Genomic DNA, 288,358 nt, shown 5'->3' on the forward strand with positions numbered 1-288,358 from the left:
CAGGCTCAAAACCTAGATATCAAAGGAAAGGGAAGTATTGGATCTACGGAGTTTGCCATGTACAAAATGATTCCACAAATTATGATTTAACAAAAGAGAGTTCCTCAAGCTTCTCTACGGATATGAGCCTGGATAACCACAAACATGACAGCCTTCTGCCAGTCTATGCTATAAAAAGCTCAGTGGACAGATTTCTGACGCCTGTATAGGAATTAATTACAATTAGTTTAAGAAAGCTGCTTTGAAGGGTCCTCTCTACCTTTATTTGTTTATGTCCATATTGGCATGCTGTGGGATAAACTATGTTAAAGAAACCAGAGGCACAATCTACAGTACAGGTTAACCAAGACCATAAATCAGCTGTGACACTATTTCAAAATCAATACAGAAATGGACCAGCCAAGGCACAGAATATGTTCCACCACACTCACCAAGTGAATAGGCAAAGCTTTATATTGCTCATGTGCTACTTCAGTTGGCCTACTACATGAACATTGATGTGGTGGATAGATAGCTTTACCCTCTTGCCTTACAATTTCTATTTCTGTCATATTCTGTATTGCACAGATGGCTTATGTGGATAAGAAAAACCATGTCATTTCATGTAAATTATTTTGTGTGTTATTTGCAGAAGACACTTTCATTTTAAGCCTTCAATTTTGCAGAAGGCAGAGTAAAGATACCAGTTTATTTCAACAGCATCCCCAGGATAGTTTAGGTTCACTGGTACAATCTGATAGGCTTTTTTATAAGATTTGGTTGTTTTTCCCTGCTACTGTTTCTAACTCATATAAGTACATATCATAAAATGGCAATCTAACAGTTTAAAGACAGAGCAAATCTATTGAGATCAAAAAGAACAACTTAGATCCTGATGAGTCACACTGCTGGGAAAGCCCATAAATAAGATCTAAAGCTCATCAACCCAGTGTTTATGGCTGAGCTGACTTAGGGGCATATCTCCTGCCAAAAAACACGTGACACAGGAGGGGGTTATTCCTATTTTTGTTTTCCAAGGACTGTTAAGGCACTCAGCTTGTTACACTTGCTCAGATATCCAAATTATTTAGACTACTTCAAATCACAATGTTAAGTTTTTAATACTCTCCTAGGACAGAGGTTTTCAGTCAGGTCATTCCTTGCTAGTCTTGACATGAAGTGTGATGCAGCATAAAACTGCACCAAATAGTTTCAGTTAATAGATTAAAATGAAATTGTTGCATACAAGGCCAGAGGCAGCTTTAGGCTACTGTCTAATTGTGTAGAGACTGGAGTGTCTCTGTATCATCCAGAGTCCCAATGTGGTGGTGCAGTTGTGCTAAGAATGGAACCCAAAAATCAGTGGCAAATGATGATAAGCAGTAGCAGAAGAGGCAATGTTACGCATTGAGAGGGTGGGAAGGCAACAGGAATAGTACAAAAACTTGCAGAAGAGCTGAAGAAATGGAGAAGGGATCCACAAAGATTCAAGCCAGATGATGGGAGGAAGGTAAAAAAAAAACATCAGCAGCATATTGGGGGACTTTGAGAAAGCAAACAGAGCAGACTCATAAGTCTTGAAAGCTGCCCCCAGGTATGTCTGTGTGAACAGTCCCTGGAAGAGTTTCCTCCCCAAGCCCAGGAATCTGGATCCATTCTGGTTTGTGCAAGGCACTGTCCACTAACGTTCTCCTAAACAATTTCCAGTTGTGGTTCCTAATGAGAATGGACCACAGCCCACTCACAGCTTGGTTATGTCTACCTACTTTTGGGCAATACAGGGTCTTACTAGCATAGATTTGGACTATTTCATGGATCATTGGATCAGCTGTCAACAGTCTGAATGACTTGCAGTTTCCTAGACTATCTCTAGCCCACAGCTGTGAAGGAGTTGCATCATTTCACTACACTGGGATTTTTTCCCTTTCATAACCATCTCAGATAAAGAAAAAGCTCTCCCTATTTTGATACTGTTCCTATAATAGGAGACAACCAAACAGAAAAATAGCATGACAATCTTATTTTGTAATTAAATGATGTAGACATAACCATACCGTTGACAAATGACTGTTCATAAACAATCTTTAATAATAATAACTGGAGACAACTTTTGGACTAAGAAATCTTCTTTTCCCTCTTCCTCTCTGATGCTCTGTTTAAACTAGAGATGAGAACCAAACTGTAGATCTGTCCTGTGTAGTTACACTTACAATGAGTTGTCAGAAGGCAAATTTTTCTTTCAAAATATGAAACCTAGCTTCTAACCCAAAATAATCCATGCTTTACTCTCTTTTATAGAGTCTGAACAGGATGCCAGGAACGTATTTTGTATGAGTGGACAAAATGCAGATGTGATCATAAAGTAAATGCAAATATTATTTCTTCAATCTAGTTTTCTTTGGTTTCTCTGTAAGCAGGGATGCTTCTATTTCACTTGTGGTTGTTTTCACTGCTCACAGTATATATTGATTCTGGATAGTGAATCTGTCACTCCTGATCATTTTCTGTCATTTAGAGATGCCAAAAGATCTCTGAGTGTCTGAAGAGATGCTAAAATCAAGAACCCTGCCTCTTAAGGACCAGATGTTTTCTCTCCTCTGGGAAAAGTTTTGTCTCAGCAAAAAGAGTTATGACTGAGTGCCTCGTTATGTTCTAGTCATTGCTTCATTTACTTCCATGAATGTATATATTTCCTTTCTTGTTTCCATTATCTGTCTTTCATACAGATAAAAGGATGAAATTTGTGTGGCTCTTCCAAGGAAGAATAAGTAAGCATACACAGAAACACACATACCTCTATTAAATTTCACATAAAATACGTACAATATGTGATTGTGTTCCAGTATTAAATATCTTGTGTCCTAGATATGTTAGTAATTATTTTTGAAAATTTTTTCTTTTTTTCATATTATTTTTACTTTCTTACTTATTTCTTTACATTTAAATTGTTAAGTTTCTTTACATTCTCAGAAAAAGGATATTTAAAGAGAGAAATAATACACAAATTTCAGTAAAATACTTCCTGCAGGATAACCATTCATTTGATAAATCCATTATATTTATCTTCCTTTTAAGCTGGTTATTTTTTGTATTTGTTTAACAATGTAATGTTCTAACATTATCCTTTATTTTAAGCACAAGGCAGCAAAAGCTAATTGCTTGCTATTTATGAGACAGACCTTTATACTCCTGGCCTCATGTGGCTTTGGTTGACAAGATCTGTTGTGTCTGGTGTGAGATGTGAAGGATTCTCCTAAATCTTATATTGTCAGTACCTAAGACAAAAGAAAGTTCGCCATTAAAGCTGTCCAAAAAAAAAGTACTTTAAAAGAGTTTTACATTATAGTTCTTTTATACACCCTTACATTAAAACTTCTCTTTATTCTCTCTGTTGAAACTATTTTTTCTCAGTCATTCAAGTTCCAGAGTTCATTTTATTCTCTTCCATATATTCATCAGTCTGGAGTGTGAGTTCTGGTGTTGACCTACTTTAATACATCGATGTATACTAGTGCTAAAGCAAAGAGACATGTATTTCCATTTTTCTTCAACTGTCACTCTCAAGATGACTAATAGTATGAAATGGTGCTTGGCTACTGTCAAAAAGCTAACAAAAAGAAATATGGTGTTCTCTGCCTTCCCCTTTTACTTTCTTAGAAGATTGTGTGATTCCTGCAGTAGGAGTGGGAGGTCCATTTAGAAAACAGACCTTTACATGCCAGTAACATGTGTGGGTCTCCTTCACAGCGGGCTAACTGGGCACGTGAGGTTAGGATGCAGTTATCTGATCAAATGTACATTCAGCTTTACTGTGCAATGAATGGAGGCCACAGATGCCTTTGAGAAAGTCTCAACTGAATAAATTTAAGGTCTAGATATCTTTGAATAAACCTATACTGGAGACACGTTGGGGTGAAGTGATGCCACTCTGAATGTGACAAAATTTCAATGCCAAAAGATTTCACAACTTTGTGGGTGTGCTACTTCAGTGGGTCAGCAGCTTATATCTTTATTCATTAGTAGCATGTATTTAACTATTCATTCTGACATTTTCTGTATAATATGATGCCATAATATTTAGTGAAATAAATTACTTATAATTTTGTTTTGCACCAGATAAAGATGTATTTGTCAGGCATACAAAGGATTCAAATTACTTATTTGCTATTTTTTCATTATTAAAAAAAATAGAAAAAATTGAAGGTAACAACCTATTTACCCGTGATGGAATGAAATGAATCCTTTTGCATGATACTGTCAGAAAACATATCACATCTTCACTTGTTCAATCAACAGAGTTAATGAGACAAAGAGAAACTGCTTCAATCCATGAGAAGGTGAATTCTTGCCAATTCTTGTTTGCTGGCATTCATTCAATTTTTTTTAATGTTAATAGAACTAATAATTACGTTACTCTTTACAGAATTTCCAGTAAAATGCATAATCCAAAAATGCATAATTCCAATTCTGCATATTAAGAGCAATTTCTTTTCTTCAGGGTGCTGATGAAGTCTATAAAAGTTGACCTGATTTATTCATTCATATATACACAGAGTTAAAATTGAAAAACAGTTAATGATTTTAGGAGAGGGGCTTTTCACAAGGGCATGCAGGGATAGAACAAGAGGGAATGGTCTTAAGCTGAAGGAGAGCAGACTTAGATTAGATATAGGGAAGAAATGCTTTACTTAGGGAGTGAGGCACTGGAGCAAGTGGCCCAGTGAGGTTATGGATACCCCATTCCTGGAGGTGTTCAAGGCCAGGCAAGTTGTGACCTGAGCAACCCAGTCTTAGTGGTTCCCTCCCCACAGCAGCTGAATTGAAACTAAAAGATCTTTAATGTTCCTTCCAGTCCTAATAATTCTATGATTCAATGATTTCACAGAATAAAGAATTCAATCTATGCATTTAGAAGGAATTGCATATGTTCATGAATATGTGCCTATATAATTCTCAAGAGAACCTATGGTAAAGTAAAATGCTTACTCCTTTTCTTTGTATCACTTGAGTACACATTAGGGTGATGACAAATTTTAATTGTTTTTAACTTATGCAATGTCAACAACATAAATAACCACTGTCTAACTACTTTAGCCTGTAGATTAGGCTACACATTACCCCATATTCCTATTCACTCCACAATCTAAAAAAACATAAATGTTACTCATGATTGCAGTTTATGGTCTAGGGGGTGGACACTTATGCTGCAAAGTTTATCATGAAATGAACCAAGATGCTTATGTAATGTACTACATTTGTGCTGTTATAACCTTGACATAAATGCATATTGTTAATTTTATAGCAAAGAATGTCAAATGACAACTCACTCTTTTTATTCATTTTCACATATCCTCCTGCACTGACCTTGCTTTGAAAGAAGAAACTTTTAAGCAACATAATAATTAGCTGTCAGAGGTATTTGTCAAAGACTTGGCTCCCTAACATCAATTCAATCACATCTGACTTTCAAGAACCAGATTTCTGTTATCTTCTGATTAAATTTGTCTAATTTTCAGTTTAATACAAAATGTTATTGTCAGATTATGTTAAAGCAATGGAAATGTGTTGCTTCCTAATTCTAAGAAAGTTTTTAGAGACCTTCTGCATTAAATCTATTTCACTGTTATTATACAAGACCCATGTGTTTCTCATGGAAAGAATGCTGTTGCCACCTCTAGGTGATCCTTTGGTTAGTGCTACACTGTAATCTCAATAAACCAGGATCTAAATCCAATCCACTGAGAGTACCACTCCACAGACAGAAACGTCAGAACACATGGAAATTTACTCTATGGCTCTTTTTGTTTTCCCCAGATTATGAAGTTTTCTTGGAGGAAACAGAAACAGGTCTTACTGACAGAAGGGTCATCAGCCTTCCGTGTGGACACCCACAGAGATTGCAGGTTTTGGGGCTTCTACACCACCACAGAGTGGGACCCTCTCTGCTTTCTGAGCTGCAGGGAGGGTCATCTTCTTGCATTCTCTCTTCCTACACCAGCTTCATACATACAGTGATGTAAAATGTAAGAGCTGAACATCTTACAGATGTGGTACAAAGTAAGTTCACCCCAGTGAAGCAGAGAAAAAACAAAATGGTCTCTAATATGCTTAATTAATTCAATCCCACCTTTCTGCATGCTTTACCATATTTGTGGCATTAAACAATTTCCTACAAATTTCTGTTCATGAGATTTTGATTAAAAGTTTTAATGTCTGTATTTTTGTTTGTAAATATTTGTGTAGATTGCCAGATCTAGGTTTTTAGTTAAGTGATTTTTAAATTTTGTTCTCTGTTCATACCGTGATATAGAAATGATTAAATGTATTCTGCTGTAATAGCATCACTCTTTGAATTTCTAATTGCAACACACTGAAAACAGCTTTGATGTGATAGCTTCTTGATCCTGATGTCTGTTCCTATGTCCTGATCAGAAAAACAAAGAAATACAGGCAGGGATATCAACCTTGGTAAGAAATTTTTTTTTTTTTCTTTTTTAATAAATGCTCTTTCAGTTCATGTTTTAAATTTTGCTAAAAATCAGACTTAACAAATTCAGTTGTGGTGTTTGGGATTTTTTTCTGAGTGCAGGCAGTAAGACAATAACTTTGTCAATCATATGTCATAAAGATCTTTGGTGCCTTTGGTGATGACAATATCCAGTGATGACAAAAGGAAAATTAAAACATATTTTTTACTTGACATATTTCCACAAGCTTTTATTGTCTTTCTTTTTTTTTCTCCTTTTTTTTTTTTTTCTTTTCATTTAGGAAGTCTCAATCCTACTGTGATTGATAGCAAACCTGTGGAGGCACTAGGGTTTCATCTGCAATTTAATTTATCTTTAACTCTCATCAATTTTCTTGGTGTCAGTAAGAAAACCCTCAGTTATTAGTTAAAGTACCATAACTAGGTTGAGACTAGTTAAAGGAGAATGAACCTTGTCAATCTCCTGAAAAGAAAGAATTGCACTTGTCATGGCAGTGATGTAACCAGAGGAGATGCAGGGATTTGCCACAACTACGCCTGTTAGTGGAACTGCACTGGCTTCCAAAGGAGAGATTATCAGGATCGGACTGGAAGATTTCTGAAGATAATTGGCGCAAATAGTCAGGACACATCATCCAGTAAACCAAGCATATATAAAGGGTGTGGAATACCCATGCCAAAGGCCTTTTTCCCATCAAAATGTATAAGAAGGAGAACCTTACTCCTGATAGAACAATACCCAAGTGGTCACATATTGCCTGAAAAACACCAGATCAGAAAGGCACACTGGAATCAGGTGAAAATGTATGTCCACCACACTTATGTATCTCAAAAAAACAGCTTAATCTTGATTAAATTCTCCATTGCTCATTCTCATGACTTGTTCTCATCACTCATTCTCACTGCCAACTCATTATAGGATAACTGCATGTTTGCAGGACAGTTCAGTCGCTGCACTGGGAACAGTATTCAGCACCTATGGTATCTCTCTGTACACTGTTGTAGCATCATTTTTAAATGCCTGTCATTTTTATTTTTTGCATCCCAGAAGTTCAGGGTTTTCAAGTCAGGACTTGAGAGAGCTTGCTCATTATTCATGAGTGCTTTTATTTTAAAAGTTGTGCACGATGGTAATGTAATTCACACATCTCTCCCAGCTTTATTTCTGTAGCAACAAGTATTTGTATAAGGAAACAATTTTCACCTCTCTGAGGCTGGGTTAGCTGTAACGTGGTGGGAGATGCTACTGTTTTTAATAGCCCATACCGACTGCATTATTCTGGTCCTTATTTTTTTAGTCTCTATGCATCTGCAAGGTAAATTCTTGATGCATTTGGTAAGAGTAGGACTTCAGCTGACAGGGTTGGGCAATCACCAACCACACAAAGTATCTTTTTTACCTGAGATGTTGCAGAAAATTACATAAATATTCAGAAGGAAGGATAAATACATTCACCTTCAGATTCTGTGGTTTTGCTTGATAAAAAACATTTCTTTTGATTAAAAGTTAATTTTTGAAATATGTTATTTTTAGTAACTCTTCACCACACTTATCTGCTATAATTTTGAACCCTAGAAGAAGCTAACTTTTTTCTTTTTTCTATTTTCTATTCCCAAAGAACTTCATCAGGCCCAACCTCTAGCACTATTTCCTAAATAGAGAGACGTCATCTCACACTTTTCCCTCAAAGCAGGTTGAAATACCTCCTGGAAAAATTCCCCAGGAAGGGTGGCACGTGTCTGATTTTCCATTTTATTTGTTGTTCTCACAGACAGTCTACCAGCAGTAGCAAACACACATTTGTGGTAGCTTGCGTTCTCCATCCTGCAGAGTGCAGCAGCAGTCACCAGGGAATGGCAGGAGCAGAAGTAATAGATTATATTTAAGGCTGAGCCTGAGACTTGTATCCATGACTGCCATTACTCACAGAGGTGGATTTTATGATGTTGCCATTTCATAATTTTCTGGTTTGAGAACTCGATGCTGTAGATGTTGTTTCCACTTTTAGTAGCCTCTGGAGTGTCCCAGATATTACTTTATGTTATTGATAGCAGATGTGGCCATGGTCTCTGTGGTATATGAACATTTCTGGTGAAACTGCTATCATTTACTGTTAAATCTAATTTGAGAAAAGAAATCAACTGTTACACACTGTGTATGTATTAGAAAAATAAAGAAACCAAACCTAATAACTCAAAATAATGGAAGTAGTGGGTTTCCTTCTGTGGATTCCAAGACAGCTCAATTGCAAGCCCTCTAAATTGTGCCCAAGCTCTCCAGACACCAGGGGTGATCAAAAGGTCCCAGTGTGAATTTTTCTACTGTGAAACACAATGAACAAATGTTCTAAAAAACAATGAAACCAATCTATTTCAAAAATTTTAACACAGTAATAAAAACATATTTTATTTCCTTTATGGTAGAAGCATAGCTGTCACTGCCATATAGAGACTCATTTGGAGAGTCCATAACCAGTCTTATGCTCTGCTGGAGAAGTTTCTGCACTAAATCATATGAATTATCAGCAATAGGTGCATGCAAACTTTCTGACTTTGAATTCTTACCTTCCCTTACTTGTAGTCCTTCAAAGCCTATTAAAAGGCTTAACAAGTATTTGACTCCAATCGATTTACTTCTAGTTTCACTTTCCAATAATCTTGAGAAAAAGTAGCAGAGTTTTAATTACTGTCTTTTCCCAAGAGAACACAGTCTTCTTGATGATGAAAATTAGATATGAACTGGTCCAAATCTAAGTGTCCCCCAACACCACTAGAGTTTCCTCTATGATTAGACCTGATATTAGACCAAGCCTTTAATGAAGGTCTGAAATATTCAAATAATATTTTATTTTTATGTATGCAAATTTGCCTTATGGGTTCCAGATGGAACTGGGAATGACGAAAGGTCAACTGGGTTTGTAGCAGCATTTCAGAACCAAAAACAGAACAGCTCTAAATTTTCCAAGAAAATATTTTCTTGTAAGATCTCCAGATAGATATCTTCTAAAGCTCAAACTATTCAAAGATGTCAACCCAACTCTGTCTAATCACCAAAATTTTCTATATTTAGGTGAATGGAATTAAAAAAGGAACAGATAGAAGTTTACCTATTTTAATGAAAGCCCATGTCAAATTTGCTTTCAGTGGCAACCAGGATGAAAAGAGAAAAGTCTTGGAAAGATCAGCATTGGGGGAGCAGTGAATATGCTAAATATTAGTTTTAATGATAAAGCTCTGGTAGGGTTAGGAAGGAAAAATGTTCTGTGCAATGTGATGGTTTCAGTGCAAATCAAAATTATTAAGATTTTTTGTGACTTTTTTAGGTGCTGGATCATGTTATTAGGGAACAGAAAGAAATAAAAAGAGGTATAGAAAAGTACTGCTATCTACCTTATAATCAATCAACTATTACTGAACAAAAATGTTTAAGATTCAAAACCACAGCAATGCAATCATTTTCCAGAACCAGACTATCAATCTGGCTCTTGAAATTCTCATCCTAAGTGCTGGCAGGAGCTGAAAGAACTTAAGCTTGAAAATCCCATTAATGATGTACCTTATTTCATGATCTGAGAACGGAGAATTTTTAAAGCATGTGAACAATTTTCTACTTTCTTTAGTCAAGGACTCAGAAAAAAACCCCAAAATATTAAATTTAATAGCAAAACTTTGTTGCCTTTGTAGGGTACATCAACCTACTTATCCAAAAGTGAGGAGGTATGTGGGAACATAAATGAACCAGAGTTAATTTGGTGCATGCAACCTTGTTAACCATTTAAAAAAATGTGATAAAGCATTGTACCCTGGGAATGAATCAAGAAATTAATGTAAACATTTTAAAAAATAGGAATGCTACATTCCCAAGAAAATTTTAATAGTGCATGACTGTGTAATTTGCTCTTTATAACTCTTAATTCTCTTCCTGCTTTGTCTGGAAACTGGACTACCTCCCATTTGCTCTTTGAAACTTGGAATAATTAAAAATCCATTATACTTCTCTCTTTCCAATGACAGTACATAAATTAAGCTTCAGCAGTGTTGAAACATACACAAGAATTGATATGACCCTTTCAAAGTGTCACTTATCTGCAATGCAAATTTCTTCTGGGTGATCACAAATTCAGCAAATATTTTTTTTCGTTTAGAACTCAATCTTTTACAGCTAAGTAGTGTTCATTTGTTGATTCACAGTTCAGAAGTTACTGAGGTGTTTATTTTTGTTAATCAAATGCACACTTCTCTAGTTATTTTTATATTCCAGAACTCCCAGTAGTCAGCCTCAAGGATGCCTCAGTGCCTCTCAGCAAAGTGAGCTGCAAAAATATGCAAGCCAGGCTTTTACTTTAAAAAGTCCCTAGTTTTAGTAACTCTAAAAGAAATAATAAACAGCAAGTTCTGCTAAAGTGTATCTAGTATTTACCTTCTGTCCTGTTTGTGTTTACATATTTTTAATTCAGACAAAAATTATCCTAGCCCAGAGCTCCCCAGATATCTTTCACTCAAACCTCGTATCCACAAAAAGGAAAAAGTAGAGTTAGCCTGAGTCAGATGTATGCATGTAATGTTTTGCAAGAATTTGACTATTTATCTTGATTAGGGCTTTTCATTTTAAATTTTATTCTGTGAAAAAATGGGTTCTTCTAATATTTTCTGAAGATGCTTGAATAGGCTTTCCACTTATTCTCAAACCTTGCTACAAGGTGTGTATTGAAAATGGTTACGGAAATGTTGGCTGGAAGCAGCCTCTAGCCTCTTCCTCAGATAGTGGAACCTTTTGTTCAAAGCATAAAGGAAAAACATTGAAAATTTGCTAATTCTTCGCATAATTTGTCTCTTTTGTATTGAATAAGGTAGGCTTCTGGGAAAAAGAGAGATTTGAAAAAACAAGTATAAACTCCATGAATTTTTGCATTAAAAAAAAAAAGCTCTGGATGCTTAACTTCATGACTGACAACTATGACTGTTTTTAAATTTATTTTGTGTTCTTGCAAAAATGTGAGCAAATTTATCTCAGCATGAAAGGGAAACTTACAAGCAAGTATTTTCTTTTTCCTTATTTCTTTCAGTCATTGGCTTGAATGTTGCCCAAGGGGTTTTTTGGTCAAAGTCTTTACATTACTTTCTGATGGCTTGAACTGCTTGTGCCACTGCTGCACAGTAAGATGAGTAGAGACAAAGGGCAAATCCAAGGGTGCAGACAATCACTTTAGAGGCACTCACATCTCTACTGCATCTCTAAAAACATTAATATTTAGAAGTTTACTCCAAAATTATTTTAACAGCTAGAAGTCCATTTATTTAGTTAAATTCAGTTTTTTCTTAAATTCTAGGTTCTTCAAAAGCAGATCATTATTTCATTTATTAGAGGAATCAGGAGAATTTTCATTTACTTTTCCCCATTTTCATGCATTTACACTCCATCCTCATCATAGTTAATGTCCTGAAATATTTTTTTACTAAAAACCTTGGGCATCTTTAATTTCTGTCCATTTATTTTTTACTCTTCTTCATTTTTGGGGTTTTTTAAATACTTGAACTGACTGTGAGATACCAGATTAATCTTGTATGTTTGAGCAGCTATTGTGATGCTATGGGCTGATTCTGGATACCATAGGTAAGATTGGTTTTAATTCAGAAATTAGGAAGTCCTAAGTAGTAACATTGTTCTTTGTGTTTTCTTCTAGGTAGAACTTGCCAGAGTAAATGTAAAGCTCTAGCTCTATGTCTTAATTTACTTGAGGTCCCTCTCTAGCTAAGCAAGTGAAGTAGGAAATTCCAGGTCGTGATTAATCTTACTGATTAGCTAAAATAGGCCAGATGAATATAAGTCTAGAAATGTCTCATTTTCTCCATTGAGTGTAGAAGGAGCCAATGAGAGTCAGCACAACTTTAATTTTTTTTTTTAATTTTTTTTTTATGGACATCTAAATGTAGGTTAGAAGAATCTTGCCAGAGATGAGTAAGGTAAAAATTACTTGGAAGCAATGCAGTCTGTGTGGGTGCTTTGTTTAATTTTAAAATTCTCTTTGGAATTAGAGGGAAATTATTTGAGTTAAGACTATTTAGTGAAGCACCAGAAAAGAGTACTTAGGCAGGTTATAACATCCCAGTTACTGGTGGATTTCATGACAGGATAGAAAATATTTGTTCAGAATAAATTGAAGGACAGAGAAAGAAAAAACCTCTTATAATTCAGATAAGATATATAAGGGAAAGATGAGAAAAAGTATGTGGGCATGTGTGGGCACTCTTGCAGGGATATAAGGGGCAAGATGCACATACTTCTGCTATTCTTGCCTTGTAACATGAGAGTAAAAAGACTGGGAAAATGATGATCATCTCTTTGTACATTGGATACAATTAAATACTTTCTAATACTGGGTATAAGGAACACCACATTATTTTCTACATTCCTTTCTAATACACTTAAAGTTCCTTAGGGAGCCAATATGTTGAACAAATAAAAACACCTTGAAAAAGGCTACAACACAAATCTTACAATCTACTCACCATCCTACACTTCTGGGATGAAGAAAATACTAAATTTTATCCCTCATGAAACTAGGACTTCCTGAAACTTGTTTCTATTATGATCTCAAAGCTGCAGCATGGATGTGGTGAAAGGAGGGAATGAATTGGGATTTAGATCAGTATCAGAAACAGGCAGGGTAGACAGTCCAATGGGTGCCCAATGAAATCCTGGACTATACTGCACTTTCTACCTAATCACTGAGTCAAAATACTTATAAGCACCTATAGCACAGAAAATCTACAGAAAATAATGGAAACAGAGGGAGGAATAGTTTGTAAAGAGGTTATAAATTGGTTTCTGTTTGCCAGTTTAAGGTCTTCACTTTGGGATTACATAGAGCAAATGATTTTTCTCAGCCCTAGCTTAGCAATTTTTGAAGTGGTAACAGGGTGGCAGGAAGGGGATAAGGCAAACTTTGTGAGATAATAAGTGCAACAAGGACTTTGGGAAGAAAGGACATAAAAGAACTTTTGAATGTGAACATTCTAGTGAATACCAGAAAAAGACATAAAAGATACTACCCCCCAGTCTTTCCAGCTGAAGGTTTGAAAAGAGAGCAAAATATTTTCTTAGCACTATTTCTTGGTTGTGTCTGTGAGTTTATAGGAACTTGTCATACTCCCCAGTATATAATGCCATGATTCACAGATATTTCATGTGCTTTATAAAGTAGTTGTCTTCTGTAGAGAATAATCCAATTTTTCAATTTCAGAGCTACTTTGCTAAAATTTGCTGCCAGTTGAAACCAGGTATCTCCTGAGAAATTATTTTAAGCAAACAATGGCAATGGACAAAATATCAACAAAAATAGAATCAGTAAAAGCAGACTCTGCATGTTCCACAAAATATGTGTCCTTTAAGGTAATAAAAGAACCCCAGCCATGAATTCCTCTGGCTCCAATTCCTTTCTAAGTTGCCTTTTGCTTTTGTATGCTTTTTTTCCTTCCCCTGTGATTGTTCCCTACATGTAGCTGTTAAAGATATTTTAAGTACAGACAGAGATTGCCTGTAGCACTTACTAAATGAGACTGTCACATAGGAAGGTTGTAAATGCACACAAATAATAAAGCAAAGTCCAGGACTTTGGCTACCAGCACCTGCTCATAATAAGCTCTCATGGCCTCTGGCAAAGCAAGAAACTGAAGATGAAACAATACTTCCAATTGCATAAGGGAGTTGTTTTTCCTGGGTGGTACTATGCAAAAGGTGTGTCACTGGAATCATTGTGGGGGTGGGTGGAGAAAAGACATCATGGGAATTCTGGTCACTGTGAAATCACCTGGATAAAATTCAAAGAAGGCTGTGAAGAACTCTTCAAAAAAAGTGCAGGCATTTGCTCCATTTAAAATGGAATGGTGAAGTTTCCTGATCCAGTGCTGGAAGGAACAACAGGGCACTTGCAGCAGTATGGACAGAGACAGAATGACTTTGCTCCTTCATCTGTGGGTACAGCTCTGACCTCTTGGTATAAGAATGGGCTGTTTGCTCATGAGCAAAGGAATGGCTGGGGGAGTATCAAAACATTTAACAAAAGGAACAGAACATATGTAATTGCTATTATCACTGATCAGTCCTTACAGTCTGCCTTCTTCTGCCATGTGATGTTGCCCTTCTCCACTGGCCACTATCTCATCTCCGAGACATTTCAGCAGCTCTGCCCTATTTATGTCATACCAGCTGCAGATGTTTTGCATTGGCCACAGCTGTCTGGTTCAGAATTTACATCTAACACTCTCTTCTTATGGAAACACATTAATTTAATGCTTGACCAGCTTGATATTTCTTTTGTAAATCAGATTTCTCAATCTGAGGATGCTTTCTGTGGTAAACAAACCTATACATTAGCATTGTGATCAAACAGCACAAAACTGGACCTCCTTGGTCAGCAGTCCAATGTAAGAATCAAACCCACAATTCCTCTTTACAAAAGATTGCCTTCTTCCAACATGCATTTTCTAACTAGAGAACTAAGCTTTTTGCATGGTGGGTATGTGCATACACAACAGTATGCACATCATTAGTAGCACTCTATTCAGAACACATTATGTGTCTTTTGATGGCACATTTGAACTTTTTCCTCCATAAAGCATCATAGGAGTCTTTTGTAGAGCTTTTCTAGTCCTTAGATGATCTCAATTTAAGAGTCACATTTTTAAAGTATTTTTCAGATATTAGCACTTTGATTAGCACAATCTTTAAATGAGGGCAACAGGACATTATTTCTTCAAAGACTACCCTTATCAGAAATTTCTGGATAAGGACAGCAGCAGTATCTGAAACATGTTTATAAGCCCTATTTTGGCTGTTCAGACTTGACTTGTCCTAAGCTGAAATACCTGACACTGATACCTTCCCACCTGGCAGGGCTTTCCCCAAAAGAGGTGTAGCTATGTCAAAAACTGCAAGGGTGGGCTCCAGCTCCCCAGCCATCTGAGGGCTGCCCCAGCTGAACAGCAAACGGCTCCACATCTGTGTCCTCCCAGGGGCACCACATGTCAGTGACCAAACTCAAGTGGGAAACAACTTGGTTGAGGGTGTCTAAAACCTGGTCTCATAACAACAGAGGCATGTCCTGCCAGATGCCTTGCAGAGTCCTGCTGGGCTCTGGAATTGTGGGGAAAGAAAAAAAAAGGTAAATAAATACACTCCCCAAAGCTATAAATTCGTGGTATAAAAAGGAGCTGTCAGTCACAGCTGATGGAGCACCTCTTCAGAGAACAAACTCTCTCACTTTCCTGACATGCTTTGATGAACAGTGAAATAGTTAACAGTCTTGACATTTATAGATTCTCTAGAAGTACACTCACTAGACCATACTGCTTCATGGTGGACCAGGTCACACCTTCACTGTCAGCTTCTACTTACAAGGCTGTAAAGAGTAGTCATGGGAAGATTTTATGAAATTAAAGAGAAGAATTAATATAATTTTAAGTGCCTCTGGGAGAAACATTTTATACATGTAAATGCATATGCAGTGGTTTTCTGCTATAAAAGGAGAGGTAATGCTTTTTTTTTTGTTTTTATATCTTTGCCAGAGATGAACTCTCCTCAATCAGAACCCTTCTGTAATCACATGAAAATGTGAGAGTAAAAAATGAGACTATGAAAAATAGAATAAAAAAGACCAATTTCCCATGTTTGATAATTTTAAATATCTGCTGGGAAAACAGCAAAACAAACAGCAAGATGAAACAGAAATAATTTTTACCTAAATTGAAAAAGTGTGTATGTGCATGTGACCAAGAGAGACAGAAACCTTCAATGAACACACAGCTCTTCACTCCTAGCCCAACAGTTAATTCTGCCCCTAAGCCTCTCAATCAACATTGCTCTTTTCTGAGTGAACCCAGTAACTCTGTTCCTCCCTTAACTGTTTCTCATGTAGCATCTGGGATTCCTTAACATCCTTCCTAAAGCTGAAATGCTGCTCTGTGTCTCATTTCTCACTCTGGTTTCTTAGAGTCCCTCTATTTGAGCACTTATTAGGGGCCTGGGTTGTTAATGATCTCTCCTATTGCTGTCAGACAGACAGATGATAGAGGAACAAGTCTCATAATCCTAGTTTCTGCTGTATTGTTCCCTTTTGCCTGGCAATGGAAGAAGGGAAGTAAGTTCATTTACTCTTTGTAATGTCTCAGATTGGTTGTTCTTCCCCAGAAATGTATTAAAAAAATGTTTTTCGAACCCGAGAGAAAGTGGCTTCTTTGGATGACACAACTTGCATAATCTCCAAAAAGAAGGATTATAATGTGAGGATTGAATTCCTTTGTCTGTGCTTCTTAAGTACTGAAAATGATCAGCACATTCCTGTGTAGGTACAGGCAGTTCTCCATTAACTTAAACCTCTGTTTTCAGAACTCTAATATCAGAGCTTTTGTAAAACATGCTTATTTTCAGGCATGGCCATTTAGGAAGCTATTGTTGGCTTGCTGTTTTTTTATTTAATAATATGGGATGGTAATTTAATCCTTTTAACTGCATGTTGTGGTGATCCTTACCTTTAGCATCTGGAGAAATGGACATCTGAAAATGCTGTTCTGCATAGCTATTTGTGAAAGACAAGGTGGGTCAATCACTGCAGTGAAAACAGTGCTCACCTGACCAGACACTCTGATTAAACCTGATGACTAAGCAGATGTATATTCTCTAGTGTCCTCCTAAAACCTGCATGAGATCTCAATGTCTTCTTTTTCAAATGGAATTTTAGAGTAAAACCAATATAAGTTAGAAGCAGAAGAAATAATTCATAGTCTTAGTTTATCTTGTGCCCACTACAAGCAAGCTGATGCTCCAGTTATTTAATACAGGTTCAGTACTAAAAGGAAAGTTTTTATTTAAATGACTGTGTAACCACATTGCAATCAATACACGTATAAACCTTTAAACATGGCCCAAAAGCTCTTTTAACTGATTATTTTTGTAAGTGTCCACTGAAATCTGTGGAAGTTTAGTCCCCAGTTAAAAAGCCCCTTTTCCTTGATCATTGAATATACTCAGTGACACAGCATTGCAGACGGATAAACCAGGTCCCAGTAGGTTTGGGTGCTTTTAAACTATATTGCAAAATCTGTCTATAATTGTTATGTCATCACAGAATAATGTAGAGAGCCTCTACTCATAAATGAAACTGTCCAGTGGTTGTTCAGATTTGTTTTGAAAAGTCACAAGGATTTTCAGCTGAGCACTAAAAGTAAAATATGAACTGCATTTTGAAGCTTGTGTTTTGAAAGCCCAATGTGTATTAATATTTAATTTCTAATATAACATTTCTACGATCTGTATTTATATAAAGCAGTAAGAAGTTACAGTATAATAAAGAACTGTGATATGTTTTTAATAAAGACTATTTTTACACATGAAGTTGTGGGCACACTTAAAGGATCACAATGCACATAGATTTTCATTCCTTCAAAAGATGGACAGTGTTTTGTTTAAAAGGATCTATATATGGATCATTGACTGAATTCCTGAAAATGTGTTCATACATTTCTGAGCTTATATTTCACCACAATAATTTGCACCAAAAAGTAAAGAGAAAAAAGACAGATTTTATTATCAGGGAAGAAAAAGTCAATAAACAGAATAAAGTGTAACTCAATGGGCAATTAAAATTGTTTTCTAATATTAATTTAATTATCGTGCCACTGAATGTTTCAATTGCCTCAGGCAGAATTTTTCCCTTGCCTTCAATATTCCTTATATTTACTAATGAAATATGGGGTATACCAATTACAGGAGCTAAATTATTTATCAAATTCCATTTATTACATAAATATTTGTTTGTTATTTTTAATGTTAATTTCCTTAATCAAGTTAACTCTATGATATCAAAGCATTTAAAGGATCAGGAGTGAATTTTTTGTTTGAATATAATTTATTAAGAGTCCCACAGACTGTCTTTTCAAATAACATAATGCATTTTTTGCAGCTAAAATCGTAGTTTGCATAATTTTTGCAAGTTATGTATTGCAACCACTAAAAAAAAATTAAAAATTCATCTAAAATTTACTTTTCAGTTTTATGAAACTCCCAGTCCTTGACATGCCCTTTAGACTCCCTCTCAAAAAGAACAATTTTTCCAAAACTATGTGGGAGAGAACAAAAGGATATACCAATATGTGTTTTATTTTCTGAAAGAGCTGACCTGTTTGTAGGTATTCAGATTACTGACACCTACAATTAGGTCTCTGCATAGGGATATTTCCTTTCTTGTTTTGTTTTGTTTTGTTTGCTTTTTGTTTGGTTTTTGGGGTTTTATTAATCTAAAAGATGTCTATATATTGAAACAAACATGTTTGGTGGGAAAGGATAGGTTTCGATAATTTTTTTCTCTTTAAAAAATTGTCAAAGGAAATCTCTAGATAATTTACAGGTAGCAGAGAGAGCTGATGAGCTTCTGAGCTCTTTTCAGGGCCTGTGTTCATAAACATCTAGAAAAGCTGCAATTTTTTCCCCACAGTGTCAGCCAAAGAAAATGTCATGGTAAATTAAAGTGACTGAACTACAACTGACATGTGAGAAGATTCCAGCTCTACCTAAAATCTGACCTGTCTCTTCCATACATAGCAAAAGTAAGAGGTTGGTTGATTAAATTTTATTCTCTCTTCTTCACCTGCAGTGAAGATGAGATCATCTGTAGTGGATGATTCACCTCCCAGCTTCAAAAACTCTGAATCTTAAGAGCCTTTTTATATAGCTGAGTGATCTGATCAGGAAATCACCTATCTTGAGGCCATCCTGACACCATTCTGTAGTGAACCCCACTCTGGGTGGCCACAAAGAAGAGGACAATGCCTGACCTTCTTTTTTGTCAGCTGAAATTTGGGCACGTTGATCTCGCTGAACTACAGAGAGCACCTTGCCCTTCTGGGTCATTGTCATCATCATGAATCTCAAACATGATGTAGGCTGGGGCTGGAACACATGACAAGGGTCATTTAATACCCTGAAACTGGAAAAAAACCCCAGACTGTAGTTAATATTGCATTTTCTTAACAAATAAGAGTAATTTTACAGGCTATAGTATTCTCTGTTTTTCTAAGCTATCTGTCATTATATATCTACAAAGAATTCTGTGAAAATTAACTCTACAAGAAGAAGAGTGTATGAAATTTCAATGTATCATTTTTTGTTGGTAGGGTAAGGTTTGCTGGATTTGTGTTGGCTTTTCTAGTAGAGATTTTAGAAATTATTCAGAGATTACAAATCAACATAAAGACTAGCTTTGAAAGATAGGATATACTGCTCACTGTGATTTGTATGAACTAATCTCTAATGGCTCTTTGGGAAAAAAAAATCAACTGAAACTTATATTCCATTGCATATATTAGCAATGACTACTTATTAATCTTATAACCTTTTCTAATTAACAGAGTAAATTCTAAAATGAATACAAATTGAATGTATCCAAGGGTAAAATATATTCAGCTATGGAATGTGCCCTTACATTTGCTGAAATATCTATGAAGTAAGTGGTGTGTCACAGAAATAATCCGTTCAATCCCTTTTTCTTTCACTTTTAGGCAAGAAGAAAAGCAGTGCCAGCAGCTGGCACTTTGCAAGTAGCAATCTTATATATCATCATAGGCATGGACAGGAAAATTGCATTGTTGCTGCTGCTGTTGCTATTGCAGCTGCGGCTGTTTACTATCTGCTGCAGTCCTTTCTTCCAACATGCGACCGATGAAAAGCAGAAGAGAAATCTGAAGGGCAATTTTAAATCTAACATCCTAAAGTCTAAGGTGCAATGCACAAATTGATCCAGAGGATGAAGGATGCTAATGACAAACATGCTACATGGAAATTGACACTGTATGGAAATTCTGCTGTGTGTGTTCCAACCAACAATTTGTTCCATCAAATCCAGCATGGACAAAAGTGCATGCAGGAACCATCATCATAAAAAGAGGTACAAATGCCTATAGAGATTAGGACATGGTAAAGGAAGAAAAAATACCTATAGTTATTTCCTAGACAGAATCAAACTGGTATAGCTACATGAACAAGCAAAAACTATCAAGAGATTGAATCTAGTTGTAGCAAAAGTTTAACAGATTTGGTATTCAAGGAAGGGAAACTTTATGTGCAGTCCTTTAGAAGCATCTGACTCTCTCTCATTCCACTGTCTGCAGGAATTAAAAAGCTGCATTAAACATCCAGGTTTACACTTTCTTATCCAGGAACCAAACAGAAGTCCTAGAGTACAAGTGATACCTTACTTCAGCTGGAACCTATTTTGGCACTCTCAGCTCTGGAATAGAAATATATATATTTTTTATTTGTGGGAAAACAGCTCAAATTCGAGGAAACATCTGCAGAACCAAAATTATTATTTTACTGCAGTAATTACTTAGAGAAAAGAGGAAATATGAAACATAAAAGGACAAAAAATTCAGAACTACTTTTTATTTATACTTCCCATAACAAAAACTTCAAAATATCCATGTATGACAATTGCATCAATTCCATGATACACCAAACAAGATAGGCAGCATAAATCTGGGATTAATAATTATGAGAATATATTTGTCTTTTAAATGTACATTTCTGTGTATAAGACTATAAGTGTAAGGCATACAGGCTTCCTTCAGAGATACCCAGTGACAGAAATCATGTCAGCAGGCACAAAGTGAAACACATGAGGTTCCCTCCGAGCATCAGGAAACAGGTTTTTTTTTTTTCCTGTGAGTGTGACTGAGCATTGGCACAGATTGCCCAGGGAGATTGTGCACTCTCCATCCTTGGAGATACTCAAATACCTCAGTACCTGGTTCTTAGCAACTGGCTCTGTGTGGCTTGGCTTGATCAGGGGCTCGGATCAGATGAACTCTGGAGGTTCCTTCCCATCTCAGCTATTCTGTGATAGCATCATTAAATCATACATGATTAAAAAAAATCTATGACTTAATGAAGTTGTCTGTTTAATTAAGAAAAGTAACTTCTAAAGTAATGCCATAAAGCAAAATTATGATTCCTTTGCAGCTGAGTAAGTTTAGCCCAGAGACATTTTATAGGTGTTAATCTGTGTGGCTGAACATAGTTATTAAATATGTTGAGTCTTTTTCACTCACATCCCCAAAGCCATTTAGATGTTAAAGTTCCACAGAATGAAATTTATGAAATTATGATTAAATTGAAATTAACTGACTTCTCAGTGCCTAAAACTCTCCAAGGTATTTGGTCCTCTCTCTTCAACAGAAAACATGTCAAACAGGAGACTTCCACCACTACATAGTTGCCTTGGTACCGCTCTTCTTGAGCTATATGACTGACATTGTGCTCTGTAAAATTACTAAAATGAAAACTGATTTTTAATGGAGTTTTCTCTTCTTATTACCATTTTAAAAGGTATACAAATATTACCAAAATAATAACTCAAAATTGAGGTGCTGCAGTCAATGTATATACAGTTTTACATTCATATTTTCCTTCTCCTTCAAATAAGGTAACTCCATTATAACTTTCTATGAGTGCTGTAAACACAAAGCCAGAGATGCTATGCCAGAAAATGTATTATATTAGCACAAAAACCAAGGAAGATTATTGAGAGGTGAGAGCTAAAAATGTAAAACAGCAAACTATTGATTTTTTACTGCATCTGTCTCCAAAAGGCCACAGGATTCTGGGACTCTTCTGGTGTCTTGTAAATATTATATGGTATGGGCTATTGTGTTACCATGGTTAGATGAGCAGTTCCATGAAGACCAATATTATTAATATTGAAAAATTGATAAAACATATTTAATCAGTGCTTTTAAAGTCATCTACACACATTTGCAGTCGATATCCATTCATCAGAAGCTTTCCTTGATTTTTTATTACAAGTTAGCATACTGCATCTTATCACCTAGTTTGGAATACTGGATATAGAGGACTTTTCTCACATCAAGGTTATTTGAGTTATGCATACCTATTATAGGATTCAGTATTAATTTGCTGTGTGAAGTAAGTAAGGAGATAGAGGTTTGGATGGCATGGAAAAACCAGAGACATCTCATAATCTAAGTCTTGTTATTTGCAATTCAAGCACAAGTCAAAAACCATATTCATTGCAGATGAGTGCTTCCTTGACTGAAAAAAACCCCAGCAGCAATGAAAAAGAAACAATCTCCCCCAATACACATACCCCCAAGAAAACCCACATTTTACACACAGGACAGAATGTCTTCAGGAGGGAAATTGAAATATGTTAATTTCTATTTTGAGCAACACTAACCCCAGATTTTTGTCCCTTGTTTAGTAACATGGTGGTGATTGGCAGACATTAAGCCACCACAGCATGCATACAACCATTCATTATAGCCATCACTAACTTTTGATGTCAGCCCACATCCTCCTCAGCTAAAACTATGTCAACCAACATCACATGGCCCCAGTTTTCTTTTTTGCTCATTCCAACACATCTTCACTATTATAAAAATCCGTTTTCTTATTTGGAGATCCTTAGAAAGGTCTCTTGTAAAAAAAACCCAACTGATTTTGTAGTGAGAAGGAAACATGGCAATGCAGGAAAATCATGTCTCTAGAGTGAATTTTCTGGTCACCTCCAGAAGCCATAGGATCCATTGGAAATCTGTGCTGTAACATCACAGGCAATTCCTACTGTTCAGCAAACAGATGACACAGTTGTTCAAATTGGACTAAAGTATTGGAAGCCCTACCAATATCCAAGCATTCTGTTTCAGCACACTCTCCCATCTGCATTCTGCCATCCATTCCTAGGCTACCATTCAAGAATCTGAGTTTTAAAGTCTTCTCATTTTGCTCTGGTTTTGTATGAAAACTACCTCCTTGAGCATACACATATCCCAGTGGCTGTTGAACACTCAGTTGTCTAGTCGGGGCACTTCTAATGACAAACCATGCAACTAAAAGTTAAAGCTCCATGCCTCCATCTATTTGAAAGTTTCTTAATATTCTGTATATGTTTAATCCTCTTTACTTGCTGCTTCCTCAATTTGTCATACAAATGCATCCTTCCTACTGAGATCAAACTTAAAATAAAATTTGCATTCCATGGGTAATGGCCTCCTCTCAGACACCTGGGAAATTATCCTTCTCTGTCTGGCATCTTTTATCAGAAAATCCAGTTTCCCTCTATGTTAGGGTTAGCACCAGTGCAATTATGGCTGTCACAACACAGTTGTCCCAGAGTAGTAGGCTCAGTGCACCCCACTAAAATAAGAAACAAAAAGTAATTACAGTTCCCATTCACACAGATTCCATTCCATCCTGTCTTTTTGAGGAAAAGGGAGTTAAATACGAGCCTGAACTGCTGTATAGGGGTTATGACCCACCAGTGCCTGGGTTGCCTCCCTTACTGTCTGAATTAATTTTCTTCTTTTGGGATGAAACTAAAGCTGGCATTTTAAACTCTTACCTTTCAGAAGGCATTTTGGGATGTCTTCCTTAGCAAGTAGGTTTTTTTTTTATTCCCTCCTGGTTATATTTAAGCCAATTCCTATTCCTCACATCCTCATTTTTCAGGTTTCTTTCATACTTTGATTAACTTGATTGATATTCCTTCAAACATACTATCAAAGTTTAATAAAGCAATGCAAACATCCCCTGTAATATATGCCAGGTCAGTTTAGTATAACATGGCACTTAAAAGTTGCCACCTCTCGGGGTGTGACTACAAGAAATAACACCATTTGGCTATCTCCTGCTAACCTGCTTGCTCCTTGCGATGGGAAAATGCCAACCTCCTCTACTTTAAAACTCTGCCAGTGAGAAATATTTTGGTCTCTCTCCAGTCTGTAAGCAATACATAGTCAATGAAAGGTCTCTGGCAAAGTATTCCTCCTCCACTGAGGAGGTGGCAGACAGGCATGGACATGGGAGAGGGTCAGAGGTATCAGCTGAACATTTTACAAACAGTTGGTAGGGCAAACCACAAAAATCCCATCACCTGAAAGTTACCTTCTCCTTCCCCTTCCTCCCTTCCATCCCTCTGCTCTGTCACATGGAGTATCTCTTGAAACATGTGAGGAATGGGTGAAACAGAGAACACTGAAACTTCGGGAAGGGGAAGAGACAAGATATTCCTGGAGCTGCCTGCTTCAGTATAATGGTGGCAGGCCCCCAGCCCTTGCCCCTAAATACTGCTTTGCTGGGGGATGTGTCCAAAAGTGGCCTAGTCCTAGGAAGTAAAGAAAAGAAGCACACAGAGGAAGGCTGTGATGGTTTGAAGGACTAGAAATCACAAGACTGAAGACTGACTTTTGGGCTGAAAAAGCAGCCTTGCCTCCATTTACTGATTACCAAAGAGACAGAGCTGGCAAGACCGGTTGTCCCAGGTAGAACAGGGCTGGCAGGTTATTCTATTAAAAAAAAAAAAAAAAAAACAAACCAAGACAAACAAACCAACCAAAAAAAGCCAACAAAAAAAAAAAAAAAAAAAAACACAAACCACCAACAACCAAGCCCTAATCTACAACTTTGTCTTATTTATCTGTTTTGTTAAGGCTTTATGGCTGTGTTGAAAAAGGATCTCTCCTTTTGGGGAAACCCTGTTACTGGGGTTGACAGTTCCAGAGTTCCTGCTGCTGCATTTATAAGGGGATTCTGTGCATCATGTTTGAATTAAAGGAAAAAAATGTGGCATGTCATGATGACTTGATTGATGGCAAACAAGTTTCTAGTGAGGAGGCAGGAGAATCAGAGCTCTTGCAACACAACACAGAAGATTAATGCTAAGTATATTAGTATTGATGTGGGCAGTAGATTACACTTAATAAACTGTTTTAAACAGTATCAACAGCCAAAAAAAATGTGGATGCAAGGAACTCACACAGTCTGATCAACAATGGAATTTCAGATGTTCTTTAAAAGATCACATGTATCATAGTAATGCAGAATAGTTGGATTTTAATTTGGAATTCATCTTCATTGTTTCAGTGTTATTCAGTATTATTTCAGTACTATCTTGTTTTTCAATGCACGGATAAAACCACCAGAAACACAGGGAAACACTTCTACCAGAGTCCCTTCTTTCTCATCATTAGGAATCAGTACTATATCTGATGGACTCCTCCAGCATAAAGAATATGGTTGCTCCCTGTCTTGGACCTTTTATGTGAGAGGCCTTTGCACACCCTATAAATTCAAAGATATGAATGTGGTAAAAGTACTACATATGATAGAGACTAATTTCTCAGCCATATGGTTTTTCTCTGTTTTTGTAATCTGGTTCCAGAATCTGTGTTATCTAACACTGAGCTGAATGGGAGCTATCTGTTCTCTGGCAGTAACAGAGCACCCTACTGAAACATTCACTGGAACAATAACGTGTCTTGAACACTGAAATAATGCGTGCTCCAAAACCTTTTTTTAAAAAACAGACTTCACAGTGGCAGAGGGCAGGGAATACTCACAGAGCATTAATAAATATCACAAAAGAAGGTCACCCTTTAGTTTAGACAAAACTTTGTGTTCCTCAGAAAAGAAAAATCTAAACTGGCTGAAACATGTCTTCTTAAGCAATGTTGAACTACAGCAGAATGCTATATTTTATGGCAAAACATAAGGTACCTAGCTCTCAGAGTTAAGTCACAGATAGCTGGGAGTACTTGGTAATTGAAAAACTATCCCCTTCTAGTTATGAGTTGATATATGGATTCATATCCCTGATTGTAGGCATCAGACTACATTCCTTTTACCCTGCAATAATGTTTTCAGGGCATACACAAGACCATTAACCCACAGCAAACAGATGAATGACAGCACTGACCTAGCAGTAAAATTGTTCTTATATCTTCCACTTACGAAAGATAGTGAGTTTTTTTGTCAAAATTTAAGGTTTTCATTAAAACACATTCATGTTTTTTATTTAAAAAAAGTGAAAAAAGTCCAAATTTTCATAATCTTAAAAGAAAATTCTAAATAAAAAGAGGAAGAACACAAATGAAGAAAGAAAAAGGAATTGATCAAGAAAAATATTTTTTCAAAATAGTTAATATTTGAAATAAAATCCAGTTAAATTTATATCATCTGGTTTTCCTCTCTAATTATGCAACTCAAAGTTTCATAATAAAAAAACCAAAATGCCCCATTTCAGATGAATATTTTGCTTCATTACAGATAGTTCTTTGAAAATATTGTGATTGCTGGGAACTGTTTGCCACCATGACTGCATATCACACAGTTTGAATCTAAACTAATGTGGCAAACATTTGAAAAATAATTTAAAATGTATATTCTGTAGCTAACAATCATGACTTTTCAAGTACTACATCACAAAGCTTTCCATCACCTCCTGCAGCTCCAGCCTTTCATAGAGAAATGTTTTGCTGCTACTCTTTAAATTACCATGCTTTTCTGTGAAGAAAAGCTTCTTACATTAGGAATACATTTATGCACCTAGATTCCTAACACATGACATGTATTGTTATTTGATGTTGTATTTTTTTTATGATATTCTAAAGTGCACTTCATGTGGTGTGAAGACTTATTAGAATCACTTTTGCCCATTGAAGATGTGGCAAAATGAAGACAGTGCCAATGTCAGCTCTTCTGGCATATTTCAGGAAGCATTTTAACACCTACTGTAGAATATATTATCATAAAGGTTAACAGTTTGGCGACCATAACAATTATTTTAATGGAGTTTTAGAAATTCCTTAGTTACATTACAAATTACTTACATCCTTTTCTATTTTTTTTCCAAAGAGTATTCTGAAGGTTTATAAAGGAGACTTAATGATGTGCATGCTTGTGCATTATGAGATTTTGTGGATCAGTATTCCAGACCTGAAAGCACAACCAGGAAGACCTCTTTGCAGATATGTAAGCTGTTGGTGTGCCTTTAGGGCAAGATAGTTAGTTATTTAATCTGGGAGCCATGGAAACATAGAGGTGCAAGATCAAGTACAGATTGAGTTCAAAGGATCAGGTTGTCAAGCAACATCTTAAATGAACTCAGGTCTGGCATGGATCTCCAGATATATCTATGCAAGTTAAATCAAGGCTTTTTAACTGTCAATGTTACTTAATCTTATTAATACAAGAATACTGAGAAAAAGCTGAGGACAGACAATGTAGTTAAACATGTAGAAACACACAGTGGCTTCAGTACCTGCTTTCAAAGGCCTCCTAACAATACATTAGTTTAAATAAATTAGATAATTATTTTTGCATGGAAGGCTCTAGAATCTTTCCTATAAAATCTTTAGTGTTTAATGACTACCATTGGATGCATTAATCATGAGCCATTTATATTTTCATCATTTACCCTTGAGGGATAAGAAGCCTAGGCAGGCAGGGAAACCATGAAGTCCAAGTCTATTCACAAAAACTGACCTTCAGAGGACCAATCAAAATTTTCAGTTTACTTTTTAGGGTTGAGACATTACTCTCTTCTCTACTTTGATGAAAGGAGTACCTTTGTTGATACTACTGCTTTGTTCCTCTGGTGCATTTGTTATTTTTTTATGGTGTTTTGATCATACCTCCAACTCTTCCTTTGCCTCACCAGCAACATTTCTGCTGGTAGGTCTTCTCCTCATGCAGCTTTTGGGCTACCTCTCCAGCCATGCCTATACCATCCCTTCCTCTGCACATGTGTCCTTTCCTGCCTCCACTTCAGCTGTCCCTGCTGCCAATGCCAGGGTAGTGAAAGACTTAAAAATCATCAGTATCACTACACAGCTGTAAGTTTACCAGGACTTCCCCTAATTAAAGAATTGTTGAATAAAGGGGCAAGGTGAGGCAAGTAGAGGAGCCTTAAAGAAATTAAATTATTTAAGGGTGTTTTATTAGAGGCATCCACCAGTTAAGGAAACTTAGCTGCAGATTCACTTATTTGCAATGGTGTATCTTCTGAAGTAGTGATTAAACCTTTTTCCTAAACCTCATTCCCCCGCTTCATTGAATTTTCACCCTGAATATCTTGTGTTAATCACTTCTTAAAGTTAGCAACAGAGTTCATCTCTTCTTTAGAAAATGCTGCTTCTCTTTGATGATGAAAATGAGGAAAATTGCAATGGAATAAAGAGTACATAAATTTGACAGACAGAAATAGAACAAAAATACAGAAAACATTTCTGTGAAACTGAAATTTAACTTTCTGCTGAAATCAGGTTACTGACTCCTTAAGTATTTGATCCACATTTATTCTAATTCATTTCAATTATGCAAAACTAAATGCAAATTAATATTGAAACATGGATAAAGAAACCATGCTCTTCTATCATCACTAGGCTTGATTTTCATCTAAGGTGATTAGTAAAAGTTCTAGATGGTCCACTAAAAATTGCATATTATCTCTTCTAAGTGATCAGTTACATTGGGTAGGCTTCCTAATATGATACTCCTTAAACAGATTCATATCCTTTGAATTTTCTAATTAATGTTGACAAGTACATGCCACTTTTGTTAAGGCAGTTAACAAAGCGTAAGATTGGAGAGTCTTCTGCTTCAACTCTGAACTTTTCTTTTTTTCACTATTTTTTGTTCCAGAAAGATTGACACACTAAAATCTTTAGAAATATCTCTTTCTTTCCTTGTTTTTTTGGAGGGTTCATTACTAACTTCTCTATTGTGTTCTTCTATGAATTATGAATTGCTAGAAACAGAAGCAAGCAATCAGGACCACAGCCCATTTATCTGTCCAGAGGAAATCATCACCTTTGGTTATATTGTTTCTTGGATAGATTGTATCTTGTTGCACCGTCTGAGGAAGCCAGTGCCAATAATTCATTAAGAAGTGCAAGGAAATGTATGCTTATAGTATTAATGCAGAAAGGTAAGAGAAGTGTATGAGTCCGAGCCTGGTATTTTGCTAATGTCAAATTACTTCAGTTTTAAATATGGCTGTACTTAATATTTTGGTGCAGCTAATGTAGATAGAATGAGACTTTTTTAATGAGCTTATCCAGCTGCTGCTTTGCAGTTTAACCTTGTAAGCACAAAACTGAACAAGGATTAATTTATGATTCTAAGTGATGTTATTCCTTTGGAAGCTAAATTTTAATAGGCTTTAGAGTTTTATTTAGTAGTAGCAGCAATTTGGCATTATATTTGACATGTTATTTGACAGTACTTAGGAACATGATGTTACCTTGTAATGGAAGTAGGTAAAGAGCAGAGTTACAATGAGGAAGAGAAATGAGAATGCACAATTATTGTCTTAGTGATTCATACCAAAAACAAACTTACATGTCCCTAAGCACAAATGTGGTTTGAACAGAATTAGAAACATGTATAACATATATTATATGGATCTAGGATCATAGCATCTATTCCAACAAACCTGAATTAGTTTCTATTAATGTATTTCATTAAAAACAAACAAACAAACAAAAAACCAGAAAAAGAACAAAACCCTCCTCCACAAAAAAAAAAAAAAAAGAAAAGAAAAAAAAGGCACAAATAAAACATGGATGCTTGTCCAAACATATTAAAAAGTAGGTTAAGTAAAGAATAATTTCTTCATCACTAGAGGCACTCATCATGTTTCTTAAATTATTATGTCTTATCTGGCCCAACATTTACTTTGTCTAAGTATTTGGTAACATTATATTATTGTAACATTGACCAAAATAGTCTGGTGAAATCACACTTAAGTATTTATTTCATTTTATTCAGGGAATAAGAATAGACTAACCATAAAAGCTGCTGGCAATCCTGTCCTAGATCAACAACTTCAAAACCACTGCTTCTGGATTGCTTCTTCCTCTACAATTAGCTTTGAGAATTTCTCTTTCAACACATTTGCAGAAGGAAACTATGTGTTTAATTTTATTGTTTACGATTAACATAAATATATACCTCTGGCAAACCTCAAAGTAATTTTTGCATTAAATTTATGTACAAAAAAGTAGGCATTTAGAGGGAATCCCTCCGCCAATTACAGGGCTTCATAGTTGTCCAAGTCAAACAGATCTTTTTATAGGATGACAGGAGTTTTTGGCCTGGAGGGGACCTTAGAGACATCTAGTTCCAAGCTTCTTGCCATAGGCAGGGACACCTTCCACTTGACCAGGTTGCTCGAAGCCCCATCCAACCTGGCCTTTCAGGGCTGAGGTATCAACAACTTCTCTGAGCAAACTGTTCCAGTGTCTCAGCATCTTCACAGTAAAGAATTTTAGTATCTCATCTAAACCTGCTCTCTTTTTGTTTAAAGCCATTACCCCTTTCCCATCACTATATGCCCTGGTAAAATGTCTCTCTCCAGCTTTCTTTTAATGCCCTCTAGGGACTGGAAGGCTGCTCAAAGGTCTGCATAGAGCATTCTCCAGGATCAACAGCATCAAATCTCACTCTCTGTCTTCACAGGAGAGCTGCTCCAGCCCTCTTATCATCTTCATGACCCTTCTCTGGACCCACCCCAACATGTCCATATCCTACTTATGCTGGAGGCCCCAGGACTCAGTACTACAGGTGGGGTGTCACCAGAGAAGAGCAGTGGGGAAGATTCCTTCCCTCCTGGCCACACTGCAGTACCTTGCCCTGCTGCCCACACTGCTTTGGATGCAGCCCAGGACACAGTTAGCTCTCTGGGCTGCAAGCACACATTGATCAGTCATGTTGAACTTCTTGTCAACCAACACAACCAAGTCTCTCTTGAGCTGCTTTCAATCCATTTTCCACCTGTATTTGTGCTTGAGATTGCCCCAACCCACAGGCAGGACCTTGCACTTGGCCTTGTTGAACTTCATAAGATTTTCTCCTCTCAAGCCTGTCCAGGTCCCTCTGGATGGCACCTCTTCTCTCCAGCATGTTGACCCCACCTGCTTGCTCTTTTTTGGCAGACTTGCTGAGAGTGTACTCAATCCCAGGCCAGTCCCTTGTCTGCCAAGGGATCCATCTATCAAATCCACATCTCTCCAGTATGGAGACCAGGATGTTGTGTGGGACAGTGCCAAATGTTTTGCACAAGTCCAGGCAGATGAGATCAGTCACTACTCCCTCAACCACCAATGATGTAACCCTGTCCCAGACAACCACCAAACTTGTCAGACAGGATTTGCCCTTAGTGAAGATATCAGCTGTCACCAATCACCTCCTTATTTTCCATGTGCTTTAGCATAGTTTCCAGGAGGATCTGCTCCATAAACTTGCTAGGCACAGAGGTGAGACTGGGTGACCTGTAGCTCTCTGTGTCTTCCTTCTTACCCTTTTTAAAAACGGGGGTTATGTTCCCCCTTTTCCAATCAGTGGAAACTTCACAAGACTGGCACAACTTCTCAAACACACTTCCAAGTATACATCAATATACAATATACATCCAAGTATAGCAGAGCTGGTGTACATTTTTTTTTATATCTTTCTGTGGTTACTTGAAAAATTCATATATTTAATACTTGAATCCATTTTCCCTGGATGTTAGTTTATTTGAAATTCTTTCAACAGCATTTTATCTGTGGAGTCGTAAGCCAATGCAACAGTTGCTAATGCTGGGCTTAGCTCTTTTCTGTCTTCATGTGTAAAATGCTTCTTTCACCTCTCATTTAAATATTTTTGTCTTCTGTTTTAACAATGGAATCTAACAGATTTAGTGTTGCTTCTTGTGACCCATGTAAAAAGGTACATATTATAGCTGGATAGTAGATGATCATCAATTCCTTTGGATTTATTCTCTCAGAAAGCTTTTTATTGTTCTGTTAGTTTTTATTCCTTTTTATCCAGTACATCCTACATCATGATCTTTATGGTAAACAGTATCCTAGTAACAGAAGTAATTGGCTGTAGACCTCAGAAAAAAATATTAACTTGCATTGCATTTTCAAAAAAAAAGCAAGGCTGGAGGCAAGCTTACAAATGTCTGATGGACATTGCCTAAAAGTATGGAATTGGAAAGGTTGGAAACACCTGGCAATTAAAACATGCAAAATGTTTTGGTTTAGAGTAAATTAAATATATTGATAGTATAAGCAAAATATTATGCATTGCTTAATCTTCTCTTCAATGGTCTCAATCAGCAAAATTCCTGGATGCAGTAGAAATTGCAAACCTTGTTTAAATGTCCTGCTGAACTAGGATCTTTCTCCTTGTGTTCTTACAAGTCATGTGATAATATAGAATACTCTGAAATAAAAACCATTAAGGTGCTGCAACTAGTTTTATACTTAATATAAAGAAGCGTAAACATTTTTAACTTAAGAAACAAACTGCAAAAAAATGCCTAGCAGATGGAGCCCTAAAATATTTTTTCATGCATAATTCAGTGCAGTTTATATGTTTGCTTGGCTGCAAAGTATTTCTGAAGATACAAGAAGATAGAAAATGTGTCATATGTATATAACAATGTAAATTTTTTAACACTTTAACATCCACCATAGTAGAGGTTGAAAGCTGTATTTTAAATTTCATGACATTTTTTCTAGACGTTCAGCAGTATTCTTCAATTCAAGTCCTTTCAAAACAATCAAAACTGATGTTAAAAGAAAATGTAAATTGGAAAATATCTTCAGTTACTGTTAGCAAAACTCTATTATAATTGAAATATTTCACCACAGTAAAATAATTAAAGCAGCATAAAAATGACTAGTATGATCTTAAAAACAAATTGTCTGACCTCTGTAATGATGACACTTCTTTTAAGTACTTCCAATAGGATATTTCTTCTCTTACTTGCAGATAATGGTAGAGACAAAAAGAATGGAAGATCCATGCAAATAAACCCCAAGGAAACAAACAAATAAACAAAGACATGTGTCCTTTAGAAAAGGGGCTTTCAGTGAAAAATAGACATTTGGTTGCAAAATTCTGACTATGATGATCCATTTTAAATTTCATAAGTACTTTCCTACTTAAAATTCAGAGATTGCAGGAGAAAGAAGTAGGATTCTACTCCCTAAAAACAGGTGTTGTGGGATTTTATTAAATGTTTAAACTGTTTAATGTTTAAATGTTTAGGCTGTTTAAACTGTATCCCGTGTCTTTTTTTTTGCCTAAGAAAAAAAAAAAGGCTCATTATTAGACATGACTAATAAAATCTTCACACAGCCACACAAAATAGCATTGACCCATCTTGGTTTTGTCTGTCCTTGGTAGAAATGGAGACAAACTCAGGTATCTTCATCATCTAACTTAAATAAATCTCAGACCTAGAACTCTATTTCTACCTAGAGTGGTTTCTAAATTCTTCTGTGGGCAGGGAATACATCCTCCCTATGTCATCTAAGTACTTTGATCCTACTTTCAGAGCACTCCTGGCAGTGTGAGAATGAGGTCCTTTCTGCACAAGCACAGTATTTCTAAGCCTAGGATCAAAGAAGACAGATAATACTTCCAAGCCTCCTCTCCTTGACATTTTTCTAGATGGGATGTGCAGTTAAAACAAAGCATTCCTAAGCATCTGTGTCTAGGTGTGAAAAAAAGGTGGGCAAGCATAAGTACACTGTACTTTCTGCCTTTTTTGTAAGAACTTTGCTGCTCTGAAGCAAAGACTGCTACCCTCACCAGGTCAGGTAGTGAGTAATGGAGACAGAAAGTGACTTCATAGCCATAAGATATATCCTTCTCTGCTCCAGAGGCAATATGTGTACCTCATGTGATTAAAAACACTTAATCAGTCTTGAAGTTTCATAGTAAAGCTGTCATCACAGCCCAGGTGAGTGTCCTTACCGCTAGGGAATTTTGCCCTCTTAGTTTGCTGGATTTAAAATTTTTGGCCATGCAGTGGCACAGTCAGATGATGAAGAGCTATTTTTTTTCATTGGCAGCCTGTACACTTTCCTACATCATGATTTCTACATTCCCCAAAAATGGATCTGGAGAGCAAAAGGAAAAACACAGGAGATAGCTGAAACCAACCATAGGTTTAATATGTGAAGATGGAGACTCTCTACATAGCCTGGAATGGAGTGCATAAAAACTGAGTGTCAGCAGCATTCCTTTAGTACACATTGCTGCAGCTGCTGGAGCTCTAGCATTCATTATTGTCATTAATCCAGAAAGGGCAGAGTGCTTATCTGCTGGGGTTGGTCTTTTGTGGCTGAATTTTCTTATAAATAAATATAATAATATAAATAATAAAAGAGGGTTGTGATTTGGTAGCATAAAGCTTAGTATCAGAGAGGATTTCCATTTATTTTTGGTAAATTTCATAGAGGAGAAGGATAGGGTATGAGGCAGCTCATTTTGCAGAATATTATGCTTTTTGAAAGCTTGGTCTGTGATGACAGATCTCTGAATTACTCTGTTTCTCATGGGTATCAGACAGGGAAATGTTAGGATCTAAAACTCTCATCCTAACAATCTCCCTGAAGTTTAAATAGTCACCAGGAGAGTGGCCATTAATCAGTTACTTCCCAATGCATTGCATATGACAATGCAAGGTTGACACTTACAAACCAATCAGCACATTTTCCTACATCTGAGTATAAATACTGTCAGCTTGGCAGGAGGAGCTATAACATAAAAGATAACAATGAGGAAAAAAAATGAAAAAAATTCTCGCACATAGCACAAATTTCAGGTATTCTTTTTATCACTAACAGCACAGGCAAACTATTCTTAAAGTTTTTTCTTCATTACTTCGTTTTTAATTTGTGAGCAAGAAAGACCATATTAAACCACAGTTATTCTCTTGCAGCCCAACTTGAGTCCATAAGGCTTTTGAGATGCTTTGTATCTAATCCTCTGTAATAAATATTGCTACCCAAAGCAACTTTGTATCAAATTCTCTTAAAATAAGTGTCACAATGAAGAGCTCTGCCTTATAATTTAAACTATTTCACAGTATTTTTCACATAAATCAGGTACAATGAGGTATTATCTGCATAAAAAGGCTTTATTATTGGATAAAGGTAGAATAAAAAGCGTTGGAGGGTTTTTATAACTGAGCTGACCCCCACATGCCGAATTTACTATCTTCTAATATAGCTTTCTTTTCTAAGGAAAGTACCTGCAACACCATTTTCTAATAGATAAGACTAACATTAGTCTACATAGGGAACCTAACCTGATTTATATTAAAGCAATGTTTTTTAGGCATTCAGGAGATGCTGCATAAACATCGCGAAACCTATAATTCACATCTCCCAAGTTCAGAAATGTTTCATAACCTTGACAGTGCAATTAGAGATGCACAGATAATCAAGCCAGTCTTTATCTCACTAACCACTATAGCACAAACTCCAGTGGAAGTCTGAAATTCAGCATCTTCCACATATATAAGAAATCTTCAGTTGCTGTGTCTTGCATTGGCACAATCTCATTGTTCTCAGTACCAAACTCACAGGATAAAATTAAGGAGGGGTGGATCTTAAGAAAAATCTGCACAATCCTTTGTTTTCTGTACATGTGAAGTTCTAAGCAGATTCTTATTAGTTTGATGTAAATAAAAGCTACGAAGAGGAGCATGGAAAAGCCATATCTGTCAGCCTTACCTGCCAGGGTATTTCCAGGACTCTTTGAATTATTTGCAGTTTTAGCAGCCTGTAAACTGGGAGTCCCTAGAGCCTGCCTCAGGTCTTCTGGTCCTCCAGCAAAAAAACATATGAGACTGTTGCTGCCTTAGAGTGTCAGACTAAGATCTGTCACCTCATGTATGATGATTCAGGAGCAGTCTGCTTGGTATAATTATTCAGAGGCAAGAGGTCCTGCATCCTGTGGGTTCCAAACTAATTTCCACCTGACATCCTGACACAGAAGGATCCTGTTGCAGAACACATGACAGTCCCGTTGGACACAGTGGGGACCTCATTCCTCCTGGTCACCTGCAGTCTCTGACAGACCCAGAGGAAGCAGAAATTTCACAGAATCACAGAATATTCTTAGTTTGAAGGGACCCAGAATGATCATCAAGTCCAGCTCTTCAGTGAATGGCCCCCATGGGGATCCAACCCTGAACTCTGGTGTTATTAGTTCTGCTCTCTAACCAGCTTAACCAGTTTAACCAGTTACCTAATCTCAGGGTCAATTTCCAGATCTCTGTCTTTAGATTGGAGATAAGCCCCAGACACTCTTTGCTTCCTGGTGGTTCCCATGCAGAGTTTTGCCCAAGCCTTTCCTCCTGCCCACATGTCTGACCACACTGCTTGTAGTGGGCAGGGTGGCCGCCTCTTGCTCCTTACTGCATATTTTGGATACTGCACAGGCAATGCCAGAGGAAAGGGAAATGAGAGAGAAGATGAAAAGATATGTCTTAAGCACAGAGCTATATGTTCTAATGTAAGTAAAAATTATTGTAGTAATGGATGCCAAAAACATAAATTAAAACACTTTTTAATCAACACACTTCAATAGAACATATGATTTTTGTAGCTATGCTTGCACTCTTCTTCTTTTTCCCTTTTTGCCTATATCAAGTGATATTTTAAGTGAAATTTTTTACATTGTCCACATATCTGAATATCCAGATTTCCCATTACTACAGTGTGAAATAAATGATTGCTGGCAAGTGATGATTCTCACTGACCTGTGAAGTATACAGAACAGATTCTCTTAGTTCTGTGCAAACTTTCAGTTGGATTTAAGCAAGCTGACACCTCTCTCCAAAGCTCCTATTTCCCTTTTTTTTTTAACTTTTGATTTTTCTGACCATAATTGGAGGCAAGTCGGGACATCTCTATTTTTAAGAGCTGAGAACCTGTGACATCCAGTCCCTGAGGGAAAAACATTATTTATTATCCCACATAGTTTCCTGACTGCTAAAAAAGAGAATAAATATAATTATAAAAATGGGACTTAAAACTTTCTCTGAATCCTAAGTGTGTATCTTTTTTAGCCATCTATTCTTTCTCCTCCAGATCACAATCCCATTAAATAACACACAGAACCCACCTGCAAACCTCAAGTTAAGGGTATCACCTACCGTCTCATATAGGGGGATCTTCTACATCCTATTTTTCCAGCTTTTAAATTCTGTGTTCTATAGAGAAGGTACTAGAAAGTTCACCTTTACCAGCTTACCACATTCAGCATTTTCTGTTCTTTCAGTATTCCGAGCAGTTAGAGAAATACTGTTTTCCTCTTCTGAGTGCAGCAGAGGAGCTGAGAAATGAGTTAAATGACTTGCTTTGGGCTGTACAGGGACTCTGTCACAAATTAGGACATGATACTGTTAAACAATACTGTAGAGGAATACACTACCCTCTGAAGCTGAACTCCCTGTTTAAAATGACATATCCTATAAACAGGCACCATGTTACAAGAGCAGTGCTCATTAAATGATAGATTGAAAGTCAGTTTCCAAGTATCAGAGCAGCACACTCTCCTTGAGCCTTCCTTGTTAGTAAATTGTGAAACAGGTATATGCCATCAATAACCTGTTGTTAAAAACAAAACTTTTCCTTGTTAGATCAGGCGGTGCCATTACAAAAATGTTATATTGTCCTTCACATTTTATTTTGCAGATAAACAAGACTACTTTAATTACCCTGATCTGACACACCATCTCCAGAACAGAAGGTATAGTACTGAAAAATATAATACATTTGCAATACAAGGAAGGTTTATTTTAGGTATTAAATGAAATGGTATTAACAAAGAATACGAAAAATACTTCCCTGTTCTTCACAGAATCTTTCTTGAAGGAACAATTTTAAGAATGGATTTCAGATTTTATTGCTTATGTCAAAGTATTAAACATTGTACTAAATTATATTTTGTAAAATATTGTTTGTGCCACAAACAAGAAATATTTTATATTATTTATATTAAACAACATCTCAGGTATGTTTTAATTCCTTATATTTCATAATGCAAAGTTAATTCCTGTTGGACCTTAAATAACCAGGAGGTTAGCAGAATCAAGGAGCCTTATGAGTCAAATTTTTTGACAAAGACAACTTTGCATTTTCTGATTGATTAAGGCAAAATAGCCATTACAATCAATATGACAAGCAAACAGAAGGACTGAGTGGCAAAGAAATAGATGGAAAAATATTTCAGGGGTGTGGATGTTTTAAGAACGGAGATTAGAAAGATGGCATCAAAAGCCAAGGGGGGTATGAGAGAAACATCATATTCAGGCAAGAAGAAATCAGAGCAGTAGAAAAGTCATCATTTTTGATATTTGATCAAGCAGCACAGAACAGCTGTTGTGCCTAGCAGAACAAAGAATTCTTGCACCTGCAAAAAGAAAGAAAAAGAAATAATTGCAACACAGTGTCTTCCTGATTAAAAAAAAGTCAGCGCGGGTGTCCTTGAGAATATACATTTAGTACTCCCTAAAGGTCACAGACCAGAAACTGTGGAAACAAAGTAGAACTAATGACACCAAACCCCTTGTCTGAGTTAGCACTGTACACTGAACACACTTTTTTTTTTCCATTTTCTTCAGGAGTACTTGTTTGAAAAGCTTTCGTGTAAGCTGTGGCAGAGCTGTGGGAGTTGGAAAGAGCATCCCTCCACACCATGGTGTTTCTGCACTCTGGCCACAGCTAGGCCTGAGTGCTGCCCTTTGTCTGCAAGGAGGGACATGCTGGCACCAATGCCATGCCCCAAGGGGTTCTAAGGCCACATGGTGAGGACCAAAAATTTGGGATGTACAGATCCTGCCATGACATTGAAAGGCAGCCACTCTCATGGAAGAATATTTGTATTCAAATGAGAGGCATTTTTCTTCCTAAGGTTATGTAGTACATTCAGTGATAAATATTGGTCACAGGGGCTTTGCCTCCTACAGAGAATTTGCTGAGGGTATAATTAAGATCATGAACACAAGGTGAAACATCAAAAATAGGACTTCAAGGAAAAAGTACATTTCCCAGGAGAGGCTTCTGGGTATTGTGGAGAATGAAATTTTGAATGAAACTGCAATGGAAAAATCAAATAAAGCCTAGGTTTTACAGATAGAGAAATATACCATTTATCACAATATATTTTTAAAGGAAAGGCTTCAATAGCTTACAAGAACTGGGTCACAACCCTAAAGCTGGCTGACTGAAGCTACTGCATTACTATCATCACAGATCACTTTTGCCCCAAACAGCTTTTAATACATTGTAATGTGGGAATTAACTGCTGCTTTCTGATAAGGAGTAAGTCACCTTCTATTATCAGGCATCAAATCATTTTAGTATTTTGCTGATATCTTCTTTTCATCTGCAATATGTCAAAGAAAATAGTTTGTCTGCCTGTAGAGGGGAAAGAAAATGTGCCTGAATAAGACAGAGATAAAAATGGATACAAAAATTAGCCCTTGAGGACAGTAGATTTCCCAAGACCTTGCTGAGAACTCAGAGACAGTTATATTTGGCTTTAAGTACTCAAGCCCAAGCTTATTTTCAGAAAATGATAGATCCTATTCAGAGAGCTTAAAAGATGGCAAAGATATTTAAAGGAAGACCAAATTTTATTTATTTGTGATTACTTTCATCAATGGAAGAATAGGTATGACAAATAAGTGAAAGACAAATTTGTAGTATCATGTAAATTTGGAACTCATATATCAAGTATGGACCAAATATTTTCTTTTATCAGTTGGAATATGATCATAAGGGTGTGCCTGTATCAGGGATTGAAGGATTTATGCACACACACACATATGCATATACATATATACATATATACATATATATATATATATATATATATATATGTATATATGGAGACTTGTGGTACACACAAGTACCTTCAAACATGAAGCTGGTGCAATTGAAGTGGTGTCCTTTTGAAACAAAGGTTGCTGCCATGCAATAGGAAGGACAGCAGGGATGCTGGGGAGCATCATTTTAGTACCGACACAAGGTCTTCTACTACCATAGCTCTGTGCATTTTTATGGCACATTCAAAGTTAGACTGTTGGCAAGCTGTCAGTTTTTTCATATTTATCACGGTTGTTAACAGAGATCTGTTGCAAGTCTGCTCTTAACCTATCTATCAGTTACCAAATGACTGTCACAGGAGGACCTCTCCACTATTATCTCTCTGTTTTCAATTACTCAGTGCTATGTCCTACTAATGGATAACACTTAGTAAAAAGGACAGGAAAGTGTGCATTTAGTAGTTGTGATTGACAGAACTGATAGGTAAATTCTTTGCTGTGTAAGACAAAAGCCCAAGCTGAAGGTCTAGAAAATTATCTCCCATAGAAAATGCCTACAATTCTACCCATGTGTATATGAGGACGGCAATGTGTCCTTCATGCTGTGTGATAAGGACAGAGAAGGCGTGTCTTGCCTTCCCTCTCCTGGCACGTCTTCTTGACTGAAATTCTCTTCCACTGCAATATGTATTTGAAGATTGGTCCTCCACCAACACAACAAAACCTTCTGAAGGCTTGTACCCTAAGTTCAAGTCAGACACTCACACTCAGCTGGTCCAGTTTCTGAAAGGGAATTGCAGCTTATTTATCCCAAATGCACCTGCAGCGGACCCCCTCCTGATTCATAGTCACAGTAACAAGACTGAAAGAGAGATGAGCAGCAGAGCTGGAGCCATGGCTTCCAGAGAAGGTTGTCCCATGACAGCTGGTTAGGAACAGCATGCAGGGATTTGGTGTGGTTGTCTACTGCTTGTTGTATGACCCTGATGATTTCATAGAAACGGCTCTCAGTTTCTGGAGTCAGTGGCACTCTCTCTTCAGGGTCTCTGGACAGATCGAAGAGCAGTGGAGGATCATGTCGTGTAATGAATCCTCCATGGCAGAAGCAAACGTGAGAATCATAGCAACCATTGGAGTCCTCAGGACTGAAGTTGGGAGTGAAGAAGAAGACCTTCCAGATAGATTCACCTGCAATTTACAGCCACAAAACAGTGGTGATAAAGTGATAAAATAACAAAATGGAAGTTCCTTGGTCCTAGGAAATTCCACCAACATGGGAAGTCAGTCTTTTGGTAAAAAGTACAGACACTCTATAACAAAAACTGCAGCATACTGAAAGACTAAAACAAGATTGAGCAAAGCAAAAATAAGCAAAACATCATGATTTTCACACTACACATATTTATGAAGCAACTATGATAATTTCATTCCCTTGGAAGAATTCTGATTAACCAAATTATAGAATACTTTAAATAACATTGAGTTTTATATAAACAGTGCTAAGATTTGCAGAAATACTAAGTCTTCATCAAGGCTTATTAAAATGTATTTTTGCCCCTTGACTATATTTACCCACTGCTGGGCTCTGTCTGCTTCTCATTTTGCTTATCTAAATAATTTCATTGTTACCTTTTCCCTCTTTTCCTCTCTTTGTTGTATTAACCCATTGTCTTCTGCCCTATTTTTTCATTGCAAACACCTGGATATTCATTTTATTAAATGGGATAACAGGATGACATGGAAAGTCATAACAGATGCTAAATTCCTGTCTTATGCTTCTATATGATTTTTCCAAATATAAATTAATATAACAGTTACAGTAGCACAACTCTTAGGTGATGTTCTGCTTTGCAAAATGAGGACCAAAGTTCTTAATTTATAGACTGGTCATTCTTAGTTTAATTTTCTGTATACAGAAAATGGAACTGCCCATCCTCACGTAACTTCAGTTGGTGCTTTCACTGCTTGAAAATCCTAGCTATTTCTTGGAATAAGAATAGGCAAATATCAGTTGGTTCTTTCAAGAAGCACCCTCAAAGAGGAGGATCAGAAAACACTTAACAAGAAAGCTGTGAACAAGAAACTTGTTACTATTTCCCTCAAGTATCAGAGAACAAATAGGAAAGGCAGAAACAGACAGAACAGAACTTCCGGGAAGCACACCATGCTCCTACAGCCAATGAAGTATACAGTTCTTCAGAAATGGAACAAAGAATAATTAATTAGAGTAAGAAAAATCTGTATTTTATTCTTAATAAAAACAGGTTACTAAACAACTGAGATCTATAATGTCAGATTAACTGTCCACTTGAGACTATAAAAACATTGGAAAACTGTAGTCATCAGTAATTTACATTTCTCAGCACACTACTGTGATTTTTTTATCATCTCAAGTTTTTAAATACTGAGTGAAAAATGTCTTTTTGGTATTTTGTTGAATTTTGTTAAGGTCACAGAAAGCCTGTTAACCTAGTAAGAGACTTTCAAAGATTTATGTGTGCTACAGTAGTTAATATTTGTTAATCAATTCATTGGTACAACAGAGTGGAAGGCACTAGAAATGTGAGATGGGAAGAGCAGAGATAAACTGGTATACGCCATGCTGTAACTACATCACACTCAGCTTTTAAAGAATCAAAACAGATTTAAAGAGAAATGTTTCACCAGACTTAAGGGTCACAGACTGCAGTTTGAGACTATAGGATGGATTTAAAGGACAGTAGGTGACATTAAGATTCTTTACAGCTTCTTCCATTCCACAGCATTTTTCACATTAGAAGCGATTTTTCCTTTAGGAACCAATTCAATGACAGAGCCTGGGGACTACCAGTTCACTTGGTCTCCACTTAAATCAGGGTCAGATAGGTGATGGCTATTATACACATTAGACTGGGAGAAGACTCTAAATGCTTCTTGGAAGTCAGCAAAGGGGAAGGACTTTTAAAGGCTGAGTGACTTGCTGGCACAGACAATGGGACGTGGCAGGTTTTAAAAGGCTCCGGCTGTGACAGCCGCAATGGCACAGTCTTACTGGGAAAAAATGAAAGGAAATTTAAAGGAAGGCAAAGCAAGATAAGGTCAGGTAGCATAAGATGGCATTCCTTCATCTGCCTCCAGTAACATTTTGAAAGGTTGGTCTAGCACTTAAGTCTCTTGTTTTCTTAGAATTAAAATAAACAAAATCAAATACTGCCTCTTAAATTTCTTTGAACTTTTGTGCAAAACATTTCCAAGAAATTTATCTCTTGTTTGCTGAGTTGTAGAATTTTTATTCTGAGAAGGCATGTCACTCTGTACTAAGCATTGGTTCAGGCTCCTCAGACATGTTTAATTGGCAAGATGGATGATAAAAAACATAAAAAAGCAAAGGTCTTGATTATTCAGTGCACTGTGTGCCATCATAGACCATGCAACACTTGCCAGCCTGAGAATTTGATTCACAATGCTATAACAACTTGACAGAAGATCAGCAGAAAAAAAATTATATGGCTACCAAAATGTCAGTTAAAAGAAATCCAATTAGGCCACGCACAAGAGAATTTGTGGTTAAGCTGTCTTCCCACACATTGGTCTTTCAGGGTGACATGAATGACATTGAAAAGAAAATTTTCAGCCACTTTTTTTAGTGTTGGGCATTGTAGTACCAGATCTGCTGAAGGGCTTACAGACAGCAATACAAAATTGGGAATTCTGAATTAATGGAAGCCAGTACAAGCAGCCGATATAGGTAAGATATGGGGAAAGAAAGAAATAAGGAAGTTGCACCATGATTTTTTTTTCCCCACACAAAAGAAAGACTTGTTTAGGTTTTGTTAAATGCTGAGCATACAGAATGTTTCAAAATCATGTGTGGGTTTGGGGACAAGGCATCCGTGACATCATCTTGTGTCTAAGTGACACTGCTAGTGTTCTGAAAAGCTTATGGTACTTTATCAGATAAGCAGCTACAGAATGTCACAAAACACTGAGCTCTGGGAGTACAAAGCCTGTTCCTGTGCAATGTTTATCTGTTGCACTGCAGCAGTGTTTCTGGAGCTGCATGTTGTGCTGGAGAAGCAGCAGCAGAATTTAAACACCTCTTTTCTAAGCATGATAAAAACTAAAGCCTATCTGTCAGTGTCTGTGGCTGAGGAGCAGCCAGTATACCAGGAGACATTAAGAACTGTCAGACTTCCAATCAGTAAAGCTGATGAATTGTATAAGGCATGATATTAAAAAGAGAGAGCTCTCTCCCAGTCTCTCAGCTGACATAAAATCTCATTCTGTCAGAAAGCTAACTACAAGGATCAAATTGATCTCCCAGTAATTAACGGTACCTGTGTTCTCCAAAGCATCTGGATAGTAAACCCTTGTTATATAAAGATAACTGTATGTCTCTTCCACAGTGAAGTTAGTTGTAAAATTGTCAGGGCTTCCCCAAAGCCAAGTATATCAAACCCCTTCTGAAACAGCAGGCAGGCTCTAAGCCTGCAGCACCCTTAAAGGTCCCGCCCCAGTGCTTCACAAATAATTTCAGTTCTATTTTCCTGCAATTCTCCAGTTCTCTGAGTTGTCCAGTAAGTTTGCTCTCAGAATACCTCTTTCCTTTACATGTTAAGAAAAACAAAAATTAAAGAAGTTGTACTTCTAAATAATTTCAAATTAAAGGGGTTGTCATTATTCCAAGTAAATCTCCTATGAACATAGTTGTTCAGTGTTCAATCTCCCTAGAAGACTCCTTTTATTATCCTTTACCCAGCTATTTATCCTCTCATACAGACAATAGTTGCTCCAACAGACTGGTAGACACCTTGAGATTAAATTAAAGTCTCTCAGTAAGATATATTAATATATTCAAGATGAAGTGACACACTGGATAGGGATGCCATTTCTGTTATAAAAACACCCTTCTTAATCATTGATGGCAAGTGAGGGTTTTCTGATAAGCAGTTCTTGACGTGCATAGAAGCTATTGTTGTCTTATTGCCTGGAGTTCATTTTCACTGCATTTAATCTATGACAGTAGGTTTAAAGGTTTGCAGCTACTGTCATTTCCTTTGCTTATATTATTGTGTTGCTTCTTTCTGTAGAAGAACAAGTTAAACAGGGCTGTTCTCCACTGTACATTGGGGAGCTAGTCCCTGCTTGAACTCAGATGTCTCTGAGGGGAGCCATTTGGGTGTAGCAGACCAACATAAACTGAGACAGACTTTTCTGTGTCTCAGGTGTGCTCTGTAGCCATTGTCAACTCCCACGCTCTAACTCATGCTTTTCAATGTTTCTAAACAGTAGCAGATGAAAACTGAAACTTACTTGAAAATTACTTTCTTCAGATAACTCTTGCTATTAGATTGAATCCTTTCTTCCTGCTTCCTCTAAGTTCATTCAGAATTTTTAGGTTCTCTGCCTATCTTATTCATAGCAGATAACACATATATTCAGCTCTTCGATCATTTAACTATGCAGAAAAGGCTTCAGTTGTGAAATTCTTGTAGAACTATATATAGCTCTATATAGCAAAGACAACACTATTTGGTTACTGTAATGAAATGACACATTATTTTTATGACTATGTGCATTTCTCTAACAGCTAATAAAAATACTCAATTTGAATTTAAAAATTTGTAACTTTATTGTTCTTACAATGAAAACTACTTTTTTTTTTTCTTTTTTAGATAGTTTTAAGTGTCTGGGTATCTTCTAGTGTTATTTTGTTGCACCAGTCAAAAGACAGCACATGATGTCCCAGTGTAGGTGGAGAACAACTGAGTGATATACAAAGACACAATGTTGGTTTACAACAATCAGTTGTTGCTAGAAGAGACTTGCATAAAGAACTGTGCAGAACTTACAGTATTTGAGTGAATCCCATGAAAAAAAAAACAGCAGTAGCAGTGATTTTAAAATATTTAGAAAAAATCCTACAGTGCTAACTATCCAGTAAACCAGAAAGGATTGCACATTCTTGAATATCTAATAATCTTACTGAACAACTGCTGCAGGAAAAATACAAGACACACTGAAACCATGCTCAGACTGCTGAAGACAGAAATCTCATGACTGAGCTCCTTATCTAGAGTAAGTGCTGTGGTATGAGAAACTTCCACTGAATTCTGCTCAAAAGTCAAGATTATCTTGTTGAATTGTAGTAGATCAAAAAGAATTATTTTCCTGAATTCTTCATCATCACCTTCAAAAAGAATTGATTGATCATTTGCAGTGTTTTCTTGTTGAAGAAAGTCCTAAAAGAGAAGAATCTGTGGGTATAGAAATTATGCTGCTAAAGTAGGAAGTGCTATAATGCAATGTTATGCCTCATATTGAGATGTCTTAGGTGATAGCAACATGGAAGAATACATATTGCTCTGGAAGAAAAATTCCATCTGTAGCAATTTCATGTAAATAATCCAGACACCTGCTAAAGATTTGTTTGAGGAATATTTATCTGCTGAATGGTCCATGTAATTTTCAGTTCATCTGAGGAGCAGCTGATGGCATGCTGAAGAAAGAAGATAATGTTGGCACACACACAAAAAAAAGCAACCTCAACCAAACCAAACCAGAAAAAAACCACCCAAAAAAACCTGCTCATTTTCAATCTATATAAGAAGCCCTTGAAAACAGAAAAGCCTTATTTTTTTGCTTATGAAAAAAATAGTCTTGATTTTCAGGTAGTTGTTTTCCATGGGAGTCAGTAAGAGATTAAGAACACCCTTTCAATAATCAATTTATCAGTTAAGAACACCCTTAGGAACAAAGCAGAAACACTTTGCCAAAGATAGCAAAACCAAAAGAAAAACCTATTCAGAACTGTGTTTTGTATTTGGATTATTTTTCCTGTCCTTCAGAATTGCATTTTACGAACAGAAAATAAATTTGGTACAATCATTTCCTCTTTCATAAGGTGGATGCAATTTTTTCTGAGTGAAAAGAACAGATATGGAAGATTCAGACAGCAATTTTTCTGATACTAGTCAAACATATGGGAGAAAGATGCCATTGAAGTCCTAAGAAATTTCTGCAAAGATTTTTAGATAAGTTGGAGTCAGCCAAAGCCAAACCCATCCCCAGGAATTTTTTAAAATAAATTATTATCTTCAGAAAGTTTTCAAAATTTGGATGTCAAAAAATAAGCTGTTGACACATGAAATGATAATGAAGTATTCAAAATAATTAATATGAAAATTACTATCATGCCTAACATTTAAGTTATCAGATGTACATCTAAAGCCAAAGAAATAATTGTTCAAAGTTACTTTAAAAATGAAAAATAGAAATTTTGTAACTGCAGTTGCCTGAAATTTTGTGCTGTGCCAAAGAACATGGAATAATAATTTTCTTTACTTTAAAAAGTCAAAGAAAATGGTGAATTACTCTTCCTTACAAGTGTCCTAGCTAGTTGATTGATTTAATTTTTCTTTTATTTTTATAAGTTACTAGGTCGCTTAGGCAACCTTTTGAAAAAAAAAATTAAGATTCATTCAGTTAAGCATAGAAGACAACAAGCAAAGGAGTTTCTTTTTTGAGACAAAAAAAATTGAGTTGAAGAAAGCAAACATTTGCAAGTAATTTGATGCAAAAAATATCAGTATCAGGCAGTCCTAAACATTAAAAAAAAAAAAATAGCTGAAATTTGGTTTTATTGTAAAGATGTATGTCCAGTTTAGCATCTGAAATATGAGACAGCAGTTTTTATCCCAGTGTTAGAAAATGCATGTATTTTCCAGAATATGAAACTAGTAAAAGATTACAAGCAATGTTAAACCATAAATTTGAAATTTTCCTGATACTGAGAAAACAATGCAAAAATCCTTCAAAATCCTGAATTAAAAACCTTAGCATGAAAAGGACATAGCACAGGAGGTTCTCTTACAGATGATCAACAAGGACTCTGGTACGAATTACAAATTTGTTCCTAAGAACATTTCTAGAAGTGTATTTTCTCTTTCACATTGACTTGTTTGAGGTAATGGTATTTCAGAGAAATCCAACAGTTCTTTAGTTTGGACCTTTATGCAAAAGCCAAACTTGATTTCACAGTTCCAGGCAGCAAAAATGTCTGACTTTGGAGAGTTTTAGTAAAGTAATGGGAATATTTTCTTGTTTTGGTTGAATACAAAGTGGATGTAGAAATCTCCAGCTATTCTCCAGATGACAGCAAGTAATGGAAAAAGGAAAGAATCCTGACTCTCTCTTATAATTTTGAGGTTAAAAATGCATGTACAATGTGCAGTGAAAAATAGGCTTTACCTTTCAGAAGTGCAATAACCTGCTAAAATCTCCTTCCTCTGAGAATCAAGAACAGAGAAACATGTCCAGTGGATGCAGATGAGAAAAATTGGTTTTAACTGTTCCTTATAGAGGATTTAGATGGAAATACCAGCATCATTTTCATAAACGGTTACTTAGGTCTGTCAATTAATACAAAATAATTTTGGAATTTTCAGGGTTTTGTTGTTGGGTTTTTTGGGGGAGTTTTACAGGGGCTTTTTGGTTTGTTTTTTTTTTGGGGGGGGTTGGGGTTTGGGGGGGCGTTGTTTTTTTGGGTTTTTTTTGGTTTATGTTGCTGTTTTTTTGGGTTTTACAGGAAGTCTGGCTTGTGCCTTCCATACTGCAGCCATATTCCTGCCTCTTAGCTTGCACTCTAAAGCAGGATAAAGGGATGTGAAAATAAGACAAGAAGCAGAAAGGGAATAAAAAAAGGTCTCCATTTCAGCTTAAATAACTATGATAATAAGTTTGTTTCATGCTCTTGCTATGATTAGGAGTAGAGTTAGTATTTTTTAAAGGATGGTATTTAATTTCTTTTCATTCCCTTTATTCATATCTCTCTCTCTCTCTCTCTCTCTCTCTCTCTCTCTCTCTTTCTCCCAGAATAAGTAGGGGAATGATGGTAGGGAATGGAGCACTGCAAATCCCAGGGTATAAATAGCTCTGCCTGAGCCTAACAATAACTCTGCTGCCACCAACACAGAGCAGAGCAAAGGCAAGAAAATACTTTAACAGTATTTGTCATGCTTGTCAGGGGGAACACTTTCCTACCTAAAAAATTGTGAGCAGAAATTTGTATCAGATGATTAGGTCAATTTTCTTGAGCTTGATACAAACTGTTTCCTGGTGTCTCTTCATGCTCTTCATGCTCTTCTCTCTTTTGACAGTCATGTTATTTCACACTTATCAAATAATATGTCCATAACTGTGTCACCCAAATTCAACTGCAGCTGCTCTGATATGAGGCTCAAGATAGCATATTAAAATTCTTAATGAGATAGTTTAGGTAAATGACATTTGATGCTTGTTTTTCTCCCTCCAGTGCTGTGGTTGAAACACAGAACACGAAGAAGGGATCTGGGAGATGATTTGAGATTTTTGGAAGCTTTCCTTGATTGTGGTGCATCCATGACATGGGGAAGATCAGGTAGAGAGAGGGGAAAAAAAACAATGGGGGCAAACATGGAGTGAAGATGATGCTCATAAAGCAAGTTAGGAAGCAGGGAAACAAAATATCTTCAATAATCAAGTATATTAAAAGGTTGCAATGAACTAGAGCAAGAAACAGTAGTAAGTGATTCGATGTTTCATGCAGAGCAAAAAGATATTTATTTTTGATATAATCAAAAATAAAATGAGTAAAGAAAGAAACCATAAAGATCTTTGAGAAATCATCATCAACAACAAAAAAACTAATTCCAAACCCACTTCTAAAATAGGAGGCTTCTCTAGAGAGAACACTGGAAGTCAAGGAACTTGTGAGATTGAAAAACAAAAGGCAAATGACAGAAAAACCCTCTTGATGGTCAGAGTTCATTACAGTTTCTGCAGTCACAGAAGGGAGAGTCACACAAGGGTTGGATCAATTAAGAGGATCAAAAGAGGATTCACTATCAGTGAGAGGAGAAATAAAGGGAGCAAGATGAATAAACAGACAGGAAAAAGATGAAAAACACTGTAAAAGGACACAGTTCAGAGGGGAGAAAGGGGCTGCTCTCTGTCCAACAAAAATGTGCTGTAAGTAACGTGAAGACTCCTGAGTTATTACTGAAGGAAAAGTGAATTTTCTCCCATGACCTACATATTATGAATCAGATACTTGATGCTATTTAAGTCCTCCAGTGGAGAACAAACACTAATCCATGTCACACTGACACTTCAATGTTTTTCATGAATGGCAGTACTCAAATCCAGAAAAGTGGCCTGCAGCATTTGTCTTCTACTCTTGAGGAAACCTCAAGAAACAACTTTGCTGTAAACTCTAGCATGCAAATATCTAATATCAGTGAAACATATTTCTGTGTATATATGGAAGCTTGCTACTTTTTGCTACAAGATTTTGTGCAATTTCTTTGATATGTTACTTTGCACTGTGTGTTGCTAATAAGACAAAATCTGGTGACAAGGAATGAGGTTTAAGTGACACTAATGATGTTTTTTAAAGTGATTTTGTGGAAGGACACCTATGCTTCCACAATAAGAGCTGCCCCATCACCAACACCACCTGTAGGAAAAAGTAAAAAGATTACTAGAGAGCTGATAGCTGACAGGTAAAGTAAATGACAATTTCAGTCTTGTGTTAAAAGGAAAATTGAACAAGCATAGTGAGTGGCGCTTTCTTAATTAGATTTTAAAGATATTTATGACACTGCCACTCAAGTCAGGATTTGCATTTCAATATCTTTCTGACCATTCTTGCCAGTTCTTTCATGACACTAATGAATGAATAAGATGCTGCTTTTTGTTCCAAAACCAGTTAACTCTTTGCATTTTATTGCACATTTTAATGACTATCTTATTTATCTATATTTGTAGACAGGTCCTTTTTTGAATCTCTGGTGATTTAAAAGAAAAAAATACACTAAATAAATTCCCTGAGTCTAAAATTCCCAGTCAACTTCAAAAGTCTCCTAGAGTATTCTTCCTGTCACTTATCACAATAATACTATTTTTCAGAATGTGAAAAAGGTAGCAAGGCATCTCCACTTTTAAATTCATGTTACTAAAATAGGATTTATTGCTCATCACTTTGCTGCTACTTAGCATTCAATCTGACAATCTGGTTCACCTCACTTAATTTTGGATCACTGCAACCAATGTGCTGGTCTTTATGTAAGCTAGTTACCAGCCTATACTTATCTGCTTCTTAACTTTGTTAGAGGTGTTTAGGATGAGAAGAGTTATGCTTGTTTATCTTTTGATGAGAGCGACTCGCTGAGGTTAGCTCAGCTGTAGGCATCTACACAGTATAGTATACATGTACATGTTGTCATCACCATCTTCAGAGTTTGCTAAAAAACCAAGGTGTTATGAGTCTTGAAGGCACCAAAAAGCCTCACTGGCCCTGCCCAGCCCTCAGGGGGACCCTCATCTGTACACCCTGCTCATGGACCAGGATTCCCATTTCAGCTCAGCCCAAGGCCATCAGTCCCTGCCTGAGTGGTGCAGCAGTGCCAGTTCCCAGCCCTGTCTCTGGATGTCTCTAGGCTATAGCCTTCCTTCCAGCTCTGTCTGTGCTCTCATCTCCTCCTGCTCCTTACTGCACTCCCTGGGTAGACCTTGAACTTGACTTACCACCTTGCCAGGACTGGGGCTACTGTGGAGTCTGTTACCAGCACCAAGCTCTGCTCATTCTGCTCAGGTGCTGGAAGCCATTTCTCTGTCAGTAAAGTCCCTGTCAGTGCAGGGGTCACTCAGTTCTGTTGGACTCCCCTTCAGGATGAAGTGTCACCCTGCTTAGAAAGCTGAACTTGTCTCTCCAGTATTCTCTTGTCTACCCTCAATTTTGTTTTTAAGACCAAATACCTATCTACAAGGTGCTGCTGCTTATGAAAATCCCACAGTGTTCATCCATAGGATGTTAAAAATTTCCTCTCAAGCACATGTAAAACCCATAAATATGACTGACATGGCCAGAAAATAGAGAGGTTTGCCTTCCTTGCTCATATATGTTACTTCTGCATACTTTTTTAAAATGAGCCTTACTTATCCTTAATGGTCATTCAATGACCTTTGAAATGCAGTCACTAACTACAGCACATCTACATCAACACTGCTTATGAGATGCTGTGTCTTGCTCATATAAATGTACAGTTTCTTAGCTTCCAGCTGTAGAAAATAAGAACAAAATCTCATTTCAGGTATTTCAAGTGAATTTTCTTTTTGTCATCTAATTCATCCCCCTGCCACTGCACAATTGTTCTCCACAATGTATTTTCTAAGAGCTCTCTTGATGTATGGTGTCTTCTGTTGTAACTTTTGTGCTACTATCATTCATTTCCTTTATTGCAGAAGACAAAGACATTTTATTGGCATACTCCTTTCACTTGGTGTTTTATCTACTAACTTTTTCAAATACAAATCCTTCACAAACTTTTTCTGGAGTTTAAATAAGGATTTTGGTACAGATGACTGTCTCACAGTTCATTTGGTCTGCCCCATCCCTCAATTACCTTTTGCATTGTCTATTCTAAATTCCACTTCCACACTTTTTGTAGAGTTGTGGTGCACTGAAGTGAATGTTAAAATCCCTGTGAATTTACTGATTATTTAATCTTGTTTGCCTTCAGTTCAACGAAGTAGTCCTACATTAGCTTAAAATAATAACTCCATGCTTAAATTTAGCAAAGTACAATGTATTCTATGACTGAAGCTGCTGTGTGCTTAACTAATTGCTTAAGCAAGGATCTGCATATGCTGCTCAACTTCCATCAAATCTCCTACTTCAAACAATTTATGAAAAATAATGAGTAAATTATTTTTTGGCCACCTGTGCTATTGCTTAATAAAACAGTTAATTAAAACTGTTTTATTTCTTTGCAACACTGATATATATTATTGGATATACTGTGAGGAATTAATTTAATGTTGTCTCAAGGCCTATAGGAAGAAGCTACCTGAATCAAGTTTTACCAGCTCTAACTGTCCTGTTCACTGGACAACTAACTCTGCCTTGTAGAAAAATCAGTGTTCAGTTTACCTCCCTGAAGATTAAACCCATGTCTGCTTAGCAACATCCTCTCCCTCCAAACATACATTCCTCAGTTACTCAGCATCTCAGTGGTAACATCTTGTTGGCTTTTCTTCTTATGGCATATACACCTACATGTGGCATACTACTTAATATAGCCAGGTAAATACAGGTGCTTTTGACCTGTGTGATGCATGGACCTGGGTGCAACATTTGAACAAAGCCCTTCCCAGCTCTTGGGCCTTCTGAAGAGATTCATCAGCATAGGATAATCCTACACAATGCCCACAGTGCTGAGCTGAGATGTAATCAGCTATGGAGTGAGTTGATCTCAAACCAGAAGAATGCAGCAATGGACCTCGGGAACTCCAGCCACTGTTCTTCATTCTCTGTGCTATATTTTCTTACAGATTGTTGTGTGAGAAATACAAGAGTGCTAGAACTTCAGTCAGTGTCACAAAGGGCCAGGGGTTTTGATGATACATGAGTGGCAAAAGGAATACTGGTGGAGTTTTTTTCCTCCAGTTTCTGGAGCACAGTAGGTAGACTACTGCTGTGAATGAGGGGGTAGAAAACATGTTTGTTGCCTTTGGCTTGATATTTTATTTTTTAATAGCTATACAATTCAATTTAATAATTCTAACAAGCCTCAAAGTATCTTTGAAGAGGGTACTTACCTCATAAACTCAATCCAACACCTATTATTACTTCTTGCAGCACAATGAGGTTCAAGATATAAGACAATTACAAAGACAAGTTAAACAAAGAAAGCTTTATCCTTGAGCATAAAATACACCTTTTTACTGGTGTAAGAGTATGTTGCCATACATTATGGTTTTCTTTAAGGACTCTAACCTCTTATTTTAAGAAGCGATAAAAATAAATAGAATATAAAACTGTTTGCAGTCTGAAGTCATTCAGTTACACATTGTACCTTCTCAGAACAACTCAAAGTGCTTTTGGCACTACATGACAGATATAAATTTTATATATCCCTCCCTCCTCACTGCAGTTAAGAGTAATGGCATGATATTGTGAAATAGAAACATCTGCATACTGGTAGTTGTTCTGGACTGTTGAATCTTACATCAAATTTTTAATTCATAGTTCTGCAAACTCAGCCTCCATCTCTCAATTTTAGCTGGTTTCTTTGTCAAAATACTCCTTATAAAATCTGTGACAATAATAATGGCAACAGGAAAGACTAGGAAATGTCTTTCTATTTTATTCACTACCCTGGCTCCTTCTAAGCATTTTTATGTTGTTCTTCACAAAGCAAATAATCTTACACATATTCCTCATCCATTGCAATGGAAAAAGAAATGGATTACATTAATTATTTTTAGCTGTAAACCAAGTATAGTTTAGCATTCAGCAGTGGTTTGCAGTAATCCTTCCTTCATACTATAGCGCACTGCACACTGACAGACATTTACCCCTAGTTCATCTTGTGATTAATTAAAACACACTTTCTATAACATTTCCAAAGAAATCTCTAACTAGCTGTCATTTACCCTGCACATGTCCAAGATTAAAGTCTCTCTTAAACTTTTTACTGATACTCAGAGGGAGTTCCTAACTGAGGTCTTGGCACTTGGACTCTGAAGACAAAAAAGAAACCTGAAATTCAGTTATGATTATAGAATAGGAAATCTACCAACCAAAATGCACTCAAGTGATAGTCAGACCAGGCAGATGGACCTGCTAAACAATTTAGCTGTCATCCAGATCTTCACCCTCACTTTGAAAGCTTTGCCTGTCCTGCTGAACCTCATAGATCTGTCTAGTTTTAACTTCAGAACTTTGGATCACTACTCACCTATCAAATATAAAAAGACCAAAACTTTAAGCATAAAAAGATCATCTTTGTTCACAACTAGCTCTGCAAAAGCAGATGAAAATTTACAGGAGGAGTAAGACACCCATATATGGACATATTACACAGCTGTACCGATGTCCAAGAATGCAGACAGTTTAAGCCTTCCTAAAGCTTCTCTCTACATCCCTGAGACACAATGTGTCCTCACACAGCTTTTTCAAGTATGTAGCAACTGAAATGCAAAATCTAACAATGCAGCGTGGCAAAAAAAAATCTGAGGTCAATTTGGTCTGCAAAGAGAACAAATTGCCTGAAATTAGTTAGAAAAGACCAAATATCACTGTTCGTCTGTGTCCAGGCAGAGATTGCATCGCCAGGCTCAGCCAAGCTCTCCAGGTTCACATGTTAATGGAGTAGAAACCTGTTTCTGACTTCTCCATGCCATGGCAATAACACAGATTTATCAAGCTTGACACGTAGACATTGTCCTTGTAATCACTTGCCAACACCTTAGTTTGACGAATACTCACTAATGGAATAACAATACTTTAAACCATTCTAATAATTTATACTTAATTTTCTTGATTTAGAGATAAAAATCTGGAACTTTTTCACATTTAAGCTGTGTTAAAGAGAGTAATGTTGATTTTTTCATATTTTCTATCTTCCAAATACAAACACTTCCCATGGATTAAATGCTTTGAAAGATATGTAATAAGAATTTTTTTCTGAAGTACAAGTGGCACGTTTACTTTTTTTAGTTCCACCTGCTGGTTGCTAAACATTCAAATGTACTTCTCTGACCTTAGTTGAGGGTTATTGTTTTGGTTTGGCTTGGCTAATTTTTTTCAAAAATCAGTGTGTCATCACCATTTAAAACCATTGGTAGATATTAAACACTTTCAATATGGAGACCTCAAATATTTTGGCAATATAAAAGGTGGGGGGCTGTGTGGGGGGGAAATGAGGCCTTTGGTAATTATCAGGAGGCTTAGTATTATCTATTTAGTACCATGTTCCCAAACCCAGTTAAAGCATTTCTCAGCACCTTCTCGTTATTATTACAGTGTCTCTGTAAATATCAGCATGGTTTTCTAAGCCAGCCTCCTGTTGCCACAACACAGCCCTGGTATTTGGTGCTACTCAGCATTCTTGAAATCACCAGAACCTTTAAATGACCCAACAGCACCACTAGAGCAGAGCTGAACGAACTGAAGCATATAAAGGAACAACCTGTATTCTTGTACAATTTTTTGCAATTCCCAGTTGCTCTTCTACCCACAGACTGATTACGTTTCCATTGACCATGAAACTGAACTGAGACATTTGTGTTCAGTACTTACTCTTGTGCTAAGATAAGCTCATTAATGAACTTTGCAATATTTTCAGGAAAAACCTGAAAACTATCAAAGTATAATATCTAATAGAATTTAGATGTAAAAGAACTGGTAATTTTTGCTAATTTTGAAAAATTCAAATGTCATAATCCAAATATTTCAAGTATCATAATTCATTTTTTAAATGGATTTAATTTTATTATAATCCCTATTTAAAGTCACATAATGTATTTTCTGCCACTAAAGAATGCATCAGATTACTAATATTTTCCTTACTCAAAACATAAAATTAGAGAATGAAAAATAAAATGTATGAAGTTCTGAAGTTTTCCTTCAAAGTTTAATACTGACCATTGCAAACAGGATTCAAAAAAAATTTAGATGTCTCTGTATTTGTTTTGAAAAAAAGTCAGCTATATAAAACCTCAGTTTCAGCATGACATAATAGCTACATTTTTCTCTCTCCCTCATTTTCTTGATTCTACCTTTGGTCTTCTTATTCTGATTATCTGTATTAGGATAAAAGCTTCCATATGATATTAAGGTTTTTTAGGAAATTTCCAACTTTAAGGCAAAACTTCCCTCTCACAGCATAATTCATCTTCACTTCTGTGAAACCTGTATTTGTCCTCATACTTTCACATAAGCTCATGCCTTTACAGCATACATACAAATAGTCCTCACTGATGAAACTGATTTTGTCTAGAAAAAATGATAAGTTTTATTTAATCTCTGGATTTCTTGTAAGTTGCTTTTTGAAAAGTGACCTGAATGTTCAAGAGCTCTAGTTTTTCTGAATCATAAAGGTATGTGGTCTTAGAGCCTCTGGCTACAGCTGAAAATTGGTTTTAGTAACAATTACATTGTTTTTCAGAGTCAAAAAACCATTGTCAACTAAAAATACTGCAAGCAATCCACCATTCAGTATTATAGAGCTATCACTGTCATCCTCTGGGAGTGAAAGTCAAAAATCTTAAACTTTTATATAATATTTATGAATCATAATTATGTTTGAGTATTAGGCTTTGAGAAATCAGATACTAAAACTATGATCTCATATAGAGCACCTGATGCATATATATATTAATAAAATAATTGTTTTAGCTTCTAATTTAGATATGTTGCATAAAACAGAGAGGGATATCTTATAGCACAGCAAACTCCATTTTTTTATCAATGCTTTAAAGCCCACAGTCTACCTACAGTAGATAGGAATTGAATTTTTCCATAAAACAACGTCTGAGACAGAAAGGTAACAGCTGATCAAAAGCAAACAGCAATGTAGTTGCAATAAAATCCCATCTGCTTGACTGGGATAATTTGAGAGATGAAGAAGGAGAGAAAGTGCATGAAAGTGCATCCATGACCAGCTGTGGCATAAAGTGGACTTAGACCCTGATGGAACTAAAGGATTTTTGCAGTTCTAAGGCACCATGGTCATGAAGAACTAATGAATCCTAATTTTAATGCTTCCCAGAGCATCCTAGAATGCTCTAAAAGTCCATTCAAAAGAAATTACAGAGTTTTGAGACAACATTTTCAGAGAATAAGTAATTTTTTCATTGAGGTAGATTTATTTACTCACACTTTCTTGTCTAATATTTCAGTCTTATACTTCCATACCTGCTAAAGTCAAAATCGTCATTAAATCATTTATACTTTGTTATTACCTCTCTCTAATTAGCTTTATGTTTATGTATCATGGTACTGTTTTAGCAGCTTCACCAAGTGATTCATTAACAATGTTGGCTTTTGGAAGATAATAAAGTATTTGGAGCTTGGCATTGGATAGGAATGGGAGGGGACCTTTGTTAAAAAACCTACCAACCAACTAACCAACAACAACAACAAAACAAAAAACAAACAAACAAAAAACAAAAATCCATGTGAATCAACTGAAATCTTCCAAAATTTCAATTCTGTAAAGAGCTAGAGTAGAGAATTCAAAGCATAATTATCAACAACACAGTAATCAAGACATTGGTTTTGAGTCCACACTATAAAACTTTGTGGCTAAGTAGTTTTGCTGTCAAGGATATGAACTAATGCTAAGGTAACTATAAGCTTTTAGGACTGAGATTCAGTCTCCATTCGTCACCAAACCGGACCATACAGAAAGATAAGACTTTACAGACTGAATAACTGCGTGTAAATATCCCATGGCATTGAAGAGAGCCCAGATAATATAATTAAGTTAATCTTGAAGACTCTATGGAGTCTTGAAGACTCTACTCACTGAGCAAGTGAGATGATTGAGTATCTTGCTTCTGTGATATAATACCATTTAAAAATTAATGTTCAACAGACAGGTAACAGGTTGTACATGAAAAATTAGCACACACTTGGTAATGACAAGATTATCTTAAGGATGACTAATATTTCTTAATACTAAAAGGGTCACCCTTTCTTTATTGCATTAGTGCTAATTCTAAGTACTAAATTTTCATTATCTTTATTGAGGTTTTATAGTCTTGTTGACTTTTAATGTTGTGAGTGAACCATGATTTCTAACTTCCTCCTTGTACTGTGAATGCTAGAAACCTACTTTGCTTTAAAGTGTCAGTCTTGAAGAGGACTGAGTAATTGAGTCTCAGAAATGTTCACCTTACAGACCTACAACCATGAGACCATAAAATTCTCCTGAATATGAGTGCACTGCATCTGAAGAATTATTTTCAATAAATTTGGGGTTAAAATTTTGAATAAATGTGAAAAATGTCACAGTGTGCAGGAACCTATTTTATACTATTTCACCTAATTTGCTTTTCTACTAGGAGATAGTTGAAAGAACTATGATAAAAAACTACAAGTGAAATGTAGTCTCTTTCAGTTTCAAAAATCTTTCATACAAATCCACTACAAAATTTGTGTACTAAGGATGACACAACAAGTAACAAGTTATAGAAATCTCTTCAATGTTTTACTGTGGGGTTTTTTTTCCTCTTACTTTTAGTTTTAAGAAACTATAAATGCCTTAAGAAAAGATACTTGAAAAATTCAATGTGTTACATACCCTCTGATATTTTGAGACCACATAAAATGGTCTGAAAGCAACAAAAAGACCACTCTTTGTACTGAGATGTGAGCTTTTCTCAGGCTGATAACAGTTTCACTGATTACTGAGTAATTCTGCTTTCTGTTTTCTGTCCAAAGTACTGAGCAGAACTTAAATTTAGAAGCAATTACATGGTACAGAGTGCACATCATCCACAGATTGCACACTGGCCTCCACCATAGTATTGCCCAAGTGCACCTAGCCTGCAAACATTCACTGCTTTCTTCTACGTTTATTCCTTCTGTCTTTCATGGCAGGGTCTTCTCATGCCATACTGAGAAGTCACCTCACTATTGACAGTCAAGTTTCCAGGGAATTTCTCTAATAAACATATGGTTTGTTTTATTTTCTAGGAGTAATAACATGTGGTTAGAGGCTGTGGCACACAGAATACTCCACGTGGGCTGTGCATGCATTAACTACTTCCCTTGAAGAACATTGCCTAAGACAACATATGCCATTTGAATCCGACTTTAAAATTAGGATGAATCAGCGCTATGTTCTGAATGTAACATGCAAAATGCTGCAGGCTCAAATCCAACATTGAGCTAAAGATATTTTTGGAAGTGTAATGCTCCAGATATTGTTAAAGACTCACTTTTAATGTTACTTGGAATGCTGAAATTAGTTTTTGAAAGTTGCAGAGCATTTTTACCTAGTCTTTTATGTGGTTGTTGTTTTCACTACTGCTAAATTTATAAATAAATAAAAATATATCAGACAGTTGCTCTAACTCAGATACCTTTTTGTATTTAAGTGTTAGCTGTGGAGTATACAGAAAAAATCCGTTAAAATTTATCTTTTGTACACATCACAAATGCATGACAAAATATCTGACAGCAAACCATTAAAGCTGAGGTTTAAATAGCACTGAATTATCTACTTTAAATGCCTTTGCCATTATATGATCACTGAAACCTGTCAGCCTCTTTTAGTGTTCACTAAAAACATTACTAATTTAGGTCAAGATATTTTGAACTCAATAGACCAGTATGTTACAGTTTCTATTTTTATATGAAGAAAAAGCATTCTGATACGATCACTGAAAATCTGTGTGTATAATGCCACTGTCAGGGGACATTTGCCATGGTCCTTCACTGGGGGAACGGCCCTCTAAGACAAAAATGTCTTGGAATCAATTTTACTACAATTAAAGAAAAAGTCTGTTCTTTCTAGCTGGAAATCTAGAATTTTTGTGGCAATAGGAAAGTTTTACTCCTTTAAATGTTTATTCTTTCTATTTTATCCTTTCTCATCTGTTATCTTCTGAGAAAAGACACAAGGTTGGTGTGATAAAAGATTGGATTAAAAAAAAAGATGTTTCTTTGTAAGGAAACAAAATGTTTCCTTGACAGCAGTGGAAGTCACATGGTAGTATCTCTCTTTGAAGATGTTTTGCAAAAGAAGAAATTTCTGGATCAAGCTTCTATTAAATTTACCTTCATTTGTACTATTAAGCAATGCAAGCAACTGCAACTGTTGGCATTCTCAGGGTCAATGTGAGTCTTTACTAATCTGCAATAACATCTTCTAAGTCCTTCGTTCCCCACAGAGAAGGCAAATAAACCATGAATGGAAAAAGCTCCTCAGAGAAGCAAGCAAAAAGAATAGGAAGAAGTTAGGCAAGGGTATGGGTTCTGCCAGTGGGTCTTCTGTGTATGACAAGCACATCCCACATCTCACAAATGAAGCTGCTGTAGCATTTGTTCACACTATGGTAAAGAACACACTGAAAATTTTCCTCTGTTATTACTAAGAAAGTAGTAAAAAAGCTTATGAGGCTTTAAAGAATGATTTGAATGATTTGAAATTTCTTGTTTATATTCAGAAAGTGGAAGCAATATTAAGACAGATCTTTTAAACATCAAGTACTTAGGAAAAACTCTAATACTTTCCAATTCAGAGCAAAAAGAGGTGTTAATTTACTTTGTGGATGTCTGCATAATTATTTTTCTTAGCTGCACTAAGAGGACCAAACAAGGAAGGACAGGCATTTTCAAGTGTTTTTGCACCATATAACACTCTAAAATTCCCCTTATATACACATTATGTACACACTGTTTGCTAGAGACAACCACTAGATTCACCTACCCTCACACTGAGAACCTGACTGGAAAAAAAAAAAACATTTCAAGCTGGTTCCAGAGCTTTTTAGAAGTTTTCCAGTTTCTGTTACTAGTCCAAACTCCAACTCGTGTGTTTTTTCTCACAGTATAATATTGTGCTCACAAGCCAGTGTTTTAAGCATATGAATTCATTTTACAGCTTTTAACTATTAACACTGAATGTGATGTTACAAAAAATTAAGCTAAGAATGGCACTATAAATAATGTGAGCCCCCTAAATTTATAAGGTAACTCTTACTACCCTTTAAGGCTTATAACATTGGGCTTTTGAGAGGTAAGGAACAGTGGAAGGTATTCCTCGTGTCTAATTTCTTCAAAACCAGGTCCATTTTAACTCAATTTCACAGGAAAGGTTGTGCTTTTCCAAACCAGAAGTTGTTACAAAATGACCCTTCTGAGAAGATTTTTTATGTTTTGTCCTCTCTTTATTATGACTCCAATGTTTTTAGTCAAACTAAATCTGGAGGAACCTCTTAAAAAACCCAAAACACTATTCTGGCAAATTTATCCTATATATTCAGTCTGAAAATTGCAAGCCAAAATATTTCTCTCTCATTTAATTTTTATTTGTTTTTCACCTTCAATTTTTACAGCTGAAAATGTAGAAAAATTCATGACTAGGAAGCGCCTATAACCCCTAGCCATAAAACAAAATATGTCTCATGAAATACTGTTGGATGCTGGAGAATATTGCAACAGCCAGGAATCAGAATAGGTTTGAATTCTGTGATACTACAGAGAGAATCCCTCACTGGTGAATTTGACTGAAATAATTTCAGAAATTGAGGTAGCTCACAACATTCAAGAAAGTCAATATAAACACTAATTGAAATGTATCTTATTTGTTAATTGAAGCAAAGTGGGAAATTTCTATATAAAGCTTTTCAGTGAATTTCTACTGTCTTTAAAAGTCATTATATTTGCACAATAAGGTAGTTTGGCATTGCAGTGTAGTCTGCTTCAATTGAACTTCCCATAGAAAATCTCCTTGCCTTTTGTTAACTGAATGACATATTCCACTGAAGAGCTAAATCCATTTTGAAAAAGAAAAAGTGAAGTGCTGCTAGTAAAGTCACTCTAGCTTTCATCAGAAACATTATTATATTTTTATCAGTAGTAGGAAAATACTGTGAAGATCATTATTTCTTTATAATGCAGACTGCATTGCATTATATTTCTCAATATTTATTACACAGCATTACAATAAATTTTCTCCTTATCAAATCAAAATTTTGCACACAAGCAGTGCAACCTGAAAGATGAAGTTTCATTCAACTATAGATTGGCTGTGTATCTGATTAATCCTCTCCTTATAATTAAGTTGTCATAGCAATGCATTTTTAGTAGTACTGATTCATATGCCAGTAATATTCTGGAGACAGTGCTCTTGGTAGTTTTTTAGTACTCAGTTATGCTAAATTATAAAGTTAGCAAATACAAAAGTACTGGTCAACTTTCCCAAGCAGAAGAACATGTGATCAGACTTAAAACAGGCTAAAGTATCATCTGGCATACATCACAGAAAGCAACACAAAATTTTGGGTGGCTCAGCTCAAGAAAGTTAAGGCAGATCCTACATCTGTTTTATTTTCAATATAAATGCTTAATGATTAAAAAAATACTCAATGCTTTAAAAAAACAAGGTGATTATGATTACATCTTACTACGAAGAAAGAAAATGTAGTGTTTTTTTCCTAAAGGTGTTGCTTTCATATATTGGTACTTCTGTGGTATACCAGGCAGCTGTGCAGAAAAAGTATTGATAATAGGAAATCACTTTACTTTTTTACATGTCTTTCCCTCTGTATTTTTGACAGATCCATTAAATTACAAATATTTATAAGCTTTCAAGACAACAGAAAATCATCCTTCAAGGTCTAGGACTATATATCTTGGCTGCTTCTGAGGCAATTACAGCAAGTTGGACTCAATGATCCTTCCATTGAGTGGAAGGATGTGGGTCCCTTCCAACTCAGCTTATTCTGTAACTCTGTGATTCTGTGAAGTATCAGCATGCACAAGTCTGTGAGAGCAAAAAAAATTGCTTGGTATTTCATTCATTTTTTAAAATTCAGAATCTGAAGAATTATGTGCATTATTTTCTAGCATGAGGTAAAATGTGAGTCAAAGTGACATGAAGAAAAAATGGTGTTAGCTTATTTCTGTGGCTGAGAAAGGAAAAGAGAAAAAAACCCAAGAGATTATTTTCCTCACGACTCTCTAGAAAGCACAAGGTTTAAATTCTGCAGACTTTTTTGAGAAGATCATTGCATAGTACACATCCTCTAAAAGCTCCTTCAAAGGACTTATCAAGGGGAAAGTACATTGTGAATGCAATAACTGACCTAACTAATATAACTTAATGAAGATGTGTATTGATTTGGTTATGAGGAACTCTTAGCCTCTAAATGTATAAATGCAAAATGGTAATTGTTCACTCTGAAGTTTCTGACCTTCCCTGAATGATGTGAGAAACCTGCCTGCTTAACTCAGACTAGAATCTTGCAAGCAAGGGAAAGATGTGCAACTACCAAAAATTTAAATCACACTACATTTTCCTGTTTCATATATATACATAAGAGTCAAAAATTAAACCAAAAAAAGGGGGTCTGGACTGAAGCATGGTGAAAATCTAACAGTGACAAAGATGGAGTTACTAAGGGAAGTGTGGGGTGATGGAATTAAAAAGGGACCAAATAGTTAAGCAGAATTTAGCTGAGGATTTCCTGAGGATCAAAGCTAATACTACACTTGAGCATCTAGAAAAAACAGTGGAATAAGCAAGCTGTCACTGATATGCAAAGTGAGACTTCCCAGAAAATAAATATAGTAAGAAATCTCATGATAGATGCATTAATAAGTGCATACACACAGTATATGTACCATTACCTTGTACCGTAATCAATAAACACATACATCACATTTTCCTTAACTGTTGTAAGCTTTCTCTTCTAAGCTGTTGTTGCTTTATTCTTCAAAAAGTACATCTTTGAAATTAATATAATTACATGTTTAATGAAGGAATGAGCAGCCTAGTTGGACATTTGGGTTAGGGCCCATTACCAGAGAAGTGCAGAAGGTGCTGAAGGGTGTGAAGCCCTCACAGAGGGCTGGTACATAAGACAATAGAGAAGAATACCTGGCTCTTGTCTACTCTCACTACAATGTAAGCTGACAAGGCAGAATATCAAAAGACCTTTGTCCTTGTTTTGTATGGAATAGAGGCAATTTACCTCACAGTAGCTAATATAGGGCTGTGTTTCACATTTGTGCTGAAAACAGCGTTGGTAACAGGGATGTTTTATTTATTACTGTGCAGACAAGGCTCTTCTGCCTCTCCCCCCACCCCACCAGTGAGTAGGCTGGGGGTGCACAAGGAGCACTTGGTGGGAGCACTGCTGGGACAGCTGACCCCAACTGACCCAAGGCATATCCAAGACCAAATGACATCATGTTCAGCTTTGAAAGCTGCAGAAATAAGAAGGAAGGGAAGATATTCAGGGATGACATTTGTTTTCCCAAGGCACCACTATGTGTGGAGCCCAGCTTTCCTGGAGATGGTTGAACACCTGCCTGGTAATGGGAAATAAGAAATGAATTCCTTGTTTTGCTTAGCTGGCAAGTGTGGCTTTTGCTTTATCTGTTAAAATGTCTTTATCTAAGCTAATGAGTCTTCTCACTTCTACCCTTCCACTTCTCTTCCCCATCACAGAAAGAGACACAGAATGGCTCTGTCAGTCTTAGCTGCTGTCTGGAATTAAACCACAACAACCTTCTGTACAAAAGCCAGCCCATGGTATGAAGATGTTATCACCAGGTTCTGAGTAGGCTTTATAATTTGAATGCCTTGGAGAAAGGATGAATCACTCTCTACATTGCTATTACTCATCAAGTAAATGCAGTAGACTAGTCCCCCACTGTTGCTCATTTCCCATCACATTCCCCTTCAGTGAATAATAAAGATGACCCTTTTCTCAGACAAGGGGTTATATCATCTTGCAAAGGTATATGTTTGAGAAAAAACTGCTTCTCTGCCCCCTTCTCTCATGATGCAGAATAACTTAATCCAACAGTAGATACAAAATGGTTCTAGATCTGATTGTTGGTTCTTCGTTATGATTATTTATCAAATGCAAGACATAGAGGCACAGTAATAGTAAATAAATATTATACTTAATATTTCCTTTTCCCTAGTTTAAAGTCCAAGACAGGTAGAGAGTCAGCCTACAGATGACCAAGAAGACAGAGTTTCCAAATACTTTAAGTTTGCATATTAACTATTAAACAAGTCCCTTCCACCACACTTAAATTAAAAAAAAAATCTAAGCCAAAGCTTGTTTCGGATCATTATTTTGAAGCTGTAACACAAGTCATCACTTTCAATGTCAACTGAGATGGGACAAAATGTGTGTTTAACTTCATTCAGCACAGAGATTTTTACAGAGAGGAATATATGCCTTGGTTAATGTGGAAGGTGCTACTAGAAACAGTGAGCTGTTAGTTTAAAAAGAGCAAATCAGTGAGAAATGCTTTTTTTCTTGGCCTACAAAGTAGAATTATGTCATTCATAAAAAGCATAAAAAGGGACTCTATAATGCTATATTCATTTATTGGATAATTATGACTTTGACTCAGGGATTCCTCTATGTTTTTTTATCTGACTAACAAAAATGGCCAGGCTGACATCATACTTTTGCTGTTATTCAGCAAACCATCCTATTACTTGTGCATTTTAAGGACTGTGTAAGAGTCAAGCTTGACTACTTCATTCTGTTGCACAGACTCTCTCTCATGAAGGTTTTAAAAAAAGGACATTTTCGATACCACAGATCTCAGTATTGCATTCATGTTCAATATTAATACATAACAACAAAATAATGTCAAACAGTAAAAGGGTGAATAGGAATGTCACAGCAAAGACAAAAGTGAAAGAGATGGAAAAAGGCTAGATATTTTAAACAACTTTTTTGTTACTATAGCCTAAGGCTTCCTCCTGGTTCTTTTCAAGCTGCAATAAAAATTATATTAAATATTTAAAATGTGAACAGGCAAGTTTACTTACTGTTTCCTGGATGCCAGCGTACTGCATTTAAATATGCATTGCAGTAATGGAAGAGAAATTCATGCTTAGATTGAGTAACTTCTCCTTGAAGTAAAGGTAGCAGATCATGTCCATCAATAATCCTGAGTAAGAAAGCATTTCAAAATCAGAAAAATAACTCAAACCTCACCTTCCTAGAAGATATGATAATTCTGCTCAGCTGCTGCTTAAAAAAACCCAAATCTGAACGGCCACCTCCAATTGGTCAATTTGGACAAAACCTTCAGGTGCTCTTCCCTTTGATGTTTACATTACCTACGGCAACAATTTTACATTTTGCCATTATGAATAGTTCCCTCAATTCTTTTTTTTCACTTCTGAGAAAGTGAACAGACATAAGTGAATAAATTGCCACAACACAGTCCTTCACATTCAAGTTTTAGGAGTAGTTTGGCTGAAGTAACCCTAAAACTAGAGAAAATATGTTGTTCTGTGCTAGCCTCCCTAGAAGTAGTGGTAATATCTCTGTTCAGTATTTTCTGTATGCCAGAATTTAAGAAAGAAGTTGTAATTTCAAATTTGAATATTAACGGTTTAAATATGCATTTATCAACTACACACACACACACACACACATACACATAAATATATATAAATTCTCTAAATGCTGCTAGACAATTTGATCATGCTTTGAAGGAGTCAGTCAATTTACATAAAAACTGAGTTATAAAATAAGCAAGACTTTTAGCTGTTTCCCTATATTAAACCTTTGAATTGCTGACATCAGCTGGGGAGAAATCATAGTCTGCATTTTTGACCTTGTATGAATTACAAATTTTTCAATAAGTCTTATCGGAAATTACTTTTTGCTGATATAAAAATCAGCATGTAATTCTTTCTCAAGCATTTTGAGCTACATCCCATAAAATTGTTTTGAAACTTATAAAAAGTTTTAAAAGGTCTATGTTGATTTTCATTACCTTTACATAGATGATCATTTCATTACCATTACATAAAAAATATTTTTCACGTTGGTGTAACTACTACAAGACAGGTCCTAAGTGTACTTTTTAAAGTCGCATGTGATAACTGAATTCTTGCCAGCAATTGTATGCAACAAAGCCATTCAGAATAGCGCTTTTCTCAAAGGATGGGCAGGAAAACTTCCTGGAATTTTGAAAGCTATCTTGTCTAATAACTGCCATCTGGGTGAATTCCTGTCTGTGGGGGTCTGTTAAAACAGAATCTTTCCCACTTTCAGTTTTGCATGTTCTCTTGCCTGAGTAACAGGCTTGTCTTGCAAGCTGGCTCATTAACAGATGCACGTCTATTGAACACTTTCTGTTCTAGAGCCTGTTGATGGGGAAAAAGGCATCTCCAGAAAAATGTCTCCAGTACTCTAGCATTGCTTCAGCTGCTGGATTCAGAGGAATATATGAGACTTTTCTTTTCAATTACTAATTTCTCTTCTTTAACTAGGAACATCCATTCCTTTTCAACCTGCTTTCTCACAGTGACAAAGCATTAATCATATTGTTCTCTTATTTCTCAGGAAGAATTCAGTGGAGCTAAAAGAACCCAGCTGCTGGAACAAAAATACTTCAAGCTATTCTATGACCTAAGATGAAACAGTACTTATGGCATCAGTCTAGCACAGAAGAATCACAGTGGAGCAACCTACAAGTGGAAGTTACACAACTATATTTGAATTTCTATAAAGGGGATCAAAGAAAACATCAGTACTTAGTATTCACTCAAGCAATATGAAAACAAAATGCAATAGATCTGCCACATAAAGAACAATCAGAACTTCTGAGGTTTGACAGAATTACTGCTTGTAGAGCATCTCTCAGGACCAACCTGACTAATTTTTAATGTCTTAGACTTGTCCTGCCCTGCCATTTCCTTCAAACACTCAATGAATTATCATTAGCAGAGTGACTCTGCTCACCAGTGGGCTTCCCAATGTGGATTCTTGATGCTTTGTGCTCAAAAGCTGTTTGTGAGTCATCAATGTGTTCAAAGCATATGCATATCAACAGGTTTCTCCACTCACTGGATTTGGAGAGCAACAGCATTTAGGCAGAGGCACCTTGCCACTGAGACTGTGTATCTCACAAACAAGATAAAGCCTGGGGATGTAGCAGTGTCAGGAAGGCATCTTATGAATTGTGGAAGTCCAGTGGCTTTTCTTATCAGGCTGCAAAACCCTGTATGGGATTATTTTGACTACTAGGTACAGAGGAAAAAAAACCAAACAAACAAAACAAAAAACTCCAAACAAACTGTGAGAAAAACGTAGCTGGTGTTTTGGTGTGTTTTGTGATATTAAGCAGGTCACCGCTAAGCTCATGAAGTTTAAAGTAATTTACACTTAAAGTTTCTTTTTCCACCAAATTCACTCATGCAGAACAGAACCTTTTTTGTTACATTCATTTTTGCTTTTAGTAAGTAATTCCAAGTTTGATTTGACAGTACATTGATCTGATGGTATTCTGTTGTCTTTTTGGTGCTTGTACGGTGAGTTAAGCTGTATTTACATACAACATTTCTGTAAAATATTATCAGTCTGTCAATATGAAAAGAGACAACATGATATTGCAAGTAGAAAACCTAGTTTCTTATTTACATTCTCACCTCTACCTTAATAGATATCACCAGAATGAATAAAACACTCATGGCACTTGCTGTAAAACAGAGATGACTACAGAGTATACCTGTCAGAGGGTAGCTGTGCATCGGCCAGTTTAACAATGGTAGGAAATATATCCATGTTACTGGTTGGCTCATCAATATAGGCACCAGCCTGTACCACGCCAGGCCAACGGAGAAGACCTGGCACACGAATGCCTCCTTCCCAGTTTGTTGATTTTCCACCTGAAAAATTTAGTTTTTTTGCTGAGAAATCAATTTCTTCTTTGATAATTCCACCCCATTAGATTCAATTTCCAAATATTAAACATTCTGTCTAACTAGAATCTTTCCATTAGACAAATTTGTCCTAGTCTTAATTTTCTCAATTTTCTACCTTCTGTAGTACTTTCTCTCTGTAAATTTACTAATATGTATTAGACAGAGCTTATAAAGTGCATTTAAATTGCACCAAAAAAAGTAGTTGTGGAGATTAAAGAACATTTCACTGGAATCTTCATATAGGCCTAGATTGTGTAGCCTATAGATATGTGAACCTATAACCAAAAAACAGGAATCAAAAACTAAAAAAGAGCTATACTCTTTTTGAATCCAGAGAAGGTACATGACTTTTTATTAAAAATGGTGCTTAATGACTTTATATAAAGAAAGTACTAATTTAAGTATGTTACTTAATTCTCCAATTCAATGCATTATAAAGAAATTCTCTTCAGTGATGGTACCTTTCAGGATGCTGTAAAGTTCTAAACCAACACAGTTGCATCAAATGCACTATCAACTGATTGCATTCAACAGTGACTTGCAGTCATTTACTGTTTCTACAAGATCCATCACTGCTGAGTCCTCCCAACATCTTTTGTAGAAGGGCAATGGGTTTATTCTCTGAGACCATGTTCACCATTACTGAATAAATAATTGACCTGACCTGGCTCTGTATGAAGAGGAATCACAAATGCTATTACCGATGTCCTACACAGTTGTGACTATGCAGAACACTTCAGGATAACCTTTGAAATTAATATATCACTTGAAAAAGAAACCTCTGTTAAGCAGATGGGTTTTGAATATGGTTAAACACAGTCAGGGCCATTTGGAAATGAACTGAGATTTTATACAATTAATATGTCTGGAAAAACAGAAAGGTATTGGTTGGACTTCTGCCATTAAATGAACCAAATAGCAATTGATGGGTCAGGCCAAACTACTACAGGACTATTTTTTTCCTGTATCTCTCTTTTTCAAGTTAAAAAAAAAAAACAAAACCAAACCAAAACAAACAAAAAACCCAAACAAAACAAACAACAACAACAAAAAAGAAAAATTATTACAACAAAGTATTTCAAAAGTTCTGCTTCCTCAGCATCTTAAACACCCAAAACACCTCACAGATGTCAATACTTTTGGTATTGACCCCAGGCCTTGTTATACATGCTGTCTATTTTATTGACTTCTTGATGATCCTTTCCATTTCAGCAAAGGGGGTTCAGAATCTACCTGGTTTTCTACAGGATTTTCACTCTTTGTAAAGGTAAGTACTAACTTCAAGACAGACAACTCTTTTTTGTATAAATTTACCTTTTTCTTTTCTTGTAACTGAAGGACCATTAGCTCATGATTCCTTAGTATACCACATTTTTGCTTAATTTTTTTTCACAGGCTTTATCAGAACTCATAATATTGAATAGTAAGGGACATATCTAGTCTGACATCAGAAAAGTTACAACTTTTTAATATTCAGCCTTATGTCAAGCAACAATATTTGCTTAAGTTTTTTTTTTATGGTGCCAAGATCAGATCTATACTGGATTGTCTGTCTTCCAGAACACTCTTAAAAGTTTACTGTCATTGCTGAGTTAAAAGTAATTTCATTCTCACAATGAAGTGTGTGGCTACCTACTCAAGAATGAGATGCATGTCCTATTTATGTTTAAATTCTAGTAAAATATTATTTTTAAAACACAACTCTAAAGAAAATGTAGATTTAAATTCAAAAAGTGCTATTTGGTGGGACATAGAACACCTGTCACCCAAAGAAAATGTTCACCCAAAAGTATGCTGATTGCTTGTTCATGTTGTTGGGCCAAGACCAGTGTAGATGTCAATATCTTGTGTCTATCTCCTGTAGAAAAGATGACTCTACCCCTGTACAACAGCCATTATGCTTTTCAAAGTTTGGTGGGAATTAGGTGTTACACAACAGGAAAGATTAATAACCTGACTGAGCTATGATACATTGAAAATCCTGCATAAGGCCTTCAAATTACGGATATCCTCAAATGAACAGACTTTTAGTGAACAGATACACCAGGAGATGATTTAGTTCATGAGCCAGATCCTAATTCTGTGTATACACAAAAGCAGCTTTATGGCTGAAGGGTACCAACAGACAGACAACACTAAGAGTTGATCTATATCTTTGATAGCTTTAGTTATGATGTTCCTTCTATTTCTGTATGCCTGTCTGAACCAAGTAAGAGACTAGATGGATATTTAAATAAAGACTTGTTTTACTGGACTGGATGTTTAAATAAAGTCTTGTTACACTGTTGTCTCCTGTATATTCTGAAGACAGAAATTTCAAAGTGGTAAATCTGATTCTCACACATGTTGCAATTCTTAAAACTTAGATATTGGGTCACTTTCACAGCTCTTAGGTCACAGTACAATTTTCTTGAATCAGCAGAAAAGAACAGAAAAATTGCACATTACCCAAGTACAAAGGAACACTACACAAACTCTGATGCCCTGCTGTAAGGTAGAAAAAGCAAAATGGATTCCACAGCAGGGCTTTCTCCTTACTTACATCTATGAAGAAGTGACTGCTGCTTTCCTTTCAAAAGGCTAATTGGAGCATAATTTTTTTTCACATCTCTGGAGACTGGGAATAACAGGGAATCAGGGCAGGAATTACAGGTCATTGCAGAAGACCGTCTTCTATTATCTCTGCTTACATGGTGTTCATTTTTATTAGAATTGTGCTTAGTGACTGCAGGTGCTTAATGCCATTACATGATTACAAATCCCTGGACATTTATCATCTTTAAAACTCTAGCTGTTAAACTCTGTTCAAGAGATCTGCATTCTTTTTCCCTTAAAAAAAATCAAGGTTTTACTACTGATGCTTGAAACATAGAAACATCTAAATGGCTAATAAAATAAAATTTTTAAAAATCCAGAAAATATAATTATTTTGAAACAAAATCTCTTGATATTTAATGACATGGCTCATTAGTTTTGTGTTTTGCTCAGACTTGACAACATTGAAACAGAGAAAAGACTGAAACCTAGTAGCCTGTATGCCTTGCAAAATCTAGACAACTTACCTTTTTGTTATTTTTGTTCTCTTAAAGTCTTTTAAAAATGTTTTTAAAGCAGCACAAAACACATGAGGCTGTATTTTCCTGCTTCGCCATTTATGCTTTCTGAGTAGTTGCACCTTTCAGTGTTACATTGAACAATAGCCTGCATTCACCTTTCCTGAAAAATCTGCAGGAGCAGGCAAAATACAGACATAACTCTCTGCAGTCATCCACAACATGATGTCAAATTTCCATTTTAACCTCATTTCAAATCTTAGCTAACAGAATATATATTTTTTCCCCCTCTGGTTTAAATTGACTGCTATTACCTAACTCTGGCAATAGAGCTCTACAAAGGATGATGTATAAAGGGGAACGCGGCAGTAAATCACCATTAACATTATGAATGATGAATGATGAAGACTATTTGAAACAACTTTCTTAAATCACCTGGATTATAACCACACTACACTTTCCTTCATATATTCTTCTAAAAACAAAGCTTCCAAGCCCAATTTATTCTCTTGAATTATAAACACAACATTTATTATTCCACCCATCTCTACTGGACTTAATGCCACAAATATGAACAATCAAGACTGGTTACTATTGCTTACTTCATAAATTAGTTGCACAAAAATTTATTTTCAATGACAAGTTTACTCTTACTGATTTTTATCTTGTTTCTTGTACTGTTTTTGTTATTTTTTTATATTAATCTGAGCTATTCTTGTACAGGTGAATGGAATAGACATGTCTCATTTGGACGTTTTCATCTAACATTTCCTTCAATCAAACAAAATGATCTCTGAGGATAATTTTTATTTCAGTCAAAATTAAAAGATGGGTTGATTATTTGAAAATCTGGATCACTTCAGAGAGACTATAAAAATACAGTACATTTGAAAAAAGTCAACTACTGCTTTCTTTCAAGTGAAAAGTAAACTCCAACAAATATCACTAGATATGCCATAGCATGATTCCTGGGGTCAAAGTAATTGTCAGCTTGATTTCTCTGTGGCTTAGAGAAAGGAAGAGATTTACTAACAGCCTCAAGAAACCCTGCTGAACTAACTTATCACTGCAGTATATATTTGTTCTACAGTAATACATTTAAAAAAAAAATAGATATTAATTTCTTGTTTTGATCTCACAGATCTGTAGCAGATTTTAAAATACAAATCAGGGCCTAAGTCCTTATGAGACATTATTGTTTTTTATGGATATTAAAAAATAACTATGATTATACCTATTTCTAAGGCATAAAACACTTAAAATGAATGTTGTTCACACAGTTTGACTTTATCAGTGTTTAGCTTCACTTCCATTATCAACAGACCTACTCTGCACCCACTTCTGACCCACTATGGCAGCATGACAGTAGCCAAGTGTCTGTATTGTCCTAAGTGCTCCATAAGTACAAAGAAAAACTGTTTCTGATGCAGATCTGAGGTACAGGCAAAATGTACATAACCAAAAGACAGTAAGATGTAAGGAGATTAAACAGAAAATCCAGTATGTGACAAAGTGGGAAAGATGTCAACAAGTGACAGCGAGGGAGGACGTGTACTGTCTGTATATGTGCCAGTGAAATACTATGGTGAGAAAAAGTGTAGAGAAAAGTTTTTATTGCCTTCATTGTTTATTGATATAAATTATGTATTTATATATATGATAGCACACTAAGGCTAATTCAAGAAATTACTAAGAAACTAAATAGAAATTACAACAAAATATTTCGATTCAAAATCTCAGAGTACCAAAGAAGAATATATTGGCTTCCTTTAAATCAGTCACCGTGCACATCTTGTTAATATAGAGGAAATTATCTTCATTTATTTATTCTGCTCATCTTATTTGAAAGTACAAATCCAAAGTATTTGGAAAAACTAACCTTATTTCTGCTCCTAAAGGAAAGCTATGGTGACTACATCAAATGGACATGCTCCAGTGAGGCAGAAAGTGAAAAACACCTAAGGAGAAGTCAGTGCAGGTATCCTGGAAATCATATATACAAGCAATACCTTAATGTTCTAGTGTCTGACTTTCAACAGACAAATATTACAGAACTGGAAAAAAAAAAGCTGGAAAAACTACATAGAAAATTTTAATAAGATACTTCAGTTACACCTATTAATTTCCATATTTCAATATAAAATTGTTACTATTAATGTATTAATTAAATTGTTATTATTTTTAATTTAATTAAAATATTAATAGTGTCTTGTACAAATCCCAGGAGTACTTCATGGTTCAGGTATGAAGTCCTTCAGTTGCGAAGAAATTCTTACTAAAATAGCCACTATTTTTTGTTTTAGAATCTGTATCTAGATTTAAACCTTAGAAAGATCTTTGACAAAGACCTTCAGGAAAAGTTACTGGAACATTAATCATGGCTTAGGAGACAAAGAATTTCCATGAATCAAATTCTGACTAGAAAACAAAAAGAGGAAACAAAAAGAGAGAACAAACAGTCTGTGACCCTTTGCAAAAATACCCAAAAAACAATAGTAAGGTACCTTGAAGCTACACTGTGTTAAGCCCCTGACTGTTTTAGTATATTTTCTTCAGTTTTGAAAGTGAAGTAATTCACACAGGAAAATAACAAGAAATTAGGGATGAGTAAAAACTCAACAATTAAAAATCATAAGAGAGATGGAAGAGACAATTATTTTCTGAATTTGGCCACTGCCAAGAGCCATAGTAAAAGTATACAAAACAAATCTAAGTTATGGAAAATTTAAAATTTCCCCTCCTTTATGCTATATTAGTGAGAACATGTTATTAAACTTCAAGATGTTCCATGAAATTTGCAACTGTCCCATTTCATAATAGTAAATGAAAGCACTGTGCTCTCATGGATAAGTGATAGAGGTTATGCTCAGATTTTAGAAAGACTCAAAGTGGGAATTCATCTTTACATGATAAAAATTTATATAATTAATGTTAAGAATCTTTGTAGAATCTAAATTGTCTGGATTCACATCTTAAACCAAGGTCATACTGTCTAGGATTAGGATCTTAGGGATTTTATTTACTACACAGATCCTGATAACCAATCATCAGATCCATCACTCAGTATTACTATATAATGTCTTCTAAAAAGGAATACTGCAGAAATAAACCAGACTGTGTATGACAGCAATTGGTTAGTTCTGGTTTCTAACTGTCCAAATTTATGGTGGACTGTTCTGTAGTTAGGATCCAGAGTAATAAAACCTTCAAACAGCAATTTCCCCTTTTTGCATTGCGTTTTGCAGCACTAGCTTAACTATCCAACCCCCTCTTAAATTTTATTATTGGTGCTTATTTGGCTAGGTATCAAGAGAAATTAGTGAGTTAGAATTGCGGAGATCGCTTAAGAGCTTTTGATTTTAGGGCAGAACCAATTATTGATGAGTATATTGTTCCAGCTCTGACAAGAGGGTTAAGTGCCTTGATTCATGTTTGCATTCATACAGCACCAAGAGACAAAAAGATAAGTAGTGCAGATTGACTAGCTGAGACAGGGAGAGAGAAAGTATGTGCGTCTCTCACAGGTTTTTAAGCTACACACCAAATAAAGGAAATTCCTGGTGTGTGGACACATAAGCACAAGCAGCATCAAGATTGTCCTGCGTTTTTAGGCACATTGCTAGTCTTGGGGCTTCACAGGTCTGTTTCTCATTAACTCTGACAAATATCTACAGATGCTTTTCACCACACATGACTTTTAATATTAATAAATTCCTATGTATGAAAATTGCTAGTTATGCAATTAATTGATAATTTTTACCTCAGTCCTTCTGAAAATGACACATAATATACGTGTTAAATTAAGGACTGATTTTGAGATGGAGGAAGTGGAATGTAAAGCAGAATTGATTGTATTTTAAAATGTTAAAAATATATTCAACTAATGGCATGGGTCTTTTAACTTCTTTTTATTTTATTAAGAATGTTTCTTATCAAATAATAATTTTGTTTCTTACATTATGATTATTTTCTAACCCATTTGTCAGCACAGCAGAGGTGTTAATTGCAAACTACACAATTTTTCCTTCTTTTTAAAAAGAAGCCCCATTACTACCCAACTAAATCTATCCATCAGATTTTTTTCTTAATACAGGTAAGATATATTTCAAGTTTTTCTCCGCACTGTAAGTATGAATAAAAAATTTTGCAAGGCTGAGAGAAAGACTCCATTTAATCAAAGTTCTTCAAGAAGACATATTCTCAAGTGTATTTTTTCCTTCCTTATAATTTATCCTGTACCTTATGTCTGGCACTATAGAAGGCAAATATTTTTTAGAGCTTCTAAAACACCTCAGGCTGAGCCTACGGCTACAGATATGTAACCATATGGTTCCTTAATTACTTAAATCACTATGCAAGGCCTATGTGCTAACATTCAAGATACATTTCACTCTGGTGTTAGCCCACGGGGACCCATCTGATAGACATCATCACTTTGGCATTCCTTGTTTTTCTTGTGTACCATTTTCTTTGAAGCTCTCTTAAAATGTAAGGGTCATTTCTCAGACAGATACCTACTGACTAAAAACTGTGGGGTCCTCCTGCTTGAAAACCTTACTTTATATGTCTGAATTTTTTGCTTTTTGAAGTTTTGCACTTGATATAAATCTGGCAAGAGTGGAAGATTGTGTTACCTTTCAAAGGGACTTTGACAGGCTTGGAGAAATGGACCAAAAGAAACCCCGTTAAGTTCAGCAAAGGAAGTATCAAGTCCTGAATCTTCACAGCAGCAACCTCTAGCAAAGCAAAGGCTGGGGAGTAACTGGCTGGAAAGCAGCTCTGCAGAGAGGGACTGGAGGGTTCTAAGGAGCAACCAGCTGAACATGAGACAGCAATGTGCCCTTCTGGCAATGAAAGACAACATCACTCTGCGCTGCATTAGGAAGAACTCTTCCAGCCAGTCCTGCTCTCTGCTCAGCACTGGTGAGATGTACCTGGAGCACTGGGTCCAAGTGCAGAACTCCCCAGTACAAGGTACATGGGCATACTGGAACGAGTTTGAATGAAGGTGAAGCAACTGGAGCATTCAGTATATGAGGAGAGGCTGAGAGAGATGTTCATCCTGGAGAAGAAAATGCTTACCAGGATCTTATCCATTGGTAGGGATTACATGGATTTATATGAGTAAAGAGGACAGAGATAGACTCTTTTCAGTGGGGAGCCAATGACAGGACAAGAGGCAATGGGCACAAACTAAACCACAGAAAACTCCATTTAAACATAAGAAAAAGGTTTTTTTATGGTGAGTGTGATCAAATACTAGAGATTTGCCCAAGTTGCCCAAGGAGGCTATGAAGTTCCATCAATTTCATAACTTGACTGGATACAATCCTGAACAATGTGCTACAGCTGACCCTGCTCTGCAGGGGCTGGGACTGCAGACCTTGGGAGATACCTTCCAGGCTCAACTACTATGAGATTGCTGGATTTCTTTGATCTTGACCCCTGAAATATGAGTGGAAAACAAATTACACAGCCTCTACCTAGTGAAAGAATGAAAATAAATTAATCTCTCATAAAGAAACAAGAAGACTAATTGAATTTCATTAAAAAGAATAAAAAGCAAACATTCTTACTTTATTTCAAATAGATCAAAGATTTTGACCTGGGCCACATAGTACATTACAGTTTTGGTGCAAACCCAAGGAGATGCTTTTTCTTGCATTTTTCAAGAACAGAGAATATTCACCTTTATATATGCCATTGTATCCTCCATGGACTTCTCCAGCACTGGAGATTTCTTCAACATGAGCCCCTTGGTCAGACGTAAAGTATACAAGAGTTTTGTCATTCAGATTATGCTTCTCCAGCACATCAAGAACTTGCCCTAGGTGAAAAAAAAAAAAAAAAGAAACAAAGGACAGCTTTAAGAACCACAGAATGAACTAGGTTGGAAAAGACCTTTGCGATCATCAAGTCCAACCTATGACCTAACCAAACACTTCCTAATCAACTAAACCATGGCCCTGAGTACCATGTCCAGTCTGTTTATAAAACACGTCCAAGGATGGTGATTCCATCATCTCCCTGGCCAGACAATTCCAGTGCCCAATCATTCTTTCAGTGAAAATTTTTTTCTGACATCTAACCAAAACCTGCCCTGGCACAGCTTAAGACTGTGTCCTCTCGTGCTGTCAGCTGTTTCCTGGAAAAAGAGACCCATGCCCACCTGACTAAAACCACCTTTCAGGGAGTTGTAGAGAGTGATGAGGTCACCCCTGTGTCTCCTGTTTTCCAGGCTAAACATCCCCAGCTGCCCTAGCCATTCTTCACAGGGCTTGTGTTCCAAGCCCTTCATCAGCCTTGTTGCCTTCCTCTAGATGCTAGAGACTAAATGACTTTTTCATTAGCCTTGGCACATATAAATATTTGTGTCCCTTTGCCTTTTTGAGACCACTTTTCACATAAACTCTCTTATACTCAGCAATAGGCACATGCAGCATACTAGGGCACAACCAACAGGGCTTGTAGCAATCAGGACCATGACTCAGTTGCTGCAGGGTTTCTTGATGTACAGTATGAGAGGATTTGTGCACATCAGAGAAAAGGGCTAATCCACAGAGAGCAAGTGACTTTTGGAAGCAGTTGCTCTCAATCAAGGAAATCTCTTAGCAAGAAGATTCAAGCCACTGAGGATATTTAGTAACACTGAGGAAAGAGTCTCAGCACGCAGAGTAGATCTCGCAGTTTGGGGGTAAAGCCTTGCTGCCTAGCAACCCATAGAGGCAGCATGGCAAAAATCTCAGTGCTAGTGTTAGAGTAAGACAAAAAAAAAAAAAGTAAGAGAATGCATGTCACACCTTTAAAGTATGTGTTTTCATTATCAAACCTAATAATTAGCCCTTAATATCTCAACATATGGAAAAACATCAACTAAACTCAAAATATGCAAGGTAATAAACACACCCAGGTGCACACATTTAAAAGAAATACCCACAGGGATATGTCTTGTACCTCTTAGGCACCACAGGCTCATGTTTCATTTTCACAAAGGGCTCTTCACACTACTTTGGCACTGTGGAGGGGCTTGCAGTTATATAAATTGCACTGAAACCTATTTAGACTGAATTCTTTAAAGTGTGTTTCTGTATGAATGAAAGTGAAGCTTCTCTTTGTAACTTGCTCCAGTGGGTTTTATATTGATTAGGAATCTAAAATTATTGGTCCTGGAAAATCACCAAAGCTTAAGAATTTAATTCTTCACATCAGCCTGACAATGAACCTGTCCTTTAGGGATCTCAGAACATATAAAGATAATTCTGTCTTCACAACTATTTTATCTTTATTCTTTTACTTAAGCATCCAAGAATGGTCCAATTTGAATGTTAATTTTGATTTGCTAACCTGACCACTAAGAATTAATTCATCATCTGATGCCCAATTATTGTGTCAAAGAGGATAAGAACTTTGAAATACAGAGCCTTCTAAATGGTTTTCAGATCACTGTTTCTGCTGCTATGCTCTTTTTCTGGATAAGGAATAATTACCTTACTTTATTGCTACTATTTCTAGTTGCCTCTTAATGCTATATCATTTTAAAACTGTCTTTTTAAAATGGTTGACTGTCATAATTTTTCAAATGACTGGGTCAAGAATAAAGGAACATCAGCTGCTAAATTTAAGTAAATACCTGTTGGTCTTGTTTGTAAAGTAGGAGCAAAGAAGAAATGTAAGAGTAGGAGAATTTGTTTATGTAAATTTTGAAGCCTCGTGGGAGTTGAAATTTCCCAACAGAGCTGAGAAAATCTGTTACAAAGGCTGACATTTTAAAGCTGGTGGGTTGAGGGAAAATCACACAGATCCTTCTGACAAGCCATGCGCTTGCTGCATGAGGTGGATGGACTTAGTGCCAGAAAAGAACGAGGCAATTTCCCATTGGCTTCTGGAGATGTTTGGAGAATGTTCTTGTTAAGTGATTACAATATCTCTTGGAAATGCGTCAATGATGATAAAAATGTAGAGTACAAAGATAAGTTAGTAAATTATATGTAGGTATTCAGCCACATGACCTTCAGAGTTCCCTTCCAACCTACATCAAGTTATGATTTTATGATACAATGACAATAAATAGTATTGTGCAAAGAAATATATGTGCAGTGATGTGCACAGCAATATTTTTTTTACAGACCTCATGTTCATGATGAAATTGAGCTTTCAAATTAATCTTGTATATAAACCAAAATAAAAATAAGAGAGACTGGCACTCAGTATATAACATGATCTCTGGTGATCAAAGGCATTGGCAATCATTCAATAATGACCACTTTGATTTCCCAATAATTTGGGAAGACATGAGAAGCAATGAAAATTGTCTCACTATCACAAATAATTAAACTTAAAATTAAAAATTAGTATTAAAATTAAATGTAAGACATTATAATGAATTTTTAATGAGGTTGAGTAACTAGTCTTTCTCTGAAAAAAATATTAAATACTGACACTCAAACATGTCCCATTTTAGAAAAAACCCAGCCATATAAAATGCATAGAAATTCTCATCCATTGTTAAACTCAATGGTAAAACTTCCATTTCCTTCAAAAGGATTTTGAAACACAGAGGATTGCCTACATAAGGTTTAACTAACAAATGCTAAAATGACAATGTATCTTAGCAGCAACATTTTTCAGTACAGATGGACTAATAGTGGTAATTCAAAAAACAGTATTGCCAGAGTATGGCAGTCACAACACACTCATAAGCAAACCTTCCATTTCTATTTTGATCCTGAACACTAGCACCTACTAGAATGAAAATTGTAAATAAACAGCAAAGTGTGTGTTACCAGGAGATAAGATAAATTTAAGTGTATTTGAATGATGTGACTCCCGTTAACACAAGAAAGACTTTAAATTAAAATGCCTTGCTCAAAAGTCACATTCTGAAAAATTAACTGCTGTACTGATCTGTGTGGATGGTACCAGTTATTTTTTTTCTGATTTGAACAGAACATATTTGGAAAGACAACATATCCAAGTCAATCTAGCTGATGGAGCTCCATAATTTCTGCAGCTATTTAGCAACTAGAATTTCAGATCAAGCTACTCCTACCACTGCCATTATAGGAATGTATTCTGCAATGTAGGTGACTAGCATTGTAGCAGACAAAGGTGTTAGATCATTGGATATTTTGCTTCCATTTATATATTTTAAGATACAAAACAGATTGAGGGCTGTGTTAAGATGTTACTTGTTTTGATTAGTACATCAGTGTTCCAAAATTTAAATTAAACTTCTTGTGAAATATACTGAGGAGTGCTCTCTGTATTCTACTCTCCATTCTTGCTTCAAGCTGTGTAAAATTATAAAGAATTGTTTCATTCTGAATATGAAAATGCCAATTTCAGTGGAGTGATAGCCATGTGAAAGAGAGAAGAGCAATTGACTCTGTTCTTCAGAAGGAAACACAGCGCCATGCCGCTTTTCAAGTTCTCCAGCACAGCCTGAATGGTAGCTGAACCAGCCTTGCTAATGATGACCATAATTACTGAGTTTTGACTCATGTAAAGCTCCTAATGTATGCATCTACAAGAAGAGATAGGGTTTATAAAAAATCACTATTCATTTGTAAACAAGGTACAAACACTGAAAAAAAATAATGTGTTTACAAACTTGCTACTGATTTGAAAAAGTATTTAGTCAAGCAAGCATATGAACAAATGCAATTTATTCAAAAATTAGTTTACTGACATTTCAAGTCAATGGGAAAGAAATATTATTTGTATTAATACAAAATAATTTAGAGTATTGCTGAAATTGTGAATAAGAAGCTAGAGGAAATAGAATACCTCTGTGTAATCTAGGCATTAGAAAAAATAGCTTCTACTTGTGATGAAAGCTTTAAAGCAGTCTGCCAGATTCAAAGAAAAAACATGTTTCAGAAGGAGCGTTAAGGATCTGTCTCAGGAAGAGACAGCTGACAGTAAAGGAAATTCCTAATAATGTAACACTATTTTCCAACTCCAGTAAACTTTCACATGCCTCTCTTGTATCCAGAAATTTACAGCAAGACTGAGACAATTATTGAACAAAGATTCCAATAGATCAGACTGGGAAAATAAGCCATCACATCACTGCCTAGAAGAGGCAATTTGATTGTGTTGGTGTTTTATTGTTTTTATTTGCTGTTTAGAATTTGCTACTGCTGCTCATGTTTGGTTTTGAATAGCATCATTAGCCAGAATCACAACTTACAGTCAGCTCCAGGCATTCACCTCTGTGAGTGGCAAGCCTTTGAATAAATGCATAAAATCCTAAAAATTAATGCTACATGCATAAGTATTTGGAAGCCCACATTTCCCCCAGAAAATATATTGATGCCTTTCAACTATATACCCATAGGTTTACCACATAGTAAACCTCTTGGGAGCCCCTTTCTGCTACAGCAGTTTAAGGTTTTGCCACAGTTAATCATCTCTTCAGGGCTCAAAGGCTAAGATTTTCACCTTATGAAAACTTAATGTTGCAGCTTCTGCATATCATCATTCACAAGCTAACAATCACTTTAATCTCTATGTTGATTTTCTGTGATGAAGAAAAGTTTCTTCACTTTAATGTACTGATCTGATTACAAAATCTACTGACTAAAACCTTTGTATTAAAACAAACTTATAACTAAGATCAAGACACCCCTATTTTAATTTTAGCTTTTGTACATTTCAGGTTATAAATATGCAAATGTTCCCATAGTATGCTCAGAGCCATCCAGTTTCCTTTGATAAATATGTAAATCAGCTTGTCTCTGCAGTGGGGAAGTAATTATCACTTTCAGACCTAGTCATTGAGTACAACACTTGAGGTAAAGATGAAAAATAATAAAACCATTGCAAGCAACACAAGAAGTGGCTGCACATATGATGAACAGTACATAAACTCTACACACAACTTGTTTAACATTCAGAACTACAACACAACCAGTGCAGAGTGGAAATTCTGAGACAAAGCATTAGAATGTGCTATGGCACATTATCTAGCCAGGCAACAGAACATATCCACCTTCGAAGACAACTGATTCCCATAAGGAGGACATCAGCATATGAACCTCAAAGGTGAGAGTGAATACTAGGTAGTACAACTCTGACTAGACCAGAAAATAGATGCATAACTAATCACAAAAGGTATAAGGTTCTTCCTGCAGAAAGAAAGTAGAGTGCACATTCAGTATAAAGCCTTGAATCAGCACCACTGCACTACTATTTCTAAAGTTACACAATGGAAACAATCCATACAACAAAATCTTCTCCAAAAGTACATAGCTGGAGTCTCAAATGTGCTAAGCTCCTGCTATGATAGGTTAGTGGGATCTTCAATGTCAACAGGAAATTCTGCCAAAAAGTAGCATCTGGTTCTGAAAAAATACATCTATATTAGTGTTTTGATTTGTAACAGGAATGCATATTTACAGTAAATCGAATCATGGGCAGTTAACATATTTATGTTTCCATAGCAAAGCCCTCTTGGATTTTGGGACCTGGATTTCTTTCAAAGTCTTATTTCAAGGCCAAATCCTGGGAATGCAACTGAGGCACTCACACTACTAATGGGCATTCAGTCAGGGACCACAGTAGAGCTGAAGTGGATTTCTAGTGTCTTCTGGTATGCTGGCTGTCTTTTTCCAGCTCAGAAGACAATTCAGACCTGCCACTGTCGGCAATTTTAAACATTGTAGGATTGAGGAATCCTCCAATGGAAGTCTAGAGCAGGCACAATCCAGCTCCAGCTGTATATGCTGTAGATACATTGAAAGTGGGATTTACATACAGTGTACACAAAGCACAAAGTATGGATTTTCATATGCAGCTCACCTATCTTAAGGATGTGGCCCCAAAAATTCTCAATTCTTTTCAAAATGAAGTAAAGTAAGGCAATTGCCCCAGATGTAACTACCTCCCACTAGAAATCAAGTAAGAAGTTCTTAGGTCCAGATGGTCTGTAGAACAACAGTTCTCTGTTAGATTCCTCTAGACTCAGAGTGGGACAAGTAAATAAGCAGAAGCGCTCAGAAAAGGGCAGTCTTTTAATCAGAAAACAAGGCAGCTTTGGTGTGGTCAGCTAAGCTATCAGTGTGAACTTGCTTTTTGTTTGGATTTGGACTGCCATGTAGCTGTAAACTTCCAAATCACTTGTGACTGTTTATACAGTTTTATAAGTATAATGTGTCTTTCAGACCCTCAGGATAAATTTTCAGCACAGTGCACAGCAGATTAGGTACGCACACTTCTTAGCAGCTTTGAATAAATCAACCAAATTTTGACTTATGCATAAGGTTTTTCCTAGAGATGAGTACCACAGCTCTTATTTTTCTTATGCATATAAGTTCAAATTATTTTTTAAGTATGAAAGTTGGAATGATATTTTAGATATGTATAAATACATGAGCATAATGAAGCACAGTTTAGTGTCTGAAGACCTGTAAGTATAGCAGGAATAGAGACAATGCAGGATGGAAAAGCTTCCTGTACTGCAGCACTAATGATGGATTATTACAGGTCAAAAAGTATAACTAATCAGTAGCTATTTCCTTATTAGTATTTAAATTAGCTAATAAATGCATTGCTTGAAATTCACTTTTAGACCTTACATCTGCTGAACATAAGTCAATGTATTTCTAAAGTAATCTTGATTTTTAGCCTGCTTAAAATGCTAAAATATGAGAAATGGTCATACAATTTTAGGAGGGTCCACTGCATTTTCATTTTGCATGACAGCTGTGATAACTTTTTGGGTAAATTTGCACCTTCATTCTGCACATATCTAAGATGCCATTTCACACATACAACTAAGATGAATAATGAAAAAGACATTGTCTCATTTCCCACTTTGAGGTCTCCCATGTTTTCTTCCAAATTATGAAAGGGATTTCTTTAGGTGTGACCTTGGCAAACTGCAGTGACAGCTGAGGGGTACTGTTCAATTTTGAATTAGACTGTCAGGTGAATTTAAGGCTTCAGGTATTTGACCATTCCAATATATGCTGATTGTGATTGATTGCATAAATGGGGAGTGATAAAAGAAACTCTTTCCTATGTCTTCAAAGGTTTAAACATTTACTAATATCAGACTAAGTTTTAAACTGAATATGTATACGGTCCTAGAACCAAATGCATAATGACAACATTTTGCCAGATTAATGTATGAAGAATTATGAAGAATGTAAAGCAGGGAAAAAAAATTAACACCCCATTTAAATCCTCTGCACTTTTCTAGAAAACTTCAAAGCATTTGGAGTTGTTTATTTCATTTTTATTAAGTAAAATTCAAACTGTAAAAAACTGGCTGACATTAGAGCATAAACATTTATCATCTTTCAGCAGCCAAATTTTTTTAATCTTTGCTGAATTTGGAAGCAGGTTTTAAAGACTTGCTATAAATTACATGCCATACAGTTAAGACGAGTTTTATCAAGAGTGAATGATATTCATCATGAAATCTCAATAAATTTAATTTCCTGGTTTTCTGATTTTAATTGTGCAAATCTAATCTAACATGAAAGTAGGTGTGCATTAACTCACTCCCAATACACATTTTTTTCTCCTTGACACGAGGATCACCATGCACATTTGTTAATTCACCTACTTCTCTAACTTTTGTGCCTAAGTGCTATTAGACACTCAAAGCCTACTGTGAAATCACCATCTCCAAAACATGTTACTTGATAATGAATCTCTGTATAGACACTGTTACTACCAATAAGAAAGCAAACCTGACTATGAAAATTGTCTCAAGGGACTTTTCCACTAATGATGTAGACTCTACTCTGTCTTCTCTAGATGACATTCAGAATTTAGAAAAAAGATACAAATAAATATACTGAGAGACACAAATTATGATTTGGCACCTTTTCCCCCTGGTATATGTATGTGTGTTAAACATGACATATTTATGCCGACTTCCATTCCAGAGGATCCTGTCTGAAGGGAAGGCAAATCATTTTTCAGGTCATCCTCACTGATGATAGATTACTAGCTCAAAAACATTACTCACTGTCTCATGAAATGGCACTTTGATTCCTTAATTCATCTAAGTGCTCTTGAAAAATATTCACAGCCTATTCAAAAAGAGTTTTTGTTGAAGTTTCAGAGTAGTATTCAGTAGCACAGCAGATGCCTATGAGGAAGAAAATCTGCCTTTTTCTGGTCTGAGGCCTGGAAAGAAAAATATGCCATTCTTGTTTTAAATTGGTTTGGAAATACTTGAGGACTCTGCTTAGACCAAGATGTGTTTGACGCCCCTAAGACATGGTGGAGTCATGAGATCAGAGAGGGCCCTGAGACCATTAGGCTCCTTTCTTTGCCTTTTCTCTGATTTTCACTCATATAATAATAAAACAAAAATGAGTATGTTACATGTGAAATTAATGATAATTAAGTGATAATTAATCTGAGTTTGCCAAGGTTTAACACTGTGAATGCCATGTGTCCTTTTGTTTGTAATGAGAAGTTACAAAAATGGACAATTATATTTTTCCTGTGTGAAGTCAAGGCAAAATTCTGAAAGGGTTCTGCCTTGCATGTAAGGATGACAGTGAGATGTGTTTTTTAGGATAAATCTGAAGGCTAAATGTGAAATGAGGAAGGATTATTGACAAAAACACCACAGATCAGCTGAAATATTTACATAGATACATGGAAAAAATTAGTCTAACTGTAATTAGACACTATTTGGGGAAGAGAGGAGTTATTGCCAAGGTAAACTCTGCAAAGAACAGATGGCAAATAACCACTTGAAGACCCCAGGCAGCACATTTGTTGCTTATGGGAATAGCACTATTCCTATGGATAGACAGGCAAGTAGAGGGTTAGTTCCTCCCTATTAATGTATTTTTAAAATAAACTAATAATTTCTGAACTTATAAAATCAAATTTAAGAATTTGTATATAAACAGATGTCTTTCAACAGGAAATGTTTGGGATCTTCACATTTCACATGAATAGCTCTGTAACACACTGGTGTTTCAGTACCACATGCAGAGAGAAGTAAGTACAATCCAGCAAATAAATTTCTGCTCTAGAAGGCACTGGAAAAGTATGGCTGGCTATACACAGGAACTGACTATTACTACCAAGATTCAATAAGTAAATATGGTAACAGTAGGATAGAGTATTTACATTCATTTCCTGATGATATATTTAATATACCAGTTCCCCTTTTTTAAAACAGTTATTTTCAACTATTTTACCATGAATTCCTAAAGTTAATATATAACCAGGGAAGTAATTAAATGTCTCATCAAAAACCAGTTTACATTCTGAGAGGTAAATGTGATATTATTGTCTAGTATTTTTTGCCAAGAAAGTCTTCAAAGCTCCCTTTAATTAGGCTACCTATTTTTTTACAAGCCGCACCTGGGGGTTATTGCACAAGATTGGCAAACTGCAGCAGAATCACACAAAAGTTGGACTGAGAAATTGAGGATATGGAGCTTGACTACTTCAGCTCTAAATAGGCAAAAATATTTAGGATATGTCCTGTAGAAAGGTTTTAGGCTTTTTTTTTTTTTTTAAGGACAACTGCCAATTTTGTGCCTCTTAAAAAAATGCTGATAAAAAAAGCCATCATAGCAGCACTTTGCTCATAAACACCCTGCTAGATGTTCAAACATTGTTCTGTAGGATGTGCTGGGTACATTGTGTTTCACTCTGTCCTGATGTTGGTTTGGAACAGGGCCTTCAAAGACCATCTAGTCCAACCTCCCTGCCTTAGGAAGGGACATCTGTCACTAGATCAGGTTACTTAAAATCAGGCTTTGAACACTTCCAATGATGCAGCATTCACAACTTTTCTGGGCAACCTGTTCCATGTCTTACCACCCTCCTTGTCCAATATTTCTTCCCAATGTCCAATTTAAATCTACCATTTTGCTGTTTAAAACTTTTGTCCCTTGCCCTATCACTACAAGTACTGGTATCAAGTCTTTCTACAGTCTTTCTTATAATTTATTTTCCTTTAAATATTCTCCCTAGAGCTTTCTCTTCTCCAGGCTCTCTCTCAGCCCAGCTCTCTCAGTCTGTCTTCACAGGAGAGCTCCTCCAGCCCTCTGCTTATCTTCACCAATCTCCTCTAGGCCAGTCCTGAGAGGCTCCCACCTTTCCTGTGCTGAGGACCCCAGAGCTGGATGCAGCACTCCAGGTAGGATCTAGCAAGTGCAGAGCAGTGGGGCAGATTCACCACCCTCATCCTGCTGGCCACGCTGCTTTAGATGCAGCCCAGGACATAGCTGGCTTTCTGGGCTGCAAATTCACACTGTTGGCTCATGTCCAATTTTTAATCTGGCAAATGGAAAGGATAAATTATATGTGTTTGAATTATAAGCAAATAAAAATATGTATTCATTTATTTCTTGCTTAATGTATGCTCTGTGATTTTGTGATGTCAAAATCAAGGGAACTCTGGATTAGAAGCACTTTGCTACCTTTTACACAGTGATACACTATACACTGAAATACTCTATATTGGCTATACTTTTCACATTAGCACAACTAGTATCTTCCTTGACTTTCCTAGAAATAATGAGGCATCCCGAACTATTAATTTCTTTCAAACATCTGGCATTAAGTTATCTTTGGATTCATGGGAAGACAAAGTTTGTACTGCTTTTTTTGGGCTAGGCCATTCTTTTCTTTAGGATTAAAATGCAAATAATACATTTGTATTAATATAAATAATACATTTTTATTATTTCTTGTTTCCTGCTTTGTTTTTTGATGCAAGTCTGATTAAGAAATGAAAGTAAATTTGATTTCTAACCCACAACTATCTCAACCACTGAGATAAAAGAGCCTAAAGACCCAAAATCCTTTACCTTCACAACAGTGAAATGGCAGCAGTACTATAAAACCATGTAAACTGAAGGACCTAAGTTAGTCATACTTAATTGTAGGCAATGTAAGTGTGACATTATAGACGAGTCCATCCAGTAGTTTGCTAAAAGGACACTTGCTGAAAAAGGAAGATTCCTCTCTTCTTCCTCTCTTTCTCCTTCTTTCTATTTTCTCTGGAAGCTGGTTAGAAAAAAAGGAGGTAAGGGAGAGAAGGGTGCTCTGCCTCCCCTCTTGTGGAACCATAAGGCTGCAAGATCCACTAAAGCTGTAGAATATAACTTCATGCTGGTCTAAGGCAAGAATTTGATTATCATGGAGTCTTTTTTTGCTCATCCCAAGTAAGCAACTTAGCCCTTAGGGGTCAGGTGTTCCTTTGGATATTGAGCTTACTACTCTAATACAAAATCAGTTCAGTCTTCTCAGGGTTACTGAAATATGCTCTTCATGAGGAAATGTTATAAAGAAAGTTTCATGGGTAGGGAGAGAGAATGATTTAAAAATAGAAGTGTGTATACAAAGTCAAAAGAAAGCAAAAACAAAAGAATTCAAACTAGTACCCCGAGTACACTACGAACCCTTGCCCCACAAACATCAGTATTAAAAAAGAATGATAGAAAAGAAAAATAAAGAATCAGTTTCAGTTTTTCTTAAACAGCATCTTAAATTGAAATAGAAATGCCTTTTTATACAATCAAGTGGTTAGGGGAAAAGCTCCAGAGCAAAATTACCATTTTACCAGACTGCCTTTCACTAATCACTGCATCATTACTCTACTGCTTTTCCTAGCCCTAAAAAATTTATTATTTATCTCATTATTATATTTTGTTATTATACAGAAAGCAATAAAAATCTTTCTTTAATGCAATATAAGCAACTGTTTTTATAAAAATAATGATCTTTAGCAGTATTACCACCCAGCCTATTATATAGTGTGGTTGTTTTAGCACTAAGTCAAATGTACCATTGAAAGATTACCAGCCAGAGTCAATAAAAACCCAGTTCTATAAACCTCATCAATAAGAGCTTATTACCACCTGGAATTTAAACCTTGTGATTCAACAGTATGAAATTCTGCATGAAAATTCACTAATTGGAACCAGTCTGTTGATGAAGAATACAGAATCAATATTGTCATAAGCTTTATTGTATGATTACTGCTTTCACTCTGAATTAGATCACCTTTTTTAAGCAGCACAGTCTCAAAAAATTAACATACATTTCCAAAAAAGCATGAAAAAGTTTCATATCTCTCTTCAAAAAAGCCATTGTATATTATTTTAAAAGAATCTATAGTATTCTCAATATCATCACTGAAGCTGAAATGCACATGATCAGTTTTAGGGTTTTTTCTACAGCTAATTGATATGCAGCCAGGTATGAAAAAATGGTAAAAGGCTGGAAGTTATTCCCTGAGTCATCACAGAAACTGTTCATATCATTATAGTTCATATATTGAAAAAGATATTTAATTATCCTTAAAAAGGACTATTTAGTCCTCAGGACCAGAAGAAAACATGAGTTCCTGAGTCCAGGTGCACATTCTAACCATTTCCAGCCTCCAACATGGATCAAGACCGTGAAAAAAATTACTTTTCTCCTTCCCAAATCCCATGCCAACTGAATTAAAGTCCTAATGCTTTACTATAGATCCAGATGTGGATTAGTCGGGTAACTAGCAACAAAGTTATATCTCAGGAGTTAAAACTGAACATCATCTCTGTGTCTCAGTTTTTCTTCTGGGAAACAGATTAATGAGATTCCCCTATCTTACAAAGGCTTTGTGAAAATCCTTATTTGCAAATCTGTAATACACTGCAGCAAAGTACTGACACAGAAGAGATGAGACATGTCAAAGTATCTGTCTTCAAAACAGAACTTCAGTAGCATGTGTTAAATAAAACATTAGAACTCATATTTAACAATAAGGAATATACCTACTGTTGAGAAGCTGCTCATTAAGAAGGCACTCTGATAAGGAGATAGGATTCCAATGGGAAAAGAAATGGCATGTAAACATATGTTAGAAAACTGTACCACGAGACACAAGCATAGGAAGAATGATTTTTTTCTATCTTTGAGTACTTGACTTCATAATGTTACAATGTTCACTTATGCCTTCTGCATATTTGTATGCATTTATGGGCTGTATCAGCTATGGTAAGGTACTGGGTAATCCACTACAGAACTGTCTGAAGGTACAAGGAAAAGGCATGAATAAGAAAGTTTTAACACGCAGATTAAAAATCCTTGACATTTTCAGTCTCTTTGTTCCTTAGTTTCATGTCAAGGCTTCTTTCACAGACATGCAACTACCACCAGCAACATCCTTCTCCTTCTCTAGTATAGTCACATTCTTTATAAAACCATGATAACAAGCTCCATAAATACCTATACAGATATGCTTTCAGTGTCCAACTACTGAAGAAAAAGGATGGCAAAAGTCATATTCCTAATTTAGGGCTGAAGGTTAAGGCTGACAACAGTAACACTTCCACCAAAGTGAGTAAAGTCTGTCATCCTGATCCCTTGCTCTGGATGACTGTCTTACTAAATTCCTGTGGAGTTTTTCTAGCACAGTGCAAATGTAATTTTTTTTAAAGCTTCACAGTATCTGTGCTAAAAAAGGTTGCTATGCAAAGGCCCTCAATGAGCAAAACCTTTAGCAGCTTCCTTAAAACTGTGTTTCCAAACTGTATTTTGGAGATTATCTACAATTTGAATAAAGTTAGCCCCATTTTGTTTCCTTATTGCAACTTTTATCTGAATATTCATACTCAGACCTTTGTCCATATTGACTTGAAGTCCTGCAGGTCAATTTTGGCTTAAATCTGTGCTCTTAATTGTTATGAATTGTTCTTAATCTTGCTGTGTTCTTAATCTCACTGATAATGGTTTTCCCTACCCACCTTAAGTTAGGAGCAAAATCCAACCATACCATTAATTTGTAAAATTAAACTTCAGAGGCAAAGGTGAAACAAAAGGTTGGTTGCGCATTTCATTAGAGAACTTCCTATCCTCCTTACCTGGATTTATCATTGCTTGGAGTCATCAGGATTCTTATTTCTAGTTTATCTAAAACAGGCTTTGAGCTTTCTCTTACTAATAGAAATTAACTTGTCTAAGAGTAATGCAAATTTTCTTTCACCAATTACAGCATTTTGATCTAACAAAACATTAGATGTCAAGTCACTGTTTTTGCAATAGAACGAATTTTAAGAGCTTCATAATTAACAGAAAGCCTTTACATTTTTGAACATTACATGATTACATTTTTGTAAAGAAAAATGCACAGTGCCCTAGCACACGTTGTTCTGACAATTTAACTTCTGCAGTATCAGATGCAAATGAAACCTCTTAAGCAGCTGGCAGCAAATTTTGAACCACACAGCACTATTACCACAAACTACATTACACTCAATTTTTCCATCATGGAGTACTAAGACATTATTTGAACATGACTGATTAAAAAGTGCTACAGAAATGGTGACTTAAGATGTGCCTTGTAATCTTGTAAATAGTGTTCTGAGAAGGAGCTTTGCTGTATAAAAAGATGTGATATATAAAAAGAAACTATACTTAAAGAGGATTAGGTATATCAGGAGTCTTATCATAGTGGAAACAGGAGTCCTTCATCACCTAGTCACCTCTTAAATTTGGTCCCATTCAGTAGTGACTGAAAGTCATTGGTGCTTAGTGACTTATGAAATGGGTTTGGGTTTTAGAGCAGATTTTAACTGGAACACATCCATATCATAAAAGGCAGAACCACAAATGTTTTTAATCTGCACCCACACTGACAATTTTCCCAGATGTGACCTAAAGAGTGAATGTGCTTCAAGAGCTTAACTACTGTCTTACCAGAGAAAACAGTCTCTTAATGCTTGGATAAGAGCAGATCAGCAAGACAGGGTGGGAAAATTCTATCCTAGTCACAGAGTACCTGTATTGGCTGAATACCTTCTTCCTCAGGGTGCTGGCTGAACATCTTTTATGATAAGAAATCCAGCCTAATATTAAACCTTACAGATTTGAGATGTACACCAGTATGTATTCAGAAAAGCAAGGTCAAGGAATGCACTATTAGCATCAGGCATCCATCTCCAGATTTTTAATTCTATTTTTTGGTTTTGAGGCTCAGCCAACATTATGTCACATTCACAGTAGCTGGATAAGATCAGTGCTTATCTGCTGCTTCTGATCATGTGGCATCATTCTGTTTTGCTTATCTTTTTAATCGATGTTGCACTGTTACAAATGACTACATGAGGTGAAAAGCCATGATAAATTAGGCTTATCTTGGTGTGCAGGATTTTTTCTCGGGGAAAAAAAAAGGATAGCTCATTCATTTTTTTCTCAAAGCAATAGGAATTTGTCCATATTTTTCTTCTCATATTATTAATAATGTTTATTTTGATTTTTAATACAATTCAGAATTCTCAGAAGATTTGTGATACATTTCTAGGTTGTCCCTTATAGAAGAGGTTTTTAAATAAAGGTTCAAAGTATACAAACATTGCAAAGTGATTCAGAGACATGAGAATTCAAAACAACAACCACTAACAATTTTATGTAAAAGAAGAAATATTGATTTCTGATAAAATTTAATAATACTATGCTGTTTACCAGAAGGAAGGTAGTTACTGTACAGTATTTGAAAGAACATTAAAAAAGCCCACAAAACCCCCACAAAACCCCAAACATCCAACCCCTAAGAATGTAAGTTCAGGCCAGAATAGCCTGAAATAATTATTAAAATTAAATTTTAATTAGTTTGTAATTAAAAATAATAAGTCAACTTTAAGAGTTTAAAGGATTGTAAGTTTAAAACAATGAATTTTAAAAGTGAAAAAAAATTACCCTTTTTTCTCTTTGCTTTGTGAATGCATTAGACTATGTTACTTTCAACAGAGCAAGAATTCTATGAGTCTTTTGGGCATAGTTCAGTTTTCTGTATCCTAAATATATTACATTTTCCAAAGTAACTTTTGTTTTGTGTCTGAAACCATTATTTTCATTTACTTGGTGTTACATCTATTACTAAAAAGAGAGAAAGATGCCACAGGGGTCATTAAAAATAGTTTATATTAAATTGGAATGGTTTTCTCTTAGACCTTTCATTTACATCATTCCAGAACAGAATAAAGATTAAAGGAAAGGATGTGATCAAGTTCACATACTTAGCATATTAACTATTTAATCATGCAAAAATTCATCAGATAAAGGTATGTAAGAATTTAGTTTTCATCATCTCACAATTGGGTGGAATCCACATTAGGAACCACAGCTTAATCCTGCACATATCATATTACTGAGATAATCTCTTTTATAACACTAGGAAATCTCATTAGGGAATAAGTAAATTAGATGTTTTTCACAAAAGTCTGGTGCTGGCTTGGTGGAGCTTCTGCCTTTCTCTTCGTCTTTGAAAGTGCTTTGTGAAGATATGTATTTATAGAAAATTCTTAATAAGATAGCAGTGGAATAATAATAAAAAAAGCAGTTGAAAAGTGGTCTGACTTTCAGATAGTCCTACTAGATTATACCCCAGCTGTCCTTCCTCAGTGAAGAAAGTATGCTTTACATCTGTCATGCTGCATTTCAGTGCAGGCTATATGTCACCCCAGAGAGTTATGTTGCAGAGTATTGCAAATGCTTCAACAAGTTCATAAATGTTCCTCATGTGAGGTTCAATTTCTTCAGATACCTACGGTTTAATTGCATAGTTACTTTTACTTAAAAAAAAAATATGGATATTATTTCCTTGTAAGGAAAATCTACTTAAGATGTCTTTAGCATCCTCAAAACTTGTCAATCACTATAGTAATGGAGAATCAAAAAATGGCTTGTATTGGAAGGGACCTTCAAAGATCATACAGTCCAATCTCCCTACCACATTACTCCAAGCCCTGTACAACCTGAACCTGAATACTGCCAGTGATGGGAGACCCACAGCTTCTCTGGGCCACTTGGTCCAGTGTCTCACTGCCCTCATCACAAACAATTACTTTCTAATAGCTAACCTAAACCTGTTCTCTTTCAGTTTAAAACTGCCCCTTGTCTTGTCTATACAGTCATTGGCAAGTCCCTCTCCACCTTTTTTATAGGCCCCCTCTATATATTGAAAGGCAGCAATAACCCTGGAACCTTTTCCCTCCCCAGGCTAAACAATCTCAGCTCCCCAAGATAAAGAACCTTAGCTCTTCCAGCCTTTCTTCAGAGAAGAATGTTTCCAGACCTCTGACCATTTCTGTGGCTTTCCTCTGGACCTGGATGCATTGCTCCAGGTGGGGTCACACTAGAGAACAGCAGAGGAGGAGAGTATCATGACAGTATCTTGCTTCTGTTTGCTTCAGAGTTTCTTTGTTTCTCTACACTGACTTTTAAAGGCTGTATTTGATTTTGTTTCAAATATGATTTGACTTTAGTGAACAGATATTTTTGTTTTCTCCAGCATCTCACAGAATCACAGAATGACTGATGTTGGAAGGGACCTCTGGAGGCTACCTTGCCCAAGCTTGCTCCTTAAACAGGGCGACTTGGAGCCCTGGACCATCTCCAGACTTCACCACCCCAATGGCAACCTGGGTTAGCATGTGATCATCCTCAGAGTAAAAAAGTTTTCCCTGATGTTCAGAGGAAACCTCACATGTTTCAATTTGTGCCCATTTCTTCTCGCCACTGGGCACAAATGAGAAGAGCCTGGGCCCATTCTCTTTACACTCTTCCTTCAGGTCAATAAGATACTCTCTTCTGCAGGCTGAGTAGGGCTTCAGTCCCAGCTCTCCCAGGTTTTTCTATTAAAAAAAGCTCGAGTCTTTCTTATAACCCTTTTCAGGACACTGTTCAGTGGTACTAGGAACATATTCCTACAAAAAACACACTTCCTATAAAATTCTATTTTATTTAAAATAACAGTCAAATTTAAGATGCTTTGGGATTTTTCCTTTCCCTTTCCTTTTTCCTTTCCTTTCCTTTCCTTTCCCTTCCTTTCCTTTCCTTCTAAATAACTAATATCAGATGACTTATAATATTTTCTTGTAATATTAACTTGATCCTAAGACAGGTCAAAAGATCATGGGAGAGAGGCAGTTAAGGTTTTTCAGCTTTCAGGACATTCATTTAACAAAGACATCCAGACAAGGCCCCCTCTTTACAGTTACCTAGGATGTGACAAGACTACAATTTCTGAGACTTTTACATCTAAACCTTTGTAGGGATTGACCTACAAAGGAAGAACACCTGATATGTAGTTCAGCTGCTGCTAACAAAATAACAACCAGCCATTTGCAAAAGTGGTGTGGGATTAATGTCTTCACACAGCTTGCAAGTCTACAGGGGGCTCCAAAACTCTTTGCAGTGATCTGTTTTGGATTAAATTAGTGTAATGCAATTACATCAAAAACAATTTCTGAGCATATCCATTTTTCTTCCTATACTCAATCAGGATGAAGGAATGAAAGAAGGGAATAGAGGAAGGATGAAAAGGATGATAGTGCATTCATTGATTCATTCATCATTTCTTTTTCCATTTTTAGACTGTAAGATTATTTCATCTGCTCTCATATGAATTATAATTAATAGCATTAATAAGGTGCTTAGCCTACATTGAAAGAAAATTAATGTTATTAGCCAGAGAATAATTCTCTAAGGCATGTCACATGCAGTGACATTATAACTGAATGCTTTCAACATTGAATTCTGTTATACACACATCAGTATGAAAAAGCAATAGACATACATGGTCCCAAAGCTTATCAAGAGGCTTTGTATTTTGGATTTTTGACATGGATTGTAATCATAATCTTCAGTATTGGTTTAACAAGTCACAAACATGAAATATTCAAAGAAGTATTTTATTCACATGTACTTTGGGCTTTTTTCCTCCTAGCATGATGATGGCCTTACAATTGAATAATTGTCCAATTTGGTATTGATTCTCAATAAATAAAAAATGAAAATGGAACTGTTTTGTAATTAGAATTTTGAGTCTTGAGTGGACTTTTCCATCTTACAAGAAAAGCTTCTGCTTTCTCTCTTGGAAATGGCACCTAAAATCTTTCTGATTCCATCTGATCTCTCAAATAAGGAATAATATTTCTGTTGCATTCGATTGTTCAATCTTTATGTCTTTATGTCATCACTGGTACCTGGTAGTACTTCTACTTGCAACTTCTACTCCTTTTCTACTTTTTTTTCTTAAGTTATTCACAAGGGCCTTCCACAACATGACTCAGTCAGCAGAAACCACTGTAAATTTCTTTTAGAACTCAATGAAAGTTGGTGTATTTTTCCTACCAAAGGTCAAAGATTTCTGATGTTGTTCTATAATGTAGATTTCAATACACTCATGTTTTCTTCATATGCTGTGTTGTCTTTACTTAGAAAGTCTTGCAGCATAGTGTTATATCTGGGCTATCTTGTTCTTACTGCTCTTGCAAGTTACATTCATCTATGCATAAATACTAATTTTTGTCAAATGAATGATAAAACCTCCATTTCTGAAAAGCTCACAGTATTCACTTTTTCATCTTTTCTAGACAATTTTTTAAAAACTTTTTCTACTGCCTCATCTTCAGAGGCATTTTCAAGAGCATACTGGTTACTGACATCAGCAGTACAGTGAATCAATCTACTTTCTCTGACATAGCTGATGCATTAAAACTGGACTTTTCAGTGGAGGTTAATGGAAATAAGTACTCCCTTCAACTGAAAAAAAAAAGTATATTATTCTTCCAGATTCATTTGGAAATGACAGCCATGGCTTTTTTTTTTTTTTTTCATCAGGCTAATAATGGAGGAGAAAGTAGCAGAGGAACTAAACACGTTTTCTACGTCCTGGAGCAAATATGCCATCTCTCTCTTCATCTCAAGAAGATTTTTACAAGACACAACCAAAACTGAGATCAACCAAAAAAAAAAAATTGTTGCTTTTATACTAGTAAATGACAGTTGTGGATCTGTGGATCTGTTTCCTGATTAAGCTAGCTCTACTGTCCCTGATGTAATGACCAGAAAAGGACAATACCTGAGGAAACTTATGTATCTTCTCTAAATTTGTTCTAATTTCTTATATTATCACCATTAAACTTGAATCTCTGATTTAGCCCAGAGATTTTAAAAGCCCTGCTTTTTAAATAGCATGCTTCTGTGCTACAGTTGGTTTATTTGACACATCTCCTAAGAGCTTGTGGTCATTCTGGAAAAGGGCAGTGGTTTTCAACCTGTTACCACCTCTGTATCACTAAATAACCTGAAACAGCAGCATGTCAGCTACCCGGCTTTCCAAGTTGCTGTTTAAACCCTAGAGACACTCTCTGGGGGACAAGAAAACAGAAAAATGTAATGGCAGCAGCAAAAAAAAACAATTAGGCTGGAATAAAGTAAATATTGCACAACAGAAAAAAAACCCCAGGAAATCAAACACAGACAGTAAAACGAGCTAATGCCCAGTGGACTGCTACAATGTGGATGCAAACAGAAATTATAACACATGCATTCTTTTATCTAATGCAAGTACCCATTTGATCAAATGCTGGTGGCCACTGATAGACATGGTAAAGATTCAGGGTTGATAGAACTGGAATAAAACAAAACCTGCTCTCTCTTTAGAAAACATGTTTTACAAAAGAGTGTTGTTCTGTTATCTCCTACATTGAAAACCCTTCCTAAGCACATTACAGTTTCCCACAACAGTTCTCCCCATTCCTGTAAACACTGCAATAAGCACATTACAAATCACTACCTTTTGCCCATTGTTTCTTCAACTAGACTTCCTGATACAAAATATGCAAAGAATACATGTTTAACTGCTCATACTGGCATGATTTATGCATGCACCAAAGCTAAATATCTGTTAATAGAAATTTAGTCAGAAAGCTTTCTTGAAGAAAGCCAATTTGCATTGACTTGTACTGAGAAGAGAATCAACTTGAGGTATAGAGGAAGGAGGACCATAAAGTCATATTTAGTGCCTACAATACTGCTATTCTACCATATGATTATTTACAAATATGAACTGTTACTTGTTTTCACAGGTGATTATCTCTGGAATCAGAGAAACACTTCTATACATCTAGATATATAGGAAGCCTGCTGAAAGATTTAAGGACCAATTCCTCTCCAGCCTCAGACAGAATGGAAGGCTCTGAAAGGCAAATTGATTTTTTTGGACTATTCTTCATAAATAGAAGTGGATCTCATCTTGGTGATTTCAGTAATTCAGAGAACTCACTGAAATAATTAGCAAACTAGTTTTGCCAAGAGTGCATATTATATACTTAATTTGAAAATATTTTGATTCTGATATCATATGGTCACTTTTTAAAATAGTAGATTGTTTTATAAGGATCATTTGAATATGCAAGATGCACTCAGAAGCTCAGAGGGTTGGATTTAACTACTCAGCTTCAGAAGCCCACAGTTAGATGTCCACATCTCTGCTAAGTCCATGCTGCATTGACCACTTTCACAGTCAAAGGGAATTGCTTTTTTAGGACACAATAAATTTGACAATAAAGTAGATATCACAAAAGCTCAGATTATTGTGCTTTCTAAAAGACTGTTTCTTTCCCCTAAGTATAAAGAACAAGTATGACAGATATACTATAGACACAAATTGCTGTTCTCAATTTGGTGAACATGAACACAACTCATCATGAATCCCTTCCACCGCTGTTAGAAGCATGTGTAACATACCTACACTCCAGTCCATTTCCTCCACTGCATCACCATATAAACCATGCTTGCTCTTTCCTTGGAAATTTTCTGAAGCATATAGAGCAGTATGGACATGAAGATAAGACAGGAAAAGAAGAAATGGTGTATCAGTGTTCCTGGAAAACAAAACAAAACCACAAACTCTTACAGTATTTTATAATAAGTTTTCTACAAATAAATCTTTCTTCAATAGAGTTTTTTTAAAAAAGGCTCCCTGTACCCCCCCAAAAAAACAAACACCAAAACAAAAAGAAAGGTGAAAAGGAAAAATGTAATTGATTACAGGATAATTCTGAATAAACACACACCCAGTAAAAATGCCACTCTTTACTGAATTGAAAGGAAAAATAAATGACAAAATCTATCTAAATACTATTTGTGATATATATTGAAAAAGGACTTGTTGTTCAAAGGCAGGAATCTAGCAGTTTCTGAATACAAACACGTCTCAACAATTTACATGTATATTTTTAAAAACCTGAATACAATTTCTGTTCAAAAATATACCCTCAGCACTACATATCCATGTGAAACACAATTCCTTCCTCACAAAGTCATGTGGAAGCTGATCAACTAAACTGTTATGGGGACCTGGGTCTTTATTATGGGCTAAGGTATATGACCAAACCTCTTTCCTTTTAAAGCTCTGTATGTGTATGCATGTGACTCTACATAACCTCAAAGTCATACCAATATAAAACTTTTTGTTCTCAGAGTAACGAACAGTCTCCATTGTCTTCTGTCTATTTCCTAAACAGATACAAGAGAAAGAGTGCAATAAATAGACTCTCTGTAAATTTTGCTCTTCATGTGATCTGTCAACAGGATATTTATGATCAATTCCAGCAGGCTGTGAAAGCACAGCTCAAACAAGTACTTCTCCTTATGCATTATTTATACTACTTTATTTAAAATTGTGCCGTACTAGCCAAATTTACTGCTATATGCTCTAACAGCACTTGCAGTACATTATGCATATTGTAAATATCAGCTGAACCACAAAAGCACTACCCACAACACTTGTCTGGATCTCATCTTAAAGCACACAGCTAATTGAAGACTACTTTTAGTTTTATTTATCATATTTTCCCCCACCAAGCTGTGGTGGATAACACCTGTGATTCACATCAACATCAAAGGGAGACCATGTATTTCCTCAAGCAGTTGGTTCATCCACCTTTTTAAGAGAGTAGTCCCAATACAGGCATGCTCATAAAAAACACTTCTTTAAAATGAACAAAAAAATCCTAACACTTAGAACTTGAAAACAAGTAGAAGAAGAGATTAATCTGATATCAATAGTTTCCTCCTAAAGAAAAAAAATTAAGTTTAATCTACTATATTTATGATCCATTTTCCTCTCTCCTTGGTTGGATCTGTTTTTTTCACAAGTTGGATGATTAAAGCTTTTTTTTCTACTGGCATATACAGTAGTAGATAAACACAGAATGGGAAATTTTTATCCATATTACTCACTTGATAAGTGTGTTTCTGATGGGGATTTTTTCTTCATAAAAAAGTCCTCATTTTTTAGGAAACTCAGAAGAAAAAAACATTCTTCATGTGGAAGATGAATAAAAAATATTTTAATTCTCTCACAAACATTTGTGCATAAATCCTGTATTACTTTATTATATAAAGTACTGATCCAAAACATTTAAGACATGTTTTTCATAAAAGATATACTTTCCATTAAGTTGTTTGTTGCCATTTGAAAGGTCATCTATGTGAGAACTTTTCACAATTTTAGAAACAAATAACAAGAGATCCCTGAGTCAATGAAAAAGGCTGAAAATATCACCAATTGAAGTAAAAAAAGACATATACTTAAAAGTTACTTATTTAATATATACATAAATGTAATACTGACCTTTCACTAGAGAACTTTACTTCAAGGCAGATCATTTTTGTTTTACAACTTGCATTTTTAATTTGTGGGATTATTGTTGACTTTTTCCTTAAACACAATTCACTGAATTGAGATTAATATACAAATTCTAGGGTAAAACACCACAACGAATTATTTTGTAATTTAACACTGCAGGCTATATTTAGTTTTCATATAAACTACCTTGTTCTAATGCCATAGAAACACTGCATTCTCATAACTGCCTTCTTGCTTTGCTAAAAGTATCAATAGGTTCCATTACAAATGTTATTTTCAAGATGTAACAATTCAAGTTTGTTTTGTTTGTTGAACTCACAGAAAGATCTAACTTTCATGAAGAGTCATCAAATCAATGATTGATATGGAAGGGCACTACATCATTCTCTTTTTTCCAACTACAATTGACAGCTTTTGATTGACAGCTTGCTGTCGGGTGGAGAAGTGTCTCACCTATTAATATCCTCTAAAAGATCAGAGGCAGCTATTTATCTCCTGCCAAAACACTTTGAGGAGAATCATGACTAAATACCTTTACTCTGACCTTGAAAATGAATGACAATACCAGCTAGTAGGCGGGAGAAAAATTTGACAATAACAGCTTAACTCCTTAACCACTTCAAAAAACAGCTCTTTCAAAAATGTATTTCCACTATCTTTTACACAGTCCAAACACAGAGAATCTCCTTATCAAAAAATTTGAGATCTTTTATCCTCACATGAGTCACACAGTTTTTTCAATTTATTGAGTAGCTAGAGAGATTACACACATCTGACATAAGATATTCTTCAGGGTGCTTTTAATGGAACTTGAAAACATGTTAAAGCATCACATTGCTGGTGACTCGTCTGCATTGCAAAGTACTGGGTTCTTCTTTTGTATAGTGAGGTGTCTTTGTATTACTCAAGGATTCAGCTCAGGCCTGAGCTATAAAAAACAGCTTTAAAGTGTGTGAGAGAGCAATTAAAACTAATCTGACTTTGTGCTTCAAACCCAAGTCTTTTAACGTTTTTCCTGCAAATCTGCCTAAATGCTTGCTGCTCTGAAAACTCCTTGGGCAATTGTTGGCTTTTCTGTGCACTTAAGTGGCACAGTTGACACATTGCAGGGAAGGAACACCACCCAGAGTGCCTGGACAAGCTTGAGATTTCGGCCCATGAAAATTTAATGAAGTCAACAAAGCCAAGCGCAAAGGCCTGCACCACAGTTATGTCAATCCCAAGCACAAATTCAGGCTGGATGAAGAATGGAATGGGAACAGATCTGAGAAGGACCTGGGGGTGTTGGTTGACAAGAAGCTCCATATTGGCTGACAAAATATGCGCTTGCAGCCCATAAAGCCAACTGTATCCTGGGCCTCAATAAAACCAGCATGACCAGCAGGTAATCCTTGAACAATTCCAGGGATGGGGCATCTGCAACTGCTCTACCTGTTCCAGTGCTTCATCACTCTCAGAGTAATGAATTTCTTCATAACATCTCATCTAAACCTGCCCCCTTTCAGTTTAAAACTATCACCTGCCACTATCTGTCCTTATAAAAATTCCCTCTCCCTCCTTTTATAAGCCCCCTCAAGGTACTGAAGGCCACAGTGAGGTCTCTCTTGAGCCTTCTCCATGCTAAACAACTTCAGCTTTTTCAGCCATAGGAAAGGAGTTTCATCCCACTGATCATCTTGATCCTCCTCTGGATCCACTGTAAGAGGTCCACATCTTTCTTGTGCTGAGCACCTCACACCTAGACGCAGTACTCTAGGTGAATCACCACTGTGTCAACTCAAGCAGATAGAAACATTACATTTCCTTTCCTGTCATTTTCTTTCTACTAAAAAAAATTATTCTTATTCAGTATGCCCCCAGTGGATAAATTAATGAGTGCTTATTCCCCACAGATGCCTCCTCAACTTCCAGATTAGATCACCAGTAAGACAGTGCTCTTTGTGATAGCAGTGGATGAATACACTTCATTAATCTTGTTCCTGCAGGAGGAAAAGCCAAATTTTGGCTCAGTTGTACGAAAGCAGGACTGTTTCTATATGCTGGATTTTGTTTTGTTCTGACTGCTAACAGTGCTAAAATTCTTGTTAGTCTGAATGAATTTATGAATGAATGTTTCTGTCCTGCTCTTTTAAAATATACACCTTCAAACACAGATGTCATATTTTCAATTTTTTTCAAAATCAGAAAAAGAACTCCAGACTATTGGGGGATAACTTATAAGAACCATAAAAGGTGTTGAAAATGTAACAGAAAGAGAAGGAAAAATGCAAATATATAGAAAATCTGACTCTTTCTAGTAGATATTAAAAGTAGAATTTTTTACCACCATATCTGGATTTTTTAAATAATTCTTCTATGCCAATAGATAAGATGCTTCTACTTTTCCAATTTCATGTCTTCATTGCTTCCTTTAAATACTTAAGGTAAACACATATGTTTTTATTTCCTTTCTATACAACCTTTTTCTCCCGCTCTGAAAGAAAATTTTGTAAGCATGGAGAAAAAAAAAATCATCTAGTACAAATTAAACTCATTACTAAACCCTCTCATTCACAAAGCTTTGGAGTCCAGTATACAGATCTACCTCTGTTTTAGAAGTGTTCCATTGACCATTCAGTCTGCCAATCACTGCAGAACTAGTGAGGACCCTAATAATTCTTAAATGATCTAAAGATTTGGTAAAGTCCTATATGAACCCACACTTTCTTCCTGTTACCTTCTTGTTCAAAAGGCATAATCAGAGGTCTGGGAGAAAACACATGAAGATCTAGTAGAGTTGCTAGAGCTTATAAGTTACTACATTTTTTAATATATGTGCACATATACATTATATGTAGACAGAGATACACAAATTCTTCTCTATATTTTTTTTTAGCTGTAAAATATAAGGAATATCCTTGTAGGATTCACAAAAACACTGGATTTGAGAACTGCAACTTCAGTGCAACATGACAATTGCTAGATCTTGAGACCTAATGATACATGGAAAAACTCTAAACCACAGTCTGCAACAGTAGCTAACAAAAAATTTGAACAGTTGTTGCAACAGCGTTTCAAGAACTAAAATAGAATAGATAAAGAGAAAATTTACAATTTATTAACTGTTACAAAATGTTGAACATTATGCTTATGCAACCTATGACTGGTCAAACTAGGCAAGAAGATTCAAATTCACCTTCACCACAGTTTTTAAATATACTCATGTTAGTATTTAAATACTGTTTTCAAAAAACTAGATTTCATTAGACTTTTAAAAAATATTATTATTACTTGTGATCAGGTATAGAAATTTCTCAGAGAGGTATTCTGTATCACAGAGTGGTATTTTTGTGTTGTTAATTTCTAATACGCTAGAAAACAGACCCCGGCACTTTGCAAAATTGGATTTTCTGTGCAGCTGGTATTGAAAGGCATGCTGAAGATGTATGAGTGACAACCACATTGAATTTAACATGAAATAAGTAGCACCCATTTGACTTTCAAATACATTGTAATACCAAGAGAGCATTCTATTAGGTTTAGGACATGTAAACAGTTCCTCTCAGGAAAAAGCAATTAGAATTAACATACACAGAGCTGACCTGCCCACTTACAATTAGGGTAAGCAACTAAACTACTACCTGTTTTCACACACCAGATCTGACACTTGTAATTGCATACATTCTTCTCCAGTGCCATTTTTGGGCATTGAATTTTGTATTTGGTCTCTTTCAGTCTATTAAGGAACAAACAAAAATTGTAATATGCAAACACTGGACTAAGGAAGATAAAATACAATACCACCTTTCCAAAGATCAGACCAAAATAAGCACAATAGCACATAGCTGTACACTATGAAGACATTATAAAACTTTAAAAATACAAATTCTAATGATTGTATAGAATCACAGGCCAAAATCGGCCATCCAGCAGTCTGAGGTAGTAGTTCTGGAAGACCTCTCTCCTTATTTTGCTAGGAATCACAAACTCTCATTTTGTGGTCTCTATGCCCAAACAGCCTCCAGGCACCACAGCCCCCACCAGTCTTTCCCTGTTCACAGAGAGCAGGTCCAGCAGGGCTCCTCCCTAGGTCAGTTCACTCACCAGCTATGTCAGGAAGTTGTCTTCCATACGCTCCAAGAACCACTTACACAGTTTCCTATCCACTGCAATGCATTTCCAGCTCTGGTAAGCTGAAGTCCCCCACATGAACAAAGGCCAGGAATTGTGAGACTTCTCCCAGCTGCTTACAGAATATTTTGTCTTCCTCTTCATCCTTTCTGGGTGGTCCATGACATACTCCCACCTTGGTATCTACCTTGTTGGCCTATCCCCTGATTCTTACCCATAAGCACTCAAACCTATCACTACTATCACTAAGCTCTGGATAATCAAAACACTCCTTAACATAAAGGTCTACCCCACTGCCTCTCCTACTTTGCCTATTCCTTCTGAAGAATCTGATGCTTATACAAGTCACAAAACTGAAAATTACTGAGAAACAATTAGGAAAGAGAATGTCTGGAAGTCCATCACCTGAACTCTGAAGAACTTCTAGAGGCAATAAAGGCAATAAGCAAACAAACTTACATAGATAAAACATTGGAAAATTAATATGTTCATATACATTGCATATAAATATAGCATAAAAAAAGCTTTACAGGAAATATCAGTGCTGGTGAAGACTGGAGCTTCATCATATATTTATTGTAAAGTTACTTAACCAACTAAAAGACACATGATATCTGATAATTTTAATTTGATGATGAAATGTGTATTTAGAACCAGGTAGGGTGAAAGCTTGAATTCTTTAACTTCAGGATTGTTTGCTCTCAGGTATAATTGTACACAAGGATTAACAGCGTACATGACTGAGTTTGCTACTTAATGTGTCAGCTGAAGAAAAGGAGACTGTGTGACAAGTTCAGTGTTCAAACATGTGGCTAAAGGGCTGAAAGAATTGGAATGACAAGAATGCTGCTAAGCACTGTGACTTTCAAAATACTTGTGGCCCTTCACTTCTGCAACCTGGTTACCTCTTGGTGGCCAGTCGCCTACAAATGGCCAAAGTCAGTGGATTATTCATGAAAGCAATGGTCTACTGGAGCGCTGGATTTAACAGGTATGAACTCTATCATGTCAGAAGTAGTGTGTCAAAGCAAATATTGGTTTTGTTGCTCACACTAACGCATGGGGCAGATCAGTTCAGTGAACATTAATCCAATTACTCATTTCCCCAAGAGTAAGGTTTATGGTCATATAGTTTGCATGTGCATTCATTAAAGGGCACAGTTAAGATTGCTCAAATGCACTAATTGCTTCTCAATACTTTAACATGTTTGGATATTCTCTAATATAACACTGACTATGAAGAGTCTGGGTTATAATTCTCACTGTAATTACAGCACTCCTGTTACAAAGTTTGTTGTAAATTATGAATATGTGCTATTAACCTTGACTTCAATTTAACATCAGTGTTGTCTGAAACCTACACTGACATTTGAGGCCAAGTGCCTAAATGATGTAAAGTCACTTACCTCTAGCTGGGTCAACAAAGCTATGCTAACTTAGATTATACATTATTTTGCCAGCTCTAAACACTGGGGTCAAACAGCAGCACTAATCTACAGGGTAAAACTGTGCACATTACACATATTAATACAGTTAAAAGAGTTACTAGCTTTCCACCATCAATTTCCATCTTGAACTCACCTATTTTGAGGCAACCATTCCATTGTCATGGCATTGAAACTAGTGAAACATTAATAGATACACATAACAGTATCACTACAGGCACTTTATATACTTGCAAATAGTGGAAGAATATACCAACAAATAGTTCATGTACTTGAGAGTCTTTTGAAATCACCAAACGCTTGGTCACTAAGCAAGTAATCTTTTAACAATTTTCAAATGTGTTTGTTCATGTGTTTGTAAGAACAAAGTACTTCACTGTTAAATTATCTACAATGTATCTGAGAAGGCATCTTTATATCTATCCCCATCACCAAGAGGAAATACAGATGGTTGAGTTAATTTATAAATACTTATGAAAATGTTGATCGTTGGGAACACTTAATTATTTAAGGAAATTTGTTATAAAAACCATTTTTTCGGTATAATATGTAAAAACAGCCACATCAAATATTCATAAGGATGGAAATGATAAAAAATTGCAGTATGAGATCAAGATTTTAAATAAACATTTTTTCTTGCTAACAGCTAGAAGCAGCTGCTCTGTAAAGTCATTAAGTCTACAAAATTTAGCTGCAGATTCCCGGTATGTGTTTTCATCCAGCAATGACACCATTTGCATGTGTTCACAGAAACTAATGCTACATACTTTAAAGAATAGTAGTTCAGGGGTGTTGAATAGAAATTCAGGATAATAATTCTATATGTTAAAGTATGATTTTATCTTGATTTAGTATTTTTAAAAATGCTGCAATTTGTGTCAAAAGTGGTGGAGAAAAATACATACACATATTTTTCCAGAATTTAAATTGAATAAATATTTTTTTCTGTAAATACATTGATTTCTATTTTAGAATATACAAATGTATACTTTTTTGACTTAATCCCATTAAGAGTTCTTTGGTGACAATTATGAAGTAACTGACCTAGCAAAAATGAACCATGATTTAGGATGGTTTTGTAACCCAATATTTAGGTGGCCCAATATTAAAAACACAGTTTTAAAAACACCCTTTTTTTTCACAGAATCACAGAATAAAGAATGGGTAAAGTTGGAAGGGACAACAGTGGAATCCTCTGGCCCAACCTCCCTCAGGGTCAAACCAGAGAACATGGCCCAGGATTATGTCCAGACAGCTCTTTAATATCTCCAGCAAGGGAGACTACAAAACCCCTCTGGTTAACTGTTCCAGGGCACTGTCACCTGCACAAGAAAGAAGTTATTCCTCATATTCAGCTGGAACTCCCTGTACATCAGCTTTTGCCCATTGCCTCTTGTCCTATTGCTTGGCACCACCAAGCAGAGCCTGGCTCTGTCCTCTTGACACCTCCCTGCAGATACTTATGTACAGTGATAAGGTTCTCTCTAAGTTGTCTCTTCTTGAGGCTGAACAGGCCCAGATATCTCAGCCTTTCTTGTAAGAGAGATGCTCTAATCCCTTAATCAACTTTATTGCCCTCTGCTGGACCTCCTCCAGGAGCTCTGTGTCTCTCTTGTCCTCAGGATCCCAGAGCTGGATACAACTTTTCAGATGTGGCCTCAACCAGGGCTGAGCAGAGGGCAGGATCACCTTCCTGCTGGCAATGCTCTCCCTAATGCCCCCTATGATCCCATTGGCCTTCCTAGCCCCCAGCACCCACTGCTGGCTCATGGACAGATGGTTGTCCACCGGCACCCCCAGGTCCTTCCCCACAGAGCTGCTTTCCACAGGTCACTCCCTGCCTGTCCTGGTGCCTGGGGTTATTCTGTCCCAGGTGCAGAAGCTAGCACCCTAATTTTGGAAAATCAAATATTTTCAAAATTATGGTTATAAAAGTGGAGTCATCTAAAATGCCAGTATCTTAAAAAATTAGCCATATGAATGCCTTTTAATGGATGCATCAACTCAGTGATGAAGAACATCTCCCCATTCCAGAAAAGTCATGAATTATGACTCTGCATTGTGCTTTCACAGAATTAAGTCACACCACAAAATATTTGTCATATTTCAATTTACATGAAATTCTTAAGAATAAAACATTTCCCTTTTTATAGAGAAATTAGCTACATACCTGACAGGAGGAAACCAAACAGTCATTCCTACCAACAAGATTAACGTCATCTTTTAAAGGAAAAAATTACAATCATATATAATGACATATTCCCTGTGCCCACCAGCTTACTTTTTTTCCTAATTTTCAGAAGCACTGTCATCATGAGATGCCAATGTTAACTTACAACACAGTTAGAAACCTACCTTTCAATAAACTTCATGGCTTCTTTTGTCAGTCTCTGAGTAAGGTTCTCATAGGACAGTGGCTGCTGGATAATCTGATGGTCCCTCATTAAAAAGCAGTTTAGTTGTCGAAATTGATAGAAGAAAAAAATCAAAACCACAAGTGAAATTGTGATTATTAACAAGAAGTAACTCAGAGCTTGGAAGGGTACTTTGAGAAGGCCAATGTACTGCACTACTGCCAAAGACACAAGGGCGATTCCAGTGATTTGGACTGGGATGACAAGGTCTTTCTGAACACCTTTTAAAAATACACTGCCTTGGCCAGGTTTGCAGTCTCTAAAATTGGTCACGGGAAGGCCATAAAAGTAATCAAATCCATGACTGAGGGGGTGGTGACAGAAGTCATTATTGCTTTCACAGTTCATCCCAAGATGCCACTTTCCTACAAAGAGAGAAGGACAGGGAGTATTTTTGTAGTTAAATCATCAAACTTACTTTTAATGTGCATTATTTAAAACATAAAGCTGTCACTATCTGGCTGATATCCCCTTGCTCCCAGCATTTATTGTGTGGATCACTATTTTCTATTGAAAGTTTCTTTGTGCCTCCATCAAAGATTTTTTTTTCTTGTCTCTCTCTTCATCTCAGTTAGAAACAGATTATGGCTGCTGCTGAAGAACATTAAATTCTGAGTGGGCTAGTAGATCACTGAAGAGCAACAGAGCCCTAGCAGACAGATACCTTTGGAAATTAAGCATGTGTAGTTGTCATAAGATAATACTGTTTTGTAGCAGATACTGATTGAAGAGGAAGAACAAATATGGAAGTACAAAATATCTTTTCTGAAGTTTTTCTGGCAAATAATTTGACTAGTTAAAAAGAGACAAAAGAATAATAAAAAAACAGCAACAAATAGAAAATAAATCAAGAATAGGAAAATTATTAAAGCATTTATTATTTAAATGATTGTGAAATCTCTGAAATTGCCAACATCCTTCAAAATACACATATATATACAAGGCTGATTATTTTGTATTTATATTTCATATATATAAATTAAAACAACAGTAACAAGTAAATTGCTGTCAAATACTCTCTCTCACAGCATTTTGTACCACCAGGAAATCACTCTAATTCTGCAATAATGTTGGACCCTGTCTGACCACTGAGTCTGATTTGCATTATACTAATACAATCTATATTCATGTTGATTATGGTAAGTATCTAGATAATTCATTCTATGACTCAGGTACAACCTCTTACCACATGCTTATGCATTGCTTAGCACAACAGACCTAACTGGTAGCTGCTATTTGAATAAAATGCATAATTATAAAAAAAAAATCAAATTCAGTTAAGCTTATTGAGTTAGCTTATGGCTAGAGCTATGCCTTTGCTCTCAGCACAAAAACATGCTGAATAATTTAAAAAAGCATGCTGGCCTTGACAAAACAGATAACACTATATACTGCTGGGCCAAACTTTATTTATTTTTCTGAATCAAACACCTAAACATGACCAGCATAATTCAGGGATTGTGATTGCAAAAGAAATAAACAAGAAAAACTACAAATCCAGTAAGTCTTCATTCCCATAACTTACCCCAAAGAAATCTGAAATACTTGTTTCAGAGAATTCAAAATATTCATGGCAGTAAATGTAAAACAGAAAAAAAAAAAGCATATACAGAATTTTCCCCTTTTTCAAACCAAGCCAGCTTTTACACAACTGTAAGAGAGTCCTGATGCAAACAGTCCTGAACATCTCCTTCTGGGTCTCCAGAACAATGTATTCATCCTGCACTTTTTCCTTTGGCTGTGACAGGTACTGCAGTACCAAAGAGGGTGAACATGGGGATCAGTTCTGCTTTTTTAAAATTTAGCAAATTAGGTGGATGTACTTATTTCTCTTCTACTAATAACAGAACTGAGTTATAGGATGAGAATGTCATATGCCTAAGTTTGTCTGTCAGCAAAGGTGGAGAAAAAGCAGAAATCTTGAATCTGAGTGCTTAGTTGAGTCCAATTGTCCTCATATGTATCTTGATGGTCTTAAGTTAAAAGTAACTTCTGTATATCATCAAAGCAAGTATAAAACATTTTCAAGTCTGCTTATGTGCCAGTGAAATTAAGGCCTCTACACATTTCTCATTTCATGAGAACTTTTCTCTGTCAGATGGCCCCTCACCTGAAGTGGTATTCTCCTGGTGGTATTCTGCAGAGAATGGTTCTGGTCACTACTTTTGATACGGTCCAGTAAAAATTATTGTGGTCAGTAAAAAAACAAGCAATACATACCATTTTATTGAAATTTCAGAAGTTATAATGGTGCTATAAAGGGCTAGGTAAGGCTGGAACTCTGATTTTCATTCCCAGCACCCAAAGACGCAGATTTTTGAAAAGAAATGCTTCAATTTTTCTCTTATGTTTGAATGAGTCTCTTAATGGAATAATCATAAATCAGATGTGTAACACAGTGAGCATGAAACAACTGTCATCAAGTTAGATAAGTGATTTAAAGGTAGAGGCTTACAATCATGAACATAAATGCTCTTCTGGCTTATTTTTTTTTTTTTTTTTTTTTTTTTTTTTGCTATTATAGGTTAATCTCAAAGCACCTATAATTCAGTAAGAAAATATGAAAAAGAAACTCAAACAAATTAAGTATACCTTCAAGGTCACTTCTTATGATACGTAGTGGATTTTTTAACTGGATCTCAACTACAATCCAGGATAGAAAAACCTTGCAATAACAAATTAGGGCAGGGAGAAATATAAGTCCTATTTTTATCTAAAGACCTTCTTTAGCAAGCACAACAAATTGTTCAATGTCAAGACAAACTTGGGCCTCAGAAAAAGATTTGTTGAGAAGCAACTTAAGCCAAGCAAAGCAGAGATCAGGTTAGCAGGAGAAACAACAGAAGCCCCCACTCAAATTATATTGGGAGCTGTGACGGAATGACACAACTGCCATTCTCAAATGGCTGGGGATGTAGAAGGTTTTGATAGATCATGCATTACTCTGAAAAAGCAAGTGATGGCTGGGTGCACAATACATGTTTTGCTTCACTCCTTGTGACAATAACCCCTGCCTTGAGCTAGTGCTTGAACAGATTACTGTAATGTGCTTTAGATTCTGGGGCCCTTCTGAATCTGAGAGCAATGCAAAATGCTCTCATCTCTTTGCCAAGTGATGCTTCATAGAATGGACACTTCACATAAGCATCATAAGCATTTCAACAGATTCTACCAAGCTTTTGAGTGAAATTTATGCTGTTAATTGTAAATTATGAGTACCATAATAATTTCAGACCTAGGCTTTTTTCCCTCTCCATCAACCACAATTAAGACTTCTGCAGAATGAAAGCAATGCAATGAAAGGCAAGTGGAAGTGAGAAGCAAGTCCTATTCAGCCAAGAAATTTCACTTGAAACTCCATTTTTCAAAATGCAGAACCTTAAGGACACTACAGAAATCCATGTTTCCCCTGTATTTTTCCCTCAGATAGTGGAAAAAGGAGAAATACTGTAGTGGTTTTGGTACAAAGACTGATTTTTATGTAATGAAAAATATGTTTTGGAATGATTTTGTGTTTTTCGGACAAATGGCAAGGTACAAGATGTGGAGCAAGATGCAAACAGAAATATTTTATGTTCTTAGGAAATATATTTATTTGAAGTACATAGCAAAATTTATAAGAAGTGTATGTACATATGGTATTAACATGGACAGATTTTAGGCTGTTTTATGAATAACTGTGGTATTAACTCCACTCCATAGACTCAGTCAATCTTGGACACCTTACTACTGTGATGTGCCCAAACATTAGAATACTTCATTCTGAAAGAAATAAGTACCAGTTATCAATTAGTATTTTAGCTTTGGATATAAGCTACATAGGTGGATTTTAAACTTCTCTGGATGCTGGACAACACACTGGATAGCAACAGTGATGAAATTAACCTTTACTCTACTGTAATTGAGTATAGCAGTAGTTAAAATACTATATATCAAATTTAAGGGGAATTTTTGTATTATGAATTGCTATTTCCAACAAAACACCAGCATTTCTTCCTACTGGTGAAATATTATGTATTCTATGCATCTGCTTTTTTTGATAGAACTTTGTTGTGTTGCAGATCTGATTGTGTGCTTTCCTGACAGAGCTATTGGTTGTCACCTTCTTTATGTCACAGGGGAAAACAATGAGGTAGAAAAGTGTATACATAAAGTAGATTTATAGATAAAATATATTTTGGGACATATCAAACAAAAGAAAGCTCATATTCAGAGGAGAAAAAAAAATTTAAAAAGAAACAAAAATGCACCTAGGGAAGAAAAATACTGTCCTCAGAGAGGAGATTGACCAAAAATATAGAAATGACACTACAGGCTTGAGGATCAGAAAGGCTTCAAATTAACCTTATACCAGTCCATCACTGGTGCAGGATATGACAATTAATTTTTTGGGAACTGCTGAATTAGATTGAAACAAGCAAAGACTCCCTGACCTAGACCAATATGATGTGATAAGAACACCAGCGAAAGCAGAAAATATGCTGGCTGTGAATCAGACTGTCTATCTAGTCTTCAAATCTACATAATTTTTCTTTTTGTCATTTACATATGCTTTATCCCTAATTTTAATGTACTTCTTGATTTTTGGAAACCTTCATTATACTCCAAGGATATGGTAATATTACATTTTATGGTCTCATAGCTATCACTCAGGCCACTTGGAAGAATTTTTCATTAAGCATCATGGAGAGAACTTCTGGAGATCTAAGTGGCAAGCTGTCATGCTGCAGCAAAATTAGTTAAAAAAAGAACATTAACTGGGTCAGCCCCAGAAAATGAGTTGTATTACTGTGCTTGTTACAAACAGAAAAAACACAGTCTTTAATTGAATACAGAGAAATAGAAATCAAGTCCACAAGGAACATGAGAAATTATGAACGGCTTTTTTTTTTCAAACTATGAACTATTTGAACTATGCTTCAAGTATACCTACATTAAATACATTTCTGATAAGAATTTATGGTTTTCTACTTTCATTCTTTCAGGACATCATGGTATTTTATGCTTTATAAGACTGAGGTATAGCTAAGTAGGATTTTTAGTTAGAACGCTGACACTGGTTTATCTACATAATACAGACATTTTTTGAACACTGGCATGAATTGTTATCCTTGCTAAACACCCTGGGTTTTTAAACAGAAATTACTCTCAAAATTGCAAGTTTCTGTTTCATTTAAAAAACAAATTGCATGCATCCTTCATCTAAATCAATTTAGTAATATTCCAGTATGATATTCTCTGCACAACTATTCCCTGGCAATTCCAATACAGAAACACATTATGTAACACAAATTAAATTTCTCAAGAATCTTCTAAAATATAAGCAGTGTGGAATAAGTCAGTGGCCAAATTAAGAAAAAAAACTCAGAAACCTTTAATGTTATACTTTTATGACATTAATTCCAATTCTATTTAATATTAACCTAGTATGATTCCTTTTGCCCATCACTGGATACTTATGCTGCTATCAGTTTTCTGAACTATCTTTATAATGAGAGAGAAATACCTTTTTATATGAAATATCTACCAAATAATATGAGAAATTTCCTAGAAACATCTGCATTTTTGTCTGATGACTTAGATGGTAACCCAGGTACAGCGTTATTTACTGTATGGGAACACTGGTGAAAAACAAGCACACTGCTGACTTGCAGCCCTGTGATCAACTCCTCATTGTCTCTCTGATGTAATCAAACTCCTATTTATACTGAAAACTTTTAAAGAGCTTGAATAATTTTCAGTTTGTTCGTCATGTTTCTTCAGTACCATGCAAAATGAGACTATAACTACACAAGTGAATTAGACATACTTACCTGACTAGTGTTTCACATAGGCATGGGGATGTGCTCAGCTTTGTTCCAGAAAAATAAATTCATTATGCTGTGGGGCAGAAAAGCTTAATGCAGGCCCTTAAAAGCCTATACAGGAAGTTAATGTTCTTTTCATTGAAATGAAAGAAAACAGAGCTGTGCATGCCTGCAATTTTACCTATTAGAGCTGTCGCATAACCTTTCTGCTTCAGGAGTTTGGAAAAAGTTATTTCTTCAGAAGAAAGTCCCCCAGAAGAGGCAGAAAATAAGAAGACACCAACTCGTGAGAAGGCAGCCATTCCTAAATACAATAAAAATGAATGAGACCAGGATAATACAAAGAATTTCCATTCATTAGTCCTGCATGCACCTTTTTGCCATAGGCGGTATCACTTAAATGACATATTACAATCGGACACTACGTGTTGCAAGTGGAAGGTACAATCATCCATTTAGATGAGTGAGGTATTTCCTGTATTGACACCAGAAACAGACATGGAGAAAAAAATTCTGAGCTTATAACCATGGACCAGCCATCACATAAACAGCTGTAGCCTCTTTTGTAGATTTTCTAAGGTATAGCAAAATTTTAAGAAGTTGATCTTGCATAATTTATTTTTCCTGTACACAGGGAAGGAAGGAAGATGAGGACTAAGTGAGATCATTCCCAAGTTCTACTTTGAGAATTTCCCCTGTCCTCATATGTGGTTTTCTACAAGCCTTTAAGGTTTTTTGAGAGAAGTCATATTGAAATAGGCAGTCTTACTTCTGGGCATGTAAATATCATGAGGTCAGAAAGAGCAAGAGGGAATCTGATCCTGTAAATAGAGTGGTTTGAGCTGTCAGCATTGATGGGGTGCTCCAGTGGCATAAAGACACATTGCACACTGAAGGAGTGCACTAAAGGAGCATCAGGTACCGGCTAACAAGACAACATCTAAATAAGGCACAGTAATTTCTATATGCTAAGAGTCTGAGAAACACAAATGAGCTTACAAAGTGCACTCAGGATGAGGAACTTGAGAGCTCAGGTTCATGAAAATTAGATTACTAGGATTCCAGATGAGAGCTGGCACTGAAAATAGACAGTAGGAACAGAGAATATCTATGCAAATCTGTGCAGATGTATCTTCAGGAAGTCTAAATTATGCAACTGGATGATTACAGTGCCCAAGTTACATGACTGATGTAGACAACCAGAATCCTCCCTCAGGTATCCCTTGTGGTTACATGAGAAAATGACTCATTAGACTGGTTTATTAAAGAGAGCTCAACCTACCCTTCAAATGCTGACTTCAGTTTTTCACCCCAGATAGTTTTGCTCATCAATGCTTCAGATAGCTTCAGTCATATATTTATCTATATTTTACTTATTTATATTTTTTTACATATTTCAAGCTCTTGTAACTGAAATCAGTGTAATTCTGTTAAGCTACCAGAATGAAAGTACAGAAGCATGATTTTTATTTTTTTTCATCATTACCTTTCTCTTGTGAGCTTGTGTCTCATCCAGTACAGCATTTTGGAATCTTTTTCTTTAGCTCTATTAGCGGGAGATTTATATTTCTAACATTTTTTCCACATCATGATTCTAGTGTCTTCTATAATAAGCCTTTACTAGTTCTTCACTGATATTGGGAAGCAGTCCATATTTAGAAATTTTGTAACTTAAGTAAGACAAAGTTCAATTTTTGTACCTACATGGAAATGATTAAGTATGTCTGAGAGCTGATCAGTGAAGAAAAAAATTAGTTCAAGTCTTAATTTTTCAGAAATAAGAACAAGCAACAAAATGGAAAATGACCTGTGACTTTACCTACAATAATATTAATAGCAATGTATCTGTAACAGGTATATAAAATTTTCCTTTGCCGATGAATTTAATGGAAAATTTAGCAAGTTATATTAGCTGGCACTTTTGCAGAAGCTTGTTACTTGATTTGAGTGAGCACGAACGTATCAAGTAGGCTCCAGAGTCTTGCTTTGCTTTCATTCCCAGAAGCAAGGACAGGATGTTTTACCACTAATGAACAAGTGATCTGATTAATGTATAATGATCCTTGCTAAAAATGATGTTAAGGGAATGTTAAAGTTGCATGGCTAAGCACTGAGAGGCTCAGTCCCAGCACACTAAAATAAACAGACTAGATCTTCGTGGACTCAAATAGGCTTTGGATCAGGTACTTTGAAAGTAAGAAAAATTAAATGCATGATGTATTCACAGGATACTTAGTGTCGTGTATGGGTAGATATGGAACAAAAATAATACTTCAAATAGATGAGATATTTTTTACTCTCTTCTTCCCAGTTTTCAGGGCAACTTGAGTACTTTAATGAACTGTCCTGCCCCTACCTCCCCCCTACAAAAAAAAAAGAAAACCAAAACACAAACCCAATAATTTGTCTTGATGTCTTGTGAAGGCTGACCTAGAACAGAGACTAGACAGAGCTAAAGAGTAAAGTAGGTATTCATTAAGAGGCCTCAAATAGATCCACCTTGGGTAGCACAACCCAAAATGGCCACAAAATGGGCAGCAGGTCATGGGGTCCTACATTTTTATAAGTTTTGGTCCATTAGCATATTGGAGCTAATTGTCCAATTACATCTTTAGACCATGAAGTCCCACCCTTCTTGTTTTCTCTCTTTTTTCTCTCTTCGGTCCACTGTTGTTTATGCTCTTGGGCCTGAGATCTGGATTGGCTGTCCTTGGGCCCCCAGCTAGAGAAGGAATTGTTTCGTCTAGCTATTCTGTGAAGAGAGCTTACTATCCCCTAATATGAAGCCTAGACTTACACGCTAAAGCAGAATAGAATCTGAAAAATATAAAAGCTAAAACCTGAGGCATCAGTCTAAACAAAAAGGTTTAGCAGAAATTGAAATGTCTGAGAAGAAGTATTTACACTAGGTTCTTCCACTGAGTCTTTCTAGATGCATCTCTGTGGTGTTCAATACTTGGGCTGCCCACCAACACAGTGGGAGCAGCCTAAAAGCAACTGCGGAGGCAGGCAAAGAGCCTGGGGTCATTGCATGGTGGAGGAACTACACACAATCACACAGAATCACAAGAGATGCTTAATTGGAAGGGACCTACAGGGATCTATGAATTCAACATCCAGCCCTTCACAGGGCATCCTCAGGAGTCACACTATGTGCCCCAGAGTACTGTCCAAACACTTCTTGAACTCTGTCAGGTTTGGTGCCCACAGCACTTGAGGTGAGGCCACCCTAGCACAGAGCAGCTCTCTTGCCCTCAACAATCCCCTCCGTTGCCTGGCTGGTGATGTTGTGCCTGATGCAGTCCAGAACATTAGATTAAATGTTGGCATTAAATAACCACAGTTAGATTGCTTTGTTGCTATTTAAACAAAAAAAATTTACTCACTAAATAAACTTTATCTTTGGGTCAACTCTTCTGAAACGTGAAAATTCCCCATAGATGTGAAATATTTTTAATGTAGACCAACTCTGCTGAGCTTGATCAGTCACTGAAAGGACTGATCATTTACCATTACTTAATCTCATAATAATAAACAAATCAAGGAAGGCCAGACAAAATACCTGCATATAGTTTACTGTAAATAAGATAAATTATTTATATATAAATAAAGTAATGGCATTTTACCTGATCTTATAGGATATCTCCCTGTCAGGAAAGCTGCCCTGCTTGGAGTACAAAGTGGGGATGCTGCTATATGCTGAGTAAGTGTCACTCCTTCCTCTGCTAGCCTGTCAATATTAGGGGTTCTGGAAAAACACAAGCAGATGAAAAAAAACCCAAAGATGGTTATTTGGATACAGGCATGGTAAGAACAAGGCATCTGAGGCAAGAACTATCAGGAAAATCCAGTAAAAATTTACCATATGTAAATTATCGAATGCATGGTGGGGTTGCAATTCCAAATACTATCATGTCAGATATTTTTAAAAGGGGCATCTGAACAGAGACACTGTAACATTGCAGCAAAAATCTTTTTCTCCACTTTCTTCTATTCTTCATGGCAAGTGTTAAACTGCAACACCTGGACCTATAGTATTGCAACCCTTTTTAATGTGTTCCTTGACCAGAACTGTAATTTCTACAACATTTTTGCTTCAGTAATGAGGGTAAGAGAGACTAGAGAAAGGTTGTGCTTCCTTGCTCCCTACTTGATGCCTCTTCAGTTTCTCTCCAGCACAGGCTTTTTGGGGTTGGGATAATGTTGTGTGGTGCTATAAGCTATTAGAAGAGATTCAAATGATTATGAGTCTGTGTTATGCTCTATATTAACAATATCTACATGTCTGACATGATTATGTCTGCTATATTAGACCCAGGGGCACAACCTAGCTTCCATATCTGTATGGGAAACTTGTCTGTGACCTGGCTCATCATGCAGATTAAAACTGGGTCCTGCAGGAAGAAATCCTGTGTCCTTGGTTCTACAGATAAAAATTACTAATGCAGCCTGGCCAGCAGCTGCAGCATGCTCTAATAGCTCTCTGACCCTGGAGATTAATGACCATGACCTCAAGGCACACTAGTGCTCCCATCATCTAAGTCTGAATAGTCAGAAACATTAATTTTCCAATGGAATTATTTTCTATCTGTAAAGTCACCTACTGATAACAATCACTAGGATGAAAATTCATCATATTCCAAAAATCTAATTCTGAATTCTCTCAGCAGAGAATATAGATCTTGAGGTTGTTCTGGTGCCTGTGAGGGGAGTGATCCAAGCATCAATGTTCTATGTATTTTTCCTTGTTTAAAACCTGAAGCTGTAACTTGATTTGTATTTTTTTCTGAGTTATGAGAAGATTTTACTTCTAACTAACTATCAGTAGGAAAAAGGGCATTTAACATTTGACAGACAGTGCTTTTAGTCTGAATGTTTTATTTAACTTTGCACCACTGAAACACAATGGCTTGATATCACTTGCTCTGTTTACACAACCATCACATCTAAGCTGGTAGCAAGAAACATCCCAGGGCACACTAATGTATTATTCAAGTATGTTAACATTTGCTTTAATTAATACATTGACTACTGTATGAAGATAAATTAAGGGCAAATATCAGCTCTTTATTTCCAGTTAGTTAACAACAAGCTTGTCCCATATCATGAGTGTTTCAAAATACTTTTAATGCATACTACTTGTGTCATGTATATTCTAGAAGAAAATTGTTGATTATAGTTTAGCTCTCTAGAGCTACCCTTATTTGGTTGATTGCTCAATCCTCTGTTTATAATGCAACTTTTCAGCAGGATAAATGCATTAGCTAAGACTTTGGTCAAAAAAAGAAAATAAGGATTGAATATTCAAATCTCTGGAAAAGTTAATAAATTTGGTTACTCATAAAGAAACCTAATCAAACTCTGAATATTCTAGCATTTTTAGTTTTAAAAATCCATTGAAAACTAAATATAAAGCTATGACTCCACTAAATTATCATCCTACCTTAAGGTTCTGTTCCCGTAACATCCCAGGTCTCCAATACCAAGATCATCAGCCATCAGTAAAATTATATTGGGCTTTGAAACACTGTGTGTTTTGATGCTGTTTATGGCACACTGGCAAATTATTAGAAGAAAAAGGAGCCCCATCTTCCTCCTGGTGTGTAAGAACACGTGGAAAATATAATAAATAGATTGTTAATATAATTTATTCTTATCATTACACTTTGCATAGTAAAAGAGAAAAAGAAAGATTGAATGCTTTTAGATGGTGCTTTTTTTCTTGGATGTTTTTTAAAGCATTTTTTTCTCTCACACTTCTTAAAAATAAAAATGCATATTTTAGTATATGGGTATTTTTTCCTTCTACTCCTTTACACAGATGAGGCCTTTAAATAAAGACAAATAAAGAACTAGGTACAACCTCAGTGGCAATTTTGCATATACACATGCACTACTATAAAGCAATAAATCATAAGAGCTACCAAGCTTGGGGATTTTTTTATCTTTTGTGTGCATGTTTGCTTTTTTTGTTTTCTTTTGGTTTTATTTTTCTTTTTTTTTTGGTTGGTTGGTTTTTCTTCCCAGCTACAAATGTTATTTAAGTAATACAGAATCTGAAATCATTTAGGACCTAAACCTCCAAGGTTCACTGCAAAAAAAAAAGTTAATCAATTCCACTAACGAAGTAAATTACTGATTTCTCTTCAACAATGGGGAAAGAAAACCAGCTGAAGTTTCTGGAAAATTATAAATATTATGGAAAAGAGAGTGAAGAGATGCACTATGAAATTATTGTAAGGAACGTTTAAGAAAAGGCTCTTCACAAACATTACAAATACCAGGGTCATAGCAAAATCAATTAAAAATATTTTATATCATATCACAATGTTCTATAAACAATTCCCATGCCATATCCAACCTAAAACAGGAAGAAGGATGTATTGTACACAGCACAATATACCATTATACGCTTTTATAGTAAAAGCAGAGCATTTGCAGACGTGCATGATATGAATGCTGTTTTACCTTAATCAGAACTTGTTGAATCTCTGTGTTAAACTGCACTGACCATGTCCTGGCTGAAACTGAGTGCCTTCAGGCTAGAATGGACTGTGCCAGGCACACACATCAAAAAGAACAGAGACTCTGTTCCGTCTCTTAGTAAGATTCCCATCTTTTCTGGATGTAGGCAGCCTTTTTAAAATGCAGGTGAGGCATGAGTCACACCTGCACTCTGCATTATTCTTGGACAACAAGTGGAAGAAACCAGAACTAAGGTATAAGTTTGTAAGTGAAAAGGTAAAAAAGGGAGAGACAATAATTTCCAGAGAGAATGTGGATAGCTGGTCAAGAAAGAAAAATCTTATAAATCAATGAATTATGGTAGATAATGTAACTGGAGAGAAGATAAAGAAGTCAAAACTGAAAGACCTGGTACAAAGAGACTAGACATTAAGGGAGACAGATTCACAAAGAAAGGAGATGGGCAAAACTATTTGTAGAGGAGACAAAATAGGCAGAACTAGAAGAGTTTACTCTGACATTAATAGCAAGAATGGGAGTTGATAACCAGCTGGAATGAGAACTGCAGGCAGAAATGAGGAGAAATGGCACAGTAATAAAGAAACTGGAAGGGATGACAGTGAACAGGAAAACAAAACTGAGGAACAGAGGCAAGAGAGAACAGGGAATGTCTGGGAGGAAAGAGCTGAGGAGTTATGATTATGGTCAATGAAGAGAACTGACTGGAAAGAATCTGGGAAGATAAGATTTGGGACTAACATAAGTGAGAAGAGATCAAAATAGTAGGGATCAACCAAAACAGACTGGGACTTCTGATTCCCAAATTCATTATTGTTGTTCTATCAGGAAGTATAGGTACAAAGAGGGCTTTAACTCAATTACTATATTAACTATGTTTCACTTCTTAAGGTATATTTTATAAACACTTTGGTGATCATAGTTCTGGCTTAGACTTCAGCCAGGAGCCTCTAAAGATCCCAGCCTTATCACTGCAGTATATTGTTCTCTTGCTTATCCCATGGAAAGCAATCTACTTCATTTCAGACATGGAAAATAAAACACATAAGCTCTAAGTTTAAGAGAGTAAATGCATTTCTGCATAGGATACATCCACTTCATCCTTCATCAAACAACCATACTAACGAAGCTGTGTAGCCCCTACTATGGTGCAGACTTGCCTTTCTTCCCTGAAAGGATAAACAAAAATTATTTGTTTCCCATGCATTCCAAGAGAACAACTACTCCCAAATTGACCCAAGAGGACAGGAACAAACTGCAGCCAGATCTTACGTTCCTACTCTTATGTTCAGACTACAAAGGTCTCAAAGGACAATGGCAATGGGCATGTTGAGAAAGGGTGACATTATGTAGAATTGCATGGATGCTTGCAAGACCCACAGAAGATAGCCTCATTTAATAACTCCATTTGTCATTTTGTAAATCAGCCAAAAGGTTATTGAATGTTGTCTCTGATACATTACTGCTGGATACCTCTCTACACTGAAGGAATATCTGTAGATATTCACACATTGAGCTATTTGCCTTCACCTGATTTCATGTCCCTGAAGTGAAATCAACAAGGAAACAGGGAAAAAATAATCCAAACAACTATGATTTCTCTGGTGTACTCCTTCTGCAACAGATTTTCATATGTCTTGAAAGGATGTGCATAGAAAGCAAGAAGAATCAGATGGATGAAATTGAGTGGAACAGACAACAGCAAAGAAATTCAAAGGAGCTAAAGGGAAAGACGTGAGAAGAATGAAGCTCTGAGAATGCTGAGGGCTCTCTGTATTACACCAGGGTTTCTCCTGGTGAAAACACAGGCATATGTAGACCTAACAGAAAAATGAAAACACAAAATCAGATGAAGCTTCCAGCTAACGTTTCCTCTCTGTCCAGAGCCAATTCAAATGCTTAAGAAAAGATTTTAAAAAAAGCCTGGCAAAAAAATCTTTTACTAGCACAGCCTTTTAGCTTTTGGCAGCCAGCATTAAAGGCATTTTCGAGAGGAGAACATTGTAATGAATATCTCTCCATGGATCTCTTAACCTTCATGGATTTGTTACTGTTTATTTTTAATTGATTAACTTGTGGTTTGGTTTCTTGCATTGAAACAATTTGATTTTAGTTTTTTTACTTCTGTAACACTCTTTAGATGGCCCTTCAGTAGGCATCAGCTTTGAAGGCTTGTGTTTCACATTCATCTGGCAACTTTTTTCCTTCTTTTTTGCATATGGGGCACGTAAGTGCAAGTTTTAACCTCTGCTTCACTTTCCCCATGATATAATAGAACTGAAAGTAGCTTCTTCCATTCCAAGGTGGCTGATAAGTTGAATAGATTCAAGAGGTGCCTAATCTCCTACAACAATAGCCACATAAGAATCTGTATTTCACATATCCTATTCCAACCTACAATACTTAAATCACTGTATAGGAACCTATAGACACGAACACATATACACACAGATGTATCCATATGCACATATACATGTGTATGTGGGGGCATATACACATGTCCTACTTTTTCTACATATCTCCAAATTGTATTTTTGGGATTCTAATACATATTTTCTATTAGCATTAAAAAAACCCAAAGTATAAATATGTAAGAATAAATGAACGAAAGAAAAGCCCCAAACAGATCCACAACCCACTATTTCACCAACCACTTCTTTAGGTTTTTATTTTCTTCATTAAAAAATGCTGGCTAAAGAGGTTTGGGGATGTTTTTTTGGTTTTTTTTTTTTGGGGGGGGGGTTCTTGTTTGGTTTTGGTTTTTTGTTTTTTTGTTTGTTTGTTTGTTTGTTTTTGTTTTTGTTTTTTTTCCATCAGAATAACTGACTCAAGATATGGCTGTCATAGAATTATAGAATAACCTAAGTCGGGGACCTAAAAAGGTCACCAAAGTTCAACTTCTGGCCCCGCACAGGACATCCCCAAGAGTCACACCATTTGCCCATGAGTATTATCCAAATACTTCCTGAACTCTGTCAGGCTTGATGCTGTGACCACTTCCCTAGGGAGCCTGTTCCAGTGTCCAACCACCCTCTTTGTGAAGAACCTTTCTCTAATATCCAATATAAACCTTCCCTGGTACAGCTTCAGGCCATTCTCTCGCATCTTGTCACTGATCACCAGAGACATCAGTGTGTGCTCCTCGTCCTACCCTCATGAGGAAGTTGTAACTGCAACGTGGTTTGCCCTTGGTCTCCCATCTCCAGGATGAACAAACCAAATGATCTCAGTCACCCCTCATATAGCTTCTCCTCAAAGCCCTCCACCATCTTTGTGGCCCTCCTCTGGATGCTCTCTAATAGTTTAATGTGTTCCTTGTATTGCAGCACCCAAAACTGCCCCCGGCACTCAAGGTGAGGTTGCCCCAGTGCAGAGCAGAGCAGGACAATCCCCTCCCTTGCCCAGCTGGCCGTGCTGTGCCTGATGCCCCCAGGACAGGGTTGGCTCTCCTGGCTGCCAGGACACTGCTGACTCATGGTCAAGTTGCCATCAACCAGGAGCCCCAGGCCCCTTTCCTGGCACTGCTTTTCAGCCTCTCCATCCCCAGTCTGTCTATACATCCAGGATTGCACCATCCCAGGTGCAGGATCTTCCACCTGCCCTTATTGAACTTCAAATGGCTGGTGATTGCCCTGTCCTCTCATTTGTTGAGGTCCCTGCAGGGTTTCTCTGCCTTCAAAGAAGTGAACAGCTCCTCCCAGTTTAGCATCATTGGCTGGTTTAGTTAGTATACTTTCCAGTCCTGCATTTTTTATGAAGATGTTGAAGAGTACTGGGCCTACAATGGAGCCCTGTGGAACCTCACTAGTGACAAGTCACCAGTCACTCTGTTCCCTGTAACCCCTTGCACCTGACCCACGAGCCAGCTGCTCACCCGTCACATGATGCTGTGTGCTGGATAATCATCTGACTACTACAGACACATGCATTTTTACAGGAACAATTAAATGAAAGTCTTTGAAAGATCTCTTCCCAACTGAATCACCTCAGCATTTTTATTAACTTTGATTAAGCAATTTATCTGCAAACTACTCTTTTAATGTAACAGAACCCTTTGAGAAAATGCTTAATATAGTTTATCCTTGAAGGTACGGTATTTTCTGATGAAATAAGCAACACTTAAAGATATTGACCTCATTAAAAAATGCTGTGTTATCCTTAAGCAGTATGCAGAAAAAGAAAAAAAAATTACCTTGCTTAACTGAATGCTCAAACTCCAAAAATTTCTATAAAGTCATAAAAAAATCACAATGTAAACAAACTAGAGAAAGCCCTGCCCTCCATAAGATTCTGCAGAGAAAATTCTTCAGCTTAGTGACAAACAAAAAAAAAAAAAAAAAAAGAGTAAGCTTTTAAATTTTAAGAAATGGCAAAGTTATATTATGTATAATTATTTTATGGTAGCAGTTTAAGATTTGCTAGATTCAATTAATTCTCTTACAAGTCGGTAATATCTGTTGAATCTTTGATGTAATATAACTGTTTTTCTGAAACTTTTCATTATATTTCAGTATGCATCCTAACTATATACATATATGAAAATCTGTATTTAATCAACTAAAAGTTTTCTCATTGCAAGAAAGAAATTTCACTTTATAAGCTGAGAAAAACATTAAAACAAATAATCATGTTTCTTAAGTGTGAATAATTATTGAATCTGAATGAAACAGAGATAAAGCCACAGAGCCCCTAGCAGATCTAAGCTTAATTTAGGTATCTTTTTAAAATGGTCTCTCAAGAATTTTCTACTTTTGTCTCAACTAAATTACAGAACTTAAAAGGAGCATTAGTAAATAATAAACATTCTTTCTGGTAGCAAATTATAGCCTGAATGGAGTAAAATATAATTTTTTGTGATATAATGTAATTATTTTATTTGTAATAAAAAATCCTATATAATTAGATGCACATATTAGAGCACATACATTTTTACCCTTCTACTGTTTCACAAAATTGTCCGTTAGCCAAATGCTCATTAAAAAGTTGATTTTGGTTATGGGCTCTGGTCAGCAACATAAGAAAATCCTCGAGATAAAACAGGTAGTAATCTTATTTGCCAGTTATGCACCATCCTCAGAATGAAAAATCTTTTAAAACAAAAAAAAAAGCCAATCGCGAGTAATTAATTACTAGTGACTATGTCATGTCACTCACTGGAGACTAGATGTAAGTATCCAAACCAATTGAAATAAATTTTTCTTACATACTTTGAGGGCTTAGCTAAACTCAGCCATTATATTTAGCTTACTTTACAATTTTGAAAGATGTTGAGTCAGGGTTTTTTTAATATACACAGATGTTGAGTGAAAAGACTATTTTTGAGAACGCCTTCTTCAAGAGTGTCAAATGGACATGTAGAAGAACTTACGTGCCTCAAATCTTGCACTTTGGAGTTATGCAAGGAGATAAGGAATCTAAAGCTCTGCAAGACTGTGACTCTTACACATCAAATTAACAGTTTGGTTACATCCATTTGAACTGGATGCAACCAAACTGTTAATTTGATGTTAATTTGATTAAACCACAGCTTCATCTCACTGACTGGTTACAAACTCTTCACCTTTGCCTAACTGCAGCCAAACTAGTCTCCTTTGAGTTTCCATTCATATTCATTGAAATGTTTAAAAAAATTTAAATGAAGTTCTTTTAACAAATAGTATTGGATTAAAACACTCAACTTCAACAACACATGCCTTCATAGGTACAGTGCACAGGTTGGAATCTGTGATCTGAAGGTTGGAATTTAGGTCCTGCTCTAAGTCACTGAGGGACAGTAGCACAACCAACCACTGAGCACTGAATTTTATCTTCCTTTAATCTGAAAGCAGATTCTAAACCCTTTTCACTGAAATGGTAGCCTTTGAATGTCTATCAAAAGAAAACATGAAACCAAACAAAAAAAACACCAAAACCAACAACCCAAACAACCCCAACAAAACCCACCTCTCTCTCCTGAATTACTTAATGGAATCCTCTGGAGTCTGTCACGATCAAAGCTTTGGATTTTATAACACCATATTCCTCTACCTACAATCACTTTACTAGACAGAGGGATTTACCAGAGAAAATTGCAGGGAAATGGCAAGTTAATTTTCTTTGCTACATAAGGTTAACAAGTAGCACAGCAAGAAAATTACCCAATATGCTGTCATTTCCAAAATAATACTTCATTTAAAGAAAAAAGGCATTTGAATTAGTGTGTTCTCAAGGAGTTATTATTTTTATATGAGCTCTATTGTTATTTATACTGTCATTATGGTAACACTTAAGGACTCTCAATGTTGCTGATTGTACCAGATAGAAAAATTAAGACAAAGCTAAATTCAACCAATAGTGATTTTACCCATGTAGAATTTAAGTACCTATATGGCCCACAGCAAGTAAACACTCATGGTACAAACCATGAGTGAAAATCCATGTGAATTTATTAATCTTCAAGTAAGGCATTTAGTCTGAGCTAATTACCTAAGCTTTCTTTTTAATCAATAGGAAGATACAGGCACCTTAATTTTTTCTTAAGACTGGTATAAAGAAATTTTGGAAGGAATGCTCATGACCTCTTTCCACAGACTAGAAAGCCTTAAAACTTAGTTTAGACTAGATTTATACAAAAGTAATAGTTACATGAAATAAATTCCACCCTGTTGGTTGTCTGTAGGCTCTCAGCATGAAATATGGAAAAAAAATCCCTCTTTGTAATAAACAAACATGGAGATTTCAATTAGTATGATGCACTCTCCCAACCTTACTGGTGTAACAATTTCTTTTTCTGTGAGTAGTAATTCCTACTAGAAATCTAAGAACTGGGGACAATTCCTCAGGAGTATCAGTAGCAAAATTTTCCTCCAAGGGATTCATTTAAGTATTCTTCCTTTCCAGACTGTATAGCAATATGATGAATATTCCATTTTAAATATTTTATTCTTTCATTACTCTAAAACAAAAGAGACCAGAGTGATCAAACCAACAGCAATGATTATTTTACAGGAATATTGGTAATTCTCTAATTGAAGTCAGCTATAGCCAATGTGTTTAGGTTGCAGTCACAAATCTGATTAGAAAAATAAACTTTATTTTGACATAGTTCTAAAAGAACAGAATTTATTCAAGCAGGATATCAAGATATCAAGAAGGTCTTGTCAGAGGCGACCAGAAAACAGACTGTGAGCTCAGCCCATCTACTCCCTGCCCACCTTCCTACAAGCGACACTCACAAGGCAACCAAAACAGCCTGGTGATTACCAGATCCTGTTACTTTCCTTCATGAGGTCCTTGTCACAGAAGAAAAAACACTTCAGTTCCTGATACATGGTAAGAGAAAGTCTGTCACTGTCCATGGGCACTGTTCAGCAAGTCACATGGACAGTGAACATTATGGTCATTACACCACTCATGTACAAGTATCTTCCGTGTTCTCCTGACTCCCATCACACCATGGGAAATTCATTCATTCCAATCATGAAACAGTGATGCAAATGTTTGTCCTGTCACATGAGAGGCAGAAGAAGAGGTAGATTGTTTTGACAGTGGAGGGGCACTCCAGGGGATGCCTCTGAGGACAGACCAGGAGCTGCTCTGTGCTGAATATAATCAGTTCTGGCCAGCTCTGCAATGGACCCACTGCTGATCACAGGTGAGCCCTTAAAAAAACATATTTAAGAAAGGACAAAAATACTGGAGGTGGAGGAACAGAGAGAGAAGGCTGTGTGTGAGGAGCAGTGGGAGAGGAGGAAGAAGAAGAACAAAAAGGCCAGAGTAGAAGAAGTGTCTCACACTGGATCAGGAACGTGCCCAAAGGCACTGTGGTCTGTGGAGCAACACAAGTAGCATAAGGAAACTGCCAAGCACTGACTACAGCCTGGTGTGCCACCCAGTGCCTCCCTGAAGGGACTGTGCACAACCTGCAGCAGTAACACAGGAGGACATGTCTGGAGTGAAGGTGTGGAGACTAGGAAAGTGAAAGAGAGGAATCTGAAGCTGAACCCGGAAGAGTGGGAAGAAAACTGTTTTTCCTGTAAAATTAAATGTTTGTCTTTTTTTTGTTTTGTTTTGTTTCCCAATACTCCAACTAATTAAATATTTATGCTACCTATTAATAAATTAACTTGTATGCCCCAAATGGTTTTGCCAATTTACAGGGATTTTCCTGTCTTCATTTCACCACCAATTTTTTCACTTGCATCCCTACTGATTTTTCCCCATATCCCTGGGGAAGGCAGGGAGTGAACAGCTCTGTGAGTTCTTGGCTGTTAGCCAGGGCCAACCCACCTCATTTAAAATGAAAAGGAATAAATGGATCCAATGGAAAATTAATTTCATTGATTACCAGGAGCCAAAAATTTCTTTGCTGTTACTGAATCCATCTAGATCTAAAAGTGAGCTTTTTACCAGGGAGAGAAATGGTAAAACTTATTAAGCAAAAAAAAAAATCACTTGAGACCAACTGACTTATGATGTTACTGCTATAAGCAGGAGGCTCACAGGACATAAACAAACATCTTCTCCTTCCTCTTAATTTGCATGGGTAAGAGACATTAAAAATAGACAAGTAGTGGCTTATTAAAGACCAAGCTCCTTCCCTACAGTTTCTAAAACTGGAAAATCTGGTTTATTTTACTTTTGTGCTACAACTAACATCCATGGAATGTTGTCCTCATTCTGCAAATAGTTATGAATGGAATTGTTTGGAATTTTTTTGACAAAAGTCATTCTAGCAGGAAAGAAAAGCAGGTTAAAACCAAAAAAAGTATTTTCTTTTTTAAATGAGGCAATTTAAAAAAGAAATTACTCTCCCTTACTTTTAAACACAAAAAATAGCCTGCTTAGCACTTGCAAGGAGAAAGAAAACCACAAACCACTTTTCTTGTTCTTTTAGGCTGGGAGATATTTTTACTGCATTATTTTGACTTGAGTTAAAAAATTAACTCTCAAATTACCCAATTTTTAGCACCTAATACAAAATTAAAACAAACATAATAGCTTTATCCATTCACCATTTCTATTTTCCCCTCAAATAACATAATGAAAAAAGGGCTTTAGAAAAGGGGAGAGGGGGGAGTAAGATGGTAATAATTTTCTAACCACCTTTAATGGAGATACTCTACTAGAATTATTCACTAAAAAATATAAGTACGAAACAGCTTAAAAATAAAATACAATCACTGCAAAACAGAATTGAAAACAACACGTAAGGATAATGAAATTAGGAGGTCTTACAAACCAGGAAAATGTTTACCCTAGAAAGAACATTTAAACAATTAAGAAAAGGATTATGAGCTGCATAGTGGCTATATAGCAGTTCAGACTTCAATCAGTAGTAGTTTGTAGTCAGTTGCAACCTACGTAGACCAAGAGTCTGCTAAAAATGTGGAAGACAAAAGGAAAAGACATTTACAAAATATATACACATTAACCAAATCTGTATCCCAATTCCAATGATTTGATTATTTACTAATTTCACTAATTCTACAAAAGAATAACTGACTTTCCCATCAATAAAAAAGTGTCTATACTTAGCTTGAAAAATATTTGAGGGATAGACTTTAAACATCATAGGATTAAGTAAAAAATAAAATTAATTTCTTAAAATGAAGGACACTGAAACAGCAAATAATTCTAAGACAAAAAATATATGTCTACAATACAAGAAGAGGCTAAGTGTATTCTTAGAGACAGACAGAAAATAAAAATACCTGAATAAACTGTAAAAATGCAAATATTGTATTACAACAATACAGGAAAAACAGCAATTTAAGCCAGAGGTATCTTGTTCTGCCCTGTGTAAGTAGGAAACTCTTGCTCTTTCCCTTCCTTCCTCCCCTTCTTTTTCTCTGGTTATTTACTCCTTGCTTACATAGGAACTCTATGAAACTTGTAAATTCTTGCTGTTAAAACAAAACAGCATTCTTTTTTGTTGAGGAAAAATTCCAACATGACAAAATGAAAGTTATCAGTAGCTCAAAACTAGAGGAATTTCTTTCATTTTCACCTCATTTTGTACAACATTATAAGATCATAAATAAACTAAAAGGTACTCAGAAAAGGCATTTTTCTATTTTCTTATGGCACACCTTTTCTTGTGGTACACCAGCATTAACTTTTCCATTAACATTTGAAAGTTTCTCAGTAATAGCTCAGGGGTCTCATTATCTTTTGGCTTGGTCTAGAGCATGCTGCCAGTATTTCTGAAGCAAATAACACGCTTTTCCAACTGTATGAGAATGTTTTTAAATAAGTTTTTTAAAAACTATGTTTTTCTTTGCTTTGTGCCTTTATGTACAACACAACCTTATGTTTTTAAAGGATGGATTCTGTTAATCAGTGAGAAAGAACCTATCAATTCCTCTGTCCAAAATGCCTTTTTCAGGACAATACTGCTATTATTAGACAACTGCTATAGTAGAGAACATACCCAGTTATTTATTACAATAATAGAGGACCTGGATGCTAGGAGTTACTCTTGTAAGTGACTAATCCATGTCAATAGCTTCTAGTTTTCTTCATCATAATAGTCAGTTCTGTCAGTAGTGCAGAATATAAACAATAACAGAGAAAAACAGATCTGTTGAGATCTGTACCCTAAGATTTCCTTATGAGTATGGCTAGTCATCTGATTCTTTAGCACGGTAAACAAAAAGGCCATTTTTGCACAAAATTTGAAAATTTGGTCCACGATGCAAAAAAATCCAAAATCAGTGCATACCTGAAACTGTTCAAACTTGTGTGTTCAAAGCCTAGAGTGCCATAGTCACAATTCTTGTTAAGCACATCTTAAAAAGCCATCTCAGTTGTCCTGTAGTCCTGCTCTCAAGTTAACTTCTCACCTGAACTACTTTTATTTCATTCATCTTCATTCCCAAACTTCCGCTCCTACAATCAAGAAACCGCCCCACAAATTCTTCTGCAATCCTTATCTTTCTAAACCCTGCTCTACCCTATTTCCAATCCCTTGTTACTCAAGAATCCCGTATCAGTGTGCCATCGATCGTAAACTGAGGCTAAATACCTTTCGGATGCAGTGGCTCGACTCCTCCGATTCTGCTTGCCCAGGCGCTGCTATTGTCACTGCCTCTCTAGCACTAGTCACTGCTCTCAGTGCTGCTGTGCCTCGCTGCCTGCCTCCTCCATGACTTCCCTCGACATGGGCTCTTCCACGGCCAGCAGCACACAGTGCTCCCTACTGGGGACTGGGGCTCTCCTCTGCGCTAGCGCAGCCTCAGCCGTTGGACTGATGGGGCTTTAACACAGATTTACTAAAATCCACCTACACAGCATCCTGAGGGCAAAAGCAAAAGACATGTTTGTAAGAAAACAGGATGAATGGAATACATATTATTAATGAGTCATTACAAAACTGCATAGCAAGCAATATGTATGGTCAGATTCTGTTCCAACACTTGTTTTGGTTATATAGGCTTCTCTTTCATCTTCCTTCTTCTTGTCTCAGTATGGTTGCTGCAATGCAATCTTTTTGTTTAAGCCTGGCAGATACAACCTACCCAGAAGTGATGATTTTTTCTTACATTTTCCCTTTCTCTGTTACTCTTTGCCATTCTCCTCTATCTCAGAGATTCCTCTTACGGATACTCTCCCCTCAGTAGCTGTGTTTACTCCCAGTTTGCAAGTTGAATGTGTATGAGGTTACAAAGGAAAAGATTAGATTTATTTAATATCTTTTTAAAAGTTACTTCCACCTTTGAACTGAATGGACTTTTTCAGATTACATACACTGCACCATGAACCAGTCACTTCAAAACTACAAGCTTATTTCAGAACCTACCCCCCTCCAAAACTATTTAACAATTCATTTCCATTTGATCCTTGAAACAGGCTCCATAATCAAAATTACATACACTTTCAACATTACTTTTTAAACAACCAGAACTGAAGTGCTAAGAAAAAACTGCTGTGGCACAGCCGGAAAATCTTCTAGTTCATAAAGACCCTGCTTTCTATTTTCTTCAAAATGCTCTCACAATTAAAGTAATGCTTATACTCTTTATAATCTGTTCAAAGCAGGGAATATTCTACTCCATTGCAATACCTGATAACAAAGTGCATTCTGTTACAAAATAATTTGCCACTATATTTGATATTATCTTATAGATATGAGTGTATGGTTTCAGTAATCTCTTCTTCATTGTAAAAAATACATTGTATTAAGCTAATGCAGAAAAGACAACATTGAATGTTATTATTTCTCATAATTGCTAACTTCCTGTCATGAGGAATTTCTTTGAGCTGTGAAAGAACATGAACTCTAACTACACATTACACCAGTATTTACAATATAAACTACATATAAGGGAAAGACTTTGGGGCAGAAAGGGTGTTTTACCTTGCAGCACAGAATTGTTTCAGTTTTTGCCTCTCCTATGCAAACAAAATGGCTGTACACATATCAGTATGTGGGTACAAAGTCCAGTCATGTGAAGTGAAACAGAAGAATGGAGGGGAAGAAGGACAACATTGAAAAAGATAATTTATACAAGACTGACAGGATTTCTTGATAAGACACTGCTTCACTACTACGAAACAATTTCAGCATGTCCTCATAATGGATATATAGATATGCCTAATCAAGATGCTTATTTTAGTTTGTTACTGAAGATCTTCTGTTAGACTTTTTCATGAATTTGCACTGTATTTTTCGAAAACAAGGGCTATGCCAGAATTTCAAGTACATTTCTGCCTTCTGTATACATGGGAAGCATTCCTACAGAATATCTACACAGCAATTCTACACAAACCACACTGAAACACCTTTTAAAATATAATTTCAGATCAGCGTTTTTCAAACTTTTCCATTGGAGGCACAGGATATTTTGAGACTCTCTTTTTATAAATACCATACACTATATCCCATCCTGGTTTCTTTAATATGAATTGTCTTAGAAACTATATGTTTCTAAGCTCCCAGAAAATGACTGCTTCCAGAAAGCCCAAGGACCCTAACATGAAAAATCATCATTAAACTTCAAAAAGTCCTAGCTAGTTGACATATTACCTTCCTTCTTAGCTATTGTCCTCCTCACCCCAATTTATGTATTTCTCACGAGGAAATTTGATCAGGAAGAGAAAGATGGATGTCCAAAGATTTGTGACAACCACTGCTGATGAAACTTAACAGAATCCAAGCCTTAAAACCTAAGTATGAAATTTTACTTTTTTTCCAGGCAAAACCTAAGAGCTCACAATGACTGTGAGAAATCAAATTGAACCAAGATTTTTGAAGAGCTGCCTAAATGCAAAGCTTAAATTACATTTTCTGTGGTTCAGGAAATCAGTACAGCTTGTCCTGAGCTTTCTTCTGCATTTCTCCTCTGTCTATTTTAAAATAACATTCCACTTTAACAACTTTGAAAGAATTTTAAATTACCAGCCTTTTCTCTATCTCAAATGCTGATGGGAAATGCTAGCCCTATCTTAAAAAAAAAACTGCACTATTGTTTTGCATTTATTCAAAGCTTTAGTAAGTGAATATAAAAAGCATTTTAAAAAGATCTTGTCAATCTCTCTAAATAAAGTAATAAAGTAATTAAAGTAATTAAAATTACTTTTTAATCCCTTTGACTAATTATACTTTAGATTAACAATATTTTAGAATGTATAAAAAAAACCCCCTGTATATGGACAAAAGAAGTACTGGAGATACAACAGATGAGAAGCAACATCCACTGACAAAACACATTTCTTGTGTACATACACAGCAGCTCTTAAATGAATAATAACTACTTCCAGTAAATTTTATTAAAACAAATTATTATTGACATTCATTCAAAACCTTATGATTATGTAAATTAGAAGAAAGTAATGATAAAAACAAGGATATGTATGACAAAATATAGATAAAAAGCAGACTTGTCTATGCAAATTAGCATGACAATTTAAGGCATTTGATATGGAAAACCAAAATGCAGTGTATAAAGATCTATTCATTCCAACTGTAACAGTATGCAAAAAATTACAATGAGGTAATGAGTGTAAAAATAAACATCCTTTCATATCTGAGTACTGAATGAAGACTGAATAGAGGGGGTTTGTTTGTTTGGGTTTCTTTTCCATGTTTGATTAAACATCACTAAGGGGTGCTAAAGTGACAATTACTTGCTGAGTTCAAAGCTTAAGCAGGAGTGAAAACTGAAATGCCAACAGGGAGGCTGCATTTAAGCATGGCCAATAGAGTACTATGCCACCCAGTAATGTATTCTCCAATGATCCATGTTACTTAATGGATTATATTCTCCATTTTGGCCAACAGGTGCTTTTGTGGTTTGGGTTTCTTTTTCCACACGGAAACGCAGAGTCAGATATGAACACACAGTCCATTTCTTTTCTTTCATAATATATTAGAAACATTATTTTTTAAGGTACTTTGGACTTTTGGTCACAAATTGGGAGTTAGTACCTACCGATTTATTTATGAATGTTCATATGTATAAAAGAGTTCAATTCATTGAACTGGTAAAGGAAATTATGGATTTAATTAGTGTTTGAGATGAAAAGGAGGAAGAAGGATGCATGACTCAATTTTCTCAATTTTCACTGGATTTTAGTGGTAAGGCAGAGCTGCAGCAAGTCAGGCCCTTTGTTTCAGTTCATCAAAACATCTCTGCTAAAGTTTCAGAAGTTTAGGATCCAACTTTACCACACAACTAAATGCTCATCTACCATGTATGGTACAGTGTCTTCGTAAAAACAAAACATGATACACTGCTATCTTGGCCTGCCTGGATGTTGGTGCACATGTAAATGCTTTTGCTTCCACATAAATCTCCTAATACAAACTTGTATTTTACTTAGATTCAAATGAAACATAGCAGCAACAGAGGTAAGATGAAACACAGGGTATTTGTTAACTTCTCTTATCATAGTGAAACCCAAGGAATATAGCTAATTTCAAAGGATATTTTTGAAAGACATTTACACAGAATTTAAAGATAAAAGTTTTGCTGTTCTAGGGACTATGTACAAATTGGGTTATTGGATTCTAGAGAATATTAAAAAATCTTCAGTGAGAAAAGATGCTTTAACTTCATTCTTCAGCTTAGTCCAAAAAAACATTGGCAAGTTTCCCTCTGAAAATTGTGTAGTCATGTACATATCTTGATAGAAAGTCCAGTACATGAACTTGTAAAATCTGTGGATTGCAGAGGACTTTATACAGGTCTGAGGAAGTCGCAAAAGCTTTTGTACATAGAACTCTAAAACACTGTCTAAAGGTTTTGGTCTAAAGGTTTTTTTAATGATTGTGATTAACTTTTGTTAAGACTTACACATGGGAGTTCAGCTGGAAGAACATGTTGGCTATGCCATGCAAGAAGAAAGATTCAGGTTTTGTAGTTGCTATAACCATAGTTTCTGACTATCAAATAATACTGGTCTAAGCTACTGCGAGTCATAAACAGAACATGACTTTTAAACAAAGATGGGCTTGAACAGGCAGGAAAATATTTTTCATTTTATCTACAAGATCATTAATTTTATTTCCTGGATGTGATGAAGTCAGAAAAAGCATATGGATATTCATGTCCCCACATGTTGGCAGGTCCTCCAAGAATCAACAATCATCCAAATACTGAAAAATTGAGATCAGGCAGTGTTTTACTTTATTTCCACCAACTTCAGAAAGTTCACCTAGTTGATGCTTGGTGACAAGAATGCCACATCCTGAGTGAAGCTCTATGCCCTCTGAAGCCTGTACGCTTTCCTCCATGATCTGCAGCTCCAGAATACACCCTTAACCATGCCCCATTTCATGACCACAACAAAAGCTTAGTTTTGGCATGGCACATTAGGATATATAGCCATCTTAATATTAAAAGTCTTGTTAATAGCTTTTGGAAAGTTGTATTAGTCTAATTTTTCCAGACGAGAGCATAACTATTAGCATAAAAAGGAAAAGTCAGTGAAAAACAGATTATGAAGCCAGGCTGTCAAACACAGTCATTAATATAATACTTATTCCCTTCTGCTTGTAGCAGTCACTGGTCTAAATGACACATACAACATTTCTGAAAGAATGCTACAATTCATTCTGTAGCACAGATTCTTGCAGATATCTGCCTCATTAGCCTTGCAAGATAGTAGTTTTTCATACTTAAAAATGCGTAAAGAGATTTTGAACTGTATGAGGTAATAAGCTCTTAATGGGCTAGAGATACTGTCCCTGATCTCTTTCACTGAAGCATGATACTGACTCCTCTTAATTAGTGAAACTACATATAGAAGTGAACCATAAAGAAAATTTTAAATGGGACAAATAGCAACAAAAGTTTTGAGCTTGGCACAATATGGGGAACAACCTGACTAATCAGCAGTAAAAACCAAACTATGGCAAAGACAGTAATTCAGCTCTTATGTTAATTCAAAGGTGTTGATCTATCTGGGACTAAGAAGGCAAAAAATAACTTTCTATTTGTCATTTATAAACCCCACAGCTACAGTAAATGTACTTGTGTGGTGGACTTCTCTAAGAAAACCTAAAATGCTGAAGAGCAATCAAAATACGAAAAGCTTCAGAAAGCATAAGTTACAATAGTAGATGAAAGAAATTAAATTGTAAAATAAAAGAAAAAAAATAAGAGTAGAGGAAAAACACAGAATATCCTAGCAAAGCAAAAGTTTCACTGAAAGATTCAGAAAATTTTAAGCATAATGTCTGGACACATATTTTAAGCCTATACAATTCTATTGCAGAGAATTCTTTCAGATCTTGAACGTCTCTTGTGGTCTTACCTATATGTAAGTACATGAAATGGAAATATAGGACTATTTCAAACCTGCAGTGTCACTGTAAGCAATCATTCACCTCACTGAACTCAATGTGAAAATGTTTGAGATTACCTGATTAAGTGGAGCTAGCTGTCTTAGGGAAAAAAGTCAGGGCCTGACTGGCTTGACAACACTTGAACTTCATTGCATTCTTCTAGGTATCTCTAGTATCTAACCATCTAACTACTAGTATTTACAAGTGGTGTTCCTTGTTTTATAAAAGTTTTATGAAAACAAGTGTCTGTTACTTATCTTCTACAAAGAACATTTCAACTGAAATATCTAAAATAAGAAATAAAGCAACATCTGTTTTGTTACAATACACAGAACCTAATTCCTTAAAATAGGTAAACATAAGATGAACTTAAAGTAAGTGGACAGCCTAGTTGTGGAACTATTTCCTCACCCAAAGATTATTCAGTGCCTTACATGGTAGCAGTCACAAAGCCTATTTGCCATTGCCTGTACACAAGAGCATGTTCTGAGGTATACTACCAGTATGTTTGTCTGTACATGGGAGAAGGAGAACAGGGCAGTAACTTCTGGGGCAAGAGAATTCAAAAAATTGAATTATGACTTGGTTGGGAGGCACACTAACTCTGGCAGCCAAGGAAAAGTGCCACTTCCCACAGTAAGGAACAGCCTGGATGTCTAATACAACTCTGCTGCAATGGGGACTCAAGAAGCTGGCTAGCTCTGTTAGGCATTGTCCCTTCTCCTCTCTGCACCATTTCTGCTTCCCAATCAGAGTTGCTATTTTTTATATGTATCGGTACAGTACTATTGCTTTTCTGCCTAGATAATTCTAGAAGCTGAGAATCACTGCAAAGAAAGAAAGAAAGGTCACAGTACTGTATGATAGCTGGCCTCAGCTGCCTCCCTGCACTTGCCAGGCTGTCAGCATGTTCCTCCTGATCATGCAGCCATTCTGGGCTGAGTGTCAGCCAGTTCATTTATTTCTATTCAACTCTTCTGGATAGATACAAACTTTCAAGGGCACACAGCCACAGAGTAGGCAGAATGTCTGAGCTCTGGAGATTCAACTCCCCAGCTTGTTGCATCCCAAGCAGGGAACATGCATATAAAACCTGAACATGAAGTAGCATTTCAGATCAGTAGCTTAGAGACCTTGTGACCCTGAGAATCACAATTCCTTCTCTCTCTTCTCCATCTGAAGATCTAATTACCACAGCCTTTGAAAAGTTTGAGCTTTGGAACCCACACTGGAAGGGTGACTGCATTCAGTTTCACCTTTACTTCCAGCAACCAAGTTACAGATGACTTGCTCAGAAAGGTTCACAGAATGTGCATTCCCCATGACAGTAGAAATACAAAACATTTTGATTATTCTGTAACAATCAAACTGTAGTAAAATGAACAAAAAAGCATTAAATCCACATGCAGACAAGACATAAAACCAATATAATAACAAATATTTTAGGTTCCAGTAACAATGGGAAGTTATAAATGAAATAATGAAAGTTAAAACATATATATGTTATAATAAAGTTATAGCATAATAAAAAATAAGTTACAGCAAACCCATATCACAGAAAAAATAAAGCAGGATACCATACTTCATATCATTTCTGGGTATGCAATCCCCTCTGTTCTAATCTTCCTGATAGTTTAAGGCTAAGCAGGACCCAGCCATTAGGCACATCAGGATTTTCATTACAATGACACTGCTAATTACCTGAACAGTTTGCCTGTGTGCAGCCAATATTTTATTAGAAGACCAAAAAGTATGTCAACAAGCTAAGTCACAATCCATAAAGGAGAGTAAATGGTTCTCAGTGACTTTAACAAAAGCAATAACGGCCCTAGAGCATGATATTAAGGCTTCCTTTCCCAGCTTCAGAAACTTTGTAGTTGTACAATTCCACCAGTAAATACAGCAATTGACATCTAAAAATCAACCCTTCTATAGTGCCTCATCTAAATTTACTGAGATGAACACATGTGAGTAACACATATCTTCATTCTCCTGCAGCGCAACACATCATCTTCCTTGCCTTTGTAACTATCTCACTTGTACTGTTGTCAATACCAAAATCTAGAAAACACATGGCTTTCCTATCCCTGCTTGCTTGGCTGAGAGAAGACACATGTGGTTGATTAAAAGAGCATATACCTCCTTTAAACCTATGTAATAAATAAAACATGACCTAGATCAGGAGTTCCATGGTACTATTTAATTTTTAAGACATATGGTCATCTTCCATTTTGTACCTATAAAAACATGAACTGAAACAATACAATTCACCTAATTCATAATCTTAAGGTGAAAAGCTCATGTTTGGTGATATCCAGCACTGAGAGGGGTTTTATTTTCTGAAAGCTTATAGGCTTAACTATAGCAACTGCTGAGAATCTCAGCTGATACATGAATTTACATTTAATTCTAAATCATTCCAGGTAATTTGTTACTAATAGTGGTTTTAACAGCTGTTTATGTAAATAATTTAAACTACTGGATTTATTCAAGTCTTTTGATTCTTTTTTAATATTCAAACCAAAACAGATTATAACCTGTTTATCCTTTGTCAAGGTGCCTGCAGAAAAAGAAAAATAAAGTCAGTCATTTCTGTGTGAAACACATAGTGCATGATGCTTCTATGAATGGCATAAAAAACAGGTAAGTGAATCAGTGCTTCGAGCACAATAGGAAATAGTGAAATAGGAAACTGCAATTATTGAATCAAATAATTGATTTGATAATCAGATGTATTACCTATGAAAACACTTAAACATATTCTGAAGCTTTTACTCTACAAGAAAGAACTCACTCACATACTTTTCAGTGAAGTACAAAATTTCCAGCCTCAAAGTAAACTCAAACAATATAGAAGTTTAAAAAAGGTTAAGAGGACCTAGTACATAAAACATTGTGTTGCATACTTATTGACCCCACAGCACCTGAGTATTTTCACTTTATCTCACATTCAAGAACAATAAAACCAATAAGATTTTAACATATTATTACAAAACCAGAGAAAATAGATTTGCTTGGCATTAAGTAGGGCTACCTACAGGCAGCTAATTTACAGGTGTTTAAAAACCTGGACATCCAGATATATATGTACCTTACAACACCATATATCTGCTTTGGTGTATGCCCAGATAGCAACATAATTTTTAAAATGTACATGAAGTTAGAATTGTGTTTTTCAGACTTTCCAGGATTCAAGTCCAGTTACAGAATTACATCTTAATTATTACATCCAACTTCATTCTTCTCAATATGCATACATCAGGTTTGTAGGAATATAATTAATTATTGGTGTTCATAATTACTGTGCTTCAACTACAATATGCTTCCCACAACTCTGAAGTCACTGAAATCCTTATAACTCAAAGCCAGCTTCAAGTAAGTAATAAAAAATAGAAGCAAACAAAAAATAAATTCCACAATTCTTAGTATCAAATTCTCAAAATCAAATTTTCACTCCCTTTCAAGAAAAAAATAACCCAACAACAAAACCAAATATTACTGGTGAGTCATTAGATACAGATATTTAAGATAGCTCAAAAAAAACTTAGATCAGCACAATTTCTTACTTATGTATCTAGAAAATTATGCTCCACCATGCTGCTTGGACTTTTACTTAATTTCATTCTGTTAGTAAAAAGACTTAATTACACAGAATAAACCTAAACAGTTTTCTATCTTGGGAAGATTTTCCTGTGTTTGAGCGCAGCTTTGAAGAATCAAGTAAGCTAACATCACACTGATTATCACTGATGAGCCACAGCAAAGCAAAGCAAATTGAGGTCATCAGCCCGTCAGCAATGTGACAGTCTTGAAACGTGTACCATAGGATTTGCAACCCAGACCATTTAACCCTAAAAATGTTCAGCTTCTGTATTACACTTTAATCTTTAGGCTATTTTCACAGATTGCCAATGACTTATTTCCACTTTAAATACTCACAAGTTTTGCAAAACCCTCATTTTCTCATACAAATTGGGAATTTACATGCTAAAAATAGTAATTTTTCCTCCTTTTAGGAGCTAGAAGCAATGGAAGTTATGATCAAACACTTTTTTCTAATTAGAACAATAAATCAAGGTAACAAGAAAAAGCTACATCTGTTGAGTAACAAATAAAGGTTTTACTCCCTCACCATACATACAATTAAAGAACAGATTTTTATAATATTTGCTAATTAGAAAGTTAATAAATGTACCTCAGGTAACACTGTCATACAACATCATTACCCATCCTCTTTAAATATTTGTCTCTTACAGCAGACAATCTCACATTCTTTCTTAAGACAGCATAACACTACCATTATAACTATTGAAATTACTATTTTTTTAATTCCCTTTAAGAGGTTAACACCTTTTTTGACCTACTGTATTTATGATTTTACCCCTATTGATTCTAGCTATGCTCCCACCTAAGTGTGCTACAAAAGAAACTATAAATGTTTGCTGAAAACAAAACTGGAATATTGACTTGTTGCACAGTGTTTATTGCAGAAACAAAACAGCCATGGGCATTTTTAATACTCATATATTGTAAGGTTACAAAAAAACCTCCTCAAAGCTCAGGAGCCATTTTCTTAAACCTACACAGAAATCAATTTCACAACTATGCACGGAATTTTTAAAAGACATTGAAGGTACTGCACACAATCCTTTTCCTAGCCTACACAGACAGGGCTTAAGCAGCATTATCATTACAGAATGAGACAAGATAAAAAAGAGAAAACCAACCCAAAACTCAAAAACTGTTGTTTGAAAGTCAAGTTTTATTATTCAAAAGGTACAAGTAAAGGCCAAGGATGTTTTATTTGTCTTATTTCACGAATAGGAGAAGGTGTCAGGAGAATTCTGTGTCTACATTTCACATATATGTCAGGTGAATGTACTTGCAAGGGATAGGCTTTGGGGCTAGGTAAGATGCTTAACAAGCCTAAATTAAAATTCAAATATAGCTATGTGACACCTAGCTATAGGTATTAAGTTAAGGCTTTAAAAGCCCCCACTAACTTGCTAAAATGGTGAAACATTGCCAATTCAAATGAAGGCACTGTTAGGAAAAAGGAATTGCTGCAAGGCCTACCTACAAATGAGACAGGACTCCCCCTACGTGAAGCTGCAACTAACCAGTGTCCTCACACAGAATGGCATAGCAGTACACATCTTCCAGCCAGTATGTCACCTTGGGAGCCTGTTACAGCTCTTTTCATGTCTGCCTCTGCAACCGGTGCCTCAGTGATCTTGATGCCCAGTGGAGAGTTACCTGCATGAAAAAATACAAAAGGAAAAGAAAACTGATGAGGTAGGTGCCCTCTTTCCCTCCTAGCTGCCCAGTAAAAATCGGATGATGTGTCCATGAAGGAAGATTTTGTTTCAACTTAAGAACAGTCTTGTTTCTTGAACTTCAGAACTTCTTGAATGTTTCAGAAAAAAACTTACAACACCCAAACCAGCTTTCAATTAACCATTCTTGCACTCAGCAACCTGTAAGAGATAGATTTACTCCTTCCTCACAGCTTCATAGAGATTTACATCTTTTTGTTTCAACTATAGTCTAGTGGAATAGTACCCCTGTAAATCTCTACACAGGCATGCAGAAGAGACACTGGCTAACATGTCAACTTGATGTCATGTTCTGTATTTCCCGCCAGCAGCACCAAACAGGATTTAGGAATCACAAAATAAGTCTGGTTGCAAGGGACCACCATGGGTCGTCTGGGCCAACCTCCCTGCAGGGTCATCCCAGAGCACACTGAACACAACTGCATCCAGATGGTTGTTGAATGTTTCCAGAGAGGGAGACTTCACAACCTCTCTGGGCAAGAAGTGCTATTCTGCAAGATAAGAGGCCCCAAGAAGAGAAATGGACTTTGTTTAAAAAGTAGAACAAGACAGAACAAAGGTCCAGCAGGCCCAGCCCGGCCCGGCCCGCCCCGGGTGCCGCTATAAACCGCCGCCCTACTCCGACCTCCCCGTTAGGTTTCCGGCCTGGCCAGTCTCGCACCGCGCGGGCCCCATCTGCCTCTGCTCCTGCTGCACTCCGGCTGCTCTGCCTCGCCATGGCCGCTTCCTCCTCGGCGGCCGCGCTGCGCCCGGTCACTCACCTGATCTTTGACATGGACGGGCTGCTGCTGGGTGCGTAGCCTGAACCCCTCTCCCCTGCACGGCCAGGTCCCCGCTCCGCTCCGCCCCGCGGCGGTGGGTTCCACCGTGCCGCCGGGCCCGGCCCGCCCGCCCCGACTGCGAGGGGCCGTGGCTGGCGGCGGGCAGCCTCTTTCCCTTCCCTTCCCTTTCCCCTCCCCTCCGCCTCCCGCGGTCGGAGCAGCCCAGGCTGTGGCTGCTGGTTCACGGCCTCGCTCCGGGCGAGCAGCCAGAACGCCCCGGGCAGCGCTGCTAAAACGAGAATGAAGGGATTAAAGCAACAGGAAACGAGTTAATTCCTTCTCCTGCTTCCGCTATTTGCTGCCTTTCGGGGGCAGATTTCGCCTTGAAGTAACAGACCAGGGGCTGAGCGTGAGCGGGGTACTCGCTCTGGCTGGCGGAGGGCTGAGCGAGGCTGGGGTGGCTGTGGGGAGAGCGGTGAGGGGCAGGCTGGGGCTGGCAGCCAGGGAAAGTGGGTAGGGAGCAGGACGGGCAGGCGGCCTGGGGCTCAGGGACCCCCCGGGCTGTGCCCTGCCGAAGGCCGGGAGCAGCGGGTCTCGGAGAGCTGGACAGCGCTCGGCAGCGTTTAGGGCTACCTTCTCCAACTGATGAGCCTGGACAGCACTCTGATAGTTTTCCCTTAGCTTTGGTATCAGTAGACTTTCTGCTTTGCAGGGTTACTCTATAGCTTGATGCTTCCCGTGCTGCAGCTCGGTTAGATCTTGGTGTTTGAACAGTTGCTATAACTAGGACAGTTTTTAAGTCTGCTCTTAACTATTCACTGTATGAGGACCCTCTGGTGAGGAATAATGGGATATTTTGGCATGTGACTTAGTTATTGAAATATTGTAAGTTATCACATAGGAAGCAGTTCTGGATATAGGTGAATTCCTAAAAGGTGTCAACTGGAGGTGTGTGCCTTCTTTCTGCAAAACATGAATTGTTGCAGTTTCTGAGAAAACTGCTCTGAAGTCTGTTGAATTACACTGTATTTCCAAGAAATGTGCACTTTTCCCTCCCTCAGGGCTGTAAGAGGTGAATGTGATCCACATTTACCTTCTAAAACAAAAATGACTATGCTATGTAAAACAGTGATAGAGTTGCATTTAGATTTTAGCTGCATTTTCAACTTCATCACTGGAGTCTCAAATAGCCTGGGGATACACACACCACACACACATATATATATATGTGTGTGTGTGTCTCTGTGTGTGTGTGTTTAATCCTATTATCTAGAACCAACTATTTTAATTTTGTTCTTAGAAGTTTCAGGAAAGCTTTTTTTAGTTACTACTGCTCTTTGTCAGAAGCTGGAAATCTCCTTCACACAGACAATAGTCACCTTAACAGGACAGTATTGGTAATGATACATGTATGTGATTTCTTCTATTTTAAAAAGTTACACATAAAGTATGTATTGTATTTCAGAAATCTTTCAGCTTCAAGGAAATAGACTGAAAATACTCTTCAAGTATCTTCCAGTACTAAGTAGTAAAAGTGACTCTGCCTTGGTGATTTTCATTATGTGCACTTCATTTCAGAGGACTTCAGTATGTTTCAGCCTCTGAATTCTATGAAACGTTTAACATTCTTGGTGAGCCTGTTTGTTTCATGATGAGCAGTGACCCTTGGGAGGCAAAAAGGCAGTCAGGAGGCTGCTTGGACTTTCCCAAGGTTTCTAAATGTTTCAAGAAATTTGGAATAATTTGGGGGAAAGAGTGATAAAAGGCATACGCAAATTAGATTCCCTCTGCCCAACATGCCTACTGTAAATTTTCTGAATGAGACAAATGTTCATATTGATGTTAACCTACATAAGAACCCCGTAATTTTCTTATGAAATTTTTAATGTGCCGCATAATGTTCATTGGAGGTGATAAAATGATTAACATACATATTTCAAGAAGCTACAGAAATGGCCCAAATGTACTTCCTTTCAAAGAGTACAAATAAGAGTTTTGGTATTGAATATCTATTATTGCTAACTTTTTTGAGTGGCTGGGTGATTGCATAGTTTAGAATAAAAATTTAGAAATTTAATTGCAATTTTTAGAATCTGAAGCTTCAGGTTTTGCAAAACTTTTTCTGAATAAAGTAGTGTCTGCAAATGTACATGACTACTTTTAGATGTTTTCACCTAAACCCTACTGATTTTATAGAACAAATATAAATTGATGTATAAATGATGAGAAAAATTGAGCATTAAATTCATCAGATGTAACGTGCCATGAACTTGCTTTCTGTAATTGACATACTTGCTTCTGAATTAAGGAAGATAATCTTTCTATCTTCTGATAGAAAGATTTCCAAAATCTTTGTGAGTATAAAGTCCTTAAATGAGGTCGGAGGCGTTCACAAGGTTCTTGACTTTGGAAACAATCCAAGTGTTACCCTATAAAACCTGCAGCCTATACTTTACTGCGAATCCTTGTCTGTGTGGAAGTGTTGCTAAGTCTGATCAACTGATATTTTATCTTCCCCCTCCCTCTAACATAATTGAGGCTGATTAAGTTGTCCTTGAGTTGCACCTTGATGTATCAGCTTACTTTCAACGCAGAAGTTACTGCCTCTGAGCTGCCTGTGGAAGTCCTTCAACCCTTTCATTCAGAGTCCTTCTGTATCATTGTTTCAAAGGTTATCTAACACCAGGTTTTTTTTTGCATTTCTAATCAATGCAATCTACTCTTCCTTTTTTTTTTATTACCTAATCTTTCCCTTTGAGCTCTTGGATGGAATCTTAGGGGTGATCACGCACTGTTCACTCGTCTGTCAGCCTCCTTTTTCTGCATTTCTAATCAATGCAATCTACCCTTCCTTTTTTTTATTGCCTAATCTTTCCCTTTGAGCTCTTGGATCAAATCTTAGGGGTGATCACGCGCTGTTCACCCATCTGTCAGCTTCCAGCAGGCTCCTCTCCATAGGGGTCTGTCGTGTGATGCCTCCTCCCAAGGTCAGGTCAGCTCTGTGCTGCCATGTGCTTCTGCAGGTGCGTGCCACAGCCTGCAGCTCAACTCCACCCATCTCTTCCCAAAGCATAAGGATCATTGAGTCCAGCTCCTTGCAGGACTTCTAAAAACTAGAACAGAGGACTAAGAGCCTTGTCCAAATGCTCCTTGAACTCTTGACAGCCTTGGTGCCATGATGACTGCTTGGGGAAGCCGGTTCCAGTGACTGATCATCCTCTCATGTAGCTTCATTAATTATCATAGTTGCTTAGTGGTGCACTGTGTAGTAGAAGCCAGAGGAAAAGGAATAACTACATCTTAATTTTTGTTGTACTGCTGTACTTTCTCAAAAAAAACACCTGAAACAACAACAAAAAAAACCACAACAAAACCTCCCAGCACGTCAATTAAGGCATTACATTTCTTAAGCTAAATTTCTATTTGATTTCCCACAAGTAATGACTTTAAATGCTCAGAATACTAGATTGCTTTCTCTTGAAATACGGTAACCTGTTCCTACAGAAGACTACTGTTCTAACTGCTAGTGTGTGGTCTAGTTAAAAACGTTAAACTATTTCAAATATTAATTAATTAATTAATCATACTAATAAATTAATTTAATATATTTAATTAAATATTTAATAACATTAAAAATATTAAACCTAGTTATGCACTTATCCAACACATAGTACAGGGTTAACAGATAATAAGAATAACAACAACAGAAACTTGAGATATTTGATTCCTAAATAAATTCTGTTGTTACAGTTGTACAGTTTGGATCTTGACATTTTAGCATATTGTAGAACATAAAAAATCAATGCTAAAGATAGAGAAGGAAAAATCTATTTAACTTGTGCAAAATATAAAACTAGAGTAATGCCCCCCAGGATCTATCGTATAAACTTACTGCATAGGTTTCTTTTTAAACGATGACAAGTAGTTTGTTATATAATTGTAGCCAATAGCTACCCTACTACTAAAACATAAATAGGATTGAATGTTGCCTTTGATGATCTGTGCTTAAACTTGGGCTGAAAACATTTAAAATTCTCTACAAGCTACATGTGTAATGTGAAAAACACGTTCACTCTCTTGTAAAAATTAAAAAGTTTATTAAAGGACGATAGGAGATAAGGACCATAAAGCAAAGGTTATTACGGCCAGGTGCATCTTGGCACTCATATAAGACCACACCGTCACCTTCAGGGATACCCCTTAAATACCTTTTCCCTTACATCAGCTTGTTGCATGTTCATAGACCCCTATGCATATCCATAAACTAGTTGACATTTTCCAGGAACTATTTTACATGGCTTCTCCTTGGGTCTGCCTTTTTAGAGCATGTATTTTTCATGGCTGTGGTTCTGGCTCCTTTATCACTTCTAGTTTGGGCCTTGGTCCATACTTTCTTCAAATGGTGAGTGCTGATAGTTGGCATATCTGTAGCAGGTGTCCTTATCCTGTGTTCATTGGATGTTATCCCATCCAAGCAGGCATTTTAACGCAAACATAGCTATTTCACTACTATGTCTAAGCTTAATTAACAACAGAAATACAAACTGTATCTTTATAAAAAAGTTGCTTTAATACCACACATATAAAACCTATTTTAATATTTGCAAAAAGCCAATATTATAATATGTATCAATAACATGTAATACTAACCTTTCCCAACTGACAAATGAACTTAGGAAAATGGCTGCAAAGATAAGATATTTCTTAGCGTTGTGCTTAAAGCTGAACTAGAGCTAAACTAATGTGCAAAGACCATGACACTTTAGTATAGGAAGTTTAGTCATGTATTTATTTTTGTTTAAATTTCTCCTAGGAGTAGGGATTGTTTTATGTAAATATTATTCTTGTCAGTGCCCCTTAGTGTTGGAAAAGAGTATCATTATATGAGATAAATCAGTGTGTTCAAATATGAGAGATGGTTCCTGGAGCAGCTTAGTTTTACAAGATACCTTCACCATAACTCAAAGTCATGTTCGACTGCACAGGCACAGGTATGCCAGCTTGTGACCATTTCCAGAGGGATGAAAACTAGTTAAGGCAATTGGGATCAGAAGTTGCTGTTTTTATAGCCACTGTCTCCTTTGTGTGAAGACCTCTGTGTTTTGTGCCACTTCTAAGACACTTCTGCATGGCTGGCCAGACAGGTCATCTCTGGTCTAAAATATAGAAGAAATTAGCTTGCAGTTAAATTTGTTGTAGTGTTGTGAGATTCACAAGAATTTCAGCATATTTTCTTTCTCCCCATTGTTACCTACTCATCGTCAAAAGGTCAGAAGTCAAAAATGTACTCTTACTTTCACTTTATTGCACGTTGCCTAGGAGATGGCTGTTACAAGAAAACTGATGAGAGTTCCATGCTGGAGTTTGCTTATGTGCATGCTGTCTCTTATTTAAAACAGCTTCCTATTTCTTGTGCATCCAAGCAAATAACACCAATTCCATTAAACATCAGGCCTCTCTAGATTGGTCTATGTTATGCCTTAAGTGCAGGAATTAATCTTCTTAGGCTATAACCTGGCAATCTTTGTAAGCCTATTTTCTGCCTCTGTGTAGTGGAAACTTACTTTCTTGTCATTCTCACTTTCCATCTGATTTTGGGAACAAAGAGGGAAGGGAAAATACTCTCTTGCCCCTGTGTTCAGTATTTGAAATTTGTTGCAAAACTAAAGAGATTAAGGATATTATTGGATTAGAATACCCTATAGATGCTTCATGAGCAAAACTTGGACTTAAGTAAAATAGCTCCTCATTGAGAATTAACTAACCATAAATACAGTAAATAAGATTTGTCATATGCTTGAAAGCTAACATTTTAATTTAACAGCAAGAAAAATTTTGGCAAGAACATAACAAACATACTAACCCAGAGCCTTACTTCTGTTATTCCCTTGATTGATTTGTGAATTGCCTATCCACATGGTTGCTTGTTGTTTGTAGTTAGAATAATCCAGAATCAGAGTAATTTCAGTTCAGCAGGGGTTTTTTTTGTGAGTTTTGGTTTTGATTTCTGTAGTGGCTACCACATTTCAAAATGCCATGGGCAGCATTAACAATGATTTTTTTTTTCCTTGAGAAATTAACCAAGGAATGCTCCCAAGCTGAAAGATCCATGATTTGATTTTAGTGTTGTACAGGAATTACACACAAATGCAGTGTATTTTTGGTGCTTATTTATAAGTTGCCCCAGACCCAAAACATTTGGTTATAAAGTAAGGAAAAAAAAAAAAACAGAGAAATCACATGCCAAACAGCTAATCCAGAGAGTTTTCCAGTTTCCCATGTGGCTTTTGTTTTCTGACTGTTACACACTTGCAATTGCATAGAGAGCCTGTAGTAAGTGGAGAGGTATGTTTTGAAAATGCTGGGAATGTAGAGGTTCTGTTTAGTGATTATAGAGGTGCATACAGCAGTTAGACCATTTATAAAAATTAGTCTCTTCCTATGCCTAAAAGAGGATTTTCAAATCTGTTTGTAGATGATAAGGATTTGTTGCATACGTAAACTGGCATGTGTATAAAGTTCCAATTATTTTGCTTTGAATGTAAATAATAAGGTGTCATAAATGGAATAGAATTTCACACAAAGAAAAGGTGCATAGAATTTTCCATTATAATAACACAATTTCTAGCTGCTGTATTCCAATTTTCTTCATACTTAAGAAGAAAAACAGCATTAACATCCCTGGTTTTATTATTCTACATACTGGCAATAGTTACACTCTGTACCATCTTGGACCCAGTTCTGCAGCTCTTGTTCTGAGTAGCTGTAATTCATTCATGTAGCCTTGTTGTGAGTTGCCTAATTGAGCTCTTGAGAGTGGAATTTTTCAGAACATCTTAATTTGGGCAGGGCAGTTTCTGATCTCTGAATTCTGCTGGTGTATTATCTCTGAGACACAATCCTGCTCTTGAATACTGGCATTTACACTTCTAATGGAGGAAGAGGAAGGGTGATTGTGGTTGCTATTATTTTTAACTTTTTTTCTTTTTTTATTGGCAACAGACCTTAATGGAGATGATAATTTTCACACTATGACTATTGCTCTTTTTAAGACCAAGAACTATGTTAACTAAAAATACAGAAGCAATTAAGCCAAATATCTTCTCCTCTCAAACTCTATTGCATTCATTATGGACATCTCTGGCATGAAGTAGATACTGCTAATGATTGTTGCTGCTCCTATTATGTGTTTATGTACATCTTTGTATCGATACTAATTTCTTTCGCAAGACTACTGAGAATTATATAACCAAAAATTTCCTGTGGCTTAGAATGGTTCTCTCAGAGGCTCCTGACCTTGACTTATCCCGTTTTGCCCCCTTTGATAAGAAGAATAAGAAGAAAATCATTGTTCTGACTTAAGGTTTGTTGAGGTAGTGCTAACCTTCATCAAGATTTTTTTTGGTACTTAGGGGAAAACCATCCTCTATTTTTAATCACTGTTTTTTGCTTCCTTTGCTTCAATAACTGGTGAAGAATGTATCTTTTGTGGTTCTGGTTTTTTTGATGGCTGAAAACTTTTTTGAACTTTCTTTTTTAATCAGTATTTTGTTCCTTGAAGGGTTGCATACCTGTTGACAGTGTCAGTTGTTGCTGTCTCCATTTATGTTTTCTGTTCTTGTGCAGCTTTTAATAATCTTTTTATTTTTCTTATAATGAATACCATATTCAGTAGTAGTTTGGTAGTATATATGATGCTGCATTTTGGAAAAACTTTCATCTAAGCATACATTGCTCTTTCTCATGTACTTTTCCAGGCTATTGTTATATATAATAGCTGGTTTCTTGTTAAAATGTATTCTTACTTTACTTCCTCTCTCTCTTTAGAGAAAGAGGAAGAAAAGTATGACATATGACATGTGACATATTTTTATAAAAGTCATCAAATAACTACTAATAGACTGTGTCTCATGAAGCAAATTTATTTCTAGCTCTTGAATGATTTCATTTGGGCATGGTGGGAAGAGATAGGATAGAACTGAGTGCATAGGCTGTGCCATAGGCTGTGGCACATGCCCGCAGAATGCCAGGGGGGCACAAAGGAGCCCAGGGGGGCACAAAGGAACACAGGGGGGCACAAAGGAGCACAGGGTGGCACAGAGAGGCTGTCTCCACCTGACCTAGGGGGAGGAAGTGCCACGCAGCAGAGCCCTACAGAGAGGAGCCTGGCAGAAGCTGACAGGTGAACTGCACATGATCACTCCATAGAAGGACATTTAGAAAGTGTTGCTGATGTGGCAACATGGGATAAGTCACCTGTCCCATGTTGCCACATCATGGTAGTGAGAATTACCATGTAAGGGAATGCTGTGCCTTGAAAAAGTGTATAAAACCAGCTCATTTTCTTGAATAAAGGATTCAGATTCCCTCCCAGTCTGAGTCCATGCTTCTGTCATTGCAGGGCACCACTTATGGGTTAGCATTACAAACATTGCTTTTTTCTCTGCTGCTTGTTTTTGGATTGCCTCTGCCTGTGTGTGGTTCTTTTGGATAAGTTTCACATGCAGTTTGCCTCAGGGTAATGCAAGGCATTTAAGAGGAAAGCCCACTTTACTTAGTATTTGTCAGTCCAGTCTTTCTGTCTAACATCTATGTGAATGTGCTCATGACCTTTGTCATTATATAATATGGGCAGTGTTAGAGTGTCTCATTCTTCCAGCTCATTAATGTGTGCTCTCTGACCTGCTGTAATAGGGCCCCGTGTCACCTTTGCTCTCCACAGGACGGGCTCGTGCTCGCCCTTTGCAGCAGCCCTGTGCTCGCACGTGCTGCACTCACTGGCTTTGCTGCCAGGCTGCTCAGCCCTGGGCATGGACTGTCAGCTGTGCATAGATAGGAGTTCACTCAGGCTCTCTTCTCACAGTACCAGTGTCACTGTATACATAAAATAGCCTGTTTATGTCAGGGCATCTTGTGAAACATTGTGTCTTCAAAATTATCCTCTGCTTTAATTGCTCCATTTGTGTGCAATGTAAGCTTAAACAGAGTACCTATTCAAACTAATAGAATATACCTTTATTTGATTACTGACCAGTAATAAGTGGGATTATATTTTATGGATTGGGATGTTTTATGAGTTTTGACACTGGTACTGGTCATTTGGGAACATTTCTAAGCAAGAGGAAAAAAATTGTACTAGTACTAGAAGAATGAAGTAAAAGATGATGTGTGTTTAATGAAAAAAAATAGGATTATAGTGTATCAGAAGGTTTGAAGTATGAGAAATTAATGGTTTAAGGTGGAGCATAAGTATACTGAGACATATTTCTTTTGAATAAATTGTTCTATGGTAAAGATATTTTTCTTTGCTTGTTTTGTAATTTACATATAGGAACCTCCTTTGACCTGTCTCTCCAGGGAAGAAGAGTATGCTCATGCATGCCTGTAAAGTGACATAACCTTAGATACAGTCAGTGTTCTGCTACAAGATCATTATTACAAAAAATTGCACCATGTAAAATGGTGGATCTTTTCATGCTAGGACTGAGTCTTCTCTATAGCATTATATTATTACTGGACTAACAAAGTGTTCTTTGCTTTATGGCTCAGGGGAGATGGAGCCATAAAGAGCTTATCACAATGTAATAAATTTCTAGTCTTTAAAAATTAAAAACAGTGTTTCATGGGGAACATGTCTCAGGAAAATGAAAGTATTTGGGCCACTAAGGTATTGTAGTCTATCTAATTGCTATTCTGCTGCCTAATAACTTTCACTCTTATTATTGTTGTAGATCATATTTTTATTATATTTACCCTTTTACCATTTTTAATTTAAATGTTTTCGTTTTTCATGGATGAAGGTATCTAGGAGTAAAGAGCAAGAAGTAGTGTTGCTGTTCTGGTTTTGTGTGTTCTAAAATGTCAAATGTTTTATGTGTCAGTTTATTGCAAATTCTAGAGTATTGCAAAATTTAATTTCTTGGAATGTTTGATTCAGAGTTCATTTTGCATAGTTTACTGTTTATCATGGCTTTGTCTTTTCCAAAATAGAAATGAACTATTCCCCTTTATTTTGCAGCTTGTTTTAAAGAGTAGTTAGTGAGTATATGGATTTAATAGTAACAAGATAAAATTCTAAGTTGTTAGGTTACAAAAAACCCCTGAGATTTGATCTGATTTTCCTAGAAATTATTCTCAGTACCATCTTGAAATTCTCATTTTATCTGAGTCATCTTGACTTGGCAGCTGATTTGATAGTGCATATAAATAACTTTTCCCAAATCCCCTGTTCTTTTTGCCATTCTTTTTCTTAGAGGAGAGCATCATATAAGTACATAATTCAGAAAGATTGTATTATGACTGGTTACAAAGTGCCCAATACCTAGGTGATGTAGGATATCAAATGTGTAATATTGAGTACTTACAGGTACTGGACTTTCCATTGGTAAAAGTAAAGGAATTGGTTACAATGTGCTGTAGTTCTGTTTATATAACAGTAGCTACTCCCTTCCTTCAATCCATAAAGAAGTGGCATTGATAATGTAAGCCCAGAAGCGTATATCATATATTCAAAAAAATAATTTACAATTATCTATGATTGCAGCTATTGTATAACTGTACTTAATGGCAGTCTAATTATGGAAAATGTATTACCCACTTTAATTGTCTATAGTGGAGCCTTGGAAACAATTGCAGACTAACAAAGAAATTATTTTTTCACAGAATAATGATGATGATGATGCAATTTAATTGCTTTAGTACTGACAGTGTAAATGCTTCCTATTTCCAGTTCAAGAGCTACTTAAGCTCCTCTGTGAGTCCAGTGTAGGGAGTTAAAATCTCAAGAGATATGCTAGGTTTTCTGTAATTAATAATTAGGATAGAGAGTAGTGAGGAGAAAAATCCCTCTCCTAAAGAAAACAGCTTTTTTTTTTTTTGTGTAATTTCAATTTTATTTGTTAGTGGAAAAAAAATTTAAATTGTATAGAATACGAGTTCATAACAGAAATTATGAGAGCCCCGTAGCAATACCACCATGGTCTGTGTCAACCTAACACAAGGACAAAATCTGCAATCTCTTTGCTTATGACAAGGTCAATGACTAAAGCAACCCTTTGTATTAGAAGGTGTAGACAGTAGCTGTAGTCAGCAGTGTGTAGTTCTCTTTTCTCTGATTGCAATGTTCTATACAATTGGATTCTCTTACTAATATTTAGATTTGCTTTTCAGAAAATAGAAGAAAAAAGGTACTTCTGCTTGTTGATTACCAGGTTTGCATTTTTGTGCAAATTTTTTAATCTCTTTGAAAACTACTTCTCAGAGGTTGTTAGAAAGATGTGGCCTAGAGTGTGTGCAGCTCTTGCAGAAAAGAAAGGTCTTTGGGTGACCAGCTGTGAACTTGCACACCTCATAGTTATTTTTTCCTTACATTTAGAAAACATGTAAGTTACCCTGTTTAACTGGTTATGCAGCTCTAACTATATGCCTAGGAAGTATTCTAACAGTTTAAAAACATAATGGGTCAAAAAGTATAGGACTTTTAATCTAAAAGTCATTAGTTCAGTGGCTCAGTTGAATGTATTCAGCAAATAAATCAGACGCTTTTCCTTTTGCTGATTGCGGGAGGAAGGGTACTGGATTTTTTTCCTTCTTTGTTTTTTAGATAGAGTGAAGGAAGTTTAGGCTATTTTTGTAAATAAAGTAAACAAATCTCTTTTATCTGCCTATTGAGCATATAAATCACCAGCCTGTCTTTTGCAAGCAATGGTACAGTAAAACTAAGAACACCCCAGCGTAGTAACTCCTGTGTCAGGCTTATTAAATTTCAGCCACTGGAGAGTGAAGCTGTTTGTGTCTCAAGATGTAAACTTTGACCTTAGCTTGCAGAACTGAGGCAGAAGGAAAGAAAGATTGAGGGAAAGTGGAATGACTTCTAGTTCAATTCTCAGTATCTCTTTTTATTTTTATCACATTACTCATATGGAAGAATGAAATGATGGACTGAAATTTCTTGCACTCTTTGAGTCTCTGAACACATTTTTTTCATTTAGTAGGATACACAGCAGTGTTTCTTGTAACTCTAAGCTGTCACACTCAAAAGAGAGTCATAAGGTAATATTTCCATTATGCCCAGAACCACTCTCTAGCAAAAGAAGATTCAGCCTCTCCCCTTTGAGATACCTAAAAATATAACCCTAATAGCTACTGTCAGAGAGTCTCCTTCCAGGTTTCCATTTCCCTTGTACTCCTCATGTGAATTGGGTTCACTGACATGTTGGTGAGATTCTCTCTCTGAACCTTTTTGTAATTACAGTATTCTTTCAGGATTGTACTGTATATAAGTTTTATGTCTTCTTATAAAACATCTCTGATACTGTTTTATTATTTTTCCCATTTTTAACAAGAGATGGTAGTATTTAGGTTAATGCATTTTGATGTTCAAAGACCTTATGCTTCTTTAAAGTTTTCATAATGTGCTAAAATAATACAAGGTCAGTTTGACTCAAGCATGGGAGTTAAGATTTCTTGATCATCTCCTCTTTGCCAAGAAAGGGACACTCTCAAAAAAGCTTCAAAAGCTGAAATACTTTACTTGAAAGTGAGCACTGGATCCAGTACTTACAGCCTTTAGGTACCTGACATGTGCCAAACTTTTAAATGTTTTCTGTGTCACTTCTACTACAATAAAATAATTGCGTGCAGTTGTTAAGATCTCATTATTGAGAGATGCCTCTATCCGAATTAAGGTACAAGCAGGATCATACACCCAAATTAATAGTATGGATTTTGTTTAACAGTAAAATGTGAGGTAGAAAGATTAAAAAAAGAGAGGAGGGAGAGACAGACAGACCAACAGACAAATTAAGCAGAATATAGTCACCACCCATGGGTCCAGCAGCATCCCATTGGTCCTTCTTCACCCTGGGCTTCTTAGTGGTGAGGGTCCCGAAGTTGTTGAAAAATTTTCACTATTTATACATTTTAGCAAACAAAGGAATTGGTGTTCATTGGCTACATAGTTCTCTTACTCTTTTGGTTAAATAATTCCCTCACTTCTAATGCTACTTAATCCCGTGCCCAGTCTTTCTGAGTTTTGAGTCAGGGGGTTTCTTGAGTCAGTGGGTTCTGATCTCCCCCTGCCAAATTTAGTCTGAGCTGATTTTAGCAGTGTTGCTCAGTTGGTTTTCCTTGTCCATAATCAGTGATACATTCTTGTCCCCCAGCTTTTTTTACCTCTCTCTAGCTTGAGATAGCATTTAGACAACAGTACCACCTTTACCTTTTCTCAAGTTCCTGTCAGGTGGCTTAATTTACTGTCCAAGTCCCAGGAATCAATGCAGGTATATTTGGGGGAGACACCTTCAGTGGTTGCAGATGAGCGTTTGCTTCTTTACACAGTTTGCCATAATGGGCAAAGTCCTTCAGTGGTAACAATGTTTGAGGCAGGCAACCATAATTTTTAAATCCTTACAGCAGCATAGAGGTTGATGAAGATTTTTGCAGATGAATGTCCCTGGGGTGGTTTCAAACTGAGGTGATTTGAAATCCTTTCACAGGTATTTTGCATCAGATATTTAATTTTGAAATGTTTCTTCCATGTCTTACTTGAACTGTAGCTGATGCTATTTGCTATTGTTTTTCAGCCTTCCTAATCAATCTGCATCTGCCATATTAAGTAGAGATTTTATATGATCGGAGGTAGAAATTTTGGGCAATAATTTTCATGACAGGAGGCTAACTTAAAGTATTCTGGTAAGGTTTTCCAGTTAATGAAAGTTACCTCAGTCTGTTTTTAGTTATATAATAACTAAATTAGTTGTAGTTCTATCTATAGAACTGTAGCTAGTATTAATATTAATAAATAACTAGTGTAGGTTCTATACTAGTATTACTATGTAGACTAAAACATGTAAGCAGAGAGGCTAAAGCTTTTTAGCAAAATTTCAGATACATACTGGGAGGAAAACTATGCACCTCTTCAGCATCAGGACTGAGAATTAGTGTGTAAATACTCATGAAGAAAATGAATGCTGTTAAAAATCTGTTATTGTGTACTAAACTCTGTAAGTGGCAGTTTGTTGGGGAATATTGTTACAAAGACCTGATAGAGTATGACTGCACTTGAATGACTGGCCTAATTTCCTGTGAATAGACATTCTTTTTGCCGTATGAGGTGTTCTCAGTGCACAGCATCTGCCAGCCTGTGGTTCAGGTTCTGGAGTACAAATGGTGTTTTAGCGCAGAAGCACAAAGGTGTTTTATGTTGGGTGCGGCTACGAGCAACCTGATCTAGTGAAAGGTGTCCCTGCCCCTGTCAGGGGGATTGGAACAGGTTGTATTTGAAGGGTCCTTTTCAATCAAGTTTTGTTTCATCCTGAAATCTTAAGTAAGCTGATTATATTCTAAAGCAAATTGCACTCTTCCAGGATTTCTGTGCTTTTACCAATGGGGCTGGGAAACAAAAAAACCACCATTTGTGACAGATGTAACTTTGGGTAGTCTTTCTCTGGGCTACAGGCTGTATTTGATCTAAGACTCAGTTGGAACTTGCCTCTGGTTTACTGCCAAGTCTGGAGGCAGGACAACTGTTGCTGTTGTGTGAGGCCTTTGAGTACTCTGTGAAACTAGCCCTCTATTCTGGTCCTCAGTCCCACATGGGAGGTGAGGGCTCTGGTCACGCATCTTCAGAGAAGCCTATGGCTCACCTGTGTGGAAGTTCCCTGTTATGTTGTGTTGAAGTTCCTTTTATGGGTATCTATATTATTACAGTTTTGAATTTTCTTCTACAGGTTTCCAACAAACAGTCATTGCACCTCATAAAACATAATTTTCAGTTCACTGTATCATACTTGCCTCATGAATCTCAAAGGTCTGAATCTTTTTTATGTATTTTAGTTAGTTTAGTTACTATAGTTAGTATAAGAAGTGCCTGGTATACAACTATTAAATAATTATTGTGACCAGGTCTTCTGCAGTATTTCTGTCTCTTTGCTCCTGTATGTAGATAGTCTGTGGAGACCCTGAGGGGGCATTCCCTGGTCTGGGGAGACACAGGAAGCTTCCCTCAAAAAGCTGTTAGATCCCATTGGCCCTTCCCTTGTTCCTATGTCTGTTCCTGTGTCCCTGAGCCACTCCCCCCCATTCCCTAATTGGCCCTCATCTTTGTACTGCCCTGAGACTAGGGTCAGCCCCCAGGCCCCTGGAGAGAGAAAGCTGCATCCACCTTGTGTGTCTGTCTGGGACTTGAAGATCTCACTGTGTGGCTGAATAAACATCTGTGGATATTAGGCAAAAATCCTTTTTGCTTCCTTACCCTGGACTATGCTAGCAGCAATTCAGCTTGCTACAATAGTCAGCCATGATGAAATGTCCTTGCTCTTGGAAAACCAAGCTATTTGATGATGTTTGGTTTTCTGCTCTTGGTGTTATCACTGCAGAGAAATCACTCTGTCCACAGATTTACCTCAAAAATTTTAGGCACTCTTGAGTGGACAGAAGAAATTGTCTTTATTAATCTGTAGTTCTCTGCGTTTTCTCTGTGGTAGTAATGTTTGACACATTGCCACCATTAAATTTAGAACATTGTCCAAGGCCACAGTAGAAATGTAATGGGTTTTTTTTTCCTATTGAAGTCACTCTGTCTTTTAAAATGTTTCCACTATTGAGGAAACAGACATTTTGACAGTATTACAGAAAGTGATTTAGAAACATGTAGCACTGAAAGTCAAACGTCTTGAATTTGCAGCTTGATCAAGTCTTTATATACATATATATGTATGTATATATAATCTCTTTGAGAATATATGCATATATTCTTAGAAAGATGAAACTGTTTTGAGAATAAGGAAATTGGTATTAGGAGAGACCTGTGATGTGCTGAAGAGAATTTTCCCTATGGCCTCATGTTATGTTTCTTTTTGAGGAAGGAATAAAGTTTCCTGACCCTTTTTTCCCCTTTCACAACTTTTTTTTTTTTTTTCCATTTCTGCTCTTTTAGGTTGTGGGTTAAACAGAACAGCTCTGGGATATCTGTTTAAGGAAGGTTATGTTTCCTATAGATAGCTCTTCCCAGAGAAAGTATGTATTTGTATTTGGCTTTGTGTGGCAAGGTTTTGGTAGCAGAGGAATTGTGTGGAAGGGTGGGCTACAGGGATGGCTTCTGTGAGAAGATGCCAGAAGCTTCCCTGATGTCCAACAGAACCAATGCCAGCCAGATCCAAGACCTGCCTCTGGCCAAGGCTGAGCTCATTAGTGACAGTGAGAGCACTTCTGGGATAACAGATTTAAGAAGGTGAAGAACACCTGCTGAACAACAGCAGCCAGGGCAGAAGAGATAGAATATGTGAGAGAAACAGGCCTGCAGGCATCGAGGTTGGTGAAGAAGGAGGGGGAGGACATGCTCCAGGTGCTGGAGGAGTCCTACTCCTGCAGAGGAAGGAGCAGCAGAGATGTGTGATGAACTGACCACAACCCTTCTTCTCTTTCACATGTGCTGCTGCAGGAGAGGAGGTAGAGAAGCTAGGAGTAAAGCTAAGCCCAGGAAGATGGGACAGGTGTAAAGGAAGGTTTTTTAAAATTTGGTGTTATTTCTTATTCCCCTGCTCAGTATAATTTCCCCAAATTGTGTCTGTTTAGCCTGTGATGGTAACTGGTGGGTCATCACTCCCTGCCCTCATCTCAACCCGTGAATCTTTTGTTATATTTTCGTTCCCTTGTCCAACTAAGGAGGAGGAGAATGACAGAGTAGCTTGGGACTTGGCTGAGTACCTGGCCCAACCAGGTACTTCTCTTAATTAAGAAGATACAATTAGTTATTCTTCTGCTGACTTTGATAACACAGTGACCCTTCTGGTTTCACAAGTTCCTTGGAGCATCTAATTTCAAAACAACTTTTTAAACCTTGTTTTGCATTCCTTTGGCTAGTGGACTGCTGCTCTGTGTTTTCAGCAACATCTTGAGAAGAGGAGGTACCCCCTTGGTGAAAGGCTAACTTCCTTGTGAATATGCTGTAAGCTGATAGGGTGCTCAGAGCTGGTAATTGCTTCTCTGGTTGAGAACATTGCTTGTATAAATTTCCATGGTATAGTAGCTCATATAATAATGATAGTGTAACTGTTGCCTGACTTGAGTTTCCCCATACACATTTTAAGAAGCTGTGTCTCTGTAAACTGTAGATTTCCACCCAACAGACAGGGTTTTGCAGGCATCATATCAACTGATGTTTGCATAGTTTAGTCTTTAATGGTTAAGAGCCTAAGAAAGCATATCAGGCAGTTTCTATGAATCAATAGCTTTTATATTTTTAAACTAATGAGATGCTGTCACATAGATGATGCTTAATAAGTACATTTTTAGGATGTTTTGTATTAAGTCACGTATATTGCCTTTGTATTTCAACGTTTGATTCCCTCATGCTCTGGAATTGAAATACAGACTTTCTTTACATTTTCATGTGTTGTTTTGCATTGGTGCCAGAGTATTGTTTACAGCTCCACATCGAAAAAGTTTGCATGCTTTATTTGTGAACTATTTCTTTCACTTCACTGTGGCATTAAAAAAGAAGGATAAGGTGTATATATGAATACAAGATAGCATTAAGATATATCTGCTGTATTAATGTAAACTAAAAGCCTTCTGAATTTGTTCAGAAGTTTCTTCTTCTCCCCATAGAAGTACCATGTTTCTCTGCATATAAAATGAGAAATTGGCTTCCTCTGTAGCTGCCATTGAAAAATTCTCCTAGTAATATAAGCCCACAGGGGGAAATACGTGATACTCATTTGGGAACAGTTTCATACAGCTGCTGTTGTTTGAGAATCAAATTTACTTCCTTTTTAAACCTGTTAGCAGTAACTTGAATTCATGGTAGGATCTATCAGAGAAGGGCAAACAGACTGACAGCACTGAATTAGCCAGTAGCAACATGTTTCTGTGGACCTAGTAAAGTAATCCCAATGCAACATGTTTGTCTACCTTGGAGTGTACTTATATTAACATTCAGGTACAAGGGAAAATAAGAAGTAGGTTTGCAAAAATTAAAGCTCCAGAACAGTCTTATACCTGCTCCTTACTAAAATGAATAATGGATATTTTCAGTGAGTTTTTCTAAGTGCTAATCAAAAATGTAATGGTTTACAAATCATTACTCAGTTAAATTGGAAGCAGTAATTTTAATTTTCAGCAATTATTTTTTTTCCTGTATCTTTAGAAGTTGTGGTTTATCAATCATGTAAAATGGTTTACTAAATAACTTGTTCTTTGTAAGTAGCTTATTATTTTGAAGTAGCCATTATTTGGTGCTTGATGTTTATTTTAATAGATACTTCACCTTCCTTTAACTTCCAGGGAGCAGTAAGATGAATTTAAATGGTACTGGTTATGAGAGTGGAAAGGTACAAGACATGAATATGACAGCAGCATTTCCCTTGGTTTGGTGGTCCAGACTGCCTTTAGGTTCAGCTTGCCTGGTTGGGTACATCAGCCTTGACATTTAGGCATGGCTCAAATGTTGCACTTGAGCATGTGTGAAACCACTGTTTGTTTCCTCCTGTGGCAGTGAAGTGGGAATGTCTAAGATGATAAATTTATATTTCATTTTTCTTCCTAAACAAGTTCATGGAAGGAATGGAGGAATACTACAGTAAAGAATGGAACATTCCTTTTCCTTCTGTACTTTCAGTGCTAAGCATTTTGAAGCACATTCCTTTAATGAGCCCTTAAGTCAAGAGGCTCCAGGTTGATTTGTATTCTTTGGCTAGTACTTATCCTGAGTTTCATTCTTTAAAGGACACTTTTGCCTGTAAAACACAGTTCTATACATACACCATATAAAAGTAAATACATGAAAATAAATGCCTGTATGCTATATATATATATATATATATGTACAAGCATATAAATGGTTTATCTGTATACAAGTGTATATATGCACATAACATAATAGCATAAAAAATGTCAGGTTATGTTAGAAAAACAGCCTTAGGATGGATTGAAGGACTGAGTTTTGTTTTCTGAGCTAGTGCTCTAACAGTTAGGCTATTATGCAAAAGGTAATTTCTGTTGCCTGCCTTCCTCATCCCTACTTTTGCTGGGCTGCTCTAAGTGATTTTGAGGTCAACTGTAAAACTGCTGGGTTTTTTTTTCCTTTTAGCCATCATGGGTGACCATAGTCAGGCATTTTTAAACTAGCTTTCATAGTAATGAAAGTGTGAATGGAAGAATGTTGAGGGGGAAGTGAAAAACTGACCTTTTGACACAAACTGTAAGACAGTTGTCTGCTATAGATGGTTTATTTAGAAAAATGGGTTGTTCAAACAAAGAACTCAAAACTAGTGATTAAGATGAGCTATGGCTAAAAGGAGGTTTCATGCCTACTAATCTCATCTACTTGATAAACTAGAGATTATTTTAGAATAACAATAACATAATATTCAATTAGAAGATGTATAACCTTCTAAAAAAATAAGTTCTGTATTCATGAAGTCATAATTTTCTGCCTTAAACTGTCTTTATGTGTAAGTGATAAACATGAGGCTTACATACTGTTTTGATGTTTGCTGTACCCCCAGCCTAGGTAGATCTGCACATCTAATTGTGACTCTGCAGTGATTCGAGCAGATCATGCACTCCATATATTCACTGTGGTGTGTTTCCAAGTGACCTGCAGGTCTTCCTGAATACATGTCAGCATATTTTTGTGCCAGATCAGAAACTGAGTAATCCAGTGCCTCTGTCATTTTGGTAACTTTATTTGTATTTATTGTGGCTGGCTTTTACGCACTCTAAACAACACCAGTGGAGCTGACTGTGCTTTTATGTTGAAGAAGGGTCACTATAAAAATGACTAGAAGATGATATGTGACTAGGGAATGAATATTACTCATTCCCACTGAAATCTAGCAAGCAGATGGACAGTACATTGTGCTGATAATGTCCACATAAAAGATATTTCAAGAGATGAGAGCTAAAGATAAAAAGAGTATTTTGAAAACTTATGCATTTACTCAAAATTGCAGGAGTTAAGAATTCTTACTTTTCCTTTCCACTATTAGAACAGGCCACTGCCACATATGTCCTGTTGTGTTCTCAGTTTGTATTCCTGATGGAGGTTAGCAGCTGGAGCTGGATTCACTTGCTGAAATGTGTGAGTGTGAAACACTTGGGAGGCTGTAGGGCATCATCTGGCTGCTTATGCCATGAGCTGTGAGTTGTGCCCAAATTACCTTTTTAACATTAGATGTGTGTGGATGTCTTGGACATACCAGCGTAAATACCAGTAGGTGCTTGTAATTAGGCACTTGAGTTGAACTTCTAATTCTTCTTGCTTATGTCATTTCATCAATGGGTTTTATTTATGTGTGGGAGCTAGATATAGTTTGTTTTGTATAGTAGGTTTATAGCAGTATGAAATTATGCTTCACTGATATATTTAAACTCTGATCAATCCTTTGAACTGTGTGTGGTTTCCTTCTTGTTACAATGGTGAAAAACCTAGCCTGCCTTTTTTTTTTTGAGATTGCTCCTTTCCAATAGGAATAAGAAATCTTGAAGCTATATCATTATTTAGTATTCGTGTAATGCTCTTTAATTATTAGGGAGACATGTAGATCTTCCTTTGTCTTCAATCAAAAGAAACATGTCCTTTTCTGTTAATCATGCATGTAGAAATTCAGCTTTATCAGCAGTGATTTTCTCAGATTCCAGCTGGATTTTACACAGTACGTATACATAATTTTTTCCCTCAGATTTCAGATTTGATTTGTGTGCTGTAGTGAAACATATCTATTTCAGCAAGTAAAATGCCAACATCCATGCTTTTGTCATCTACTCATGAAAATTAAAATAATTTTGATTTTTTTAAGGAAAATAAATAAAATTTCATTCACAAGTCAGCTATGTAATTTTAAAAATGCAGGACACTATTAAAGTAGTATATTTAGCAATTAAGTTGAACCTTTCAGTTCAAATAGATTAACGTGTAATTATTGTAGAGACCCATCGGAAAATGTTCATGTTCTAGAATTTTTTCTTTCCTTGCTTTGTTTTAATTCTGCTTAGCTTGTACTATTTAATAGGATGAGGATTGATTTTCAGTTTCAAATTTAAACTTAGGATAAGAATTTTTATGTCCTTCACCTGGTGAGTCTGAGATAAGGGAGAAAAAGTAGTTTATAAAAAAAAAAAGGAAAGTGAGAGCTCTGAATTTAAAAAATTGTATTCTTAATTTACATTCCTAGCTTGCAGAGAGTACCAGCTGGCATTTTCAAGCAAAATTGAGGAATTTTTGTTATTGTTCTCTTTTCTTTTCTCTTTTCTTGTGTCAGCCAGCTTATCACTTTTCAGAGCCCATTTGCCTGTGTTTCTGTTGTGATACCTTTCCTGTGTGTTTGAGGGATCTCCAAGATCCCTCGTATTTTTTTTCCCTTATTTGCAGTTGTTTGAGGAGCATTTACAAAGAGTAGTACAGGGGCTTTTGCCTCTATTTTTAAGGTAAGAGGTTTCTGTGAACCCCTTGGTGCTCTGTTAAACATTCCAGATAAGTATGTTGGGTCTTCATCTGATCTTTCGGCCCAACATCCCCTCTAGTTACTGAGAGGAGACATGGACTAGAGCACTCTGACAGGTGGCAAAGAATCTATTCTGCACTGCTGTGGGTTCTCACGGTGGTGAAATGGCCCCTGTGTTTCTCATTTGCTTTCAGATGAGACTCGTCTGCTGATCTCAGGATGACATCACTGTGGTGAAGTAGGGAGTGTTTGTCAGACTGCAGGGAAGGACTTGGCATCTGTTGCAGTCATGGGCTCTGTGCTTCTTTCTTCAGACAGTGTTCTCCTTAGTATCTTAGTTAAAGCTTAACGTTTAATCACTCCTACATAACTATTATGAATTCAGAAATTGACACAATATCCACATGAATAATTTCACTATTTTATTATCTCCATTAAAAATATTTTACTTGGCAAAGGACATGTTGATAAGTGAAGTCCCTAGTTTCTGTAAATAAATCTCATAAGATCAACTTGTTTCTTTGCTTGCTTTTGCCTTTTATTTCTAAAATGATGATAATAGACATATCTGTAGAGATACAGAAGGCAGAGACAAGCATGAGAAGGAAATGAAAGGTTAACAGAAGTAGCTGACTTTACAGAGGAGACTTCGTAAAAAGGTAAACACACTGGTAGAAAAGCCAGTGTTTGAGATCTTTGCTGACATGAAGACAAGAGTTGGAAGAACATGTCATCTCCATATTAGTGTTAAATTCAATGTTAAAGACCTTCTTTTTCAAAAATTTGTAAGGGGGAGGAGGGAAGGAAAGGATGAATCGTTTGTTTGTGTTTAAAAAAATAGCTTTAATCCTAAAACCACCTTTGAGATATAAGCTGATAGTATCCCTGCAAAATTCAATCTGAAGTTTGATCTTGTCTGAAATCCACTGGAAATACAAGTGAGTGTGTTTTGCTTGAGTAATCTCTTGTAAATGCAGTGGTGCCAGCAGCTCTGTAATAATGACCATAATGTCTTTGAAGGCACTTAGAAGCTTCCTCTCAAAGATACTCTTAAATAATAAAATCTTTTTTCTTTTTTCAATATATATAGAATGTGTAATGGCATTCCCCTAAAGTACCAGATTTCTTCCCTTCCCTTCCCTTCCCTTCCCTTCCCTTCCCTTCCCTTCCCTTCCCTTCCCTTCCCTTCCCTTCCCTTCCCTTCCCTTCCCTTCCCTTCCCTTCCCTTCCCTTCCCTTCCCTTCCCTTCCCTTCCCTTCCCTTCCCTTCCCCTCCCCTTCCCCATGAAAAGCATACATAGAGTACTTAAATTAAGACACTGCTTGCCAACTTGGATAGTGAAGAAAGGGGATGAAAGAGCAGATCCAGAAAGTTATTTGTTCAGACCCTAAGATACATTTCCTTAATGCAGAAATGACAGTTTGAAAAATCTGGGTAGCTTTGAGGCGATGGGAGAAGCCTTGGTTCCCTCCTGCAAATAAAGGGAGGCATTTTATCCACTCTGCTCCATGCCCTCTGGCTCCTGGCAGTTCATGCTCTGACCTTTTATGTGGTCTCTTAGCAAGACCAGCTGCCTACTTGTTTGTACATAGGTTTAAATTTCTTTTTTTTTTTTTTTTTCAGATACTGAGATTCTCTATACAAAAGTGTATGACGAGATCTGCAGGCGTTATGGAAAGAGCTATACCTGGGATGTGAAATCCTTGGTTCTAGGTAGACAAGCCCCAGAAGCAGCAGGGATTATTCGAGATCATCTCAATCTTCCAATAACCAAAGAAGAGTTATTCAAGGAAAGTCAATCGATGCTGGAGAAGATATTCCATACTTCTGGGCTGATGCCAGGTATGTTTCTTTGCAGCATTTATAAGGTCTTTATGGAATAATTTAAATGCTAATCAAGGTAGAAATCTGTAATCTGCCTTCCATAAAGCAGTCGCTCTTACAGATTATATTTCATTGCTCTTGTTTAAGAAAATTTACTAAATCTACTGTTTATTTACCTGTTTAAAAAAGGATATTTTTCCTATTAAAGTTGACTAATTTTTTTTTCCTGTTTACTTGGAGAAAAGCTTTTTTTCATGTTTTAAAAGAACAAAAAAGACTAGATACATGTGCATGAATTCTGTTTGGTAAACTAGACATTTTTTGTAACTTTTTTTGGCAGCTGTGTATTACGTGGCTATGAGCACAGTCTGACTTTGTTCAGCACAGATGCATTTGCCTGCACATACAAAAGTATGTGTGCCCATGGGTTCTTTATGTTGGAATTATTCTCACCTAACCCGAAAATTGTAATTCAAATACTGTGTCTGGGTGTGTCGATGGAGAAGGAGGGTTTTTCAGGTTATTCTAAGACAGGGGAATTTCTTTACCTTCTGAAGATACATCCTTTACCAGTGATTATGTAGGATGCTCAAGTGAGTAACTTCAATGAGGTAACTCAAGATAAGCAAGAGGACCAATCTTGCCTGTAATGTAAATGCATTCTTTTGTATTGAGTTAGATTTAGATTTGAAGTGCTTAGAGAGAAATCATCAGCCATGCAACACTATCAGCACCTAAAGCTAGGATTACTGCTAACTTTATGTGCAATGTTAAACTTTATGGAGCAAGTATCAATAATTTATGATGAAAAAAAAAACCAAAATCAGAAGGACTATAGAAAAGGTATTAGAAGTGAAATAACTGCATGTCACTGTATGTGTTTAACAGTTATCATTTTTTCTCTTTTGAATGTGTGCTCATTTGTTCTGACAATTTCTACAGCGCATTAATATTTTAATTTTTAGAGCAAATTTTTTATACCTAGTTTCATAATGCATTAAGAAGATGGAAGTTAAAAATATGTGATATATTAGGAATAAGTAACAAGTAGCAAAAAAAAAAGTGTGATTTTTCAGCAGCTTAAAAAGCTTTAGTATATTTTGTGTCCAACTTAGTTCTTACTCTTAGTTATGTCTCTAATGTCTTTTATAGGCAAGATTTTTCAAATTGCATCTCTCTCACTTATACATCCACCTGAGACTGTAAGCCTAGTTAAACTTTCCAGAAAACAAGAAAGTTGGATTGATGTGTTTTTTTGTTTTTTACCTCAAGCTTCTGGGACTGACTTTTCAAATATATCTTTTGCAAGCCAAACAAAAAAAACTTGCATGGGTTTAGAAAATGCCAGATGAACAGACTAGGTAAAATGTTGAGTAGCACAGAGGAGATATTCCATGACTGCTGAGGACTGTGATAATGTGGCTGAGCTGGCTTAAACAGAGTTAGAAAGGTGATGGAACAGATTAGCCAAAGGAAACATGAAGTTTTCTACTGTTCCTGCCTTCAAGAAGTGAATTTTGTCCTCACTGAAGCTGGGCTATTATGGATGAAACAAGCAAAATTCGTATGAGGAGAAACAAGTAAACATTTTCATCACCAAAATTTTTCAACTGATTATCTTTTCAGTATGCAATAACTTTTTTCAGTCCATATTCTAAAGTAGAATTGATGTGAACTAGGATGCAAGCTGAATTGCCATGAATTTTGGGAAAACAGGATGATGACAGCTGATAAGCTAGGGGAAAATGTCTCCAGCTACTTACTATTCAGTTTCTTTAAGAACTTTTCTCCAGTTAACCAGATTTTTTAAGCCAATTCTGTCTTTTTGTATCTTCTGAGGATGTTTATTAATAGATTGTGGATTTATTCTATAGTCACTTAATGTTGTTGAATTAAGAATGAGCTTCTTGAATGTGTTGTGCAAGATGTAAGATTGTGGTAATGCTTTGAGTTTACCATTCTTCTCTGAATAAACTGATCTTTCAGATGGTTACAGGTAAATACAGGAAAGTGAAAGTTAATTGTCATACTAATGGTGTAATAGTCCTCTAAAGTGCTGTGTCTCTGGTCATCTTTGACAGTTAATAGACAGATGACATTCTATTTTTCAAACTGTTTCTAAAAGTTGTGAAAAAAAATTGGATTGAAATTTGATTTGGTGGAAAGCACTGCTAAACAGTGGCCAACGATGTTTGAAAAAGTGGCTCAAACAAAATGGCACTTGTTTCTGGATGAGCTATGGACATGATCTTGCCAAAGATGATAGCGCTATAAATTCCTAAATCATGTAAAGGTATGTCAATGATGGCTGAGGATAGTGTGGAAGTTGTATAAAAATTTAATTGGCAAAGCAGCTCTTCAACTGACAAGTTAGAAACTTGTCCTGGTTCTGACTGAGATAGAGTTTATTTCCTTCTTAGTACCAGGTGCAGTGCTATGTTTTGGATTTAGTACAATAATAAAGTTGATAACACACTGATGTTTAAGTAGTGCTTGTCCCAAATCAAGGATTTTTCATTTTCTGCTGCTCTGCCAGTGAATAGGTGCACAATAAGCCAGGAGGGAGCATGGCCAAGACAGTTTATCTGAACTGGCCAAAGGGATATTCCATACCATAGCACATCATGCCCATGTGTAAACTGGGGTTGGTACCCAGGAGAGGGACCTACTGTGGCTTGAGGATGGTCTGGGCATCAGTCAGCAGGTGGTGAGCAATTGTATCGTGCATCACTCTTCTTAGATTTTATCTGTCTCTCCTCCTCTCCCTTTCATTTTACAACTGGTAGTATTAATATTATCATTATTACTTTGCTTTTATTATTAATCTGTTCTTATCTCAACCCACAAGTTAGTTTTTTTCCTGATTCTTCTTCCTGACCCACCAGGTAGGAACGCACACAAAGTGAGAAGCTGTGTGGTACTTAGTGTCCTGATGGGGTTAAACCATGGCACAGGCTGTATGACAGGCATACCACTTAGTGTACAACACCTCTGAGACATAAGTGGCTGAAGACAGAATTTGGGCTATCTTTAAAATTTCCTAAATACCTCACTTTTTCTGAAGTATTTTTGTAGTCCCCAAAACTATGTCAAAGGATACCTAGTAGCAGTGGGTAGCACTAAAGTTGTTATTTCAATCATAACTGTTCAAGGCCTGTGTGAGTAAAGATTGTTGGACTCGATCCTTGTGGAACTCCTCCAAATCAGCTTATTCTGTGATTCTGTGAAATGAGAAGTAGTATTTTTATTAAACTAATTAAAGTGTAGAGAAGCTTTTGAACATAGTAAGTCATCTTCATATCACTTTTAAAATACACATTTTCTATTCTGAGTTTTCAGAGTTCACATGTATTTACTTTCTAAAAAAAGCAACTAATGAAGAAAGATACAGAATAATCACCCTAAGCCTAGCTAATATTTTTTATTATTTCCATACATGTAGCCTTTTCCTTTCTGTAATAATTAATATGAACTTCCACTTGAATCTGAGGAAACACAGAATCTATGGAAACTTCACAATATAACCTGATTTCATTGACTACTTGGTGCTTGCATTTAATTAGGTTAAGAAATATACTGTATTTATGGTGTTTTGTTTGTATGGTATTATTATTATTAATAATTTTGTTTGTTTGTTTGTTTACTGTCTTGAACTAAAGCAATCCTACATTATATTGTTTCTTAGATTATTAGATGTCTGGCCTTGTAATAAGGACAGCGATCATTTAGAAGAACATGAGGTATTATTGTATATGATGGTTCTCTCTTCCAGCCTGCTCAAAATGTTTTTCAGTTGATTAACACCTTAGCTAAATTACTTGTAAACTATAAAGAAATATTATGTATGATGGTTGGAGCAGATCTGAAAGCCTTGTGAGCTGTTTGGATTTTGTTTAAGGGTAGGAAAATGTGGATATGTCTACTATATGTCCTTCCTAGCAGAGAATGCCAGCTTTCAGATAAATTAAGAGCAACAACACACACACACATATTTGATATTTCTCGATTTCCTATTGATTTCTTTGTTTTCTTTCTGGGATTGCATTGTGGATAAAATACTATTTATCAGAAATAAGATGTAATTGTTACCTAGGTGCCAATGAGAGAAGAACTAAGCAGTGGCAAGAGGGGTATAATACATGTGGTGTTTGTGAAAGCATATGCCACTGAAAATGACACTGCTTGTTTATTTGAGGCCTTCTCAGCCATGTAGGACATCCTGTAATGTAATTTTGAAGCTTAGGTTTCACAGAATTTCTAATAAATTCTAGGTGTTTAACTTATTATGGTCCTACTTGCAATATATGCTTTCTTGAGAAAAGGTCCTGTGAAGTTCATTCTAAGGGCATTTTCCTTACATAACTTATATTCATCTCTTTAGGATTGAGACATTAGAGGAGACAGGGGGGCTGTCTGTGTAGGTCTGAGTATTTATGTGTTCCAGCACTCTGTGCTGACAGTACACAAACCAGCTGTTTTCCTGAAGCTGGAAGACTGTAGGACTTCAGCTCTGTGTATAAGACATCAAACAGTGAATTTTCAGACTAAGGTACTGTCAGAGCTTGCTGTGTGATTGTCTGTATGATGGTCTTATGCCTTCAAATAAATCAGCTGCAAGCAGAAATGTAAACACCAGTGTGGGTGAGTGAGGGTCCTTAGTGACGCTGAGTCCCCAGGCAGGTGCAAAGGAGAGCTGCTTTATTGCAAAAACCAGGCCTTTTTGAGCAGTTAGCCCAGTTAGCAGTTATCAGCTACATACTTTTAAATCAGTACAAACATAATTCAGCCACCATACACCATGATGTGAACACACCATGGTTGCATAACTTATTTTTCTCCCCCTGATTCAGCTCAGTCTCTTTCCCACAGTTCTTTTCTAGTTAACTAAAGTAACAGACCTGAGCCATGATTTTGTAAGGCCTTCCTTTTGTAAGGTTTTACTGATATGCAACGCAAGAGACATTCAGTTGGGGAACAGAGGAAACTGAAATTAGGGTTCTGCCCTGAAGTGGTGTCTATAATTCTCTTCCTCATTTCACATGTTTTCCCAGTTCACCATGGAGATGACTTTCTTGCTTATCTTGAAAAACATTCTTATATACTACTGTAACATGTTCATAGATGGAAGTTTGGTTGGAGATTAATATTTGAAAAAAACAGAAGAGCTTTATAATTTTTCCTTCTTTATCTGAAAGCATTTTAAAAGAAATAGATCTGAACCTGCATATGCAGAAGTGGTACAAGAACAGTGTTTTGTTCATGGATAGACAAATACAAGAAAAGGGATTGTATAAAAATTTGAAATTATATAAAATAAAATGTAGCAAAAATGTATGTGCTGTTCACTGTTCTAAACTATTGTGCATGACACAGAGATTATATTTATATAAAGCTAAAAGGAAAATAAAAATTCTCTTTGCTTTCAATCAATTTGACTTAGCTTTCAGGAGTTTCATCTTGTTAATTTTCACTTCATGATCAATAATGTCATTTATTATAAAATGTGATAGCTTAAAAGGAATAATATAGAAAACAGTGTTGTAATAGCATGTAAATAATTAGATAGGGATTCTTATTAGATCATTTTAGTGTAACATTATTTGGTTTCCTGAACTCTTGGTGTACATGTATGCATTAGTCAATTAGAAGGAAAATGTGACAGTTAGCCCAAGGGTTTTGTTGTTCAGTATAAGTCTTATTTTTAGTTTGTCAGTTGATCCAGTGTATTAGTCACCATGATATCAGCTGAATCTAAGGAGAACAACACCACATCCGGAGTCTAATGGAGGGATAAAAGTTCATTTTTCAAAAAGAATAAAATAATGCACATACTTTTCTGCAAGTTTCAGAACAAAAGAGTCGATCTCTTTCTTTTAAATGTGTCTGTGGTCTCAGAAGAAATAGGTCCTTTCTGTTTGTTTGATTTGTTTTCTTCTTTCCCTCAAAGTTGATAACTTCATTGACATTTGTGATTAATTGGGTTTTAAAGATGCTGACATTTAAAGTTGATCCACCTTCTTTGCAGTTTCTGTAACAAAACTCTGCTTACAATTCTTTTCAGCTATTTTTCTGTGCAATAGTCACTAATACTTAACTGTTGTAGTTATAATATATTAAGGTTCTGTGTCGATCTAAAACTTGTTATTTAAAGAGATAGTGTAAAGTTACAGTATTTACCTCTTTTACTATCTAAAAACAAGAGTACATTTGGAAATAAATCATAGCAATGTGGGATATTTTTTCCTAATTTTTTTATAACTACTTGAAGAATTTATGCTGTTCTGCATAAGATATTTATTGCCTGTGGCCATATTTATTGCCTGCATGCCACATTTGGGGTGTATTCTTCTGCTGGAAAAACAGAGACCCTTATTTCTTTTGGCATTTCTTGAATTTTTATTGTTGTTCTATACTACTTAGAGTATAGAACAGTAGGAGAAGTGGAGGGTAGTCCCAAGAAGTCTAGCAGAGGGGTCCCTCTGGGATGGGTGGGCCATGATCCCTTACATGGTGCCACAAATAAGTTAGAAGTTAGGGAGATCACGGGAATTTTCAGTATACTTCTTCATAGCCATTGAGTTTTCAATTGGTTGGTTTTGATTGTCATTACATTGAAAAATCTTTGTAGCTAAAGTAGATATAATGACACGCTATTTGCCAGGGGAAGTTTCTTACAGATCTTTAAAGCAGTTCCTCAATTCCCCTTCTGTTGATGCTTTCTTAAAAAAAACAATGAGAAAGATACTAAGGAAGATATTATATTCTTAATGAAGAACTATATGCTGAATTAGTAAAATAATTGTCAGTAATTTGATGTGGTGGCAAAGCGTCTAGAACTAAACTGGTGGTAATTGATGCAAACAAAAATGGATTTTCCTGATCTATAGCTTTTACAAAGAGGGAAGCAAACCTGAAATTAAAATATTTTTCAGCTGCTCTTGTTCTGAGCTTGTCAAGTTGTGCTAGCTATTAGTCCAAATACAGTTTAATTTTTTTTGTGGGCAGCTGATTTGCCCCTTGCATTTTTTTTTCTATCTTGCTCTATTTACATGTGTGCAAATAATAATTTTTAAGGGGCATGTTCTCTGAATAATGTAAATATTTTCTCTCTGGAGATATTAGCTAAAACTGCATTTTAGCTCCCTTATTGTGAGGGAAGCCAAAAAGAGAAATCAAACACACATGCAGACACATTTACACACTGAAATCATGATGTGCTTGAGGAATACAAGAGAGAACCCTGGAGAAATAACCTTTCTGCAACAGTGCTTCTCTCTGGCTTGCTACCTCCAATAGAAACAAAATAAGCATACCCAGTGAGAGATGAACTGAAGCTGTGATACAGTGGGACTGAAGAAAATTAGCTATTTGAAAAGAGCACAACTTTAGAGAAAACTAACGATATCATAGAAAGGGCGTAGGAGATAGGAAGAGTCTTCTGCTTGTGTAATCTTTGGACTGCTTTATGTTACAGCACTTATGCATGCTAGCCTTGCTAAACATTCCAGTTTATTAAATTCTTTAGAATGAATGCATTTTATTTTAGGGAAGAGACACTTATACTACTGCTTTACATTAAGGAATCAGTGCTTCCATTAATTTAATACAGACTTACTTGGCATGATTCAGAATGAAGATATAAACTATCTGGCATAAAAAGCTGTCTTGTTTTTAACATTGTATTTTAGTTAGAGGACATAGTAGCATCATTTGAGAAAAAGTGCACTTTCTTATTATAACCACTTAACGGAGCGTAAGAAGGCTTTTAAATAGCTGATGTATTGACCTTAGAGGAAGAGTAGTGCTTGTTATATCTGTCCATCTCAAAATCTAACATTAGAGAAGTGCATGTATTTAAAGTTTGAAGGCCATCTTCAAATACAAGCATGGAGCTGGAAATCTCAGTTATTAATTGTTTGGTTCAATTTTGGAGAATAAATGAGAAATCTGCAGAGAGTCATACCTACACGTCCTATTTCCAGATAGATAGATTAGTTACTGCACCTATTCACTAATCTACACACTTTGTTATCAGTAGAACTTACAGCTTCTCAAAGTTGGGCATATGACTATACCTGGGAAAAATGTATGGCAGATAACGTGGTTGTTTATGGAATTGAATGGCTGGATCACAAGGGAAATACAAATCAGAGGTGCTGATGTGGCAAAGGAGGAGTAGGAATGATTTAATGGTTTAAGGGAGTGGAATGGTTTAAGAGAGTAGGAATGGTTTAAGGGAGTGGAGACCAGACCTAATGATGACAGTGAATCAGGAGGAAGGGAATAAGATTATTTTTGTATAACCAGGCATGGAAAATAGGATAAGAATTAATGTAGTTGTAACATGAAAATAGAATTGTGCTCAAGTTGTTTCAAGGAGCCCAAAAGTCTACTGGACTCTACTTGAACCTAAAGTACCTGAAACTAATATCCTATGTCCAGTACAGTTGGGATTAATGCCAGAAAGCACAGCTGAAATGATTTTACAGGTATGCAGGATTTTCATTTCGGAATTGATAAAGACCAGACACCCACACTTGTTCTTTATTAGATAATGCTAATTGTTTTGTCTGGGAAAGGTATCCAGCATTTAGAATACTTCAGCAAAGGAGCATTAAAAACCCTTCAGAGAAAACTCAAAACTTGCACTGAATAACAAAGTATGTTTCCCTCTTAGACAGACTGGTTGTGTTTTCACTGTTCACTGCATTAACCTTCCTTAGAAGACTGGATCAGATTGAAGTTTCTACCCATTAGGCTTGAGATGTTCATTACTCTGGGTTCACAGCATCAATAGATAAAGCTCTGGTATTAACAACTGTGACTGACAGCTGCTCTCCTCTGCCCAGTGTTACTTGCTTTAGTATCGCAAGAGAGAGAAACTGAGCTCTCTTATGGGCTGGTTTGAGCCAGCTGGATACCTACTTCAGGAATTAAAACTCTGCAATCCAGTGAGAAGAGTATACTTCTTTGGTTGTTTTTTTTTTTTTTTCCAGGAGCATAACTGTATATGAAATAAAATGTTCTCTCAAACTCTTAGAGTTTGTTAGTTAAAACTTACATGATGTGGGGACATTGCTTAATGAGTTTCTAGTGGGTCTCATTATGTAGTGATATTAATCACATTTTTGACAGATTTTGAGAAAAGCATTGTTTGATAACAGAAAAAGTAAGTATATAGCTAACAGAATGTTCCATGATTTTTGAGTGTAGAAGGAACATTTCAGTTATAGCAAGAATCTTCTTTTACACTGACTGTTTGAAATAGGTTTATCACATTCATTAAGACAGCATTGTTGAAGTATTGCTAAATGCTTTGTAATAGGGTGTAAACATTACTACATATACCAACTTATACGCATATTTATAAAAACTAAAATGTGTATATTTGTCTTGCAGGAGTCAGTAAGCTGATCCATCATTTACACAAACATAAGATACCCATAGGTGTTGCCACCAGCTCGAGTGTATCATCATTTGAGCTAAAAACCAGCAGACACAAAGACTTGTTCAGTCTTTTTCATCATATTGTGTTGGGAGAGGATCCTGAGTTGAAGCGTGGCAAGCCGCATCCTGATCCATTTTTGCTTTGTGCAAAGAGATTTGAACCTCCTGCACCACCAGAGAAGGTAAGAGGGGGGCAAGGGGGGGCACAAATAAAACTTAGGAATTTTCTGTTACTTAAATTAATTTACAGGCATAAATTAAATTTAGGAGTTTTCTGTTTGGGCTATATTTGGAAATATTTTTTTAATGTGATAAAGACTTAGATTAATATAAACATTATTAAAATCAGCAACCCCCATTTTCAAAGATGTTTGTGCTGTCCAAGAGAGGGATTTGGAGTTTGTTATGCAGATTGCTCTGATTTGCTACATGGTAGCATGCACTAATAGGAAAGTGTAATGATTTTCTGCTGTATATATAAATCTACAAGCTTAACTTCACTATTCAGAGTTTGGAAACATTCATGGCTGCTTTACCTCTTAAGTGTCAAAACATTAAATATAGTTCTTTGTGATGAGGACATATATTTTTCTGAAGCTGTATCTTTCCACGAGCAGTCTAAATCTCTGAGATCATAGTCCTTGTTTCCGATTTAAAACTATCAGTTTGAGCACTCTTTCTCAAATAGTAGATGTGTTAATTTTTCCTGTCTTATATATAACTTTACAAACTATTCTGAAGTAGAAATCTGTAGGAAGAAAATTTCACATCAACTGAGAGTTAGTTAAAACAATGTCTTCGTTTTTATTTTAAATTAAATTGCCTTTATCCTTAGAATATTTTTATCACTTCTTCTCTGCCGCAAGTTGAACGTAAGTTTTGGAGTTATTTTCATTACTGGAAAAAATATGTTGCATGATAATTTTAAGGAAGAAATTTAGGTAGATTAGACTGTGATTACTGTTCTCTCAGTAAAATTATTGGGAAAAAAAAAGGCTACACAAATACATATGGAATGATTAGGTAAGATTCCTCACCTTTCATACTTCAAGTTCTCACCCAGAGTCTAAATGGTATTTTCATTGCCTGGGAATACAAAGTGAATTAAGTTTGGTGCAGTGTGGTTTACTTTTGAACAGAGTTAACCAAACTGGGTTTGGGTTTTGGTTTGGATTGATTTTTTTTTCTGTTGCAATTTTCTTGATGTGTGAATCTACTTCATTTATAAGCTTGCATTTTCAGAAATGATACACCAAATGTACATAACCAAAGGCATTGAATGTCAGCTGTGTTATTGGCAAATTAAACTATAATTTCATGGAAGGAGCAGGACAGCTTTTCCAAAACTCTTAGTTTTTGTGGTTCTATTTCAGAAAACCCACAAGATGGTAATACTTAAAACGATCAAAAAGTTTGAAAACAAACCAAAAGGAAGCAACAAAACCAGTGAACCAGTGACAGAGTGTAGATACTTGTATTCTTTAGTTATATTAGCATTGAAAAAAAGACATGAAGAAATAGTAGCATCTGTATTACACTAAATATTTTTAAACTTTAAAGGTATGTTAGACATTCAGAGTCACAGATCATTAGTTTTTAATTTTGTTAACTTTTCGTTGAAGAAGGGCATAGATGTTTGAATCCAACTTTTTCCTTTGTAACAAATTTACAGCATCAAATTCCCTTAGTGCAGATTTTTTTTTTGTTCCATCTACAAAAGTCACAAATGTTAAAGTGTGGGAAATTTACAAATGCACAGAATTCCCAAGAGGAAGGAAGTGAAAATAGTGCGTGTGAAACTATCCAAAACATTTGTGACCAGTTGCAGTGTAATAGTGTCATCTGCAGTGTTTTGTCCCAAGCAGTGAACTAATAGAGCTACAGGTTTGGATTTCATGCCAGCAATCATTAACATGCAAGGCTGCAGCCAAGTATCAGGAGGTAAAGCTAATGTCTACATAAGCAAATAATTGGATTTAAGCAAAACAGATTGTTAGAGCATCATAGGCAGTGCTTGGGCATCTATGCTATATATTATTTGAATGTTTTCAATTGGATTGGATTTACTGTGATCCCAGGCTGAGATAAGGTTCTTTGGAGCTTTATGTACTCTTAAACATTGGAGGTTGCTTGATGAGTGCCTGCAGAGAACTTTCACTGGAGATGCTGGCTAGAGCAACCTAGTACATACCAAAACTACCCAGTGAAACCAGCTATCAGGGAGAAAGTGAGAACTTTCAAGTTTGCTTCCAAACTTTGTTGCTGCTGTAAGCAAAAAATACAATGTAGGCATAGAGAAAACCAAACCCAAAATTTAGCTGTAGTGTCATATCACCCAGTGGCAATTGCTGTGCAGGCATACTTCTGCAAGTAGACCAGTATTTAGTTGGTATATAAATGGATATGATATCTGCTATACTGTCATTGAAGGATGTCATAAATATCCATCTTGAAATTTCTTAGATGTTGATCTTTTGATTTGCAGTCTTTGCTTAACTAGGAACTTAAGCATAATGATAAAATGATAGCACAGAAATTTAAAAAAAGATACAGCCTGCAAGTTCAGCCTAGGTCTCCTATCTTGTGCTACATGAAGCATCATATGAACTTCCAATGCTAGTCACAATGCCCAGTCATATAAGTAATCATGGAAGTAAATTAGCCAGATAATCAAAATATGATCTAGAAATTAAATACTAGAAATTTTGTATTTTAATAAAATTTATTTTTAAATATATTCCAAATGCACAGATGCAACTTGTATGAAAACTATATGTGTAGAAATGGTGTGTTCTTGAATATTATAGAACTTTCAGGCCACAATGTTCAAAACTGTGTTCTTTTTCATACATTTTATTTAGATGATTGAAAAACACTTTTCATAGTGTTATTTCTGTTTGGATTCTGGTCAGGGAATACTTTAACAAACTGAACATTAATAAATCCAGGGATCCTAATGGGAGGCACTCTCAAGCGGTGAGAGATCTGGAAGATGTCATTGAAAGACCATTTTCCATAATCTTTGATCTATCATGGCCATTGGGAGAGGTGCTTGAAGGCTGGAGATAGCAAATGTCACTCCTGTGTTGAAGCCAGGCAAAAAGGATGACCCATGGAGCTGCAGGCTTCTCAGCCTCATCCCGATCCCTAGAAAAAGAGAACAACTTATCCTGAAAATCATTTCCAGGCACAGTAAGGATAAGCAAACCATCAGGAGTAGTCAGTATGCCTACACCAAGGGAAATTCATGCTTGACAACCTGATTAACTACTTTGATGAAGTGACTGTCCCGGTGGACATGGTGAGAGCAGTGGCTGTTTTCTGCCTGAGCTACAGTGGTGCCTGTGACACTCTCACCCACATGATGTGGATGGGCAGACAGTGAGGTGGTTTGAAAAGTGGCTCAGTGGCCAGGCCCAGAGGGTTGTGATCAGTGGCACAAGTCTAGCTGGGTGCCAGTGATTAGTGGTGTGCTCTGGGGGTGAATACTGGGTGCAGCCCTGTTTAATAACATCTTTAGTGGTGTGGATGAATTGAGAGAATGCTGAAGAAAGACTGTAATGAAAAAGGAGACAGACTTTTTTCAGCAATGCGCAGTGATGCAACCTGAGGCAATGGACACAGACACACACAGGAGACTGAGCTCAAGGAAACACTTTTTTTTTTTTTTTTTTTTTTTTTTACTGTGAGGATGGCCAAGCACTTGCAAAGGTTGTTCAGGAGGTTGTGAGATACACAAAGTGTGTCTGGACACAGTCTTGTGCAATGGAGGGGTTGGACCATATGAGCTCTGGAGGGCCCTTCCAATCTCACTCATCCTGTGATTCAGTGATTAACTTCACAGATTTGATCTGGGGAGAAAAAAAATAAGGGGAAAAAATAGCTTTTGCTGAACAATATTTTTCTGTTCCTCTATAATATACAGAGCTCACATTATTTAAAATAATGCTTTTGGGATTTGAAATACCAGAATATTAAATTTTGATTTAAACGAGTTATAGTTACCAAGCCATTTTTGTGTATTTTTATACTTTATGCATATATATATTTATATATCAACTATAACTTCTCAATGCTATCTTGAAGAAGTTTTGTTTCATAATAACAAAAATGGCATGCAAATAAATTTATTTTAAGTATGGCTCTGAATCAGAGGGTTTCTGACATCCGCATGCCAGCATTTATACATATTTCCAATATGTTTCTGTCATCAACACCACACAGATTAATTAACATCCTGCTTAAGGGCATTGAAGGCTAAGGCATTTCTTTCCAGTATTTTGGTAGATTTGCTTATAGCTTTTCTGTAAAATAAAGGACCTTAGTAGTAGTTTAAAAGTAAATAAATCCATTTATATTAACTTTTTAAACAGAGGGATAGACTGTAGTAATACAAATGGTCATAACTCTCTTATGAAGAATCAATCTGTTCTATTTAAAAAGTTCAAAGTGATGTAAATCATTGCCTTAATTTAAAACACTATTTCTTTGCAGTTTCTTCCATTTCTAATTAATTAATTGATTCCATAGTTACAAATAATCTCTGTACCAAATCTAGAGAGAGCTCATTAAAATTTTTTCAGACTGATTAAATGGCATTAGGATTTATGAATCTCAGTGGGCATTTTGTCATAGAATGGAGAAGTTCAAAGAGAAATTTTCTGTGACTTTTTTGCTCTAGAAGATATAAGGGAAGAACAGTAGATTCAGAACATTATGACATTCAAATATTTTGTAATTTTATTCTATATTGTACAACTAAAACTGGATAAAGAAGGCTAATTTAGCACTTAATGTGACCATTGTTATTGTGAGCTTTTGTAAAAAAGAATGCTAAAACTGTTTTTTTGTATTATCCGCTTCATTTTTAAACCTTTTCTAGTTTTCTTCCCCCACTCAACTCTTCCATTTTGACTGAACACATGTAATGTATATATTTTACTCACTATGGTTTTCAGATAAGCAGGTATTTAATTAGTGATGTTGCTGTTATTCCTTGTGTATACCTGGAGGTTGAATGTATTAGAAGCACTTTATTTGAAGTACAGAAATTACAGACATGAACAACCATTCTAAGTGGTGCACTGAGCTGTAAATTGGAATCCCTGCTGTTCAAATCAAATGTTTTAGTCACCATAAATCTGTTCCTTTCAATTTTATTGGCTTATACTCTTTCCTGAATGTTTACAATTCACAAATTTTTTATTTTGGAAATAAAGGCATTAAATGTAAAACCACTGACATTTTTCAGCTTAATTCAAATATACATCAATGGGTTTTTTTGCAAACTTGGCTCTAGTTTTTCTTTGCCTAGGCCTAGATTACCGATTTTTTTCTCATCTGAAACAACCTTCTAAATAGGTATGAACCATTCTGATTTACCCAAGCCCTGCTGTCTTATTTCCTTGGACTCACAGTTCTTACCAGCTGTTTTGGCATATTGTTAGATATTGGATTTTTTCCAGTGGATATAACTTGTGATGGTAATGGTCAGAGTATGAAGTTTAAAGTGCTAGGCTGCATTCAGAGAGAGAGATGACAAAGAGTTTGTAGATGATCGGTGTTGTTCTCAGACGGTGTAGTCTGACAGAGGCAGATACAGCACAGGCCAGTGGCTGGTTATTATGAAAAGCCATCAATGTTGCTCCACAGCTCTTTCTGGCTGAAGGTGCATTTTGAGATAGAAAGCAGAATTTAATCTTTTTTTTCAGAAAGTTGGCTCAGGACAGCACTGCCCCACCTCCATGGGACCCTCTCCTTTCATCACGTTTCCTGTAGCAATACTCTGAATATTTGAGACAAAACAGGCTTAGGTCTGGTCCTTTACACTACTATACACAGGCATCTTTTCCCTAAATTCATAATAAGCCACTATTTTATACTTAAAAGATAATTAAAGGAAGGGTACTTTTTGTTTGTTCATTTTCAGTTTTTTTTCAATTGTCATGCTCTCAGTTCCTATGGTTGATTTACTCCTCCCTTTTCTTCTAAAGCATGTGTACTTGTGTGTTCACACGTGCACTCACCCACTCTCCCAACCTACCCCTCCCCATGCTGGCAGTCTTTATTATATATTTGTAGAAGAAAAATGAGATGTTGTATGGCTTGCAAGTAATTTAACTTTTAAGTGTTCCAGACATTGCCCTTGTTACTGCAGTGCATGTTTATTTATGGATGTATTTGTCTTACGGAGATGAAAAAAGTCATTGAAATTCCATGCAAAAAGTAACCTGGTCAAGGTTGCTTTCACTGAAGGTATCTTGATGATTGGAAGGGGAAAGAAGGATTATAATTAGTTCTTAGTCTTTGGGGTACTCTACTTGGGAAGGTGGAGAGGTAGGAATACTTTTTTTTTCTTGCATTTGTCTTGATAATGTATCAAGTAGCTGCTAAGGGACTTGATGAAATGTGATGCAGAATAATAAATTATGCTCTGCAGCCTTCTTTGCTTCTACGTGAGGTGAGTGTGTAAGCACAAAGAGACTAGTGCACCTCCAAATTCAAAAAGAATTACATTCAGATTAGCAGGTCGCTGGAGATGTGTTGCTAATTGTTTTAGGGAACTCATTATGAGTATTATCACATATTAATTATGCATGGCAACTAGGAAAAAAGAGGGGGGAAATCCTTGTTTTATGATAACTTGCTCACTGATTTATCTTTTCTTTCTTTCAAGACCTTGAGCGTTTTCTTAGAGATGCCAAACAGCAATCATTGAATAATTAGATTTTAATTAACAAGAATTTTCACAAAAAATGTTTTTAATGTCTTCTGAGTTATAGCAAGCATGAATAAATCCTCTTTCAATAAGATCTAGTGCACTGATTCTCTCTGTATCTGGAGTTACCTTTGTAATCACCCAGAGCTTGTTGTAACAGTGGCTTTCAACAATTTCAGGACAAAAAACGAAGACTGAAAGAAGGAATTGTGTTGTTGGCTTTATTTTTTGGTTGCTTCTTTGTAAATTAATGTCATGAGGAAATCTCTGGAAACCTATGAAAGACTACAGTCAGCTATGTATTGTTTTAATACACTAAGGGTAGGGAATGATGAGTTTTGGTTGTTTTTTTTGCTCTTAGTTTTTTTAAATTATTTGTTCTTTGTGGAGATGTGGTTGTAGGCAATTTTCAGAGAGCTGGTATTACATGTTAGGGTTCTTCTTATTCTGTTGTGTGATAAAGAATTTGTAAGAGTCTGTCTTTTTGGCATGATTGCAGAAAACCTACATATGGAGCCATCAATTAACACTGGTAAATTATTTATAGTCTAAACAGGGCAAAGCTTTTTGCTCAGACTGATTGCTGCATCACGAAATAAGTGCACTTAGAAGGTGATTACAAAGTGTACTCCATAAAGGAGTACTGGAGATTTTTTTTCATTATTATTGTGATAGGTGTTATGAAGGTAAAAGACCTTGTAGTATACAAAAGAATTGAAGATATGAAGGCTGGTCTGCTAAAAAAGGATGCTTAGCATTTCCATTTCAGCACCTTTTTTTTTAGAATAATAGCATAATTCAAAGCCAAGATGAAAATGGTTCAAGTTTAACTTCAGTAAGACTGGAGTGATTCTGATTTAAAGTAGAATACAATTCCAAGCAATGGTAGAAATTCTGCCCTTCTGTTCCATAAAAAAAAAACCAAACAAACAAAAAAAAACCCAAATTTAAAAAAAAAAAAAAAAAACGAAAAAAAACAAAGAACCTTTTCATTTTTGTCTAAATAATGCTAAATACAGGAATTGCTGTTTATGCTCAGATTTTATATATGTCTGTGAATATAAATGATATCACCCAAGCTCTAAGCTTTCACAGACCTGGTCTCCCAAGTTCTGAGTTTTCTCTGAGCTGTTTACAATGATGTCCAGTATTTAAACAAAATATTAGAAAATGTATATGTCATTCATTTTCTTCCAGCTAATGTGTACTGCCACATTTCTTGACCATTTCATTTAATTTGACACTTGACTGCCCAGTAGGCTACTTTGTCACTCCAAAGTTCTTACAGATGTTATCCCAGATGACCTACAAAACTTTCTGCTATCAGCAGATTTTACTAAATATAGAGGTAAGGATTCTTGTCAAAACTTCCCTGAATAGCACCAGAATTCTTTTAAAATACAACTGCAACTATTTTCTTATATAGTGGCATGGTAATGGAAATGTCTTTTGATGTTAGTAACTCCTTCATAGGTTAGTTGCTTCAAAGCCTCAAGGTTTTGCTGAGTAGCAAAGAGCAGTTGATGAGATTTCATCCATTGCTGAAAATATCCTCTGTTACAGAACATGTTTTCCTCCATTAGGAAATTGTCTTCTTTCTCCTGAACAGACACCTGGTCACAGTGATCTATTCAATTTGTCTCCAGAACAATATTATTGCATCCTGTAGCTCAGTGTGGAGACATTAGAGATTGCCCATTGTCCTGAACTTCAGAGCTATTAAAGACTCAAAATACTACTGATTCAAAAAGTGCCATGAGCACTTTTAGCATAACAGTATGTAATCTATCTTACTGCTTTTCACTTTCAATAATGCAGTTATCCCAAGCAAACGAAACCAGAACCTTTCATTTTAGAAAGAATGATCATGTATCTGAGGTAGAAGGCATTTGCAAGCTTTAGATTACAATGTATCATTTGAAGACTGATATCAGTTGTGATTTTTTAAATTTTCAGCCCAAAAAATTTCATTGAGAGGATTTTGTTTTATTTCAGCAAAAAATGTTTGCAGTTTTTTTAAGATGTTCCTCAGAAGATAATATTTTTTCAGTTGTAGTGATAACTAGTACAATGGTCGTATGATAATTCTGTGAAGAGTTATATTGTGTAGAGTAGGTGTTTGAAGTTTGGAAAGGTGGACTTCCTGTTGTCAGGTGTTCTAGAAGTCAGGAATGATGCTATGACTCTACCATACTATGACCAATACAGCATCTGGGAATATTTCCCTGTTTTCCTGATGTTTGTGTGCTGCTCAGTGTGGTCATTATATTTACATTTAAGTACGCATTAAACTATGGCGGGATAAAAAGCATCATATTCATGTATGCTGGATCACAGGCATGGAGTCTGCTCTGGACAATTTTTGGAGCACTATGAAATAAATGTAAACATCTAAGACTATAAGTACAGATGTAGCTTGTACAAACTAACCACTATAAGCACACAGTTCAATTTATTTAATGAACATTGTGGCTTTTTTAGTGAACAAGATTCCAATTTCTTGTTTTAGATGGCAAGCAAGTCCCTCAATTCTCCTCAGAGTTAACACAGGTCATTCCTAATAAAAATAAGAAGTAAATCAGACAAATCTGCTTTCAGCTGTGTTCTCTGCTGCCCAGGTCCAACAAGTAGCAAAAGTGATTTAAGCAAGACAAATTTTAGTTAATAGCCCAGCAATAAGAAAGGGAGGACGAAGAGCATGTACCAATGATTCCAGAAAGACTGTATTCTTAAATATACTGCTGGAGAAGGATGAAGAATGTAGGCATGAAGATTGTACAAGGCACAGAGGTCAGCATGATATAAGACATACAGCTGGAAGTGGGAGAAAGAGATAAAGAATGCAATTAAGTGAAAGAATAGAAGATGTCTAGGGAGTAGAAGGAAATAAAAGCAAGACATAAGTAATTGTGGGTAAGATAATATAGGGCCTTGAAGGTGAAAATGAAAACTTTAATTTGTAACTGCACTAAGTAATCTATATACCTTCATTATAAATAATAAAGAGTTAAAAGTGTGCAGTAGCCCATTTGTCCTTATGGCTTTCTCAAGCATTTTTTAGGGAGTATAGATGAAGTGTGAGGAAATAGTCTATAAGTTAATGATGTGTATACTGAAATAGTAAAGGCATTTACTTCTTTGAGGCTAAACATTCTGTCTCATGAGGATTGGTAGATGATGTGACAGACCTAACATTACAGCAAAAACTCTTCAAATATTTAAGATGCTACATGTCTAAATTTAAAGCCTCATGAAGATAGTGGAAAGAAGAATCAGCTACAAATTTGCACTTTGGCATTTCTCTCAAAGTAAAGAAGTTTTCTTTAGGAACACTGATGACAGACTTTCATCTTCTAACCTAGTATTGTGTTAACTAGTAATTATAAAGTGTTTGGACAATTTATTACTGTCCCTTTCTCCTTTCAATTGATTTTTTTTCCCCTGTCATCTTAGCAATCTTAGTTGAAGAGCAAGTATGCTTGAAGGATGATTGTTGACTTTGAGTAGGCTGGTGGAAGACTGTTTCAATATCTTCATATTTACAGGTCCTCTTTACAGCTGATATTAGTAAGTTACAGCCTTAATTTTCTTAAAGATGATTAATATTTGTTGCAGTAACTTTCTTGTTTCTCTGATTTTGTTTAAATAATACAGTGCTAATGAATGGTGAATAAAATGTTCTGTTAGTAGAATACTTAGAAAAGGCCTTCAGTGTAGTTTTTCTCAGAAATTTTGAAATGTGTCTATTATTTTCTAGAACAATTCAGTCTCACCAGCTTTCACACCATTTTTAAAAATCTGCCAATTGAGTCCTTAGCTTCTCTGTCTGAGTTGAGTATGTGATCTGGCTTTGTGTAAAGTGATTACTAGTAAGAGCTTCAGGCTCAATGTCAGTCCAAGGATGAAGAAATCCATCACAGAATGCTGTATTTTAATAAAAGGATTTCAGTTACTTGGCAATATAAAGACATAATAATGCATGTGACATGCTGTGGTGTATTGCTTTAGGATCAAACTGAACATTGGAATAATAGCAGCATTGAGAAGAAAGGAAAAATAGGATGTTTGATTTGAGCATCGTTTTTTCTTCTACTGATTTCTATATTTAGCATAGTGTATGGCATGTCAGGCCCTGGTTATAAAGACCTGTAAAAGAAAGTACTTGGATTCCTGGTCTTGCATGTTAGGAATCAAGCAGCATGTGATGCATAAACTTGCACAGAGTTGGATGGATCCTAAGAAGATCCTCTACGAAATGCAGATGTTGGGGTTTGTGTTAAAAGCTTCTTTGCAGACGCACAAAAGAGCCGAGAGAGATGACAGCAGGTGGGGGATCCCAAGTCACACCTTCCCAACAGTTCCCACATCTGTCACAGAAGTCATCATCCATCAGGTGCCCATCTCCTTACGGTCAGGGCAGCACAGAGTCCCAAAGGTAGATAGAAGCTCAGATTAAGAACTCAAAGGGAGGGACAGCCTGTACAGGCCCTCCCAGGACTGTCCCAGAAGTGCTATCAAGGTAAATCAATGCTGGACCACCCTTTCGGACTGAGGAAAGATTCAGCCTAGGGTGTCACACTAAGTATGGGGTGCAGAGGAAGAGAATTTGGGGTTTGATCAGGATTTATTACAGGGAAATAGAGAGATAAGAGGATAAAAAGCATTGGATGTGTAAATAGGTGACGCATTCATTTGTCTGGCCATGCACAGCTCCTTACGAGTGTAGTGTGTCCTGTGTTAGCAAATTCCACTTCTAACTCTTCCTGGCTGAAGGGCCTCTGTGTGTGTGGCCAGCAACCACACCCAGGCAGAAGCCCATGTGTTCATGGTGCCAGCATCTGGAGTGAGCAGGGATCTGGATGCTGGCAACTAGGCAAAATGAGGTGCCAGCCCACAGCGGCCAGGCTGAAGTGCAATCCTGTGAGCACTAGAGAAGAGGCAGCTGAATGACCCTGTGGGTCCTTGGCAGTGCTGAGTATAACTGCATTGATCTGTGTGTCTAGCCTTATGTAAATTTATTTATTTATTTATTTATTTATTTATTTATTTATGTGTTTTGTGGTGCCTGCTGGGAGATATGTACTCAGCCTTGCTACTGTTTGGGCTGGGAGCAGGGAGCTGTGGCTGCCTCCCTTTTATCAGGCAGTTAGAGGAGGCTCTATCCCCAAACAGCAGTAACCCATTCCCTAGCATCACATGTTTCTCTCTATAAAGGGAGATTGGATAACCTGGTCATGTTCCAGGCAAGTATCATGATCCTTCTGTTTCAGTCTCCTAATGAACTGCCTCCTTTCTAAACATCTCTCACAGCCATTTGAGCTGCACTGCATAGCAGAAAATATGCAAAGTATACATGGAACTGTGCCCCTATTCTGTTTGCCCTTCCCCTCCCCATACTATCCAAAGGTGGGGGATGTTTTCTCAGTTGAGGTAGTCACCATAAAAGTCTATTTTAATTTCTAACTTATGCTTTTTATGTATTTGTGAAAATAAGTTTGTAAATACTTCTTTATTTTTCACTTAGAATTTTTCTTATTACTGTGTCTTCCTTCTTGCTTCCAGAGGAAGAAAAGGAATAGATTGTTTAAGCAGAATCTGGATTTTCTGTTTACAGAGCAATAAATGTTCTGAAATGAACTGCAGTTGTGTATGTTGTAAAATTGCTTTTGTTTGATGGGTTAATAAATCTTAGTCAAAGGTCTAAATGACTAGAGATATTAAAAGCTTGTGTTGTCTGACAAAACCAAACAAGCCAACCATCTTTTTGCATTTCTTTATAAATACAGCAAAGGGATCAGTATTATTTAGATTGACCATGGCGCTCATTTTATTTGCAAAGTCTTTATCTATGGGTCTTCCACATTTTTTATGGCTTGGAAGGAGAGATTCTTATTAATTAAGATCAGCCTACCTGAACTGTGTTCCTTTTCTTCAAGGAAGGTAGTCAGGAAGGCAGCCAAAGCAGAGAGAAAACTTTTTTAGTTGATAGGGAAAGTAGAAAAACATGAAGAGAACCTAGACTGGAAGCCTGCAGCACTACCACTGCAAAGCACAAGAACATCTGGTTAGGAAAAACATTTTGAGTGTCGTGAGAACATCTTTGCTGTTCATCAAGGTGTAAGATACTGGGTATCTATGTGAACTAGCTCAAAAGGGTAATTGTCACTTGATTTTGTAAGATTTCCTTCTTATTACTTTTTGTAACAAAGTTAAATATGACCTAGTTGAGCATAGAATAAGTGTTTCTAGACAGAGTAATTGTTTCTTTTCAGCTTTATTCCATCATCTTGATATCCAGGAGAACTACCTGTTAAATTCCTAGTTTTGTTTCGGTGAAGAGGCTGTTCTCTATGGCTTTAAAAGTATTGAAGTGGTTTTTTTTCTGCAGATGCAGGGTCAATGGAGAAAAAAGAATTTTTAGTGTCTTTTCTCACACTGTTTTGCTTTCTAAGACTAGAACTTACAAACATTTGAAGACTATAAAACAGTTATTTTTAGCCACACCCCCAAGATCTGCAGGCCCAGAACATAGATCCCAGAGTCAGTCTTTATTGTGTGGATGAGATTTTCAGTCCTCAATCTTTAGACATATTTGCTATTTGATTTATCAATTTTTTCCATTCAATGATGAATCTTACCTATAAGCTCGCTAGAGACAGCTGGAGTCAATTAGCAAAGACTTGAAATAAAATAGAAATAGAATATAATAGATCACTACAACTTCTTAAAGTAGAAAAAAAATCACCTGCACCATTTTCTGTGTGCTGAATCACAAAGTTTAAGATTCACTTTTGCTTGTTCATCTGACAGGCAGCCTGTCGTATTTTATATTTTTTAATGGTCACAGCATATTTTACCTGGTAGCCAGAACATATAATTCAGTGGACTGTATGGCAGTGATACTTTTTCACCTTGACACACCTGCTGCAGTCTGGTTTCCCTAGGGAATCTTTATATAATGTCTGGATGCTGAAGCTTCCAAGTTCCAAGCTTCCAGTAAAATGCTGCTTGTAGCACTCAGTTGCTTGTCAGTTTATCCAGATTCTTGTCAATAGCTCGGCATCTCTTTCTGAACTGATTGTATTACTGTATTTGAGGTACTTTCTTTCAGGTCATGTGCTGTGATGGTTAGAGCAATGTAAAATCACTCTTTCCAGTATGCCATGGTAATTTAACTAATATATAACACATAATTTGTTTTTGAATAGAAGAAAAGCAGAATGGACTGTGTTTACACAGAGAAAACTCAGATTTTTTTTTTCCAAACGAGTGTGTCTTATAAGCACATTAACTCTCATTAAGGTGCTTCTCTGTAATTTGACTGCAGGCATTTGCAGAGGAGGCAATTTGTCTTTGATTTAACTATGAAGAAATGTGTTTATATCAGTATTAGGGTGACTGAGACACTTCTTAATGGAGTGCTTTATATTCTCATCATAAGTTTTCTAATGGTCACTTAGCATTAAGTTTTGTCTGTATTTTTTGTACATTTTTCATTCAGACCTTTAAATTTACAAGTTCCATTACAGTGCCATCTGTCTCTGCAATGAATCTAGCTGCACCCTTTTGAACAGGAAAGAAAACCCAATTGATTTATTTCCTGTGGTCAGGAAAAAAGGTAATTACACCAATGTCTGGTGGACACTGAGTTGGCCGTCAGCCAGCAATGTGCCATTGCAGCAAAGGTGGCTGATGGGGAGTCTTCCCAGCAGATTGAGGGAATTGATCCTGCCCCTCTACTCAGCACTGGTAAGACCACACCAGGAAAACACTGGGAGCAGTTCTGCACTTCCCAGTACAAGAGACATTGAGCTGCTGGAGGGAGTCCTGCAAAGGGACACCAAGATAATTAAGGGATTTCAGCATATCGCATTTGAGGAAAGGCAAAGTGTGCTTGGAGAATAGAAGGCTCAGGGAAATATTAATGCAAGTAAATACCTGAAGGGAGAATGGAAAGAGCCAGACACTCTCTGACCACTCTTTAGTGGTCAGAGGCAATGGACACAAAGTGAAAGACAGGAGGTTCCCTCTGAACATCAGGAAACACCTTTTCCCTGAAAGGTTGACTGAGCGCTGTTGCAGATTACCCAGAGAGGTGGCCGAGTCTCGTTCCTTGGAGATACTCGAACACTGTCTAGATCTTGTCCTGGGCTGTAGGTGTCCTTGCTTGACCAGGAGGTTGGCCCAATCTTCAGAGGTTGCTTCCAATCTCAGTCATGGAATCACAGAATCACAGAATATTCTGAGTTGGAAGGGATCCACAAGGAGCATGAGTCTACCTCCTAAGTGAATGGCCCATACAGGGATCAAACCCACAACCTTAGCATTATAACACCACACTATAACCAGCCATTCTGGAATCATGCGACTCTGAGCCCAAACAATACTTATGTATCATTTGCACATTTTCTGTGTATATATGTATATTATGTGGGGTCCATTAAAAAGCAATAATTAGTTAATAATTGCATAGCAAAATAATGTGGCAACAAGCTTTAGAGTAACAATTCAAAAAGTTTCAGAGACATGGTCACAGCTTAAATGGGAAATTAGCCACCCTCTTCCCTTTCCTAAAGACTCACTCAAACTATTGAAGGTCAGCAAATGCAGGATACTTCAGATCAGCGGATTCATTAAGTGATTCTTACTTTTATAAAGTTATGATTGTGTTGGATGAGCAAGTAGTTTTCACTTAAGCATATGGCCTGATGAAGTGTTTTGAGGACTTTGCCCATGAGAGGTTGTTTTACAGGCAAATATGTGGTAGTTTTCCTTTTGAATTAGTCTGCCATCTGTCAGCTTTATACCCTGTTGAATCTGAACATTATTTGTGGTTGAAATATACAGAATGGGAGGGGGTTTTAGATAAAAAATTATATTAAGAAAAGCTAATGAGAACCCAGGTACTGATAAACTTGTTTCTTTGAAGAATTGAGTACCCAAAAGAAGTTAGGGCAGATATTGTGTGACAAGCATAGTAACAAGTTGCTAATACCATGGCTAATATTCCCAAAATAATGTTCTGTTAAGCCAGTGTCATGGCTCTGTTAGTTACTGATCTAACATATCTCTTAAACTCAATAAGTCTTATGTCACAGAGAGGGAGACTGTCTGTATGGAGACCATATACACCATGTATTTATCCATATGCATACATACACAGAGTTGAACAAACATGCTTTTCTATTTTTGTTCATTGTTTACTCTTATGCATTCATTTATATGCACACCTTATTCCTTTCATGGAAAATGACCTGTTACTCTTCCTGTAAGCACACCTGAGTCAAAAATAAGAACTGAGAGCCCTTGGTTGAAGTGACTGTTAGCATTCTCTTATCTGGTAGAGCTGGTCTAATAGAAAAATAGGGACAGCTTGATAACTGTGTCTCATCAATGCATTTTAAAATGCATGTGGTATATAAAATAGCTAGATCATATTAGGGGAATTCAAACAGAAGCATATTGAAATATTTTGAGATTAAGACTTAATGACTTTCTACATGTGAATTCATTTTTAAGAGTATATTAATTTTCTTATTTACATAAATATTTGGGCTTGCAGTTTACAATAGAAAGAAATTTTCTAGAGGAGCAGCCTGTTGTAATGGTTGATTCACTTAAAACTGTTTGATATTCACTGACTTTTCTTCTCTGCATTTTTCATAGATCAAAATACCTAGGTAACTATTGCTACCCTAAAATAAACAAAGGAAGCTGATAAAAAACAAGCTAGGGATTAATGTGAAAAACACAACTGTTCTACTGGAATCTAAAAAAAATAATGATGACTTTTTTTTTAAAACTTTCCTCTTAATACATAGTTCTTATTAAAAATTTTGACTTTACCAATAATAATTTTATTGATCTTGTAGAACTTGAGTGCACTTACAGTTTATCCCTCATTCAAGGTTAGGAGAATGGGTCCATTGAATTAATTATTTCTCAGATTTAAGATCTGGTTACTGATGTAATGAGGCTTTTCATTTCAAATGTGATATTTTGCAGATTGCTGTTGCAAAATAAATTATGGATTTATGACTTTCTTTACCATAACCCAATGGCCACAGGTGGGCTACTGTTGAAGGAGCAGGTTCATAAACACTGGCACAGCTGTTTTGTGGGTTTACATGTACAATCAGCTTTAGGCATGCCAGGTATAAGATGGGTTGAAGAGATGAGCCTGTATGATTCAGATCCTGCCCAACAGGAACATTTATATTCCTCTTAACTTTAGGAGTCAATATTTTTTCAAACTTAGTTTTGTACATTCTTCTACACTTTCCTCTGAAAATCTATATTGAGAAGAGAGAATTGCCATTTTTAATGTGGTTTGGGTTTGATTTTTTTTCTGTAGTTGAAATACATAGAAAATACTTATTCAAATTCTGTTAGTGTTTTGTTTGTTTTATTTAAAGGTGGTAGTTTCTGACTTTGTGCTTGGAGCTTTATGCTAATAATCTTAAATATTTTCTACAATAATTTTCAGCTTTGAATTTTGAAAGAAAGGCTCTTTTCTTCCTGATCAGGAAGAGTTAAAGTGTAATGCAGCTATATCTCTCCAAGTCACTCCAGACTGGTGACACTCTTTTGTACAGTTCAGTGAGAAACTTGTACTGAATAGAAAAAAAAGGACCTTTTGCATGATGTTTTTGCACTCCCAATAAAAACCTGTTTAAAGGTGGAACACAAGAAGAAAACCATTAAAAGGTTAATGCCTTTTCTGACCCTTTCTCTCTTTATTGAAGAAGTTAAGAAATGACCTTATGTCCGAAGCTTATGTAGGCTGTTATTAACACTTCCATGAAAGATTATACAATCATTAAATAATGTTTAGATCAAATTCATGTAAGTTTCACTATGCAAGCTGATCTTTCTGTGTGAGAAAATAACACTGGTCAAGGAGGCACTATAGAACAAAAACAAACTATTGCCAAAATAGATTTTAGAAAAATTAGCTTGCTCCACGAGAATCAAGCGCCTTCTGCAGCACCTACTGAGGCAGTTGTAGGCAAGTGATGGGGTCCAGTTACGCAAAACAAGCAGGAAGGGTACCTGCTCTGGCAGCCTGCACCTGTGGGTTTGTCCACATTCCCTGTGGCAAAAAGTTCACTGCTTTTATTCAGGAAATACTCTTGGTGCCTACTTCCAGTTTCAGTTCAAGACTTAGAATCTGGATGCATCAAAACTTCCTCCTTTGGGTGTACCTGGCTTGTATTTGTGATGTGTTTGCTCACAAAATGGGCCCAGCCTCTTGTCCAAGATGCAGAGTGATCATGCAGTAGACAACAGACAGAAGGTGGAACACAAGAAATTCCTCGATTCTTGGAAAACCATTTCCACCATAGGGCAAGTTTCACCATATGATTTCACCATATGGGAACAGGTATCCAGGAGGTATGAGGAATCTGCATACTTGAAAATGCTCAGAAGTCACCTGGCCAAGGACCTGAGCAGCCTACTTTGGCTGGACATGTGTTGAATAGGGTGTTTCCAAATGGCCTTCAGGCACTCACTCAGCGTATTTTGTCCTACCAGTTCTGAGCTCCGCATGCAAGGTGCATTCCTTGAATGTGTTGTGTATTACATGTCAAGGAAGTCAGTGGGTGTGATAAAGATAGTTCTCTGTGGAAGGGAAGGCAGCACGAATTAACTGTTTCATTGTACAGAATTACTTTTTAGGCCATTTTTAGAGATAAGTGACATAAAACTCCAGCATGTTATGCAATATGAGTAGCCTCAGTAGAGAACATCTTGAGTATTTGCCTTGTGTTCTCCATAAAGGAACAATACCCTTCTATGGCTAATCCAAGCTGCAGTTGATTGAGTTAGATTTCTGCTGCTGGGATAATTGGACACTGTTTCAGAAACGCCTGAGAATTTCTTGAGGCCTTTAACACAAGTTACCATACAAAGTTCCCAGTGTGCTGTCCTCTAAACACACAGTGCTCTGTGAAAAGAGTGCTCCAGCCATCTGGAATGATCAGAGTAACCCTGCATGTAAATGTGACCTTCTCCCTGCCTCACAGAGCCTCTGTGTCTGGGCCTGACTGTCACTCACAGAAACACTTTCTTTCATTTGATCAAGTCTTGAAAACAAGCAAGAAATATGAAATTTCTCTTCCTTCTTCTCCATCCAAACTATTTTATTCCTTCTGGCCTTCCTTGAGATAATGTTCCATGAACTGATTTGTGAGAGAGGAACTGCTGCTCTGGTCTGAAATGTAAAGTGGCTTTTATGTGAGAGCTAGAAACCCAGAGTGATCTAATTATGTGCAGATATAACACATTTTTTTCCTTTTTTCCTTTTTGAAATTATGCTAATGATTTTTTTTATTTTGTATGTTTTATGGTAAATAATTTGATTCTTATAATGGTCTGCAACATACTCTTAGTAGTGAGTTAATAAAAATCTGAATTAAAAAGCATATGTGCATGTAATTTCCAAACACTTCTTAATATGAATCATTGACTCATAAAGAATGGTGGCTGTAGTTAGTATTCTGAATATTCTGGTGCTTAATTACGTTGATTTTTAGTTTCCAGTTTATTCATTTGTTATAGCATTTAAAAACATCTTGGCTTACTCCTCATTTTCCTTAATGGAACTAAGTTGTGAGGCTGTAAGCTGCTTTACTTTCTTAACAGCATATTTATTATGATTCTGTTATCCCTGGCTGGTCAAATTGGCACATCCTTAAAATAAAATGAAATGTAATTTATTATTGTATTCACTACTGGAATTTTTCCCAACTATTTCTGGAAGGAGTGCAAGTCCAAATATTAGGAGAGAAACATTAAGTACATTATTTCATTATTGTTTTTTTCTTAATTCATCAGAGAATTAACACCGTAGGACACCAAGACTGCAAATATTGCAGCTGCTTAAAATGGATTAATTCAATAATGTTTAAGTAACTCTGATGGTAAATGGGTCACCCAGAAATATATTTACCTCTTGTTCCCAGGTATCTGGACAGTGTAAACATAAAAAAAAGAAAATATAAGTTGAGCTAAAAAATTGCCCAGCATCTGTGTTATGATGTTAAAATTGTTGTTTCCTCTCTCTTTTTGTGAGTTTCCACCTTCTCCCGTAAATGATAAACAGCCCCTTGTGAGCATCTCAATATTTTGTATAGGATATGGATGGATCTGTGCTGTATTCTGAATTACATTATGGTTCTTAAAAATTTCTGGGTCACTCACATGACTAACACAGTCGGTTAGTACTGGAATTATTTTAAAAATCTAAAAAATTTGAGCAAGAAAATATTACAGAAGTTGTTGAACAAACCACAAACCATGATTGCAGCAGTAATACCTTTCAGACTGTTAAGTTACTTCTTAGATGCTATTTAGTTTTGAATTTTAACCATGTAGAATGGGCTAGTTTTTCACAAAGAAAATAGTAAAAACATTTCTGGCAATGAACAGTCAGCAAGTTATCTGTAGAAATAGAAGGCCAGAGCACCTCTTGGTTTACAGAAATCACCTGTCATTCTGATAGCCATGTGATCTGGCTGTACTTGGTGAGTTTCTTCCTGCAGCCTGTCTTGGGGCTTTTTTTAGAGATAGAATGAAATTTAAATTAGGCCTTAAACATTTATACAAGACATTATTGTGCATATATACATAAATTAATGTATACGGGTACCACATATTTCTACTGTGCAAATTTTCCAAATCACCCATCATGCTTTTGACCAGTTGATTAGATTAGGAAGGAGAAAAACATCAATTAAAAATGAAGAAGTTACAGAGTATGAGATGTAATCCATAAGAAGCCCAAAACACAATATGTCACATTCTTTTACCAAATGTTTCTGTGTCATTTGTGGACAAGTGATGAAAACTTTATTTTCATTCTTTCCTGAAGAAATAGAACAATAGATGGTAGTGTTAAACTTGCAGATGAATTCTGTATGTATAAGTCATGGCATCTTTAGTCTCATCCTTCAGTCTGTTTTAGAGCTGATATAGTAGTGTCATATGTGGTCAAGGATACTTGTTAGATAAGCAATCCCTATGCAAATATATTTTATTCACAGGTCTTCCTAAATCTTAATTTTAAAACTTATTTTAATCTTTTATCCTTACAGCCTTCTTGGTTATCACTAACTGCAGTAACACTTATAGATATCCCTGTTAGTCACATAATTATTCCATACAGGCTTTTGCAGTATATAGGGTAGAGAGGGCCTGTGTACATACCAAGAGCCTAACTAACACTCTTCTCTTATATTCTTGTATTTAATGTAGGAGGATGAGGTAATGAGGTGCTGCAGTAATATTACTTCTTCCTTTGGTTATGTGATTAATTTTTTTTTTCTAGATTCATAGAGTGAAATATAAATTAATATACTTTGCTATACTTTTTTAAGCATTTAGTTCATTCCAAAGTGAGAACTGTCCTATATTAGTATGACCTTTTGAGAGATCTCATAGGAGTAGTATTGATCAATGACACAAGTTTTAGAAATAATGCACAGAAGCAGCCAGAATCTCAGCTGAAGTCTGTATAAATCTCATCTGTCTCTCAGTTGGAATTATGCTGATGTTGCAATACTTATGCAAAATGGAAAAGAACTTGGCTGCTTTCATATCTCTAAATTTAGTGTGTGGGTGGTCCAGGACAGTGAAGAGTTTATAACATCTCTGTGTATTAATAAATCCATTTCATGTGTGAACCTCTGTAAACCTTTTGTCATCCATTAAAAATGTGACTGTGCTGTTGACAATAAGTTTCAGTAAAAAGAAAGACTTATGGAAGACCTTATATATACAAGAAATAAGTACACTTATTTCCTGTAACATGCAAGACTGTAATTATGGGTCATTTGCCTGGTTTCTTTGGTAATTAAGAGTTTTAATTGTGTCTAGTTCCAGGGAATTAGTTAAGCTTTTCGTTATGCATGTTGCCTTCCATAATCATTGGCTCCTCTCATACAGTAAGTATAGTGACATCATGGAAGCCAGTTAGGTCTTTCACGGCAGAGCAGTGAAGTACATTATTTTGTATGAGCTGGATCAGAAAAGGTTTCTGAAAGGCCTTGATAATGCTCTTCTGTGCAACATTTAAGCTTATTCTTCAAAAAGCAAAGCCTTTCAGAGTTTGATTTGTTGTCCTTAGAGTGCTTAAGGTCACGAACTAAGTTATTGTTAAGAAAAAAACCTATAGGCAGAGTCATTGCTATTCTAATAGCAATTGTATGAAGCTTTCCAGGATGAGCTGGTTACATATTTGTAGTTAGTAATAGTTATAATGATCAACTTTTGAAAGTATCACATTGTTCAAACAGGAATGCAGTGACTGTATGAAGGAAATGAGCACAAAAGACATTGGTGTGATTCCTTTGGCAAAAAGGAATCACACCAAAAAATTATTAATTAGGTTTTACTTTATTACATTCAAGGTAGAAAGCACCTTTTACTTTTCACTTCACAAACTCCAAGTTGTTGCTGATATGTTGAAAGGCAAGAATCAATATTTTAAAAAGATAGGAAATCAGGAGAGCATTCTTTCATTTTTCTCCTTCCACAGTCCCATATATACCATAGATAGGTGTATATTGGGCAGACATTTGATACATCTTGCAAAATTTTTTTCTTTGAATGTATTAAAGCTTTTGCAAGTTGCAACTTGGTTTCCTTAGAGCAAAGCCAGAGCAAACACTGTGCATCCTTTATGTTCTGCAGTGAAATAGTTGTGTGTTTCAGAACCTAAAAGGTGCAGTATGATGTTGTATGTTCATAGAATCATAGAATATTCTGAGTTTGAAAGGACTCACAAGGATCATCAAAGTTCAGCTCCTGGCCCTGCACAGGACAGGCTCAGGAATCATACCATGTGCCTGAGAGCATTGATTACTAGATATGAGGAAAATTGCCCTAACCATCCCAACATCTGTTTTCAATTACTAAAATTACTTGTCGCAGTGATTTTGGCATTAGTAATAGTAGCAGTGCTAATATTGATAATAAATGCAGTATGAATTGGAGAAGTGTTAGAAACCATGTGTTGGTATCGGTCAGAATTTTTCAGGTCCTTGGATGCCAAAAGTTGCTTTGGGTTATCCATGCCCAAAAATCCACACTGAATTTGCAGGTCATGGACTGAAAGAGGCAGGAAGAGATGCTTCATTATATAAATTCTGGGATAATCTCCAGAAACATTATCTTTCATTATATAAAATTTCACATCATATGATTTTTATATGTTTATCTTATTTGTTTATTATTCAATATTCCAACATTAAATTACAAAATCCACATAAATAATGTGTGATCGTTTTTAAAAATTTTAGTTTTGCTTCCAAACTGCAATCTGGAATGATTGTGACTATTGTAAGGCATGGAAGTTCTACCTGACTAAACACTTTCTTTTCTAAATGTAACTTTCTGATATAATTGCTAGTTTTCTTTCTCATTGTTGAATTGGAAGAATTAAGTAAATAGAATATGACTTCGACAGCACTCTTCTGATTAGTGTCTATCTCCACTCATTTGAAGTTCTATGGTTGACCTAGGTAGTTTAGTGGTTCCCATACCTTCTGTGTGTAGGAAATGCCATACCTGTGAGTGAAAGCACTGCTTTTGCCATTTTGCAGGTTTTAAAGTTGGTGTGGAAAAGTTAAATTGCCTGCTTATTTAGGCACTTGCTTAATTTTGCTTTAAGCTTGTGATTAAACACGTCCCTATTAAAGCACTTAGGAACATCTGGATAACCACTTTCTGGGATTTAAGTAAGTGTATTGATGTTTTTTGAATTGAAATTAATTAAAGGTTAATTACCATGCAGATGTTCAAACTGAGAGGTTTGCTCTTCTTCCAATTAGGGGTGTCTAAGACAAGAATGAAATTTCATTTTCCTACTAAGTTTCATTCAAGATCATTCTCTCTTTTAAAACAAGCTTTTAGAAGTTCATAGTAACATTATAATCAGTTTTTTCTCCTCACCTTCTTGTTTTTCAGTGTCTTGTGTTTGAAGATTCACCACAGGGAGTCAAAGGAGCCCGGGCAGCAGGAATGCAAGTGGTTATGATTCCAGATGAAAATTTAGGTCCAGATTTTAAAAAGGAGGCAACACTGGTGCTGAAGTCCATGGAAGATTTCAAGCCAGAACTGTTTGGTTTACCAGCATATGATTGATGCCTAATGCCTATGAACATGTGCTTGGCTGGAGATGAAATTAAAGCTAAATGAAATTTTTTTTCAGTTTCATGATTGTTTTTCATCTTCTACTTTCCTCCTCAAGACTAGAGCGCAAAAATCCTGTTAACATTCAGTCTTTTACACATTACCTTTGATAAATTGTCTGGAATGTTTATGATTTGTCCTTTTGATAAACGCAATATTAAAGCAGCATCTTTCTGTTAAGTGAATCAGCCTTGTTCTATTCACATCATAATGTTTTCTGAGAATATTATGGAACTATTTAGACAATTTATTGTAACTGCATTGGAAGCTTCTTGTTCTGTTAACACTTGAATTACTTACTGTTTACATCTTAATCAGAAACCTGTTCTGGATTGCCTTTTATCCCATTAAAACATTTTTAACACCATTATTGCTATCACTATGTTTATTCTTTTCCTCATGCCATTGATGCCTTGGAGTGGCTACCTAGAACAGAGGCTAGACAAAGTTAAGAGAATAAAGTGGGTATTTATTAAAGGCCTTCAATAGATAAACCTTGGGCAGTCAAAAGCCTGACAGAGGCTACACCCAAGATGGACAATGGTCACAGGTTTTTCAGACAGATATAAGTTTGGTCTATTTGCATATCAGAGGTTAATTGTCCAATTCCAGCTTCAGGTAATGAAGTCATATTCCCCCTGCTAACTCTCCCCCTCCCCGCCCTACTCACTTTTGTTTATACTTTTTGGGGCCTCTGGCTGTCGGGTGTCATTGGGTTCCAGGTCCAGAGGAATCGTTTTGTCTGACCACACTGTGAAGACAGTAGTTAACGCTTTATATGAAGTTTAGAGTTATGCACTAATGCAGCACAGGATTTGAAAAATGTAAAGGCTAAAATCTTAAAGCATCACCATTCTTGCCCATCTATTCCACTTGTATTGTGTTGCCTTTTTTCTTTTTTTCCCCCACTTCTTTGCAACAGGGATTCTGTTGCACATTCTGTGTTTTTTTGTTTTCTTCTTAGAGATTGAATGAGATGACTTCCAGACATCCCTCAAAACCTCCATTATTCTGTAATTCTGTCATTATCTTTTCTGATATTTTGATCACCTGCTAGGAGATAACAACTTTATATGATCTTAGAATTGAGCAAAATTGCTTTGCATCTTGTTTCTTTCATTTCCTTATATCCTTCTTATAGTCCATTTATCATATCACCTTCTGTTTCAGTCTTGTGAAATAAGTGTATCTCTGTGCTTCAATTCTGATAAAGTTATGGCCCTAACTCCTTTATGCTAATAGCTTTCAGTAGGCTGTCCTTAGTTTCCATTCTTCCCTTGTCCTTGAGTCCTTCTTTTTCACCAATTTCCCTACAGAGTTTTACTATATATTTTTAAAATGCAGGAATTGCAGATTTGGTTTAGATAAATACTTAAAATGTCTTTTTCTGGCTACCATAGTTTCCATTAAAAATTTATGTTGTCAGCTGTCCTTCTTACTTCTGTCTCTTTCTGGTATCTTGTCAATACAAGGGTAAAGGCCTCTTTATAAAATGCTAGATACATAGACAGGTTTTGGTGGAGTCCACAATTTCATGGATGACATGATGGAAGCAATGTCTTTTACCTTGTCTAAAGAAAGCTGGAGTATTCATGTACCTTTATGACAGTTTTATAAAATTAATTATTGTATTCAACACTTAAATCCCTCATTTCTAATGAGTATCCATGAGTTACTTCACAGTCTTGGTAAAATACCAAACTCCATAAAGACAAGAGGCCTGAAATATGTCAAATCTGATAATTTGCATGTATTATGAGAAGGCTGCTCTGATCTTGGGTTTTTTTAATATTATATGTTTATATATGATCTTCCTCCCAAAACTATTTTCTAGGCATTTCTGATGTTTAACTGTTTTAGCTTTAAGGGTGTTTTGTCAGGAACAGAAATTAATGAGTTATGGACTCTTTAGTATTCATGGTGATTTTCTTCCTTCTGTATTTATAAAAACGTCAAAATTTTATGTATTTTATGTAGACTGTTATTATTTTCTTTTATAGTTGTCTGTTTATACCTCAGGAAATTAAGGACATTTTATTCTATAAGGTCAGTCAGGTATGACCTACATTATACCAGCATCTTTTTATACATACAGTATAATTCTTTGCAGTTAAATGCTTTCCATTCTAAGGATCTGGAGGCATTTTTTCAAAAAAGAGTAAATATTAATTTAGTGTAAGTGTTCTCCATATTACGTCATTTCTTTTGGCCATGGATATTGCAGTCATAACTGTTTGTGTAGTGACAACAACCTGTCCCATCCAACTTGAACTCCATTTCTGATCTTCCCAGACAAGATAACAGAACTATTGCTGTACTATTCCTCCTTTGACTTATGTTACACAGCACAATGTTTTACTGTAGAGTAATAATTCTGAGCTTTCAAGTGTAAAACAAATGCCTGTTGGGATCCCCTTCATTAATAATTACTGAATTTCAACAAGGAAGTTACTATATAGAAGAAGCTTTAATAAGCTGTAATTAGTAACTTTTTCAAAGTTTTGCATATATTTAATTTAACTGGTGAGTTTTGCAAAAAAATAAAGTGAGACGTCTCATTTATACTTTACTTTGAAGGAATTGCCATTGAAGTAATGAATTTTGGTTTTAAAGATGTAGATGCAATAAATATATCACTGACAAAATCAACATTATTTCATCAAAACCACCATGGCAAGATCAGCATAGTTCTAATGTAAAAGCCTTATCTTTATGAAAATTACTAATCAGAAAAATACTGCTCCTTAACTCATCAGTAAATCATATTGTATACAATTATTTTTCCATTTATTTAGTATCCCACCTGACAGTTATCAGTGAAATTGTGGCCCCAAACTGAAGTCTGTGAACCTGAGCCATATGCCATAACCTTCCCATCATTCTGGTAAAATTTCTTCCACATAATTTTCAGCTTGTTGTTTACCAACTTCCTGGTCCTGTGCTGAACCATTTAACTGTTACTAAAGTAATTTTGACAGTTATTGTTAGCTTTTCTCTTGACTGAATGAAAAATCAAAACGGCACACGAAATTAAATCCTTCTTCTACAGTATCCCTAAAAATCCTGTCCTCTCCATTACATGGGAGGGAGATATTCATGTCAGCAGTAGATGACTGTAGCCTGCCTGATTAACCATGTACCAAGTATCAACATATGTTTGTATATATTTCTTTACCCAGTTTTTGGTTGGATTTGTGGCTCTGTAGCTCGATCATCTCAACAACATCTGTTCAGAAAATAAAAAAAGGGAAAAAGGATTAAAAACTTGGATCCCCTCCCTTCATTCCATCTGCTGCTTTCCAGATGAAGTCCTGTTCTGACTGAACTGAAAAAATCCATACCAGATCCTGGCTACAGATCATGAGAACATGTGAGCAATCAGGACATTTGAATGCTCCATCTGTGTTTTTATGAAGAGAACTGTTAAAAACTAATCCAAAAAGTCTATCCTCTAAATCAGCTAGCAGACTTCAATCCCAGTAAATAATTAACACATGCTTAATTAATTTTTATTAAGCAAAGAATAAGCACCAGCTTAATTTTAAGGATACATTTAATTTTATTTGGCTTAATATAGAACATGTGCTTCAGGCATATCCTGAGAAGGACTCCAGCCTCCAGAAAATAAATGTGAAAATTCGTGACCAAGTTTTTGCCATTGGAAAATAGGATCAGTGCAGCAAGATGGAGCTAAATTCAGTCATGAAAATAATTTAAAAAAGAAAAAAATAAAAAAGACAATTTTGTGATTTACAAACTATTGTACTGAAACTTAAACTCCTTTCTACCTCACAAGTGACTTAGGATTTACATTTTACTGGAACTTTAACAGGATTAATTTTGGTAGAATTTCCAGGTTGAAAAGATCTACATAAATGGGGTTTCATTGAATATATTCAAATAAAAATTCATTGCCTTGGAACAGGATTAATTTTAAAATGCAGTCTGACTTCTATGAAGCTTGGCATTTGCCTTCTACAAATAAAGATCAGGAAAAGCTCAGATATTCATTCCTCATTTGGATTGGGTATCTTTCTAAAGAATGTTATACTTAAACCAAAGAAACCTCTGCCCAGAATCAATCATGTTGCATATATTCCAAAAAATGTCTTCAGTAGAATCCAAATTAGAAAAAAAAAATTGTAAGAAAACTCATAAGAAGAAAAAATGCAATTATTTTCTACAACTTTAAAATTCATATTTGTCTTTAACAAATAAAGAATGAAGCTTGAAATTTGTGCTTTCTTGCTAGCTCTAGATACTGGTTATCCATACAGAAATCTGATTTATTTTTTTTTTAAATCTAGATAAATTTAGACACACAAAAACACTAGCCAGGCAATAAAATGCACAATTCCATGGGCCATTTCAAAAATTTGTTACTATTTTTTTTAATATTAGAATAATTTTAAACAACAAAAATACAGCAACTCCTTTTTTCCCAATTAATTTGTTTCCATACATTTGTTCCTAGTTTAACCAATTTCTATCTTTGCCGAATTTACTGGCACTGAGAAAGTAGGACTGCTTTTTTTTGTAAAACTAATGGAAATAAATGGAAATAGTGGAATGGAGGAAAAGAAGTTCTCTGAGAACACTTCTCTGCCCCAAGGGAAACATGACACTCATCAACACTTTATGTTAATTTTCCCTTTGGCCAATAAGTCTAAGTTGTGGGTCTAATTACCATATTACAATGAAGGACAGAAGAAGGGCAAGGATCAAACTAAACCCCTTCCGGAACTTCAAGAGCCAAGGAAGCCAATTCCAGCAGGAGGGCTCACTGCACGTGCCAGCGGCTGTGTTTACACCAGGTAGCTCAGAGTAAAAAAAAAATATATGTATATACTAGAGGGCAGGGGGCAGCATAAGAAAGTTTTTTGTTCTCTTCTGCTCTTCAGCCCTTTGATTTATGGGCTCTAAGCCATCATATTCAAAATGTTCGGTGCTGGCTCACTCTGGTGTTTAAAACAAGCTTCTACAGAAAGAGAGAGCACTCCAGCTATCACTTCTCTCTTTATGGCTCTTTCCCCAGAATATCTCCAATATGAAACTGGAATATGAAATAAAACATTAACAGGATCATTGTTAATATCCAAAGTTCCTGTGATTCAGAAAGTAGCAGAAAGGGCATTATTTAGTGGAGAGAAACAGAATGGTAGAAGAAGGGAGCTGGAGACCAGGACTTGACCCATGGTATAAACCATCTAGGACCTAGCACTCCAATGAAATGAAAGAAGAGAAACGGTAAAGCCTTCCACTTGTCCTTAGCAAAACTGTAAAAACAGTAACTATGACAGGAAAATGTTTTGTGTTAATGGAAGGAAAACTCATCTCAAAAACAAATGCAAAGGCACTCTGTTATGAAACTCAGGTTTCTACAGATAAGAGTCAGCCCCTATGGCAACTAGAGCAATTTGCCCATAGGAGGGGATATTGATTTTGACTGCATTTCATCCATGCTATCATGGTTACTTGAGTAAAGTCTGTTATGGTGGTCTTACTGACTACTCTTTGACAGACAACTTTTCTGCATTTAGAGAACTTTGGAAGCTGGATAACCAAGGTTAATAAAGTTTTCTGTAAATTTGACAATGCAGTTCCCACTGTCTCATCTCGATGTCTTGCTAGTAATTTAATTAATTACTTCTACCTACATACCTAGAGTGTGGGCAATGTGTCTAATAGTAACAGTATGCAATCCAAATCACTGTATGGCTGCAGCTATAACTGCTATCTTACACTCCAATGTGATAAAATAAAAAACATTGGAATTTCAAACTAGAGGTTCTTTGCCCAGATAACCATCCTACTTTTTGTGAAAAGGAAGTGTTTGCTAGGAGATTACACAGACCTACAACTGATAGAAAAATATGCTTGCCACCAGCTCCTCACAAAATAATGCAGCTTATTTGAGGAAGAATGCAAATATGGTATTTCTACAAAATAGTTTTATTTCCAATTACTTTATCCAAAGGGAGTGTAGGTAGAAACATGTAGGGAAAGAGGAAGACACACACAGATCAATCATTCTGAGCCTCTGATTCACTGCCTGAGACCATGATATGAGAGTCATACTAGCTGTTAACCAAATAAATTCAGAAATGCACAAGTTTTAACTCTGTTCTCAGTTTTACCTATTGTACATTAACTTTAGAGGTAAACAAAAATATGTGAAATGCAGTTAGGCTTAACTTGCAGAAAAATCTCTGTACACTTTGCCAGAAGTACAGAGAAGTGACTTTGTGACATACCAGAACAGCTGCTGTTCTCAGTGGTTATCTCAGCTGCTGCTTCTCATGCTCCTGAGTTAATCAGCTGAGACATGGTCAAGCACTGGACCGTGGTAATGGTGCTGAAGAAAGAGAAGGTAAGTGCTACACTAGGGAATGTTTTTCCTTTTCAGAAAATGCTGAAAGGGGTTCAATAGGGCTGCACCTTGGGAAGTGTCTTTTTGCTGTAGCAGAATCTAATTTCAGCAAACACTAAGTTTTGTGACATAGAAATATTTCATGTATTTAACTTGCTGCATAATATCTGCAGAGACAAGGATATCATAAGCAGTTTTTAAGTAGGGAGAGAAGAGTTTTCATTACAGTACCCAAAAATTGGGGAGGAATGGGGAACATGAGGGAAAACAAGTGTTAATGCTTGCTAAAATACCATCTTGATTTAAAATTGTGACGACTATGCAAAATGTATTGAATCTTTTTTATTACTGTGTCCTCATTCTTGGATATGATCCAGAACTGCTACATTTTACCTGAAAAATTGGAAAGCTGATTAAGTCAAAATGGATTTCCTGGAGGCCTATGACTGCAGCCTTGTAAACTGATCCATTATAGCCCTCAACATTGTTCTTATTTCAGATGGTTGTATCTGAAACATTGTAAAAAATTTGGTTTTTTCAGACCAAACATATTAGATAACTGATGGAAGGAAGGAAGGAAGGAAGGAAGGAAGGAAGGAAGGAAGGAAGGAAGGAAGGAAGGAAGGAAGGAAGGAAGGAAGGAAGGAAGGAAGGAAGGAAGGAAGGAAGGAAGGAAGGAAGGAAGGAAGGAAGGAAGGAAGGAAGGAAGGAAGGAAGGAAGGAAGGAAGGAAGGAAGGAAGGAAGGAAGGAAGGAAGGAAGGAAGGAAGGAAGGAAGGAAGGAAGGAAGGAAGGAAGGAAGGAAGGAAGGAAGGAAGGAAGGAAGGAAGGAAGGGAGGGAGGGACCCTGAGGCTAGCCTGTTCACTGCATTGATGTGGAAGACATTTTGGATTTTAAGATCTGTTTGGCTCTTCTCCATCCAAGCTGTAAAAAACCTGGATATTTCTCAATGATATTTACTTTTACTATTTACTGCATTTTGGCCACAATAACCCCCTGCAATGCTACAGGCTGGGGACGCTGTGGCTGGACAGTGCCCAGGCAGAAAGGGACCTGGGGGCACTGGTTGACAGAGGGCTGAACATGAGCCAGCAGTGTGCCCAGGTGGCCAAGAAGGCCAAGGGCATCCTGGCCTGGATCAGGAATAGTGTGGCCAGCAGGAGCAGGGAGGTCATTCTTCCCCTGTACTCAGCACTGGTGAGGCCACACCTTGAGTGCTGTGTCCAGTTCTGGCCCCTCAGTTTGGGAAGGACCTTGAGATGCTCGAGCGTGTCCAGAGGAGGCAACGAGGCTGGAGAGGGGCTTGGAACACAAACCCTGTGAGGAACAACTGAGGGAGCTGGGGGTGTTTACCCTGGAGAAAAGGAGACCCAGGGGTGACCTTATCACTCTCTACAGCTCCTGAAAGGTGGCTGTAGTCAGGCGGGGGTTGGTCTCTTTCTCCAGGCAGCAACTGACAGAACCAGAGGACACAGTCTTAAGCTGCGCCAAGGGAAATATAGGTTGGATATTATGAAAATTTTTTTTATGGAAAGAGTGATAAAGTATTCTTTAGAATTGTCTGCTCAGGCAGGTGGTGGAATCACCATCCCTGGGTGTGTTTAAAGAAGCCTGGATGTGGCACTTGGTGCCATGGTTTAGTTGAGGTGTTAGGGCATGGGTTGGACTCGATGACCTTGAAGGTCTCTTCCAACCTAGTCATTCTGTGATTCTGTGATACTTAGGTTACTAACCTTCCCCAGAAAATGGAATTATCACAATAAACTCTGCTTTAAAGAGACACTCCTTAAAGGACTAAACACTTAGTATGAATACCCCATGGGGAGGTTTGCATTTCCTTTTCCAGTGATAGTGTAGGTGACACTTCCAGGTGTAGACTACCTGGACTGATGTTTAGCAAATGACAGCACCCAACATGAAGCATCCTTTGCAGAGCAAGCTGACTGCATTAACATTTACCTCAGTCGTGGACTAAGATTTACAGGTACCTCTACCTCTAATCTGCTGTGGTAGTATCAGTACTCAATATAACTAATCTGTAAATAATCTATAATTCTATTGTATGTGTTTCTAATTGATCTATTTAGCATACCAAAAACTGAATTGCATATTTAAGACTGCCTATATGAGAGGAATTGCATACTGGGTTTCTGAGATGTGTTCTTACAAAGGTGATGAGACCATCCTTTGGGAGCTCTCACAGTTATTGATTCTAGTCTGCCTGTTATTTTTACACAATACCCTGCATTCTTAATTCATTAATTTATGGATGTTTTTGCTTATATTTTTCTTCCCCTTAAACCTGTTGTTATTAAAATGTCTTTTTTATAGAAATATTAGTTGGTTTGTTTGGTTCTGTGGGTGGTTTGGTTTTGTTTGTTTTTGGTTTTTGTTGCTGTTGTTTGGTTCATTTTTGGTGTTTGATTATCAGAGTTAAGTAACTGCCAAACAAAATAGTCACTTCAGAGATGTTGTCCTGGGTTGACTATATGATGCTTTTATCCCCAAACAGTCTCATTCTGTTTATGCTGAATAATAAGTTTTGCACCTTTAAGAGTGTTCCAGAGAGTGAAGGGGGGGGAGAGAAGAAGCGGCAGTTTTTTTCAGACACTGCACTCACTCCTCCACATTTCTGCTCCTGGACTCTTGCTGTCTGCGGATGGACAGACAGCGGGACAGAGCTCTCTTTTGCTTTTAGTTAGTTTTAGCTAGCTGAGGCAAAGAAGTTCCCTGGACTTTTGGTTTTTTCCCTTTTCCTTGGACCTCTTGAAACCTGCTCTGGACTGAACACCCAGAGGAGCGCCGGCAGCTGCACCTGTGGCCCACCAGGCCGGGCCTGGCCTGCGACATTTCCAGCACCGGAGGGACTGACCAGAGACTGAGTGAGCTGAGCCGCAACCTGGGGAGGGACTTTCTCAGTTTGTCATCTCTTTTGGAGTGGCAAGGGATTTTATTGTTTGATATTGTTTAGGTTTTATTTTTTAATAAACAGTTTTTTTCCACCTTTCTCCAAGGAGGTATTTTCTTCCAGACCAGTTGGGGGAGGGGCCGATTGGATCTGCTTTGCTACCGGAGCTCCTTTGGGGGATTCTCTCCCAAATTTGCTCTAAACCTGGTCAAATACATCTTTTGGCACCCAACGCGTGGCTCAAAAAGGTGGAAAAAAGTTCTATTGATTGTGTGTTGGTTGTGCTCGCTCTTTAGTGAGTTAAAGCAGTCAGTAGCCATGCTGCTTGAATTTGTAATGTCTCTTGGGGTGGAGGCCTTCATGTGGCTCCAGGCTCTAGACCTTTTTGAGGTTTCAATACCTTTCTGGTCACTAGGATTATTGTCCATAACAGGTAATTTTTACAGTAGAGGGGTACGGATTGGAATAGCTGTTGTGCTGGCCTTGGTGATAATGATTTATAAAACATTTACAAAGATACTGGCGTCTGTTTATGATATTTATGGTTTATGGTTTCTTCATCCTACCCTGCATCCCAATTCCAGTAGTATGTTTTGGGAATTTATTAGTAATGGCACCCAGTCTGTTAGAGGAGGAGCTGGGAATAAGGCCTTCCAGCCTTTCCTTTCCTTCATCTCCTTTGGATCTGTTATGTCACTTTTTGAGAACGTTCAGTTTCCCCTGAATGTTAAAGAGACCATCTTTCTGGTATTTAATCTAGTAAGCTTCCTCTATATGGTCTGCAGCTTCTCTAAAATGAGGGCTGAGATATCCAGAGGAGTTGGTGAGACCCCTGACCCAGAAGCAGATGCAGGCGTGAAAAATCCTGAGTGGTGTGGAGAATGGGAAAATATAGGCCAAACCCTGAAGGAATTTTCTGATCCTGTAGACTGGGATTTTCCACAGGAACAAATTCAGAACCCAGCTGAGGTGGGGAAATACCTAAAAGAGAAGTGCCATGACAAGTCTAAGGAGAAAAGGCTAATTGCAATAAGCTGGGCCCTGGCCTATGCTTATCGCACTCTGTTAGATACTGTAGGGCAGCAGACAGAGGCAGGGGGGCAGGGAGATAAAGCAGCAGCTACCACAGTCACCCCAGGCTCAAAGCCAACAGCTAAACCAGATAGTGAGCCTAAGCCACTGGCGGTTGCTGCAGGAAAAAAGCACACAATCAAAACCAATTGGCCAGTGACTGACGATGATGATCCAAGGGAAGGACCCTCAACACCAACTGATACAAAAGCCAAAGTTAACACAACTAACGCAGCATCAGAAGCCAATATTGAGTCTTATTCCCTGAAGGACCTTTGTGGCCTAAGGAAGGATTACACTCGATGACCTGATGAATCCATAAATAGTTGGTTAGTCTGTCTCTGGGATGCTGCAGGCAAGGCTACAATTCTGGATGGCACTGAAGCGAGGCATTTGGGATCCCTGTCACAGGATCCTGTCATTGACCAAGGAATGATGACAGGGGCTAATCCACACAGCCTCTGGGCGCAGGTCCTAGGAAGCATAGCACAAAGATACCTGTGCGCAGACAATCTCCATATGCAGCAAACCCAGTGGAAAACCATAGAACAAGGGATTCAACGCTTGAGGGAAATGGCAGCGGCAGAGATTGTCTTCTCAGATGATGTAAACACTGTAAATCCAGACTTGGTACCATGCACATCTGTGATGTGGAGAAAACTTGTACGACTTGGGCCACGAGAATATACTTCTGCTTTAGCAATAATGAAGCGGGATGATGGTGAGGAGACTGTGCTTGATATGGCAAACAAGCTCCGAGCATATGCAGATGCTGTACATGGTCCAACACATGCCAGAATTGCAGCAGTGGAAACACGTCTGCAAAAATTAGAAGACAAGATGGAGGAGGGTCACAAGAAACTGAGGGAGGAGATTAAAGAGGGCTTTCTCCAAATCTCGACAGTACAGATCAGAGGTTCTGGTATCCAAGGCAGACGTTGCCCAGATGGTGAGAGAAGGTACACCCCACGAGCTAAGCTGTGGTTCTACCTGCGTGATTGTGGAGAAAACATGGGGAGATGGCACAGAAAACCTACTGCTGGTCTGGCACAACGGATGCTTGAACTGAAGACTCAGAGAGGAAGTTCCAAAAGGGAAGCAGCTCTAGTGGCCAGTAACCAAACTGTCACATATGTGAAAGTGGTCATGGTTTAGGAATGGTATTCTGCAATTTAGTGCTCCCACTAAACTCATACTACTACTACTACTCCACCCAATTTTTCCCTCCTCTTCTCCTTCAGATGCTGGGAGCCAAGAACTAGAGGCACAGAAAGTAAAGATCATGTGTTGAGATAAGAAAAATTTCCTGGAAACAGCAATGAGACAAGAAAACAAACAGGAACAGCAACAATATTAATAAAAAAAATGGTATAAGAAAATGAATTATTCACACAGAAAAACTCCCTGATAATAGACATATTGGATGTGTCCCTCTGCCACATTTTCTGACCAGAAGAAAAGGCCTTCTCCCTCGAAGAGAGAATTCCTTCCTCCTGCCCCCAGCAGTAACAGGAGGTGGATCTTAGCCATGCCCCCTCCTGGCTACTGCAAAAATTAACCCTGTCTTGTTTAGAATCAGGACAGAATAAAAGTATTTTCCCAGATGTGCTGTTTCTAAGACCTTGATAAGGACAAATTACCATTGGAGACTAGAAAAAAATCTGGCTTTAGGAGGGTTGTGACTTGCTGGAAGACTTCCATTAGTTCTGTGCAGTGAATTTGTCATATAGCTGAATAGCCAATCCACTTTGTGCCATCAGGCTAAGCAAAGTTCATCAGCAATTAATTGATGTGAACAATTCTATAGAAAATTTTTAAAAATACTGCAGACTATAATGATTTATAACAAATTACGATAGCATCTTCCTACCTGTTTTGGTGGCAGTGATAAGACTAAAAGTGTGCCACACATTTTTTCTTTGAGTAGGATGGCTAAAATGAAGGGAAAAATATCTCTCATGAGAGGCATGGGTAATTGCAGCTCATAAAATCCTCTGTTAAATGGGCTATACATCACACAAGTATAGGCAGGCAATCTCCTTTTAGCCCATCTCTCTCTCCCCTGTTACCTTCCTCTTCCCATCCCCCTGCCAGGTATAAACATTTGGTCTTAGAATGTGTTTCAAGTTAAATGCAAGGATTAATATATGTTTAAATTCCTAACAATAGATTGATATGTTTGGCAAGATTGAACACTATGCTTCATATGAGTTCATTTTTGAAGAATTCATCAACGCATATACTTTACATGACTTTAATACTGGTGATTAAATACCATCTTCCTTGCTGGGTTTCATGGCTGAGGTGTCATTGTTGGAATGGTATTTTTAAGTTCTGTTAGGTTTACATAAAAAGAAATAATATAAATGCTGTCTTCAAATGTATGGCTATATATCTGAATTAATGTCGTTTGCCTTGATAACCGAAAGATTTCAACTGTTCTTGCCAAATTAATATTATTTTAATAGTTGCGATTTTTACCCATAGAAAAAGCAAAAATTTGTGGTTCTTATCTGTTTTGCTCTGTAACTTTTCTTCTTAAGAGTAAAATATATGAAGAAATGTCTGATAAAATTTTATATAATCCATTTAAAACCAAAAAGTTCAAGAACTCCAAGTTCCCATGGCTGTTTGGACTTATTAGGCAGAGTCCTCATCTTTGATAACAGACTCTGACTTAAAAGATACACAGGGAAAACACAAGCTACTTCAAATGTGAAGAGGGAAAATGTGCATTCTACTAATTAAATTAAAAACAACCTGAGATTTATTTGCCAAAATGTAAAATTTATCACCTCATCAAGGATTTTGATGGGGAAACACCACCTAGATATTTGTTTTACAATGAATCTTATCCTCATATTTCTTAGTTTACAGACCCCCATGCTGGCACTTATTACTAGTGATTTGAACAAAAATCCCTTTTGATATTAAAGATTAAAGTTAATTCACTGGGATTCCTGAAATGTAAAGCATTGCATGGACCACGTTTATCTAAAAACTAAAGTGTTGTAAGCTAGGAGAGCTTCTATGACATAAAGTAGCTGACATTAATCATGTTATCCCAAGGGAAAGAGAGGAAAAAGGTATCAATGACCATGAGCAAAATGTGCATATGAACAGTGACCATGTGACTGTTGTAGGGTGGCCAGATGGCAATTCAGAGCTCACTGAATCCCCTTTGGTGTCAGGAGCCACCTTCAGTGCCCAGAGCGCCTTGCACCAGCAATGCAGAACTGTCTGTGTATGCAAAGTGCTTGGAGTAAGACTCATCACCACTGCAAAGCCTTACACCTTTCTAGAGTACAACACAGAGCTGAGAAGTCTTCAATTATCATTCACTGATGATAGGATGGTACTTCCCCCCGCCCCATACCTGCTGGGGATTTTGGAAATGCATGCAAGCTAGTTGAGTTATTCAACTCCTTTAGATGTCTGATTGCACAGCTGATTACAGACATAAACAATCAGCAGACGTGAGCTTTGCAGATGGAATTAATCACAAAACACAAACAAAAAGTATAATTGTGAAAAGTTAAAAACTTACAAGCCAGAGTGCAAACGTCATTTGTAATATTGGAAACGTATCAGTGATGCATTTCTGCTTTTTAAAGGAAATTTTCTTTAATATTATTATATTATATTTTAAGTAAAGGGTTTGTAATTATTTTTATAAGACCACTAGTGTCAGGAATATTATACCTGTAGTTCCACAGCTTAATGACCATTGAAAAGAAGATGTCAGATCTACCAAAATGCAGTATTTTGTCTATTTAATTCTACAATTATGGCTGTAAATTTTGCAAATAAAAATTTCTGTTTACTATCTAAAATTAAGACAAAATGGAGTAAAACAAACCTGTAATGGCAAACAGAAAAGTAGAATACAAACAAAGCCCTAGCTGTCCATTCTGTCTACAAAGAGAAGAGACCGCACTTTTATCCCTCTTTTTCTCTCGTTTGCTTTTATCCCTTCAAATATGGAACTTAATAACTCAGGATTACTAAGTGTACTCCCTCTGATCAACACAGTAAGAAATTAGCATCTCAGAATTATAAAAAAGTATTACACACTGAGAAAAAAAAAAATTCCTTACATTAAGCCAGGGTAAGCGGAAACAGTGCTTTTGAGCTATCTTTCCATACTGCGGATGGGAGCAATAGCTACATCAGGTCTAAGCTGTATGGAGTAAGGTTGAGATATCCATCAAGTAGATTTTGTTTGGATTGTGGATTCCTCTTCTTTTTCACTTTTACTCTAGTGTAAATGTGACCAATCACCATGTAAAAGTAAGGACATAGTAAAATGTAATATGTAATTGCAACCCTTCAGCTACTTAATGAAATTAATATCTCTGTGCCTTTTCCTGCTATTTGTTTTCTAGGGTTAATGTGGCTGTAGAGCATCAGGAGGACTCCTGGGAATTCTCCCATCCATGCCCATCATGGCAAAGCTGTTTCAACACACTGACCCAAGTTATGGATCCAAAGCTTCCAGGGTATCAAATAAGCAAGGAAAATATGGTGTTAGTTTTTCTGGTTGAGGCATGGCTTCTTTGTGTTTGAACATGGAATAAAATAAAATATGATGAATCCACAATGGTTATCAGTGGACAAAGTAAAAGGTTCCCTTCAGTATCTCTGTTCTCTTTTGGGAAACATTCAGATAATATTGTGCCTTCATGGTTCACAATAAAGAAATTTCCATTACTAAAGTTACTCTGAAGGATGTTAAACTCTCCCTCTCCCTCTCACTTGGATGTACCATCAGCATGTCTGTGTAATTTGCATCAAGGAATTATAACAGAAGTGTCAGAGGAGTTCTCTACACCGTCAAGGTTGATTTTCAAATGTATTGAAACGTGGAGGATATTCAGAAAACATCTGGAACAAAAATTAATGTTGTGCCAATATATAAAAAAGATGAAATAGAATAACCTCTTTATTATAAGCTTGTCATAATAAAATCAGACTTAGAAAAAAAATTAAATTAGTACTGTGGGACTGGGGATAAAATTAGAGGAAACTGAGAAGTTATATTTGCATCTTAACCAACTTAAAATATGTAACTGTACAGGAATTATAGGGTAAAATCCAGTCGCTGCTCCCTGGATGGAATGCAGTTGGCATGCTCAAAAGCTGCCATGATAATTCCTCACACCCACCATCTGCATCCATAGCACCTGCCAAGGGGAATGGAACAGAGAGAGGAGCAGCGTGGAGACACCGTGGCCAGGCCCTGTTGAAATCCTTGCAGGGAGGGCAGCTCGATGGTGCTTTGCAGCTGAGAAATGACCCAGCACCTGTCAGCCAGGGCAGGCAGGGGAGATGTCCTGCTCCTGAGCCTGCAGCTGTGATGAAATCACTCTCCTCTAATGAGCTTGGTTCATTGTAACCCAATTGTAAGATCAAGGCACACCTCCATCCCAAAGTTACCCCCATCCAAGTTATGACCACCCCTCCCTGGGCATGCACTTTATATTTTATTGACCGTATCTTAGAGAGAAAGGTGAGTGAATTTGCACCAATCAGTAAAAGAAGTGACTAGAGCCATTTAAGTGTCACCTAAGCATAAGAAGTCCTTTCACACAGAATGAAATGTCCTGGCAAGCCATAGCTTTGAAAACATTTGTATTCATACAGGATGGGTCCACAGGACATGAGTTTCCAGTGCAGAAGCAAACAATATTTGTTTGGAATTGGCAAATCATGCAGACAGGAGGCATGTCCCCTATTCCAGCCAGCAGTGAGTGTGCCTGCAGACCTCACATGCACACCACATTGTCCAGTACATTATTGTTCAGTAAACTGCCAGTTGCACAGGTAATGCAGACAGACACAAAGAGGTCTCACACAAACACAGGCAGTGCCAGGGGACTCATCCTTCCTGTCCCACTCTGCCTGAGCAAGGTGAGTGTTGGCTACTGAGAATATAGAAATACATGTCAGCATTGAGGCCCTTTCCCACATCTGCACTTAGACAGCCAGGTTGAGCACAAGAGCTTTTATCACACACCCAGACAATATCCTCAGGCTGGACATGTTAATTTTAGACATGTTAATTTTTGAGCCAGAACTAGGAACCTTGCCATTGTAGTAGTCTATATCTTCCTCAAGAGGGGAAGCAGAGGAGCAGTACCGATCTCTTCTCTCTGGTGATCAGTGGCTGGTTTTGGGTTGGGGTTTTTTTGTATAGTAGTTGTTGTTGTTTTTAATTAATGCCTAATTCATGTGAAACCTTATTCAGGGAAATATTTCTGTCAAAAAATAGTTTGGATGTGAAGACCATAGTAATTTTTACATTGTCTTATGCTTTGTGAAGACAAGCTTTAGGAGCTGTTAGGTCCTCGCTGCAAAATGCTTCCAATTTTTCATGCCATTGAAACATTGAGTTGCAATATCCTTTTACATCGTGTCCAGGTCTGCTAAGTGAAGGGTTTTCTTCTAACAAAAAACAGCCAGACATAACATTTCATGCATTTTTAGTACCAGATGTATAAATCTCAAAAGCAATTCATCATTTTTAGAAACCATAAGATAGCGATCAGGACAACCATCATTCTTTAAGGACTTTAGGGACACATGGCTCTATTGTGAAATTTTCACTATAAAATACAACCTCACTTTTCCAAATTTGATTCAGTTTTAAATCTCCTAAGGTAGAAAGGTATAATATGTCAAACATATTCTCTTGGGAAATGCCTTGCAAATGAATTTTCATAGTTTTGTGTTTTGTGGGGTTTCTTTGTCTAAATAGTAATTTCAGACACACCCCCTTCTCACTAGAATGCTGAGAACTGTGGTGGCAATGTAACCATCAACTTTGCCTTCCTAGAGAAAAACAAATAATTATTTTCTCAGTTCAGAGAAAGAAGCAAAAAGGTAAATGAAAGGGTTGCCCCCATAGTGATCTCATGCAAGCAGTAACATAAATGCACTACAAAAATATTAATCCTTTTGCTGTTGCTTTTAATAGTATATTAACAAAATCTGAAAAGTGTGACCAGAGGGAGGGAAGGCAAAGACTCCAGGGATAATTGTCTTATTTGCTTAAAAGCAAAAATCTCCAAAACCCCTTATTTATTTCTATTACAGTAGATATAGTTTAAAAATGCATTAGAAGGCCATAAAATGGTTGTTGAGAAAAGGAAAATATTTTGTCTAGCACATCTATAATGATATTTAAAATCTTGATGAATGTGGACTCCTGTTTCTCAATTATCAAATTCAGTATTTTATTCACATTAGTCAGGTTAATATAACATTAAATAATAATTCATCAATTAAATAATAATTAATGGCTCAACATAAATAATATCTATGTACTTAGGGGGAAAAATGGGATTTTATGATCTTTAGAAGAAGGGGCAGGCAACCTGAAAGGACTACAAGGATATTGAGAGGTTATGCAGGGAGAAAATTAAAAGGGTCCAAGCTTAACTACAACTTAATCTCACTATTGGCATAAAAGGCCAAAAAATAAAAAACATTTCTATAAATGCATCAGAAAAAAAAAAAAAAAAAGAAGGGCTTAGGAAAATCTCCCTCTTTTATTATTGTGGAGGAAAACATAGTGACAAAGAATGAGGAAAAGGCTTGATTTAATTCATGCCTTCTTTACCTCAATCTTTAACAGTAAGAGCGTTTGTTCTTAGGTTACCCTGCCCCTGAGCTGGAACGAGGTGGATGGGGATCAGCATGAAACCCCCGTAGTCGAAGAAATCTGTGGGTCTGGATGGGATCCACCCACCCTGAGGTACTGAGGAAGCTGGTGTAAGTGCCACTGAGCCATTTTCCATTATTTACCAGGAGTCCCGTTTGATCAGGGAGGTTCAGTTGAGTGGACATTGAAAACCGTGACACCAACCTCCAATAAGGGTTGAAAGGAGGATTCTGGGAGCTAAAGGCCCTGACCTTGGTGCCAGGGAAGGTCATGGAAGAGATCATTCTCATGAGTGTCATCACGTGGCATGTACAGGACAACCAGGAGATCAGGCCCAGTCAGCATGGGTTTAAGACATGCAAGTCCTGCTTGACCAACCGGATCTCCTTCTACAACAGGGTGATGTGCTTAATAGATGAGGGGAAGGCTGTAAATGTCATCTACACAGACTTAGTAGAGCATTTGACACTTTCCCACAGCACGGTGCTAGAAAAGCTGGTGGCCCACGGATTGACCGGCTTTTTGCTGGGTAAAATACTGGCTGGATGCTCAGGCCCAGAGAGTGGTGGTGAATGTTCTCCAGGGCTCAGTGTTGGGGCCAGTTCTGTCTAACATCTTCATCAGTAATCTGGATGAGGGGGTTGAGTGAGCCCTCTGCCAGTTTGAAGATAACGCCAAGCTGGACAAGATGTTTGTTGTTCTGCTGAAGGGAAGGAAGACTCTGTAGAGGGATCTGGACTGGATGAGTCAATGGGCTGAGGCCAGTTGCATGAGGTTCAACAAGGCCAAGAGCCATGTCCTTCCACCAAGTCACAACAACCCCATGCAGCTCTACAGGTTGGGCAAGAGTGGCTGGAAAGGTGCTCAGTGGAAAAGGAGCTGTGGGTGCTGTTTGACAGTGGCTGAACATGACCCAGATGTGCCCAGGTGGACAAGCAGGCCAAAGGCAGCCTGGCCTGTGTCAGAAATAGTGTGGTTGTCATGACCAGGGCACTGATTGTCCCCTTGTACTCAGTACTGCTGAGGCCACACCTCCAGTACTGTGTTCAGTTTTGGGCCTCTCCCTACAAGAAGGATACTGAGGCTCTGGACCATGTGAAGAAAAGTGTAGTGGAGGTGGAGAAGAGTCTGGAGCACAAATCTTAAGAGGAGCAGCTGAGGAAGCTGGGTCTTTTTTAGGCTAGAGAAAAGAAGGCTCAGGGGAGACCTTATTGCTCCCTGCAACCACATAAAAGGAGGACATATCAAAGTGGGGGGTCAGTCTCTGTCCCAGGTAATAAGTGATAACAAAAGAGAAACGAACTCCATTAGAGCCAGAAGAGCTCTAGATTGTATATTGGGAAAAATTTCTTCACTGAAAGGGTTGTCAAGCCCTGGAACAGGCTGCCCAGGGCAGTGGTAGAATTGCCACCCCTGGAGGTGTTTCAAAGACGTGGGACTTAGGGACATGACTTAGTGGTGGACTTGCATTTCTGGATTTACTCAATGATTTCAAGGGTCTTTTCCAACTCAGTGATTCAATGTATATATTAATACATTATATACATGCATGTTTTCATAATATACCCATTTTTGCAAATATACATACATATATATACGTATATCTATATATGTATAAATCTCCATATTTATTAAAGAGGGAAAAAGCAATTATTTGACATTCAAAAGTAAACACTTCGTTCCAGATGGTTTTGAGTGCTAAAGACATAGACTTGAAAGAATGGAACAAACACAGAGAGGAAAACAGATTGTCTAGCTGAATAGCTTTAGACTGCTAGATCAAAATGACCTTTTGATATAAAAGTTGCCTCCCTCTCCACCTCCCCCAGATTGAAAGATTTTAAGAGAATAACCTCTGGTAACCTCTTTGTGCTACAGTGACATTTTTCTTTTATTCCATCATGCATATATTATGTCCTTCAGTATGTACCTGCCTCATGTATTTTAATCTAATAGTGTAGCACATATTTCCATACAAAATGTCATCTTCCTCCAAAGGGCTATGGACTCAGAAACATTCAGCTGAGAGGTGTTTCTCCACATTTTGATGAAATAGAAATTATTGGTTTTAGTCTCAGCAGTAGAAACATAAAATATAACTTTCTCTAGTGGATCTTCTAAGATCGACAGTTTTTGAGGTGCTTGAATTGGCAGCTTAAATATTCAGAGGTCCAAAACTAGTTACAGAATCCTCATTGCTGGCAGCTCCCTAAGCTGAGAGATTTGAGATCTGAATCTGTGCTTTCAGAGTCATGTGAGTTAGTTTTCATAGGTGTGAAGACCCCGGCTGCACCTTTGCTCTGTAGGAGCTTTATCACCTCACTGCTCTGGGATTATTTTAATCAATGTGTTATACAAAAAATGATCACAGACTACTGTCAAATATCTCTCTTTAGAGGGTTATAATACACAGCGCTTGCTTGGCATCAAATCTCTGTATGTTTGCCCCTTGTTTGCTATTCCCTTTGCCTACAGGCATTACTTTGCTCATTCTTTTAGAGCATTCTAGAGGCACTAGACTTTCCCTTCCTGGTGACAGATAACCCAGATTTGCCCAAAGCTTCAGCTAAATTTCTACTAGCCAGACAATGTTTCAGCTATTGAAAGAACTATATCTGCTCCCATTATTACATCTCCTAAGTAAACACACCCTCATTTAATGCAATGCTGTTTATTTTTTAAAAGTGAAGAAAGAGAAAAAAGGTCATTGTTATTGCTGATTTATATAACTGAAATAATACAGATTCACAATCAAATATATTTCATTTGAATTAGATGAACTTGAGTTTATAGTATCATGTCCATGAAGCATTTAATTCTTCAGTGTTTCCTTAGAAAAGAGGCTATATTGCCAAATTTGGTTGAAGATGTAGACACTAGAAAACAGGATAAAACAACCCTCTATGAAATCGTTTTAATAATGCAAAAAAGATAAACAGGGTTTGAAATTTTCTCAGGATAAAAATTTATTTATAGAATTTACAGCAAAAAAACTAGGTATGAAAGCTTTAAAAAGTAATTTGACTGGAAAGCTAAAATAAATTGGGTTTTGGTATGCCCAAGTTTAGAGAAATTAAATCTAAAAATAATTATAATAGTATGTTGCAGTTGGAAAATAACTGGGAAAATACATTCTTCAACACATAAAAGGGATAACTTCTGTTGGTTGTTCTTGCTGACACAATATCTTCTTAGTAAAACAGATGGGGTTATGTGCTTTAGTAAATACACTAGTTATCTTCAGTGATAGTCCATAGTTTTCACGGTCCTTTTTTCCTTCATCACAGGTCTGGATCTTAAGTCGGGCATTTGATGAATGTACAGATTTATAGACTTGCCCATAATACTGTGTATCCTTACCTTGGTGCATTTTATGCATTTGTGAAGACAGTAATTAATGATTCAGCTTGAGAAGACAAGAATCCTTCTCAATACATGAGTTATGTGACTGATTAATTTACTATCATATCTGCTAAAGGCTTTGTACCTATAAGTTTCCAGGCACTACTTAAGCTTTTTTTGTTGCAGGAGGAGTTTAAAATTCACTTACTCTGAGTTTAGAACATGCCATTTCTAATGGAGGTGTTCTAAAGCTAAGCTTTTGGAAGTATCACTCCTCCATAAAGACAGATGTTCATCTTCTCACTTCTTAGAGTAAGCAAATCATCTTTATCTTTCTCCTTACTTTGCAGAACAATTAGAGAAGGCAGTGTGTGTAGGTCTAAATTATCATACATCCACTGATGTAGTCCTTTTAACTCAACTACTCTGTCTTGGCCTACATTAGCTGTGTGTGACATCTGCAATCTATTCATCAAGTGTTTAGCAGTAGCATTATAACTAAGCTGACAAAAATTCTCATATGTATTAGATTTTTAAGCAATTAGAAGAATTGAAGGAAATGAGCCAACACACTTTCAAAGTGCATAGCCACATTCTCTTTGTGTATCTTATTATTGGGACTCATTTTACTCTGCAAAATGTGCACAAAACCCATGTTCCATTACTAGGAATGAGACAAAGCACTCTGAGGTGTTGATACAATCTGAGAATGCCATACAAGATGTACAAACTTTTAATTTAAACAGTGCACACTGAGGGAGTCAGGATGCACTTATAAATTAGGCTTATAAAGTATTCATCAGATTCCTTATGTGCATTGAACTGCTGCATATGCATTATACATTTGCTTTGCCTTCTACATCTCTCTCTTGATCCTTCTGTATGCAATTCATGCAGACTTAGTCTCAAGTTCAGTTAGAATCACTGGACAAATCTGTATATTTGAGAAGTCTACAAGCTGTATTCCCTACATGCCTGTTATTTCAGTGTATGTCTGTGACTCTAAGTTCCAAAAATATAATTGTTTACAAACTTCATACACCCACTGTGGAACAGTTACAATTTACACAGGCTGAGAATAATGTTCTCAAGAGTCTATTTCACAAAGATCTGTGCAGACAAAGTAAAAGGACTACAAGATTACAATTATTCTGATTTAAAATAATTATAGTTTTGGACATTTGACCATAAAGTTAAAAATGTAAAATATAAACAGAAGTGCATGCACTGTTTCTGACATGTTTTTTCATTTTCCTCCTCATCTCCTCCTCTTCTTTTCAGTTCCTCCCTGGAAAGTGATTGGCAGATTTTACAACAAAGGAAAAACAATCCTGAAGATTGTTCCTTCTTTGTGTTTCAGAGACCTTCTTTCTTTGACAGAGAATTTAAGGAATCAAGGTAATTGCTTCTACTCAAGAGATTCTAATCCAATTTAAGAAGAAAAATTGAGTGAAGTGTGGGAGTTGAAAGAGGAACAAAAAAGATTATCTTACATGTTGTGGCCATGACTGAAATTTTTAAAAAAGTGTGAGTTATGCTTACAGTGGTTATGCTGATGTAATTATCCAAAGAAACCAACTTTCTAATTCTTCTTAATAGCTCCAGTTTTAATGGAAGGTTTTATCCATAAATATATGTCTAAAAAGGGCAACGTTTCTGATTAAAATAGCTACATTTACTTATAAAATATATCCAATATATTCCAATAAATTTCTTTTGGAATTGCCACTTCCCTGTATGTATGATGCATGTATGCATCACATGTGTGAGTGTGTGTCAAGGAAGCAAAAGGATCACTATCCTAATTGCAACAGGTAATGTAATTACCATATCTGATGGCCATCATGAGCACATATCAGCTTAAAGGGATACAAAGATGTACCTGAATGAAATGCTACTTGCCTACTAAGGAAATTCACAATGATACCAAAAACTTCACTGTTATAACAAAACTGAAAAAGAAGTTCTCAATGGAGACATAAAACACACTGTCTATAAAGTAATGTATAGCCATGCCCTGAATGTTGACATCACAATATGAGAAACAGGGAAAACTATATAAGAATAAATACGAATGTGTTTTACTAAACAGTAAGGAACCCAACAGTTTTGTATGAGTCTGCAGGTCATAAGTGGGAATCTAGTAGAGATTATCTCCATTGGGATTTAAAAGAAATCTATAAACTCATCTGTAAACAAAGCAAAAGTAGCTGTTGTTCACTGCACACCTGTGACAAAAGCTCTATTATATGAAATAAATTTCATGCTACCAAGAGACACTCTTCCTGCTCTGAAGACATAAGGGACATTTCAGTTCCGCCTGTGTGCTTGTATGGATGAGAGAAGGAGGTAGGGCATGACTCATTCTAACAGACAAAACCTATTCCCAGAATAAATGTTCAGACCCTAAAAATAACAAGACAAACAAAATGTGCAAAAGAGAAAAAGGAGAAAACATCTTACATAAATAAAGGAGTGAAAGAAGAGATAGCCATCTGAGATATCAGTAAAGTATAAAATAATGCATTGGTATGCAAGCAAGGAAAAGTAATCATTCAGAGCTTAATGTCTTATGCCATTAATATCATGCATGCATAAGTTGTCTCTTACAATATCGCTTCTAAAAATATCACATTTTTGTCTTCCACAATTTGCAAAAAGAAGTGCACTTCACAACCATTAGGCACATCTCATTTCTGTGATAGATTCTCAGTTGATGTCAACTACTGTGACTTCATCCATAGCAGTGGAGCTTTATTATATTAATTAAAGATTTTAATATTTTCCTTAGATATTCTACAGAATGTAGAATTTTGTGCAAGTAAGAAAGCTATGAAGAAGAAAAAATGTTCTTAGTATTCAAATCCAAATAAAATCAAAACCAAATAAGCTCCCACAATTAGAATATGAAAAAGAAAAAATTATGGTTTTATCAATACCCCTGGAAATGGTCCTCTCTCATTTCATTCTCTGGTATAATCCCCTTCAGGCAAGATATTGCAATATCTATTTTTCATCCAACAGCAATCCTCAGTTCCTAGACTGGCCAGAAGACCATTAGTGGGGAGAAAAATTCATCTATCATAGACATAATACACTATTTATTTATCTATCATAAGTACTTGATTCATTTAGAAGACCCCAAATCCTCTAGGGACTGTAGCAAATCTAAAAGCTGTTCCTAAATGATAAAGTAAATGTTTGAGTTTCTGAGCTGCCTAGCTACTAGGTAATAAAAACCTACAAAAATACTGACAACAGTTTGTTGTATGGGATGTATACTTGCCTACTCAACATCAGAGCTGGCATGCACCCCAAATTTTGCCAAGTGTAATGCATTAGATGTCAGTGCAAATTGGCACAAAGCTGCCAAATCAGCACACACAAAGTCTGGTTGGTTACTGCTAGAGGGTTTTGTGCGAGGACTAATGTCTTGAAGTCACTGAAAAATAATGATATTTTTGTTTTAGCTTAAGATTACTCAGGATATTTATCTGTTGCTTGTTCTTCAGCAGTGCTTCAAGACATTTGAAAATGGCTACGACAGTAAGAAAGAATGGAAAATGCAGATAGATAGAGACAATAAAATGCAGATAGGTAGAGACAATATACTCACAGATCAAAGCTTATACTTTTTCTTGCATTGATAGTGATTCTGATCTCTAGTTTTTGGAGGAACTAGCATTTAGCAGTCCATTGGAGGATGGCCAAGCAATCTTTCAGTTTGATTTATTGTTTTAGATGCAATGCCTTGGAAGAGAAATCTGATTTGGCTCTCAGATTAAGAAAGCAGTACTGAGTGAAAATGTTAATTAGGCTCCTAGTGGCCACTTAACATAGCAGCCTTCTGTTTCAAGGAGCAGTTCTTTCTGTGCCACAAGGAGCTGCACCAGTGCACCTTTTCCTGGAGATTTCCAGCAGCAAAATTGCATTAGAAGATGGCAAAAATTGTGTTAGTATCATAATATTAATTTTCCATGTAAGTAGTTGTTTCATTTGCCATAGGAATGCTATATAATTGTATTTTGATGGTGGTGTGTCTTATGGTGTGTATTATTGAGTAGAAAGAAGTCAACATTATAAAGAATTCAGAGGGGCTATGGCAGACTTAAAGGACTTTTTCAAGTGTAAAATGGAATTCCTTGGAACAGATTCCAATGGTAATATAATTCTTACACATAATATATGTAATGCGCAATCTCCTTATCCCAATGCATAATTTTCTTTTCTCCTGAAAAACAAATAAACATCTCCCTATGCTTGCATCCAGTTTACAGCCAGGGAGCAATGTTATGTTCATGTTATGGTGACTCCAATGTGCCTTTTTGGCATGTAATTCATGCATTGAACTGGCCTGCATTGTTTGTAACATGCTATGAATGTGGAAACATGACTGATTTGACATCAGGGATTTGGGATAAGAATGCAACTTCACCTTTGTAATAAAATGCCATGAAGACAGAATCAAGCAGTAAACACTTTTTAGGTAACACAAAGGACAGTCCTGAGATTCAGTTATTGGTACAGAATTTTAAAAAAAATGGACCCAGCTTCAGGTTCTTCTATAAACCTCCTTTTCTTCTGGTCTAAGTATTGAAAATTTGTGACTGCTGAATTCTGTGATGCCAGAAATATGTGTTGGTAGAGGGACAAGGATGTATCCCTGTTTCTTCAACAGTAAATATGGAAATCTGATCCAAAAGTAAGAAGTGATCAATCCCAGATCATTAAAGATGGGAAAAGTTGATGGAAAATTAGATTTTTGGCTCAGTTCCTAAGTGACTATAACTGTATTAATGTAAGAACACCTTTCAGATCCTGTTCTGTGGCTCTGGCACAGCAGAGTTTGTCTGTGTGACTAAACCCTTGTGTTTCCTTGGGTTTTACTGTTTGCACACAGGGAAGCATCTCTGGCTTGTGCTATCTTTTGAACAGGAGCCAGGCAGAGGTTATTTGGCACAAGCTGCAGCCATGCCTGAAAGCAAGCTGACCTCTGCATGAAATGCTTTCATGCCTCTACTTCAGACCATGCTTCTGCCAGATTTAATTTCCTAGGATAGATGTAACTAACAATGAACTGCAGTGACAGTAAGGTTTACCAATATGATGAGGGACTGTACTTCTCAAGAAAGAACAAAATGTAGGAACAGCAGGAAAGATTTTTTTTTTAGGCTTTTATGTCTCAGCTATTCACATCAGAGCAGATGTTGACATGCTGGGCAGACTGCAGCTCAGTACTGCTACACCAGCTCCACCTGTTGCATCCTCTCAATGGACCCTGCCTTTGGGCCAGGAAATGGACTAGTTGACATCCAGATATCTTTATTAATATGTTTTCTATAAATCTAAATTACTGCTCCTGCCTAGACTAGCTTGAGTGGATCTTGGGATATGTCTTAATTCTCTGCATAATTGCATATGGTGTAGCAGGACACAGAAACCCAATTGCAACAAGGATCTCGTTCTTTTGAGCATCCTCACATGCAGTTTTCCTTTGCCACTGCTTTTTAGTCCAGCATATTGAATCCACCACACACCCAGATTAAAAGGAGATTACATGGATGAGCTGAGTGAAAACTTACTTTCAGGTTCAACTGTTCAGGAACTGGCTTTCTGATCAAAGTCCCATGCTCCCTCACATTCCCTGAGGAAATTTGAATGAAAAGTTATTGAGAGATGATCAGTATGCTGCCACTTTCTCAGCTGGGCTTTTCTGATTGAAACAACCAATTTTGATTGTGAACAGAATTGCAATGCCAGAGTTTGCATTGCCTGTGTCGCCAGCTTAATAAACAGAGCAAAGAAACCCTGACACAATGCACAGCACAGAACTGGAGCAAAGTCACTGCTAGCTACTGTCTCCAGTGAGGGAAAATACATGGAAGATTTCCAAGTCTGTGGATTTTTCTGCTGGCTTTATTTCAGATAATGGAATACCAAGGATGATGTATGCAAAATCGCAATGGCTTTGTGAAAAAATGTTGTGGATTTTTATGATATTACCTTCCTATGGCTAAACTCTGTCTGACAGCTTCTTATGGGTGATGGTTGTTTCAGATGGTTTCTGTTGTGTCTGTTTATCAATGCCTAGCATTTATTTTAGGCTGATATTTTTTTTAAATTTTCCATATAGAATAAGTGCTGTATTCCAAGAAAGTCAATGTGGAAATAATGAAAGAAAATCAAGTTCAAAATATAAAAGTACCAATTTTTAATACTCCAGACAGTAAGACTGATGGTCACAGGTAGTCCTAAATATGTCTCTTGAATCTTCTTAAAATAGTACCCATATCCTCATAGCACATATATATAGATATTTTTTTAAATAACCAAATCTGAAGATTCCAGAGGAAAAAAAAATCTATTTTATCCAACAAACAACAACAACACCTCCACAAGGCAGTTAAATTGCACAGTTCTTTGAATATATGAGCAATGAAAGTCTTGAGTGTTTCAAGTAAACTTGATTTACAACTAACACATTTTTATGTCCACTTTCAGGTAAGAAAGTGATTTGGAGCTTTGCCATACCATCAGTATCTATAAGATACAAGCAAGGCTGCTATATATGATGTAAACAAAGAAGATTATATCTTCTCTAAATATATACATTCACTTGCTTCTTTTGCCACCTTCCAAGCTCTAAATTTCACTGTTGAAAAAGTGACTGAAGTATTGAAAAATAAGTATTTTTACCTGCATGCAAAATATGACTTAGCTACAGTAGTAGGAGGACTCAGAGCAGTATACCAGTATATTTTATGGGCAGAAAACTGAAACTTACAAAAATAAGATTTTAGACATTTATTATTAGTTTTCAATATATCAAAATAAAATATATTCACAAATTATTCACAATTTCAATTACTTACATGGAAAAAAATACTTGCAAATTGAAGTTTTTGTTGTTGCTTTTATTGAGATTTTACTTCTGCATTCAAATATGATTTAATATTTGCTACGTGAAATAAGAAAAGTATCCCTACTAGAATTCCTTTTTTTCCTCTTTAATTAGTCAAGTCAAAATGTGTAAGGTTTGTGCAATAAAGTAAACTTAAAAGCTGAATATTGAATTCTAAATCCATTGTAATTTTATTTCATGTAATCTCATATTTTTTCTAGGGTGGAGATGATTTTTTGGTTGTCCTGGGAAAAAAATACAATTAACAGTGCGAAAAAAATTACCATGGCTATTTCCATACTCTGTAGACTTATTGTAAAACACAGAGACATTAATCCAAACTCCAGTTATTTGAAATGCATGGAGATATTGATCAACACCATTTATTAATGATATCTGCTTTTCATCATTTGTTGTGTAATATCATATATATGTATTATGGCTTTACAGAGAACTCTCTGTGTTTGCTTTTGCTTTGGTTTTCAAAATATTTGTTTTAGGAAGCCCTTATATGACAGATTATGAAATACTTGTGGAAAAAAAAATGTGTCAAAGCAACTGGCATCAAATTTACCCTTTTGATAATAAAAATATGAAGGAGGCTGTAATAGACTCTGGAAAAAAAAAAAGAAGTTTCTTTACTAAGGAAGAAGCTTTCTGACTAATCTGTTAGGAAGGAATGTGCATAACTAATATATACACTATTATTCAATACATACAGTGTTAGTCCCTTGAATTAGTTTGCAGTGTTCAAGGATATCCTTGAATCTGAAGGTAAATCAACATCAAATTATTACTCTATTTGTTTAAGTCCTCATCTATGTTTTTAAATCACATGTGGTGATATGATTTTCCACATGGCTGCAGTCTTCTCCTAATCAACTCGGAATTTTGCTAGGATATTCTGTCTTTCCTCATGTGCCTAAAAACTTCAGAAGCCAGATGTGAATTACATTTTTAAGGAGTATCCCATACCATAAAGACTTCAAATCCCAAAGAGGTAATAGGAGAAAAGCCACTTCCTGCTGGACTAGGCTTTCATGCCATTGAAAAATTTAACAGCACTTTCCACATGTGGCCACATGAGGGATGCAAGTCTGACATACAGAAATGCCTATTTTTATTTAATGAAAACACCTGTTCTGGAGAAAATTAGTTTTGAGCAGTCATCATATCTAGGCTTTAGTTGTTTGCTTCAAAGTTTTTAAATACAGCATCTTTGGTATAATTTTAAACAACTGTATAGCTTTCACTTTATATATATGTGAGAAAAAATAATTCTTATTTCCCTTCCTTCTGCCAGGAGATACTTCAATTTTCCTCGCTTGTCAATTACTAGTGGAATGAAAAATAACAGACAAAATAAAATTTTCTCCATGCAAATGAACAGATGTTGTTCTTCAAAGTATTGCAAAGTTTTGCATTTCTCATTGAAACAGAAAATTGTTGGGAAAATTGATTAAAACAAAAAGGATATTTTGCCACAGACTTCTAAAACAGAACAAACCAGTGTAAAATCACATTAAAATTCCAGTAAGAGAATGCCTAAAGGAAGGGACTGATTCCAAGAAATGTTTGGGAAATCAGTCTTCACCCTGCAGGGCATCTGAGGAAGGCACAGTGCTCAACTTGAATCATTTACAAGCTCACTGTGGGAAACAAAAAGGGCTATAATCAAAGATTACTTAGTAATAATACTTAATTGAGGTGCAGACGGTTACTATTTTATCTGAATACAGGCAACAAGCTAAATGAGAATAAATGAAGATTAAACATTTAAAAGACACTTCCCCTTTCACAATAACAATCTGAAAAAGAAAAAACAGCAAAACATTGTAGCCAGCTCTTTCTTAAGATTTGCTTATTTTGTTTGGCTTTTTTTCTTGTTACATTCAAGTACTTTGAAACAGGATTATCCCTTCCTGTTCCTTTTGCACTTCTGAGATGTTTCCTAAAGACAGTTTTCTTTCCTACTCTCATGCTAATTAATACATGGCAGGGTACTATCTTGTGCAGTGTCCATTGGTGCTACTAACTTTTTGCTTTTTCTCTCAGTAATTAGCATGAGATGATGAAAGGAGACATTTTTCACTAATGACTGCTCATACAGCAGTTTGAACATGTAAGGCCCTATAGAAGGATGAAGCTCAAAATTTCCAGTTCTTTCCCTCAAGGTCTAAGTCCATGTTTGGTTGGCTTCATCTTTTCTCCTGTGGCTAAAACTTTTCATTTACATATTGAATTTCAGTGATGTTAAATGATAAACTTAAAAGATTGAGAATAGAGGAGGATTACAGTTTGTATTAATAGGAAAAACTTGTGTGAAAAAACTATGAGATCAATTTGTATATATATAATTATTGTAATGCTAACTTCCATAGGCCTCATATTTAGCAATATTACCTGAGTATCATTTCTTTCTTTCATTACATTTGACTACACTTCTGAATACTCATTCCTGAAGGAACTTTGCTGGAAAAATGAGATGAGTCTTACATAGTCAGTATAGCATTCTCCTGAGACCTCTTTACTACTTAGATTTTGCAATTTTTTAATTGTTTTCCCTGAATTAACGATTATTTCTTTCAGCTTTTGCCTTCTCATAGTCTTTCCAACTATCTTCTCATTCATCAGCCTATTTTTATGCAATTAATATTATCAACATGAGTTGTAGTATAGGTCCTTGGGAATAAGTTAGCCTTATATACATCAGAAGAGTAGGTTGCAAACATTTTACTGCCCTCACATTACAAATATATTGGAATCTGGCTAAAACAACATTGTAATCTCAATAGGATATATAAGTATTAGTAAGGTATCTGATCTTTTTTCCTCTTTGATTCATAGAAACTTAAAAAAGAGGCAGCACCAGTATTTTCTTGGACAAAACAGTAATAGATCATCTTAGCTAGTAAGATCAGCTGAGTTATTATATGACTAAGCTGATACAGCCAGTTTTATTGGTCAGCTCCTATTCAGCTAAAGATTTACAGGTGGATATGACATGCTTTTTTCGTGTAATCACTATGATCTGTTCTAATACTTCATCTCAGGCAATCTTTCTAAGTCATTGTCTCTGACCCAAAGCCTTCACTGTGGGGTTTTTTTCAGAAGCTGAATAATTTTCTTCCTTTCATTATGGAAGACTCATAGTTTCTATGTCCGCATTTTCTTCCTCCAAGAGCTTTACCATGACCCATGGTTTAAATAAGAGTTCTATGTAGCTCTAAAGCTTGCTTATTTCCTTCCTGAATGTCCTTCAGATTTTGTCAATAACCATCTGGCAACATGATGTTCAGGCTACATAACTCCTCCTCAGGTATTGTTTCAAAGGCTGATGCCATTTATGCTTTAGTTTTTATGGGGTTTCAAAATATTTTTCTAAAGATTTTTCACATAGTTCTACATCACCTTTTCTCTAAGGTCCTTATTAATGAGTTTAATATACTAGTAATGTATTTTTTTGTCCCATTTCTACAATTGATCATCTGTAAGATTTATTTTCATAATTTTGTTTAGAATCTTTCTATGTGTTAGTGATTGCATGTAGCTGATCTAGCAGAAACTTGGTTTAGCATATTGGCTTCATTATTACTGCTGTGTCAAGAGCAGTTAAGCAAGATAGTGAGAATTTTCTATAAGCCTAATAGTTCCCAGATTGTTTGATAAACTGGATGTGATGTTTTGAACATGAAAAATTTTCATGGGCTTGTGGAATACACAATGTTAGGCAGAAAAGTAAGCTTTATCTTTTAAGTACAAAATTTTACAAACAAAAGTCATAGAAATCATAGTGGGGGGTGGGAATTCAAAATGAAAGCAAACAGCCTCCCCTCGAAAGATTATTTAGTTTCTTGTTTGGAGGCAATTCGAGCATACCCAGCCTGTCCATGTCAGAAACTTGTGTGACTTCTTTCAAACCTTGAGATTATACTGTTTCTATGTAGCCTATTAAACAGCCCATTCTAGCAAGTCTTATATTAAGAAGGACATTTCCCTGATCTATCCAAAATTTCTTTGCTGTAAGTTAAGCTGAATACTTAATGTACTGCATTCATAGGACATGATGAACAATTGATCATGCTCATTAATAGCAACTTCTTTTACTGGAAAATTCAGTCTTTTCTAGTCAGAGGCAAATTCCTTTAACCTGTCATGACATGCAAATTTTCAAAGTGTGTTTGGTTTCATTTTGATGATGTCATTTTCAGTCTAAACTTTTCATAAATGCCTTGTGAAAATAATGTCTTATATGGATCAAAGGATTTTCTATTGCTAGTAGTGCTTATTATCAACCTCTACTAGAAATCCTGTTCCCCTTTGCTTGCCTACCTAGTAAGTACTGTCTGTTTGGTGGTGTCATTAGTATCAAGACAACTGATGATTATGGTGACTCGCATAGGACTATTCTGAACTCTCAGGCTGTCTTCCAAAGAGCCTGAGTTCCCTTTCTGACCAATGTGATTTTAACATTTTCTCATAATTTTCTCCATTATCCAGGTTTCTAATGAAAATACTGAGTACTACCAGACTTACAAAGAAAAGTATATCCATAGTCCTGCAATAGCTAGATCCTGCTCTGTCACTTGGCTGCCAATATTTATCACTTTTAGTAGATGCTGTACTTGGTCTTAGCCAATTTAGTCTATTTTCCCCCTTGCTGCTGCTGCTGCTACTGCTACTACTACTACTAGTAGTATATTGAATCTTTATAGTACTAGTACATTGAATCTTTACTGCTGCTTTCCCTCCTCTTATCATATGCATATCAAATGCACTGAGTAGCTACACATCTCTTAGAAAATGACCCTTTAACAGGAAATCAATGGGCATCATCCTCGAAGAACCTTCTGCAGGCATCTGAGATGTTACCAGCTCTGCAGAAATTCTCAAAGACAAGCTGTAACATTCAGTGCTTGCTTTAAGCTTTTTTTAGGCCACATTTCATCACACAATATCCTCACTGCTATGTTAGATGAAAGCCAGTTGCCTTGGTCTTGGCTGAGATAATTTCTTCCCAGTAGCTGATACAGTTCTGTGTTTCAGATTCAGAATGAGAATAATGTTGATAACACACTGACCTTTTGAGTTTTGCTGATTTGTGTTTATCCTAAGTCAAGGATGTTTTTATGTCTGTGTGTGTCTCATGCTGTTCCAGTGAGAAGATACACAAAAGAAACCAAGACGAAGCACAGCTGGGACAAGTGATCTGAACTGGCCAAAGGGATACTCCACATCACAGAATGTCATAGCCATTAGATAAATTGGGGTGAGTTACCCAGAACTGGGGACTGATCTGAGTTCGGGAAAAGGGGCCTGGCATTGGTCAGGGGATGGTGAGTGATTGTATGGCACATGACTTGTTTGTTTGTATCTATTACTATTATTATTATTATTATTATTATTATTATTATTATTATTATTATTATTATTATTATTATTATTACTATTATTACTATTATTACTATTATTATTATTATTATATTTTACTTTATTTTTAATTATTAAGCTATTCTTATCTGAACCTGTAAGCTTTACTTTTGATTCTCCTCCTCATTCCACTGGGGTGGGGGGAAGAGAGGAGGGTTGAAGGGGAGTCCACATGGTGCCTAATTTCTGGCTGGGCTTAAATCACACCACCAGTAAAAAATTCAGTTTGTATTTGTTTTCATTCTTCTGTAATACTTAAAATGGAGGAAAACCTTCAACCTTTTGAACAGTAACAAGCACACATAGAAACAAACATGCTTGGAAATTATTAATCTTATTACTCTATTAAGTTTTTAGTAACTTGTACAGTGAGTATAATGAAAAGAATATTTAGAGGGAAGTGGTATTTTAGTCTGCTTACTAAAATGAAGTGCTGTTGAATGGAGAGATGTTGTTCCCATCTTCCATTTTGATCTTTTTGAGTAGGACTATCTGTATAATATACCTCTACAATTAGCTCAATGACTTCCCTATATCCTGCTGGTATGTAAGCAGAAGCTGAAAACCACTTAGGTTCCTTAGGACCTTCCCAAGTGTTAACCAGTGAAAGAAAACCAAACCTACACTTACCAAAGAATTCCATAATGATTTCTACCAGATTTCTAGAAGATTCACGCAAAATTTATGAGTGGCCACTGCCTCTAGGAACATGACAGGTCCATAAAAGGACTTCTGAAGTAATTTTTCAGGTGGCTATCTTTCCTATAGTACATTTAAATTCTCACTCCATTAAGCAGTTAGGATAAAGTCAGATCACCAGGTACCCCCACATCCTTCTGAATAGTTTTGGGCTTGTTTATTAAAAGTTTGTCTCATCATCATGTTCTTGGATGAAATGTTAATTTTTTTGTGGAAATCTCCAACCCAGGCAGTGTCATTTGTCACAGTTTCTGACATAGCGAACAGCAACATGAAAGCAGAATAGAGGCTGGCTTTCAAATTATAGTACATAAAACTTGTTTTAATATCAAGTCATTGCTAGAAGTAGCATTTAAAGATGTCCCTTTTGTCATCAGCTCCAGACAGCTTTCAAATGCATTCTAAAATGTACCTTGTTCTGGATAAACATTTTTTATAGCTGCATTTAAATTAGTCATCTGGTTCAAACCCCTTTATAATAATAAAGATAGATATAGTTGCAGACTCTACCTGTAATAAGTGATTTACATCTTGTCTTGGGGATACACTGATTTAGATGTTACTTAGAAAACCTAAAGAAAGGTAGAAAGTGAAACAATGTAGACCATAAAAAAATATAAACCAAATATCTAGAGATGCATTCACTGTGACAGCAAAAAGGAATGCAAAATATGATCACATTAGAGAAGTATCTTTTGCAGACACTGTGTGGGATCATAAATAAGCATACAAAAATGCAAAGTAATACTGAATCATCATATCCATGGTTAACAAAACAACATGGAAGAAGGGCTAGGATATAATGGACTCTGATAAACAATTCCGATTGTATTCAAAAATATTTTTTGTCACAATTTATGAAGACTGTTGACTGGTCTGGTGCCTCGCTGAGCTCAGCACATAGCTGATGAGGAGTTAATTGAAACTAAATCCAAGGAAAAAGAGGTTATGCCTGCAGGCAGAAGAAACCCCCTAGGGAGCTTTCCATCATATTTGCTTCTTCATTTGAAGACATGTCGCACAAATCATCAAAGCAGCCTTTGGTTTCTAGACTCCCCTCTGAACTTGGACTTATAAATAGCACGAGCGCCAGGACTAAGAGACAGCTTCTCACTTTTTGTTTGGTGATGAAATGACCTTAATCATGTATACTTTATCTCATGAATTAATTATCATGATGAAGCTTACTGAAGCCTGAACACAATAAATACCTACACCCACAGTTGTGCTCTTGGCAACAGCTCCTTATAGGAAGAACACTGAGTCACATTTAATGTTTCATCTAGTGTCTTCCAGTTGTTGACTAAGCAGGGTCATAGTTACTCTGACCTTCAGAATTTAACTACCTAACTTCATGAGAAAGCAGGTAAGTAATCACATATTTGGAGATTAAAATAAAATAATGGAATTCATTGATTGGAGACCATAATATTCATCACTTTCTAATCCAATTGTGAAGCACAGTACTTAGAGGTTTCTTATAAAAAAGGTTGAAACTATATAAATATTTAAGAAAAATTGACCTTAAAAGACCAGATTTTATAAATGTCAATTTAATATAGAAAAATAATGAATTTTTTCCCCTTCTGAAAAATCAGAATGATGACTACTAACAATATAAGTTAGGTTTGTGTAAAAAATATATCGAAGAAGACCTGGAAAGAATGAAAGAAACAAGTAAGTTCTGCTTTACTCTAAACTTTGTTTCTTGGTCATTAAATCATTTAAAATCTAATGGCCTATGACACTTTTTTTTCTTCTCTCTGGGCATATCTCGCAAATGCAAAAGTTTAGGTCTACAAAATTAAGTTTTAATGCTATAGACTCTATGCCACACCAGAAATATGAAGCTGATTGCTCCTTCCACTTCCAACTTAGTTGTTATCCTACTAGAACAGGATGATGGAGACCCATTATAAAGATTACCTTTGTCTTGTCTCTGAAGCATTTTCCTTCCATACAGGACCTACCAACTTCTTCCTTACAGCAGCTACCAACCAAAAAAATATTTCATTTTTTATTCTTTTATCTTTTAGTACCCAAAAACTATTGCTTGAATTCCTCTTAACCAGCAGGGTGTTGTGCTTTGGTTTGGGTCTTTCTGACCAGTGTTCCAGTAAAAGCTCTGGCAACCACTAATTTGCTGATGACTGTACTCAAGGGGCTTTAGAGTCTCAGTTGTCATGGTTCTGGAGAGAGATCTCCAATATTGCTGAGGTAATCACTTCCAAAATGCTAAATGAACCACTGTTTTCTACTGGGGAAGAGATAAGTTAGTACTCCTAGTATTATGATGTCAAGACCAGGAAAAGACAGTTCTCTCCCTGCAGAGAGAACCTCAACATATTAGAGAGATGGGCCATCACCAGCTGTATAAAGTTTAACTGGTGCTGGATTCTGCACCTGGGATGGGTAACCTTGGGTTGAGAATGGTTCATTCCCAGGGGAATGAGAGGTTGGAGAGCAGTGCTGCAGAAAGGGACTTGGGGGCCCTGGTCAACAGAAAAATATGAATTAGCAATGCCCTGGCAGCCAGGAGGGCCAACCCTGTCCTGGGGCACAGCATGGTCAGCTGGGCAAGGGAGGGGATTGTCCTGCTCTGCTCTGCACTGGGGTGGTCTCACCTCCAGTGCTGGGGGCAGTTTTGGGTGCCACAATAAGGAACACATTAAACTATTAGAGAGAATCCAGAGGAGGGCAACAAAGATGGTGAAGGGTCTGGAGGTGAAGCTGTATGAGGAGCAGCTGAGGTCACTTGGTTTGTTCAGCCTGGAGGAGACTGAGAGACTTCATTGCAGTTACAGCTTCTCCATAAGGACAAGAGGGAGGGGCAGACACTGATCTCTTCTCTTGGGTGATCAGGGAACGGCATGAAGTTGTATCAAAAAATGTTTAGGTTGGACATTAGAAAAAGTTTCTTCACCCAGAGGGTGGTTGGGCACTGGAACAGGCTCCTCAGGGAAGTGGTCACAGCACCAAGCCTGACAGAGTTCAGAACACATTTGGACAATACTGTTGGACACATGGTGCAATTCTTGGGAATGGTCCTGTTCAGGGCCAGGAGTTAGACATTGATGATTCTTGTGGGTTCCTTCCAACTGAGAATATTTTCTGCTTATGTGATTCTGTGATTTGGCTCCCCTTGTTATCCAGTCATCTTTCTCCTCTGAAAAAATAAAGATGACAGTGAATAAATTATCAATTTTTCTTAAAAAGATGGTTGTGTGTCTTGATTTAGAAGCTAAAGAAATCTAAAATAACTATAGGTAAATTTCAGTTTCATTTATTGCTTTTCTGCTCCCAAAGCAGTGTTATTAAGGAAGGAATATCTCGCAAGACCATTCACAGACTTTCTCTTATATCACATGAGGCCATAAGGGAAGAAGAGGAGAGCTTGTGGTCATATTTTCACAAGCAGCTTTTCAGAAACCTGAGGACATTAATGGACAAGGCAAGAAAGGCTGCTTTCCCAAGGTGGAAAAAAGCTCAACTAAAAGGTGGCAAAAAGAAAAGCTTTAAACTTTATCCTTGCTGCAGTCCATAGAAGTCTTTAAGATACTTGTGAGTAAAACCCTACTCTTGCTCCAGGAAGGGAGCTGTGGGAAGCATGCCCAGGACATGAAGGTCCCAGTGTTCACTTCAGCTATAGTAAATTAATATTCTTGGCAGCAATGTGGCAACTGTTCCCTCTTGTTAGCCTTTTAAACCATCCTTTCGGCAGAAAAAAACTCCAAACTGAAAGTCCAGAGAAAAACTTGAGATCAAAATTCCAGCTATTTTGGAAGGAGAATGAGCTGATATGGCAAAGACACAGAGTGGCATCAGCTTCAGGAAGAAGTTTTGTTAATGAATTTGTGTATAGGAGCTAGTGTTGTAAAGGGCTACAGCTCACCTTTAACCTCTCTCTCTACCTACTGAAAGATGTGATGTTCAGGTCACCTCTTTCTATCTCAGTTTAGCTGAATCAGTGACCCATAAACCAAACAATTCCTCCAGGGTAAAAAATGCATGAGCTTGTTCTTTAATCCATGTCCTTAGGGTAAATGCTTATTTTAAGTCTCTCCACTGCCTATTAACTTTAGCAAAAATTGCTATATCTTCCCCATTAAAAAAAAAAAAAAAGAGAGAGACAGAGAGAAAAAAATGGGCTAGAATGTAATGAAGACTTTATTATCCTGACACAGCAAAGTGTCCTTTTTGCTATTTTGCTTTAAGGAGCATAATCTCTTGATATGCAACAGAAAGCACACAGATAATTAGTGCAGCTTTAATAATGCTTTAATTTATTGAGAAGGTAAAGTCTCAGTGGATGCTCTGGGAACACACACAAAACACTCTGAGTTTGAAAGGTTTAGGGCAGGTTTGTGTTGGAATAGTTTACATTGATTGCATAGTGTCTAGAATAATGACCATTCTGGGTTTATTTTTTAAAATTCACAATCTATTTTATTAATGACTTTGTTTTAATTTCTTTAGTATCCTACAGGAGTGTATGGTACTAGGAAGCATGCCAAATAACTTTCAAGTCAATTTTATATATTCTTCCTAAGAACTTGCAATTTTCTGACCTTACAAGTCTATAAGAACTTAAATTTTCTGACATTGCCAGTCTATTTAGTGAGCCTACATCTCCATTCACCAAATCATTCTTTTGAGTCATCCTATGATGTGTATAACTGCAGTGAACAAGGACCAAAGAATTCTGTGCTGTGCTTGAAGATGATTGTGTGTCTTTAGAGACTTATATGTCCCCAGGTCCTGTTCTTTTCAGGAGAGACTGCTGCTGTTTCAAAGTTACTGGTTTGTACTTTCTGCCTGACTTCATTCGTATGGAGACACTTACACACACAATAAAACTTTTTCTGAGGACAAAACAAAAATAGGGAAACAAAGCTTACGTACAAATACTTTAAAATCCAAGTAGCTTACAAAACTCATTACATTTCAACACAAAGTAAGTCATCATGCTAAGTCAACTAAAGTCTAAGATTTATGATACCATTTTCTGCCACCTCCAGGTAAATAGCACTGTCCTACTTTTGAACTTAGACTTTGTCCTGTTTATTTTTTTTCATGTTAAAAATCATGACTGACTTAGAGGCAGAATCTTTTGCTGTCAGAATGTAATAGCTTAGAGAGCTACTAAACACAGCAGCAATAACAATAACCAAACTGTGCTTTATTAACTTTGCCAGTCCTCCACCCTCTCTTCTGATATTCTCTGTTTCTTTAAACCTATATATTATCATCCAGTTTTAAAGCAAGGTATTTTTTTCATTTTTTTCTCAATGTATTAAATAATTTTTAAAAAGGAATTCATTGATTGTATTATACATTGAAAATGGGACACAAACCCATGAAACAATGGTGCTTAATCAGATGAGATGCAATTATCAGCTATTTAGTAAATTGAGAGTATTCTACTCTGTAATTTACTGAGTTCCTAGATGAAAAAAAACCCCTAGATTTCTAAAAGAGTTTTAAATATCCTCAATTCATGGAGGACATCTGGTAAGTTAAGACTATTTTAAGACTTGCTTCCAGAACAGCATTTTCTTCTGATTCAAACCTTTTCTGGAAACTTATGCAACCCATGACTTTCTAACTGTACAACATTCCTTAAAATGTTTTGTTCTTGATATGATGCATCTATTAATTGACCAGCAGTTCCTGAGTTTCGTTAAGGACTGATATATAAAAAGTCAAGTTTTAAATGAAAAGAAAAATTTCAGTAACTTACAAGTTGCTGTCACATCTGTATTCTTCATCGTCTATGTTGAAACTAATAGTCAAAGTAGAGTAGAAGAGATGTATGATTATAATTTATTTTACAAAGGACAACCATTTCTTTTAAACAAAAAATCCCCTAAAACTACAGATCTGCCAGAAAATAAGTTTCATTACTTTCTCAATTGTCTGTAAAATTCCAGGAAAGTTTCAAAGAAACACCATAAGTGACAATAAGGGCCACTGTGTTCTGTTCACCTAACTGGAGTGCCACAACAGCCTGCAGCATAAGAATGTACACATTTTATATTTGAGTAGAGGAGAACCAGAAGATCTGCAGACCCACTTTTACTGCAAAAACTAAATGGAATGACAGAGACTTTTGAAAAATTTAACATAAGTAACTGTGCTAGCTAGTATGGGGATCTGTTTTCAGAACCTTGATAACAAAGGAGTGCTTTTGTTATTGCTGAGCAGCACTTACAAAATATCAAAGCCTTTTCTATCTCTCACCTCACCCCACCAGTGAGGGCTGGGGGTGCACAAGAAGCTGGGAGGGGACACAATCAGGACAGCCAGCCCCAAAAGACTAAAGGGATATTCCATACCATATGGTATCATGCTCAGCATATAAATCTGTGTGAAGAAAAATTAAGTGGTGGTGGATGAATTCCTTGTTTTTCTGTGCTGGCATGTGTGGCTTTTGCTTGACCTGTCAAACTGTCTTTACCTCATCCCATGAGTTTTCTCACTTCATCGATTCTCTCCCCCATCTCAGTGTTGTTGGAGGGAATGAGTGGTGTCATGGGGTTACTTTCTGGCTGGGTTAAAGCCATAACAGCAGCTGCTTCATTTGTCAGTCAGAATGCAATTTATTATCAATGGAGGTCACAAAACATAATTCTGAACCAAATTTTGGAGTATATTGTAACAAAGGTCTCAAGCTTCAGAAACTTCAATGGATGTGATAATTTTCTGTGCTCCCAAGTGAAGCTCAGAAATCAAGTGAAACATGTACCTGAAGGATAGAAAAATATAGGGGAAATAATATTGTAGGTCCAAGTCTTTGAAGGCATCCTGGCTTCTTTGCCATGACCTAGATGTCTTGTTGCCACAAGGTACATACATTAGCCAAGATTTTTCAGGAGGCAGTTGCCATACCCAAGCCAGTGTTGAACTGAAGAGAAAGAAGAATTCCATCATTTGACTAACTCTGGTTAGGCAGAATCTTTCCTTGTTTTTACAAGGGAGAGAAGAGAAGAGAAGAGAAGAGAAGAGAAGAGAAGAGAAGAGAAGAGAAGAGAAGAGAAGAGAAGAGAAGAGAAGAGAAGAGAAGAGAAGAGAAGTTAAATGTAGTGTGAAGTAACTATTATCGACTACCAATACCTGAGTGAAAAACAAAATACTTTCAGAGCTGACTGCAAAGCTTCAGGGACAGCTATCCAAAGACAAGGAACTTCACTGCTGTTGTTCATGTTAGCACAGTGTTCATAAGTTCTGAAGCCCAGGGCATGGTTAGCTGGTCACACATCCCAAATGCTGCTCAGGATAAATGTTTGCACAGGTTTTGAGTTTAAGTGCTCTTTTCAGTAGAAAATTGAAGAAAATAAGAAGTTGTGTGTTGTCAGTTTACTTTTGAAACACATGGCTTCACACAGACAACTAAGTGAGGGAATATAACAGACATTGCTACATAGCCTGGAAAGAAGCCTACAGCCTTCTGCCTTTTAGAAGTATGCCACAAACACGCAAACAATTTTCCTGGGATACTAAGCCTGGATGCTGTCAGTTCAAGAGTAAGGAGTTTTCTCTGTCATTTTTTTCTCCAAACAAGGATTTGCTGACATACAGGTGAATTGTTTCCCTAATGAAGAGTCTAATTCTGCTTCCAGCTATTGTCTTTGACCAGACCTAGGTTCAGTTTGGTTTCTTTCGACCTTCCTGAGGAACTTTGATGGTCTTATTGATCAGCAAACAGCTGAATCTATAATTCTAACAGGAATTTAGTCCAAGATTACTAAGGGTCACAAGATAATGCGAATGTGCCTAGTGAATTACACAGCTCTAATTTAGCCCATAAGATACATATGTAAGAGTGCAGCAAGGGACAGCTGGTCCCTGAGGGCCAAGGGTGACCATACCACAGGCTGTGCCTTCTCCAAGGAGGACAGGCCCATAGGTGGGACAACACCAGGTACCAGTAACAGGATCATCAACAACCTCAGGCGCAGAAAATGAAGAGCTAGGGCAAGAGACCAGCCAGGGGCACCAGAAAGGGGCAAAAGGAGGTGGGCAACTGAGGGTTCCTCCACTAGATGAATTATGTGCAGAGAAAACTCAAGGCTCCTCTGAGTGGCAGGGCCAGAGAGAGGACTGGAGAATGACACCCCAGCTGGGGCAGGGACTGATGATCCATCCCCATGTGGGCTGAAAGGGGGCTCCTGGGACCATGGGTGGTGTGGGGAGCATGTGGAGCTGGCAGGGACAGTAAGGCCTGGCAGTGCCCTCAGTGACCTGGTGATGCATCTGTACGGATGTGTGTAAGGCCCATAAATGTATGGGGGTACTTGCCTTACAAACAGAGAAGGAGGCAGACCTAGGTGTAAGGCTCAGGTAAATCTGTATGATCACAAGAAAGTCATCTGTCTGAGGCCAGCTACTAGGCAATATCATGGACCACTTCAACCACAATTGAACTGATTAATCCAACAGATTGGCACCTAACTTTTAGAAAGAAGTCTTTCTGGCTGCACAGCAGTCAGTATTCCCACTCTGGTCACTGGATAGTCTTGACAGACATTTCTCCTAATTAAAATTTTGTTTTCTATATTCTATTAATTTTAATCTTTATTTCAGCAGTATGAAACGTGCTTTTATGCATGAGTTGATTCTGTCATGTCTCTTTGAGGTGTATTATGGTGTGGCAAACTCTCTCTTATTAAACTTCTCTGCAGCAAGAAGGATGTTAATGGGGATCTGGAGCCCTGGTGATTGTGCTAATCATCTGTCCACAGAGTCATTGTTATTTTCTGGCAAACCCAGTGTTTTAGCATGCATAAAGCAGAGAAAGAATAAATAATTTTCTGCCTGTGCTGCCTAAAAGGAAGGAGAATGCGAGAAACTAAAGTACAAATTCATACTCCAGATCAAAGAAAGGAATTTCATCTGATCTTCCATATTTCTTATACAAACCCTAATTATTTATTGACAAGTAGTTTATTAAGATTATTTATGCAGATTCAGGAGCTCTGAGCATGCCTGCTGAACCAGAGCATGTGGGTAAGTGAAATAATTTTCCAAATAAGTCAAAAACTTAATTGCAGACTAAGGAAAAAATCTGCTCAGTTGTTCCCTGCACAAAGAGAAATTTGGGATTGTAGTGGGTAAATAAGTTGGATTGTTAAATTGCTAGTGGCACATAACAAGAAAAATACACATCCAAGCCTGCTTTGCAAATTTTGCCCTTTGTACCTTTCTAGTCCTTCATCATTTCCAGTGAAGCTGTAGCTACTGTCACTAATCCAATTTATAATCAATCCAGTGGTGTGGATTTGCTTGAATGAATAAGAAGGTTAGTTTTAATCTAAAGTGAGACTAAAATAGCAGTGTAAGGTGGCTGCTAAATTGCCTCTACAACTCCAATTAAATAAATTCAGTTAAAATACCTCAACTTTTTAAAAAAGGCATTTGGAACCAGTTGGAGTGCACAGATGTTGAAGTCATACAATGCTGATCAGCTAGAACTTAGGCACTAAGGTTTAAAAGTGTAAAACTCTTTTGCTCTGAGTGATTATTGAACAGTGCATCTGGCTCCTGAAAGAAAAGTTAAGTTTAATATAGTATAAATGACATAATGGATTGCTATTAATTAGCTGCATTATTACAGCAGAAGCTGTAGTTATAGGCTATAGTTCCTCTGTGCAATCTTCCAGATACACTAAAAGTACAGAAAAAATGTTACCATCTCTTCCCAAATTAATGACTCTGCATATACTGTAGCAAAAGCAACTTCCTTACCTGGTCTGTAATTAGGAACTGATTCTATTTGACACATGGTTAAAAGGAAAACTGATACAACTTTTCTTTAGGTTTTCAAGGTCAATTACTGCAGCTCTTTGCCTCTAAAATCAGTCTGAAATGCAACATCAAGCACAGGAGACAGAAACATTAATTCTTTTTTATTCATAATTTTCAAACTTCCTCCATTAGTCTCTCCATTAGATATTAGAAAATATCTATCCTTATTTATAGATATTTCCTCCTTTTTATTCCTGAGAAGAGTTATTTTGTGGGTTATTCTCTACTGAAATTAATTTTCTTAATTGCATAAATGGTAAAACAGTGTGTATGTGAGTTAAGTCTTACAAAATGGAGCTCTTTTATAGTTATTAATATCACAAAAATAAACAGAACTGCAGGTAATCCTTATTTTCTGCTCAGTCCTAGCCTATTAATTATTCTTCTACTTAGAAAAAATCACTTATGTGCTATTAGAATTATGCTATTTGCTGATTAAGCCAGAGTGAAATCCTTGTCTCTAACAGCCTCTAATGGCTCTTACTTTTAAAAATACATTTTATTTTTTTTTTCCATCTGCACATTCCAAAGGCTATGAGCTGTGTACTTCTTGTGCCTTTTAGGTACGTTCTGCATCTATTTCTGTTTGTTACAATTCCAAGGAATTTTGACCTCCAATTAAGAAAACAAAACATCAAGAATCCCAGGTTTTTAATGCATTTTGCCGCTTCAGCCAGTGAGCTAATTAGAAACATTTGCAGAATACAGAATAGAATGCATTGGGGGGTTTAAGCCATAACTATATGATCCTTTTAATCACAGAGAGGAAAAATCTGCTTTTTCATTTGGCAAATGGGAAAAGAAAAAAGCAATCTTTTGAACATTAAAATGCAAGGAAGGCAGTTATAACATGATATAAAAGCAGCTCACTCCTTTCTGGGAATTTTTAACTGAAAAAGTGGAAAAAACCACTAATTGAGAACTATTTTACATTTTTTGGGAAGGAGGTGTCAGTTTTGTATTGGGCATTGGTGTCCAGGAGTTGGCAGTAGAGGGGGAAGGGCAGTGCTGGTCTCTGTGAGGAAAGGCCAGGGGCTGCCCCATGGACACTGCCAGCAGTTCCAGCAATGCTGCTGGTGATGCCTTCAGGAAACATACTGAATAAAGGGAAAATGCCTCATGGCAGAGTCTGTGAGAGAATGGAGTGAGGAAAAACATGAAAGCGTGAGAAGTCACCCCACAGACACCAGCATCAGTGCAGAAAGAGGGAGGGAAGGGGTTCAGGCGCCAGAGCTGAGATGTTCCTGCAGCCCATGGAGAGGCTGAAGGGAAGCAAACTGTTCCCCCATGGCCCATGGAGGATATGGAGAATCAGATACCCCACTGCAGCCTGGGGAGGACCCCACACTGTGGCAGATGGATATTCCCTGAGGGAAGCTGCAGCTCAGTGGAGAGGCCTCACCGGAGCAGGGAGTGTGAGCAAGGGCTGAGGTGAAACTGCTATGAGCAGACCATAACTACCATTCCCTATTCCCCTTGTGCTGCTCAGGAAGGGACAAGGTCAGAGATTGATGGATGAAGGAGTGAAGTAAAGACTGACAATAAAGGGTAGAGGGAATTTTTCTTTGTATCTCACCATCCATATCTATTTTACTCTTAAATAAATTAAATTAATTTTCTCAGGTCAAGTCTGTTTTATCTGTGACACTAATTGCTACAGGATCTCTCTGTCTTTGCCTCAAAACCATGAGCTTTTTTATCCTCTTTTCTCCCCCTGTCTGTTGAATAGGAGTGAAATTGTGGCTGTGTGGGTGCATGGCCATTGACCAGGGTCAACCCAACACAGTGACAAAATGGTTTACCAAAACTATGTTATGAAATTATTTCAAGAAAAAGACCTTCTTTTACTTGAAAGCATAAATTTATGCAAAAAAAAGGAGTTTTATTATTATTATTATTATTATTATTATTATTATTATTATTATTATTATTATGGGATAGAATACTTTATATGAATTTTTATGTCTGAAAACTCAGCGTGTTCAAATTTTTAAGTGTACAAGTGCTTTTTCTATCACAGTGATCCCTCTGGCATCTCTCACAGCTTTCAGCAAAACTGACTTATCTGTGTAAGTAATCTGGGGGTAAATGCTTTTCACTGTAGACCAGGATCATTTGCTGAAATCTATCTGCATCACTGGTCCATAGAAATTTAGGAAAATTTGTGGTGCCTAAAAAAATTAAGATCCACAGTAACAGTCCTGGAAAATGGAAATAAATGGGGCCTGGGCACTCACACAGCATAAGCACACACAAATTTTGTAGGTGCTGCTCCACACTTCAGATACTTGCCTGCAGCACTTGGAATCCAAGAGACAATCTCAGCATTATTTGAATTTACAGTGTTCTCAGAAAGTTCCTCTACAAATTTATTAGCCTATTTATTTTTTTTTCTGAAATGTTTTCTACTTTAAGTGCTTTCAGAGATCAGAGATGTCTTCCAATAATATTATATATTCACCTTTGTCACTATAGCCTCTCTTCTTTTATAAGAAAATCTATACAAGAGATTTTTGTCCCAAATGTGAAACATAAGCAAAATTGTAATAATCAATGTTTCCACCAGTGTACAGTGGAAGCTGTTTGTCATTATAATTCATGTGGGGACATATTCTTTGCCACTATTGAATGTTAGTCAATATTTTCCATGAGAAGTCAATGAGTTTTTAACACTGTAAAAGCAGTGACAGCTGTGGCTGAGACTCAAGGACTGCATAGAATGAAGGGCAAAATTAATATCATGCAGTTCAGTTTGATTTGGTTTTCATTTACCTGTGTAGAACAACCAACAAAAAACAAAAAAACAAAACAAAACAAAACAAAACAAAAAAACCCAAAAAACAAAAAACAAACCAAAAAAAACCAAAAAAAACCCCAAAAAAACCAAAACAAAACAAAAAAAGAGAACATTTTGTTATCTGGTCAAAGGGGGATTGCATAACATCCCACACAGGTGTCAGATGCTGTGTGTAAAAATACAGGTTTGGCCATCTGGAATATGTTTGTTAAATTGTCTTGTTAAGCTTGGGACAAGGCTGTAATTCCCTTGTCAGACCTGGGCAGCAAAAAGGCTGAAGGAACTTGGTCTCTCTCTGCCAGACTGGCCCTAATGCAGGAGCAGCATGAGCTGTGCCAAAAGCTGCTCCCTGGGATGCTGCTCGGGGCGGTGAGAGTCTTATTCCCTGCAGTTGCTTTGGGAAGGAGGCAATATCATATTTACCTCTGCTGAAGCAGGAATAACTGGAAACTAAACTGTAATTTTGGTTACAAAATCTCTGTACTTTGTTACAAACTGAAAACTGGGCCTTAACAATCTGAAGAGTCAGATACTGACCTTGAAGTTAAAATCCTATCTAGATGAAAGACATCTACACTTCTGCAGGTGTTACATTCCTCAGTCTGTCTTGACTGCAGAATGAACAAGACAGAAATCTATTGATTTAGGGAAGGAAGGCTATTTTCACAGCCAAAGTGTGTGAGAATTTATTTTTACATGAAAGCTCCCATTCTGAAAAAAACAGCAAAATCTGTAGAAGTTTATGGAATTCATCACTGTTGCCTTCAGTGAATATTGACTTGGTATTCAATGCTTTAAAATATAGGGGTTTTATACACTGAGTCAATGGCTTCTGTGAATGATGATTGAGAGTAATAAATTTATAAATGTGATGTGATTTATGGACAGAACTTTCGAAATCTGATTTGCCCGTGATGGTATTTGGTGAGTGATCTCTCCCTGCCCTTGCCTCAACTCATGAACCCCTCATATATTTTATATATATTATTATTATTATAGTTTCTGTCCCCTATCCAGCTGAGGAGGGGAGAGATAGAGAAGCCTTGGTGGGTGTCTGGCATCCAGGCAGGGTCAGCCCACACAGCTGAACAGATCTGTAGTGACATGACAAGTCCAAGGCTAAAGTATATCAAGTTGGTAAGTCAGAGCAGGTTTGTCAAGGTCTCCATCCCAGCAGTTTGATCCCAGGTCACCCAGGCGGGTACTGAGAAAATGCCACCAGTCTTGGCTTTTTCTCCCTTAGGCAGCCCTCCAGCTCTCTCTCAACAGCATTGTATACTCAAGTAACCCATAAAACCTCACGTCCCACATTTCCAGAAAAAATTACTAATTTTGTCAAATAGAGCACAAAGGACCCAGGGGAGATTGAAGACAGAGTGCTTTTCAGGACACACATGGGCAATTTGCCTTACACAAGACCAACTTTAACAAGCACGGACGGGAATCAGTTCTTGCCACTTGATTCCAGGATCATGGCTTGGTCATCCTCTATTTAGCAGAATTGACTAAGTTTAGTTCTTTGGTGGTGTGGCACTTGAGCTGTCATGAAACAAGGACAAACTTAGATATATTCTGCCTGTACTCCTTTAGAAGATTTTCAAAATTGATGTTGTTTTGCTGAAATATTTTAAAGTAAAACAATCAGAAGTATCAGAAAATTCAGGCCAGTTGAAATTTTTATGTAGGACTTCATTGAAACCTGAAATTAGTTGTTTATCTATCATTACATCAGCACAGTATAGCTTCTCAAAGCATGCATTTCTAAAATTGATCTGACCTTGTACCAAACTACTTTTAATTCCATCTCTTGATAAGAGCACAGCTAAGGTATTCTCCATGTTGCAAGTCCAAATACTTTGTTGGTAATGGCTTTACAGCATAATTCTATTATTTTTGCCACCTTACTTCAGACAAAACTGTGGATCATAAAGTAAAAACAAGTGAATTAGTTGATGTGTATTACAAGGGCACTAGCCATTTCAATTACATTATTGCTACATGTCTGGAATAGAACAATTTATCTAGTGATAGGTACCCTTAAAACAAAGGGAAAGTTTTGCTCTCCAGGCCAGAGAAGTCTATTGCATTCCATAATAGATTGTCCTGAAGTTGATGAATAAGGTGTTCCTTTTTCTTTTTTTCTAATTCTTCAAGCAGCCAGTGACATTATTGGTGCATAACATTGCAGTTCCTTCTTATTTCTGACTACAAACACAAAGTGTTTTTGATTCTCAGTTTACAGTCTGTAAGAATATGGTTGAATATCATTTGAGTAGTAATCATTAAGTGTTTTGTGTTGTTCAAACACTATTTTTTTTTAATTGAAGATATGTTATTTTCTAAATGTCTGATAACTTTTGATTTTAAAAAAATGTCATCTGAGAAAGGCATCATCTTCAGGTACACATATTTATTTATTTTTAGAAACACATGACAGTTACATAAATCAGGCTGAAATTCCTTTCTTAGGCTTCTGCACTGACAAATACTAAATATTGAAGGAACAGTGGGTGATAATAGTGAGTGATAAAAAATACAGGCAATAAGATTATAATATTTTACTGAAATATTTTCCCAGACTTCCATAATTTATAATAGGGGTGAGAGTGAGTGCTTGAAGTGAAAGTTGTTATTTTTGTGCCTAATAGTCCTGATATACTTTCTGCTGTGATGTTGTCCAGACATAATGATTTGCTTCTTCAGCATCCTGTAGTAAAAATATAACTTAGCTATTAATTGTATGAAGAAATAATACCTTTTCAGTTTTTTTTAACCTGAAGTAAAATGGCTTAATTTGATATTTAAGTATTTTTAATTAGAAAAGACGGAGAACCATTGATCCCTGTTGATCTATGTTTTCTTCATGCGAGTCACCAGGCTAAGTGCTTATTATTTCTAAGTGCTCATTATTTGTTTACTTCTATTTTCATTGAGACTACCAGCAGAGGATTTGATGGCATTAGAGCTAGGTCAAATTCAGGATTTTCTGAAGTCTCAGTTTTATTGCTTGTTCTTTTATCTTCCCTCTTTTAAAGGATGTATATCTTCAAACTTCTTTTTCATTTGACATCTCGCACAATATCTTCACCTCTATTTTTTCTTCTTTATTGTGGCAAATTTTGTTATGCTGCATACTGTAAATATATATTGAAGTTTGGCAGATACAGCCAGGGACCTCTTCTTCCATTTCCCAGGAGAAGGTTGCACTGAAAACACAATAACCATGACAATCAAAGCTCTGCAGTCATTCCTTCTTGTAAAGAACTCCATATGTTTCTTAGGTAACTTGTGTGATATATAAAAGAAAAACAAAGTTTATTTTAGTATCTGCAGTGGCCAATGATTTTCAAGACAACAGACATTGTTCATTTCTGTTTAATAGTGACTGTGACTCTGCAAAGGCAATGGTAGAATAAACTTGAAATTCCTGCTTATTTTTCATAATATTTATTTTACAGATGGCAGGACAGTCTCTTATTCGGTATATCAGACTTTGTCAGAAAAATAAGGTATTTATTCAGAAAAAAACAAGAACAAAAAGATTAATGAAATCTCTTATATAATGACCAGCTGAAGAAATTAATTTTCCCTTAGAACATTCAATTTACTGTATAGTAAATTGGTTTGCCTCCAGTTAAAGTTTTTCCAATCACAGAAATTTCAATCTAACACTTCATTGTTAGTTTAATCATTCATCAGTTAAATACTATGAGCTACCTCCCTCTTTAATGAATATCAAATACCACTCAGTCATTGACTGAAACTGCTTAAGATCAGCGTATTTTTTTCTTTTGCAACTCCTCTAGAGTGACACCTTTCATATTATCACTATTTACTGTTGTCTTCAATAGTCAGTTGTCTTTTTAACTAAACTTGATTCAACTGTGACTCTGCTGCTAAGTTTTTAATCTAGCTAAAAAAAAAAAAAGTATTTTTCTTTCCTGAGGGTACATAATATATATTAGAAAAAGAATTTTAATTTTTCTTTTAACATGTATCCACAATATATGTGAGAGAGATAAAAATCATGGAACAGAAAGAAAGGAAACAGCAATATGAACCAGTCCAACAATATGGTTAAGGATGCTGTAAGGATGGATTCCTAGGTGCCTGTTGGAACATTTGTTTTTGTATTTCCCTTGTTTGTTGATGAATGAGTTAAACATCCACGCAGTTTTGGGAAGTGTATGTACCATATTAACTAGTTGTGTGGGCAGAGCAGGCAAGACTAATGCATTTAAGTGTTAAGGTGGGAAAAGGGAAAAAGATTTCCTATTGGATAGTTTGAGTACATTAAAAGGGACTCTTTGGAGTGCAGATAGCAGACAGCTGTCAGGGTGAACCATTTACAAATGCTGACTTGTGCTTCAGCAGCTCCTGCTCTCACTATTGCATCGTAATTAGCACTCCCAGAGACAGTTCACCAGAGATTTGAAGACTGCCAACCTCTATATGTCTTGCCCTGGCCTAGTTTTGTTTAGATTTTTCAGCCAGTGACGGGGAAGGTTAATGCAGAAAATTCTGCTCATTAGGAATGTTGGAAATAATAGGGGACTTTTCAAGTACCACTGCGTCTATGAAGTAATTCATTCAGGAGACAGTTTTAAGGAATGAGAAATTAATTATGTTAAAAGAAAAAGAAGACTGGAGTGAAATAAAGCAAAAGAAGACTGAAGTGAAATAATTGTTCTCCTATAAATCCTTTCATTGGCTCTTGATTTTTTGGTTGTTTTAGGGTGGGAGACTTGATTTACGTGTAAAGTCCTGGTCTTTCAAAGTGATGAATATGGTGAATATCTTTTCTCAAATACGGACTTCTCTTGGATTATGCACAATAATTTGCATGGTCCAAGTGATCTGTATAGTTATGTTTAAAAAAAAGTGTGATTGCAGCAAAAAATGTCAACTAGAATCAAACAATAAGCTTATGGAATCTGCTAGGGGCAGAATTAAAAACTAAGGAAACTTACACTTGTGCCTTACTTGGGCATGTGGCTATTCAGAGGGATGGAAGTTTTCCTGGAGGTCACAGTATTCTTTAAAAAAACACTGAAAAAAATGTCTTTATCTATTCATTTGGGAAGGTTGCTAGCAAATGGAAGAAAATTACCTCTTTTCTTTGAATCATGCAGAAAGTAGCTCTGAAATTTTCTGCTAATTTCAGGTGATTCATCCTGTGTACTGGACATACCCAAAATAGCCACACTTCTCTGCCAGCAGCCCCCAGGGGCTCCCTGGGGTTCCCTGTGAGTCAGGGTAGAGCATGGGGACACCGGGGCAGCCCCAGGTGTTAGGAGCAGAAAAGCTGCCCATTTTTTAAAAGGTTGCAGAGCTAACAGGTTGGGCCAGTTGCTGCCGGGGTGGAATTCTAACTGTTTGTTATTGTAATCACCTGTCGTTTTTGTTAACTACCTGTTGTTGATGGTTAAGAATTCCCCCTTTTGTCGAGTGGCACTCTGCTGCTTCCCGGAGGATGGCACCCAGACAAAGGGGAAGGGGAGGAGACCTCGGAACTAGCATGCAATGGGAGAAGCCCCTCACCAAACCGAGCCAAAAACCCCTAAAAACAACATGAAATGGAGCCAATATGAGTGCCAACATGAAATGGACAAGTCAAACTGATGTCTAGATGTGAGGAACAGAATCTAGTAGCTGCTAAGACCCTTTTTATCCCTCACCCTAACCCTAAGAATGCCGGCTAGACAGGGGACCGCGAATGATGAAGGGGAAAGGGGGAATCTTCCCATGCTTTTATGAGGACGGAAGCTCCAGCTCTGCCCACAGACGAGTGGACAAAGCTGTGCTCTTCTCCTCCTCCGAGCCCTTCCTGGGAGCGGCCGTGGTGTGAGCGCGGACCCGTCGGTTCTCCCCCCGAACTGATCGCTTTTAATAAAGGCATTAAGAAGGAGTAAAGCTCTCCTGCCCGTGTTCATGTCACCGGGCGCCAGGCACAATGGGCACAGGGCCGGCTGGGCTGTGTCCTGGGAGTGCTCCTGGCTCAGCAGGACCGAGGCAGGGCAGGGCTGTGCGGAGCCCCCGAGGGGTCAGGGACAGTCCAGGCTGCCCTCGGGGACACAACACGGAACCTTGCAACATAAGTACAGGCTGAACCTTGCTCAAAGAAGAGAAATTTTAGCATCGTAATTCAGAATCTGTTATAGAGTGAAGCAGAGGTTTGGTTGAAGTCCATTTGGGGTCAGGGCTATGTGACATAGAGGTACATAAAAACCCTGAAGTCCAACTCTTTACAGTGACGTAATAATGCTATAGTGCATGTTTTACAAGTTTTTACTTGTTTGTGAACTTGTCTGTTTACAATCACTAATAAATACTCAAAAAATTTATGATAGCTAACATAATCATGCATTTTTTGCTGGGGATAAACTTGCAGCCAACTTTTCTGTTAGGTGTTTATCACTGTTATCCTCAAAACTAAGAGCTGTGAGCTTTAAGATGTATAATCTTTCCCTCCCCCTGCACTGCCATTTGAAGCAGTGATAAGTGTTAATTGAGGTGAATTTCTTATCAGTTCTTAGGGAAGCATATTTATGCTTGTCCTACTTAGGAAGCAGATTAAAGATGTAATAAGGGAAAGTGGATGGGGGATTTCCCCACCAGCCCTGAAGGGCAGACAGCCCCAGCTCAGGCACTGCCCTGGGGTGAGGCTAGTGTTTGGCTGTAATTGCCCAGATCATCATTCTCTGGGTAATCTGGGTGGTAGAACCAAGCTGGCTGGCATTTTACATTTGGCTCTCTATCTACCTGAGTTTGAGTGAAGCACATTTTTCACTGTGTGAAAGCTAAGTACTGTGTGTTTATATATTATTTTGAAAGTTAGTTGGTATAAATGTTTGTAGCTGTTTGTAGCTATTTGTAGAAACAAGGCATTGGAGTTTAAGCTGAGTATCACTCAGTGTGATTGGCAAGAGGGTTCAGACTACTTAAACCAAATCAACCTCTGTTTTCAGAATCACATTGCAAATTAATATTAGTCTAGACCTCCACAGCTTACAAAGATGGAAGAAAATGCAGAACTATTTACATATAAATAATGTGAAAAATATCCCCATAAATCCCAGTGCTATAAACATAACTTTAGGAGGGACAGGCCAAGTAAAAGGATGTAGGGGCAGTTCTCAATATTAAATAGGGGAAACTCTGAGACTCTTTGATAGCATCCAAGCATAATCTGTATTACAAAGAGGATGACAGTTTAGCCTACAACAAAACACATGTACAAATTCATGCCAGCCTTTGCCAATCAATGCTTCAAGACACAATGCTCCAAAGAACACAGTTTTAGAAGGGCGGATTCCTTAATTTAGATTTTTTGCATGTTTCCTCTCCCTGCCCTCCCCCTCCTTTTGTACTGTATCTAACAGAACAAACAAGCAAACCTTCAAAATTTGTCTTTAAAACTCAGTCTTCTTTTCATGAGCTAAGATAAAAAGGGTGGGGTCAGAAGTGATATAGCCTCTTTCTATTTGTCTTTTGCAAGGTCCATGGAATTGACTTATCAACCGTTAGCAACCAAGGTAACAGGTTTACTCAATGGCTGCTATTCAGACAGTGATTGACAAGTGATCCATCTCCACACTGCACCTCTTTCTTACAGGGCTTTTGATACTTACTGAAAAAAGAATAATTTGAGTTCAGTTCCTTGTTGATTCTTTGAAAAAAAAAAATGCTTTAGTATAAGAGAACAGTAGGATGCATTTCTTTCTCTCTTTTGACCTTTTTATTTGCAGCAGCACTAAATGATGGGAAGAGATCAGAATCCACTTCTCTGAAGCTTTATTTCTCCCTTTCTTTTGTTCTGCTTCAATATAGTATGTACAATATGGCATTACCTGAAAAGACTTCTGAAATAAATACGTTGAGGGCTAAAAAGCAAAACTAAAAAAAATGGGGAAAAAAATTAATTTACCTGCATTTTCATCACAACTCCTTCTGGGTTAGTTTGTGGTTTAATAGATCCCTGGTGGATCTCCCAGGGAGTCCTGACTCAGCCAAGCCCCTACAGCTTCACAGAGCCACTCTTCATGCATATCCACAACAGAGACCCAGGTGTAGGTAAGTGTGATTCCCAGTGGGAGAATTGTAATGGAGTTTCTAATCAAGTCAGATGGCAGAGATTATTTCTGACTTCTCCCAACATCATTGCAGCCTTACGGCTTGTCTTCCTAGTTAGTGGAATCTTGTGCAGGTGAAACAGCTGCTGTACATTCAATATCTGCCTGAATTTGAGCTTTTTGACCAAAGGACCTGTCCTATTTATATTTCTGGAAAGCAGGATACAGTGTTATTTAAGTAACAGAGCTGTAGAAGATATTTAATGAACCAATTAAATTATATAAATGTTCTTAATTCTGAAATCTTATCTCACTAAGAAACAGAAGAGTGAAAGAGTCATGTATTAATATCTGCTTTATTGATTTTAATTTTTCCTTCCTCACCCTTTCTCATTACAATTTCAGTAATAAAATGGAGAAAAAGCAAGATAAGAAGGACTACCTGTGCTGAAAATCAAATTTTTAGATGACATAATATAGACTTCTGCACGATTTTAAAAAATAGTTGCATAATTTTGTTGTTGGCTTCCCTAAATTATTTAAATATGAAAGAACTGATCAGAGTAATACCTAAGAAGAAAAAAGGTAGTTATAGTATAATTACTGATATCCCTGTTCTTAAGGTACTGCTGTCCAGCATTCAAAATATTTTAGCTATAAAGCAAATGGGTTTCTTTGCACCAAGTTTTCTCAGTATGTACTGTCCTCCCATATTATATGAAGGAGAAACTCTAGCAGTGAGGATAATACTTTTCTACACTAAACATATGCATAAATATTGCACTGAATATGCACAATATTGCAGCAAATGAGTATGTGGTATGTTTTCTCTCTAGCTACAGCTTTCCTGTTCTGGGTTTGACTTATACTTTTTTTCTCTGGATTACAAATTGTCCGTTTAAAACCACTACTAAAAATACAGCTGAAATAGCACTGACAATTTATTTATTTATTTATTTATTTATTTATTTATTTCAGGTGCCTATCTGTATCTGCATAATATTTCATGAGAAATAGTGAAGGGAAAGAAGATAATTTCAAGAAATGGAGAGATGGTACTATGACAGAAAGGTTGAGTGCTATAGTGATATCATGCCAATTGTGTGATTTGGACTTGGCCTAGATAATATCCTTCTTTTGGATAATTAGAAAGTTCTCACTGGATGTTGCATATAGGTAGAACCTTATAAAATAAGGGCCTTGTTACCCTTGTAAATTCATGGCTCAGGCCTGCTACTTTGGCTGAGCAAAGAAGGGCTATGGGAGAGTGACTCAGCTGATTGGAGGCAGAAAAACAAGTTATGTAACCATTATGTGCTCACATCGTGGTGTGTGGTGGTTGGTTGAATTGTATTTGTTATACTTAAATGGAATGTAACTGATAATGGGCTAACTGCTTAAAAAGGCCTGGGTTTTGCAGTAGAGGGCTTTCCTTTACACCTGCCTGGGGACTGCTTCACTTTGCTTTGTACATCTGGAATGTCAACAAGCCAGCGTTCCTCATCATCACTTAGTCACAAATTAATCCTGCTTAGTCAAGATATTATGGGAGGATTGTTTTGGTGTTTTTTAAGACTCCTGAGTTGCTAGCAAATATTTGTCTTAAATTTTGACTGGTGAAAACTGCAGTTGTTTCAATTCTCACCAAAGCTGTAATCACTGAAATGTACTGGTTTTGTTTTTCTTGATGAAAATGTTTTGATATTTTTGGTTATGTGGTTTCCATTCATGAATGGAAAGGCAGAATCAATAAAATAATCCTTGGGTTGTTTTTTTTTTTTTTTTGTTTTTGGGTTTTTTTTTTTGTTCATATAGCAGCCTTTGCTGATGATCACAATGAAAACATTGTCACAGGAGATAGTTACAGTTTTTCAATTTTTTTCATGTGAAACATCTCTTGGTGAATCCTCGTGGTGAATCCTCACATAGTAAATCTGGTAGCTTCATGAATTAAGCAAGCTCTAATGGCTGCTTCAGTTATAAGTGCTGGTGCACTCACAGGAATGAGATCTTGAGAAACTGGTATCTGTCTGCAATTATAAGGAATTGACAAATAACCCAGAAAACCTTAATGTGAAGCCTGCTCTTTTTAAATTCTCTACACTTAGGAAGTGTTACAGGTAGTTGTAAAGTATAGACATGCAAAGAAATTCTTACAAATGCTGATTAAGTTATATGATGAAAATCCTTTTACCCATTACTTAATGGTGAGTTTTTTGCTTTTCAATAGGAATCAAATTAAATGTCTATGCTGTAAGTGCTATTTCTATTTTTAAAAAAATCTATTTATCATCTATCTATCCATGTATCTTAGAGAAAAATAAATATTTTAGAACTTTTTAAGATGTTTTTACAAGTACTATGGATATAGAAATTTGCAAAGATGTGTGGTTTTTGTGTTTTATATGGTCATCTCTTTCAAATTTGTTTGTAGCACAGCCTTGTGATCTCAGTATTGGATCTTTGTATGCAGTGATAACCTGATATGTTTCTGTGCTAAAATAAGTTGTTTGTTTTTTCCAGAAAGATTTGAGAGATAGTATTCATGCTCTCAACTTTCTTTCATCTCTTTCCTTCTCATTTCACAATTCTGCTAGATAATTTTAATTTGTTGTGTTGCTGAAATAATCTTTGGAGGAAAAAGTGAACAGTTATTGCCTATACCTTTAATGAGAAACTTCTTGTATAACATGAAGACTAATTTGGATGAACACTGCAGGTATACACAGAGAAAAAGTAATATCTTTTGCAAAGAACTACCATAAAAAGTCTTTGGGGAAGATACAATCTGCCTTGTACAGAAATAAAGCCAATTTTATTTCCCACTCTCCCTTAAATGTAAGCTGCTTAGTGGGGTATCTCAAAAAAACCAGATAAAATCTAGAGATTAAGAAGTCATATGACACATAAATCAAAAGAACAGAAGGGGTTGAGAATGAATTTGTAAAGAAGTAATTTTTAGCATTCACTATAACTGGTCTGCCACAGTACTTAACCGTTATCTTCTTTTTTTAGTTATCACCATCTTTCTGGAACATGATGGATAATTGTACTTAGAAATTTGAAAGTAAAATGTGATATTTGCATAAAGAATTCATTTTTAACTCATTTTCACCTTTACATTTTTTAGCCTCATCTTTTTATAAAAAGGTACCTGAAAAGCAAAGTTAGTTTTTGTAAGGGCATATCTCATATTGCTACAAATCACAGGACCTTCTGACTTTTGAAAGATAGGTTCCTACTCTTTACAAGATTTCTGTTCTCTGTGTCACTGTGACAGCAACCTCAATTTGATACTATAATGCAGCTGACTAGAAAAGCTGGCACAGTATCTTTGAGGATTCAAAATGAAGGTAAAAAGAGTTACCTCAAAACATTTTAAGTATTTCTAAAGAGAATGAGGGAAGAAAACATAAAAAACTTCAGCCTTTAAATAATACAAACTGCTGGAATATGCACATCACATATTTAATCAACAATAGAGGCCCTTTTGGTGAGAGCAATTTATCATCACATGGACAGGGATTAAAACAGGTGATGGGTCACAGGAGAGCCTGTTTCTCTGCATGAGTCTGAAGAGGTAAATGCTCATGTAAAATATTAAGTTTGGTATACCTGAGAAATTGAATATGGGATTTAGTAGGGCATATCCACTCCTGGATTATACTTCCCTTTCAAACTTTTACATAAACCAACTCTTACAAACATGTGCCTGTTAATGCTCTTGTCTCTGCTCTCCAGCTGAGGTAGAGAGCTTTCTGAGCTAATGCAGTTTTCTCCCAAGCACTGTTCTGCTTTCTGTTGTGCACTTTTCAATTTAACCTTTGAAAAATAGTCCCTCCATGGAAATATCACAATAACAGCGTATCAAATAAAAATAAAATTTAAATTTCCGTGTAAATAGTTGCCTTGCCATATCTCTCAGTTGATTTAATTTCATCTCAAATGAATAATTTCTTTAAAATGCATTGCTAAAATCCCTTTCCTATGATGCTTTGATTATGAATAGATTTTTGTTATGCTTATTCTTACATTTGAAGGTTATCTATTCTTTTCCTTACACTTATTTGGTTTTATCCACCTGTGATCCTTCCTTCCACTTCAGGACCGTAGGGAGATCCTCTGCAGAACTGAGATTGAATAGTGGTAGTATCTCAGAAAAAGCAGGGAAGTTAGCACAGAAAATGGCAAAACTTCACCTCATTTCAAACCTGGACACAAAAATTCGGTTAACACGTGTCTCAAATGTGAAAACAAAAAATTCAAAAGCACTAAGAGAAACTTCTATATGCAACAGCAAGAAATACAACTAACTATACATTAAACCTAAATTTTCCATGTTTCAAATAATTTTTTTGACATTCACTGATTTCTTGTTTGCATACTCCCCATACTATCTATTTCATTCCAGTTTATGCCTTCTGCTTTGCTTCATGTTCAAAGGCTTTCAGCTTTTTTGCTCACTGCTGCTTCAGTTAACTGAGGTCTTTTTCTTCACATGATTTTAAAGATGAGTGGTGGGATTCATCTTGCCGTGTTTGGCTGCCCCAGACTGAGATGGATGTCTTGGTTGGTTCTACACACTCTTTTTATCAGCAATTCAAAAAAACAAATACCTACACAGCATTACACTATATTGCTGCACATTTCATTAATTTTATTTTAAGAAAAGGCATGTAATTCTATTATCTACTGTTATCTAACTCCCACTTCAAATTATCAAGGAAATCAAGACATCCTATTCCCTTATATCCATCTTTAAGATGCTTGAGTGTCATGGATTTCACCTATAATTTTATTTGTTTTTTAGCATTTAATTTTATTTATAATTTTAAAATTTGTCTTGCAGGTAACTTGAAGAGGAGGGGTGAGGTATCAGTGTTGCAAATATTGTTCTGCCTATGGCTAGAAATTCCTAGAAAGGTGCATATAAAGTGAATCAGACTGCAATTTGCTCTCCAGTTTTTTGGCACCTTTCTTTTTTTTCATCCTGACATCATATCTTTTTCTCTTGACTCTAGAATTTGCATTGTCTCAGAAAAGCACAGCTGTCAGTTTTTAAATCAAAATTCACCCTTTAACATAGCTTTGTTTCAATCTGTGAATATGCATAAAACTAAGAAAAAATATGCTTTTCAATGAGAACAATTAGCAGCAATGCTCAAGATGGAGTGACTGCGTATATATGCATGTATATCTATATCTCCAGCAGTTTTAAGTTTGTGGGGGGTTTTCAGCTGACTACCACCGTAACTTTCAAAAGGAGTTGTCATGTAGATCCTCAGTCATCTGGAATACTTTTGCAAACGCATCATTCTTTTTCCCTGAAGTTTGCTCCCAAAGTTTCATTCATCAGTGCTTCAGGCACAAGTCTATGTGGGGGCTCTGGTCCACTCAACCTACGCAGCCAGAAAGCTTAACATGCATCAGGAACAGAACATTTTGGAAATTGCCTATTCTCCTTTTCCCACTAGAGTCAGTCTTTTACACATTTAGCTGCCACATTCAGAAGTCAAATGCCTTTATTATGATTGCTCATTTCCAACAGTGCGCTCTGCACTCTGCAATATATAACACTGCAGGTAGGGTCTTCTCTAGGGACAGAAATGTTGTTTTCTAGCCAATGGCAGGCAGTGAGACTGTAGCGATTTTTGAAGGCAAAATACTTTCTTGAGCTTTACTACTACAACAAGAAAAAGATCAAAATCTCCTAAACCTGACAGTGCAATCCTTATAGCTCCCTATTAGAGCAGAGTTTTAATTTGTTTTGGATGTTCTGATCTTGTGGACATAACTCAAGACAGTTTCTCAAAGTCATTACACTCGCGATTGTTTGCTCATTTACAGAGGAAGCCATTGTCTTTCTGTATATTTGGAGATGGGAAGTGCAGTTGCAATGTAGTGACCTGTCCTTTATCATCCCATATGTCAGAGTCAGAAACAACACCTATACCTTCAAACAGTACATGATCTGTATCCAGCAGCTTTATCCATCCTTTGGAGCTGTATCCATCCTTTCAAATGATGGTGCTTTGGGAGCAATGCAAATGGAGGCAAGTTTTAGTGTGGTGGAGTGCCATACTATAAGTGAACTGTACACATATTTATGCAGCTGGACCATGTCAATGAACTCAAGAAGTCTACTGAACCACACCTAAAAGGCAGCAGTTGTGCTGTCATTCATCAGTGTCAGCAGATGATGTTTGGAAACCTTTGCAAGAATCTGAGATCCACAGTGCTACGTTTCCTTTTGGCCCTTCAGTTACCACAGACTGAAAGACAAAGCACCTGTAAAATATTTTCTGTTGTTCTTTATAGGTAAAGTACTGAACTTTCACACCCTTGCATTGCATTAATTCTCAGTGTATGAAGTGGATCTTCCAGCTTTCTGGAATGAAGGTTGAGTTTGGTAAATAACTACTGTGAAGTCAGTTCATAGTAAACACACCTCTCCTGGCAGACAAAGATAAGAAAATATTAAGGTGTTATTTTACAACACTGTAAAAGAGAAAGAAACTTAAGAACAGTAATTATTCCATTTGTGATGGATGGTAGTATTTTTCAATAGTGTTAAATTATTTTAAAAGGGGCTATGGCTTCATAGCAGTGAATTGCTACTTACAAGAGCAACTCTAGTCAGTCTGGAGGGAAGAAATACTAAGGAATTGTCAATACTAACACAGTGAGCATGGACCACAGTCTTCCCTGGAACAGCTAGTAATGATGTCAGAGAATAGTCAACCATGCATTTACTCTAATCTGTTGCAATATAATCATATTACTTTGAGTTTTAAAGAGTCCTATTGCTCTTTTTTGAAGCCAATTTTAGAGATGAGCCACTTTCACTGACAGTCTTACTAGGCTTAGTCAGAGCTTGTGCTTTGTTTGTAGAGATATCCTTTTGTTAGAGGTGGAGGATTAAACATTAGTATTAGTATTAGACAAAAACCCCAAAAACATAACCACCGAAACCAAACAAAAAAAAAAACAGAGGAGGAAGATTAGGCTGCAAAAAGGTTTATTTCACCACTGACAAATTTAGAGTGAGGTTATCACAGCTACTAATACTGAATGGTGCTAAATAATTTCATTTGGCTTGCAGCTCACAAAGTATAAGGAATTACCTTGCCAGAGCATCCCATTATAATCCATTTCCTATTTCTTTCTTTCTTTCTCTTCTGAACTGACACCTCGCTAGAGAATGACTCCTTTATGGTGGAAACTCTTTAACTGGTAACAATTTCAAGTGAGCTGTCAACAATATTCATTTACATTAGAAGAGTATGTGTGTTTTCTCTCTGCATTTCTGCCTGTAAATTTATTCTTCACATCTGCAAAATTTCAGCTATGGAAAAGAGCCATTCAGTACTACTGCAATATTTCCATACCACACCTCTGCCATGATATGATTGGTCTCAATAATGCAGTTTTCATTACATTGTCCAACATCCTAATCCATAAATAACATTTCATATGTAACGCACCGATACTTTACCTACATTTAAAGCAGGGAAATCTTGTGAATGTAAGAAACTAAGTTCTGAGGGAATTGATACTCCTAGCATGAAATTTGCCATGTAACAGGGCTTGTGACTAGGGAGATGACAGAAATATCTTTTTCTGATGAGGCTCTATGAATAATGTTTTAGCCTTTAATAGGTTAATTTCCTGATAGCTTCCCAAAAATATTGTTGAACTGAGAGCATAAGAGAGCTTTTTCTGTGTCATTTTCACTATCTTTAGTATTTAGGAATGTTTGTGCATGTGTTTGAAGTGCTTATGTGAAGTCTGAAGAATGATTGTTTTTAAGTATTTTTTCGATTAAGTAGCCAAAGGTAATCTGGTTTTGCACACTCTCCCCAAATTTCTGCTTTGTTTCTAAGGCAAAAAGACATACTTTCTAATTTACTCAATTAAATAGAGCCTGCTCCAAGGTGTAGAAATATAAGATCTTTTTCTCTCATTGATCACAGCTAAACTTTTATTCGATATCATTGTGAACGCCTTTGTTGTTTCAGGCACTTACTCTCATTAATGTTATTTCAATATTGTTCTTTTAGGTTTTTTTCTCTTCAATGAAAGTCTCTGTAATTTGTGTTAAAAGCTCTAGTCACATAGCCAAATTATTTGCATTTTTTACCCAGTGAATTGCTTTAGGCAATTGCTTTAGGAGTTCACATTTTGTGCAATCTTCAGACCTTCTCTTCTTTCAGAATGAAAAGGAGTGAGAAGAAATTCGCAGTCAAAACGATTCAACTGCAGAAACTTACACAATCGCAAATTTTATGGAGAATTTAACCTACGCTAGAGCTGATTGCACAGCTGCTACATGTTTATACTAACGTGGGTTCCAGTTTTCCTTCAGACCCAAGCCCCAGTCGCCCATATTCTGATATGTCAGCTGATGTTCAGATTCTACTCCTGAGTGAGCCAGCTGTCTTCCCTGGCAGGAAAATGAGCCATTGCATTCAAGTCTTTTCCCTGCAGACTGTATAGTGACCAGAACCATCCTGATTAAAGCCCTTCGCAGTGCCCCTCTCATATCTTCTCATATCTTCCAGATAACTGTATTGTCCTTGCTAGCTTGTCCTCATTTTTTAGCTGCAGAAGTTCTTAAAAGGTGGGTTGCAAGCCCTTACATTTCTGGGTAACTTTTCTGTGTGCCTCTTATGTAAAGAGTGTGATTTGTATCACAGTGAAAAAAAGTCCTCATTCATATTTTGAATGTGCCCACAGATGAATTCACAACATCTGGTGTGAATTCTGTGGCAGAAAAAGGAGTCAAACTCATAGGATTTCCTGAGCCTTAGCCAGCAGGGAATCCACACAGATTTTTGTTGTTGTTGTTGTTAATTTGTTTTTTTTCTTTTTTTTTTTTCAAATAAACTCAAGAGTGTTTTTTTTCTGTCATATTATATTATACATTGATAATGAATTGCAAAAAATACATAACAAGGAATCTACAACTCAGACATCTCACAGGTCAGGCAACTTTAACTAAGTTTTAAGGCAAGTCTCAACTGAAGCCTCAGTAAATGAGAATCACAGAACCCAAAGAATGAAAGGAACACCCTTACTCACAGCTAGGTCTGAAGTCCCAGTAGAAAAAAAATCAAGCATCTAAGGCATTCAAATTAATTCCTTAAGGTATCCTTTAGGACCATGCTCATTTCTCCTGTAGTCTACATAAATACACTACTTTATATAGAATCATTCTGACATTTGTGGAAGAGTAGACAGGTGTGTGGACTTTGAGTAGAAGCAATGTTTTATGAGGGACTGAGTGGTCGGTACGACTTGGTCTCTAGGACATAAGAAACATTTAGAGACAGTAAAGCATTCACATGTCCTCAGCACAAAGTGTGTCTTCATCACTCACAAGTCACCATGAGAAGCTACTTCTAGCGCAAGTGAAGGAGACTACTCTGATTTTTAAGGCTGTGCACGTCCCATATAAATTAGTTTTTGAGTTTTTTAAATGACTTGATTATGATTTGTTGTTGTGTGATTTGGAGCAAATTTCTTAACACCTTTTTTGCCTCTGTTTACCAAGTTGTAAAGAGAGTTGTAAAGCACTCTGGCACAGTTTTTCTTTCCTATGAAAGTGGCCATTTCATAAAATATTATTGAGTATTAAATTGTATATTATTGCATCAAAGAATATCATTGGATTTGAATAATCATTTTAATTTTTATCAAGATCCACAAGATCTTTTTGTGTTAAAATGATATCAAGGATGTATAATTTTGTTGCTCCTGAATCATCTTAGATTTGCTGAAAATACAGAGTCTGTGATATATAAAGACTGATGAATAGCCTTCTACTGCCCTAAGCTCAAGAAATGTGTAAATGATGTTTAGTGTAATACTTCTTGTACTTCCAGTCTGTACAAGAACCTTTGTTTTTGGCTAAGAAAAATGGAAGATTAAAGGAACATCCTTCCCTAAATTTTGCTTTTAAGATTTTGAAAAATCTTTTCCTAAATTTTAGAATCAAGCTTCTAAACAGCTTTTTTTAGTATCTTCTATCCAGAGATCCAAAAGTGGAGTTCAGAGGACTTCAAGTATGGGGCTGGAAATTGCCATGTCCTGGTTTGTCTTTGTAGCCCTATTATAACTGCCTAAATCTACCCAGAGCAGGACTAAGCTTTTTGTGGAAAGTTTTGACAGGTTGACATAATTTCTCTAAAATGGAGCACCATTTATTATCTACCATTAGAGTAAATAAAAGGTTTTACTCAGAAACTCATGTTGTTTTTTGTCTCCTATAGAGCAAGACAGTTTAAAACCATGATGAATTATCTGTTTTGAAATATTTTTTTTCTTCAGTGACATTTCACTTTAATCCATTTATACCTGTAAGAGAGTTGATGCAAGCACTAAACTGATGAATGTAAATGCCTCACTGCTACATGGCATGATGCAGAATTCTTCTGCAGTGAATCTTCCTCTTTGGGAAATTTTTATCTGACTTGACTGAACATAATTGAAAATAATATTTTTTATTTTTTTTAATGACACTAACACTATCTTGGAGTCAATGCAAAGAAAATACAAAAAACCATCTATAAACCACAGTTTATGTGTCACATAGCTAAAAGAGCAGTGTAAGGAGATAATATTAACAAAGTTAGAGATTTTTATGTACCATTAAATGATCCTCTATCAGTTTCTTGGTTCAGGATTGTTTTTGTCTTTTGTTAATTTGTTTGGTTGAGATTTTTTGTTTTACAAGTACAAATACAGATTTGCAAATAATACATCTCCAGTTGTCCTTGAAAGCAATACACATTAAGTGGAACAATGTAATTCAAAAGATTCTGTCCGTATTTTATATACCCGAGGAGATGTTCAGAATTAGCCTTGTACTGTACATTGTTCCCTCTTCCTCCTACTGAAGTACCTGCACCAAGTACCTCAGTAGGTAAAGATTTTCTCCTCTACCTTTTTTCTTCTCAATGTCTCTGCTTAAAATGTTTTTCCAAGTGACTATAAAAGCATACCCGAGGCAATGTATCAACAAGCAACCAGCTGATAGGAAAAGTATCCTCAAAATAAATTCTCATAAAAACATAGTGTATTGACTGTTACACTTTCAGTAAATGACTGAGATTTATGAGAAATAAATTAAGGTGTTTTTAGAAAACCCAGTGTTATGAAGAAGTACACTTTGCAGGTGAATTTTGGTATTGTATTACAGATACTGTTTTACTTTTACTTTATGTCAAAATAGTAGCAATATAAAGTATTCAGAATTGCTTATTTTTATAAAGTACTAAGAATGCTATGAGAAAACGAAAAAGAATAGTTTCTTGCTTCAGTCTCAGTTGAAAGATTTCTGGGAAGGAGGAAAACTGAACTGAAAAACAAGCCCAACAAAATTTTCATTTAAGGTACTTAATTAACCTGGTTCGACCTGAAGCTGATCTTATTACGAGAAGTTGGGACTAAAAAACGTCTCAAGATAATTCCAAACTGAATTATGCTACAATCCTACAATTTAGATATGGTTTTCCACAGACTTAAAACAGAGTTAGGACCAATCCTTTTATCTGCTGAACCCCTTCTGAATTACAATTAAATTTCTATAAATATCCTGTAAGGCTGTCATCAGAGATATTATTTAGGATTGATGCTGCATAAAATTGCAATGCTGATTTCACACCTCTTTCCAGCCACTTTACATGGCACAGTTAAAATCTTCATGAATATCTATGTTCTATGGATTTGGGGAGCCCTAAGACCAGAAACTCACAGTAAGCCTAATGAGAAAAAGGGTTCATTTCCTTCTCCTTGGTAGTGATTAAGTTGATTTGAATACAATCTCCTGTTTTGGATGTCCAATGGACTCCTGGGGAGTTTGCACTGCAAAGTGTAAACAGGTCAAAATAGTCACCTCTGGTAAATCCTCCTCTCACACTGCATAGATTTATAATCACAGCTGTATATATCAATAAAGAGGGATGATATGGTTTCTGACACACACACCCCAATTAGTCTAAGCACAGGTCAAAAATATCCTGGAAATTGTGCCAAAATATCAACAGTATGGTGCCCATCCACTCAAGGCTCAGGCATTAGTACCTTCAAAACAAAAAAGTGAATATATATCATGAAGAGTATTAAAACATTTTCTGTATATATTTCTAAAAACACTTCAAAAGAAAAAAATTGGAGAGATAAAGATAAATCTTTATAAAAACAATAGGTGCTTAAACTCAAGTCTGTAGGAGAGCTGTGAGAAAGTACTAAAGTCAAAATGGGAAATGTTATTTATTGGAAAGAAAAATAAATTGAAATAGTGAGTCAGAAGGTATGTGTGTAACAATTGTGAAAATGCGATTAAAGTCTAAAAATATAAAGCTTCAAGGAAGAGAAAAGAATGCCATTCAAACAATAATGCAGGAAACAGGAGGTAGAACAGCTGGGTGAAGCTGAAATTTTTGAATATCTGTGATCAATTACCTCCATTCTTAGTCATAACATTTGGGTTTAGAGACAAATGTTTCCAAAACCCTGCAGTGTCCATGTGTGACAAGTTTTCAACTGAAATTTTGTTACATTTGTCAGAGAAAAAGATGTGGTGGCTTCAGTTTCATAAATAGTAATAAGGTGTGTTTAGTTTGTGAGACCAAGGTCAAATGTTAGGGACTTCAAGGCAACTGATAATCACTAGAACTTCATGTGTTAAAACTGTCTCTGTCAATTTCAACTTCAGTTATTTTCTACTTCTTAGACAAAAGAAGGATCTCCCTAGCAGTTTTCAGTGGAAAAAAATAGAATAAAGGATTTGGAGGTCTCTTTCCACCAGTGTGAGAATTGGATTAAGGGATGGGTCATGGCTGAGTGCTTCCTAATGTCCGTGCAGCAAATGGGGGTGATTCGGAAAGAAAGACAGGAGATCTGCATCAGGGCTGTACAAGAAAAAACAAATAAAATAAATGAATAAAGAAAGAAACAAACAAAAAAAATCATAACAAAAAACCACTAGCCTCTGGAAAAACACTAAGCAAAGTACTTTACTGTCCTTTCATTACAATCACTTTACATATTTTTTGAATGCCATGTTGATAGAGTTTCTAAACTTTCTGTGTACTTCAGTTGTTAGTTTATCTTGATTTCCAATTTTAAAACTCTGCCTGTGTTATCTCATTACGAAAAAGGTTTCATTTTTTTTTACATCAATCAAATAATTCCTTCTTTTATTCTCAGTTTTCTTTTGTTTGCTTGACAAAGATTTTTTTACTTGATTGTTGCTAGAAAAAAATCAGGAAAACTCAACTGACAGAAAAAATGACACTGAAGATGCTAGGTATTTGTTAAAGGCTTGATGTTGCTTGATTTAAAGATTTCTCTACCTAGAGAGAACTACTGAAGTACTGAGACTTGGATCAGATCTTCACTAATCTTACATCTAAGTAGTCTAAATTATGTTGAGCATCTGAGTATAAATAAAATAAAGAATTAATAAGTACTCTATCACAGAAAATTAAGCATATTTCAATAGTTGGTTTTAGCTCCTAAACAGGTATAAATAAAAGGATATAATTTTAATTATTTCATATGAGAAAACTTGGTTTTGTAATTTTAACTGCTATCATCAAATAATAGAAAATGTGTTACCTGGAAAACTAATGCATATTTTTAAAACTGTTTTATAACTTTAGTAATTCTTTAGCTAGCTGTGTGTTATAACAAAAGTACTATAGAAATATTTGAATTGACTTGTGGAATTCTAAAATATTATTTGAGTTCATTGTATCTTTTTCAGTGAAAATATTGACGGGTACATTTTTAAATTTCTTCTGTCTTTTTCTCAACATGTATAGAATACATCTAATTGATGAATGTGAATTGAAAATGAAATCTTACAGTTAGGTATTAACAGAACAGTGAAATCATAGATTCAATAAAAGGTATATTTTCTTTAAATTTAGCATGCACCCAAGTTAAATTTTGAAAATAGCAAAGAAAAAGCAAACTGAACCATTTCCAAAGTCAAATGCAGAAGAAAATGGAAAAACTAGAAGTGGGAAGAAATACTCTGAAAAAAAAAATCAAAATAAAAGCATATGAATTCAAACCCATTTGATTTTTTCTCCATACATATTTATTTAAATTCTACCATTTGTTTACACTTGATATTAGGGGCATTATTGTAGGTGAAGATAAAAAATGGCAGGGGTTAGTGCTAGAATAACTGTGTATTGCAGCCATTGTTCTTCCTTTTAAGTACTCTATTTTTGTAATTTTGAAGCTCATAATTTTTAAATTCATAATTTAACGGATTGCTTATATATGTAACAGTAGAATAGCTGCAGACTTATACTACTGCACACAGTAGTAGAGAGGAAATTCTTAAAATTATGTGTTTTCTACTTCCCCTCCAGCTGAAAGATCACACCAAGAAATTTGAAATAAAATTGCTGAACTGCCATTTCAAAGTAGTAATTAAATAGTGCATAACATGTCCTTGAGAATATGACCAAAAGAAACATTTTTTTCAAACCATCTTGTCTTTGAATAACCTCTATATAATATATAATTATTTACTACTGGTCCACAAGGCTTGTGCTTCTGGAATTACTACAGCCAGTAATGTCTGAGCTGGTACCTCAGCTGCTTCAAGTCAGATACCCCAATGGGCTTTGATGACCTAAGTCAGTCCTAGTGAATATGCTCCTCTTTAACATCTTTTTTGGCTTTCAGTGTAGTTTAAAATTGAGCTAATTCACAGAGATATTCTGAAGAAGAGAAGTTCAAGCATCACCAACTTAAAAACATCAGCTGCCAGCTGTTCGCTGAATGTGTGAATATCATCTTTTTCTTGGAGCCCATGATAGTGGTCTTATGATGCAATCTGAAGCTGAAGTGTGTTCTGTATATAAATAGGACCTAGGGTGGGATGTGAGGCATGGGATATCAAGGCATATTGAATAAGATGTTTTTATAAAATAAGAAGAGAAGGAGTTTTCAACTTAAAATTGTTAAAGCTGAACATGAAAAGTTAAAGAGCTGCATTCTGACTTTCAATATAACAGCCTCCCATGAAAAAGAACTTCTTACAAATGAGGTAAGATCTGAAAGTCAAATCATCCTTTTTTTAATTTTCTTTTTTTTTTTTTCCCAGAGCTACACAGTATTCTAACTGGGTAAACAGAAAAAAGATTTAGTTAAAAATTTCCACATGCATATTTTTTCTTGAGGTAACTTTCTTAAATGATTTAATTCAGATTAGCTTTTAAAATGGTCATATTAAGAATATCTTAGGTGCCAAATTATATTTATAAGGTTTCTAAGTGAACTATTGACTCAGGCTGTGCATGGCAACTGCAGGTGTAAGAGCTATGCAATTCATCAACCATAAAGGTCTGACAACCAATACCTTCATGTTTTTACAGTTAACTGGCCCAAAGGTTCACCAAATCTGCAAAGACCATCTTGCTATTTTCCAAAAGACTGTTTTACCTAGAGGACTGCAACTGAGAAAGCACAAGCAGGACTATCATCCTTGGAGGAGGAACCCATTACACACTTTTGAAAATTCAGTGTATTACAACAATGAAAACAACTCGTTTGTAGCTAGTAGTGTAATAGTCTTTCTTGAGATCCTTAACAGTATTTTTTTTTCATTCATAAATATTTGTTACAGTGCTCAGAAACGATATGTATATTGAAAGGTTAACACTTTATTAAGGAATTTTATAGAGAATGTAAACAACGTGTAGGCATTTATATTCTGTCAGAACAAAGATGTCTTTTATTTGTTGAATTGAAAAATATGTTTCTGAAATATTACCAGAAAAAAGAGTTCTTCAGTCAGCTTTTCAAGAGCTGAGACAACTCAGAAAACAAAGGATATCAGAAGAGCCACACGGGAGAGATTTGGCACTGTCTCCATCTTTGCTAGTTAGACTCTAATTTTCTTGGACCTCTCATTTTTAAGTGAGATGCTCAATTACTCAGGTAAGCAATACATATGTCTTGTCTGTAGTCCCCTAGCAGGTATGTATATCTGCTAGTTAATACTGTGGCCACAAGTATTACTGTAGTAATGAAATGCTCCCATGAATATAAGATCTTAATAAAGTTGCTGATTGCAAGGGGGTTTAGAGAATGTTCAGTGAGGCATCAAAAAAGGCAGGAATCTGTCTCTGGGGCTGCCTTCTGGAGCACAGCATTTCAGATCTTGTCCTATACAAAGTGACAGCTACTTGCCACCAAAATAAAAAGCCTGCAGTTCTGTGGCTCCTGCTTCTCCGTACTTCTCCTCGTCAAGAAAACTTTTTGTTGTGCGTTAGTGTCTACAGAAAAGGAAAAAAAATTCCATTCTGTGATTATAGTAAAAGACTTCCAGTGTGACCTCTAGCTGATTATTTGACTTGTCATCTGTGCTTTTCTAGGTGGCAGGTCAGAGTGGCTGACGGCACAGAACTTGGAAACTTATTTTCATGTCATTGCTCTTGTTCTCAAAACCAAGATGAGTTCAGTTTTGGTAAATTGTTTCACTTAGAGCCTTCAAGTCTGCAAAGCACTTATGCAAATGTTTAATTTTAAACATGTGAATAGTACTATTAACTGGTGGGACTACTCACATACCTAAAGCTAAGGACATGCTTAAGTGCTTCACTAATAACAGTGAAGGAGGAGGAAAGAACACCCATGACCTCCATTTATGTTACTGCTTCATTAATTTTTTTATTTACAGTCTCTTTTATAGCATTCATCATCACAATATTGCAACATGTCAAGAATATTAATGTTGCCATTCATTTGCCTTTGCTTGACAACTGTTATGCTTCACAAAAAAAGAGGAGAAGAAGATCCTGCAGAACAGTGGATGGCTTATGTAATCATGACAATTTCTTAATGTAATTAGAAAAAAGCAATTAAAATTTCACACAAATCCATCAGACCATTAAAATGATAACAACTTCAACTTTACATGCTCTAAGTTTTTCAACAATCCTTTTTTTTAAAAAAAAAGAAAAACAAAACACTCCCATATGATAAAAATTCTTTCTGGAAGAATCTCTAGTTTATTGAAGTAAACCAAAGGAAGCTGTCATGTTTTTGATATATTTGTTTAGAATCTACTAATTACTGTGTAATTTCTTCCTTTGCTATTCCACAGATAGTATGTTGTAGGTCCCACCCTGGGGACCCTCTAGTGTTAAGTGTACAACCCATGCATCTTATTCAAGAAACCCATGTTGCTTAAAATGTTAGCAAGATAGGATAGTACCTCATACAAAATGAAACCCATGCCACAATAAAATACATTTTGAAATTTGATCTTTTGTTCTCCCTGTTTTTCTTCCATTTGCTTCTTTAGCTGACACTGGAAATGCAAATTTTAATGGCTGACAGTTCTGCTGGTTGATGAATGTGAGAACTAGGGAGTTGAATAAAAAGTAATGCCTAGTCTCTCAGGTGTAACTGCTGATTCTCTTGGGCGCTCTCCCTGAGTCTGTCCCCAATTCATTACTGACAGAAAAGATTACTTAAATCTGGTTTTTAAAAATGTTATGGACTATAATAAACAAAAATTAAGTATGATATAATTAATCAATTTGGCAGGATGATCACAATTTTCATCAAGCTAATCGAAAACTAAGTTTTACCATTATAAATTTAATATTGTATAGAAGAAATGTTTGTGATAAACTTGGACTTATTATCTATGTTCCCATGCAAGGATGAGGCTTAAGTCCTTGTCATTTTCTGCTGAAGGCAATACCCAGTCAGATGGGTAGTTTCACAAAATGGATCCCATATATAGGTTTGTTAACCACCTGGTGTTGACAGACCTGTGTTGCACCTGCAGTCTGGTCAGTGTTGTACTAACAGCTTGCTGGAAGTTCAGGAATGTAGAGGAGCAGTTGGTAGTTAGCTCTGGTAATGTCACCACCCTCACATCCTGTCAATGCTTTCTGAGCTGGAGCTGACTTATGGGCAGCCAGGCTGGACAGCACAGACAGTGCTATATACTGTCCTGGTTCTGGGCAGGACAGGGTTAATTTCTGCAGCAGCGAGGAGAGGGTGTGGCTAGGACCCGAAGTTCATTCTATACCACTTCACATCCTTCCAGGGAACAGGGGTTGGTTCTGTTTGAGTAATCAATCCTGGCAGAGGGAGCGGTGGGATAATGCCAGTTCCAAGCTGGAGAAGGGATGAGGGTGGCATGGCTGCAGTCAGTCAGGTCAGGCTCTGTGGGGAGCATTTGGCAAGGGAATCACTCACTTCTCTCTTGTAGCCTTTTTACTAATATTGTTGCTGTTACTGTTCCTTTTCTTATCTCATTGCTGTTTCCAGTAAACTGTTATCTCAACCTGTGATCTTCAGCTTTTGCACCTCCAATTCTCCTTTCCTGCCCTCTGCAGGGGGAGAGGGAGTGAGCAAGCGACTTCTGGTTTGGAGAGTCTCAGTGGGAGCACTAAATTGGGGTGTCCCATTCCTAAACCATGTCATACACCTGCATGCCTCTGTGAGTACATGAAGCTCAAGTTTCCCAGCTCTTCCACTGAGCTAAATTTGAGCTTGAGATTCCACTACTGGAAGGCATCTCAAAGTTGTAATACTAAACTTCAGTGAGCATTTGTGGATTAGTGATGATGAGTTGAAAATTTCACTGTTAAATAGTAATAAACTAGTTTTGTTACAGAGGCCTTGATTTTACTGACTTGTGACGATATTGAATCATTACAGATTATTTTTTTAGCTAATATATATCAGTTCCACCTAGAAGGAAAAAATTCAAAATTTGTTAAATTATATTGTATAATCTAAAATATATATTTTAATACCATCTTATGTATTAGTTTCAAGCCAAACAATGTTGGCTTGAAAGAACTTTTGCTATATATAATGTTAAAATATATATACTTTCTCAAATGATTGCTAAGCAAAAAGAGTGGGTTTTTCTACTGTAGTCTACTTCTGAAGTTGTGCAACATCAGATTTCCAGGGTGAATCTGGTGTGAAGACTCTAGCAAATAGAGCATTTTGCATGTTACCCTATTAGAAAGTGTTATGGATTAATGCAAAATGTTAGTCTTATCACAATTTGTGCAGTACAGCACGCTACAGCACATTTAGAGTTGGAATATATCAAGGGCTAATATTCTAATATATTTTTTTCCATAATAGAAAGACAAGAAACTAGAAGCTTTACATAACCAAGGTTAAAGGTTTCTGTAAAAGCTTAAAATTATGTTTTCTTTTTAAACATTTAAACCTGCAGTTAGAGATGTATCCAAGACATACAAGTATGATCTTGAAACTCAAAGAAAAACAGGCCATGTTCTTAGATCAGAGATTTTCATAAAAGAATTCAGTTTGTCTCAGAATGTTTTTGTATTAAGAAAGGTTAGAGAAGAACCTTAGAATTTGTATCAGTTCATTTTCTAGTTATCTCTGAGGCTGAATGTTTGAGTTCAATGTCTTGATGTAGATCTATTTTCAGGTTCAACCTCATTCAGATAGTGGACACATCACTGTCTTTCAGTAGATTCAATCTATTAATGATTGAATAGGCATAAAAGAATATGTATACTATTTCTTTTCTAAGCAATTATAAGTGTAGATACATTGTAATGTAGATATCTATAATGTAGATACATTTTGGCACAAGGTCTTCCACTCTCAACGTCTTCTGTTAATACTGTGATTACCACTCAGAAAGTTGTTCAGCGACATCAGAATTCTGTCATGGAACTCTGGGACCCTACAGATGTTACCTTATAATTTAAGTTTTTGTCATTGTGAGGATTTACTAGACTGAAATTTTTTCCTCGTTCGGACTGTACCATCCTCAGCTTTTAATGTATGACATGATGACAAAAGGAGTAGTCAGCATGGATTAACCAAAGGTAAATTGTGCCTTGACCAACCTCATTGCCTTCTATGGTGCAAAAACTACCTGGATGGTTGAGGGGAGGGCAGTGGATATTTTTTACATCCACTTCAGCAAGGTTTTTGACACCGTCTCTCCCAATATCCTCATAAGCAAACTCAGGAAGTGTGGACTGGATGAGTAGACAGTGATGTGGGGTGAGAAATGGCTGATCAGCAGATGCCAGTGTCATAATCAGTGACACAGGGTCTGGTTGGAGGCCTGTCACTTGTGGTCTCCCCTAAAGCTGGGAGGAGTGACCAATACACCAGAGTGCTGTGCAGCCCCTCAGAAGGGACTTGACAGGGTGGAGAGATGGGCAGGGAAGAACTGCCTGGAATTCAGCAAGACAGAGTCCTGCACCTGGGGAAGAACAACCCTCTGTGCCAGGACAGAAGGAAGGAAGGAAGGACCTGAGGGTGCTGGTGGATATATATGTGTGTATATATATATATATATATATATATATATATATATATATATATATATGTAGATGTGTATGTGTGTGTAAATATGTGTATATATGTATATATATATGTGTGTATATATATGCGTGTATACATATATATATATGTGTATGTATTTTTTTTAGCACTATTAGGCTTTTTAAGCAGACCTGTGTGATGTTCAGCTGCACCGAATCCTATCTAGAAATGGTGCACGATGTGTAAAGAATCCACCACCTAGAAATGGTGCATGATGTGTAAAGAACAATACACACATTATACTGTAAATATAATTCAGATGAATGCCACATTGTTTTATTAAAAGTAAAATTCCTGCAATAATGTAATAATAAACTTTATTAATGGTTTTCTCTGAAATTCAGTTTCATAAGTCATTATAATGCATGCTGTATCTATTTCAGGAGGAAGCTACTTCCAAAAAATGCCAGTATTGTGACTTTCTGGGATGCTTTGTGCAACAATACAAGTTCCTACTGATAATTTCATTTTCATAGATATTATCTAGTGTGTACTAGGATTTCAGAATGAGTAGATAATGTGGTTCTTTATTTGTATACTTTGCTGAGAAAAAATACCTATAATACTTTATCACAGTTATTCAAAACTACTAAAAGTTATCCATTCTCAGATTAAACTCATTCAAGATTGGAGCTCCTGTGCTGAACTAGATCTTGCCTTGTATTGCCTTAATTGTTTTTTCCTCTGTATAGACTCAAGATACCTAACATTTATCATACACAACATGAAAAAATGCTGCAGTTCCTAAAATGAGAAATAAGTGTTACGGAAATAAATTTTTTCGTTCTGTTTTTCCCCTCCCAAATCCACTTTTTCTCTGGTATGCATATTCTCCATTTCTGTTTGAGGCAATTACTATATTGTATGGAGTGAAATGGCACCAAATAAAGAATCTATAAGACAAAAAGAATTAATAGGCAAGTGTACGGTACTGTACAGTTGGAAATTATGTGAATTGAAATTTCTATATCATTTTTTAAAGTTTTGTGAATCTGTGAAGCACTGAAAGCAGTAAATTCATTACTGCAAGAATGTAAGGTTTATGCAGTGTTGAGCAGAGACAGTGATGGTTTAATAAAAGTCCTAAGCAAAGCAAGATTTGTAGGAACGTTTTATCAACTAACTAAAAAGGTGAAAGAAAATTTAAAAATGTAAATACAATGGCAGTAGTGATATTAAATTAACACACTTTCTTTCAAGGCTGCAAAACTTTTTAAAACTTTCCTAATGATCTAGTATGATCTCTTTAATAGCATATTTAACTTATTCTCAAACAAAATGCCTTACACATCAGAAAGATAATCAGACTTAGATGATAAATATCATTGTCAATCAAATGTATAATCTTAAATAAGAATGTCAAGTATATTTGGCAAAATTGTTTCTCCACAATATTGTGCCACTGATAGAAATAACGTTTTTCATGTTTACTTCAACTTCTGGCGTATGGACCTTATCTTCCATCCTGTGATTTTGCTCAACATCCATGCCAGGTTGCCAGAGCTTTTATTTTTCCAGCATCTGTTTTTTATTGGGAGCTTCAGATTATCTACATTCTTTTTTGTCCACTGTCATTAATTTCAAAGACTAACTTTCAACCTAATGTTTCAAAACAATGGAGACAATGGGACATATTTTGAAGGCTGTTGTTTTCTTAGTGTCCATACTGATAAGAGTACAAAACCTGTTATGAATTGTAAGCTCATATTTGTAAGCTCTGGATAGACCCTTGATACTCGTAACAAAAAGAAAGACTGTTTGTCAAAGGTTATTTAACTTTGGTGTAATTTTAGCACTCTACTAAAAAATACAAATCAGTTTTAAGCATTCTATTGTCTCTGATGTATGCTTTAAAAGATGTTTAATGACAATTTAAATGACATTGAAATGAAAAGGCTGATAAAGTCTAGATTTCTATCTTTAATTCAGTGGTGTGCTGTTAATATGCTGCTTCTCTTTTCTTTTTTTTCTCTTTTCTTTTTGACAGGGACATTTTTTTTTCTTAATTTCAGCAACAAAGAATACATGTAGCATTGCATATTCAATAACCTTCTATATTGACATACATTTTAAATTTAAGACCATAAATTTGTATCCAGGGACACTTAAACCTCCACAGGAGGTTTAAGTAGTGAATAAGTACATTTTACTTCTTTACACTTTCTTTAGGGAAAGTTTTTTGGTAATTTATGTGTAAGACTGCATCTCATCAAAATAAGTTGCTTTAACCAGAACATGCTACTTCTTCCAGGCACATTAGCAAGATAGTCTAAATTTACAACTACAGAATTTGTGAGTGGTCACAAAGTTTACAGTTTCAGTAGTTAGTCAGCAAGACAATCTGTCAAGCACAACTTAAATACTCTGCACAGGAAAGCACAGTACTGCTATGACACTACAGAGAGGTTACCCTTGAGATAGCATGCAGACATCTTAATTTATGGTAGCACATCAATTAAGGAAGCAATGGGAAGTGACACATGCTTGAGACCTGAATTCTAAAAGTGTGATGGCATATTGCCTGCTATGGTGACCAAAGCTTGTAACTCCAAAGCATGCTGCAGTCCTTGAACTGAATTAAGTCTAACAGTGTGGGAACACCATTTGCTGTAGGCAAAGGTTGCCTGTATTTCAGAAGAGACAAGATGCTGTAATCTGTGGCTTAGAATTTTGATATCTTTAGATGCAAAAATAGATGGGAGTGGGGACAGGAGCTTTTAACGTATGAAATTGGGACATAAACCAAGGTATGCTGTACTAAAACTTGGCAGCTTCAAAACAGGATCCTTCTCCCCTTACCAACAAAGTTAATCAGAAGAACAAATTAGCAAGGTCATAGCGCATTCTCTCTGACTGGGAATTTTGGCATGGTGTACTTTAAAATGCGAATCACCATTTTGATGTGTGTGCTGAGGCAAACATGAGCATCACAATATTATGAATATGATTTATAAGTTCTTATCAAGGGGCTCTTTCCAAGAACAGGAAGTAGTAGAGCAACATGAAGGAATATTACAAATAGGACTGAGAATTGCAATGGATGTGACTTATGGATAAATACAGAAAGGATGTCAAAATTTCACAGCAATATCAGCATCTGAAATACAGTCATATGTCTATAAATCATTATCTTTTTTTTCAACTTACACAACCACATTTAAAACAAACAATCAAACAGAACGCATCATACTTGAATATTCAACAGCATACGACCCCCATTAAATTCCTGAGACATGACCTTTAATTTGTTGAGAACAAAGTTTTGCCTGGCATTACTTTACAAGGTAATTTTTTTCTTAGCATGAAGAGCTATAGATTATGGGAACCTACTTTTGAAGAGTTCTATCCAGAATTTTCCTTCTTAAAATAATGCGTGCAGCAAGAGAAGCATTTTAAAAAATCAGTCAAATCAGCAGAGCTGCACATACGTAATTTTTTCACTGAAATCAGGATAAAGGGTAAAAGCCCTCTGTTCAAAATAGGTTGTCAGTCATTATCTTTTTGTGATATTAATAATAGCAATTACACTAAACTGCTTAAACAAAGGAAATTACCTAGGTTGGGGGTTTTGGGTGGTTTTGCTTTTTGTGTGTTTTTGTCTGGGTATAAGCCTCAGAGTTAATGGAATCTTATGTCAAAATATAGGTCTAAGATAGTTCAGAACTGAAAACTTATAAGACATCAGTGATGTAGCAATAATTTGATTTCTGCTTCTAAAACATAATACACACTTACAAACTAAAAATAAACCTACTGATATTGCCTGTTTTCTTTTAGAGCTGATGCCCTAGAGGAAAGCAGAAAGACGACAGACATAGCATGAAATGTCCCTGTGAATGTTTCTAACAGTGTAGTGCTAGTCAATAAACAATATTTTATTGTTGCTGAAGAGTGGACGTTTGCCATCTGCTGTTTTTGAACTAATTGCTGTGATACAGATTGTTATACTGAATTCAGAGGTTCAGGTGTAGAACAATCTGTATTCAGATGTAGTAGTAGTAAAGGAAAAGAATTCTTAGAAAAGCTATCTTATCATTCCGCAAAATTTTAGGTTTTCCTGCCTTTGCCTAGACAAATGTGGTCATTATTGCTAATTTCCAAGTATTTTCTGTCTTTTAACTGCATGGAGACTTTTGGGTTTTTCAGTTCTCTAGTAGCTACTTGAAAGATTGTGAAGTGACAAATCAGGACTGGCATTGTATTTTTACCACCGAGAAGCAAAAAAGATGAGCAGTATTAAAAGAAAAGCTGCCTGAAAATAATGGCCTCGGGTAGGAGGAAGATGAAATAGAGTAGCCTTAGGTAAATCCACCCTAAAAGTACAAGGAGTTTTAGCATTACACTGGTTCATTGCTGTCCCAGAGGGAGCAGTGGGCTTTGAAAGTAGAACTGGGAGACCCAGTCTGAGGGTTTAAATGCAACTGAAGTTAGGGCCTGAGTCACTGGTTCACAGCTGTATGAAGATGCTCGAAGCTTACATTTCTGTCCAAGGTCCAATATTATTACTGTATATAGATATTGTCCTCTTACTGATTTTAACTTGAAATTGAAATAAGGCTCCAACAGACAGACTGGGTTAATTAATAGTCAAATATATGTTTTTTCTTGAAGCAGGTATTTGGGTAGAGCTGTGAAAGAACAACTCCTAGAAGGAGTTACAATATATCTTAGAACTAAAGGTACAGTGATTCTGTTCTGAAGCAGCAACAAAAGTAGACAACCTTTCAGACCATTAATCAAAGTGTTTACAGTTTGTATTTCAAGGTGGTTGAAAACATAATAAATATTGAACAAAGAAAATGAATCTGCTTCCTGTCTCACCACTTCGGGGACGTTGAATAACTTTTGCTGTCCAGAGTCAGACACAAAAGTGTCATGTATTACACCTGCTGCTTCCTTTAAATTGCTTTCTCCCTTGAGTGTATCTAATTCCACAAGCAATGTGAATGCCAGTTTACATTTGAGAATTCATGAGTTGTGGCTTGAAAAGATACAAGAGGGAAGTGACTTAATTTTATCTCCCTAGAAACTGGAAGAAAATATGGGGCTTTTTTCTTTTTCTTTCTTCTTTTTTTTATCCTTTTTTTTCTTTTTTCTTTTTTTTTATTTTCTTTTTTTTATTTATTTATTTTGTTTTTTCTTCTTTTTCTTTTTTTCCCTGTGTTCTTTTTTATTAATTGGAAGACAACGCCTCTTCAGGAAGAAATAAAGACCGGCTCCAACCCTTCAACTTTCAAAGTTGTGTTTGTCTTCAGGGAGGTTATAAGTTCTGTAATTGCAACATCTTAGCAATGTGACATACAGAGTGAATTTTATGGTATGGGAGAGGTCAAGCTGTGATGTTCATCTGCATTAAATCCTCTAAATTCAGCTGCACTGGTGACTAATGCCCACTGTGAATGCAGAACTGCTTGTCCTGAAATTACTGAAAACTGTGCTTTAAGAACTTTAGTCTCTGAAATAAAACTGGCAATTTATTATGTCCTCTGTGAATCCTAGATATTCTCAGAAAGAAAAATGGGTATAGGAAGGTAAATGTGTTACAAACATATGGCAAACATGAGAAAATCTAGAAGAATACCATGTAGTCCTAACAGCACCAATAGCTAGAAGTTAAGTTATGCCTAATTCAGTGCATAGATTTATCAGTGAACTGCAGAAGAAGCAGACAGTATATCAAAGCTATGGAAGCTTCTCCATCCTTGAGTATACAAAACTTAATATAGCCCCCAAACATCCACTCTCACTGCAATTAAGAGTTCTAAGGATGGAAAGACTAACCTAAAAATAAAAAAAGGAATTGCTAAATAACAATGAATTTAGAGAAAACTCAGACTTTCATATATAGGATTCTTGCCTTAGCGAAACTCAAGGCTAGTCTTAATGGAGGGACAGAAGTCTTCAGCAGTACAGGACAAGTGCACCAATTATCTCTTTTAGCTAATTAAAGGGAAGGAATTGGAAGTTACAGTCTGTCCTGGTTTAGGGCAAATTTGGTAGAGAATCTCCAAAGGGGGCCCCTCCAGTAAGCAAACCCACACGGCCCCTCCCCCCAACCGTTTCGGGAAGGATTCCTCGGAGAGAAGTGGAAAGAACCTGTTTATTAACAGGCACAGCACCCCCCAGCACACAAAATGAACAATACCCGATGACACCACTCTGAAAAAGATGACAAATTCAGAAAGTCTCTCTCTTGGCGGGGGGTGGTCACTCTGTTCTCAGTCCCTCCGGCGCTGGGGCAGCTGCTGCAGCCACAAGGTGCAAACTCTCGGTGTTCCCAGGTCCCAGTCTGGAGCAGGTTTGAGATGTTGAAAAAAAGGAAAGGAGAAACAGTCCAGGAAGAAATTTGGACTGTTTAGCAAAACTAGCTAATGAGCAGGAGCAAAAGCAAGCAGAGACAAAGCAGAAGGCAAGAGCGAGAGAGAGCAAAGTGAAAAGCAAAAGCAAAAAAGCAAAAGCAGCACTAAAGCACTAAGTCCTGCCCTGTCTCTGTGTCCTGCCAGGCTGATAAGAAAAACCCAAACAAAACTTTCCCTCTTCAGAGCCAGTCTTAAAGGCACAGAACATAATATCCAGCATAAACAGAACACATGAATGGGGATACAAGCATCATAACGTCACCCTAGGACACAGTCTTGTGCATAAGTGAGGAAAAAGAGATTACAGTCATGTGGAAAAAACATTTTATGTTTATCTATTTAATGCTTCAGATTTTTGCCTAGTCATGCCAATATCTTTGGAGAAAAGTTGAAATTGAATGTCACTGTTGTAATGCTCTGAAATATTATGGCATTAATTTGGTTTTTGTCTGTTTGTATGTTCACTTGGAGTTAGGCAACTAAAATATTACCTTCTCTTCATTCCTTTTTTAAAGTTTTTTTTCTGGAAACTTGTTTTTTATATCATACTCTTATGGAAAAAAAATACACGTAGTCCCCAGATTAATAATTAATATTTACCCATATTTATGAGATGCTAAGTGAATAGACTTTGCATTTTGGTTAATTTCCTTGTTTTAGATTAGCCTTATTTCTTTGCCTGTGGATAAGCACTCTAGCACTCTTTCTTTACGTGGAGACTTGATATTAATATTATAAAAAAGAAAAAAGAGCTAGACAATCCAAACTTTAAACAATCATTGGGCCTGACAGAGAAAAATATTTAAGCCTTCAGCCTGAACTCTATTTTTAAGTGCTCTGCTGATATGGAGTCATTATAAATTAAATATTTTTCCTTTTTTCTTTTTTTTTAAGACAAGTATGTAGATTTTAACCAAATTACTTTGGCCACAAATAAAAATCACTCAGCTTCATGATCATAAATAATTCATTTTTATACAGAGTGCAAACTCAGTAGCATTTATAATCTGCCCACAGTCTTCCTAATAAATTAGGTCAAATTAATAGTTGATGTTATGCATACTGACATGAGTGAAATTACATTAAAGATTAATTTGGCCCTCTGCTTAAAATTCAGTTTTGAACCTCTAGGGTTAGACAATTTGCATTATGAAGAACTGATTCTGTATTAAGGTTACTTTTGACTATGTATGTTCTGAAGTCTGATTTAAAGTTCAGATATATAAATAAATGATCAATTTTGAAGAGGAGAAATTAGAATGATATTGATAATAACCACTGTGAAACAATGTCTCATTTTCAAGCTTGCTGTCATTGCTTCTGTAAAGACACAACTCGTTGCACACACAGTTTGAGGGAGAGCCCCTAAACAGAGTCCTAAAGTATTTGTGTATGAGGGGAGAGTAGGGCTATGACCCACCCCTAAAGGCAGGATAACTGAGGTTCTTTTTAATGACAGAACTGCATTAGAGTGAAATGACCCTAAATGGCCGATATTTATAAATATATATATGGTGGGTTTATTTCAGAACAATTTGGTTGGAACAGAAAGGAGATATGTACCTGGTTTAGTTATTCATAGAAGTATAGCAATATAAAATTTAGACATAACACTTTAGAAAATGTATAAAAAAGAAAGTAAGGAAGAGTAAGAGTAGAAAGATATCACCACCTGTGAATCCAGTGAGGAAACCTACAATCAAGTCTGTTTGTCAAAGTGATAGTTTCTGTCTTGATCCTTTTGGGGACGGGGGAAGCCTGAAAAATAGCAAGTCCAGTGGGTTAATCAGGTGTATTAATTATCTGGTACAGGTGGGAGAGTTGTACACTGTTACAGCACTGCGAACCATGTGCTCTGGGGGAAGGCCTCAGAAATTAGTCTGGAGGTACTTTGATGTTTTATGACTCCTTCTAAGACATGACAACTATCTCTCATGCCAGCACAGATCAGCCAGGTAAAGCTCATCAGAAGGGATGAACACCTTCAGGACCACATCCCAATGTCCCAAAAATTCCCCTACATGTAGGGGAGCAGTTTCACACCTGAGCCAGTTGTGTAAGGGGGTTGTGTAAGGAAGGACATTGACATAATGAAAAAAGCATTATCCCACCTAGTAGGATCTGCTTCTTATCAGCTTTGTTCCTTATCTGACTCAAACCCCATCTTGTTGTTAAACAGGTTGGTTTGGCATGGTCATCCTCTGGTCCACACCCTTTGCACCTGGGCTGCTCTCCTGCAGATCAGAGCTTTCACCACAACACACCTGGCTCTCTTCCTCCCCTTCAGCTGGGGGGTACAAACCTCAGCAAAGCACTCTGATGCTTTTTCCAATGGCCAATTTTTTGAGTCATTAACTCTTAACACTTCAGTTTCTCACAGGCAGTGAATTTAATCTACCTCAATGTTAGCACGATCTGTGAAAGCATCTTTATCTAAACCATGTTGTCATGGTCTAGCTAGGTGAATTGTTAGAACTGAGCTTCTACAGTAGCTGGACTGGTGACTGACTAATTTGGGAACAAGCTTACTGAAAAGTGCCTGGGTATCCCAATGAGCAGCAAACTGAATATAAGTGAGCCCTGCCTCCTCCCAGGAATAAAGACTAATGGCACATTGTGTTAGAAATACTGCTGGTATATGAAGGAATTGATTACTCTCCTCTAATAAACAGAGAAAATATGCAGAATAATGCACCCAGTTTTGCCCTTCCCAATTCAGGAAAGATATCTATAAACTGAAGTTAGCTCAGAGGATGGCCATCAAGGGCTGGAGCACTTGCTTCTTGAGGAAATGATGAGAGGCTGGGAGATTGGGGCTTGTTCAGCCTGGATTTGGCTGAGTAGATGTGGAGTACATGAACCAGAACACCACATGAAGGCAGGTTGAGATATCTGCAAAGCTACTATGACATAGAATTTAGAGACCTAAGCCCATCTGGAGCAGCAGTAGAGGCCAGGCAGGATCAGATGAATTAGGCAGATCTAGAAGCTTACGTTTGAGCAACTGTTTGCCAAAAGAGTGACTAGTAAGTGGCAATAAGACCCCTAGTGACTAACTGTTTGTACTAAGTGAACAGAAAAGTAGCAAGGATGAGATGGGGTCAGTTGGTGGGTTAGCTGACACAATGACACACCTAAATGGTAGTTATTGCATTTTTGTATGTGGTGCTCAGTGTTGCCCAAAATGTGTAACTACACAAATCTACTAAAAACTAGAAATGGAAATCATAAAGCACTGTGAGCATACGCAATGTACTGATGGTTCAATGTATTGCTAATAGTAAATTATTATCAATAAAATGAAAGAACTGAAAAAGAACAAGAACCAAATGTAGGCTTAGCCCAAAGAGTTTTCATTTCACAAAGCTATAAGCACCTGGAAAAGAAATATAATGAGAAGGTTTCTCAGCTATAACCAATATTGTAAAGTAGAAAATTAATTTTCCTTTACTACCATAAGCCCCCTGTCCCCCTTCATGGTGCAGCCAGGTTTCAAATATAACTTTTCATCATACAACTGATTTTCATCATACAACAGATTTCCTACTGTGACTTTTTCTTCAGTGTGCCATAAGCGTCTCTGAGGAACATTGGGCATATGTGGAGAATATGAGGAGATGATGGCTAACAAATGTGAAACAAATAATAAACAAATAATTTATAAATCACCTTACCTATGAACTAGACTTTTCCTGCTCTTTAATGTCTTTGAAAAATTTGGATATAAAACCTAATAAACTAATTTTACTCCAAAATAAGGACATTTATTTTTTGCCAGAGAAAAATAGTATATGTAAAATTAAATATCAAAAGTTAAAGCATCCATACTAATGTTGCAGTTGCATTTTTGCTTACAATCCCAAAGAAAGGCAAAGGTGGTGTTGCTATATATATTGAAAAAATACTTTGTAAGACACACTAATTCTTCTAGTTTAAGGAAAAAATTGAGAGACCAAAGTATGGCATTGTTTCTTTTTTCTCAGAACAAGCAGTGATGCAGAAGTTAGAGGGTTTCTTTAACAGTTTTGTTTTCTGGAGTTGTAGTTGTATATAAGGTCTCTCACCTGTCCAAAATATCTTTCACCTCTTTTATTGATGTTCCTAGACAATTTAGGATTTCTGATATCATTAAAGTTCTTTTTCTCCTTGCTAGCTCTCAGGTTTACCAACTTCAGCTCTGGTATAATAGATCTAATTAGAAAAGTTGCCATTCAAGGAATGTATTTAAGGACATGTTATCCTAATGCTGAAACTGTGTTCTTTCTTAGTGATTTCATTGTATTAATAAACTCTAAATCTCTTAGGAAAAAGTGTCATCTCCTAAAAAAATTCACTGATTCTTGTACAAGAGTGTATTATTTTCTCATAATGTTGGCAAAATATTTAGATATTATGAAAATGGTGCTGTGAATTTTAGCTAGTGTAAAACAATATTGTCGGTGCTAATAGAAATTCATGCAGCAGTTCCTGTAAGATGTTAAATTTTGAATGCTACTTATATTGGAAAGCAGAACTGGAATTCTAAACATGATATTGAGCTTCAATAATTTTTTGATAAATATTTACAGATAAAAATAATTGCAGAAAAGTAGAGATACACTCATTACAATACCTATGGTATTTAAATTTTTATTTTGATTAAGTTCAGCTAAGTATTTGTTTCTTTAATAAAATAGAAAAAAATTTACAAAGAAAAACGAGACTGATATTTAGTGGAATGGGAACACTGTCAATATGAAAAAAAATTATTGAAGTAATGCCTATATTTGAGCTTAACAACTTTCCTTCATCAGATAACTTTAAAAAAATCAGGATTTGCAGACCACTATTAATTTTTTGCTTACATAGACCTTGTATTATGTAAGTAAAATTTTTCAAATTAAATTCAGATTAGGTTTGCTATTGGGCCTATGTGTGTTTAACTAATGGGAGGAATTTGAGGAAAGGACACATGAACTGTGTACTTGGAGGGAAAAAAGTTAGTTTTCCAGAGGTGGGCAAAGAGATGCACATTCATATGGGCACACACTTATTAAACCATTTCTCTGTTCATTGACAGGCAACATGTTGGAAACCTCCTGCCTGGGAGTGAGGAGTCTAAAGCCAAAGATGAGGAAAGACAAAAAGCTCATCTGAGAGCAGCTGTGTGTCTCTGAAAGAGGTCAGATGCAT

At 36.4% G+C, this 288,358-nt stretch overlaps 2 protein-coding genes across 7 annotated transcripts; one reads left to right on the forward strand and one right to left on the reverse strand.

The window, feature by feature from the left end:
- Positions 1-20,888: 20,888 nt before the first annotated feature.
- STS (steroid sulfatase) lies at positions 20,889-145,109 on the reverse strand. 6 transcript variants are annotated; one of them, XM_036386436.2, is made up of 12 exons: positions 144,764-145,100; positions 143,743-143,922; positions 132,904-133,173; positions 120,859-121,011; positions 119,042-119,163; positions 115,597-115,719; positions 109,550-109,973; positions 99,734-99,870; positions 77,910-78,047; positions 68,972-69,131; positions 66,276-66,397; positions 37,756-41,124 (listed from the first exon to the last, which is right to left on the reverse strand). In XM_036386436.2, the coding sequence occupies exons 4-12, from the start codon at positions 121,002-121,004 to the stop codon at positions 40,742-40,744; spliced, it is 1,755 nt and encodes a 584-aa protein (XP_036242329.1). In that variant the 5' UTR covers positions 121,005-121,011; positions 132,904-133,173; positions 143,743-143,922; positions 144,764-145,100; the 3' UTR covers positions 37,756-40,741. The 6 variants fall into 6 exon arrangements, with proteins under 6 accessions (XP_054369961.1, XP_036242329.1, XP_036242319.1 ...); XM_036386426.2 differs by lacking the exon at positions 132,904-133,173 and having other exon boundaries at positions 37,756-38,519; positions 40,702-41,124; positions 144,764-145,099; XM_036386447.2 differs by lacking the exon at positions 132,904-133,173 and having other exon boundaries at positions 37,756-39,526; positions 40,702-41,124; positions 144,764-145,099.
- On the forward strand, positions 144,964-201,758 carry PUDP (pseudouridine 5'-phosphatase). Its single transcript, XM_036386477.1, has 4 exons — positions 144,964-145,091; positions 167,833-168,051; positions 177,433-177,662; positions 201,167-201,758. The coding sequence occupies exons 1-4, from the start codon at positions 145,064-145,066 to the stop codon at positions 201,341-201,343; spliced, it is 654 nt and encodes a 217-aa protein (XP_036242370.1). The 5' UTR covers positions 144,964-145,063; the 3' UTR covers positions 201,344-201,758.
- Positions 201,759-288,358: the final 86,600 nt, after the last annotated feature.

This window comes from Molothrus ater, chromosome 2, assembly GCF_012460135.2.
Source record: "Molothrus ater isolate BHLD 08-10-18 breed brown headed cowbird chromosome 2, BPBGC_Mater_1.1, whole genome shotgun sequence".
Taxonomy (NCBI): Eukaryota; Metazoa; Chordata; class Aves; order Passeriformes; family Icteridae; genus Molothrus; species Molothrus ater.

What these genes read in the sequence shown, in the direction of transcription:
- STS (XM_036386465.2), bottom strand. Translation starts at nt 121,004, where the DNA reads ATGGGGCTCCTTTTTCTTCTAATAATTTGCCAGTGTGCCATAAACAGC. An exon ending in TACGGGAACAGAACCTTAAG is followed by an intron (nt 119,164 to 120,858) that starts GTAGGATGATAA and finishes GTGTTTTTCCAG; the next exon opens with AACCCCTAATATTGACAGGC. An exon ending in ACGCTGGCATCCAGGAAACA is followed by an intron (nt 41,125 to 66,275) that starts GTAAGTAAACTT and finishes TGTAAATTGCAG; the next exon opens with GTGAATCTATCTGGAAGGTC.
- PUDP (XM_036386477.1), top strand. Translation starts at nt 145,064, where the DNA reads ATGAAGGGATTAAAGCAACAGGAAACGA. An exon ending in ATTAAAGCAACAGGAAACGA is followed by an intron (nt 145,092 to 167,832) that starts GTTAATTCCTTC and finishes TTTTTTTTTCAG; the next exon opens with ATACTGAGATTCTCTATACA. An exon ending in TACTTCTGGGCTGATGCCAG is followed by an intron (nt 168,052 to 177,432) that starts GTATGTTTCTTT and finishes TTTGTCTTGCAG; the next exon opens with GAGTCAGTAAGCTGATCCAT.